The 288,358-nt window shown below is 46.6% G+C and overlaps 1 pseudogene; it reads right to left on the reverse strand.

The window, feature by feature from the left end:
- Positions 1 to 212: 212 nt before the first annotated feature.
- On the reverse strand, positions 213 to 117,547 carry LOC115465049 (annotated as a pseudogene).
- Between the last annotated feature and the right edge of the window lie 170,811 nt (positions 117,548 to 288,358).

A 288,358-nucleotide genomic window follows, 5' to 3' on the forward strand; every position in this document is an offset into this window, starting at 1 on the left:
GCTAGTACAAGCATGACTGGGTGAAAGAACAAGCAGGGCCAGAAGACTAGGACAAGCAGGACTGGAGGCAAGTACAAGCAGGACTGGAAGACTAGGACAAACAGGACTGGAAGCAATTCCAGGAATAACATGTATAGAATGTTTGTACGTTTGGGAAGCTCGCCAGGTGCCCTTGGCCTGGATTGGCCACTGTCGTGGACAGGATGCTGGGCTCGATGGACCCTTGGTCTTTTCCCAGTGTGGCATTACTTATGTACTTATGTACAAATGCTAGCAGGACTAGAACTGGATGAGTATAGAGCACATCCTTATAAATCCCTAGCCAGGAAGTGAGATCATCATCAGTGCCCTATCTAGGGCTATAAAAGGAAAGTGCAGCAACCAGGAAGTACAGATTCACAATACTCTTAGGCACAGCATGCTGCAGGACTCTAGCAGCTTCCTGAACCAGGTGAGGGGCGTGACAGGTACCACATAAAGATAGGACTATCTTTTATTCCTGTCCTATTTATACAGTGACCTTGGCCATTTATGTGTTGAATATTGGCACTGAAAATGACCAGTTAGACATGAAGAAGCAATTTAACCGTCAGAAGCTGTTTCTGGCTGGTTAAATTGCTTTGAATATTGACCCCCAAAATTAGGGGTGCAAAACACAACACAAATTGCCCCTCCCTGGATATAATGAAGGATTTTGCTCAGTATTGGTGGTCTTCAGGAACTACTGGCATCCACATAACTAGCTCCTATGTATGTGGTTGAGAATTTACACAATATAAGATGTCAATTGATTTATATTTTTTAAATAGAAATTCATTCCATTATTATCTAGGAACTAAAGGGTCATTATAATTTGCATTCTCTCTCCAAATTTATTATTTTCAATGAATGTTAAAGAAATTTATTTATTTGTTACATTTGTACCCCACATTTTCCCACCTATATGCAGGCTCAATGTGGCTTACATGATACCGGAGAGGTGTTAATAGACTCCGGAGTAAAGCAAATACAGATAATGGTTACGTTGGGGTAGGAAGGATAGGGACCACATGAAGGAACATGTGGTGGGGCCGTATAGAGGATAGCAAGAACAGATGAGATTGTTTGGTGATCAATACGAACTGTGGTGGTGTAGTGTTGCTGATTTTAGGCATGAAAGTTGGGTCGGGGGGGAGGGGGTAAGCCTTTTGGAACAGGTGGGTTTTTAGATTTTTTCTGAATTGGAGGTGGTCATAGGTGGTTTTCATGGTTTTTGGTAGTGTGTTCCATAGCTGTGTACTGATGTAGGAAAAACTGGATTAAGCCTGGGCTAGAAGAAAGCATTCAGGAAAAGAGTTAGGAGATGGCACAGTAATGTAAATCTAGGCTAACATATGGACAAACTGTGCTCCTATTCATTTAAGTAAAACTTTGGAGTTCTGATAGTTTAGTTCTCTAACTCTCATTGATCAATGGCTTGCGGGCCAGAACACAAACATGAGTTTTCCTGAGTTCAAATTGGCCATCTTTTGGCAAACCTTCTATGGCTTCCAGGATTCTGTAAAGAAAAAGAGAGAAAATAGTCAGCTACATTCACTGCTAGATTTTAAAATATTACTTGGCTAACACTTTTCCTGATGTTAACTAGTCTCTTATATTTGGAACAAAAGACATACTCCATAATATGCAAGAACTCATCTAAGGATCTTCAGTTTTTATATAACAATATTAAACTGCATAAGGACTTTTAACTTACTCCTATTTATCTGATAATTGCCTCATTTTAAAATTAATATTTTTACACATTACTAATGACTTCCCCTACCATGTTTAGATGTATAGATGTTCAGATGATATGACACTCTCAAAAGATCAGTCAGAAAGTGTCTAAAGAGATTCAATTGAAGACATTCAAACTATAGCTGTGAAAGAGGAAGTACTATTAACTGGTGATTTTAATATGCCAGATGTTGATTGCGGTGTCCTCATTACAGGGTCTTTTAGAAGCAGGGAGATCCTGGATTCTCTACAGGGAAAAATATTTCAGCAGTTGGTAACAGAACCCATGTGGGATAGGGCCATACTGGACTTGGGGCTTACTAATGAGGAGAGTGTTTCTGATGTTATAGTAGGTGATCATCTGGCATCCAATGATCACAAAATGGTGTGGTTTCAGGGCCAGTCTAGAGCAGAATTTAAGGATAGGGCCCCTGATCATCTCTCCTCCTTGCCCTCTCCCCTGATCTCCCCACCTGCCATTACTACCACACGTAAAGCAACTTTAAATGACTTCTTCACACACAAAACACAGACAGACCTTCACCAAATACAGAACAAGGGATCACAAATACAAATATAAATTGAACTGAGAACCCCAAGAATTAAACTCAGCAAGTACTACAACACTGGTGAAATAAAAACAGACATGCACTTCTTTTTTGTACTAAACACACTGGGGTACCGGTACCAGCGCCCCCCCCCTAAAAAAAATTAACCACCTCCCTTGCTGTGGCTGCTGGAGATCCCAAAGCCCTGCTAGCTGAAGACCACCCCCTCCGGTCTGGCAGCCAGAAACCTCCAAACTCTTCAGCTTGCAGCAGTGTCCCTGAGCGTCCACCAGCTACAAAGGTTGGAGAGTTCTGGTCATCAGATTGGAGGAAGAGGTCTTCAGCTGGTGGGGCTTTTGTATCCCCACCAGCTTAGGTATTTATATTTTGCATTTGGGCAAGGGGCATGGGGGAGGTGGGTAAAAAATTTGGTGTCCACTCACTTTGGGCTCAGGGCCACTGTCCTCTCCCTCCCATCAGCTGTCTGGCTAAGTTACTCAACACAATACAGCGATTTGTGATGCATATATCCCAAAGCTAACATATTCCAGTTAATAAATTCAAAATAAAACACTTTTTTCTACCTTTGTTGCCTGGACATTTTGTTTTTATATCATGTTGGCCCCATTTTGTCTCTTCTGCTTTCTTGTGTCTTTTGATAATTCCCTTTCCAGTGGTTACTGTCCATTTGTCTTTTCTCCTCTATCCTGTCTTGTTTCATTCCCTCAGTACACCTATCACTAATATACTGATCTTTCCTTTTAGCTCTTCCTTTTTTTCTTCTCTGCTTCTTGGTCCACTCAAATTTCACCCTCTTTCTCACCTTTCTTCTACTTTTTACTATTCAGCTACCTACCAACTTCCAACTCCCTATCTCATGCTTTAGCTCTCCTATTTCCCATCTCACTCCTTCCCCAGCCTCCTATTCACTTCTCTCTTTCATTTATTCCTCATTACCACATTTCTAGCTCTGTACTCACTATCCTCCTCTCCAGGGACGGAGCCAGACCTCGGCGGGAGGGGGGTCCAGAGCCCGAGGTAGGGGGACACAGTTTAGCCTGCCTCCCCAAGTCTTCTTCAGTGCCGGTCAACTCCAGCGCCTTTGCTGATGATCTGTTTCTGACTCCTAACGTCCTCCGTGCATGTCCTGTATGTAGCCCCGTGCAGGACGTGCATGCAGGACGTCAGGAATCAGAAACAGATCATCAGCGAAAGTGCCGGAGTCGACAGGCACTGAAGAAGACTTGGGGACCCCCACCAGTAAAGGTACCTGGCAGCGGCGGTGGCAACGATGGGGGAGGGTCAGTGGCAGCATGGGGGGGGGGGGGGTCGGCAGCGGGAGGGGGACCCAAAGTAGAGAGGATCAGGGCTTAATCTGTGGGGGCCCATGCCCCCATGGCCCCACCTAGCTAAGACCCTGCTCCTCTCTACTCCTTATTACCACATTTCTATCTCTGTACTTACTATCCTCCTCTCATTCATCTCCTTGCCTCCCCCCTACTTCCTCCACATGATTCCACAATTTCCAGTATAACCCTTCCTTCCATTCTTGTAGCCCAGCATCTCCTCTCCCTAACATGGCCTGATATCTCTCTGTCCTTTTTGATCCACCATCTTCCTGTCCTATCTCTGTTCCCTCCTGTCCCTCCCTCCACAGTCCATCATCTCACCTCCTCTCTCTCCTCCCCCTCATGGTCCAACATTACTCCCGCTCTCTTTCCTGCTATTCTTCTTTCCTCTCACCCCATGATCCAGCAGCTATCCCTCCCTCCCTCCCTCCTGCCCACCCCTAGGTCCAACATTTCAACTTCTCTCCCTCTCTCTTATCCCCTGGTCTAACATCTCTCTTTCTTCCTGACTGCCCTTCCATCCAGCATCTTCCCTTCTCTCGGATCTGCCTCCCTTAAGTCCAACATCTCTGTTACTCACTCACACTCTCTCGCCTCTGTTTTTCCTAGTCCCCTCCTCCCACCTCTGATCTGGAATTTCCCCCTCTCTCTCTCTTCCCTCCCCACTCCCACCCCTGGGTTAACTTACAACAGCTCCAAGGGCCCAGCGATCCAAGCACTTCCTCCCCTCATGGTCTATTTCTCTCACCATCCCGGTCTTCTTTAAAAATCATTTCCACTTCTCGGGGGAGCCCCGGGCTGCCACAAACCTTTCCCTTTGCCATGATATGCCCAGGCAGAAACAGGAAGTTCGATTCTCACTTCAGGCACAGGCAACTCCTTGTGACTCTGGGCAAGTCACTTAACCCTCCATTGCCCCATGTAAGCCACATTGAGCCTGCCATGAGTGGGAAAGCACGGGGTACAAATGTAACAAAAAAAAAGTTGCATCAGAACGGGGTGGATCTCGGCAGCTGCAGACAACTTGTAAGAATGGCTGCTGCGCTGGGGGGCTCCTCTGAGAAGAGAAAATGATTATTAAGGAACACTGGGAAAATGAGAGGAAGGGAGGAGGAAGGAGACAGACCATGGTAAGGAGGGGACCAGAAGGGTAAGAGATGCCTGGACCATGGGGCCTCCTGGAGCTGTAGTGACCAGGGCAGTTGCCCTGCTTGCCCCCTCTAACACCAGCCCTCTGTGGTTTAATATTGATAGGTGTGGAGATGGTTCATTCAACAGTGAAGATTCTAGACTTCAAATTAACTTTATTCAGACGGAGGATTACCTCAAGGAATTGCTGTCTGCATGGGAACATCTGGAAGAAGTTGGAAAGCAGTAGAAAAAACTGGAAGGAGCTATTGTAAGGGCAACAAACCTTTTTGTAAGGAAAGTGAATATAAGTAAGAGAAAAGGAAAATAATTTTTTCCGGTATATTAGTGAAAGAAAGAAGACTAAAAATGGAATTGTGAGACAGATGTTGTGAACTGTTATGTGGATAATGATAAAGAAAAAGCAAACATGCTAAACAAGTACTTCTGTTCTGTGTTCACGGAAGAAAATCCTGGAGAAGGAACATGATTGACTTGCAAAGGTACATATGAGAATGGAGTGGATACAGTACAGTTCACGGAAGAAAGTGTTTGTGAACAACTTGAAAATTAAAAGGTGGACAATGTCATGGGACCAGACGGGATCCATCCCAGGATATTGAGAGAGCTCAGAGAGGTTCTGGTGGGTCCTTTTAAAGATTTGTTTAATAAATCCTTGGAGACCGGGGAGGTTCCATGGAATTGGAGAAGAGCAGATGTGGTCCCTCTTCACAAAAGTGGTGACAGAGAAGAAGCTGGAAACTACAGGTCAGTAAGCCTCACTTCAGTTATTGGAAAAGTAATGGGAAAGATGCTGAAGGAAAGGATAGAGAATTTCCTGGAATTCAATAGACAACAAGATCCAAAACAACATAGTTTTACCAAAGGTTTAACGGATCTGATTGAATTCTTTGACTGGATGACCAGAGAATTGGATCAAGGACGTGTGCTAGATCTAACCTACTAGATTTCAACAAAACCTTTGACACGGTTCCTCATAGGAGGCTCTTGAATAAACTTGACAGGCAGAAATTAGGACCCAACATGGTGAACAGGATTAAGAACTGGTTAACAGACAGACGCCAGAGGTTGATGGTTAATGGAATTCACTCAGAGGAAGAAAAGGTGAGTAGTGGAGTGCCTCAAGGATCGCTGCTGGGGGCGATTCTGTTCAATATATTTGTGAGCGACATTGCCAAGGGTTAGAAGGCAAGATTTGCCTTTTTGTGTATGATACCAAGATTTGTAACAGAGTGGACACCCTGGAGGGAGTGGAAAACATGAAAAAGAATCTGCAAAAGTTAGAAGAATGGTATAATGTTTGGCAATTAAAATTCAATGTAAAGAAGTGCAGAGTGATGCACTTAAGGAGTAGAAATCCAAGGGAGACGTGTGTTAGGTGGTGAGAGGCTGATATGCACAGACAGGGACAGGGACCTTGGGGTGATATTATCTGAGGATCTGAAGATGACAAATCAGTTTGATAAGGCGATAACTATAGCCAGAAGGATGCTAGGCTATGTAGAGAGAGGAGTAACCAGCAGAAGAAAGGAGGTGTTGATGCCCCTGTACAAGTCGTTGGTGAGGCCCCACCTGGAATAGTGTGTTCAGTTTTGGAGGTTGTATCTTGAAAAAGATGTAAGAAGACTTGAAGCGGTCCAGAAGAAGGCAACAAAAATGATATGGGTCTTGCGCCAAAAGACATATGAGAAGAGACTGGAAGACCTGAATATATATATCCTTAGAGGAGAGGAGGGACAGGGAGCTATGATAAAGACGTTTAAATGCTTGAAAAGTATTAATATAGAAACAAACTTTTCCAGAGAAGAGAAAATGGTAAAACTAGAGGACATGAATTGAGGTGGTGGGATAGTAGACTTAGGACTAATGTCAGAAAATGGTGCTTAGATGGCAACTCTGGCTGTATCAGCTAAGGACAGTGCTGGGCTGGTTTGTACGGTCTGAGTCCCACATATAGCAATCCGACTTACCATTGACTGTAGAGAATTTGGACAGAAACTCCAGTTTTTGCCCTCTGTATCACCATCCCTCACCTGTCCAGTTTCTTCTCTCCTTCTCTTTTCCCTTTCTCCTGTACTCCCCCCCCCCCCCCCAGCCAGCACTTCCTCTCTCTCTCTCTCTCTCTCTCTCTCCTGACCCTCACCATGATACCGCATCTCTGTCTCTCTCTAGCTCCAGCATCTTTCCTACTCTCCCCCCAACCCATCCCATTTTTTTCTTATCCCTCTGGTCAACCCCTTCCATCCCCGCATCTCTCCCTTTCTTCCCATGGGTCCAGCTTCTCTTCCCCGTCTTCTCATATGAGCTCTCTCTTTCATTCCACTTCTCCCCTCTCTGTGGTCTGGTGACATCTTTCTCCCTACCCCCTATACGATGTGGCATGTCTTTTACCTTCCCTCTCTCCTCCCCTTCCACCTGCGATGCAGCTCCTCTCTCTCCCTCCACTCACCATGGAATCCACTATCTCTCTCCCCCCAAATTGATTTTTAAAGAAAATGGTGCCAATGCAATATAGGTGTCAATATGGGGTAGCAAGCACCAACCTAGTAGGAAAAGGGAGGTGATGATGCCCCTGTATAAGACTCTGGTGAGAGTTAATTTAGAATATTATGTACAATTATGGAGACCACACCTTCAAAAAGATATAAAAAGGATGGAGTAGGTCCAAAGGGGTGGCTACTAAAATGGTCAGTGGTCTTCATCATAAAACGTATGGGGACAGACTTAAAGATCTCAATAGGTATACTTTGGGGGAAAATAAAAGTGGAAGAGGGGAGATATGATAGAGATATTTAAATACTTATGCAGATAAATGCACAGGAGATGAGTCTCTTTCAACTGAAAGGAAGCTCTGGAATGAGGGTGCATAGGATGAAGGTGAAAGAGGATAACCTAAGTAAATACTTCTTCACTGAAAGGATGCTGAATTCATGGAATGGCCGGTTGTGGAAGTACTGGAGACGAAAACAGTATCTGAATTCAAGAGAGCTTAGAACAAATACATAGGATCTCTAAGGAAGTGATAGGGAGAACAGATGGCATGGATAGGCAGACTGGATAGGCCATATGGTTTTTATCTGCCTACATTTTTCTATGTAAATAAACTCAACTAATTTTTTTGGGGGTGGGGCAAAAAACGGGGGATCAATTGAGCCCATTCTGAAAAGGAAGGAATGTTTTATGCCTCTGGGGTATGCTCCTAAAGATGTTGAAGTTGGACATTGAGTCTGAGATTTAGGAAATTGTCCTTTATTAAAAAAGACCTTCACACTTTTCATTTGTACTGTATAGTACATTTTCCTTAATGGTTACCCCATGGTCAATCCAGATCACTTCCTTTAGTACCATATCTTCAGTTTTGAAATAACAATACAGAACTGCAGTACTAATAGGTAGCACTTTTAAAATAAAGAAGTAGTTTTTCTCTGACTTAAAAAGTTAGCTGTGGAATTTATTACTGAAAGATGTGGTGATAACAGCAACATAGCTGGTTTTAAAAAGGGGTTAGACAAGTTTCTGGAGGAAACATCCAACAACCCTTACTAGCCACAGAGCCTTAAGAAACCTACTGCTAATTTCTGGGATCCTTTAAGATATTTGTGATAAAATGTGGGGCTTGGTGTATGTATATCCCTTTAAAGGCTGGGGGGAGGGAAACATAGTGAGGATCTTGAGTCCTCAGAACACTGGGCTCCATTGCTCCGCCTAGAATGGGAATTGTTCCTATCTGAATGTAGAAAGGAGGTATCTGCAATTCCAGAGAGCCATGATAGCCACAAGCCTAGCAAAGGAAAGCATAAAGAGACACAGCAAAGCAGAAGTACACTTCCCCAAGCTCATAATGCAGTAGATAAGGGTCCTGGAAGGATTTGGATCAGGGGTCTCAGCCTGGTGCTCTCTGGAAAGACACTGACAACCTAGGATGGAAGAGGAATCCCACAGCTATAGACTCATACCAAAAAACTGACTGGATTGTATGGATATTGGCGAAGCAGTGGCAATATGGTTCAATGGCTTCTTAAGGACCAGATCCTACATTGTAAAGATGTCTAACCAGCTATCAACCTTATGGATCTCTCAGTGTGGGGTACTACAGGGTTCACCAATATCACCTACACTATTCAATGTAATGATGGCATCACTTGGAAAAAATCTGGAAATAATGGACTTCCACCCATTTATATATGTAAATGACATCACCATCTACATACCATCCCACAAAAATAATCGCAGAAATAATGGAAAGAATTAAAAAAGGCATGGATCTCATGGAAAACTGGGCAACAACTTTTAACTCAAACTAAACAAAGAAAAAAAAAATCTTGGTTCTATCCAGCCTGCACAACCCCACATTTTACCAAAATTTCAAAATAAACCAACAAACGTACAAAAAAAACACAACTAAAAATATTAGGAATTATCCTTGACAAACATCTATCACTGGATAATCAAATATCAGCAGCAACATCAAAATGTTTCAAAGCACTATAGAATCTGAGAAGGATGAGAGACTACTTTCTAAACCAGTGATGGGCAACCTTTTGAGCTTGGTGTGTCAAAATTCGCCAAAAAACCGAGCATAACTCGGGTGGTGTGTCACTTCGAGAAAAAAACCATAATTTCGCGATATTTATAGTTTAAATAACAAAAATGTATAATTGTAATATATAACTGTATTTAATAAACCAAAAACTAATTATTTAACTTACCTGCTTAGTGACTTCTTTGTTCATCTGTCAGTCGGTTTCTTTTGTTGGTCTTGATATTATTTAACTTGTGTGGGGTGCCGTGAACTAAGATAAGTGAGGGGGAGGGGGAATTCTTTAACTAACCTGCCTATTAGTGACTTTTGTGTTGCTGAATTTCATTGGCTAAATCTTCAATTGAAGGTTGGTATTTTGTACACTTCAAGCCCAAGCAAGCGCTACTAACTTCATATGTCAATCTGTTTCTTTTGTTGGTTTTGAAATGGTCAGCTACTGCTACTACCACTTCCTTTAATTAACCTTGTTTTTTTATTTTTTGGGTTCTCCATCAGGGGGGCAGTGACAGAAGATAGAATTATAGATAGCCTGTTAGCCCTGCAGGCAATTAGGGGTTAACTAGCCTAACTGACCACCTTATGTAAATTAAGATGGCTGCCGCTATTTCTAATGGCGGGAAACGGCACCCATAGCACATGCCCTCGCCTCTCCCAGCCTCCCCCTCACTTATCTCAGTAATGATGGTCAATTAGAAATCCACGACACCCCAGAACAGTAGATTGGATGATGGTTGCTGTGGTTATGTGGTTGCTGGTAATGGCGATCACAGGGCCCCCAGAGATGCGTCCCCCAAGGCATTCCGCTGCTGACTGCTTCGCCGGCTGGAAGTGAGGTCAAAGATCCCCTAACGGCCGTGCAGGAGCCGGGGCAGAGGGAGCAGCAGGGAGGGAACAAGCGGAGGACTTGGAGGGAGCCAATAGGAGTGCGCACAGCATCCCCCCCCCCCAGCAGGTAAACATGCACCGGGGGGGGTGATTTCACTGGAGGGGGGGTGATTTCGCCGGGGGGGTGATTTTGCCGGGGGGAGGGGAGGTCGCGCTGCAACCGGGGGGGGGGGGCACAACGACGATCCGCCCCAGGTGTCAGCAAGCCTGGGAACGCCGCTGCTTCTCTGTATGCGGCCACATGCAGCTGCATTTCATCGAAAATGGCTATGCATGTCAGTGCTGACACGCGTGTCATAGGTTCGCCATCAAGGTTCTAAACCAATCATTCCAGATAACAGTACAATTGACAATACTATCACAACTAGACTATTGCAACACAGCATACATGGGGTGCAAGGAAAGCATGCTAAAATCACTACAAACCATTAAAAATATGGCAGCAAGACTGATATTCAAGAAGTCAAAATATGAAAGAGCAACTCCACTGCTTAAAACACTACACTGGCTGCCAGTCAAGGCAAGAGTATTCTTCAAAATGAGTACCATCATTTCCAAAATACTATTTGGAAGGGCCCCTGAATATATGCTTGACATGATTAAACTATCACCAAGAAATACAAGCCTAGAAACCAGAGGATACCTACTTCTTCTCCTACCCAGCTACAGAAACATAACCTACAAAATCATCTACACAGCAGGTTTTAGCTACCTGGGTTCCAAATGGTGGAATTCAATACTAAAAACCATACGAAGCATCACTAACTATCTTCAATTCAGGAAAGAAATGAAAACCTACCTCTTCAAAAAATTCTACAGCTAACAACATAAGTGAACAACATCTCACCTCTACTTATCTACCTCATTGAAACTTGTCAGATAATCAAATAAAATATCGTACTACCTCCATCAGTGCCCTACCTCTACAAATCTACCTCAACAGATAGCTACATATAGTCTTACCTTTCAGGATTACCTTCAAACATTCTATAGATATATACGTAATGACCTTTGTTCTATCCATGTCATAACGATAAAATCTATTTGTAACTTAACCTAAAATGTAAATTGTAAGCCACCTTGAAACGAAACTTGTTTTTCGATAACAGTGGGATACAAGAACGCATAAATAAAATAAAGAGTTGAAACCCACACAGGAGGATATGGACATGAGTGTACCTGAGAAGTATTATGTTTGCACTGAAACAATATATTCGAAAGTAGTGTGGGTAGACCACAGCAAAAGTAACTGTAGCCAGGGAGATTGCTGTTTTTTTTAAGCCCTGGAAACTTTCCTAGGACTAAAAAAGGAAAGCACATGGTTTGCACTATAAAATTTGCCGTGCTAAGACTGCAAAGTAAATGGGTTTTTTTGGTTTCTTGTGAGAGAAAACACAGCCCAAGGTAATGGAGGGAGGAGCTGAGCTCCACTGAACAGTGATGGAGCTGTTTGATGCAGCAGGCTGTTTGGTACCATTTGAAATACTAATACTTTTAAAGGATGATCAGCACAACTCCTATCATATATCTCCGGTTTGATTTTTTTTCTCTTTCCTTTTTCTCTTTCTCCTATCCTGTCAAAACATTGTAGTTCTTTTACTCCCTCATAGATGAGGGTTTTATTTTTTTGTAAAATGCTTTAATTCTTGTCCTGAAAAGCTGTATATATATAAGCCTAGGCTTAAGCTGGAAACCTCCATGCATCTTGGATCAGTACTTTGGGATCCTATTAAAGACTATTTTGCTCAGTACCTGAATAGGACTCTGGAGGTAAAATGTGGAATGGACCATTAGAAGCCAGTTTCCTGTGATGTTATATTGATTTGAGAAGCTGCTTTCATGGTGGGGCAGAGCTATAGCTCCTAATAAAACTGTGTTATGGGAAAATACATGATTAGAGTTTGTGCTGGAACATAGAACTGCTGAGGCTACAACCAAACCCTGGTGTGGACTAGTCTCCAAAGAGGATTGGACTCTGAGTAAGAAGAGTAGAGAGTTGCACGGGGACAGAAATGCAACCTGTCCCTGCCTGTATCAAACCCATCCCCGCCGGAATCAAACCCATCCCCACTCATCCCCGCCAGAATCTAACCCATCCCCACCCGTCCCCGTGAGTAATCTCCTCTGTCCCCGTGGCCCCGCCCATCCCCGTGAGTGATCTCCTCCATCCCCACCCGTCCCCATAAAAACAGGAAGTATGTATTTCTGAATGTTATTTAGTCTTTATTGAGTTTTAATGAAATTATAAAATGCAAACATCCACCAAGTAAGAGGGCAGAAACCAGTCAGGAATATTGGGCAGTTATTTCTTTAGTCCATTCAGAAACAGAAGTTCATCAACAGTGTGTGGTCCTAGCTGTGATCGTCTATCCTCAAGAATACGCCCAGCTGATGAAAATGACTGTTCGGATGATGTGCTAGCAGCAGGGGCGTAGCCAGACACCCAAGCTTGGGTGGGCCAGGACCCAAGGTGGGTGGGCAGCACTCCACTTTGTCCTACAAGTGATTTGGTTTCTCCCTTTCTCGCCTGCATGCCATAAGGTCTTTCAAACATCCCCTCTCCCCCGTATTCCTTTTAAATAGCAGATTTTCACTGGCAGCAAAATGTTGTTGGGAGTTTTTGGCTGGTGGGGCTTGGGGTCCCTGCCAGCCACATTATAGGGGTGCTGCTACTTGGCGGGCCTGAACCTAAAGTGGGTGGGCCTGGGCCCACCCCAGCCCACCCTTGGCCACTGGTTAGCAGCAGGCACTCCAAGGACTCGCCTGACAACCCCAGAAAGATTTTTCCACTTAGTTGATTTTGACTTCCAGTAAGACAAGATGTCATCTGTAATTCCATCAGTGGTAGTTATGTATGCATCCACCTGAGAAAAAGCAGATGGTATCGTTTTGAATGTGATTGTGAAGGCATATTTTGCAAGTACAGTAGTACTGTCATTACAAATAGATATAACATATTGAAATAGCTAACAAAAGAAAATATATACATACCTCAGATATATTTGAAGATGAGGAAGAAGAATAGAGGTCTCCCAAGAAATATTCCTCTAGTTTCATCTTTTTATTGGGTTGCTGCAAGACAGATGAGTCATCTGGCATGTCTGCTGCTGGCAGTCTATCCACCATCTCTTTCAAGGATATAGTGGAACTGGAAAAGGTGCAGCGAAGGGCGACTAAAATGATAGCGGGGATGGGACGACTTTCCTATGAAGAAAGACTAAGGAGGCTAGGGCTTTTCAGCTTGGAGAAGAGACGGCTGAGGGGAGACATTATAGAAGTATATAAAATAATGAGTGGAGTAGAACAGGTGGATGTGAAGCGTCTGTTCACACATTCCAAAAATACTAGGACTAGGGGGCATGCGATGAAACTACAGTGTAGTAAATTTAAAATAAATCAGAGAAAATTTTTCTTCACCCAACGCGTAATTAAACTCTGGAATTCGTTGCTGGAGAACGTGGTGAAGGCGGTTAACTTAGCAGAATTTACAAAGAGGTTAGACGGTTTCCTAAAGGACAAGTCCATAAACCGCTTCTAAATGGACTTGGGAAAAATCCACAATTCCAGGAATAACATGAATACTGTGTGCAATTCTGGTGACCGCATCTTCAAAAAGATATAGAGGGGCATAATCGAACGAAAACATCTATCTCCATGGGCGTTTATCTCCGAGAACGGGTCCGTGAAGGGGCGGACCGAACCGTATTTTCGCAAAAAATAGACGTCCATGTTTTATTCGACAATTTGTGAGCTGGGCGTTTTTGTTTTTCAGCGATAATGGAAAATGAAAGCGCCCAGCTCAAAAACGAATAAATCCAAGGCATTTGTTCGTGGGAGGTGCCAGGATTCGTAGTGCACTGGTCCCCCTCACATGCCAGGACACCAACTGAGCACCCTAGGGGGCACTTTTACAAAAAAAAAAAACCAAGGTAAAACAGCTCCCAGGTGCATAGCACCCTTCCCTTGGGTGTTGAGCCCCCCAAATCCCCCTCAAAACCCACTGCCCACAAGTCTACACCATTACTATAGCCCTAAGGGGTGAAGGGGGGCACCTACATGTGGGTACAGTGGGTTTGGGGGCGGTTTGGAGGGCTCCCATTTACCAGCACAAGTGTAACAGGTGGGGGGGGGGATGGGCCTGGGTCCACCTGCCTGAAGTCCACTGCACCCCCTAATAACTGCTCCAGTGACCTGCATACTGCTGCCAGGGAGGTGGGTATGACATTTGAGGGTGAAAATAAAAAAGTTGTGAAACGGCATATTTTGTGGTGGGAGGGGGTTTGTGACCACTGGGGGAGTCAGGGGAGGTCATCCCCCATTCCCTCCAGTGGTAATCTGTTCATTTAGGGCACTTTTTGGGGCCTTATTCGTGGAAAAACAGGGTCCAGGAAAAGTGCCCTAAATTCTCGCTAAAAACGCATATTTTTTTTCCATTATCGGCGAAAGGCGCCCATCTCTGATCGTCCGATAACCACACCCCAGTTCCGCCTTCACCACGCCTTCGACACGCCCCCATCAACTTTGTCCGCATCCGCGACGGAGTGCAGTTGAAAAAGTCCAAATTTGGCTTTCGATTATACCGCTTTATTCGTTTTTGTGAGATAAACGTCTATCTCCCGATTTGGGTCACAATATAGGCGTTTTTCTATTTCGATTATAAGCAGGATAGTGGAATTAGAAAAGGTACCGAGAAGGTTGACGAAAATGATAAAGGGGATGGGACAACTTCCCTGTGAAGAAAGGCTGAAATGGCTTGGGCTCTTCAGCTTGAAGAAAAGACGACCAAAGGGAGATATGATAGAGGTATATAAAATACTGAGTGGAGTGGACAGGGGGCACACAATGCAGTTACAAAGTAATACATTTAAAAACAATCGGAGAAAATATTTCTTCACTCAACGTGTAATTAAACTCTGGAATTTGTTGCCAGAGAATGTGGTAAAAGCAGTTAGTTTAGCGGGGTTTAAAAAAGATTTGGACAGCTTCCTAAATGAAAAGTCCATAGATCATTATGAAAATGGACGGGAAATTCCACAGCTTATTTCTGGGATATGCAGCATAAAATGTACTGTTTTGGGATCTTGCCAGGTACTTGTGACCTGGATTGACCACTGTTGGAAACAGGACACTGGGATTCATAGGAGCCAACTTTTCAAAATTATTGGAGGTGCTAAGCCCAATTGAAATAACCCCTTCCTGGACACATACAAGGAATTTTCTCAATGTTGGCGGTGCTCAAGAGCCCACAGAGCCGGCTCCTATGCTGGACTTGATGGACCTTCAGTCTGTCCCAGTATGGCAACACTTATGTAAGGGTCTACGACTTATCAAAGAATCCAGATCAAGAATAATATACCAAAGCTTAGAAAGGACAATATATACATAAGAAGTTTCCACACTAAAATAGAGAGAATTGGAGGGGCATAATCGAACGGGGACGACCATTTCTAAAGGTGCCCATCTCTAAGGACGTCCCGGCAAAGGGGCGTGGAAACCCATATTATCGAAACAAGATGGGGCGGCCATCTTTCATTTCGATAATACAGTCGGGGACTCCCAAATCAGCAAATTTAGGTCAACCTTAGAGATGGTCATCCCCAGGACTTGGTCATTTCTGATTTTCAGCGATAATGGAAAGTGAGGACACCCATCTCAAAAACGACCACATCCAAGCCATTTGGTCATGGGAGGAGCCAGCATTTGTAGTGCACTGGTCCCCCTGACATGCCAGGACACCAACCGGGCACCCTAGGGGTCACTGCAGTGGACTAACTGATGCACTAACTGAACGGAAAAAGCCCTTCCCTTACCGATCCCTTAGTGATTCGGAAAGGAATGGGCATGCAAGAAGGAAATCACATTCAAATGAGCTGCTCACTGTTAGCTCATTTGCACACGATTTCCTTCCTAAGGAGGGGAAGCCAGTGCAGAACAGCCAAGCGTTATGCGTGGCTGCTCTGTGCATGCCAAAGACGGCTTCATATATGCAGACAAGCTGTGTGTATAATAGCCGTCTACAACCTTAGAAAAACACAAGTCCAGGTGAAAACGTTCAAGTGCTTGTCAGGGATGTCATTTTTTTTTTTTAAGAGTATGGGTGAAGAATGTCCTTTGCTATGCCTCTGTCCCTGTAAGGCAGTTGAGGACGTCCTTCCTATGCCTCTGTCCCTGGGGTGGCAGTTGAGGATGTCCTTCCTATGCCTCTGTCCAAAATGTGGATGTTTCTGTGAGAAGGATGTCCATGCCTTTGCCATGTCTCTGACACCCCCTTTATTTATTTGGATTGTGGATCACAAGTAGCAGCAGTGGGATTTGAACCAGCCATCTCTGGATTACAAGACCAGGGCTCTAACCACTAGGCCACTCCATGCCCTTGAAATTTGGCCATCCCTGTGGGGCGGGCAGTTCAGGACGTCCAAAATGTTTGAAAGAAGGACATCCACGCCTTCGTTATGCCTCTGCTGACACACATACCTCCCCCCCAGGGACCTGCATACTGCCCCCCCCCCCCACAGGGACAGCCAAATTTCAAGGGAGTGGAGTAGAGTGTAGGAGTGGAAGAGTGGCCTAGTGGTTAAAGCACTGGTCTTGCAATCCAGAGGTGGCCATTTCAAGTCCCACTGTTGCTACTTGTGATCCAAAATCCAAATAAATGAAGGGGGTGTCATAAGCATAACATAAACATCCTTCTCACAGAAACATCCACATTTTGGATGCTGGGACAGAAACATCCGCATTTTGGACATCCTCAACTGCCGTTGCAGGGATGGAGGCATAGCGAAGGACATCCTTCACCCATACTCTAAAAAAAAAAAGACAAAAGTTTTTAAAGTTATTTTTTTCGAGGTGGGAAGTGGTTAGTGACCACTGGGGGAGTCAGGGGAGGTCATCCCTGATTCCCTCCGGTGGTCATCTGGTCATTTAGGGCACATTTTTGTGGCTTGGTCGTAAAAAAAAAAAGGACCAAGTCAGCCAAGTGTTCATCAGGGATGCCCTTCTTTTTTCCATTATCACTTGAGGATGCCCATCTGTAAGGCATGCCTCTGACATGCCCCCGGGAACTTTGGTCATCCCCGCGATGGGAAGCAGTTGAGGGCACCCAAAATTGGCTTTCAATTATGCTGATTTGGGCGACCCTGAGAGAAGGACGCCCATCTCCCGATTTGTGTCAGAAGGTGGGCGCCCTTCTCTTTCGAAAATTCCCCTGTTGGTCACCCAAACAGCACAATGCCCTCAACAAAAGAAACAAGTGGGTATGCTTTAGCTGCAGTAAAACAGCTCTGATACAAACAGCCCTTCTCTTCTGGGCTGGTCACAGTGCCACAGCTGCTCAACTCCTGCTGCCTTCCAGTTCTCTCTACTTCAGTGCCACAGTTGCTTAGCTCCGTCCTGTTGCCTCCCTCTCTTCTCTGTGCCACAGCTGCTCTGCTCCTGATACCTCTGAGAGGAGTCCTCTCCTCCTGCTCAGCTTGTACCTGGTGCTGCTTTTCTCTCTTCTCCCTGCCACAGTTGCTCAGCAGCTCCTGCTGCCTCTGAGAGGAGTCCTCTTCCTCTCCTCCTGCAGTGTGCTGTTGCTGTCTTCCTCTCCTCCTACAGTATTGCTGCTGTGCTGACCATGTGCTCGCTCCAAGTCTTAGCTGCTTCCTCCTCTGACGATGATTGATGAGTCTAACTCTGACCTTACTGCCTTTATACACTGGTAGCGGACCTGGCTGGAGCCTGCTGTGCTCACTCAGCAGCATGACATCATTTCCTTTGAGTCCTGCCCTTTCATGCAATTAAGGAGAGAGAATTTGAATTTTTAAATACATGAAGTCCAACTGTAAAGTTGGGAAGGAGAAAAGAAAGGCAAATCTCACACGCACAGCACACACATTCATTCATTCATTCATTCATTCATTCATTCATTCAAGTAAAATCAGTTACAGTGATGGCTAAGACATCCCAGGAGTGGGCAGCTCAATCGGTAGGAAATTCTAGAGAGCAAAGATAAATATTCGGGCTTTACAGTTAGTGCCAGTATTAGTGTATGATACCGAGGTGGTAAGGTCTGGCTGACAGAGTGCCTGAACTCCAATACAATACAAACTTGAGCAAATCTCCTGCATTTGCTGAGACCTTAGTCCGGTCGGTCAGGAATGACTTCCTCAATCATAAAACTCCTGTGATGATACCTGTGATCAGGAAAAACTTTGGGTGGAAAATAGTGAACTCTGCCTCCTAGCTCCAAGGGATACTGCATCATCCAGTAATAAATGCAAAAAACGTACAAATTGGTTAAAACTGAAGAAAAAACAAATTTCCCCAAAACACCAGCAAACATTTTCTAAATGGATCATCTACAAAAAGTTCAACTTGTGCATGGAAGCAGACCGTCTAGAGCTTGCCAGCCACAGTATAGAAGATTTTACAAGATTTTGCACATTCTTTGCCTTGTACTGATTGCCTGGGTGTGATAAACAGTCTTGCCAAACTATTTCATCATTGGAGTTCAGGAAAACAAGGATGAAGAAGGTATCGAGCTGAAGAAGGTATCGAGACCTGAAGACCCTTTATCACACCCAGGCAACCAGTACAAGGGAAAGAATTTGACCCACAAAGGAACAGCGAGCTTTTTAGGGCCTGGCGAAAGACTGAGTAAGATGAGAGAGACAGAAAAGTTTCCATCAAGTTCCTGCTCTCTGAGTGTCAATGGAGGAGAGCTTGGTGTCTCCGCCCACTAAAAGAAAAAGTAGCCAATGAGCTTCTCCGCACGGCGCACACACACTTCCTCCCAAGGGGTGATCGGCGAACCAGCAGCATGATGGATCACAGAATGATGGAAGTGCGTCGTTGCGATGGGGGCACAGACAGATCAGCAGAAAAGCAGCGGGCTCAAACAAAGGTATGCCTGTCCCCATGGGAACCCTGCCGGAACATCTTCCATCCCCACGGGAATCCCGTATGTCTATTTCTGTCCCTGCGGTGCTCCCACTGACTCAGAGGGGATTCCCGTAGACTCTGCAAACCCCATTCCCATGCAGACCTCTAAAGAAGAGGAAGTTTTAGGAACCCCCAAGTGTCAGGTCCCCACAGGGCCCCTGAGAGGGGGGGACAGGGGGGACAAAAGTCCCGGGCCCGGGCCTCCAGGGGGGCCTGGCGGCGCTGCCACCTGGCCCGCCCTCCGTCACTCCCGGAACTAACCTTAAGCCTCCTTTCACTTCGCAGCAAGCAGCAGCAGGTCAGGCCACTCCTTCCTTCCATGTGACGCCCTCGCCTAATGTAACGTCCGCGAGGGCGGGGCACGGAAGGAAGGAGGAGAGGTCTGCCCTGCCACTGCTTGCTGCGAAGTGAAAGGAGGCTTAAGGTTAGTTCCGAGGGCCCGGCCCGATAGCGGGTGGAGGGGGGGCTGGCGACCTCGGGTGGGTGGGCGGCGGGGGGACCTGGCGATCTCGGGTGGGCGATGACCTCGGGTAGGGGGGCCCGGGGGTGGCCTTGTCCTGGGCCCAGCTCCGGCTCTCGGCGGCCCTGGGTCCCCACCACACACACATTACAATGACAACAAGGATGAGATCTAAAGAACATCCATGCTACAGTGATCTGGAAGACAGACTCCTGACACCCTTAATAGAGCAAGTTTCAGTATCCACTCAAGGTAAGAGTACCTAGGAGGGAATGCAGCTGAGTAACCTAATAATTGCCAGAAGAGAGAGTGGGAGATCCCAGAAGCAGTCAAATGTTTAGGGTTTGGTGTGGTGTTCAAAGAAAGCCACATTTGGTTTCTTTTGTAGGAGTCCACCAGGAGATGCAGATGTAATAGAGATGTTCCACTGGTGAATGGAGCAGCCACAAGAGAAATGAGGCATTGTGTGGAAAAGAGTGCAATAGTGGACAGTGACCCCAATAGCATTAGCAGAATGTTGAGAAATGTTTAAATATATTGCTTTTTCATATAACATAGTTGCAAAAGTAGAATATATAGGCCCTAACTATAGTTGTGTAATCCCTTTTCTAGCAGAAATCATCACATTTTAGCTTTTGAAATCACTAGACAAAGGAACTGTGTTTCTCTGTAAATTGATAAGAAGTAGGGACAGGAGGGAGAGAAAAAGGAGGTTGTAAAAAAAGTCCAAGGACAGACCAGGCATGAAACTAACATCTGCGAACTGTGAACTATAAACAAAGAGCAGAAGGGAGTGGGGAGGGAGAGGAGTGAAACATTCCAGGTGCCAGCTTGCCAAGCAGAATCCTTACAGGAAGTTTGGAAATAAGAACACTAGCAAAAGAGCTAACAGAGGCAGGCTTGGTCTATGGAATGTTTTCACAGAGAAATGTTATATAAGTACATAAGTAATGCCACACTGGGAAAAGACCAAGGGTCCATCGAGCCCAGCATCCTATCCATGACAGTGGCCAATCCAGGCAAGGATGCAAGGGAGGAGGGGTAAATGTGATCAGTGTCCAAATGTAACTAAGAAAGACTATAAAATCTGTAGAACATTATGGAAGAGTGTGCCCGCTTGCTGTCAGAGACACCCATTCTTGCAAGAGTGTAATTGTTATTTTTGACAAATTAATTAAGACTTGCTTCATCAATCTGATTTTGTGAGTCCTATTTTGGTATAAGTTCTCAGGTTATCTGGGGGCTATTTATAACAAGAGGCAGCAGGATTTGTTGAGAAGTTCAGACAGCCAAAAAGGACACTGACTTGACTTGTGGTAGGATTCACTGCAGGAGAGTCCTTTATCTCACCATATATTGAAAAATAGAGATGGTGTAGGATTTAGTATGCCCACAAAGAATTTCCAGTCTGTTCTCAGGATTATGGGTTCAAATCCAAACTGGTCAAACAGCAAATGAACACAGCTTTTAGTAATAAACTTTTGATGTGAACTCTTTGAGTCCGTTAGAAGATTTTTTGGATCATCATCCTTCTTGTCTCCTTTGCTGTGTTCATTTGCTGCTTCAAATCCAAACTGTCATGAATGTCAATCAATTTTTTGCATTTGTACCGGCAGCATGTTAAAAAGCTTGTCAAGATATCTAAATGTTCCATCAATCAATTAATATATTACTGAACACCAATAGATTGACCCCTGAAGAAGGCTGTTCTAGCCGAAACACGGACCATGTTGGGTCTGAATAAAGGGTTCTTTCTGAGCATCTTACCCTTGTGTGGCTGACTGATCATTTGATTTTAGGTCCTTTCCACCCCTTTACTGTTGTGTTCCGTTCCTGTGGAGAGTGTGAACCCCATTTGTCTTTGTATGAATGTAGGAACCTGCAGGATTTTGCACTGACACTGTGCATAGAAAAATCTCTCAGGCTCCATCAATGGTATTATACTTTGGGAAGTGTGATGACATCATTGGTAATTAAAGGAAGTGTACTCTGTTGATCTCAAAGACCATGTCCTAAATAAGAAGAAATGGGAGTGTCATGGAGGGGCATTCTTGAAAGAAACGTCCAAGTTGCGATTTGGATGTCTTTGCAAAACGTCGAAATCCGGGGGCGGGGAAAACCGTATTTTTGAAACAAGATGGACATCTATCTTTCATTTTGAAAATACCGTCAGAGATGTCCAAATCCAATGACGTCCTTAAATTTTGACGTCCCTAGATTTAGATGTCCCTAGACATGGACATTTTTGACTTTCGGCGATTTTCGAATCCAAAGACATCCATGCCAAAAACGTCCAAATGCAAGCCATTTGGATGTGGAAGGAGCCAGCATTTCTACTGCACTGGTACCCCTGACTGACAAGCCAGGACACCAACCGGGCACCCTAGAGAGCACTGCAGTGGACTTCATAAAATGCCCCCCAGGAACATAGCTCCCTTACCTTGTGTGCTGAGCCCCCCAACCCCCCCCCCCCCAAAACCACTACCCACAACTGTACACCACTACCATAGTCCTTACAGGTGAAGGTGGCACCTAGATGTGGGTACAGTGGGTTTTTGGTGGGTTTTGGAGGGCTCGCTGTTTCCTCCACAAATGTAACAGGTAGGGGGGTATGGGCCTGGGTCCGCCTGTCTGAAGTGCACTGCAGTACCCACTAAAACTGCTCCAGGGACCTGCATGCGCTGTCATGGACCTGAGTATGAAATCTGAGGCTGGCACAAGACATTTTTAAAGATGATTTTTGAGGGTGGGAGGGAGTTAGTGACCACTGGGGGAGTAATGGGAGGTCATCACCGATTCCCTCTGGCGGTCATCTGGTCATTTCGGGCACCTTTTTGTGCCTTATTCGTAAAAGAAACACGTCCGGGTGAAACGTCCAAGTGTTCGTCAGGGACGTCCTTGCTTGTTTCGATTATGGGTCAAAGACGTCCAAGTGTTAGGCATGCCGAAGTCTCGCCTTCACTACGCCTCCGACATGCCCCCTTGAAATTTGGTCGTCCTTGCGATGAACTGCAGTTGGAGACATCCAAAATCGGGTTTCAATTGTACCAATTTGGACGTCTCTGGGAGATGGACGTCCATCTTCCGATTTATGTTGAAAGATGGACGTCCTCTTTCGAAAATGAGCCTGATAGTACTCTATTGGCAGAAACTAAAATAGGAGGGAATTGAATCTGGAGGGAAGATTCAGAAAATATAAATTGTAGAGCCCAGGTTTAACTTCTATTGGTTTTAACCTCCCCTGCCCTGACCACAGTGTATGGGAGAGCACTCCAGCCATATGCCCTAAACTTGTGGACATAGACTTAAGGAAGAAAGCTGTGCTTGTAAACCTCAGAGATTAAAAAAAAATACCTTTGACCTGCTGTGACAGAGGGGTATTTATTTCACCCTCTTTACCAAAGGTTAAGGAGAAGGGGAGAACTGCTCATGTATGGAAATTAAATAAAAGACACAATCCTGAGATTTCATCTATATCCAAAGGCTGGAAGAAAGAAACACAGCATTATATTAGCAGCAACCTCCTAGAAAAAAGAAAAAAAAACAGAAAGAAAGACGTAATACAAAACAGTGTAAAAGTTGAACTCAATAAACTTTAATCATATATACACTGTAAATATGGGGGAGAAAAAGACCTCAGAGTCAGAGCTTAATGTATGCTGTCAGTTATACTTCCTTTAGTAGACCACCCATATCCGGCAATTCATCTAGGACTAGGCAGCCATCTGTCTTATGAGTCTTTAGATCAGTTGAACTGTAAGTGTGTTCTAAGATGGAATGTAAATTGTTGCTGAATGTAATTTTGTAAAAGGATTGGTGGGAACAGCAAGGACTTTTCACGGGTTCCCATACAGAAAATATAAAGCAATTAAGTACTAAGAAGAATAGGAGTGCATAGTCGTGAAAGCTCTTCATTAATACTGTCTCTGCTACTAATGTACCTTAGTACTTAGAACTTCAAGAATTTTCTTTAAAAGGTATATGGTTCAGAGCACATCCCACAGTGTGGCCTGTATTACTGGGAGCGAGGGTCATACAGTGTGTGAGTGGAACAGTGCCTTTCCCCCTCCTTGGGAGATCTCAGGCCTGGTCCAACCCCTGAAATTAATATTATTATTATATACCAGGTAGTGCTCATATTCCTGAGTACTGACAAAGCAGCTGCCTCCATGAATGCCGAGAAGACAGCATAGTGGAAATGCTAGAACAGGCCATGGGGTTAGTGGAAAACTTGAAGGTTGCTAATAAAAATTTGGAGGAACTTGACTAATAGAGTAAGTAAGCTTTCCCAGGATAAAGTAAGGTTGGAACTTGAGCTGGAGGGTGCCAAGCAGGCAAGAAGGGCCTTCAGCCAAGAATTAGCTCAGGAGCAGGAACTCTATGAGTGCCATAAGCAGGACTTAATCCATTGGAGGGAGTCAGTGGAAGTAGTGAGGAAGGGACATGATGTCCAAATACTTAAGAAGAGAAAGCTATAGGAATTCCAAGCATTGGGCTCCACAGTACTCGCACATTACAGTATGAAAACTGATATACATATATCCAAACTGGTATAAGGTATCACATAATTGGAATTATGCTATCCAAAGTGGTCAGTCATAATAACATTTTCTTGGGTTTTACTAGTAAACATCAGTAAATAATGATTTGGTTGGTTGCTATTTAATATATACTGTATTTTATTACGGATTTTTTTTTACCTTTCTTTAGTTTTTTCCAGAAAGTCCTTTGCTGCTTCAGGATTTTGTCGCAAGTAGTATTGATATATACATTGTGACTCAATGAGTCCCATTACTTCAGGCAGTGACAAAGGCAAAGGGTCTGGTACATTGGTATGTCTGCAAGAAAACAAGCAAGACCATAACTCTGATGTTGATAGGATCTATTTATCATCTGCAAAAATGGAGTCTCTTAAGCTCCTAAACTCCCCGAATCACAAATCTTGTCTACCCTAAAAATATCAAGTTTGCCAGATTTAACATCATTCTATGGGTTCTCTACATCACAAGATCCTTTATACTTAATTTGAGCGTTCTGAACCTGTGAGTATGAAAAGAATCTAAGTTACAGAAATGCCATTAGAAAACATTTTTAGGTTCCAATCTGTGCAAATAGAGCTTCTTGATCAGATTGGTTCTGAGTTCCTGTGGGTTATGGATCATTAGGCTTTGGAAACTGAAGAGGATGACTGTGCTCCCTCTCCTTGGCACAGTCTTGGCATCTTTTTATTATTATTGGATCAGCTTTCATTTGGTGGCAATAACTAAAAGTAAAACTGAATATATCCTACAATTACATAGTATATTGAAAACAAAGGGATCCATATACATCACTAGTTTTTCTTGTTAAGTGCAGTTGAGTCAGTGTTGACTCATGGCGATCCTCTGGATATTTGCTCCAAAACAAGTTTGGTGTTGAGTCAGACAGCTAATCATTGATAGAGTGGCATCTACAGCTGTTATTGTATTAATCCATCGAATGGAAGCTTGACCCTTAACAGTACCACGAGACTACTGCTAAGTGTTGTCAGCACAATTTTGAACCTGATGCTAGAAGGGGCAGGAGTGACTGGGGATTACTCCTCTGACCCCCAATAGACCCCTAGGATTTGCTAGGTAGACTTGATTTATTACTTGATATACCACTAAAGACTAAAAGTGTCACAGCAGTTTACATTTACAATACTATAAACAAATCATAAACAGTATCATAAAATCATTAAAAAAATCTTAATACATTAATGAAATACACAGTATATAAAATAAACAAAAAGAATTAGAGCTGCACGTTAATTGTGATTAATACTGCAATTAATGCATTAATAACTCATTGCGATTAAAAACATTAATTGTGATTGATGATTAACCGCCCTCCCACTCTCCCTCCCCCACCCATGCACCCAGTATGGCACCCCTTTCTCCCCTCTCGGACCACCGGTAGCTCTCCTCTCCTCTCCCCTCCCCTCCCAGTTTATACTTTGCTATTTGCGGTTTTTGCCCTACAGTAGCAGTGTATTGAAACACTGCCTTGGCCTGCACCGGGTCTTTCCTTATGAACCGTCCCTCCCCCTTCTGACACAACTTCCTGTTTTCAGAAGGTGGCACCAGGTCAGAAGGAAAGGCCCGATGCAGGCTGAGGCAGCATTTTAATATGCTGCCGCTGCAGGGCGAAGACGTAGTGCAAATAACAAAGTAAACCGGGAGGGGAGGGGAGAGCTCCTGGCAGTCCAGGAGAGATTGCAGGCAAGGGAGGGAGAACGCGGAAGGGAGGGAGAATGTGGGGGGAGGAATAATTGAGGAGGAATGTGGGAGGGCAGTGGGAATGGAGGCACAATTGAGAGAAAGAGAGTGAATGCTTGGAGGCACAGGGGGACACATGGAGAGAGAGAGAGAGAGAGAATGGGTGACGGCACAGAGGGGCACATGAGAGAGAGAGCGAGAGAGAGAGAGAGAAAGAATGGGTGAAGGCCCCCTCCAAAGCTGTTCAATGGCTGGTGGGGTAGCTGAAGCCCTGCCAGCCGAAAAAATCTGCTGCCTGAGTCACCCCATTTCTCCTCATACTGCCTCAGGAATGAGGAAGTCAACGCGATGCCTCCAGCCACCAGTTCTTGCACTCCCCAAACATTATCATTTTGTGCATGAAGTGAGCATGCTCGGGGAGTGCCGGCATCGGCACCTGGAGGTACCACACTGACTTCCACGCTTCTGAGGCAGCCCAAGCAGGAAGGGGAACGCTTTCGCAGTGGCTTTCTTCGACTGGCTTTGGCATCCCCATCAGAAAAGGGATGATATATAATGGGGATGGGGTGGGGAAGGAGAGGAAATGTGTGCCCCGCAGCCCCTATGCCCCCCATGAACAGCTGGCTATTGCCCAACTTTAATCTCGTGATTAATCATGATTAAGAATTTTAATCAAAATGCAGCCCTAACAAGAATCTTATCATCACAGATCACATCATTACAAAAACAAATAGCACTGTAACTCTCATTGAATAACCAAATTTTCAACATTTTACGGGGGGGGGGGGGGGGGGGGGAATAGAGAAATGATGGACCCAGGGGGAGGAAGAAGAAGAAGATAAATGACAGACCTGGGAGATAGAAGAAGAAAGAAAGAAATGATGGATCCGGGGGGGGGGGGGGGGAGAGAAAGAGAGAAATGATGGATGGGGAGAAGGAAGGCAGGGAAGTAAAAGAGAAGTGATGAACCTGAGGAGGGAGGGAATGATGGACCAGAGGGGTGGAGGGAGGCAGGCAAGAAAAAAAGAGAAATAGTAGACTGGGGGGAGAGGAAGAGAGAGGGAGGTAAGGAAGAAAAAGAGAGAAATGATAGACCCTGGAGAGGAGGGAAAAATGTAAACACATATTCATTCAGAAAAGATCTATCTTAATTACTCCATATTATTCCTTGTTATCTGCTTTGAACTAGTTATATTGAGAGTTGGAGGAATAAAAAAGTCATATTACATTACATGATGGACCCGAGGAAGGAGGGGAGTGAGGAAGAGATGATGGCCCACAGGGGCAGGAGGGAGGGAAGAGCGGAAAAGATGTTGGACTATAGGGGCAGGGGTTGGAATAAAGGAAGGAAGGAAATATACTTCTATGGACTGGACTAGAACTCACACTTTCTTGTTGCAGGTTAGTACCTTTAAGCAACTGGTTGGGAACTGAAAAGTATGCTCTATTGGTTCAATTCCAAATAATGTTTTAGTTTAATGACAGCTTTCAGACATTATTTTAGTTTGTTTTAGAAATCAATACGGACATGCATTTGAGTTGTTTGGCTGTCTAAAAAAGGGTACATAAAATCAACTGCACATGCGTAAAGATAAGAATCTATATGCCTACAATCTATTTGCACACATAAATAAGTTCTAAATGCACACAGATTTTTATTATTAAAACCAATATGTGAAACAAACTTAAACACTGAAAATTGGGGGAAATGATTTAAGATGCATTATCAGTGCTTCTATAACAAGGAGCCTAAAGTTAGGTACCATTTGCATGCTAAAAGTTGTACAATACTACCATCCACATGTGTAAGTGTACAAGTGTGTTAATGGCAGCAGTGCGCCAAGCACAGTTACATAATTTTGGCACACATATGGCATAGCGCATAAATGCAAGTGGGGCGTTCACAGAGGAAAGGCTTGGGTGCAGTATAGACCAACATTTGCACTCTAAAAGTTATAGAATACTGTCATCCACATACGCAAATGTACACTTACGCATTTAAATGGCAGCAGCATGCTAAACACTGTTCTGTAATTTTGGCATGCATATGGCTTAACACATAAGTGCTTGCTGGAAGAGGTATGCTAATGTGTCACCCTGATCACCCCCTCCCGACATCTGATTTAACACATGACCCCCCTGAACTTCCCCCTCCCCCACTGCAGCACCTCCGTACAGACTCCCTCCTCCCTACCCCATGAGTCCTTGTTCTCAGAGGAAACGTTCAGACAGATTCTTTCTGGTTCTTAAGGAGATAGAAAAGTTAGTTTGAACTGATTCAGCAGGTCATATGTTTCCTGGCAGGCCAGATGCTCAGATAACATACTGAGGACAGTTCAGAACATCATATCAAAGATTAGTGGTACTTGACTCTTAGATATCATTACAAATAAGATTCTGACCAGTACTTACTACTACTACTACTACTATTTAGCATTTCTATAGCGCTACAAGGCATACGCAGCGCTGCACAAACATAGAAGAAAGACAGTCCCTGCTCAAAGAGCTTACAATCTAATAGACAAAAAATAAATAAAGTAAGCAAATCAAATCAATTAATGTGAACGGGAAGGAAGAGAGGAGGGTAGGTGGAGGCGAGTGGTTACAAGTGGTTACGAGTCAAAAGCAATGTTAAAGAGGTGGGCTTTCAGTCTAGATTTAAAGGTGGCCAAGGATGGGGCAAGACGTAGGGGCTCAGGAAGTTGAGGGCTATTGTCTGAGAACATCTGAGTAAATAGTCTGTTCTAGAGAATATCCAAGTACAGAGGGCCAGATGCACTAAACCTGTCAACCTTACTATTCTTTGACATCTTTGTAACTCCAGACTCCACCCCTTCTGCCTCGCATCACCTTATGCCTGGAACAGACTTCCCGAGCCCATATGCCATGCGCCCTCCCTGCCCATTTTCAAGTCCTTACTCAAAGCCCATCTCTTCTCCCTTGCTTTTGGCGCCTAACCACCTTCCCCATTCATGATACCTATACTGACTACATAGTTTGTTACCTTTAGATTGTAAGCTCTCTTGAGCAGGGACTGTCCTTCCCCATGTTTAAACTTGTACAGCGCTGCGTAACCCTGGCAGCGCTATAGAAATGCTAAGTAGTAGTAGTAGTAATCTTTGTAACACCAATTGTATTTCTGTACCCTGAAAACGTGATGCCATTACAGGTATTTGTAAGCCACATTGAGCCTGCAAACAGGTGGGAAAATGTGGGATACAAGTGCAATAAATAAATAAATAAACAATCGTTAGAGGATGAGAGTGCCATCAACTGAGACAGAGAGTGGAGGAAGAGGAGAAGTGGGTTTTGGTGGGTTTCATCTGCCCGCAACCTCGGAGTCATCTTCGACTCCTCCCTCTCCTTCTCTGCGCATATCCAGCAGAGAGCCAAGACCTGTTGCTTCTTTCTCTTTAACATCAGCAAAATTCGCCCTTTCCTCTCTGAGCACACCACCCATACTCTCGTCCACGCTCTCATTACCTCTCGCCTTGACTACTGCAACCTACTCCTTACTGGCCTCCCACTTAGCCATCTATCCCCCCTTCAATCTGTTCAGAACTCTGCTGCACGTCTTATATTCCGCCTGAACCGATATACTCATATCACCCCTCTTCTCAGGTCACTTCACTGGCTTCCAATCAGATACTGCATACAGTTCAAGCTTCTCCTTCTTACCTACAAATGCACTCAGTCTGCAGCCCCTCATTACCTCTCTACCCTCATTTCCCCTTACGTTCCCGCCCGTAACCTCCGCTCACAGGACAAATCCCTCCTCTCAGTACCCTTCTCCACCACCGCCAACTCCAGGCTCCGCTCATTCTGCCTCGCCTCACCCTATGCTTGGAATAAACTTCCTGAGCCCTTACGCCAAGCCCCCTCCCTACCCATCTTCATATCCTTGCTCAAAGCCCACCTCTTCAATGTTGCTTTTGGCACCTAACTTTTATACCTTTCAGGAAATCTAGACTGCCCCTATTTGACTGACTGTACATTTGTCCTTTAGATTGTAAGCTCCTTTGAGCAGGGACTGTCCTTCTATGTTAAATTGTACAGCGCTGCGTAACCCTAGTAGCGCTTTAGAAATGTCAAGTAGTAGTAGTAGTAAACAATCGTTAGAGCCCTTCCCTTACCGATTCCCTTAGCGAATCGGTAAGGAACGAGCATGAATTAGAGACCTGATTAGCTCAGAGACTTCCTGGTCTCTCAGCTGAGTGAAGCACGGCCAAAAAAGATGTTTTTATTATTGCGGGGGGGGGGGGGGGGGGGGGATGACGGCCAAAATGGACGTATTTTTTTGGGATGGGTGTCCTCAACTGCACTGTCCTCTGGATCGAGCCACATTGGAGGGGGTGAGCAGCACGGCATCTTCGGGGGGGGGGGGGGGGATGACAGCCAAAATAGACGTCTTTTTTGAAGCAGAGCGCTATTTTTTTTGTTTGTTTGTTTTTGAGTGAAGGACTTGACTTTTTTTCCCCCCGATTTTTTGTTTTTGTTACTTTTGTAGCAGTTTTTCAAGCCCGCGCAGCCCCAACGAGAGGTACAGACCTCTCGTTAGATTTTCCAGCGTTAAGGCAATCAGAAAAGGTTAGTGCTTACCATTACAATAGGGTTTCTACACAATTTGCTCATCTGCATTCCATTTTCGTTAGCTGCTACCCGTCGTTGGAAAAAAGTCTTTAGTGCATGCCAGGGTTTACTACTTGCTCGTTAATGGCTCATTAAGTTTAGTGCATCTGGCCCAGAGAGTTGAACATCCAAGTCCATTTTGTTTCAGCCAGACTTCTACATTCTTTTTAAATGGTTGTCCTTTTGTTATCTGTTAGGCTGTCCCCACACCCCTTCACTACATTCACTCCTCACATACTTCACACAATCCACAGCCCTCTCCTTATGCACCACACACCTGACACCCCTCCTTATCGCACACTGCACATACCATTCCTCACACAATCAACATACCTCCCCTCATCCACCACAGAATGCCTACACACTCTTCACACACCATAAACCCCACACACTGCTCCTCACCCACAGCAACCCTAACACCCCCATCTAACCATGAGAGGGAAGTAAACATGGGATGAAATAATATGGGGAGGGGGAAACAATTCCATCATACTCCTCCATGAGAGTGAGGAGTGAGAGGGTGAACATGGGGAGGGAATAAGGAGAAAGGAGTCAACAGTGAGGGAGATGGGAAGAGTACAAGAAGAGGAGAAAGAAGTGAGCGTAAAAGGAAATGAGGGGAGGGGAAGGGGAGGGGAGGGGAGGGGAGAGGAAAGCACATGAGAGAAGAGTGGAAGGAGAGGCCTAGTGGTTACAGCACTGGTCTTGACATCCAGAGGTGGCCAGTTCAAATTCCACTGCTACACCTTGTTAAGGTTACCATCCGTCCGGATTTCCCCGGACATGTCCTCTTTTTGAGGGCGCCGTCGGGAGTCCGGGTGGATTTCATCTTTCCGATCATTTGTCCGGGTTTCTCAGGTCATCACATGACCGCTCCGAGTCCGACGTCCACCCTGTCACCTGACTCCTATGATGCAAGCGCGGCGGCGTGGGCCGATGCAGGCAGGCTACAGGCAGCGTACGTGCGTGTGCATCACCTGCCTGAATCAGCTGATATGATTTCGTCAATCCTGCATGCAGCATGCAGGCCCAGTTTACTGCTACTGCAGCCGCCTGCCTGGCGCCTGCCTGCCGCCTTTTTCGCCCTATATAAATCGAGTCGACGATGACTGAGGCTGCAGCGTCTGGGGTCTGTCTGTGTGTGCCCTCCTTGCTGCCCTGCTTAGCCGGCTGGCGCCATAACCTGAGAAGAAGGACAGGTAAGAATCAAGATTTAAGATTAAAATAATTTATGTGTGCGTCCGGGAGCGGAAGCCTAAGGTTAAAAGGCTACTTCTGCTTGAATTTGTAGGGGAAGGATTAAGGAAGGGGTCAAAGGGAGGATATTCTTGTTGGCGGGGGAGGGGGAGGGGAGGAACTGAAAACACATGGCTCTCCTGTTCGGGAATAGAGAAAGAGGATTTTAAAACACAAAACAGAGGAAATATGGTGTAATAAAATCAGCCCAGTCATCTACCAGTAAAAGATAAGTGTAGATGTTTTAAAGACATTTTATTGAACTGTTTAAACCATGATATTGTTCTTGGACCGGCCGGGTCAGCACACAAGACTTATTTGAATTGATTATTAAGGATAGGAAGGAAGGATAAGTGCTGTGATGTTTGGCAGCTGATGTCTTACCCCATATTTATGGTTTAAAAGGCACTACACAGCACTACTGAGTGCACTGCAATTTAAAAAAAAATATGTATTGTGAATGAATTGATTATATGCTGGAAATATCTGGTGTAATTGGAAGTATCAGTATAAAGATCTAACTAACACCAGGTTAGATTTGAATTGATCCCTAAGAATTAAACTGTTCTCCTGTGTGTATGCCAGCAGCCACCGTTCTGAGCGCATCTAAAATATGTTGGAAGGACATGGAACTGTGGCTGTGGCCAAACTTGGTGATTGTTTCTATCTCAGTGCCCAAGGATTTCCACATCACTAATGCCAGCTGGTTAATCTGCTTTTACTGCAATGGTTTGCTCCCTTATCACATTATCAGGAACACAGATCCTCTCTATATGTGTCTTGGTGCTGCTGCCATGATTCCAGCCATTACACAAATAAAGGAAATCCCGTCTCAGCTGAAATCACAGAGCAAATGATAATCAAATGCCTGCAAGCTTAAAAAAAATTAATAGGTGTTTAAATTAAAAAAAAAAAATATATATATATATATAATTTTTAGGGGGTGAGGAGGAAGGCTGAAGGGATGGTGTGTGTGTGTATATATATACCGTATTTTTCGGACTATAAGACGCACTTTTTCCCCCCAAAATTTGGGAGGAAAATAGGGGGTGCGTCTTATAGTCCGAAGGTAGAGATTTCCCTCCCTCCCTCCGAGTTCGGGATCGCCCGCCCTCCCTCCCTCCCTCCGAGTTCGGGATCGCCCTCCCCCCCCCCCCCCAGCCCTGTCACCACTTACATAAGTACATAAGTAATGCCATACTGGGAAAAGACCAAAGGTCCATCGAGCCCAGCATCTTGTCCACGACAGCGGCCAATCCAGGCCAAGGGCACCTGGCAAGCTTCCCAAACGTACAAACATTCTATACATGTTATTCCTGGGATTTTGGATTTTTCCAAGTCCGTTTAGTAGCGGTTTATGGACTTGTCCTTTAGGAAACCGTCCAACCCCTTTTTAAACTCTGCTAAGCTAACCGCCTTCACCACATTTTCCGGCAATGAATTCCAGAGTTTAATTACACGTTGGGTGAAGAAAAATTTTCTCCGATTTGTTTTAAATTTACTACACTGTAGTTTAATCGCATGCCCCCTAGTCCTAGTATTTTTGGAAAACGTGAACAGACGCTTCACATCCACCTGTTCCACTCCACTCATTATTTTATATACCTCTATCATGTCTCCCCTCAGCCGTCTCTTCTTCAAGCTGAATAGCCCTAGCCTCCTTAGTCTTTCTTCATAGGGAAGTCGTCCCATCCCCGCTATCATTTTAGTCGCCCTTCGCTGCACCTTTTCCAATTCTACTATATCTTTCTTGAGATGCGGCGACCAGAATTGAACACAATACTCAAGGTGCGGTTGCACCATGAAGCGATACAACGGCATTATAACATCCTCACACCTGTTTTCCATACCTTTCCTAATAATACCCAACATTCTATTCGCTTTCCTAGCTGCAGCAGCACACTGAGCAGAAGGTTTCAGTGTGTTATCGACGACGACACCCAGATCCCTTTCTTGGTCCCTAACTCCTAACGTGGAACCTTGCATAACGTAGCTATAATTCAGGTTCTTTTTTCCCACATGCATCACCTTGCACTTGCTCACATTAAACGTCATCTGCCATTTAGCCGCCCAGTCTCCCAGTCTCGTAAGGTCCTCTTGTAATTTTTCACAATCCTGTTGCGAGTTAACGACTTTGAATAACTTTGTGTCATCAGCAAATTTAATTACCTCGCTAGTTACTCCCATCTCTAAATCATTTATAAATATATTAAAAAGCAGCGGTCCTAGCACAGACCCCTGAGGAACCCCACTAACTACCCTTCTCCATTGTGAATACTGACCATTTAACCCCACTCTCTGTTTCCTATCCGTCAACCAGTTTTTAATCCACAATAGGACATTTCCTCCTATCCCATGACCCTCCAATTTCCTCTGTAGCCTTTCATGAGGTACCTTGTCAAACGCCTTTTCAAAATCCAGATACACAATATCAACCGACTCCCCTTTGTCCACATGTTTGTTTACTCCTTCAAAGAATTGAAGTAAATTGGTCAGGCAAGATTTCCCCACACAAAAGCCGTGCTGACTCGGTCTCAGTAATCCATGTCCTCGGATGTGCTCTGTAATTTTGTTTTTAATAATAGCCTCTACCATTTTCCCCGGCACCGACGTCAGACTCACCGGTCTATAATTTCCCTGATCTCCCCTGGAGCCTTTTTAAAAAATGGGCGTTACATTGGCCACCCTCCAATCTTCCGGTACCACGCTCGATTTTAAGGATAAGTTGCATATCACTAGCAGTAGCTCCGCAAGCTCATTTTTCAGTTCTATCAGTACTCTAGGATGAATACCATCCGGTCCAGGAGATTTGCTATTCTTCAGTTTGCCGAACTGCCCCATTACGTCCTCCAGGTTTACCGTGAAGTCAGTAAGTTTCTCCGACTCGTCCGCTTGATATACCATTTCCGACACCAGTATCCCACCCAAATCTTCCTCGGTGAAGACTGAAGCAAAGAATTCATTCAGTCTCTCCGCTACGTCTTTGTCTTCCTTGATCGCCCCGAGCGTGGTACCGGAAGATTGGAGGGTGGCCAATGTAACGCCCATTTTTTAAAAAGGCTCCAGGGGAGATCCGGGAAATTATAGACCGGTGAGTCTGACGTCGGTGCCGGGGAAAATGGTAGAGGCTATTATTAAAAACAAAATTACAGAGCACATCCAAGGACATGGATTACTGAGACCATGTGTTTTCAGTTCCTCCCCTCCCCCTCAGTCATCCAGCGGCCCAACCGATTCTTTTGCCGGCTTCCTGCTTTTAATATACCGAAAAAATTTTTTACTATCACCGTTTTTTTCCCTTTTATACATGGAATTTCAACCCACTTCTCCCTACTCACGCGATCTTCAATTCTCGGCGGCCATTTTGAATCTCGCCGAGACCGTCAGGCTGCATACAGGAGGATGGAGAGCAGCGCGCTGGGCAGGAAAGAGGGGGCTCTTTCCTGCCCCGACGTCACTAGACCACCAGGGAAGATCACGTGAGTAGGGAGAAGTGGTGACAGGGCCGGGGGGAGGGCGATCCCGAACTCGGAGGGAGGGATTCAGACAAGACGCACCGGAGCACCTAGGTTTTAGAGGAGGGAAAAAGCAAATTTTTTTTTTCCTATTTCCCTCCTCTAAAACCTAGGTGCGTCTTATGGTCCGGTGCGTCTTATAGTCCGAAAAATACGGTATATACACACACGCTGCATAATTTCTGTTACTATTCATAGTTGTATCAACCCATAATACAGACCTTCTTGCAAGATGGAGCATTTCCATAGACTCGAATGTGATCCTTCAGCATCAGTATGCATATCATTATTCACCACTATTTTAAACGGTTCACTCAGGATTATAATCTTATAACTTTAGGTTTCAAAATCTTTTTTTTTAAGGATTTGAGGGCAGCAGACAACTATTTTCAGAAAACTCAAACTAGAATGTTAAGGTAAAAGGGGGTGGGGGATGTACAGCCACTTTTTTAATGTTAGCCAGTTTGTGATGCAGTAAAGAGACGCAGCAATATTATCAGCTGTACACAGAGCAGATTTCCCGGGAACAACAAATTCCTGAATTTAATTAAATGTTGAGTGAGGAAATATTTTCTACAGTTTGTTTTAAATTTACTACTCAGTAGTTTTGTTGCATATGATCCCATAGGCCTTGTATTTTGGAAAATAGTAAACAAGCGATTCATGTCTACTCATTCCACTACACTCATTATTTCATAGACCTCTATCATACCTCCCCTCAGCTGTCTCTTTTCCAAGGTGACGAGCCCTAGCCTCTTTATCCTTTCTTCATAGGGAAGTCTGTTATTCTGTTTGCCATTTTTGTCACTCTTCTCTATACCTTTTCTACTTTCGTTATATTTTTTTGAGTTACGGTGACCAGAATTGCACTCAGTATTCAAGGTGCAGACGCACCATGGAGTGATACAAAGGCATCATAATATTCTCATTTTTGATTTTCATTCCTAATAGCTTAGCAGACAATGGGGGGGGGATAAACTAGGAGACGTTTTGGAACTGGGAATGAGGTTGAGCATGGCATGGGGGAGATATGCTGGATAAGAAGACAGGATGAAAGTGGAAGAAGTGAACAGGGAGACAGTAGGAATCCAGGTCATACAAGGAATAGATATGACGGTTTTCTTGGTTTGTGTTTACAGAGTTTTCACTGCACTGACCTAGTGAGCACAGTCATCTAACGTGAGCTACGGACTTGAAATGCCGAAACGAAACTGTTTATTTACTGATACGATGAAAGCAAAATACCCATGTTTCCGTCCAGGTCGACATGACAAGGAAGCGGAATGCATAACATGTGGCGTTGGGACTTATATTTCTGTTGCGCATAAAGGTGCACTTGATTTAGAGGCACATATCAGAACATCGAAACATGTTAAGAATGTTCGTGGAGAAAGCTCATCTATGAAACTTACAGATTTTTTCATAGCACCGTGTTCCAAAATTGATGATTCTGTTTCGTCTGTTGAAGGAACATTGGCGTTTCATGCAGTTAAACATCATCATAGCTATAAATCAATGGACTGCAGTTGCAGGTTAGTAAAAACAATATTACCTGACTCCAGCATTGCACGAAAAATATCATGTGCATGAACAAAAACCGAAGCAATTGTTAATAGTGTGCTGGCTCCACATTCCGTTGATGTGGTTGTAAAAGCACTAAGCTGTGTACGCTTTTGTGGGGTCGCGACAGATGGTAGTAATCATGGATCTCAGAAGTTGTTTCCAATTCTTATTTACTACTTTTTTTTTTTTTAACGATATTTTTATTGAAAATTTTGAATATAAAACAAATCATGATCATATCGCATCATACAACTTTCCAAAGCTTAACTGAACATTGTTTTTGTCGCTCAAACATGTACCCCCTACCCACTCTTATTTACTACTTTGATTGGAAAAATGGTGGTTTACAGTCGAAACTTATTGATGTGCATAGCACTCCAGATGAAACTGCAGAAAGAATTTCAACGTGCATTAAGAACACCTTGGACAGACATAGCTTATTTCAGAAGTGTATAGCCTTTGCAGGAGATAATTGTAATACTAATTTTGGAGGTGTCCAGTGTAGAGCTACTGGCAAGAATGTGTTTGCAAATTTAAAGAAGATGAAAGGAGAAAGCAGTGGCAATGGTACATTAGTTGGAATTGGTTGTCCAGCACATGTTTTGAATAACTGCATTCAGCATGGCACTGATACACTTGATGTTGATATTGAGTCAATAGTTTTAAAAATTTACAACTATTTCTCAATCTACACTGTTCGAACTGAACATTTAAAAGAGTACTGTGAATTTGTTGAAGTGAAATATCGCCAGCTACTTTATCACTGCAAGACTCGATGGTTGTCTTTGTTTCCTAGCATCCATCGCATGTTACTACTACTACTACTACTATTTAGCATTTCTATAGCACTACAAGGCGTACGCAGCGCTGCACAAACATAGAAGAAAGACAGTCCCTGCTCAAAGAGCTTACAATCTAATAGACAAAAAAATAAAATAAAATAAAATAAGCAAATCAAATCAATTAATGTGAACGGGAAGGAAGAGAGGAGGGTAGGTGGAGGCGAGTGGTTACAAGTCAAAAGCAATGTTAAAGAGGTGAGCTTTCAGTCTAGATTTAAAGGTGGCCAAGGATGGGGCAAGATGTAGGGGCTCAGGAAGTTTATTCCAGGTGTAGGGTGCAGCGAGACAGAAGGCGCGAAGTCTGGAGTTGGCAGTAGTGGAGAAGGGAACAGATAAGAAGGATTTATCCATGGAGCGGAGTGCACGGGAAGGGGTGTAGGGAAGGACGAGTGTGGAGAGATACTGGGGAGCAGCAGAGTGAGTACATTTATAGGTTAGTAGAAGAAGTTTGAACAGGATGCGAAAACGGATAGGGAGCCAGTGAAGCGACTTGAGGAGAGGGGTAGTATGAGTAAAGCGACCCTGGCGGAAGACGAGATGGGCAGCAGAGTTTTGAACCGACTGGAGGGGGGAGAGGTGACTAAGTGGGAGGCCAGCAAGAAGCAGATTGCAGTAGTCTAAACGAGAGGTGACAAGGGTGTGGATGAGGGTTTTGGTAGAGTGCTCGGAAAGAAAGGGGCAGATTTTACGGATGTTGTAAAGAAAGAAACGACAGGTCTTGGCAATCTGCTGGATATGAGCGGAGAAGGAGAGAGAAGAGTCAAAGATGACCCCAAGGTTTCGAGCTGAGGAGACAGGGAGAATGAGAGAGCCATCAACAGAAATAGAAAACGGGGGGAGCGGGGAAGTGGGTTTGGGGGGGAAAATGAGAAGCTCGGTTTTGGTCATATTTAATTTCAGGTGGTGTTGAGACATCCAGACAGCAATGTCAGACAAGCACGCTGAAACTTTGGTTTGGATGCAAGGTAGATTTGGGAGTCATCAGCATAGAGATGGTAGGAAAAGCCATGGGATGAGATTAATGAACCAAGGGAAGAAGTGTAGATAGAAAAGAGGAGGGGACCAAGAACAGAACCCTGAGGTACGCTGACAGGCAGAGGGACAGAAGTAGAAGAGGATCCACCAGAGTGAACACTAAAGGTGCGGAGGGAGAGGTAGGAAGAGAACCAGGAAAGGACAGTGCCCTGGAATCCAAGTGAGGACAGGGTATCGAGAAGTATGCTGTGATTGACAGTGTCAAAAGCAGCGGAAAGATCAAGAAGAATGAGGATGGAATATTGACCTCTGGATTTAGCCAGTAATAGGTCATTGGAGACTTTAGTAAGTGCAGTTTCGGTTGAGTGGAGACGGCGAAAACCAGATTGTAGTGGGTCAAGAATAGCATGTGAGGAGAGAAAATCAAGGCAGCGACGGTGAACAGCATGCTCAAGTAATTTGGAGAGAAAAGGAAGGAGGGAGATGGGTCGACAAGTAGGGTCGAGAGAAGGCTTCTTAAGGAAAGGTGTGACCACAGCATGTTTAAAGGCAGCAGGGACAGTCGCAGTGGAAAGTGAGAGGTTGAGAATGTGACAGATAAAAGGAATAAGAGTAGGAGAGATGGCATTAAGAAGGTGGGTGGGAATGGGATCAGAGGAACAGGTGGTACATTTTGAGGAAGAAAGGAGAAGTGTAGTTTCCTCAATAGTAACTTCAGGAAAGGAGGAAAGGGAATGAGGGGAAGGAGAGAGAGGGGAATGGACTAGTGGAGGGAGAGGTGGTGAGGTAGAGAAAGCAAGGTTTATCTTTTGAACCTTGTTGTGAAAGAATTCAGCAAGGGTCTGAGGAGATAATGAAGGGGGAGTTGGGGGAGGGGGCACCTTGAGGAGAGAGTTCAATGTGGTGAAGAGAAGTCGAGGATTAGAGCCAAGAGAGTTGGTCAGTTGGATATAATAATCCTGTTTGGCACGTAAAAGAGCAGATTGGAAGGAGGTCAGCATGAACTTAAAGTGTAGGAAATCAGCAAGGGCCCGAGATTTCCGCCAGAGGCATTCGGTGGAGCGGGTACAGGAACGTAGGTAGCGGATATTAGAAGTCAGCCAAGGTTGGGGTTTTGTACGCCTTACAGGGCGGGTCATCAAAGGTGCAAGAGTGTCTAAGGCAGAGGATAGAGTATTGTTGTAAGAAGAAACAGCCTCGTTGACAGACGTGGATGGTGCCACAGTAGAGAGGAGGTTTGAAGCATGGGAGGATAGAGATGAAGGGTCAATATCGTGAAGATTCCTAGATAAATTAGATAAGATAGGACGGGACTGGGAGGGAGGAGATTTAAGTGTGAAAGTTATAAGATGGTGATCAGAGGAGGGAAGATCAGAGGCAAGGAAACTAGAGGGTGAACAGTTGGAGGAGAAGATGAGATCAAGACACTGACCATTTTGATGAGTGGGGGAGGTGGAGCATAGTTGGAGATTAAAGGAGGACGTTAAAGCGAGTAACTTGGAAATATAAGAGTTGGAAGGGTCATTAGCAGGAATATTAAAGTCATCAAGGATGAGAGAGGGGGAGGAAGAATCATGGAAGAAGGCAAGCCAGGCGTCAAAGTCACTGAGAAAGGATGAAAGGGACTTATCAGGGGGACGATAAATGACCGCTATTCGAAGAGGCAGAGGAGAGAAAAGGCGGATAGAGTGGACTTCAAAGGAGGAAAAACAGTGAGATTGAGGTGGAAGAAGGGGTTGAAATCTGGTGGAGGGAGAGAGAAGTAGTCCAACACCGCCCCCACGGCCAGCAGGGTGAGGAGTATGTGAAAATAGATAACTGCCATGGCACAGGGCTGCGACTGAAGCAGAGTCATCAGGGCAGAGCCAAGTTTCTGTTATGGCGAGCAGATGGAGGTGACGTGAGATAAAGAGGTCCTGGATATAGGCGAGTTTGTTACAGATAGAGCGGGCATTCCATAGGGCGCAAGAGAAGGGCAGAGAAGAGGAGGGGAGTAGAGAAATAGAGATGAGGTTAGAGAGGTCACGGTGAGATCTGTAGAGTTGGGATAATAGTTGGTGAGGGGGGCCAGGATTGGGATTGATGTCACCGGCTGAGAGTAAGAGAAGGAGTAAAAGAGAGCGGAGGAGAGTAGGAGAGGTGTGGCCACTAAGGCGTCGAAGGCGAGAGGTATTTAGGTGGAATGGGGAAGGCAAAATGGATGGAAGAAAGAGGCGGAGATTAAAAGCCAAGAGGGAGGAAGAGGGTAGGAGAGAAGGTGGAGTGATGAAGTTGATGGATGGGCAGTGAGTTCCTGTAGTGGAGAGAGGTAGAGGGTGAGGAAAAAGATTAGGAAGGGACAGGGCTAGGAAGAGAATGTGAATAGGGGCCATAAATGACTGAGGTACTTTAGCAACTGGGAAGAAGATTAGATGTGAAGAGAAAAATGCCCCGGAGGCCCTGAGTGGATCGGAGTGGACCTGGGTGTCACCCCGGAGAAGGCTGTAAGGATATGCAGATGAGCTGCAAGTCCTCCACAGCAGATGTTTCCAGCCTTGAAGTCTTTCTTTTTGTCTCAAAAAAAGCCACCTGCTGTGATCCGAAATTTCTTTGAAAATGATCTCAGTGAGATTTACCTTTGGCATATGCATTCACTGATGAATGTGTTCCATTCACACATTGAAAAAATTGAACGTGAAAATAACTCACTACTGGAGGTTATGAACTGCCTTAAATCTGTCTAGTCTGTTCTCACATGTCGAGCACAACAGAGTTTCATGTCACTAAAGGTGAAGGAGATGTTAAATAAGTTGCGTCAAGATGGACTGAATGACCACTGTGATGCATTTTGTTCACAAGTAGCCTCGCTGTACACCACATGTTTGGAATATTTGGAAATGTGGACCATGCCACTGGAGGAGTTCACTGTATTTTCATGGATGGCTTTCACTACAATTCCAAGTTGGGGTGAAGTTCTTGCAACTGTGGCATATCTCAAAGAAAAGGGAATAGACATTGACGATAGCAAATGTTTTGATCAGTTCTGCAACTTGAAGAGATTTGTTGAGTCAAACCAAAATGAAGATTTTGAAAAGTTATTGTCACATGAGAAATGGGTGAAGTACTTCAACAGATGCAAGACTGAGGAATGTTTCTCAGAACTTCTTATCATTGCAGAGTTTTTCTTTGCGATTCCATCACATAATGCTAACACTGAACAAGTTTTTTCCTTAATGCAGAGCCAATGGACAAAGGAGAGAAACAAACTTCTGGTTGAGTCTGTAAAGGGAATTCTCCTTGTGCACCACAACTTTAAGCATATGACATGCAAAGACTTTCATATGTATATCAAGTGCCAACCAAAGTTGTTGCGGAATATCCGCTCTTCTGATAAGTATTCTAGAGCTCAGACTCAATCAAATTCAGATTCAGAAACCTTTGAAACATAGATTGTCTACTGCTGCTGCAGTGTCATGAGAGAGGTTTGCACTGCAGGTGGGTATCCTGGAAATCTGGCTGGGGAGCCTCCAGGACCACTGAGTACAAACTTTGCAAATCTCTTTCATGAATATTTATTGTGGGTATCCTGAAAACCTGACTGGCTGGAATGCGGGTGCCTCCAGGAGTATGGACCAGGTTTGGGAACCACTGCAATTCTCTGTTGTACGGTACACTCAATACAGCTGCTTGTCAACGTTTTGCAGTTTTGCTGCTTTTATAGTTGTAAGAGGTTTTACACTAGATAGTTGGTCTACCTCCATTTTCTTGTGGGTTTTATTTGTCCCTTTCCCGTGCAGGTCTCTGTTTTACACTTCCTGTGTTCCTGTGCAATTGATATACTGCTGCACTCTTTTGAAGTCAGTATTCCATGGTTGGTTAAATGGTGCCACAATTGTTATTTCTGTTTGGACTAATTAAATCCTGCGTTAAACATTACTGTTTGTTGTGCTTTTAGATGTCAATTAAAGTCGAACCCTTGTGTTTCAACGTTATTGGTCTACCTCCATTTTCTTGTGGGTTTTATTTGTCCATGCAAATGGGGGCAAACAGTTGTTCAAAAACTTGAAATCTGACATAAAATCGTGGCTCTCCCTGGTAGGGTTACCATGAGGCTCATTTTCAAAGGACATAGACTTACAAAGTTATGTATGTTACTATGGAACTTTATAAGTCTATGTGCTTTGACAATGAGAACCCATATGTCCAGTTTTACCTGGACAGGTCCTCTTGTTGAGAACACGGCCAGGCATCCGAGTGGGTTGGACAGGCTGGAGGGCAGACAGCTGGGCAGTCCTCAGGGTGTCCTATCCACCCTCCTCTCCTTTACCTTACTGTGGTGCCCTGGTGGTCTAGCGACCTCTTCAGGGCAGAAATGACTGTCTTGCTCCCTGTGTCACTTCAAAATTGCTGCTAACAGTTCAAGCGGCAGCTTCGTGAGACTTCCATTGAAGTCTTGCATAAGGGGCGGGGTGTGGGCGTGGCATGGGCGGGGAAGAGGTGTGCCAGGGGGCGGGGTATGTGTCCTCTTTTTTCTTAGGGCAAATATGGTAACCCTACACCTCATGATCTTGGGCAAGTCACTTAACCCTCCATTGCCTTAGATTGTGAGCCCTCCAGGGACAGGGAAATACCCAGTGTACCTGAATGTAACTCACCTTGAGATACTACTGAAAAGGTGTGAGCAAAATATAAATAAATAAGAAGAGATTAGAGAGAAAATCATAGTAAGGGAAAGGGAAATGGGACTTGATATACTGCCTTTCTGAGGTTTTTGCAATTACATTCAAAGTGGTTTACATATATTCAGGTACTTATTTTGTACCAGGGGCAATGGAGGGTTAAGTGACTTGCCCAGAGTCACTCTGCAGTGGAAATTGAACTCAGTTCCCCAGGATCAAAGTCCACTGCACTAACCAATAGGCTACTCCTCCACTCCTCATCATACAGGGAGGGGGACACATGGTTAACCACAGGGACGAGGACAGCTTGTCTTCATGTCAATCTCTACATCATAGAAAACAAACATTCACCTACAAATTCCTGTCCTAGATGCACAAACATCCTCCAACCCACAAGACCGCTTTTTCAGTTTCAGCATATTCACGTTAGTCTATATATAAACACACAAACACACACATACCAGCATACACATGCATGTAGAACAAAGAGAGAAAAATGCTTTATACTGCTTACTTACATCTGTTTCTCAGGGAAGGGTATGGCATTAAATATCTCCTGATATTTTGTTTTCAGAACCACAAATCCAGTAGGTTGTTCACTCCTAAGAACACTCCATGCCTGCAATGACAAAGAAGAATTAGGAGGAGAGCAGCCTCTGATCTAGCCACCTATCTCCATGGTTGAAGGACTCACTTTGAAACTGCCCTTCTCTGTCCTGCTAAAAGACTGCACAGAATTCCATAATGCTCATTCTTTCAGTTGAGTTAATAACAGACATTCTCAAGGGTATGTTTATGTAACCCCTTGCTATACTGGAGCCCTGGATGGGAGGAGTCCAGCATGGAAAATAATCATGAGTCCATCTCACACTTGAGTGCCCTGATATGTGAAATCTTTGTGTGGGGAGGAGCTGGTAATTGGTATATAAGGAAGGGCAATATTTTACGATTTGTCCTTGGTAGCCTGAGTTTAAGAATCCTATACCCCCACCAAGTGACCTGGTGAAAAGAGAGAGGAGTACCTGCTGAGCCAACCCTGATAGAAAAGCAGGATCAGGGCCATTGCCATTAATCTCCTCAGCCAACAGAGGAGCCGACCTGAGGGCTGAAACTGGGGATTCTCATCACAAACCGGGCTTAAGGGTAGGACGCTGTTTGCCCATGGCTGGTGAAAGGCTGGGATGGTAATGCTAGATCCAAATCTCCTTGATGTTTACAGGGGAGAAAACTGACTGTGGGGTGTTATCTGGCTATAGGTCAGGCTTAAGGGGTTTTGCTCTCACACATAACCCAAGAAGGAAAGATTATCTGCTCTTGTTACTTTGTAAGATCAAGCTTGTGGTACCATCATAACTTTATGCTGAGGATATTCATGACAAACGTTGCTGAGTTCTAATTTGTTAAATAAAGTTCAGTTAATTTTCTTGACTCTCCTGACTACTGTGTGGTTCCTGTGTTGGATCTGGAGGAAACCTGAAGGGAGTAGTGCATACTCAGTCTCCTGAACCTGAAGGTCAGCTCTTGGAGAAGACCAGAGAGCTTAACCCGCCTAAGTGAGAGGAGCGGGTTACATTTAGGTTAGGGTAAATGAGAGACACAGATTTTCACTTCAAAAGTACACACACTTTTTTCCCCACTGTGGCTGCCCACATGAACAGCAGGTGCAAGGTAAGCAGACGCAGTCATCACACATAGTTTGTGGCTCATGATTTTCCCAAAAGAAAACTATACACATGATTTCTCTTTGAATTCTGACTGCATTGTATGAAGACTAAAAGTTCACAAATATATTGGAAACACAGTCGATCCAAATACCTTCCAAACTACAAACTTGTAGCAATTAAAATGAGGTTCATGAGACCAGAATGGAAGGCAGCAAAAACAAGATTAATTACAAGTCATCAAAATTCAATACAACTGACATTCACTGCCTGATCAAACTACTAGAAGTCAAATAAGGCCAAAACATTATTGGTCCAGCACATAATTTATTACGCGGATACTAGCTACAGGTATGGCCCAACTCTAACCCCTCTTGCCAGATACAGCTAAGTCTCAGTGTTAAAAATCAAGACCTACACATGGCTTTACAAAACATTTGGACAGCATTTATTGTGACATCTAGTGAAAGCTGCTGAACTGCACTAATTGTACAGCCTTCTGAAATGTGCAGGCTGGATTTGTTTGCTTCACACAATTTACAAAGAAAGACATGTTTTCATGTGGAACAGAGGTCTGTATTCACCAGCAGCTGCAGCAGGAACCTATAAAATTACCCTCCGCAAATTAATTTTATAATAGGCTAACTCTGTGTAAAGTAGACTATTTTAACGCTATTATTTTCAGGGTCACGCATGAGCAGTTAGCTCCGTGAGCCAAGGTCGCCAACTGGCGAGAATGCAGTCCACCCGACAGCCAAGACGGACCGAAACTGGTCCGGAACCGGAATCGAACAAAGTCCAAGTTAGGTCTAACGACCCCACGGGACCCACTGTTGCACAGATCAGAGGAATGGAGGCCCCGCGAACAGCCTCTCCTGGGACGAACGACCCAGAGACTGACCTGGGCCTGCCCAAACCCGTGGTGAAGGAACTCCGAGTACTGACCTTGGCAATCACTGATACAAACCGGACCATGGCTGAGAACGGCACCGGTCAGTGAGAAATTATATAGCGAGGAGTCCTCCCCACCGACAAGCCCGCAGAGGAAAAGAGACAATCGAACCGCACCCACGAGGGCTAACACGGGACCCATCCCAAGCCGTATCCGAGCCCACGCCTGCCCGATCATTTGGCGAGAGATGGAAAATGATTGGGTCCAGTCGAACCAAGGCTACCCTTGCGTAGGGTGAGAAAACCAAGGCCTCATTCGCATAAGCTGGTAAGAGAACCACGCGGCGCGCCCAACCCCTGCCTTAAACGCCTGGGGACGCCGACTCGACCACTCGTCCACCTCCAACGTTCAGGCCCCACCAACTCGTAGCCACCCCGACGCACAGAGAGGAACCTGAAAATCTCCCCGTGAAGGCCTGCACAGGATATCCACGGCGTGCCTATTCCTGCCTCCATCGTCCATCGCCCAATGCAACCCAACTGGGTACAATCGAACCCTCACAGACGGGATCCGCATAGACGAGTCTTACAACGGAGGCCGAGAAATTAGGTGAGGAATCAATTCGGGGATCGCACCTCAGCAGAAAAGTTTGACAAAGTGCTCGAGCCCAGAGAAATCACTGAGTCATCGAAGAGCCAGGAAACAGGACCAGAGGAGCAGCATCGGGAGCAGCCAGATTGGATCAGGACCAGAGAGACAGGTCCATGCCAAAAGATAAAAAAGAATAGGGACTGTAAAGTCTGATCTCACACGGAGACTAAGGAAAACATCACAGAGACAAGTGCCGCACACTGGGCTCCAGAATGGGAATACTGGACGAGAAGAGGTACAACGCATAAAACTACAACTCGTGAGCGATGCCAAATTTGAATAATTTGATTGCTATATCCCAAACTTCTGTTCTGTAGCATGCTGAAAGACTTTCTTTAAATGCTTCCTCTAAATGCTTTGTAGCATGTTGAAAGACTTCCTTTAAATGCTTTATATTTGTTTATTATTTTATTTTTGTTACATTTGTACCCCGCGCTTTCCCACTCATGGCAGGCTCAATGCGGCTTACATGGGGCAATGGAGGGTTAAGTGACTTGCCCAGAGTCACAAGGAGCTGCCTGTGCCTGAAGTGGGAATTGAACTCAGTTCCTCAGGACCAAAGGCCACTCCTCCACTCTGTATGCTCTGTAGTAGGTTGAAAAACGCAGCAGAGAGGAAGGCTCTGACACAGCGCTGACGCGCTGTTTGAAGTTCCTGCTGGGCGGCGATCATAGAGTGAGCAAGCGCCGCGGCTAGGATGGGGGGTGGGTAAGGAAGACACGGAGGTGGCGGTGCCGGAACTGTGGGAGGGGAGAGAGAGGCGCCGGACATGCGAGGGTGGAGGGAAGGGAAGAGGCACTGTGCTGTACATGGGAGTGAGGTTGGAGGGAAGGGAGGGAATTGGTTTGGGTGTAGCGCTTCTGGGTGGGCCTGAACCAAGACTGGACGGGCCTAGGCCCACCTAGGCCCACCTGTAGCTACGCCCCTGCTTCACGCTTGCAAAAAGCTACCATCCATAATTGGTGGGACATTTTCTCTGGACATTCACCTTCAGCTACCAAAGCATTAAATTTGCTATTTCATCCTATCTTAATCATACTTTGCATAATCATTATTTTGACTATATGGAATTGTTATCTTACTCATTATATGCAAAAAATATCTCATAGTTATTCTATTATACCATTATCTTATAAGTAAAATTGAAAAGCAAAGAACCGAATGTGATAAAAGAATGTGATAAAAGAAATCAGAGACACGAACAAAATGGGCAATGTGATAATAATGGGTGACTTCAATTATCCAAATATAGAGTGGGTAAATGTAACATCGGGACACGCTACAGAGGTACAATTCCTTGATGAAATCAAGGACAGCTTTATGGAGCAGCTGGTGCAGGAGCCGACGAGAGAAGGAAAAATTCTAGACTTGGTCCTTAGTGGAGTGCATGATCTGGTGAGGAACGTTATGGTACTGGGGCCGCTTGATAACAGTGATCATAATATGATCAGTTTTGATATCGACCTTGAAGTAACTGTACACAGAAAGTCAAATACGTTAGCGTTTAACTTTAAAAAAGGAGACTATGATAAAATGAGAAGAACGGTAAAAAAAAAACTTAGGTGGGCAACTGAGAGAGTAAAAACTGTACAACAGGCGTGGACGCTGTTCAAAAATACCATCCTGGAGGCCCAGGCCATACATATTCCGCGAATTAGAAAAGAAAGACGGAAGTCCAAAAGACAGCCGGCCTGGTTGAAAAGTGAGGTGAAGGAAGCTATTAGGGCTAAAAGAAACGCCTTCAGAAAATGAAAGAAGGAACCATCTGAAAATAACAAGAAGCAACATAAGGAGTGTCAAAGCAAATGCAAGGCGCAGATAAAGAAGGCCAAGAGGGATTACGAAAAAAAAGATAGCATTAGAGGCAAAAAAACATAGTAAAAAATTTTTTCGGTATATTAAAAGCAGGAAGCCGGCAAAAGAATAGGTTGGGCAGCTGGATGACCGAGGGGTAAAAGGGGCGATCAAGGAAGACAAAGACGTAGCGGAGAGACTGAATGAATTCTTTGCTTCGGTCTTCACCGAGGAAGATTTGGGTGGGATACCGGTGTCGGAAATGGTATTTCAAGCGGACGAGTTGGAGAAACTTACTGACTTCACAGTAAACCTGGAGGACGTAATGGGGCAGTTCAGCAAACTGAAGAGTAGCAAATCTCCTGGACTGGATGGTATTCATCCTAGAGTACTGATAGAACTGAAAAATGAGCTTGCGGAGCTACTGCTAGTGATATGCAACTTATCCTTAAAATCGAGCGTGGTACCGGAAGATTGGAGGGTGGCCAATGTAATGCCGATTTTTAAAAAAGGTCTTCAGGGGAGATCCGGGAAATTATAGACCGGTGAGTCTGACGTCACTGCCGGGGAAAATGGTAGAGGCTATTATTAAAAACAAAATTACAGAGCACATCTGAGGACATGGATTACTGAGACAGAGTCAGCACGGCTTTTGTGTGGGGAAATCTTGCCTGATCAATTTACTTCAATTCTTTGAAGGAGTAAACAAACATGTGGACAAAGGGGAACCGGTTGATATTGTGTATCTGGATTTTCAAAAGGCGTTTGACAAGGTACCACACGAAAGGCTACAGAGGAAATTGGAGGGTCATGGGATAGGAGGAAATGTCCTATTGTGGATTAAAAACTGGTTGAAGGATAGGAAACAGAGAGTGGGGTTAAATGGTCAGTATTCACAATGGAGAAGGGTAGTTAGTGGGGTTCCTCATGGGTCTGTGCTAGGACCGCTGCTTTTTAATATATTTATAAATGATTTAGAGATGGGAGTAACTAGCGAGGTAATTAAATTTGCTGATGACACAAAGTTATTCAAAGTTGTTAAATCGCGACAGGATTGTGAAAAATTACAAGAGGATCTTACGAGACTGGGAGACTGGGCGGCTAAATGGCAGATGACGTTTAATGTGAGCAAGTGCAAGGTGATGCATGTGGGAAAAAAGAACCCGAATTATAGCTACGTCATGCAAGGTTCCACGTTAGGAGTTACGAACCAAGAAAGGGATGTGGGTGTCGTCGTCGATAATACGCTGAAACCTTCTGCTCAGTGTGCTGCTGCGACTAGGAAACAGTGGCGTAGCCAGACCTGACATTTTGGCTGGGCCCAAAGCTAATATGGGTGGGCACTATATATATATATATATATATATATATATATATATATATATATATATATATATATATATATATAGTGAAGTGCTTACCCCACCCAGAAATTCCACAACAATGAATTTTAATAGTGCCCAGGCCCCTGCTACTTTAATTTTTAAAAAATTAGACGTTAAAATGATGATGTAAAAAAAAAAGCATTTAAAATTTTATTACCTGCAGTGCTGGACTGGGTTGGCAGCTGCTTGGAACTCATCTCAAAGAACTTTTCCCACGTTTCCAGGGCCAGGCTCGCACTAGCTCAATGCTCAACCCTGTAAGTGACAGCGTGCACTGCGTGCAGCTATTGTTTAGCCTGCCCTGATGGCCACAAGCGAGCGGAGCGAGAGTGAGGCTGAGCTGAGGCTGAGCAAGCCGCCGCGCACAGCCACGTCATACCGCATAGGATGGAACAACGAGCATTGCGACGCGACCTGTATTTCAGTGCCGCTGCCACTGCATGCTGACCCGAATCTGCCTCTCTGCAAGCCCGAAGGTGCTACCAGGGTTACGCAGCGCTGTACAATTTAACAAAGAAGGACAGTCCCTGCTCAAAGGAGCTTACAATCTAAAGGACAAAAAAGTGCAGTCAATCAAATTGGGGGCAGTTTAGATTTCCTGGAAAGAGGTACAATGGTTAGGTGCCGAAAGCGGCATTGAAGAGGTGGGCTTTGAGCAAGGATTATTAGCACTGTATTAGCAGTGGACTTCATTTCTTCCCTATTAAATAGGCAAGAAATAATGGATGGGGGTGTGGGGGGAAGAGACCACTCACTACAAACGTTATCCTTTATAGTCTGTCTCATGACAATAACTCCTAGTGCACAACAGAAGAGAAAGTTTGGAACCGCAGATCCAGGTCTGTGTGTGCAATGGGTGCTGAGCAACCCAATATTGAGCAAGTGCCTTCATTGAGTCAGGTGATGGGTAATTTGCTGTTGTGTTTAGTACTCATAATGATTTTGAACAGTTGGCACCTATGTTTGGAAGCAGGGCCACTAAGGTACCAGTGGTCAGGCCCACGCCTCCTAGAAGCAGTTGGACTATAGTTCATCTTTCAGGTATGCCTCACTAAGCCCAGCCCTGGAGCGGTTCTCATACGAACCCGACTTACTCGCCCCGAAAGGGCGGTGGTGCCGCCTACCCCATCAGTCCTTCCACACACCGGAACAGCTAGGCCCCACACCAGGTATCCAATCTGTATGCTGGGGCACCACACGCTCACTCACTCCTCGCCCTTTTCCCGCTTCCCGCAGCCAGGCCTCATCAACCGTTGCTCCGCGCATCTTTTGTCTGAGTGAAAAGCACACGTTACGCTGCCAGCCTGCCGCGCTATGCGCAATCACCGGAGCGCATGAAGGCGTCAAAGTGAGAGGTGGGAGCCGCAGAGCTAGAGCCGGCCGGAGGCCCCGGTTATTCCCCGCCGAAATTCGGTATCTCCCAGGGAGTCGCCAGAACCTCCCGGTGCCCCTCGCAACCCCTCAGAGCCAAGGGGAATCGCGCAGAATTTCTTTGCGCAAGTCGGAACCGCTCGGGGTCTCTCTGAACAAGAAAAGCAGCCCTTGAGGTGTCCCTTCGAAGGAAAGAGCCGCTCGGTATCTCACTCAGCCGACCTCGGCCTCTGGCGGTATCCAGGAACCGCGCGATGACTCGTCACTCACACAGTGGAAAAACTTTCAAAGGCTGCTGCAGTGCACTTGAGTGGGCGGGCCTGAGCCAAGATTGGATGGGCCTGGGCCCACCCAGGCCCACCCGTAGCTATGCCCCTGCTAGGAAAGCGAATAGAATGTTGGGTATTATTAGGAAAGGTATGGAAAACAGGTGTGAGGATGTTATAATGCCGTTGTATCACTCCATGGTGCAACCGCACCTTGAGTATTGTGTTCAATTCTGGTTGCCGCATCTCAAGAAAGATATAGTAGAATTGGAAAAGGTGCAGCGAAGGGCGACTAAAATGATAGCGGGGATGGGACGACTTCCCTATGAAGAAAGATTAAGGAGGCTAGGGCTATTCAGCTTGGAGAAGAGACGGCTGAGGGGAGACATGATAGAGGTATATAAAATAATGAGTGGAGTGGAACAGGTGGATGTGAAGCGTCTGTTCACACTTTCCAAAAATACTAGGACTAGGGGGCATGCGATGAAACTACAGTGTAGTAAATTTAAAACAAATCGTAGAAAATGTTTCTTCACCCAACGTATAATTAAACTCTGGAATTCGTTGCCGGAGAAAGTGGTGAAGGCTGTTAGCTTAGCAGAGTTTAAAAAGGGGTTGGACAGTTTCCTAAAGGACAAGTCCATAAACCGCTACTAAATGGACTGGGGAAAAATCCACAATTCCAGGAATAACATGTATAGAATGTTTGTACGTTTGGGAAGCTTGCCAGGTGCCCTTGGCCTAGATTGGCCGCTGTTGTGGACAGGATGCTGGGCTCGATGGACCCTTGGTCTTTTCCCAGTGTGGCATTACTTATGCACTTATGTACTTATTAAGAATTGTTTTTCAGTCTTACTTTGATCGATAATAAATTTTAAACTCTTCTGTATTTTACTTGCCTGGCATATCTCAAAGAACAGGCTGGAAGGAATGAGATAAGGCACCTCCCAAGAACAATGTATGTCCCTGACGCTAGCTTGGAGAGAAGGGAGGTGCAGGAGATAAGGCACCTCCCAAGAACAATGTATGTCCCTGAAGCCAGCTTGTGCAGAAGGGGGGCGGGTACTCTTGAGGTTCAGTAAATGATTCACCTGGCCAGTGGTTTCTTTTCTTGAACCGAGAGAGTGTGACGGCATCCCCATGCACATTTCTGGATAAGTTTTAGCTTAAAAATGTGCTTGTCATGGTGGAACTCAGGGGCTTATTCTGTGGATGGACACATCGTGCAGAAAAGACTTGTTCCTGGTCTGGACGCTTCAGGCGTTCGCTGCAACGGGCCTCCCAGTTGATGAGATAAGGGCCTGAATGACGTAATTCCTGACCAGTGATGATGATGTATGTGTATATATATAAATATCTTTCTTATTTTACTTTCTATAGCCTTCCTTTAGTAATGTACTCGATTAGTGTGTGTACTTCTTAATCCTTGTGATGCAGTAACAATTGTGACTTATACACTCTCCAATTAAAGTGCAAATAAAGAGTTTCATTTGCCCAATACGAATCTAAAAGAATCTGTAGCAATTTATTCTGTGAGCAGTCTGTGGTGAAAAAGTGAGCAGGCTGCAAATACTGAAGCAATACACAAGGATAGATGAGTAACATGGTTCATATCACTTGATCTCACCTCAGGCTATTTCCAGATGAGGATGGGACTAAAATACATCCAAAAAACAGCAGTAACCATACTTTTTGAGTTGTTCAAATGGACATGCATAGCATTTGGACTTTGTAATGCTCCCACCAGTTTAAAGGTTAATGGAGTCAATGTTGACTTCACTGACATGCAGATACTAGTCCTTGGTAAACGGTACTTGCTTGTCTGTGTGGACGCTTTCTCTAGGTGGGTGGAAGCTTTCCCCTGCTCTAGGGAGACGGCCCAAATAATGGCACAGACTCTTTGCAATGAAATCATCCCCAGATTTGGCATTCCTGGTAAGATTACTACTGATAATGGTACACACTTTGTTAATGAACTGTTGCAATCTCTTCTTCCAGCTCTTGGTATAACACACAGGACTGTTTGTGTCTACAAACCCACCAGTAATGGTTTGGTTGAACGTTACAATGGATTGCTCAAAACCAAATTGCGTCAGCTCATGGCAAATGGTATTAAGAACCGGCTTGATGCCCTACCATTGGCACTTTTATCCCTTCGTGCCGCCCCATCTGCCTTCAATTATGTACTGGTCGCCATATGCGACTATTGCCCGGGAATCCAGACGCTCAATTGCCTGATCAGTACTCAGTCTATTGGGATGTTTTGCAAACCATAATCAGTTCTCTATCCTCGATTTCACAGGCTCTCTCGGATAGAAGAGGGGATTGTAGTGACAACAGATCCCCCCCCTTTTAAAGTGGGTGATCTGGTGCACCGGCGCTATTATACGCACAAGACCATCTATATTGGGCCCTTCAAGATCGAGGCTCTGTCAGCCACCGCTGCCAAGCTTGAGGACCACTCGTCCTGGGTCCATCTGAAAGATATATGGGCTTACCCGGATATCGAATCAGGCCTTCTTGATGTTGCCAGCTCAGCAGCCCCTGGAGAAAACAACCCCATCACAGACCTCACCTCCTCCTCCACTGAGCCCGAGACCACCAACACCGATCCCAAATCACCTTGACAACCAGCCCTCTCCTGATCTACCGTTGCTCGACCTCTCCGACCTTCCTGATACCTCTGAACAGAAGATTGCTGATACACCAGAATCCCCACCACCACTTTCACCCCAAGTTGCACCAGCTCCTCGAGAGTGGTTGTCCACACCACCACCTACAAGTGCTCCAGAATTTCCTCTTCCATACGTAGATCTCCGCATCCGTCTCATACGAATCCGCAATTTAGCTGGAGACTTGGATTTGGGTGATCCACAGTCTGCTGAATACTCCACACTGCAGAATCTGTACCGTGAAATCACCGATCTACTCGACATGTTGCATCTATTTTCCCTAACCAGACCAGCTAGATGCCACAACAGTCCAAGCAACAGATCAAGCCAGAAACAATCCCTTTGCAGAAAGTTTCAAGTCCATCACCACCTCCTCTTTTCATCCAAACTGTTGTACCGCCACCTCCTGTTTCCCTCCAAAGTGTTGTACTCCATAAAGAACCTAAGGCGTCTGACCTAACCGACCTTGAGAACATTAAGGAACCAGATCCAGGTAAAACTGAACTATTTCCTGTTGACCAGTGTAGCTCTGAGCAGTTGTCTGACACCATAACCCAGTGGTCAAATGACATCGAGGACACAGACGACAGAAGCATCGCATCTGAAGAGGTTACAGTGGTACACCAGTATACCCTCTTCTTTTGTTTCCCATCTGTTCGGTTGTTTGTTGTTGGACTTGTGTGTTTTATCATACTGTGCATAGGTATAGTGTTGTTCTTTATTGCACTGTTTGGTTTCACCACAATCAGAAATTAAAGTCTCATTGACCATTTTCGCACAGTCAGTGCCTCTCCAACTGGTAACTTTACCTTATCCGTTGGAAATGTCACTGTACCAGCAACCACTCCAGCAACCTACACAAAGTCTGAGGTAAACACCACACCAAACAACACACCTGAAAATACATCCCTCCACAAGTCAACAGGGTTTAGCACCACCTCGATCAGCAACACCACCCCGTTAGCAGAAATACCCACTGAGACTGAATTTCCAACTGGTAATTATACTGTGCCAGTTGAAAATTCTGAGACTAATCCTACCCTTACTGGTCCTCCTACAAATTCTCCCTATACTAGTAGTAGCTCAGACCTTATTGTCCCCTCTCCTGGAAATTAAATGATCCCAGGTTCCAATCTGATTTATGGGCTGTGGTAGTGGTTTCGATTTGGCATAAGTGCACAACTGTTGGCGTCAGCAACGATGGCTCACCTCACGTCCTCACCACCTCCAACCAGGCTCCAGCTTTTCCCGCTCAGTGACTCCCGCCCTCGCGTCCGGAAACAGGAAATACATCAGAAGGCGGGACATTGAGCGGGAAGCTGGAGCCTGGAATGAGCCGTCAAGCTGCAACTGTCTGTCGTTGCCGTCGGGGGTGGGGCAGTCGCTGCCTGGGCTGGCTCGCTGGCATCACTTAGTTAGTCGCCGGGGTCCGGGCACTCAGGAGCTGACGGCGGGCTCAGCGGGCCCAAGCCGGGGGTGGGCGCCATGCCGGTGGTGGTGGGAGTGGAGGAGCTGAGCCGTGGGAATGGGGGATCATCTCAGGTGACTAAGGCGAGCAGCGGCGAAGGTCGGAGCAGAGGCACGCCGCATGGGGCCCCCTTAGGCGCGGGGCCCTATGCGGCCGCCTTGGTCGCCTCTGCCTAAGACCGGCCCTGGCCATTTGTGTGCAAGGACGGCCCTCTACCCCACTCAAGAAGCCAGAAACATATGACCATGACAAGGACTTTTTAACCCTAACAAGTGCTGAGATCAAATCACATGTAGAAGAAGCCGTTGTCAAGAAGAAAGCACAAATTTGATCTCAGCAAGTACAAATGTCTAATATAAATATCCTTGCATAAGCAAAGCATAAATATTCTTTGCATAAGCAAAGAAGTAATCAGGCCATGAGAGATATTATTGAAATGCTAAAAGGGAAGCAAGAAATTGATGATCATATATCACCACAAGAGGTAAAGAAATTACGAAAGCAGATAGATTATTTGTTAATAAAAAGAAACATCCTTTACAGAAGAATAGAAGACCCCAGAGTTGGGAAGGAAGTGTTGCAGTTGGCTGTTCCAGAAAGCTGCTAATCTAAGTTACTTAAAATTGACTACAATAGAGCTGGGCGCTTTGGAGTAGCAAAGTAAAATCGATTTTGTTGCAGGTTTTCTCTGGGTTGATTGCTGTACTGATGACATTGTGGAAGGAGACCTGAGCTGTGGCAGACCAGAGCACGCAGGCTGCGAGATCACTGGGCAAGCGTCACCATTACATGAGGGGGGGGTGTACAAGTAGATGAGCATGGGTAGTATACTCAACAGCCCCACTACCCTGCCATGGCCACAGGCTCTGGAGGAGCCAGCTTGGTAATCTTGGGCCTCCTCTCCAGGGTGCAAACTGCATACTGATTGAATAGCAATCAGGCAAGCCTCATCGGGGGCAGCAATAGACCTTTGTAGGGAAGCAAAAGCACATGCCCAGGTAAAAATTGTTTTGTGTAATACTGGTGGGCTTCTGGGTGGGGGTGGTCTCTGAAGTACCCAGGAAAAAAATGTTTTATAATTAATGTTGGTGGATTTTTGAGTGGGGCTAGGCTCTGTAATGCTCAGGATGTTTAAAAAAAGGTTTTATATTTAATGCTGGTATATTTCTGGGTGGAGGTGTTGTGGGGGAGGGCGAGGGGGTAGGGAAGGGCAGGTCTGATGCCAGACAATGGGAAGGGGGTAGGGCAAGGCTGACACTAAGCTACAGGGAAGGGTGAGGGGGTAGGGTAGGGTAGGACTGATGCCAGGCTACAGGGATGGATAGGGGGTAGGGAAGGGTAGGACTGATGCTGCTCTACAAGGATGGATGAGGGGGGTAGGGAAGGGTAAGGCTGATGTCAGGCTACAGAGATGAATGTGGTGGTAGGGAAGGATAGAGCTGATGCCAGGCTACAGGGATGAATGGGGGTATGGAATGGTAGGGCTGATGCGGGGCTACAGGGATGAATGGGTGGGGTGGGGTAGGGAAGGGTACAGCTGGTGCCGGACTACACGGATGGATGGGGGGTAGGGAAGGGTAGTGCTGATGCCAGACTATGGGGAGGGGGTAGGGAAGGGCTGATGCTAAGCTATAGGGAGGGGTGGGGCTGATGCCAGGCTACAGGGATGAATGGGGGGTAGGGAAGGCTAGGGCTGATGCTGGTCTATAGGGATGAATGGGGGGATAGGGAAGAGTGCAGCTGGTGCTGGACTACAGGGATGGATAGGGGGTAGGAAAGGGTAGGGCTGGTTCTGGGCTACAGGGATGGAAGGTAGGGGGAGTAGGGAAGGGAAGAGTAGGGTTGGGCTGATTCCAGGCTGCAGAACAAATTTCTAATTTTTGGTTCTTTATTCTGTAATTGATGAGGGTTGTTCTGTGGTCTGCATGTGATTGAGGTCAGAGATTCTGCTGGCATGAGGGTTGTGTGGGGATCTACATCAGTTTGACTTGTCTGGCTTTTCGAAAGGGATATATAATGCTGTTGTGCATATTCACTGCTGCCTTTTTAAAGGTATTTGTATTTGTGTGTTCAGAACTGGTGTTAACATTTGCAACATCTGAGAAGCTTCTTTTTTGGGATCTTGCCAGGTATTTGTGACCTGGATTGGCCACTGTTGGAAACAGGATGCTGGGCTTGATGGACCTTTGGTCTGTCCCAGTATGGCAATACTTATGTACTTCTTCGCAGAATTTAGTGTTACTTCACAAGTATGTTAGTGAAGGGATTTTGTGTTACTACTGTTGAGGTTCTCCCAGAATTAGAATACATTTTTTCTACGGAAATTTATAAGAGGAAACATTCTAACTATGTTCTCTATGCTACAGATTCTACAATAGGTGGAAAAAAATCTTGATGTTGACAGTGTGATTTTGCTTATTTTGGGGGTTATTTACTAAAGCTTAGCTCACGTTATCTGCATCAGGGCCCATTTTATTCCTATGGGCCCTGCTGCAGATAACTCAAGCTAAGCTTTAGTAAACAATCCCCTTTATCAGTAAGAAATCTGGGGCTTTGCTTCATGTGGTTTTTCATGTGTTGAAGGGTAGACAGAGATTAACATGTGTGAAAAAAGTAAGTTTTTTTTTTTTTTTGTTACATTTGTACCCTGTGCTTTCCCACTCATGGCAGGCTCAATGTGGCTTACATGGGGCAATGAAGGGTTAAGTGACTTGCCCAGAGTCACAAGGAGCTGCCTGTGCCTGAAGTGGGAATTGAACTCAGTTCCTCAGGACCAAAGTCCACCACCCTAACCACTAGGCCACTCCTCCACTTATATAAGTAAAATTCGTATTGAAATGAAAGTAAATTCTGGTAAAGTATTTGTGCTCTTTTTTTGTTCTGCCACAGACTGCAGTGTTCAGTGTGTCACCTTTACAGGGGTGTGCTGGTAAATTTTTAACAACGGGCTCGCTCTCCGGGCATAGCCGGCCCTGAAATTTTGGGGGGGGGAGATACATGCTTCTCTCTCCCCTCCCTTGTGCAGGCACGCTAGGCATACCTTTGCCGAACCCCGCCAGCCAATAAATGGACTGCCACCATTCTCTGCTGCTTGTTTCTGGCTCTGAGCAGCATGATGGAACCGTCTTGCGCTTGCATGAAAAGTCCCAGCCTGGTGCTCAGAGTCAGAAACAAGGAGCAGGGAGCAGCAGCAGTCTATTTACTTGGCTGGTGGGGCCAGCATCACTGCCAGCAAAGTAAAAGAGAATTCAGGAGGGGGCCCAAGCCCACATTTTGGGAGTCAGTTGTCAAAGTAGCCATGGGGTGGCCTACTTTAACAACCGGCTCCCAAAATTCTTAAAAACGTAACAAACGGCTCTCGCGAGCCCATGAGAGCCCGCTCCAGCACACTACTGTGTATGAACATCCTATATAATAAAACGCACCTCCAACATTCTGAAGCTGACTGCATGGCTGAGGCATTCCTTCTCTCTGTATCCATCTCCTGAATTGACATCACATACTTCCAGGTTCGTCACAAGCAGAAGTGACCAACCACACGAGGTTTCTCGGCTTCAGAATGTTGGAGGTGCATTCTGTTAAATAGGATTGGTCAGTTCCTTGAAGCACAGCCAGAGCTCAGCATCCTGCACAGTAACGCTCAGACACCAGAGAGAGAGGGGGCCTGACACCAGAGAGAGGGAGGGAGGGGGGCCTGACCCCAGAGAGGGGGGGGGAGGTATCTCTGTCACACACACACTCTCTCTCACACTCTCACACTCTCTCTCTCTCACAGTCAATGTCTTTCTTTCTCTCTCTCACTCTCACACACACTGTATCTGTGTGAAACACACTCTCTCTCTCTCACACTGTCTCACATACGCACTTGGACACACTCTCATTCTCACACACACACTCTCTCTCTCACAGACACACTCGCACCCAGACTCACTCTCTCTCTCTCTCTCTCTCTCTCACACACACACACTCACATTCTCTCTCTCTCACACACACAGTCACTCTCACATACACTCTCTCAAACATACACACTTCGAGGAAAACCTTGCTAGCGCCCGTTTCATTTGTGTCAGAAATGGGCCTTTTTTTACTAGTTTGTTATAAAGCAAAGTTTGAAGGATATGTGTCATTGTTGTAATTATTTTGCAGGATGTGGTCATATTTGTTGAGATGTTTGCCATTATAGTAGACTGGTCAGGAGTTACTATGTTATTTTAAAATGTTGGTGCTTCCATTAAGTATGTGTGCAGTTTATGTTGATGCAGGACAGTTGTTGGGCAGATTATTTAGAAATCCATTATCAAGTGCACTCTAAGGCATTATTTAGCACTATCCCAAGAAACATTACTCATACCTATATACATACCCCCTGATATTCAGCCGGTGGTGTTAAATCCAGAAATTCAATGCCGTCTGTTTCTGGCGATCAGCATTGAATATCCGTTTTCATTTTCAACTGCAGCAACTTAAGCGGTTAAGCCAATATTCAACACTAACCTGTTAAAGATAGACCTGCTATTTATGTGGCCTATTTTAACCATTAAACATAGCCGGTTTGGCATTGAACATCCGTGCCTAGTTCATGCTCCAAACAAATAACTAAAGCTTTCCTTCTCATTCAAATCAGCCCTTCTTGCCCAGCCAATCATATTCCTCAGCTTTGCATACCGCAGCAAACAGTGTTCCCCAACCAAATTAATGGCACCAAAATAAATATTTAATTTGAGCCTGCAAATAGGTGGGGAAATGTGGGATACAAATGTAACAAAATAAATAAATAAATAAATGGCTCAGTCAAGTTATTAAGTCCTTCCTCCGAATAGAGTTGGGCTAATTTAACCACAGTGAGGTAACAAATTAATGGATCCTTACTAGATAATAATCTAACATTAGCATATAAGACAGAAAGTGAAGATTTACACTTCCTTCCTCCCTACTCCATAACTTTAATAGGTTAACAATCTGGGTTTCATCTCTATTGATAGTCAAAGGGGCTTATCTGGTTAACTGAACCTGCTAACCAGCTAAGTCCTGTGATCTCAGAATTGAGCAGTACAGTGCAAATAGTGCCACTGAATACTTCTTCTGACCACCATGGTTCTATTCAGATATGTTAGAACAGTCTGTGGGCAGAGCTGGCACTTAATCCAGATAGCAATGATTTTCAGTGCATCTACCCAGATATGTATCTGCAAAACTTAGAACAGAAAAAAAAATCTGTCCTAATTGTATTAGGTATCTGTGTAATGGCTGATTATCACTGCTATCCAGATATCCGCAGTGCTGACCACAAACTCTGGATGTTCAATAGTAACCACTATCCAGATATAACCATGGAATATCTAGATTTTTTTAAAACCACAGCAGCCACTGATTTAAAAAACAAACAAACTGGCCACTGCTCAGTATTGCCCAAAGTTGTCATGGAAATGTGGGTGTGGATCGCAGATTTGCGTGCAAAGTATTTAGCTAATCAAAACAATCAATATTTGGTGCTAGCAGGCACTTAAGCAGCAATAATTAGGAGTTACGTGGAATAGTGGCCTAGTGGTTAGGGTGGTGGACTTTGGTCCTGGGGAACTGAGTTCAATTCCCACTTCAGGCACAGGCAGCTCCTTATTACTCTGGGCAAGTCACTTAACCCTCCATTGCCCCAGGTACAAATAAGTACCTGTAAGCCACATTGAGCCTGCCCTGAGTGGGAAAGCATGGGGTACAAATGTAACAAAAAAAACCTCTTCCAGGCCAAATTCTATAACAGTGCACCTATATTTCATAGTGCACAATTCAAAAGGGAGCATAGTCATGGCAGGGGCATTCCCAGAATTTAGGCACACTGTTATAGGATAATGTCATTTGTATGCCCACATTTATGTCATGTTTTGGCAGAGGCAGACATAACTTATGCACTTAAAGTTAGGCATGAGATCCATGCTAAGCTAGTATTCTGTAAAGGGTACTCCATGCAGAGTGCTCTTTGCACAGTATTAATTTAACGCGGCTCTTCCCGGCACCTACTACTACTACTAATCATTTCTATAGCACTACTAGATGTATGCAGTGCTGTACACATTATATGCAGGTTCTTTGTCCCTAGAGGGCTCACAATATAAGTTTTTGTACCTGGGGCAATGGAGGGTTAAGTGACTAACTTTGGACTCCATTTACTGAATTCCGACCTTAGTGTCTACCTAAGCTTCCATGGATAAGCCTCCTCTGTTTTTAGATGCTGCAACTCCCTCAGGAATCAAGGGCAGCATGTGACCAGAAGGCCTTTGGATTCTGGTAGTGAGAACCCATGTTTGTACAGTTTGTTCTTGTGAGAGAACAGTCTGTTTAAAACCTGTAAAACTGCCTTCATTAACTCTTGAAGTGCATTTCTCTAGTTTGGTCAGCAGGTGGTGCATTTTTTATGTTAAAGCTGTTATAGAAAAGTGCATGCCCTCTTTAAGTTTCACTTAGGGGCCCTTTTACTAAGATATGTAGGTGCCTTACCTGCTTATAATCGAAATAGAAAAACGCCTATATTGTGACCCAAATCGGGAGATAGATGTTTATCTCACAAAAACGAATAAAGCGGTATAATCGAAAGCCAAATTTGGACGTTTTCAACTGCACTCCGTCGCGGATGCGGACAAAGTTGATGGGGGTGTGTCGAAGGCGTGGTGAAGGCGGAACTGGGGCGTGGTTATCAGCCGATCAGAGATGGGCGCCTTTCGCCGATAATGGAAAAAAAATATGCGTTTTTAGCGAGAATTTAGGGCACTTTTCCTGGACCCTGTTTTTCCACGAATAAGGCCCCAAAAAGTGCCCTAAATGACCAGATGACCACTGGAGGGAATCGGGGATGACCTCCCCTGACTCCCCCAGTGGTCACAAACCCCCTCCCACCACAAAATATGCCGTTTCATAACTTTTTATTTTCACCCTCAAATGTCATACCTACCTCCCTAGCAGCAGTATGCAGGTCACTGGAGCAGTTATTAGGGGATGCAGTGGACTTCAGGCAGGTGGACCCAGGCCCATCCCCCCCCCCCACCTGTTACACTTGTGCTGGTAAATGGGAGCCATCCAAACCGCCCCCCAAACCCACTGTACCCACATGTAGGTGCCCCCCTTCACCCCTTAGGGCTATAGTAATGGTGTAGACTTGTGGGCAGTGGGTTTTGAGGGGGATTTGGGGAGCTCAACACCAAGGGAAGGGTGCTATGCACCTGGGAGCTGTTTTACCTTTTTTTTTTTTTTGTAAAAGTGCCCCCTAGGGTGCCCGGTTGGTGTCCTGGCATGTGAGGGGGACCAGTGCACTACGAATCCTGGCCCCTCCCACGAATAAATGTCTTGGAGTTATTCGTTTTTGAGCTGGGCGCTTTCGGTTTCCATTATCGCTGAAAAACAAAAACTCCCAGCTGAAAAAAAGATAAACGTCCATGTTTTTTGAAAATACGGTTCGGTCCGCCCCTTCACAGACCCATTCTCGGAGATAAACGCCCATGGAGATAGACGTTTCCGTTCGATTATGCCCCTCTTAGTATGCCCAATGTGCATCAATTCAGAGTTACTGCCCAGCTACTGCATGGCCCGGCGGTAATTTTGTTGATTTTTTTTATACGTGTCCGCTAAGTGCGCCGGAAAATAATTTTTATTTTCTGGCCTGCAGCGGAAACCGGGCAGTAATTGTCATTCTACAAGTGTAGACGATTACCACATGGTTACCGCATGAGACCTTACTGCTAAGTCAGTGGCGGTAAGGTCTCAGACCCAAAATGGATGCGTGTCCCATTTTTATTTTGCCGCATGTCCATTTTCATCAAACATTTAGAAAAGGCCTTTTTTACAGGCACGCTGAAAAATGGATTTCTGCGCACCCAAAACACCTGCCTACACTAGTGCAGCCCATTTTTCAGCACACCTTAGTAAAAGGACCCCTAGTGAAGAAGTGAATCTATAGTACTGTGAACAGCATACTTTTAACACTTGTTGACTGGGATCTGATTGGCCTGGAGTTTGAAATTACCCAGCAGTTGTTGCTTCAGTGTTAGCCCAAGAGAAGAGAGAGAGAGATCTCTTTGCTGAAGCTACATGAACAATTATATGTCCTGACCTTCCCAGGTACTGTTTAGACAGTATATAGATGTTTAGTTAGTGTTATAATTTATCCATATTTCAGTTGCCTGTTATTGTGTGCTAATTGCACATTTTTTTGTTCATTGCTCCAGTGTGAGAATAAACACATTTGTTTGTTCATTCTGCCTGTCTGGACTGATAAAGAAACCTTGTGGTTTGTGTGTTAGGTCTGTGGTGCTTTCTGGGAACTGTGCGACCACTGGGAGTGTGGCTGCAGTAACCTAGAAATCACTGGTGCTAATTTGAGAGTGGAAGACTCGCCTAGAGGCAGTTGTGACCCAGTCGGTGAGAGGAGGGTGCTAGTGTACAGCACAAGCAGCAGGTGCACGCTGACCTGAGCTGTGCTGGCAATAGACCCTCTAAGTGGTCATGGAGTAACCCCAGGCAGGTGGGTAGGCATTTCGTGACAGTTAAGTTGGAAGTTTCAATGTTATATTTTCTATAGTGATTACCTCCCATCTCCCATGCCAGCCTATAGACCAAGAGGGGGTTTTCAGTAGTATGTTCATTAGTTTATTTAACATACAGAGAAATTAAATGTACTGGCAATGAAAAGACTGTCCCCCAAACTTCTTCCACTTCTCCCTATAGAACTACTTCAGTAAATATACCTGAAGCACACAGGCAGTACAGGTTTACCTACCAGACTACACCCTTCCTATCTCAGATAGTCTGAAAATCCTCGGCGTAACAATGGACCGTAACCTAACACTGGAGAGCCAAGTGGCATCCACAACAAAGAAAATGTTTCATTCAATGTGGAAACTCAAACGCTTAAAACAATTCTTCCCGAGGGAAACATTCCTCACCCTGATACAATCAATGGTACAATGGAATCTATGTAGGATGCAAAGAACTAACCTTAAAGAAACTTCAGACCGCACAAAACACGGCAGCTAGGCTTATATTTGGAAAAACGCGATTTGGAAGCGCAAAACCCCTCCGCGAAAAGCTACACTGGCTCCCAATCAAAGAACGCATTGCTTTCAAAATCTGCACCCTGGTTCACAAAATCATCTACGGTGAAGCCCCGAAATACATGACAGACCTGATCGACTTATCAACCAGAAACATATCTGAATCAACACAAACATTTCTAAATCTTCACTACCCAAGCTGCAAAGGTCTTAAATACAAATCAATCTACGTATCCAGTTTCTCCTACATAAGCACGCAATTATGGAATGCATTACCAAAAGCCTTGAAAACGATGTACAACTACACTAAACTTCCGGAAATCACTAAGGCTAACCTGTTCCAAAAGGCATACCCTACCGACCCAACTTAAATGCCTGAACTCTGCTACACAGCAAAACTCAAGTACATAATGGACATTACTCAACTCTTCCGTTGTACGACTCCCTAATGTGACAGTGCTACATGAACTCTATTCTATCACAACATTACCTTGTATTTGTTCACCGGAGACTTCAAAGCCTCTACGACACTATCCAGCTTATAATCGAACGAGAAAAACGCCCAAGTTCCGACCTAAATCGGGAGATGGGCGTTTATCTCACAAAAACGAATAAAGCGGTATAATCGAAAGCCGATTTTGGACGTTTTCAATTGCACTCCGTCGCGGATGCGGACAAAGTTGATGGGGGCGTGTCAGAGGTGTGGCGAAGGCGGAACTGGGGCGTGGTTATCTGCCGAACAGAGATGGGCGCATTTCACAGATAATGGGACAAAAGTATGCGTTTTTAGCTAGAATTTAGGGCACTTTTCCTGGACCCTGTTTTTTCACGAATAAGGCCCCAAAAAGTGCCCTAAATGACCAGATGACCACTGGAGGGAATCGGGGATGACCTCCCCTGACTCCCCCAGTGGTCATAAACCCCCTCCCACCTCAAAAAATGATGTTTCACAACTTTTTATTTTGACCCTCAAATGTCATACCCACCTCCCTGGCAGCAGTATGCAGGTCCCTGGAGCAGTTGTTAGGGGGTGCAGTGGACTTCAGGCAGGTGGACCCAGGCCCATCCCCCCCCTACCTGTTACAATTGTGCTGCTTAATGCTTAGTCGTCCAACCCCCCCCCGAACCCACTGTACCCACATGTAGGTGCCCCCCTTTACTCCTTAGGGCTATAGTAATGGTGTAGACTTGTGGGCAGTGGGTTTTGAGGGGGATTTGGGGGGCTCTACACACAAGGGAAGGGTGCTATGCACCTGGGAGCTCTTTTACCTTTTGTTCTGTTTTTGTAAAAGTGCCCCCTAGGGTGCCTGGTTGGTGTCCTGGCATGTTAGGGGGACCAGTGCACTACGACTCCTGGCCCCTCCCACGAACAAATGCCTTGGATTTATTCGTTTTTGAGCTGGGCGATTTCATTGTCCATTATCGCTGAAAAGCAAAAACGCCCAGCTCACAACTTGGCGAATAAAACATGGACGTCTAATTTTTTCGAAAATACGCTTGGGTCCGCCCCTTCACGGACCCGTTCTCGGAGATAAACGCCCATGGAGATAGGCGTTTCTGTTCGATTATGCCCCTCTATGTAAGCCACATGGAGCCTGCAAATAGGTGGGAAAATGTGGGATACAAATGTAACAAATAAATAAAATAAAGAAAGAAAGAATAAACAGTTGATCCCATTAAGGACAAAAATGCATAAATAAAAGTCAAAACAATTTTATTTGTTAAACTGAAACACAGTTGAACATGGCCAAGTTTTGATAATTCTTTATTGGGTAAAGCTTCTTGTCTTTATTGGGATCTTCTGTCTATCCTTACACCTGATGTGGATCCTTACCTCTTCTTTTACCTGGTGTTCATGAACTAAAACATTTCCAAATTCATTATCTTATTGTATCTATCAGATTATAAATATAAACAAGATATGCATTTAAAAAAAGTTAAAGATGTTTCACTTAGTTTTTACCTCAGAAAAAATCCTTGTCAGCCTTTCAGAGGGGTCATTTTCATAGTATAGTTCCATGTCTTCATTGAAACAATGCACAGCCAGACAGCCATTAGATTTTAAAACTCGACTAACTTCCTTTAGGAACTTGTCTAAATCAAACCAGTGGGCAGCCACAGAAGCTGTTATCAAGTCTGCCGAGGCATCCTAAAATGGGAGAGCTTCTACACAGGAAACACTACAGTAGAAGCAAGAAAAATGAAGGAGATAATAGGTTATACAGAAACACGGTATAAGTTTCTAATGTCCAGAAAATAAATATCTGTATATGATTTTTTAAAAAGTGCAGGATCTTCAACCATATTAAAATCCAGTTTCTTCTAGTTCTGGTGACCAAGTTCATTTGAGCTTTAGTTCTGTGCATTATCTCACCAGACATTCTCAAAAAGCTTAAAGCTTTTCAATAAGTGACATTTATCTATTTACTACTATGCTGAATCTTGTAGCCTTTTAGTAGAAACATAGAAAACTTTACTATTCAGTTCTATTTACTGTATAAGTTGCTGTTCCAGAATACACCCAACATGGTATTACAGACACATGGAGTTTTTGTGGCAAGTTTCACCATGGGAGGTATTAACTAACTGTTAGCACACAAACACAATAACACCTTTATTATGTGTTATCTGCTGTAGAGCCCCTTGCATTTGTTTTGAGAGTGGAGGTGAGGTGTCCTTTCATTTTTCAGAGAAAGAAATTTGGTGAGGCATGGAGTATTGCAGAGAGAGAGATCCTGCTAAAGTATCCTATGGAAACTTGAGAGGAGAAACCAGCTTAGTGTCTATTTTTCAAACATTTTGTTACTTTTGATTTTTGTTGTTGTTGTTCTTCTTCTTCTTCTGCCTGTCTGTGAAACTAAAAAATGAACTGCCTCGGCTGCTGATTCTAAAACTATTTGGTCAATATTCAAACATTACAGTAAGCTTTTTTTAAACCCTAGGCTCAGCATTTAAGTTGCCCACACACATTCAGTGTACAGCAGTGATGGTGCTGAATAGCAACTGAATATCACTGACGATTTGTAGAGTTAGCTAGAAATACCCAAGCTCTGCCTAGATAATGCCGGACTGGTTTGTAAGAAAATTCAAACCAAAAAGCAAGAAAAAATAAACTCTGTGGAACATCCAAAAAAGTGGAGATGGAGTAGATAGTGAAAAGGGTTTAACCGAGCAGGAGAGGCTCCTGCCTGGTTAAACTCCACCGAGCTAGTCATTTGCTGAAATTCAGCAGCACTTGGCCAACTAATGCCACTGAACATCACTGTTAACTTGCTATTCCCTAACTAGCTAGGTTAGAGATAGGCTGTATGCAGAGTTAGGGAGAAGCACCAACTTACGGTTAGCAGTGATATTGAGGCATATTTTCAAAGCACTTTGGGAGGCTAGGTTCCATAGGTTTCTATGGAACTTTGGGAGGCTAAGTGCTTTGAAAATGAGCCTGAATGTCTGCTAACCGGTTAAATAACCACATAAAGTTAAGCTTTGCTGCCCTAACTTTATGCGCTTAGTTAACCGGGCACCAGTCTGAATATCAGCCAGTGCCCAGTTAACTTATTTATTTATTTGTTACATTTATACCCGACATTTTCCCACCTATTTGCAGGCTCAATGTAACCGTAAAGGCATTTGCCATTACGGTTGATAACAAATACAAGATTGTGTTGTGGTCAGATGAGGTAGATGTGATTGGCGGACATACCTGGATAGTCTATATTGGGATCCACGCATGCCTCAGCACTGAGTATCCGGGGTTAACGTGGAGGGGAATAATCGAACAGCGCCAGCCATCTCTATGGGCGGCCATCTCCGGGGCTTCGGCTCACCCGTCTTTCTGCACTGTGGCTCAGGGTCCGAGTTGGAGGCCGAACTCTAGCTGAGCCTGGCCCGCATCAAAACGCGCTCATACGGCAGCACGGCCAGCGTGACGGTGCCTCTAACCGAGCACTACATGGAGCAGTGGGTTGGCGAAGGCGACACGTTGCAGGTCATCGCACTCAAGTACTGAGTAACGGTAAGGAGGGAGGTTTAATGCCTGCTCCCTGTCTTTCCCCAGCTTCCTTCACCCACTCCCGAGGCACTGCCCGCCCCTGTGGTCCTGCAGAGGGCCTAGACTGCAGTCTGCGGATGTTACTGCAAGAAAGGAGGGATGAAGAGCGGGAGGGGGGACCCTGAAACTCAGAGGGAGGGGGAGGGGGGACCCTGAAACTCAGAGGGAGGGGACGACCCTGGCACTCGAAGACAGGGAAGGGGGGGGTGACCCTGGAACTGGGAGGGAGGGAGGGGCCCATGGCACACACTCTCATTCTCACACACACACACTCTCTCTCTCACAGACACACTCGCACCCAGTCTCACTCTCTCTGTCAAACACACACACTTGCACATTCACTCTCTTTCTCTCTCACAGAGTCACTCTCACACACTCCGAGGAAAACCATGCTAGCGCCCGTTTCATTTGTGTCAGAAACGGGCTTTTTTTACTAGTATGTACATAGAACAGGATTTTAAGTGTGAAAAATCTGTTATAAAATTACATTCTTAGAGGTCAATTCTATAAGGAGGCACCTAGAAAAGGTAGATTTTCTAAAAAGCTGTTAGCTTTGAGGCTGAAGTTTGCTCTCCCCAGTAGAGAAACTAGTCACACCCACTAAGTTTGAAATTGTGGGGGGAAGGGAGGTAAAAAGCCTAAACTCAGGGACAGAGCTGTTGTCTGCAGCCAGGCAATCTCTAAAAGGTAGATTCTCTTCCCCAGTAGAGAAACTAGTCACACCCACTAAGTTTGAAATTGTGGGGGGAAGGGAGGCAAAAAGCCTAAACTCTGTGGGCCAGATTCAGTAAATGGTGTTCAAATTTATGCACCAGGGAAAATGAGTGTCCCATAATAACGCTTAGCGTGGATTCATGCAAGAGCTTACGCCAGCTGAAACCTGGTGTAAATCCTTCCACAAAAGTTTGGTGTGTAACCCTGGTATATATTCCATAACACTACGCCTAAATATTTGGAATGCCTCTGATCATGCCCTCTTTTGGGTTGCACATGAGACACTTTGGGTGCGCAGCATTATAGAATAGTGAATAGGCAGATGTGTATATAAATCCAAATTTGTGTCAATTAATTGCCAATTAACTCCAATTAACATCAGTAATTGGTTGTTAGCACCAAATGCGCATCTGGGCTCCGTGTCCAAATTTGGGCAACCTATATAGAATCTGGAGGTATATTACCACAATTAATGTGGCTATTCTATAAGAACACTAAACCCAGAATTCTATAAATGGCGCTTTAAATTGTGCATGCAAATTTGGGCATGCGCCCAATTTATGTGTGCAATTTAACTGAACAAGCCAATTAGCACCAATAATTAGGCCCTAACAATTATTGGTGCTAATTGGCATTAATTAAAATCTAAGTTTGTAAATTATTGCATCCAGATCCACACATAAAATTTAATCGTGGATCAAAAAAGGGTGTGCAGGGGAGGAAGTGACATCACTGTGTTGAATTGACGCCTGAATCGTTAGCTCTCACACTTTCCTCAATCTGCCATCGTCCAGCTTATTTTCTGCCTTCATCCTTGCTCGGGTTTGTCACCTGGAAGGAGTATTCAATCATGAGCAAGAATCCGCCATCTCAGTGCAAAGAGGGCAAGCGTCACTCAGTTCGGCAAACTGGTAAGGGGCAGTCGCGCCACGTGTTACCTACCCCCCTTTGCCATTCGGACTCAGATTCTGCTTCGTCTACTGTTAAGCCGAGCTTGCCCTTCCCAAAAAAGGGATTCCCGAAAGCTTTAGTGAAATGTTTGGAGGACATCCGGGTTGAGATTGTCCTCCAAGGATGAAATCTTAGAACCTTATAGTAGACATCCAGGAATTGGGAGGCCGTGTTGACGATTTGGAGGAGTGGGTGGAGGAGCAAGCTGAGCATGCTGCTACTACAGACTCCTAGCTTTCGCAGCTACTTGCTCAACATGAGGAATTACAGTACAAAGTAGATGAACTTGAAAATTGAGGACGTCGGAATAATCTCCGGTTCCACGGCGTCCCTGAGAATGTGGACACTGAGGATGTCCCTGCTATAGTGCGCTTACTCTGTGCAAAAATCTTAGTGGCAAACTCGGACAGTTTTGAGATTGACAGAGCGCATAGAGCCCTGGGGAAACCCATGGAGAATCAACCCAGGAATATCACTGCATGCTTTGCTTCCTTTGTTTTTAAGGAGCGCTTACTGATAGAGGCCCATCAGTTATCCTATGTGGAGTATAATGAGGCCAAGATTACAGTCTACCAGGATTTGTCCTTATTTACTTTATCTCAGCGGCGTGCTCTGAAATCTGTATTGGCTATTTTGGCTAAAGAGAAGATACCTTACCACTAGGCTTTCCCTTTTGCTCTTTGCTTCACTGTGAGCGGGAAATTACAACGGGTCCGTCATATCGCTGAGGCTTGGAAGATCTTGCAGGCAGCTGGATTGTCTCCTAATGCTGCTCCATCTGTTGAAATGGCCCCTTCCACCAAGGCGAAGCTTCAAAAATGGAAGAGAGTCTCGTACAAGGCTCAGAAAAGATCTATACCCATTTCATTTTTTAGGGGGGCTTCACTTGTCCATTGTAATTTACTGGGTTGTATCTCCCCTGTTCTTCTCTCTCTCTCGTTTCCTTGTTCTGCATGTTCTGCTGTTGGTTTAGAGGTGGGGGGGGGGGTATATATTCTGTTGAGCATGGATGATTGAGGAATGTAGTTTTATGGTGGGGGAAATTTCTTGTAGTATAGGTAGGTCCTGTGTGAGTGGCTGGGAGTTTTTGTGGTATTTTGGGGGTTCGTTGGGTGCTATGAGTTACTTTCTTCAACTTCCCATTCAGTACCATCTTTTGAAGTCTGTCTGGTGTTTGAGGGTGATATGGGGGGGGGTGTTGACTCGAAAGGGGAGGATGTGGTTACATTTGTGCTTGATGGGGTGTGGGGTTTTTTTGTTTGATTTTTTTGGAGGGGGCGGGTCTACCACTCTGCTTCAGTCCTGCGTGGTTTCCATTGGGAGAGCAGAATACTGCCTTTTTGCTTAACTATGGTCCCTAAAGTTTTTGACTTATAATGTTACAGGCCTCAATTCACCTCAGAAGTGCCAGAAATTGTTTAAGGAACTCCTGCACTTTTAACCACATGCGGTATTCTTACAGGAAACCCACTTTAAAAGGGAGCATGAAAAATTCCTGATCCATCCTCAATACTCACACATCTTCTGTGCCTCTGCTGCTGATGCTTTGAAGAAGAGAGAGGTTGCTATTTTGCTCCATTCCTCATTACAGATACAGGTAGTGAAGCTTAAACATTACCCTGAAGGTAGATTTTTAATCCTGATCTAATTAATAGATAACTGTGCTTTTACCTTGGCATCTGTTTATGCCCCTAATGAATCTCAAGAGCTGTTTTTTAGCAGGCTTGGCAGACATTTTTCCTCATTTCCCTCTGGTAAAATAGTAGTGGGAGGGGACTTCAATGCCACGTTTCAACCTATTCTGGATAGGTCTGTCTTGGCTACCGGCGCTGATGTTCGGATCTCCGGTGCATTGCTTAGACTCACTAGAGGTCTTGGGGTTTGAAACTTGTAGCAACTGAATCATCCGTCCACTCTTGACTACTCTTTTTATTCTCATGATACTTATTCTCGCATTGACTATTTCTTAGTTGATATAACTTTGGCACATGCAGGAGGCGTTTCTAGTATTTGAGTTATTACTATTTCTGACCACGCGCCTGTTTGGACTCAGTTGCCTTCTCTTCGTGAGAAGGACAAAGATACTCATTGAACATGAGTTTGCTAAGAGAGAAGGGGATCCTGTTGGGTTACAGATCTCTCCTGCAGGACTACTTAGATATTAATCTTAATTCAGGCCCTCTTTATGTGTTCAGCCCCCTCCCTACCCATCTTCAAATCCTTGCTCAAAGCCCACCTCTTCAATGTTGCTTTCGGCACCTAACCTTTATACCTTTCAGGAAATCTAGACTGCCCCAATTTGACTGCCCCTACTTGACTGACTGTACATTTGTCCTTTAGACTGTAAGCTCTTTGAGCAGGGACTGTCCTTCTATGTTAAATTGTACAGCGCTGCATAACCCTAGTAGCGCTTTAGAAATGTTAAGTAGTAGTAGTAGTAGTAGGTGTTATTTGGGATGCCCTTAAAGCGGTTTCTAGGGGCTTTTTCTTGAAACACGCTAGTATGCACGCCAGGGTTCAGAGAGCTGAGGTGGCTAAATGTCTCTCCCAGCTGGGTCAGTTGGCCGAAGTTCATAAATCCTCCCGTTCACTCTCCACATTACATGAAATTCAAGCGCTCCGCTTACAGTTAGATCAGATTTACTCAGATCAGTTACAGTTCTCTAACACTCAACCACAACAGACTCACTATGTGCATAGTAACAAGTCGAGTTGCTCTTTAGCTCTTAAACTACGTCACTCTTGGGTAGACCGCACAATACTTAGGGTGGGAGACGGCAGGGCAATGTTCTTTCTAAATCTTCTCAGATTCGTCACCGCTTTCAAACTTTTTATCAATCTTTATACACCTCTGACACTGCTATTCGTCCGGAGGCTATTGCAGATTTTCTGTCTGTCCATACACTCCCCACTTTGACAGCTTAGCAACAATTTGCGCTAGACCGGCCTGTCTTGGTAGACGAGGTCCATAAAGTTATTAAGGACTTACTTGCTGGTAAATCTCCAGGCCTAGATGGCTTACCTAACAATTTTTATAAAGTTTTTCAGGTTGAGTTGGCGCCCATTCTAACCGAGCTTCTTAATGAGGTATGTGCGGGGTCTGATCTCCCTCCATCCATGATGGAGGCCTGGATTGCAGTAATTCCAAAGTCTGGCAAGGATAAAACTGATTGTGCCTCTTATCGTCCTATTTCTGTTCTTTTTTTTTTTTATTTATTTATTTATTTATAAATTTTTACAAACAATTATTCAAGATATAACTTGACGGATAGCATTATATCATAGGAAAAAAAACAATAAGAAAAAAAAAACATTATGTTAAAGAAAATATTTTCTGATACAATACTCAAGTCCTAACAATAAGGAGATCCAAGATCTTAATATATGAGGAGATTAGGAAATACAAAATACAAAAAAAGGAAATCAAGTACTTGTGAAGAGAGTGCTAACTTTCTCTAAGGCTACTAGATGTTCTTTTGGACGCTATAAAGGCCGAGAGCTGAGAAGGATCTAAAAAGACATATTTAACAGAGTCAATCCTAACAACACATTTGCATGGGTATCTCAGAAAGAAAACACCTCCCAACTGTTGAATTGCTGGTCTCATAATAAGGAACTGTTTTCGCTTACGTTGAGTCTCTCTAGAGAGATCAGGAAACAAGGAAATTTTTAAACCCAAAAACAGGGTTTCCCTATGCTTAAAAAACATTGAGAACAACCACTGTTTATCATGTGGTAAAGCCACAGTTGCCACCAAAGTGGCCGCTGTGGCTATTTCAGTATCTGATGTCTCTAGAAATTGTGATAAATTTTCAAGTCTCTGTTCCTGTTGATTTTGCTGAATATCTTGTTTATTGGGTAGGTAGTAAACTTTAGTGAAAGGTGGAATATTGTCCTGAGGAATTCCCAAGTTTTCCCGCAAATATCTTTTCAACATATCGTATGGTTGAATCATTTGAACTCTTGGGAAATTTACAAATCGCAAGTTAAGGTTTCTCATATGATTTTCATATGTTTCAGCTTTCAATCTTAGGTTAGAAATATCTTTAACCATGATCATCTGAAGATTTTCTGTCTTTTTTGATTCTTGTTCTAATTTATCCATGCGAGTTACCAAAGCTTGCTGAGAATTGTCAATTTTACCACTTTTTGCTCTAGAGCTTTAAGTTTCTGAGCCCCTTTAGTTGTTTGGGAAATAAATACTTTCCCCAACTGGGACATTAACTCCCAGAGGGAATCTAAAGTTACCTCTATTGGTTTGTTGGTTAGCTCTGCTGGAAATATGTCCTCCTGTTCCTCCTCCTGCTCTCTTCCAGCGTCTTCTTCCCCCGTTACTTCAGTCGATCCTGTTCGCCTACTCCCATCAAGTTGAAATCGATTCCCCAGAGCAAACGGGGTCTCAGCGCTTTCTTGCGTCGGCCCCTGCTCTCCCTGGAGCGGCGAACTCGTGAACGGCGGTTGCGGGGGCGGAGCTCTATGATCGGGGCTCAGAGTTGTATCCAACCCGAGGGACGCCGTCGACTCCTCTAAATTAGCAGCGCCCATCAAGGGTCTACTCCCGACCTGTACCGCAGTCCCCTGCAGGCTCAAGAACCGATCCATCGGTCCCGAAATCGAGGGAGGTAAAGGGGTAGTTCGGGCAGTACTTCTCCCTCTCCGTTTAGGCATATTGGTAATAGGAATCTGAGCGTGCAGCCAGTCACAAGTGCTTAGCGGCCATCTTGGATCCTTTCTGTGGTCCCTATTTCTGTTCTTAATTCTGATGTTAAAATTCTGTCTAAAGTTCTTGCCAATCATCTTGCAAAAGTACTCCCTGAATTGATTCACCTGGATCAAGTGGGCTTTGCTACTCAATGACAGGCTATGGGCAATGTTCGATGTATGGTTAATTTGCGTCATGTAGCACGCAAAGATGAGCTTCAGGTTTCCCTTCTTGATCTGGATGCTGAGAAGGCATTTGACCAGGTCCATTGGCCTTTTATGCATCAGGTGTTAGAAACATTTGGTTTCAGTCTGGACTTTCGATGCTGGGTACAAGCTCTCTACGCTTCCCCACGTGCTTGCATTCGTATTAATGGGGTCAACTCTCCTATATTTTCTTTATTTAGAGGAAACCATCAGGGGTGTCCTTTATCCCCAATGTTGTTTGCTTTGGTTATGGAACCTTTCGCGGTCGCATTGCATTCTGACCCGAATGTTTCTGGGATTACAGTGGCTGGCCGGGAATATAAATTGGCTTTGTTTTCTGATGATGTTCTTCTTTCTCTGACCAAGCCTTTAATGTCCTTACCCAACTTCATGAAATTGTTAATTCAATATTCTTTGGTGTCAGGCTTTAAACTCAATACGAATAAGTCAGAAGCCATGGCTGTTGGGATTCCTCCTCAGTTACTACTACTACTACTACTATTTAGCATTTCTATAGCGCTACAAGGCATACGCAGCGCTGCACAAACATAGTTGTTGTGCTCTTTACAGCACTCCTTTCCTTTTCAGTGGAAGACTAGAGGGTATTAAATACTTGGCAGTTGTACTTACACCTCTGCTATCTGATTTAATTTTAGCCAATTATCTCCCCCTCTTGAGGGAGTTATACAGAGACTTGGAACGCTGGGATACCTTGGATTTGTCTTAGCTTGGTAGGATTGCCACATTGAAGATGAATGTCTTGCCTCACTTAATGTATCTTTTTCAGGTTCTCCCTCTTTGGGTTTCTAGGGGGGGTTTGTCTGGCTTGCAAGATCATCTGATCCGCTTTATTTGGTGTAATAAGAGGCCAGACATTTGCCCCGTTCTCTCCTTTACTGAGATCAGAAGAAAGGTGGCTTGGGTGTTCCTAATGTTTTTTGGACCTACAAGGCAGCTCAGGCTTGCTCTGCCCTTGAATGGTTTCAGGCTCAATCTCACAAGCTTTGGATAAATTTAGAACAAACCTCTGTATGTCCTTGTCCTCTTCGCCTCTTGATGTGGCTTCCACGTAGATCTCGTTCCTTACGGAGCGATGTCTATTTCTTGGTTATCACTACCTTTTACTATTGGGATGCCTTGTTTACTAAGCCTGATTCCCTTTTGTCTAAATTGACTCCAATAGCCTATAACCAACTATTTCCTCCGGGACTTGCACCAGGTCTGTTTATTCGATGGTTGTCCTTTGGTTTCATGACTTGAAGTCAACTTTTTGATGACGAGCTTTTGATTTTTTTTTTACACTCTTGCGGACAACTACCCTATCCTTCCTCACGAGATTTTTACCTATACTCAGCTGAAACATTTTCTTTCCTCGGCTGCAATTAAGGCTAAGGTGTTTCGTGAGGATTCCAAAGGTACAAGGGGTCTTATTTCCTACCTGTACAAATTTCAGAGAACGCAAATGCACCCTTGTTTGGAGCATTGCCAGCGTTGGCATCATGAGTTGGGGATTACCTTGGGTGATGATGACTGGACTCTTCTCGAAAATGCTTCCATGAGGGTCTCAATCTCTGTTCCCTTTAAAGAGAATGCTGTTAAGGTACTGTACAGATGGTATCTGACCCCTGCACATGTACAACATATATTTCCTAGTGTCTCCCCTTTGTGTTGGCGAGGGTGTGCTCAGAGGAGCACCATGGGTCACATTTGGTGGTCTTGTGTTAAGGTGCGGGCTTATTGGAAGGCAATTCAGTATAGGTTACAGCATTGGTTTGGGAAGCCCATTAAGTGGTCTCCTGAGTACTTTTTATTTTCTAAGAAATTCCCTGTTCTCTCTAAATCACAGGCACTGCTGGCTAGACATGCTGTGCCTGCTGCTTGTGTAACTTTGGCTGCCCAGTGGAAATCTCCAACAGTCCCTTCTTTGGTACAATGGCTAAATAAGCTTTGGCACATTTGCAAAATGGAAAAACTTTGGGCCGTTTGTTGTCACACCATGGCCAAGTGGGAAGTTATTTGGGAACCTTTTTTGAAGCATTGTTCTTGTTAAGATGGGGTGAGGATGGTTGGTGAGGGGGGGTATTTTTTGTTGTTGTTTGTTGGGTGCTTTTTCTGGTAAACTCTCCTATAAAGTTTGAAGTGACCTTCTGTTTTATGAGCCATATTGAGTACATGGTTTATGTGGCCTTAAACAAACATACCTTTTAACTAGTTCATTGTAGTTTGTTACATCTTTCCTTGTTTGTACTTTTTGCCTGTGTCAAGTTTCTCATTATTCAATAAATAGTTCTACAAATTAAAAAAAAAAAGAGTGTGCAGTCATGGGAGGGTCATGGGTGGATCGGGTGTTCCTGCAATTTATGTGCATTAGAATAAGGGGGTTCTGTGCCTAATTTAGGCAGGATTTACACCAAGGTTTTGCTGGTGTAAATGGTTGTACCTAATGTAGTTGCAGTTCCCAGCGCTAAGTGCTATTCTATAAACGGCACCTAACTTTGAGCACCGTTGTTACAGAATGAGGGGGTATCTGTATAGTGCCATTGAAAATTCATGGATACAACCCTATCAGGATAAGTGCTTTTGAATACTGAACAGCATATTTTTAACTACAGTATAATCCTCGGAAGTGGATAGTGACTTCCTTTGAGTTTTTCATTCCCTTACAACACAAACACTAGGAGGTTAGGTGATCATCTACCAATGAAGGCCCAAGTGGAGATCTCTCCCACATATAGCTGAAGGCCCTGGGAATTCCCTCTTACATGAGCCTGGATTCTGGGACCCAGGGACTGAATTCATAGAGCCCTTGCCTCATACTCTGCAACTTCCTTCACTCTTCCACTGCTGTATATATTAATGACACCAAATAGACAACAATAATGTTGCTGTCACTTAAAGTATAACTTTTTAGCAAGACATACCAAAAAGACATGTTTGGCTTCATGGAGGACTGTTTGGCCACATTGATCTGAGCTTCACTGTTGTCGACACCCACTACTTTCTGAAAATGAGGAGCTAGTAATTGAGTGCTCTTTCCTGTTCCACAGCCAACATCCACTGCTAAACCAAATGATGGTTCTTTCTGAGGAAGAAAAGAAAATAGGAAACAGACCACAAAGTCAATGTGACTATCAATAAACATATAACCTGGATCACGAAATGCCCTATTGAGTAATGCAGTGGCCTCAGTAGTATCTCAATGGCCGATGGCTTAATATACTATTTTGTGCAGAAGTCCCATTTGCCTTTACAGATGAGAAACATAATAACATTGGAGAAATTTTCTTGTTGACTTTCCCCAGTGGGACTGGTACCAGGGGACGATTTAGTAACATAGGAGCCAACTTTTCAAAATGATTTGGGATGCTCAACTTGGCGCAAATTACCAAGTCCATATAAAGGAAATTAAAGCATGGTGGGTTGTGAACACAACTGGTCAAGATGTTTTTAAATGAAGAGTACAGCAGGTGGTTTACACACAGGATTTGTGGGTAAAAGAAATGCTAAGGGTAGCACTGCAAGTCCCACCAGTCTCTCTTCCTCCCCAATCCCAACCTATCACCACAGTTTACCATCCTACTCCCAGCCCATCGACACCACTCATGCAATGCTTTCCATTCCACCCTGGCCAGTGGTGTGCTGAGTGGGCTCGCAAGAGCCTTTTGTTACGTTTTTAAGAATTTTGGGAGCCGGTTGTTAAAGTAGGGGCCCCCCCATGGCTACTTTAACAACTGACTCCCAAAATGTGGACTCGGGCCCCCTCCTGAATTCTCTTTTACTTTGCTGTTGTGAATGCTGAACCTCACCAGTCAAGTAAATAGACTGCTGCTGCTCCCTATTCCTTGTTTCCAGCTCTGAGCAGCATACACGAGAAGTCCCAGCTTGCTGCTCAAAGCCAGAAACAAGCAGCAGGGAGTGATGGCAGTCCATTTATTGGCTGATAGGGCTCAGTATCCCTGCCAGCAAAGGTATGTCTTGCGTGCCTTCATGAGGGAGGGAGAGAGAGAGAAGCATGCATTGCCCTCCCAGTCCACCCCTAGCTCCCCCCCCCCCCCCCCCAAAAAAAAAAAAAATTGCAGGGCTGGCTATGCCCAGAGACAAGAGCCCATTGTTAAAAATTGACCGTGGTGCATCTATACAACCCACATCTCCTTCTCCCAGCCAGTTCTCAATAGTCCCTCTTCCCTACCTAACATGTGTATACCATACACTTTCTTTTCTCTCAGACCATCCCCACTTCTTTCTCAGTCTCTCCCTGCCTTAATGTCTATTTCTTCCTCTCTTCTTCTTCTTCTGTTTTTCCCTCAGTTCTTTCTCCCAATGCAGTTTGACATTTGTTTTGTGGTAGGATGCTTAATACCTCACCCTCTTTTCTACTCCACTTCCCCATTATACTCTTCTCTGCATTCTACATCCTTCTGACCTGACCTGCCTTACCCCCTACTAATTCCTCCCCCATTAGGTTCCCTCTCACTATACCTTGGTCAGTGCCCCTCTCCTACAGGCTAGGTTTACCCATCCCTCATACCTCCTCAGCACAGTTCAAATTTTTTTTAGCCCCACTCTTCCTGGTGCGGTGAAAAGTATCTCCACCTCTCCAGAGACAGCATCAAGCAGTGCTCTACATGAGATCAAGAGAATTAAGCTCTGAAACACATTGCTGGAGGATGTGGTAACAGCAGTTAGCATATCTGCATTTAAAAAAGAAGTTTGGACAAGCTTCTGGAGGAAAAGTCCATAGTCTGCTATTGAGATAAGACAAGGGGAAACCACTGCTGTCCCTGGGATCGGTAGCATGGAATGTTGCTACTGTTTGGGATTCTGCCAGGTACCTATGACCTAGATTGGCCATTGTTGGAAGCAGGGCACTGGGCTAGATGGACCATCAGTCTGACCCAGTACAACTATTCTTATGTTCTTATGTAGAGTGTTCTCACCTCTCCAGAAATTGCATAAAGCAGTGCACTACATGAGATCAAGAGAGTGGTTGCATCTCCCCAGAAACTTTATCAAACAAGACTATCCATGAGATCAAAGGAGTGTTTCCACCTCCCTAGCAGTGTTGATGCACATGATTAAGAGAGTATTCTCTCATATCCCTCCCCCCCCCCCCCCCACACACACACACACACTATTAGGCCGCATTAGTAGCACAAGTATAGTAGATAAGGAAACATTCATCCTCTTCTACTTGTACTCCACCACGCTGAGTCAGTAGTGCTTGATGGGTGAGATCGACAGAGCATTCCCACCTTCCTGCAGGCTGCAACTGCTATGCTGCAGCATTAGATCGGAAAGCCTTCAAAACATGCCACTGACTGCATCAGTAGTGAATAGCAGTTCCACATCCAGAAAGGGCCTCTATGAGCTGCTCCAACACCTGCATGCACAAACCTTGGAAGCTCAGCAATCAGTTGCTCCATATTTGCATGTGTTGTTTCCTGCCCTCAGACTGAAAATCCCAAAGATCACATGCTGAACAGAAATCAGTGAAACAAAAGGCATGTATTCATATCAACCCACTGTGTGCCAACCCACTTACTAAAGCTCTAGTGGTCATAGAGTAAGGGGTTGGCTTGGGGAGCTGAGTTAGCACTGAATCTAGTCCCTTCTGCAAAAATGGAAATTAGCACCTTACTTGGCTGTAACAGCTTTGGCATAATGCCCCCTCCTTTATTATTGGTGACTCCAGCATATCCCTCTTACTCTCTCCTTTTACCAAACATCCCCTTCTTTCTCCTCCATTCTTTTCCCAGCACCATTATCCTCCTCCCCCCCCCCCCCCCCCCACTCCCCTCTCTCCCTGGCCCACATGATGTGGAAGGATATGAGGGTGACATTCCACTATAGCAGTACTCCCCTCATTCATGGTGTCCTGCACAGCCACACTGGTCACATAACCGAAAAGCTAACCTGTAGCAGAGCTGTGCTGGGAGTGAGAATGGAAAGCCAGGGCTTAGTAGTTGAGCCAAGAGAAAAAACAAACCAAGAATCCCTTACCCCCTTGCAAATTTCACTTATCTCTCCTGTAACCTATTCCTGCTGTTGCCAGGCTATTTCTTTGGGATGATACAGCATAAGCAGCCCACTTAGTCCGACACCACTGTCTCCCATAAGATGTAACAAGGGAATGACTGTTATTTTTGTGAAAAAAAGGGAAATGGTGTTACTCTTTGTTCCCCTTTCAATTTGAGACTCAATCATAGGTCTCTGCATTTCAAAGCTGCCAATGAGAAGTAATTTAAAGACATTTTTCAGACTATAGCATCAGATACTGGCATAATTCCCTCCTGCTCCCCCATGTCATTCCAGTAAAATAACGTATTAATTCTGGTGACTACAGGGCTGGAGAAGGGTAAAATATAGCTATTGCCTGCCCATAATCCTGCTCAGCTGAAACAGAAAGTTTTACGAACAACTTAGTCATCTGTCTCTACATATTCTTGGTTTTCTCCCTGTCCTCATGCTCCTCCTTTTAATCATTCTTATAAGGATTCTCTTCCTCCCATGTCATCATTTCTCTTTCCTCCATGTATATTTGTCTCTCTGTGGCTTCTCTCTACAGCTTCTCTCATCTCACTTTCTTCTAGTCATACTCCCTCCTCCATTTCTCACCCTTTTCTCAACTTAATGTCTGTTCTCTCTACCATGACCCCCCCCCCTTTCCCTCAGTCACTCTTTTACCAGTTCCACACAGCTATTCTCTTCCTCTTTCAGCTCTTCTTCTGTCTGCAACTTGTGTTCCCTCTGCTTGCTCTTCTTCTTCTCCCCTTGATCATGTCTCCTTCTGCTAGCAACCTTCTCCCATGTAGTCCATGCTCTCCCTGAGGTTCCTCTCACCCTCACAGCCTTTCTACTTCTCTCCTACAGCTCCACTATCAGTCCCTGATCTTATCACCCTCTCTTCCCTTTACAGCTTCTTTCCGCCTGTTCCAGCATTTCAGAGAAGCACTGTCTCTTCTAACTAGTGTCCTCCTTCCATTTACTTCACCCCTACCTTGCTCCCATTCTTCCTCTCCCAGTACCTCTCTGTCTATTTTAACTTAACAGCTATAGGTAAAATTCTAATACCAATAAAGTTATCTGAATCTGTCTGTTCCGTTTGTCAGTGTATGTCTGCTGAACTTGCTTTCCCCATTGGCAGCTGCTAGGCTACAGCAACTTCCTCCTCCCCTGCAGTCTATTGGACAGGCTGCAAGGGGAGGCAGGGAGTCAATCAACAGGCTGCAGAGGGAGATGGGAGTGGTAGTTAGGATACAGAAGCAATTGCTTCCTGTGTTTTCCTGTAGCTCTGCAGTAGTATGTTGCTTGCTGCCCCAGACTTACAGGGAAAAATGTTGGTAGTACCCAGACACCCACAGAGCTGGCGCCTATACTGACAGTTGGTAGAGGATGGTAGTCAATGGATTCTACTCAGAGGATAGAAATGTAAGTAGTGGAGTGTCTCAGGGATTGGTACTGGGACCAATTCTATTCAACATATTTGTGAGCGACATTGCTGAAGGGTTTGAAGGAAAAGTTTGCTTTTTTGTAGATGGCACCAAGATTTACAACAGAGTGGACTCCCCAGCGGAAGTGAACATGAGAAGAGATCTTCAAAAATTAGAAAAATGGTTGAATGGAAGTTAAAATTTAATGTGAAAAAGTGCAAAGTGATGCATTTGGGGTGTAGAAATCCAAAAGAGCAGTACGTGCTAGGGGGTGAGAGACTGACACACATGGATCAAGAGAGAGACCTTAGAAAGGCAATGTCTGACGGTCTCAAGGCTATTGCCCGAAGAATGGTGGGTTGCATAGAGAGAGGCATAACCAGCAGAAGAATGCCCCTATACAAGTGATTGGTAAGGCCCCACTTGGAATATTGTGTCCAGTTTTGAAAGCTATATCTGTTCAAGGATATAAAGACTTGAGGCAGTTCAGAGGAAGGTGACAAAAATGATACATGGTTTCTGCCATAAGACGCATGAGAAGAGACTGGAGGACTTGAATGTGTAGACGCTAGAGAAAAAGGGAGAGATGATATGATATAGACATTTAAGTACTTGAAAGGTATTAATATTCAAACAAACCTCATCCAGAGACATATGAGCAGTAGAACTAGAGGACATGAAGGGAGATTGCAGGCTTAGGAGTAATGCAAGGTACATAATGCAAGTTTCCACGTTAGGAGTCACCAACCAAGAAAAGGATCTCGGTGTCGTTCTTGATGATACATTGAAACCCTCTGCTCAGTGTGCTGTGGCGTCTAAGGAAGCAAATAGAACGTTAGGTATTATTAGAAAAGGAATGGAAAACAAAAGTGAGGACGTTATAATGCGCTTGTATCGGTCCATGGTGCGACCACACTTCGAATATTGTGTTCAATTCTGGTCACCACATCTCAAAAAAGATATAGTGGAATTAGAAAAGGTACAGAGAAGGGCGACAAACTGATAAATGGGATGGGATGACTTCCCTATGAGGAAAGGCTGAAGCGCTAGGGCTCTTCAGCTTGCAGAAATGACGTCTGAGGGGAGATATGATAGAGGTCTATAAAATAATGAGTGGAGTGGAACGGGTATACGTGAATGGTTTGTTTACTCTTTCCAAAAATACTAGGACTAGGGGGCATGCGATGAAGCTTCGAAGTAGTAAATTTAATACGAATTGGAGAAAATGTTTCTTCACTCAATGTGTAATTAAACTCTGGAATTCGTTGCCAGAGAATGTGGTAAAGATGGTTAGATTAGCGGGGTTTAAAAAAGGTCTGGACGGCTTTCTAAAGAAAAAATCCATAGACCATTATTAAATTGACTTGGGGAAAATCTACTGCTTATTTCTGGGATAAGCAGCATAAAATGTATTGAACTTTTTCAGGATCTCGCCAGGTATTTGTGACCTGGATTGGCCACTGTTGGAAATAGGATATTGGGCTTGATGGGCCTTTGGTCTGTCCCAGTGTGGCAATACTTATGTACTTATGAGTAACAATAGGAAGTACTGTTTCATAGAGAGGGCCTGGAACATCGTTACAGAAGAGGTGGTAGAGTCAAAAAATGGTAAGCAAATTCAAACATGCATGGGATAGACACAGGGGATGCTTAAATAGAGAGAGGATAGAAACACAACATTGCTGTGGAGGTGTTATCTTGGGAAAGATAGTGGGAGCCAGTGGTGTAGAAAGGGGGGGCGGGAGGGCGGTCTGCACCGGGTGCACGCCGCTGGGGGGTGTCGGCTCCGCGCTGGTGCACTGCCCTCTCTGCCCCGGAACAGGTTACTTCCTGTTCCGGGACAAAGAGAGTAGTGAACCAGCGCGGAGCCGACACACCCCAGCAACGTGCAGTCGGGGCGGATCGGCCCTCCCGCCCGTCCCTCGCCGCAGGTATGCGCTCCGGGGGGGGAGGTATGCGCTCCGGGGGGGGCGCTCCAGCGGGAGGAGGGTGCGCTGTGCTGCACCCGGGGGGGGGTGCACAGCGGCGACCCGCCCCGGGTGTCAGCTCCCCTCGCTAGGGCTCTGGTGGGAGCCGAGACTGATGCCAGACAGACTTCTATGGTCTGTGTCCTATGGTCTGATTCCCACAAATGGCAAAAGTCTAAAAGAAGATTATCAGTGTCCAACATGGAGGAACCTGAGGCCAATACCAGATAGACTTCTGTGGTCTGTGTTCCACAATGAAAGAAGATTCGGCAACTCCAGCATTGGGGGAACCATGGCTGATGCTGGACAGACTTCTACGGCCGCCTGAGTCTCACAAATGTCAAAATGCAGGTGAGACTTTGGCAACTCCAGTGTTGTAAAATAACTTTATTGTCATGTGCTGCAAGTGAGGGTGCTGTGCAGCTCATGGGGGAAGCGAAGACATCTTAACTGGTAAGTTAAATACTGTCAGCAATACTTCGGGATGATATGTGATTATAAGCAAGAATACATCATGTCTGGCTGCCTATATGGTTGGCATGTTGGAGACTTCACAACCAACATTTAAGCATGGGTTATTGGGACCCACACAAAGTAGCTGGCACGGCTCTAGCCATCTTGGTGGGCAGACTGGATGGACTGTGCGAGTCTTTTCTGCCATCATTTACTGTTTTACTACGTTACTGTGATGTTTTAGAGTAATAGTTCTCAACCCAGTCCTTGGGACACACCCAATCAATCAAGTTTCAGGATATCCAAAATGAATATGCATGAGATACATTTGCGTGCACTGCCTCCATGGTATGCAAATCTATCACATGTGTATTCATTGGAGATATCCTGAAAACCTAACTGAGTTGAGAAGCACTGTTTAGGAGCAAAAATCTGCCTTTTGCCTCTTTTCGGCCATCTAGAATCAATCAGAAAGCCAAAGCCTGTGGTCTAAAGCCTTGTGTGGGTTGGAGCATGTGAGGGAGTGAGTGGTATAGTAGCAGGTTTCCCTAGCCCTCACTGGTGTTGAAGTTGAACCACCATACTGCAGATGGCACTAACCTGCTGAGTTAGAGGGATGGGACTCAGGCAGGGAAGTTGTTAAATGCCCTGGGACAAACAGATCAGAGAGGCCTCGAGGGAAGGAGTCTCCAGGAGGGAAGCCCCAAGTCAAAAAGTCTCCAAGAACATAAGAATAGCCATATTAGGTCAGACCAATGGTCCATCTAGCCCAGTATACTGCTTCCAGCAGTGGCCAATTCAGGTCACAAATAACTGACAGAATCCCAAATAGTAGCAAGATTCATGCTACTGACCCCCAGGGACAAGCAGTGGTTTTCCCCATGTCTATCTCAACAACAGACTATGGATTTTCCCTTCAGGAACTTCTCCAAACCTTTTTAAAACCCAGATACACTAACAGCTAATACCACATCCTTTGGCGGTGAGTTTCAGAGCTTAACTATTCATTGAGTGAAAAAAAATTCCTCCTGTTCATTTTAAAAGTAGTATTATATAACTTCCTGGAGTGTCCTCTTGTCTTTGTACTTTTTGAAAGTCGTTTCTTTCTCTATAATATCAGCAAAATTCGCTCTTTCCTTTCTGAGCACACTACCAGAACCCTCATCCACACTCTTATCACCTCTCGCTTAGACTATTGCAACTTGCTTCTCACAGGTCTCCCACTTAGCCATCTCTCTCCTCTTCAATCTGTTCAAAATTCTGCTGCACGACTAATATTCCGCCAGTGTTGTTATGCTCATATTAGCCCTCTCCTCAAGTCACTTCACTGGATTCCGTATACAGTTCAAACTCCTCTTATTGACCTATAAGTGCATTCACTCTGCAGCTCCTCAGTACCTCTCCACTCTCATCTCTCCCTACATTCCTCCCCGGGAACTCCGTTCACTGGGGAAATCCCTCTTATCTGCACCCTTCTCCTCCACTGCTAACTCCAGACTCCGTTCCTTTTATCTTGCTGCACCATATGCCTGGAATAGACTTCCTGAACCGGTACGTCAAGCTCCATCTCTGGCCATCAAATCTAAACTAAAAGCCCACCTTTTTGATGCTGCTTTTAACTCCTAACCCTTATTCACTTGTTCAGAACCCTTATTTTCTCATCCTCACTTTAATATTCCCTTATCTCTTGTTTGTTCTTTCTGTCTGTCCTAATTAGATTGTAAGCTCTGTTGAGCAGGGACTGTCTCTTCATGTTCAAGTGTACAGCGCTGCGTACGTCTAGTAGCGCTATAGAAATGATAAGTAGTAGTAGTAGTTTTGGCAACAATTCTACAATGATGAAGGGACAATACCTACAGACTCAGCCCAATTTCTCCAAGATTGGAATAACAGATGCAGAACAATACTAGACAATATAGCACCACTTCAAACCAGAACCTCACATAGAAAAAACTCCATACCATGGTTTAACGAAGAATTGAAAGAACTAAAAACACAGGTCAGAAGATTAGAAATAGCATGAAGCAAGAAAAAAGACAAAAACTGGAAACAACTACAAAGAAAATACAAATACGCTATCAAACTAAAAGAACCTATTACAAAACCAAAATAGGACCGAATTACAAGGATACACACAAACTCTTCTCACTTGTAAACAACCTCCTAAAAACTACCAAGGTCACCTCCAACAACACAAATACCCCATCAGCAACCAACCTTGCAAACTACTTCAATGAAAAAATCATAAAGCTCCGACTCATGATACCCACCAACACATTGGATTACGCAAATATCCTTGAATGCCTAGACCCAAAACCCGGAGAAAGCCCAGCAGACCGATCATGAACCGACTTTGACACGTTCTCATCAAAGGAAATCTCACATTGGCTTGGAAAATACACCAAATCGCAATGCAAATTAGACATCTGCCCTAACAGTCTAATAAGATCCGCACCCAAACAATTCAAAACAGACCTCACGAACCACATAAATTACAGGCTTCAAAATTGACTCTTCCCCACGGATAAAGGAAACATACTACTCACCCCGCTACCGAAAGATGCAAAAAAAAGCACAATGGACGTAACCAACTATCGACCAGAGCATCAATAACACTCATGACCAAACTCATGGAAGGTATAGAGATGAAACAACTTACTGAATACCTAAATAAACACTCAATTCTGCACGAGTCTCAATCAGGATTTTGGTCAAATCACAGCACCGAAACTGTACTAGTGTCCACAATGAATTCATTCAAACAGGCAATTGCGATTGGTAACAACATCCTCCTCCTGCAATTCGACATGCCCAGTGCCTTTGACATGGTTAATCATGATATACTATTACATATACTAGAATACTTCGGAGTAGGAGGCAGAGTCCTCAAATGGTTCAAAGGCTTCCTGACCACAAGAACATACCAAGTAACAACGAACGCGGAAAGATCATCCCCATGGATACCTGAGTGTGGAGTTCCCCAGGGATCCCCTCTTTCACCAACATTATTCAACCTAATGATGACACCGCTAGCCAATCAAAACCCCTACATTTATGCAGATGACGTCACAATCTACATACCATTCAAACAGGATCCAAATGAAATCACCAACGAGATCAACCAAAGCCTCCAAATAATGCACACTTGGGCAGATGCATTCCAACTAAAACTTAACGCAGAAAAAACACAATCCAGCTTATTTTCGAAAGAGAAAAACGCCTATAGTGCGACCTAAATCGGGAGATAGACGTTTGTCTCGCAAAGGCGCCCAAATCGGTATAATCGAAAGCCGATTTTGGGCGTTTCCAACTGCACTCCGTCGCGGAAACAAATAAAGTTGACGGGGGCATGTTGAAGGCGGGACTGGGGCGTGGTTATAAGCCGAGGAGAGATGGGCGTCTTTAGCTGATAATCGGGAAAAAAAAGGCGTTTTGACCGCGATTTTGGGTCACTTTTTTTGGACCCTTTTTTTCATGAACAAGTCCCAAAAAAGTGCTCCAACTGCCCAGATGACCACTGGAGGGAATCGGGGATGACCTCCCCAGACTCCCCCAGTGGTCACTAACCCCCTCCCACCAAAAAAACCCCACTTTACAAACTTTTTTTCCAGCCTCTATGCCAGCCTCAAATGCCGTACCCACCTCCATGACAACAGAATGTGTTCAATCCTCTCACAGCCTTTCCCTGGGTCAGATGTGGCTCTCGGGTGCAGTACAGGGTCACATCAGCATTGCATTGTGGTGGGTGTAGGGTATTGGGCACCATGATTTCATTAGCTTGTGTTACAGTCTCACGATGTTGGTAGTTGGTAGGCTCTTCTCCCATGGTGCTTTTCCCCCTGCCTACTGGGTCAGAGTTTGCTCTGTTGTGTTTCCTGTTGTAGTCCATGCGGTAGTGGCCATTTTTGTAAGCCAGTTTAGTTCCCTTTCCTGTGGTGGCCACGTTACAGAACTTAGTTCTTACCTTGAATGTGGCTGAAAGAGGGCATTGTACAGCATTCTGCCAGCTCTGACCTACTGCTCATCTCAGTACCAGGGAGACTCGTTGCCAGTGGGGCACAACCTCTGATCTGCAGTTAACTGTGAGTAAAGGTGGTTATTCCAATAAAGGATGTTTTCGGAGAGATTAGTCTTCAGGTGTCAACTGGTGTGCCAATGTTATATAGCAGCAACCAGTCCTAGAGGCCTGCATGAATGCAGGTCCCTGGAGCACTTTTAGTGGGTACCGCAGTGCACTTCAGCCAGGTGGCCCCAGGCCCATCCCCCCCCTACCTGTAACACTTGTGCTGGTAAATGGGAGGCCTCCAAAACCCACTGTACCCACATGTAGGTGCCCCCTTCACCCCTAAGAGCTATGGTAGTGTTGTACATTTGTGGGTAGTGGGTTTTGGGGGAGGGGGGTTGGGAGCTCAGCACCCATGGTAAGGGATCTATGCATGTGGGAGCTTTTTCTGAAGTCCACCGCACTGACCTAGGGTGCCCAGTTGGTGTCCTGGCATATCAGGGGGGTGAGTGTACTACGAATCGTGGCCCCTCCCACGACCAAATGGCTCGGATTAGGACGTTTTTGAGCTGGGTGTTTTTAGTTTCCATTATCGCTAAAAAAAACAAACGCCCAGCTCAAAAACGTCCATTTTTTTGGATAAAAAAAATTCAGCCCGCCCCTTCAAGGACCCGTTCTCGGAGATAAACGCCCATGGAGATAGGCGTTTCCGTTCGATTATGCCCCTCAATGTCTTGTACACACCTCACAACATAACACAAAAAACTTCTCCACCATAATCACACCATACTGTTCCCTTCCTGTCTCACAAAACTTGAAAATTCTTGGAGTCACCTTGGATCGAAACCTCACTCTTGATACCCACGTGAAAAACACGACGAAAAAGATGTTCTATACCATGTGGAAACTCAAAAGAGTAAAACCTTTCTTCCCGAGACACATCTTCCTTACCCTGGTACAGTCAATGGTAATTAGTCATCTGGACTACTGCAGTGCACTCTATGCCAGGTGTAAAGAACTGACAATCAAAAAACTCCAAACTGCCCAGAATACGGCCGCCAGACTCATATTCGGAAAAACTAAATATGAAAGTGCAAAACCCTTAAGAGAGAAACTTCACTGGCTCGCACTTAAGGAACGCATTGAGTTCATGATCTGCACGATCGTACACAAAATCATTCACGCAGACGCCCCAACTTACATGCTAAACCTCGTAGACCTACCTCCCAGAAACGCCACAAGATCATCCCACAAGTTTCTCAACCTACACTACCCCAGCTGCAAAGGACTTAAATACAAGCAGATGCATGCCACTACCTTCTCTTACATGAGCACGCGGTTATGGAATGCATTACCTACTGACCTGAAAGCAATCAACGAAACAAATATCTTTCGAAAATCTCTGAAGACATTCTTCTTCAACAAGGCCTACAATGAGAACCTATAACCTCACTAAATCACCTCGCCAAGCCTCTCAATTATGAACGCCTACCTTATATAACTACCTTAACCATTCTCTCCTTCTTCTTCCTTCCCTTCCTAATCACTACACATTACTAATTGTATCTGATATCCTGTAATGACAATGTTTACAAAGCTATGTAAGCCACATTGAGCCTGCAAATAGGTGGGGGAATGCGGGATGCAAATGCAATACAATAAAATAAAATAAAATAAATAGTAGTAGTAGTAAAAAATTGATTTAAGATTACCCATTCTACACCACTTAGTATTTTGTAGACCTCTATCATATCCCTCCTCAGCTGTCTGTTTTCCAAGTTGAAGAGTCCTAACCACTGAAGCCTTTCCTCATATGAGAGAAATTCCATCCCCTTAATCATTATGGTCGCCTTTCTTTGAACCTTTTCTAATCCCACTATATTTTTTTAAGATACAGTGATCAGAATTACACACAGTGCTCAAGGTGTGGTCACACCATGGAATAACACAGAGGCATTAAATAATCATTGGCTTATTTTCTATCCCCTTCCTAATAATTCCTGGGGTTCGGTTTGCTTTTTTGGCTGCCACCACACACTTAGATCTTTTTCTTGGGTGCTGACTCCAAAGATGGATCTTAGCATCAAGTAACTATGATTTGGATTATTCTTCCCAATGTGCATCACTTTGCATTTGTCCACATCAAATTTCATCTGCCATTTGGATGCCAGTCTTCCAATTTCCTAAGGTCTTCCTGCAATTGTTTTCAATCTGCATGTGTTTAAACAACTCAGAATAGTTTTGTGTCATCTGCAAATTTAATCACCTTACTGGTCATTCCCATTTCCAGATTATTAATAAATATGTTAAATAGCAGTGGTCCCAGAAAGATCATTGGTGCACTCCACTATTCACCCTCCCCCACTGAGATAATTGGCCACTTAACCCTACCATCTGTTTTCTATCCATCAACCAGTTCTTAATCCACACCAGAACATTGCCTCCTATCAGATGGATTTTTAATTTTCTCAGGAGTCTCTCATGAGGGGAAGGCCATGAGGAAAGAAGTTTCCAAGGGGGAGGCCCCGAAGTAAAAGGTCTCTTAGAATGAGGTCCTGAGTGAATGAATACTACCACAATTGTTGACTGGGCTACAGTACCTATGGAAGAGTCCCAGAGAAGTGAGGAGTGAGGTTTACACCCTCTGTTAAGAAGTAGATACCCATGGATTACATGAGAAGAAATAGAAGACTGCCAAGGTAAAAGGTTGCCTTTATTTATTTGTGAAGACCCTGGTTGTGGGTTTCCCAAATGGAACCCCGCCTAGATTTATATGTGAGTAATTTGAATTGTGCTGAAGAAGCCTGGCAAGACAGAACTGTTAAGAGATGTGGAGATAGTTGTCAATGTGGTTGTTGCTCAGGTTTGAGTCTAAGTCTGTGACAAGAACAGACTGTGTTACTTTGATTGCTTGCTTAATAATAATCAATAGAAATAAAATAAAACATGGAAAAGAAAATAAGATGATACCTTTTTTATTGAACATAACTTAATACATTTCTTGATTAGCTTTCGAAGGTTGCCCTTCTTCGTCAGGTCGGAATAAGCAAATGGTAGATGACAGTATATATGAGTGAAACATCAAAGCATTTCAGTGACAGTAAAACAGGATGGGGGTGGATAGATGAGAGTCAGAGAGACGGGAGAGCAATACAATTTACAAAGCAATACAATTTTATGCTTTGTAATGGGCTAGAAAACCCAGATCTTTGTTAAGTCCTGTCTGGTGGGTGTCAAAATATTTAATCATTTTGACTTCAAAGGTCTTACATTCCTGTATTGTTTTAAAGTTCCCTTTCAGGATCCTTACCATGAAATCACTGGTACAGTGTTCTGGTTTTGTAAAGTGCTGTCCCACAGACGTGACATCTTTGTTTGTACTGGCATTTTTCATATGATGTCTGTGTAAATTAAATCTCTTCTTTAGCATCTGACTTGTTTCTCCAATGTAGCAGCCTTCATCGCACTTTTTACATTAAATGATATATACCACATTAGAAATGATAAGTAGTAGTAGTAGTATCTTCCAAAGCGCTACTAGACGTACGCAGCGCTGTACACTTGAACATGAAGAGACAGTCCCTGCTCGACAGAGCTTACAATCTAATTAGGACAGACAGAAAGAACAAACAAACAAGAGATAAGGGAATATTAAAGTGAGGATGATAAAATAAGTGTTCAGAACAAAGTGAATAAGGGTTCGGAGTAAAAAGCAGCATCAAAAAGGTGGGCTTTTAGCTTAGATTTGAAGACGGCCAGAGATGGAGCTTGACGTACCGGCTCAGGAAGTTTATTCCAGGCATGTGGAAGATGAGCATGTGAAAGATTCCTTAATGTTGAATATTTTTCCTTTGTGAGTGATCGTGGGATCCTGTGAGATATTTTGGCATAGTTTGCAGCTGGATATATTGCAAGGATGCGTGCCATTCTTTTCTTTTTGAGCCTGTGTTGGGAGCTTACTTCTAATTAGCTTGTGTTTTAAGTTGGGTGGCTGTCGGAAAGCCAGCACTGGTGGGGATGGGAATATCTCTTTCAGTAATTCATCCTCCTGGAGTAGAGGCTGCAGATCTCTTATGATTTTTCTTAATTTTTTCAGCTCTGGGTTGTATTACTACTACTACTACTACTACTACTACTACTACTTAACATTTCTAAAGCGCTACTAGGGTTACGCAGCGCTGTACAATTTAACATAGAAGGACAGTCCCTGCTCAAAGAGCTTACAATCTAGAAGACAAGTGAACGGTCAATCCGATAGGGGCAGTCAAATTGGGGCAGTCTGGATTTACTGAACGGTAAGAGTTAGGTGCCGAACGCAGCATTGAAGAGGTGGGCTTTAAGCAAAGACTTGAAGATGGGCAGGGAGGGGGCTTGGCGTAAGGGCTCTGGAAGGTTGTTCCAAGCATAGGGTGAGACGAGGCAGAATGAGCGGAGCCTGGAGTTGGCGGTGGTGGAGAAGGGTAATGAGAGGAGGGATTTGTCCTGTGAATGGAGGTTTCGGGCAGGAATGTAAGGGGAGATGAGGGTAGAGAGGTAGTGAGGGGCAGCAGAATGAGTGCATTTGTAGGTAAGGAGGAGAAGCTTGAACTGAATGCGGTATCTGATTGGAAGCCAGTGAAGTGACCTGAGGAGAGGGGTGATATGAGTATATCAGTTCTGGCAGAATATAAGACATGCAGCAGAGTTCTGAACAGATTGAAGGGGGGATAAGTGGCTAAGTGGGAGGCCGGTGAGGAGTTTGGGTGGTGTGTTCAGAGAGGAAAGGGCGAATTTTGCTGATGTTAAAGAGGAAGAAGCGACAGGTCTTAGCTATCTGCTGGATATGTGCAGAGAAGGAGAGGGAGGAGTCAAAGATGACTCCGAGGTTGCGGGCAGATGAGACGGGGAGGATGAGGGTGTTATCAACTGAGATAGAAAGCGGAGGAAGAGGAGAAGTGGGTTTTGGTGGAAAGACGATGAGCTCAGTCTTGGACATGTTCAGTTTCAGGTGGCGGTTGGACATCCATGCAGCAATGTCTGATAAGCAGGCTGATATCTTTGCCTGGGTCTCCGCGGTGATGTCTGGTGTGGAGAGATACAGCTGGGTGTCATCAGCATAAAGATGATACTGGAAACCATGAGATGAGATCAGGGAGCCCAGGGAAGAGGTGTAGATTGAGAAGAGAAGGGGTCCAAGGACAGATCCCTGGGGAACACCAACAGATAGCGGAATGGGGGTGGAGGAGGATCCATGAGAGTGAACTCTGAAGGTGCGGTGGGAGAGGTAGGAGGAGAACCAGGAGAGGACAGAGCCCTGGAACCCAAATGAGGACAGTGTGGCAAGAAGTAAATCATGATTGACAGTGTCAAAAGCGACGGATAGATCGAGGAGGATGAGGATGGAGTAGTGGCCTCTGGATTTGGCAAGGAACAGGTCATTACAGACCTTAGAGAGTGCTGTTTTTGTCGAGTGTAGAGGGCGAAAACCGGATTGAAGTGGATCGAGGATAGCATGAGAGGAGAGAAAATCAAGGCAGCGGCTGTGAACAGCGCGCTCAAGTATTTTGGAGAGGAAGGGTAGGAGGGAGATGGGGCGGTAGTTGGAGGGACAGGTAGGGTCAAGTGATGGTTTTTTGAGGAGAGGTGTGACTACAGCGTGCTTGAAGGTGTCAGGGACAGTTGCAGTGGAGAGAGAGAGGTTGAGGATATGACAGATGGCGGGGGTGACAGTATGAGAGATGATGTTAAGTAGGTTGGTGGGGATGGGATCAGAAGAGCAGGTGATGCATTTCGAGGAGGAAAGAAGGCGAGCGGTTTCCTCCTCGGTGATGTCGGGAAAGGAGGAGAAGGAGGCCTGGGTTGATTGGTTGAGGGAGAGGGTTGAAGGGTGCAGAGGAGGAGATGGCTTGGTAGTGAACTCAAGGTTGATCTTTTGCACCTTGTCACGGAAGTAATTGGCCAGTGATTGAGGAGAGAGCGAGGGGGGGTGGGAGCAGAGGGCACTTTAAGGAGGGAGTTAAGGGTGGCAAAGAGACGGCAGGGGTTGGAGCTGAGAGAATTGGTCAATTGGGTGTAATAATCCTGTTTGGCAAGGAATAGGGAGGAGTGGAAGGAGGATAGCATGAATTTGTAGTGAAGGAAATCTGAATGGGTGCGGGATTTCCTCCAGAGGCGTTCAGCAGATCGGGCGCAGGAGCTAAGGTAACGGATGCAAGGGGTCAGCCATGGCTGGGGAATAGTACGCTTAGTGGGACGGGAGGTGGATGGTGCGAGGGTGTCCAGAGCAGAGGAGAGAGTGGCATTGTAAGTGGAAACAGCCTTGTCGACAGACTCGGAGGACATGATGGAGGAGAGGAGATTAGAAATACTAGATGATAGGGTGGGAGGGTCAATAGCCTGGCGATTCCTGGAGGTAGTGGTTAAAGTTGGACGGGGCTGAGGGGGGGTGAAGAAGTGTGAAGGTGATCAGGTGATGATCGGAGAGAGGAAGAGCTGAAGCGTGGAAATTGGAGGGAGAGCTGGAAGAGGAGAGGACGAGGTCAAGACAATGGGCGTCTCAGTGAGTAGGGGTGGTGGAGCATAGCTGGAGGTTAAAGGATGATGTTAGAGTGAGGAACTGAGAAGCGTGAGGGTCGGATTGATCATCAACATGTATGTTAAAGTCTCCGAGAATGAGGGACGGAGATGAGGGTTCGAGAAAAACGGAAAGCCAGGCATCAAAGTCGGTGAGGAAGGAAGAGAGGGATTTATTAGGGGGGGCGGTAAATGACTACCACTCTGAGTGGCAATGGGTAGAATAGCCGGATGGAGTGTGCTTCAAAGGATGAGAAGCAGTGAGACTGCGTTAGGAGGAGGGGTTGGAAACTACAGGAGGGCGAGAGTAGAAGCCCGACGCCTCCACCGCGGCCAGCTGGGCGGGGAGTGTGGGAGAAGAGATAACCTCCATGACAGAGGGCCGCGACTGAGGCAGAGTCATCAAGGGAGAGCCAGGTTTCAGTTAGGGCGAGCAGTTGAAGGGAACGAGAGATGAAGAGATCGTGGGTGAAGGGCAGTTTGTTGCAGACCAAGTGGGCATTCCATAGGGCACATGAGAAGGGGAGGGAGGAGGGGGGAAGGAGGGGAATAGAGATGAGATTGGAGACATCACGGAATCGTTTGCATGGATAGGAGGAGGACAGGTAAGGGGGCCTGGATTAGGATTAATGTCTCCCGCGGATAGCAAGAGGAGGAGCAAGAGAGTGCAGAGGAGGGTGGGGGAGGTCGGGCGACGAAGACGGGATGCACTTAGGAGGAATGGTGATGGGTTAATGGCAGGAAGGAAGTGTTGAAGGTTAAGAGCTAGGAAGGAGGAGGGGGACAAGAGAGATGGTGAGGTGGTGAGGGATGGGGGTGAATAGGGTATTGCCGTAGCGAGCAGGACGGGAGGGGACATGGGTGGGCAATGATTTCCAGCGGTAGTCAGCGGTAGGGGGAGGGGAAAAAGATTAGGAAGGGACAGGGCAAGGAAGAGAATGTGGACAGGGCCATAAGTAGTGATTGAGGTGTATGTCACTATAAGGGGGATTCTGTCTGTGGCTTTTTTTTCTTTGTACTGTAGCAGATTTTCCCTGGATGTTTTGAGGGAGGAGGCAATATTCTTGGAGACTATTTTGGGGTTGTAGCCTTTCTGTTCGAAGGATGCAGTCAGGGTTTCGAGGTGTCTGTCTCTGTCCCCTAGGTCAGAGCAGATATGATGGTATCTTGTGGCTTGGCTGTAAATAATGGATTTTTTTGTATGTGAAGGGTAGAAGCTGGAGTTGTGGAGGTAGCTGCATTTGTCTGTGGGTTTCTTGTATATGGATGTTTGTATATAGCCATCGCTGATTGAGACTGTGGTGTCAAAAAAATTGACTTTTTCTGGGGAGTAGTCAATTTTGAATCTGATTGTAGGATGGTATGTATTGAAGGAATTGTAAAATTGTTTCAGAGTTTCTTTCCCCCCAGTCCAAATCATAAAAATGTCATTGATGTACCGGTAGTATTTTAGGGGTTTGGTCTGGTATGTATTCAGAAATGTCTCTTCCAGCTCAGCCATAAAGAGGCTGGCATATTGGGGTGCTGTCCTGGTGCCCATCGCAGTGCCCATTATTTGTAGATAGATATCATTGTTAAAGCGGAAATAGTTGTGAGTTAAAATAAATTTGATTAGTTTTGTAATGGTTTCTGGTGAGTATTGTTGGTCCAGTGTGGATGTTTTTAGGAATTTGTCACATGCAGCTATGCCATCTGCATGGGAATGTTGCTGTATAGTGACCAGAAGGGTGCTTGGTGTTAATTGCTTGATATTTTTCAATTTATTCAGAAAGTCTGTGGTGTCTTGTATGAAGCTGTTTGTTTTGTGCACCAGAGGTTTCAGAATTCCCTCTATGAGTTCAGATATTTCCTCCATGAGTGTGCCAATACCCAATATGATTGGTCTGCCAGGGTTTCCAGGTTTGTGGATTTGGGGTCGCATGTAGAATGTGCCCACAGCAGGCTGGTTTGGTATGAGTTTCTTCAGATGTGGCTGTATTTGTTTAGGAAATGTTCTGATCAGGTCTTTCAGCTGTTTTGTATAATTCTGAGTGGGATCCTCACTTAGTTTCCTGTAGTATGTATTGTTTAAGAGCTGTCTGTGCCCTTCTTCAATGTATTTTTTTGTGTCCATAATTACCACTGAGCCACCTTTGTCTGCGGGTTTGATGGTGATGTGTTGGTTAGTTTGCAGAGTTCTTATGGCCGCTGTTTCTGGTGGAGTAAGATTATACAGAATTCTCTTTTGTTTGTTGGAAAGCTGTGATTTTACTCTATGCCTGAAGCTTTCTATGTAATTGTCCAGTTTGTAGTTTTGTCCATCCTGTGGGGTGAAATAAGTGTTCTTTTGTTTAAAACTGTATTCCGGTCTGTTGGGGGTTCCTTTGTTGTGGAAATGTGCCTTCAGACGCATTTTTCTAAAGAATTCTTCCAGGTCTGAGTATAATTGGATTTCGTCCAGCTTGCTGGATGGGCAAAATGAAAGTCCTTTGGAGAGTACAGAGACTTCATGCTGTGATAATTGATGGTTCAAGAGGTTTATTATCCCCATCTGATCTGCATCTCCAAAGGTGTGATCAGTGTTTCTTGGTTTGTTTGGGCTCTGATTTTCACATGTCTCAGATGTATATCCAAGTGTCTCCAAGGTGTCTGGGGATGTTGGTGTTGCAGAGCTGTTTCTGTTCCAGGATAAGCTGTTTTTCTCTCTGTGATTCTGCAGGAAAAGAGCTTTATTTCTTTTTTGCGGATAGCAATGTATTGTTTTTCCCCTTGGATGTTATGCAGGTCCTCCTTAAGTTGGCTCATACAGTGTGGATGTAGTTCCTCCATGTTCCTCATGATTTCATCCCTTTGGGTTTGTATTATTTTCTTCTTCTTATAGATTTGATGTATAAGTTCATTTCTTAGTTTCTGACTAGTGTGTCTGCAGAGTTTCTGTGCATAGTCAGAATTGTAAGTAGTAGCCAAAGGATTTTTGATCCTCAGTCCTTTAGGAATGATGTCATTCTTCTTGCAGATTGTCAGAAAGTAAAGATGACAGTCCACTTTTGTTTCTTTTTCCATAAGTTTGTTAATTTGCTTTTTCATGCGGCTGTATGAGGTATTTTCCATCTTGAATAGAGAGGTGTGGTAGCCGTGTTAGTCCACTTTTAAAGGTAATAATAAAACTCTTCATTTGACTTACACTACATCCTACCTGCATCTGTGAGGGGTTCAATGCCTGTCCATTAGCCATGCTGTCACAGGGTATTTGAATCAATGAAGATAAAAGATATATCGTCTTTGACTCCTTTTCTGCCAAGCTGCCAAGGGAAACAGGGGGCTCCTAAGGTTGCTGGGTGTTATATGCTGGCCCAGTCCTAGGATAGAAGAAAATATTAGGGGTTCTAGACATTTTTTTCTCTTTCACCCAAAGAAAAGGTAGAAGGGTTTGCTGGAGTCCCATGACTAATAGGGATATGCATGAAAAATGTTTTTGTGGATCAGGTATCACTGTATTCATTTTTGGATCCCAAAAATCTTCACTTTGTTCATTTCATTTGGTTCCATAAAAGTCAATGAAGAAAGCAATGCTGGACTCTTAGCAGTAGGGTTTACCATCCACTTTTAATTAAACTCACTTAAAACATGCTAGCAGTCATTAGCAACAGAGGCAATAGCACTCTAGGATTTCAGGAGGTGTAGTTTGACTGTTTCATTTGTGGGGCAAAGGGTGGCTGTGCTACATTAGTATATTCATTTGAATATATACATCTCATACATATCTGTTGTGGTTATCTCAATAAATAGAACAGATGAGAACCCAGTTTATTGGACAGTGAAGATTTATTTTTTAATGAAATGAGCCAGCACCAAGGGAAGTTTGTCTCATGGTGCCTCCACTCACATTCTCATGAATTAGCAAGGAGAGCGAACACTGTTACAGTATATATGTTCTTTGTCAGTGTTACACCCTATAAACTTCTGAAGGGTATAACCTAGACGGACAACATATACACTTTGAGATCTGACAGCTTTTACTTTATTATTGGGTTACCAAACATGTTTGGAATAGGTATCATCTGTATTAGCTGAACCTAATGGTTAGAGTTGCAGGCTGCCAACCCTTGATTGCTGCTCCCATTGTGCTCCTTGATTTCTTAGACGTCACTAATCACTGTGGGGTCCTTTTACTATGGTGTGCCGAAAAATGGTCTGCGCTGGTGTAGACACGTGTATTGGACACACGCAGGTCCATTTTTCAGCACACCTGTAAAAAAGGCCTTTTTCTTTTTTGGCAAAAATGGACATGCGGCAAAATGAAAATTGGCACACATCCATTTTGGGCCTGAGACCTTACTGCCACCCATTGGCCTAGCGGTAAGTCTCACGCATTAACAAGGTGGTAATGGTCTACATGTGTACAATGGGTGTATATTGGAGAAACAAGACAGATGCTAAAGAAGAGATTTAATTTACATAGACATCATATGAAAAATGCCAGTGCCAACCAGGATGTCACCTCTGTGGGACAGCACTTTACAAAACCAAAACACTGTATCAATGATTTTATGGTTAGAATACTAAAAGGAAACTTCAAGACAAAACAGGAACGAAAGACCTTTGAAGTCAGAATGATTAAATATTTTGACACCCACCAGACAGGACTTAACAAAGATCTAGGTTTTCTAGCCCATTATAAACCATAAGATTCTACTGCTTTGTCACCATGCATATCTCCCTGTCTCTCACCTAACCAGTGGTGTGCTGGTAAATGTTTAACAACAGGCTCTCTCCCCGGTCCACCTCTGCCCCCCCCCCCCCATCCACCTCTGCGCCCCCCCCCCCAAATTGCAGAGCTGGCTATATGCGGGGAGAGAGCCTGGGGGGGGGGGGGGCAATGCATTACTCCAGGAAAAAATAATTAAATGATCCCAGGTTCCAATCTAATTCATGTTTAATGTGGGATAAAATGCCATAAGTACATATAAGTACATAAGTAATGCCATACTGGGAAAAGACCAAGGGTCCATCGAGCCCAGCATCCTGTCCACGACAGCGGCCAATCCAGGCCAAGGGCACCTGGCAAGCTTCCCAAACGTACAAACATTCTATACATGTTATTCCTGGAATAGTGGATTTTTCCCAAGTCCATTTAGTAGCGGTTTATGGACTTGTCCTTTAGGAAACCGTCCAACCCCTTTTTAAACTCTGCTAAGCTAACCGCCTTCACCACTTTCTCCGGCAACGAATTCCAGAGTTTAATTACACGTTGGGTGAAGAAAAATTTTCTCCGATTTGTTTTAAATTTACTACACTGTAGTTTCATCGCATGCCCCCTAGTCCTACTATTTTTGGAAACCGAGAACAGACGCTTCACATCCACCTGTTCCACTCCACTCATTATTTTATATACCTCTATCATGTCTCCCCTCAGCCGTCTCTTCTCCAAGCTGAATAGCCCTAGCCTCCTTAATCTTTCTTCATAGGGAAGTCGTCCCATCCCCGTTATCATTTTAGTCGCCCTTCTCTGCACCTTTTCCAATTCTACTATATCTTTCTTGAGATGCGGCAACCAGAATTGAACACAATACTCAAGGTGCGGTCGCACCATGGAGCGATACAACGGCATTATAACATCCTCACACCTGTTTTCCATACCTTTCCTAATAATACCCAACATTCTATTCGCTTTCCTAGCCGCAGCAGCACACTGAGCAGAAGGTTTCAGTGTATTATCGACGACGACACCCAGATCCCTTTCTTGGTCCGTAACTACTAACGTGGAACCTTGCATGACGTAGCTATAATTCGGGTTCTTTTTTCCCACATGCATCACCTTGCACTTGCTCACATTAAATGTCATCTGCCATTTAGCCGCCCAGTCTCCCAGTCTCATACGGTCCTCTTGTAATTTTTCACAATCCTGTCACGATTTAACAACTTTGAATAACTTTATGTCATCAGCAAATTTAATTACCTCGCTAGTTACTCCCATCTCTAAATCATTTATAAATATATTAAAAAGCAGCGGTCCTAGCACGGACCCCTGAGGAACCCCACTAACTACCCTTCTCCATTGTGAATACTGCCCATTTAACCCCACTTTCTGTTTCCTATCCTTCAACCAGTTTTTAATCCACAATAGGACATTTCCTCCTATCCCATGACCCTCCAATTTCCTCTGTAGCCTTTCATGAGGTACCTTGTCAAACGCCTTTTGGAAATCCAGATACACAATATCAACCGGTTCCCCTTTGTCCACATGTTTGTCTCAGTAATCCATGTCCTCGGATGTGCTCTGTAATTTTGTTTTTAATAATAGCCTCTACCATTTTCCCCAGCACTGACGTCAGACTCACCGGTCTATAATTTCCCGGATCTCCCCTGGAACCTTTTTTAAAAATGGGCGTTACATTGGCCACCCTCCAATCTTCCGGTACCACGCTTGATTTTAAGGATAAGTTGCATATCACTAGCAGTAGCTCCGCAAGCTCATTTTTCAGTTCTATCAATACTCTAGGGTGAATACCATCCGGTCCAGGAGATTTGCTACTCTTCAGTTTGCTGAACTGCCCCATTATGTCCTCCAGGTTTACCGTGAAGTCAGTAAGTTTCTCTGACTCGTCCGCTTGAAATACCATTTCCGACACCGGTATCCCACCCAATCTTCCTCGGTGAAGACCGAAGCAAAGAATTCATTCAGTCTCTCCGCTACGTCTTTGTTTTCCTTGATCGCCCCTTTTATCCCTCGGTCATCCATCGACCCAACCGATTCTTTTGCCGGCTTCCTGCTTTTAATATACCGGAAAAAAAAATTTTACTATGTTTTTTTGCCTCTAATGCTATCTTTTTTTCGTAATCCCTCTTGGCCTTCTTTATCTGCGCCTTGCATTTACGTTGACACTCCTTATGCTGCTTCTTGTTATTTTCAGACGGTTCCTTCTTCCATTTTCTGAAGGCGTTTCTTTTAGCCCTAATAGCTTCCTTCAGCCGGCTGTCTTTTGGAATTCCATCTTTCTTTTCTAATTCGCGGAATATGTATGGCCTGGGCCTCCAGTATGGTATTTTTGATCAGCTTCCACGCCTGTTGTACAGTTTTTACTCTCTCAGTTGCCCCCCCTAAGTTTTTTTTTTTACCGTTCTATTTTATCATAGTCTCCTTTTTTAAAGTTAAACGCTAACGTATTTGACTTTCTGTGTACAGTTACTTCAAGGTCGATATCAAAACTGATCATATTATGATCACTGTTATCAAGCGGCCCCAGTACCATAACGTCCCTCACCAGATCATGCGCTCCACTAAGGACCAAGTCTAGAATTTTTCCTTCTCTCGTCGGCTCCTGCACCAGCTGTCCTTGATTTCATAAATAAGTAAATAAATATAAACTTGTAATGTTGAGCACCTGATTCTCCAAGTGGACCTATTCCAAACACTATAATGAAAATAAAATGATTTTTTTTCTACCTTTGTTGTCTGGTGACTTTGTTTTTCTGATCATGCTGGCCCAGTAACCGATTCTGCTGCTATCTGTCCTCTTAACTCTGTTTCCAGGGCTTCCTTTCCATTTATTTCTTTACTTTCTGCCTTTCTTCATTTCTTGCCCTACATCCGTAAGTAAAAGCTGGGTCCTCCGCAGACTTGACTGTCCAATGGATCCAGCTTCTGCCTATTTTCTTCATCCATGTGCAGTTTTTCTCCTCTCTTCCTTTTCCCTCATCTCATCTGCTTCCTCTCTCTTCCCTCCCCTCCATCCATGTCCTGCATTTCTTCTCTGCCTTCCCTCCTCCATCAACCCATGTCCAGCAACCCTCCCCTCCCCTCCAGCCACCCATACCCAGGGATTGTCCTCTCTCCCCTGCCCCCCTCCAACCACCCATACCCAGCGATTGCCCTCTCTCCCCTGCCCCCCTTCCAGCCACCCATACCCAGCGATTCTCTTTGCTCTCCTGCCCCCTCCTACCACCCATACCCAGTGACTGTCCTCTCTCCCCTGCCCCCCTCCTCCAGCCACCCATGCCCAACGACTCCTTTCTCTCCCCTGCCCCCCTCCTCCAGCCACCCATGTCCAGTGACTCCCTTTTCTCCCCTGCCCCCTCCAGCCACCCATACCCAGTGACTGACCTCTCTCCCCTGCCCCCCTCCTCCAGCCACCCATGTCCAGCGACTCCCTTCTCTCCCCTGCCCCCCTCCAGCCACCCATACCCAGTGATTGCCCTCTCTCCCCTGCCCCCCCTCCAGCCACCCATGGCCAGCGACTCCCTTCTCTCCCTTGCCCCCCTCCTCCAGCCACCCATGTCCAGCGACTCCCTTCTCTCCCCTGCCCCCCCTCCAGCCACCCATACCCAGCGATTGCCCTCTCTCCCCTGCCTCCCTCCAGCCACCCATACCCAGTGATTGCCCTCTCTCCCCTGCCCCCCTCCAGCCACCCATGCCCAGTGACTCCCTTCTCCCCTGCCCCCTCCTTCTCCTCCAGCCACCCATGTCCAGCAACTCCCTTCTCTCCCCTGCCCCCCTTCCTCCTCCAGCCACCCATGTCCAGCGACTCCCTTCTCTCCCGTGCCACCCCCTCCAGCCACCGAGTTGTTCAGCAAATTCTTCGGGGCAGGCAGTCTTGCCTGCCCGCTGCTGGCGCTGACTTTGCCCCGCTGCTGGATCACTCTTCAAAATGGCTGCCGAGACTTACAAGGGCGGCCTCCAAGACTTCAGCAGAAGTCTCACAAGGCTGCCACTGGAAGTCTCGGTGGCCATTTTTAAAGAGCGATCCGGCAGACTTCCGGTGGAGCTGCCGGCCAAGATGGCCGCCGCAAGATGAGCTCTGCAAGGTCCCGATCGGGAACTCCAGAAAATCCGATGATTTAAACCCCATCCAGCACAGTTAGATGACAAGCACCAGTTGAAGAACAGAGAAGGTTTCGCCCCCGTAAACACAGAAACGGAGAAGGCAGAGCAGAGTGAATCGGCAGCAGTGTACCACCCCTCCCCCATACCACGAGGCGAACTGCCACTACCAAAGAAATCCGGAGCAAAGAGCACTATCAGGTCAGAAGCCAGGCACAGTTCAGTACAGTTCCAGCATGCTGAACGAGTGAGTGCCAGACCGAGCAAGTGAGTATAGGTAATGAAGGGTAAATTCATGACTGGAGGGGTGGAGCTGGAGCCCTAGCAAGCAAGAATGTAAGAGGGGGTTGGAGAGATGAACAGTAAGCACTGAAAGCAGCATGGACTTTATCATCGATTATCAGCAGAGATAAGAGTTGGAACAGCTGATCTAAATTGGCTCAGTAATAGCAAAAGAAGCCATCGAAAGCAGGGCAAACTGGTGTCAAATGAACAGCCCAGCAATTCAAAGGGACAGGGACACTTTTTTTTTCTTTTTCTCTGGACTGATCTGAGTTCAGCAAAGCAGGGCAAATTGGTGTCAAGTGAACAGCCCAGAAATTTAAAGAGACAGGGGCATTTTTTTTTCTCTCAGCTGATCTGGGTTCAGCCGAGGAAGAGCTGCAAGAGAAGTAAAACAACTTAAGCCCCCGCAGGCAGGCTACATTACAGGTGCAGACCTTGCCTTATACTTTCTGGGTAATAGTAAAAGAAGCCAGCGAAAGCAAGGCAAATTGGTGTCAAGTGAACAGCCCAGAAATTTAAAGAGATAGGGACACCTTTTTTTTTTCCCCCGACTGATCTGAGCTCAGCCGAGGAAGAGCTGCAAGAGACGTAAAACAACTTAAGCCCCCGCAGGCAGGCTACAATACAGGTGCAGAACTTGCCTTATATTTTATTACAGAAACAGCAGTACTTGGGACGATCTCAGGCACAGAAACCAGATATCTCAACAGCATTACTTTACTATACAGTGTATGGCGACCCGAGGGTCTAAAAAAGAGCTGGACAAATTCAAAGGAGGGGGCTCCAAGATGGCGGAGAAAAGCTCATCGCCATCGCCATCGGTGAGCTCAGTTTGGGCCTCAGAAATCGTGGCGGAGGTTAAAATGGCGGTGGAAGAAACTTTGAGTCACCAACTTCAACAAATAATAGACAAGCTGGACGGCATGGATCATCGATTTACAACCTTCACAAAAGACTTTCAAGAGGTTCAGCAGAGACTAGGAGAAGTGGAAACATCGACGCAGGAAGTCTCTACAGCTATAGTAGACCTTATAAAAAAAGTAGCAGAATTAGAGGATAAAGTGGACGACTTAGAAAACCGATCTCGACGGAATAATATCAGATTGGTAGGAATACCAGAATCCATAAGGGACTGTGATTTGAGAGAATTTCTGGAACCCTGGCTAGCTAAGATACTGCACACCGCAAACACAGCGGGCCCCCTCAAAATAGAGCGGGCACACCGTCTGGGGCCCAGGAAAGCGCCCAATGAACGGCCGAGGGTGGTCATAGCGCGGCTGCTCCATTATCAACATAAAATGGAGATCCTTACTGCTCTCAGGAAAGGAGCAGCACTTGAGATAGAGGGACGCAAGATATTATGCTTTCAAGATTATTCCACTAAAGTTTCTCTTCAGCGCAAGCAATATTCACAGGTCTGTAGGAGACTGCATAAACTGCAAATCAGTTTTGATCTGTTATATCCAGCGAAATTACGTGTCCAACACAATGGAGCTGTGAAGTTCTATGAGACTGTGGAGGCAGCTGAAGCGTTTGCAGACCAGATGGAGAGAGAAAGACCGAGTCCGTCTAAAAATAAATAGACTATGTTGGTGAGATGGGAATCATATGTAAATGCGAGAAAAATGTTGAGATGAAACTATCTTAGGCTGATATTGAGCTAATTCTCTCTGAAATGGTTAAAGATGTTCATGCTGTTATAGATGTTATGTTGCACAAAAGGGGGGCAAGGAGCTCCCAATCAGAGACACGGAGGTTGAGCACCTTAGGTGCTCAGGAGGTTTATGAGTAAGTGGAGGGGGGAACAAAGGAGGGTGGGAGGAGTAGGACCGGGAATAGGGGGGTTTACACTGAGTAATAGGAACTTCAGGGTTCAGCTGAAGGAACTGCACATAGGTAGCAGCCTAAGGGCTGCAATGAGGGAACTAAAACACAGAGTGTCAAGTGAAGTCAAGCAGGGGGGGTACAGGCTGGGACGCCCTCACTGCTCCGTAAGGGATGATACTAATTCTGCTTACCTTCTGCCGGATGATAACACGTGATGGCACTTAAGATAGTGACATGGAATGTGGGAGGTATTTCCTCACCGATCAAACGGCAAAAGATATTATAAGCACTTCACAAACAAAAGGTTTCTATAGCCTTATTGCAAGAAACACATTTGAACGCTAAGGAACATGAGAAACTTCGTAGGTGGTGGGTGGGATCATACTACGAATCTCAAGCGCAGGCTAAGAAAGCAGGAATTATAATTTTAATCAAGAAAGGGATCCATGTTCTTACTCATAAAATTATAACAGATACAGCAGGTAGATATGTGATAGTACACTTAACAGTAGACTGTCAACCAGTAGTACTGTGTAATCTGTATGCCCCTAATGCATACAATAAGATCTTTTACAAGCAACTTTTAAAACACCTAACGGGGTTTGATGGGCTTCCAATATTGGTTGGTGGGGATTTTAATGCAGTGGATGATCCTAGTCTGGATAGGTCCCATGGGGAAAAGAGAGGATCGGAATCGTGGGGGATCAGGATACTGAGTGAGGTTTTGGACATGGTGGATGTGTGGCGAACTATGAACCCATTGGAACGGGACTATACCCATCTGTCTCGTGCACATGCCACCATGTCCCGTATTGATTACATCTTTATATCCAGAGCCCTGTTCACAAGGATTCAAAAGACTGAAATAGGCCCCATAAAAATATCAGATCACGCAATGGTACTAGCAACTTTGGGGCCCCTAAGGTCTGATACGTGCCAGTTTCAATGGAAATTTCCAACCCGACTATACAAGGATACAACCTTTCTAGACTATATATCACAAAAATATAAGCAGTTCCAGGAAACCAATCAGGAGCATAAGGACACTCCAATATTATTCTGGGACACGGCTAAAGCCATATTACGGGGGGAGATAATAGCATATACAAGCCAACAAAAAAAGAACAAGGGAAAAGGAGATGCAGAGATTGGAAAAAGAAGTAACACGGTTGAGGAGAGCATATGGCCGCAGGCATAGTATACAGTTAAAAGCCCAACTTTTAGAATTGCAACAGACTTTAAATGAAAAGATTCAGCAACAAACCCAGAAAAATGATGCATATTACAGATATCAATTATATAAATATGCTAACAAAAATAGCAGGATGTTAGCAAGATTGTCAAAACCCAGACAAGGTCCATCTAAAATAGCTGCCCTGTATTCCGCTGATGGGACACTAGTGAATGAGGATGCCCAAATTAATAAAGTCATGCTCGAATTTTATAAACACCTATATTCGGAACCGAACCCGCCCCCGCTAGATAGTGAGATGTACTTCAGTGGCCAAGACGTAAGGCGAGTGGACCAGAGGAGCTTGGCTAAGTTAAATGCTCCCATTACAGAAGGAGAAGTGTCATGGGCAATACAGCAGAGTCCCTTGGGAAAGGCCCCAGGCCCAGATGGTTATCGGGGGGAGTTTTATAAAATGATGAGGGAAGAAGTGGTGCCACCTTTGACAGAAATGTTTAATGTTCTAGCACGGGAGCAACAAATGCCGGCATCACTACGCCTGGCGCAGATCATAGTACTACCAAAGCCAGGAAGAGATGTAATGAAACCAGAATCATATAGACCGATTTCGTTGCTCAATTATGAAGCTAAGCTATATGCCAAGGTTTTAGCGAATCGACTCTCTAGGATACTGCCAGATATAATAGAGGAATCTCAGGTAGGATTTGTACAGGGTAGAAATATTACGAAAAATGTACGAAGGATACTTACAACATTAGAGGCAGTGTCAAATCAAGACATCCCATCGGTGCTAGTCAGTTTTGATGCCGAGAAGGCTTTTGATAGAGTGGTCTGGGACTTTTTGTTTGGGACACTAGAAGCCTATGGGATAAGTGGGTTCTTTCAAGAGGCGATTCGGGCGCTTTACTATCAACCACAAGCACAGATATGGGCCAATGGTATACTATCTCCCCCTTCTCTATATTTCGTGGCACCAGGCAAGGATGCCCACTTTCGCCTTTATTATTCATTTTAACATTAGACCCCCTGATTAGAGATATTCAGCGGACACCAGATATACAGGGGGTAAAAATAGGCGATAATATTTTCAAAATTGCAGCTTTTGCCGATGACTTGCTAGTTCATGTGACCCAACCCAACACCTCACTGCCTGCTCTTTTGGAATGTATGGAAGAGTATGGAGATTTTTCTGGCTTCAAATTAAATTTAGAAAAGTCTGAAGCATTACAAAGACAGGAGTGGCAAGAGGGGAATTGGCTAGAAAGGGTGCCTTTAAAATGGGCAGGTGAGTCTTTTCGTTATTTAGGAGTGAGACTGTCCATGGATGTAGATAAATTATACCAACTAAATATAGAGAAGTTGTTACGGGATACAGGATCCTCCTTGGAGCAATGGAACCATCTGCCTTTGTCATTGATGGGCAGAATCAACTTATTTAAAATGATAATATTCCCAAGATGGCTTTACATTTTACAAGTTATGCCAATACACTTATTACGAAGAGATGTCCGGAAATTGAATAGCATATGTAGGAAATTCTTATGGGTGGGGAAAAAAATCAAAGATGCAATTAGAATATTTATATGATAACTGGGAGCAGGGAGGATTGGGTCTCCCAAATCTTCGACGGTACAATCAAGCATGTCTACTGAGGCACCTTCGGGATTGGATACTTAATACAGAACAATTTACTCCAGTCAGTTGGGAACAGGCACTATATCGCCCTTGGCATGTAAACTTTCTAATACAGGCCCAATCACAAAGTTTACCGCCAACATGCAAGAAAAGTATTCTGTTACTACCTTTAAGACAAGTCTGGCGCTTTCTTATGACAGTTTGGAATCAAAACCCAAATATCAGCGATCAGCTTCCGCTCCGGGGGAATGGAGATTTTCCACCTGGACTGGAGGCTAGGTTAATTAAGAGATGGGCAGACATGGGAATCAGCCTAATGGAACACATAGTAAATGAGGAAGGAGGTTTGTATACATTTCAAGACCTAAGGCAGAGACTTTCTCTAACTAACAAAGATCACTTTACATACAGACAATTACATCACTATTGGTACAGCTTAGATCAAGAGGCATTGGGCACAAAATTAGGACAAAAACTCAGAGAATTTTTAAAAGGGGATGCACATGGTCACCTATCCATATCTAGTTTGCACCGGGCCCTGCTGTCGCTCTGTCCGCCCCGAAACTATGGAGCACTCATAGAGGCTTGGAGCAAAGATATGAATTGAAGGGAGTAAATTTTGCAAAATTGATAAAAGATATCCCCAGGCAAGTTAGCGGGGCAGAGCTACAGGAGAGCCAGTATAGGATATTACATAGGGGATACATGGCACAAACACAGGCAGCAAGAGCGGGCTGTGCACTGGATGCTCAGTGTGTAAAGTGTAGACAAGGGAGAAATACACTTCTGCATGCATTTTGGAGTTGTATCAAAGTGAAAATATTCTGGAAAAGGATCCATAATTACCTTGAGACTCTCATAGGCCACAGACTAATTCCCTCATGGAGAGGGGTGTTATTAAACAAAATGGGGGCCTATGAGCTATCAGACAAGAACATGGATCTATTACTGGGTAAGGCATACGCAGTGGGGAAAAAATGTATACTGAGGCATTTGTTGCAAGAGGAACCACCCACCATCTGGTTGTGGAGGAATAAATTTCATGAGTTGATGTTATGGGAGGCTAGAGCGGCACGCGGCATCCCAAAGAAAAGAAAAGCCTTTATTTCAATTTGGAACAGATATTTACACAGTATCTCACATAAAGCGAGAAGCGCAGTGCTCAATAATCTGCCCCTATTATAAGAGGAGCACAGTGCCAAAAGAAGCAAGACCAATATTTTACACTCTGGTAGGAATAGCATGTGCAGAGGTAGAGGTAATTAACCATGATGTTTAGAGAACATTTTAAGAGAGTAGAGGGGGAGGGAGGTTGGGGGGGAGGGGGTTATAGGAGTGGGAAGGGTAATGTTCAATGCATAATAGAGGGACATGTGTATTATTAGATAGGAGAACAATCCTTTGAAGGAGCACATTAAGAGGACCCACCAGTAAATATTGTTGGGATAATACACTGAGTAAAACACGAGTTATAAATATTGGAGTTTCATATAAAAGTTTATTGTTAATAGTTATGCATTGTACAGTAATTATACATGTACACATTATAGATATAGGAGTAGACAAGAAGGAAGGGATAGGGGAGAAAAGTTTGGAAAACATTGATGGTGGACATTTCAGGTTTAGTAATATGTACTAGACTTTGCTGTTATACAATTTGTATTGACTGAGATGGAATTGTATTGACTGAGATGGAATTGTATACCATGTGACCTCATCAATAAAAAATTGTTGAAACATAAAGAGCGATCCGGCAGCGGGGGAGAGTCAGCGCCGGCAGCGAGCAGGCAGACTGCCTGCCCCGAAGAATTCGCTGGATGAGGTGACTCAGGTGAGGGACCAGATCCAGAGGGAGGGAGGAAGGAAGGAGAGCTGGCTCACACTCAGGAACAACCGGCTCGCAAGTTGGTACAAAATTTAACAACCAGCTCTTGCGAGCCGGTGCGAGCCGACTCCAGCACACCACTGCACCTAACCCACCCCACTGTCTTCCTGTGAGACTGTCATTGGAATGCTTTGATGTTTCACTTATATATATCAAAATTTGCTTATTTCTGATCTGATGAAGAAGGGCTACCTTTGATAGCTAATCAAAAAATGTATTAAGTTAGTCCAAAATTTAACAACCAGCTCTTGCGAGCCGGTGCGAGCCGACTCCAGCACACCACTGCACCTAACCCACCCCACCGTCTTCCTGTGAGACTGTCATTGGAATGCTTTGATGTTTCACTTATATATATCAAAATTTGCTTATTTCTGATCTGATGAAGAAGGGCTACCTTCGATAGCTAATCAAAAAATGTATTAAGTTAGTCCAATAAAAAAGGTGTCATCTTATTTTCTTTTCTATGTTTTCTTTTCTTTTATTTCTATTGATTACCTTTAAAAGTGGACTAACATGGCTACCACATCCCTCTTTTTACTGCACCTACCTACAGGTTTCCATTTGTTTCCCTTACCCTGGCCCTCCCATTCCCCTTCCCTCACCCTAGCCCTCCCATTCCCCTTCCTCATATTCCCTGTTGTGGAAGTGAATGAAGATCTGAGAAAGTGAAAGAGGAATCTGTGGAGAAGACGGAGTTAAAAATCGTATGCTTTAAGTTAGAAAAATAATATTCTTTGAAAAGAAGCTTGTTATAGCTGCAGTGCTGGTAATTGCAGATAAGCAAGGCTTGTTTCAAAGGCCATGATGTTCCTCCTGAAAAAAATGGAGAATCCCTGCCTGTTGTAATATCCCATTATATGGACAACTATATCCTGTCCCTTTTAGAAGTTATTTCTAAAGGTTATTCATCATTATAACTTGACAATATTTCAAAGGTACTATAGCTCTACACATGATAAGTAGCAATGGCTAGATGTTATGTTGCTTAGTTTAGATTTTTGAACATTTAAGATTGGATTCAGTAAATGGCGCCTAAAAATTCAGCGCCAGAAAAACCCCACTTAAGCATTATTCTATAAGCCATGCCTGAAGTTCATAAATGTAAGCACGACCATTTGCACCAATGAAAACGTGGTGCAAATGCCCGCACCTGCATTTATGCGTCGAGCACCGTTATTATTATTATTTATTGCATTTGTACCCCACATTAACCCACCTTTTTGCAGGCTCAATGTGGCTTACAGAGTGTTGTAATGATATAGTCGTTACATGATTTTAAATACAGTCGCTAATAAGCTGAAGGTAAAGAGGGTTTAGATGGAAGGTGTTGGGTAAGGTCGTGTGAGAGGTGTTTTTTTTTTTATGTACTTGGGTGGTTTAGGGAATGATTTGTTTCATTAAGGATGTTTTTTGTAGGCTTTGTTGAAGAGATGTGTCTTCAAAGCTTTGCGAAAGCTGGTTAAATTATTCATGGTTTCCAGGGCCATGGGTAATGCGTTCCAGAACTGTGTGCTTTTGTACGCAAAGGTAGTAGCATAGGCCTGTTTGTATTTCATTCCTTTACAGCTGGGGAAGTTCAGATTGAGGAATTTGCGGGCCGATCTTTTGGCGTTTCTGGGCGGTAAGTCCACTAGGTTTAACATATAAAGTGGGGCATCTGCGTGAATGATTTTGTGTACGGTCGTGCAGATCTTGAACTCAATTCGTTCCTTGAGCGGAAGCCAGTGCAGTTTCTCTCTTAGGGGCTTCGCACTTTCATATTTAGGTTTTCCAAAAATGAGTCTACCTGCGGTGTTCTGGGCTGTTTGGAGTTTTTTAATGGTCTGTTCTTTGCAGCCTGTGTACAAAGCGTTACAGTAGTCCAAGTGGCTTATCACTAATGACTGTACTAGGGTGCGGAAGATATTTCTTGGGAAAAAAGGTTTTATTCTTTTGAGTTTCCACATCGATTGGAACATTTTTTTCGTTGTATTCTTCACGTGGGTATCGAGTGTGAGGTTTCAGTCGATAGTAACTCCAAGAATTTTCAGATTTTCTGAGATAGGAAGTGTGCAGTAGGGTGTGGTTATAGTGAGGTAGTTGTTTGTGTTATATTGGGAAGTGAGAACTAGACATTGAGTTTTTTCTGCGTTAAGTTTTAACTGGAATGAGTCCGCCCAAGAGTGCATGATTTGGAAGCTCTGGTTAATCTCTTTGGTTATTTCGTTTAAGTCACTTTTGAACGGGATATAGATCATAACGTCAGCATATATGTGGGGGTTGAGGTTTTGATCGGCTAGGAGTTTGGCTAATGGTATCGTCATTTGGTTGAAAATAGTTGGTGAAAGGGGGGATCCTTGAGGAACTCCACATTCCGGTATCCAAGGTGGTGATCTGTAAGTATTCGTTGTTACTTGATAGGATCTGGTGGTGAGGAATCCTTTGAACCATTTGAGATCTGGGCCTCAGATTCCGAGGTATTCTAGTAGGTGTAGTAATATTCCATGATCCACCATGTCAAAAGCACTAGACATATCGAATTGTAGTATGAGTATGTTCTTGCCGGTTGCGATTGTTTTTTTGAATGAATTCATTGCAGACACTAGTACAGTTTCAGTGCTATGATTTGATTGAAATCCTGATTGAGACTCATGTAGAATTGAGTGTTTGGTTAGGTATTCCGTGAGTTGTTTCGTCACTATGCCTTCCATCAATTTTGTTGTGAGTGGGATAGAGGCGACTGGTCGGTAGTTGGTTAGGTCCATTGTACTTTTCTTAGCATCTTTTGGCAGCGGAGTGAGTAGGATATTTCCCTTTTCCATGGGGAAGAGACCATTTAGGATTCTATGGTTTATTTGGTTCGTGAGGTCTTTTTTGAATTGTTTGGGTGCGGCTCTTATTAGGCTGGTAGGGCAAATGTCAAGTATGCATTGAGATTTGGCATATTTTCTGAGCCATTGTGTGAGTTCATCTACTGAGATCAAGTCAAAATTGGTCCATGATCGATCGGCTGGGTATTCCCCAGGTTTTGGGTCTAAGCATTCAAAGATGCTTGTGTACTCAATAGTGTTACTTGGTATCATGCGTCGGAGCTTTTTGATTTTTTCATTAAGTAGAGGAGTGTGGTAGCCGTGTTAGTCCACTCTTAAGGTTATCAATAGAAATCAAACAAAATAAAACATGGAAAAGAAAATAAGATGATACCTTTTTTATTGGACATAACTTAATGCATTTCTTGATTAGCTTTCGAAGATTGCCCTTCTTCGTCAGATCGGAAATAAGCAAATGTGCTAGCTGACAGTGTATATAAGTGAAAACATTCAAGCATTACTATGACAGTCTGACAGGGTGGGAGGATGGGGGTGGGTAGGAGGTATGCATGGGGACATCAAAGCATATCATTGATATTCTAACAGGATGGGTGTGGATAGGTGAGGGGTGGGGTGATCAACAGAGACATACAGCTTTATGGTTTATAATGGGCTAGGAACCCCAGATCCTTGTTAAGTCCTTTTTCATTGAAATAGTTCGCTAGGTTGGTTGCCGATGGGGTGTCTGTACTGTTCGAGGTGACCCGTGTGGTGTTTAGGAGATTGTTTACAAGTGAAAAGAGTTTGTGCGTGTCCTTGTAATTTGGTCCTATTATAGTTTTGTTGTATGTTCTTTTGGTATGTCTGATGTTGTATTTGTATTTTCTTTGTAGCTGTTTCCACTCTTTGAGTGTGTGTTCGTCTTTTTCTGTAACTACATGCATAAATCAAAGCCACACCTCTGTTCCGCCCAGAAATGCCCATGACTGTTCCCTTTCAGCACCTTCTTTTTCAGGTCACACGTAAAGTTTAACCCTCCATTGCCCCAGGTACAAATAAGTACCTGTATATGTAAGCCACATTGAGCCTGCCATGAGTGGGAAAGCCCAGGGTACAAATTTAACTAAAATAAAAAAAAAAATTAGTGCCAATAATTGCCTTTTAAATTAGCAATTATTGGCACATAACACCCAATTAAATTTAATTAGTGCCAATAATTGCTAATTTAAAAGGCAATTATTGGCACTAATTTTTTTTTTATTTTAGTTACATTTGTACCCTGGGCTTTCCCACTCATGGCAGGCTCAATGTGGCTTACATATACAGGTACTTATTTGTACCTGGGGCAATGGAGGGTTAAGTGACTTACCCAGAGTCACAAGGAGCTGTGCCTGAAGTGGGAACTGAACTCAATTCCCCAAGACCAGAGTCCACCACCCTAACCACTAGGCCACTCCTCCCCTCTTTCCCCCTTCCATTCAACATCTCCCCTCTTTCCTCCCTTCCATCCAAAGTCTCCCCTCTCTCTGCCTTTTCTATGCAGCATTACATTACATATTTATATACCTCAAATACCTTGCAAGTGTGGTTCACTAAGGGTTACATAAAAAGATATGGAGCAATAATCAAGAATTATAGCATCATTAAGTTACATCATATAAACAATTAAAAGATGAAAAAATCTGCAACGCAAACCAGTAACATACCCCCCTGTTTACTAAGCCACAATAGTGGCTGCCACGCAGTAATGCCAACACAGCCCATTAAGTGAATGGGCTGTGTCGGCACTAACGCACAGCAGCCACTAGCACGGTTTAGTAAACAGGAGGGTCAGTTATTCAACACGTTTTTGAAATAAATACATTTTCAAAGATCTTCTTTACAATCTATAATTAGTTAGTGAAGTGATATAGGTAAATCTTCTGATTTTGTGCAGCTTGATAGGCAATGGCAGAATTGAACAACCTTCCATGTTTCCTCCCCCTGGGATTCAGAAAGCTAAATGGAGATCTATCTCACAATGAATAAAGTTGCTTAACTGGAAAAAATTGAAATAAGGAGTATATATAATATGGTGCATCTCCACTTAGGATTTTAAACAATATGCAATAGAACTTAAATAAAATCCTTGATTCTATTGGAAGCCAATGTAATTTGAGTAAAAAAGGAGTAATTCTATCACCTCTTAAATTAGATGCACCACTGTGTTTTGGATTGTTTTCAATTTCTTTAGTAATAAGTTAGGAAAATCTAAATAAATTATATTGCAAGAATCCATTTGGGCTAACAATAATGCTTGCACCAAAAACGGAAATAATATTATTTTAAAAATTTATGAATGATTATTAACTTTCGCATCAAATAAAAAATGTTCTTTATTAAAAGATTTAATGTGAGGTTCTAATTATAACTTGTAATCACATAGAACACCCAAGATTATAATTAACGGAGACAGATATATATCCATAGTCAAAATCTGTTCATAACCGTAGTGCCATGTCATCCCATTAATTAGAATTTTGTCTTTTCTTTATTTAAATTTAATTGGAATTGGGTCATCCTCCACACAGTTTGAAAAATCATCTTTGATCATTCAAGAGAGATTGGAATAGGAATCAATATTGTAATATCATCCATGTAAATGAATGATTGAAAGTTAGCTTGTGCTAGAGCATAAGCTAATGGATGGAGGAAAATATTAAAGTACCTGTAAAAGAAATTGTAAACCACAAGGAGGGGCATTTCCAAAAGCGACGTCCAAGTTGCGATTTGGACGTTGTGAGGAATATGAGGGTGAGAGGGAGAATGAAGGCACATGGAGGAACAAGGAGGCTCGAGAGGGAGGGAGACTGGGTAGAGAAAGGAAGGAGTCTTTTCCCCTGGGGGATTGGAGAAAGGGAAAAGACTACAGTTCCCAGCAGCCCCTGAGTAGGTCCCATGGTAGAAACAGGGACTTCAATCAGGGAGGGACGGAATTCAGAGACAGGAGCGCAGATGCCAGGACGCTGCAGTGGAGAGGGAGAAGATGTGGGGTAGGTGAAAAAAAAAAGCTATGTTCTTAAAAAATATGTCCAGGAAGATTATTTGTGGTGTGTGATTGGGAGGGGTTGGGGGCATGTGCGCGTGGAAGGGCCCATCCAATTTACCTCTGGGCCCATCCAAAATACCAAGTCTGGCTACACCTCTCATATGTTCTGTCGGATGTTCAGTAGGATGAAGCCACCTTTTTACTGCTGTTTGTTAAAAGGGATCTTGTGCTCATAAAAAAATAAAATGCATCACCCCATCCTTTCATAATGCAAAAAGTATTTGTAAGTTCAAATACTCAGAACTCATACTATTGAAATCTATTTTAAACAAGTCAATCATTTGATCAGCTAAAGACCAGGACTCTTCAGCATTAAATATAACTGATTAAAAAGGAATTTCAGTCATCAAAACTGAAGTATTTTGTCCTTTCTAGATGTTGTCTGTACCTGTTGTGAAGCATTATCTATTTTTCCTTCTTACCTTTTCCTTCAGGTAGGAGAAGATCATCTTCTGAATACTTTCAGGTGGAGGGAACATGTATTTGTGGTACAATGCTGAATGGTCTTTCTCATCAAAATATCGGACAGCCATGGTGATGTGCACTTCCTCTCAAAAGGATGGATATATAGTGCTATCCTTCAAGCAGAGTCTTTTATACTATGTCTGTACTTCACTTGGTAAATATTTACATCAACCAAAATAAAAAAGAACCATAACATATTTTAAAAAACCAGTGTGCTCAGGAACAAATACCTGATACCTTGTGACTCACATCACCAACTTGCAATCAATCATTTCACAAGTAAGCCCTACCAAATATTTACATGAGAAATGTTAGGGAATCTGTATAGCAGGGAGCAAGGACAGACTATGCAATAATTAACCAGAGGTGGGGAGTGGAGGTAGAAAGGGAAAGGGACTTGATATACCACTTCTCTGTGGTTTTTGGAACTACATTCAAAGCAGTGGAGGAGTGGCCTAGTGGTTAGAGTGGTGGACTTTGGTCCTGGGGAACCGGGGTTCAATTCCCACTGCAGGCACAGGCAGCTCCTTGTGACTCTGGGCAAGTCACTTAATCCTCCATTGCCCCAGGTACAAATAAGTACCTAAGTTGCATTGAGCCTGCTATGAGTGGGAAAGCATGGGGTACAAATAAAAAAAAAAATGATATACAGGTACTTATTTATACCTGGGGCATTGGAGGGATAAGGGGTAAGCTGTGGTAAAAAGTGGCCTGCGGTAGTGTAGGCGTGTGTATTGGGCATGTGCCGAGCCAGTTTTTACTGCATCTGCAAAAAAGGGCTATTTTTAATGGGACGGGAAAAGGGCCTGCGGTAAATATGAAACCAGCGTACGCCCAAAACCAGCCTGAGACCTTAGCACCACCCATTGATTTAGCAGTAAAGGCTCACATGTCACGATGGTGACTGTTTCCTTGTCTGTGCTCACCTCGCCCTCTGGTGGCCTGAACCGGTGGCTGCTATGGACTGTCACACGTTCCAGACTTCAGCCCAGTCCGGTCCGGATCTTCCAGGCTGCCAGACTTGCTTTTCTTGTTTGTGCCTGAACAGCACCCATAGCTGCCTTGTGATTCCTGCAGAACTTCAGCCGCTGATGGGCTTTATTAATGACCTGGAAACTTCTGTGTTTGCCTTTGCATCGTCTAAGATCTCTGGTATGTTGGTGTGCTCTGTTGCACTTTTGCCTAGTTTAGTTCCTTGTCTGAAATCCTTGCCTGGTTATAGCTTAGTCTGTGTTGCTTGTATTCTAGTCTTGTTTCTTGTCTGTGTTTCTTTCTTAGTGGCTGCTTGGCAACTTTCTGTTCTTGCTGTTTCCTGTCTTTGTACCCTTTTCAGTGGCTGCCTGGCAGCTTTCAGTTCTTGTCCTTTAGCCTGTCCACTCCCTGCCTAGTATTGTATTGTCTGTCTGTGAGTCCTAGCCCAGTATTCTATCTTGCTTCCCGTGTATATTCCTTTCCCCACTGACCCTCAGTCCCTGTTCAGCCTGGTTGGTGTCTAGTTCCTATCCTGTCCTGTAAGTCCTGCCAGCCGCCTGCACCCAGGGGCTCAACTCCTGGGGAACGGCAGTCAAGTGCAGGTGAAGTCTAGCTGTTCGTGTCAGAGTTCTGCCTTGTCTCTGGTGTGGGGTGGTTTTGCCTGCCACTGCCGCTCCTCGGCAGTGGTCCAAGGGCTCACAAATCCAGTTTCTGCCTTGAAAACCTAACATCACGCGTTACACATGTGGTGACCAGCACACGCCAAGTGCCGATGACCACCGGAACCGGCGCATGTAGGAGGAAATAAATAAATAATTAATCTACACGTTATTGGTGTGTGCCAAATCTGAAATTACCAGTGGAAGGGCACGCTGGCCTGGCTGTAGTCTCATTTGGGTACATGCAGAGCCTATCGCACCTTAGTAAAAGGACCCCTAACTGACTTACCTAGAGTTACAAGGAGCTGCAGTGGAAATCAAACCCAGTTCCCCAGGATCAAAGTCCGCTGCACTAACCACTAGGCTACTCCTCAATGTAAATGATAAAAGAATACCAGTAATACCATCATAACTGTTTACTATGAGTTGCTTAGCTGGAGAGACAAAATCCCAGAACACACAGATAGGGATTACTAAAAGATATAGTATCCCTAGTATGAGTCATTGAGGAGTGACTGGGAGGTCCCTGGGTGGGAATAAGCTCAGTCCATGGGGAGTGGTTTTGAAGCAAAATGCAGAACATTAGTGCTCTGGTACTGAAGAGTGATGGGGGCAGGAGTTTGGAAGGAGATAAAGCTAAGGTTTTGCCCTTTATAAAGGTTTGGGGGGGGGGGGGCTTTGTTTTTTATTTTTATTTTTTGGTTGCCTAAATAGTTCTGGTTACCTGAAAGTCCCAGCCAATAGACCTGGAGGAGAGAGGGAAGCCCTGCTTAAAGGAGTGCAAGCACTGGCTGTAAAGAAGAGAGCTACTCCACAAAGTGGCAACCAGAGGATTAAAAGTGTTACAGGCGGGCAGAGGGATTGGAGCCAGGTAGAGCTCAGTCCCAAGTCCAGGGGGGATCTAGAGAGGGATCACCACTGGAAAAGGTCAGACATTGAGAGATATAAACCCATTAACAGAGATTTGATTGGGAGAGGAGAAAACAGCCTTTGGGTTTTGACACTGCCTTGCAGGATAGGCATGGACTGGAGAAACTGGTTTACAGAATTGGGATTTGGTAAAGAAGAATTGGAGTTGAAATCTGCCTGTTGCACAAGTTATGATAAAAGTTGAGTTTGTTATTAAGTCTTTGGAGTGTTGTCTGGTTCCTGAACTGAAGAGCTGAGTGGAGCCCAAACCTGGTGTGCTGGAGCCGGCTCGCACCCGGTTGTTAAATTTTGCGAGCCAGTTGTTGAATGGAGCCAGCACACAAATATCTGGGGGGTTTCCCCTCCTTCTCTAGAGCTAATAGCATCATCATCTCTCCCTCCTCCCCGCCTGCGTGTCCAGCATACATCTCTCAACTTCCCACCTCATATCCTTCCTCAAGTCCATCCCCCTCACCATCATCTGTCAAACACAAGGAAGTTGGATTTGGTCAAACATCACTGCTCTTCCAGCAGCGCTAGCAGTAACATGCTGCTTGGCCAACCTGGAGTCTTTTCTCTGACAGATCCCGCACATGCGGAAGCAGGAAGTTGCATCAGCAGGGACAGGACACGGCAGAGAAAAGGCTCCGGGTCAGCCAAGCAGTGTGTTACCACTAGAGCTGCTGGAAGAGTAGTGTGGTTTGAACAAGGAGGTTAAATTGAGAAACTTCCTTGGGTTTAAAAGATGGCCAGTGGGGGGGGGGGGGGTGGAGATGATGATGCAATTGACAACAGGAGATTACATGAATTTAAAAAGTTGAAGCCGATCCATTTCCCCTTCCCCGCACAGCTGTCTTTGCCTTACACTCAAAAAGAAAGCAAGCAAACATATGAGCTGCTGCATCCACATTGTCATTCTTTATTGTTGGTAGCATTTTCATTTAATCTCACTTATATTTTCAAATATGCCAGCTTGTGCAGCAAAAGAATGTACACAGAGGAAGTATGATAATGGGATAACTTTTCATAGGTAGAGTAGTAATTTGTTATAAATCGTAATCCTTTCAGCCCAGCATCCTGTTTCCAACAGTGGCCAATCCAGGTCACAAATACTTGGCAGGATCCCAAAAAAGTACAAAACATTTTATACTGCTTATTACAGAAATAGTGGATTTTCCCCAAGTCCAATTTAATAATGGTCTATGGCAGGGGCGTATCTGCGTGGGGCCTCAGGGGCCTGGGCCCCCGCAGATTTCGCCCTGGACCCCCCTACCGCTGCCAACCCTCCCCCTCCGTTGCTCGCCTACCTTCGCTGGCGGGGGACCCCAACCCCCGCCAGCCGAGGTCCGCGTCCTCCTGCCGCTGCCGGCTGCCTTTGGTCCTTTAATTCTTCCATTGAAGCTGGCGCCGACGAAAGTTTCTTTTGAGTCTGACGTCGCTGCACGTTGTACGTGCAGGACGTCAGACTCAGAAATTGTTTCTGAGTCTGACGTCCTGCACGTACAACGTGCAACGTGCAGCGACGTCAGATTCAAAAGAAACTTTTTCGTCGGCGCCAGCTTCAATGGAAGAATGAAAGGACCAAAGGCAGCCGGCAGCGGCAGGAGGACGCGGACCTCGGCTGGCGGGGGTTGGGGTCCCCCGCCAGCGAAGGTAGGCGAGCAACGGAGGGGGAGGGTTAGCAATGGCAGCGGCTGGGGGGAGGGGGATCGGCAATGGCGGCGGCGGCGGGGGGGGGGGGCTATAATGTGCCCCCCCTCTCTGGCCCTGGCCCCCCTACCGCCGCAGTTCAGATACGCCCCTGGTCTATGGACGTTTCATTAAGGAAGCCATCCAAACCTTTTTTTAAACTCTGCTAATCTAACCGCCTTTACCACATTCTATGGCAACGAATTCCAGAGTTTAATTACATGTTGAGTGAAAAAATTTCTCCGATTCATTTTAAATTTACTACTTTGTAGCTTCATCGCATGCCACTTGGTCCTAATATTTTTGGAAAACGTAAACAGAAGCTTCACGTCTACCCGTTCAACTCCATTCATTATTTTATAGACCTCTATCATATCTCCCCTCAGCCGCCTCTTCTCCAAGCTGAAGAGCCCTAGTCACTTTAGGGAAGTTGTCCCATCCCCTTTATCATTTTCGTCGCCTTTCTCTACACCTTTTCTAATTCCACTTTTTTTTTTAGATGCGGCGACCAGAATTGAACACAATATTGGAGGTGCGGTCACACCATGGAACGATACAAAGGCATTATAATGTCCTCAGTTTTGTTTTCAATTCCATTCCTAATAATACCTAACATTCTATTTGCTTTCTTAGCCGCCGCCGCCGCACACTGAGCAGAAGGTTTCAACGTATCATCATCTTGGTCAGTGACTCCTAACGTGGAACCTTACATGACGCAGCTATAATTCGGATTCCTTTTTCCCACGTGCATCACTTTGCACTTGCTCACATTAAATGTCATCTGCCCAGTCTCCCAGTCTCGTAAGGTCCTCTTGTAATTTTTCACAATCCTACCGCGATTTAACAACTTTGAATAACTTTGTGTCGTCAGCAGATTTATTTACCTCACTAGTTACTCCCATCTAGGTCATTTATAAATATGTTAGAAAGCAGCAGTCCCAGCACAGACCCCTGGGGAACCCCACTAACTAACCTTCTCTATTGAGAATACAGACCATTTGACCCTACTCTCTGTTTTCTATCTTTTAACCAGTCTTTAACCCACAATGGGACAGTACCTTCTATCCTATGACTCTCCAATTTCCTCTGGCATCTTTCATGAGGTACTTTGTCAAACGCTTTTTGAAAATCCAAATACACAATATCAACAGGATCACCTTTGTCCACATGTTTGTCCACCCCTTCAAAGAAATTTAATAGATTGGTGAGGCAAGATTTCCTTTCACTAACTCCATGGTGGCTTTTTCTCATTAATCCATGCTTTTGAATATGCTCTGCAATTTTGTTCTTTATAATAGTCTCTATAATTTTGCACAGCACTGACATCAGACTCACCGGTCTATAATTTCACGGATCTCCTCAGGAACCTTTTTTAAAAATCAGTGTTACATTGGCCACCCTCCAATCTTCCATGTGCGATTTTAAAGATAAATTACATATTACTAACAATAGTTCCGCAAGTTCATTTTTCAATTCTATCAGTACTCTCGGATGAATACCATCTGGTCCAGGAGATTTGCTACTCTTCAATTTATCAAACTGCTCCATTACATCCTTCAGGTTTATAGAGATTTCATTCAGTTTCTCTGACTCATTTCTGGCACCAGTATCTCTCCCAGATCTTCTCCAGTGAAGACTGAAGCAAAGAGTTCATTTAATCTCTCCGCTATGACTTTGTCTTCCCTGATTGCCCTTTTTACTTCTCAATCATCTAGCGGTCCAACCGATTCTTTTGCCGGCTTCCAACCAATTCTTTTGCCGGCTTCCTGCTTTTAATATACCTAAAAAAAAATTTTTACTATATGTTTTTGCCTCCAACGCAGTCTTTTTCCGAAGTCTCTCTTTACCTTTCTTATCAGCGCTTTGCATTTGACGTGACATTCCTTATGCCGTTTCTTATTATTTTCATTCGCTTCCTTCTTCCATTTTCTGAAGGATTTTCTTTTAGCTCTAATAGCTTCCTTCACCTCACTTTTTAACCATGCCAGCTGTCGTTTGGTCTTCCGTCCTCCTTTTTTAATATGCGAAATATATTTGGCCTGGGCTTCCAGGATAGTGTTTTTGAACAGCATCCACGCCTGATGTAAATTTGTTTTTCACCGTTCTCATTTTATCAGTCTCCTTTTTTAAAGTTAAACGCTAACGTATTGGATTTCCTGTGTATACTTACTCCAAAGCTAATATCAAATCCGATCATATTATGATCACTGTTATCAAGCGGCCCCTGCACCATTACCTCCTGCCCTTATCATGCGTTCCACTAAGGACTAGGTCTAGAAGTTTTTCTTCTCTTGTCGGCTCCTGTACCAGCTGCTCCATAAAGCAGTCCTTGATTTCATCAAGGAATTTTACCTCCTTAGCATGCCCTGATATTACATTTACCCAGTCAATATTGGGGTAATTGAAATCACCCATTATTATTGTGTTGCCCAGTTTGTTTGCGTACCTAATTTCCTTTAACATTTCTACATCCGTCTGTTCATCCTGGCCAGGCGGACGGTAGTACATTCCTATCACTATCCTTTTCCCCTTTACACATGGAATTTCAATCCATAGGGATTCCAAGAAGTGTTTTGTTTCCTGCAGAATTTTCAATCTATTTGATTCAAGGCCCTCCTTAACATACAATGCTACCCCAACACCAATTCGATCCACCCTATCACTACGATATAATTTGTACCCAGGTATGTGTCATGATTGTGACTGTTTTCCCTGGCTGTGCTCTCCTCGCTCTCTGGTGGCCAGAACCAGTGGCTGACATAGACTGTCTTGCTGTCTCCCTACTCATTCCAGACTTTCTTTCCGGTCCGGTCCAGATATTCCAGCCCTCCAGACTTGGGTTGAAGTTTGGCAGCTAGCCTCACCCGTAGCTGCCTTGAGAGTGCTGCAGCTGAGCCTTTGCAGCTGATGGGCTTTATTAAACACCTGGAAACTTTCTGCTTTGCCTTTGCAACGCCAAAGGTAGCGGTCTGTGTTTGTGCTGTTAGGAGCACTTCTGCTTTGTTTGCGTTTCCATGCTTTTCCCTATTGGCTCCCCTGCTTTTCCTTTTGGTGCTTAGGAGCACATTGGTCTTGTTGGTGTACTATGTGGTGCACTTCTGTTTTGTTGGTGCCATTAGGAGCACTTCTGCCTTGTTTTGGTTCATGTCTGTATGACTTGTCTTGTTCCCTCTAGTGTTTGTCTGCCTTGTCTGTCTTGAGTTGGTTCTCTAGTGCCCTCTGCCTTTACCTCAAGTCCCTATTTGTGCAAGCTTGTGTTGTATCCTGTTGTCTGAGGTAGTACCCTCAGTTCTGAGTCCTGATTCCTGGTCCGGGTTAGTCAAGCTTGCTTTGGAGTCCCATTCCCTGTGGGTGTTCCTGTATCCGGTAAGTCCTGCCGGCTGCCCGCACCTAGGGGCTCAACCCCTAGGGAGCGGCGGCCAAGTGCAGGTGCAGTCTTGTTCCAGTTCTGTGTTCCAGTCCGAGTGTTCTAGTCCAGTGTGTTCCTGCTTTGCTTCTCTGTATCTGTAGTCCCTGTCTTGTTGGTGTGTTTGCCCAGTACTGGTTGGGGGGTTTTGCCTTCCACTGCCATCCTACGGCTGTGGTCCAAGGGCTCACGAATGCAGTTTTGCCTTGAGAACCTGACAGTATGACAGTGTCCCGCTGGTTATTCTCCTTCCACCAGGTTTCAGAGATGCCTATTATATCTAATTTTTCATTTAGTGCAATATATTCTCCCATCTTATTTCTTAGGCTTCTGGCATTTGCATATAGACATTTCAAACTATGTTTGTTGTTCCTATTTACATCATGCTCAGTACACCCAGGGCCTCCCTCCAGGTGCCTAGTGTTTCCAGCAACCGCCTGTATATCCTCACAGCCTTCTCTGGGGTGACCCCCAGGTCCACCCAGGGCCTCTGCTCCAGGTGCCACGCATGAAACATTTTCTCTCTACAGGTCTTATTTTCTTTCTGCTATTCCCAATGACTCCAATACAATTTCTCTTCTTGATACTGTTCCTTCCCAATCTCTTTCTCCATCTGAAACCTCCATGTACCTCAGAACCACATTGCCTCCCTTCTGCTTTCATCATTTCACCATCCATGTTGTCTTCTCCCTTCTCAGCTTTCAAGCCTCAACATTTTCTTCTTTTCATTCAACCATCTCCATTTTGTGTGAGTGCATCTCATCTTCAGCACTGTCGTCATGCCTCTCCTACTCTTCTCTGTATTCTTTAGCTCCTTCTCTTACTCTCTGCTAGGGATATCAATCCCAATTCTGGTCCTCCTAATCAGCTCTCACCCTACTCGTGCATGCACACCACAGTGTCTCAAATCTAATTTCTGTTCCTCTCCTCTCCTCTCCCCTTCTTTTCTTTTTTTTAAATGTTTTATTTATCGTTTTTATACATAGTAAACAAGTATAAACTTGTAAAGAAAAATCCACTATTACAATTAAATCTAAAGATATTATTCATAACACAAATTAAATATTATAGCTTCATTTAAAGTCCACAACAGGAGTCTAAGATTCCTAAATAGGAGAAAACAGGTAATAAACTTTATAAATCAAATTTTGAGATACAGACGAGTTTCTATTCAACTTTACTTAACTAGGAGCTCTCTTAGATGTTAAAAAAGATGACAATTGGTCAGGATCAAAATAAACATATTTCACGGCTTGATAGGAGATTAAACATTTGCAAGGATATTTTAGGTAAAAAGTTGCGCCAAGTTGAAGTGTCTCCTGTCTCATCTGTAAAAACTTTTGTTGTCGCCTTTGCATTTCCCTAGCTAGATCTGGAAAAACACGATCTCCCCTTCCTTTCTGCCTTTCTCATGTGCCCTGTGGAATGCCTGCTCTGTCTTCATCAAATTTTCTACATCCATGACCTCTTTATCTCTTGTACCTTCCATCTGCTTGCACTAACTGAGACTTAGCTTTAACCTGAAGACTCTGCTTCAGCTGTTGCCTTGTGTCAGGGAGGTTACATTTTCTCCCATACACTTCGTCCGGTTGGCTGCAGAGGTGGTGTTGGGCTACTACTCTCACCCTCTTGTGGATTTCAACCTCTTCTTCCACCTCAGTCTCACTGCTTGTTATCCTACGAATCCACTCCATCTGTCTATTCACACCTCTACCTCTCCGAGTAGCAGTCAGTTATCCGACCCCCTGATAAGTCCCTTTCTTCCTTCCTCACTGACTTTGATTTCTGACTTTCCTTCTTTCTCAAGCCCTCATCTCCTTCCCTCATTCTTGGGGATTTTAGCATTCATGCTAATAATCCCTCTAACTCTTATGCTTCTTGGTTTCTGGCATTAACATCTGTAGGTGTAGATAAATAACCCTTATCAGAAAACAATTCCCCACAGGTTATTTATTCCAAGGTTCCTAGCTCAGCCCAGGGGAATATTATACGGAACCTTGCTTCTGGCACCTTGCCAGGTCTGTCCCATTAGAGAAGTGAAACCAAAGCCACAGTGATATATATTACTTTTATTAGAGGTAAAAAAAAATATATAGATAAGACTTTTGTGCTGGCTTTCTTCCAGGAATTTCCTACTCTAAAAACTGTGCTTTTGGTTATCTCTTTTGTCTGCTCTTGTCTTTGCACTTAAATCTTTCCAAAAAAGAGAAAACAAGGGTTTTAAACTGCTCTGCAAATATTGTGATTTTGACTGTGTGAGACCTGATTGTTTTCAAACTGCTTTATTGATATCTGCACGCCTCATGCCCCGCCCCACCACGCCCCCTTCGGGTCCTCGTTCCGCCCTATTCCCTGCCCCCCCGTCACATAGTCTCCTCCCCCCCCCCGTCACATATCCCCCCCTCACTTACTATCTAGCCCTGGTGGTCTAGTAGCGTCTTCTCTTCGGGGCAGGAAAGAGCCCCCTCTTTCCTACCTGGAGCGCTGCCTGCCCTTGCCTGCTGCATCCTCCTCGGTCTGGCTGGGGATTCAAAATGGCCACCGAGAGTTGAAGCGGCCTCGCGAGAGTTCAACTCTCGGCGGCCATTTTGAATCCCCAGCCAGACCGAGAAGGATGATAGACAGGGGAGGCAGCGCTCCGGGCAGGAAAGAGGGGGCTCTTTCCTGCCCCGAAGACGTCACTAGATCACCAGGGAACATGGTAAGGAAGGGGAGGGGACAGGAGACCAGACCCACAGCGCCGATCGCCCGCCCACATGCCCACCGCACGCACGCGCCTGCCTGCACCTGCGCTGTTTGTCCAGAAATCCGGACAAACGTGGGTGCGGGCAAAATCCGCCAGACGCCCCGGACATGCCCTCAAAAAGAGGACATGTCCGGGGAAATCCGGACGAATAGTAACCCTAGCTTCAAGGGCCTCACTTGTCTCCTGCCTCAAGGAAACTCACTCAGATAAGACTTTTGTGCTGGCTTTCTTCCAGGAATTTCCTACTCTAAAACTGTGCTTTTGGACATTTCTGGTGCATTTTGTAACCTTGTCTTCCCCTTATCCTAACCAGCTGTGTAGATAAGTGGCTTAATACAATTCTAGAGATAGGTTTTACAACAAACACATTCCACACGTTTTAAATTTTAACCCCCCCCCCCCCCCCCCACCCTGCCACTTCCTAAATAACTTTCCTACATACACTACTTATCACAAATTAACTCCACCCAAATACAAATCTCTCTGCCTGTGTGGCTTAAGAGTAAAGTAAATCTTGCATACTCTTAACCCCATCATAGCATACCTATTCATACCAAATACATCAGCATGACTCTTATTCTCTGTAATAATTGTGGTGCTTTAGTTTCAAGGCCAACCATCTGGACACTAAAAGCTTGTCCTATATGTCATCAGCTCGCTAGTTTAAAACAGGAGCTTAGTAAACTAAAGGAGGAATTAGATACACTTAAAGCAGCTTCAAAGACTCCACAAAATCATACTGCTCAGAATCAAACCAAATTCACACCACTGCCTCAAAGGATAAAACCACCTAAAAATAGATGGTTCACAGTAGGCTCAGGCAGAGTTCGTTATGTGACACACAAGCATCCGCCCTCACAAGTGTTGCCCCTACAGAATTCTTTTGCACCATTACAGCACTGTGATATTCCTGAAAATAGAACGGATGCAGAAGAAAAAGGAATGAAGGTGGAACAAAAAGATAGGAAGGTACCCAAAGGGTTAAGACACCCCCAAATCACTAAAACACATACCAGGAAATGTAGATGGAATGCAATGACCACAAATGCTTACAGTCTAAGCAATAAAGTTCATGACCTTCAAGCCCTGATGGTGGAGGCAGACTTAGACATTGTTGCAATCACGGAGATGTGGCTAAATGGTTCCCATGAATGGGATGCAAACATATCAGGCTATAATCTATTTAGGAAGGATAGAGAGGGTCGTAAAGGTGGAGGAGTAGCTCTGTATGTGAGAAATGATATCACGGCGACTGAAATGACAGGGACCTGGGGAAAAGAAGAAGCGATATGGATCACCTTAAAAAGAGATGATAGAACCTCAGTCCATGTGGGTGTTGTCTACAGACCCCCAACACAACTGGAGGAACTAGATAGGGATCTGATCGCGGATATTCAAAAGTTAGGAAAGAAGAGGGAGGTGCTGTTGCTGGGAGATTTCAATCTGCCGGATGTAGATTGGAAGGTTCCGTCGGCGGAATCGGAGAGAAGTAGACAGATCGTGGATGCTTTCCAAAGTGTTTTGCTCAGACAAATGGTGACGGAACCCACGAGGGAGGGAGCGACGCTGGATCTGGTGCTCACAAATGGGGATAGTGTGTCAAATGTCCGAGTGGGTGCCCACCTGGGCGGCAGTGACCATCAAACAGTTTGGTTTGATATGACTGCTGTAGTGGAGGGCAGCCACTCAAAACTCAAAGTCCTGGATTTCAAGCGTGCTGACTTTACTAAAATGGGGGAATACCTGAGGAAGGAGCTGATGGGCTGGGAGGAAGTACAAGAAGTGGAAGGACAGTGGTCCAGGCTGAAAGAAGCTATAAATAGGGCTACAAACCTTTATGTAAGGAAAGTAAATAAAAGCAAGAGAAAAAGGAAACCGATATGGTTCTCCAAGCAAGTGGCTGAGAAAATAAAGGCTAAAGAGTTGGCATTCCAGAAATACACAAAACCTCAAGAACAGGAACAGGGGAAGGAATACCGGAGGAAACTGAAAGAAGCCAAGAGAGAGATACGTCTGGCGAAAGCGCAAGCGGAAGAACTAATGGCTAGAAATGTAAGGAGGGGTGACAAAAATTTCTTCAGGTATATTAGTGAAAGGAGAATGACTAAAAAGGGAATTGTGAGACTGAAAGATACTGCGAACCGCTATGTAGATAATGAAGAAGAAAAAGCAAATTTGCTAAATAGATACTTTTGTTCTGTTTTCATAGAAGAAAATCCTGGAGAAGGACCGCGGTGGACTGGAAAAGGTACAAATGAAAGTGGAGTGGATACAGCATCATTTACAGAAGAGAGTGTGTATGAACAACTTGTAAAGCTAAAGGTGGACAAGGCCATGGGACCGGACGGGATCCACCCCAGGATATTAAGGGAGCTCAGAGAGGTCCTGGCGGGTCCTCTTAAAGATTTGTTTAATAAATCCTTGGAGACGGGAGATGTTCCAAGGGACTGGAGAGTGGCGGAGGTGGTCCCTCTTCACAAAAGTGGTGATAGGGAAGTAGCTGGAAACTACAGGCCGGTAAGCCTCACTTCGGTTATTGGAAAAGTAATGGAAGTGATGCTGAAGGAAAGGATAGTGAATTTCCTGGAAGCCAATAAGTTGCAAGATCCGAGACAACATGGTTTTACCAAAGGGAAATCGTGCCAAACGAATCTCATTGAGTTTTTTGATTGGGTGACAGGAGAATTGAATCAGGGACGAGCTATGGACGTAATCTACTTAGATTTCAGCAAAGCTTTTGACACAGTTCCCCACAGGAGGCTTTTAAATAAACTGGATGGGCTGAAGATAGGACCTAAAGTGGTGAACTGGATTAGGAACTGGTTGACGGACAGACGCCAGAGGGTGGTGGTGAATGGAGTTAGCTCAGAGGAGGGAAAGGTGAGTAGTGGAGTGCCTCAGGGATCGGTGCTGGGGCCGATTCTGTTCAATATATTTGTGAGTGACCTTGCCGAAGGGTTAGAAGGTAAAGTTTGCCTATTTGCGGATGATACTAAGATCTGTAACAAAGTGGACACCCCGGAGGGAGTGGAAGACATGAAAAAGGATTTGAAGAAGCTAGAACAATGGTCTAAGGTCTGGCAATTAAAATTCAATGCGAAGAAATGCAAAGTGATGCACTTAGGGAATAGAAATCCACGGGAGACGTATGTGTTAGGTGGCGAGAGTCTGATAGGTTCAGACGGGGAGAGGGACCTTGGGGTGATAGTATCTGAGGATTTGAAGGCGACGAAACAGTGTGACAAGGCGGTGGATGTATCTAGAAGGTTGTTGGGCTGTATAGAGAGAGGTGTGACCAGCAGAAGAAAGGGGGTGTTGATGCCTCTGTATAAGTCGTTGGTGAGGCCCCATCTAGAGTATTGTGTTCAGTTTTGGAGGCCGTATCTTGCTAAGGATGTAAAAAGAATCGAAGCGGTGCAAAGAAAAGCTACGAGAATGGTATGGGATTTGCGTAACAAGACGTATGAGGAGAGACTTGCTGACCTGAACATGTATACCCTGGAGGAAAGGAGAAACAGGGGTGATATGATACAGACGTTCAAATATTTGAAAGGCATTAATCCGCAAACGAACATTTTCCGGAGATACGAAGGCGGTAGAACGAGAGGACATGAAATGAGATTGAAGGGGGGCAGACTCAAGAAAAATGTCAGGAAGTATTTCTTCACGGAGAGAGTGGTGGATGCTTGGAATGCCCTCCCGCGGGAGGTGGTGGAGAGGAAAACGGTAACGGAATTCAAACATGCATGGGATAAACATAAAGGAATCCTGTTCAGAAGGAAAGGATCCTCAGGAGCTTAACCGAGATTGGATAGCAGAGCCGGTAGTGGGAGGCGGGGCTGGAGGTTGGGAGGCAGGGATAGCGCGGGGCAGACTTATACGGTCTGTGCCAGAGCCAGTGGTGGGAGGTGGGACTGGAGGTTGGGAGGCAGGGATAGTGCTGGGCAGACTTATACGGTCTGTGCCAGAGCCGGTGGTGGGAGGCGGGGATAGTGCTGGGCAGACTTATACGGTCTGTGCCCTGAAGAGCACAGGTACAAATCAAAGTAGGATTGCGTGGCCAGTATTCTCAGTGGAGGAGGGTAGTTAGTGGGGTCCCGCAGGGGTCTGTGCTGGGTCCGTTGCTTTTTAATGTATTTATAAATGACCTAGAGATGGGAATAACTAGTGAGGTAATTAAATTCGCCGATGACACAAAATTATTCAGGGTCGTCAAGTCACAGGAGGAATGTGAACGATTACAGGAGGACCTTGCGAGACTGGGAGAATGGGCGTGCAAGTGGCAGATGAAGTTCAATGTCGACAAGTGCAAAGTGATGCATGTGGGTAAGAGGAACCCGAATTATAGCTACGTCTTGCAAGGTTCCGCGTTAGGAGTTACGGATCAAGAAAGGGATCTGGGTGTCGTCGTCGATGATACGCTGAAACCTTCTGCTCAGTGTGCTGCTGCGGCTAGGAAAGCGAATAGAATGTTGGGTGTTATTAGGAAGGGTATGGAGTCCAGGTGTGCGGATGTTATAATGCCGTTGTATCGCTCCATGGTGCGACCGCACCTGGAGTATTGTGTTCAGTACTGGTCTCCGTATCTCAAAAAAGATATAGTAGAATTAGAAAAGGTACAGCGAAGGGCGACGAAAATGATAGTGGGGATGGGACGACTTTCCTACGAAGAGAGGCTGAGAAGGCTAGGGCTTTTCAGCTTGGAGAAGAGACGGCTGAGGGGAGATATGATAGAAGTGTATAAAATAATGAGTGGAATGGATCGGGTGGATGTGAAGCGACTGTTCACGCTATCCAAAAATACTAGGACTAGAGGGCATGAGTTGAAGCTACAGTGTGGTAAATTTAAAACGAATCGGAGAAAAGTTTTCTTCACCCAACGTGTAATTAGACTCTGGAATTCGTTGCCGGAGAACGTGGTACGGGCGGTTAGCTTGACGGAGTTTAAAAAGGGGTTAGATAGATTCCTAAAGGACAAGTCCATAGACCGCTATTAAATGGACTTGGAAAAATTCCGCATTTTTAGGTATAACTTGTCTGGAATGTTTTTACGTTTGGGGAGCGTGCCAGGTGCCCTTGACCTGGATTGGCCACTGTCGGTGACAGGATGCTGGGCTAGATGGACCTTTGGTCTTTCCCAGTATGGCACTACTTATGTACTTATGTACTAAGGGTATACACAAAAGTAGCACACATGAGTTGTCTTGTTGGGCAGACTGGATGGACTGTGCAGGTCTTTTTCTGCTGTCATCTACTATGTTACTATGTTACTATATAGAAATCTGCACAAGCTTAGCAATACAAAAATAGAACTCCTGCTGATAAGATAACTACAAAATATTGTCACTAGACTATACACAATTATTCTTATTAGAACACTAGGTAAATTACACAACCTGATCTGTAAAAGAATTGATACTACCTCTTATGAAAAATACAAGTTAGCAGCATATTCCCTGACAATGAGCTGACATGAACCAATCTTTTTTAGATAAATACCAATCACTAACCCCAGACTAGGAAGTAAATCATAGTGATCTCACCGCTGTCCTTAGGCAGACTTCCGATGAGACCGGAGCAGATTTCTTCTTAGACTCAAGCTGATTTTCCCAGCGAGTCCGTCGTAGATGTAAGTGTAGCAGGTTTTCTTCTCTCCGTGTTGTTTCTCAGAGCCAATATATCTGCCACACGGTATTTGCACCAGCTATGCAGGTCACAAGGTTGGTACCAAACACAGTCTCTGGCTCACCCCGAGCCTGGCTGGGTTTCTCAGGTCTTCTTCCAAGTTACCCCTCTTCCGATGGTCCCTGACGACGACTACTCTGAATAATCTTCTTCTCTTCTCCCTTTCTTAGACCCCGGTCAGGTGATAGCACGGACCAATCATGATCTCGTCCTGCTCAGTACATGGGCAAAAGATTTCTTTGTTTTTGACCTTGGAAATGGTAACTTCTGGTGCCATGGGTCTGACTCCCTTCTCAGCTTCTCAGGGTGATAGAAGGGGGTGATTGGAACACAGAATGTTCTTGTCTTTAGTAAGCCTGCCAGTGATTATCCACAAGCTGAAAAGCTGGATCTTGCTGACACAGAAAAGTTTCTGTCAGAGGTCATAGACTCCATCTTGCTATATTATGATGAATGAGGCGTGTATGAACCAAGACCAGCTCAGGTGAGATCACAGGCAAATACCCCTACACATCCTCTTTCATTCTTCATCTGTGCCCCACTTCCCCCTACTCACCAGAATGGCCACTGTCTTGATCTTGTCTTTTTCTAACTGCTCACTCTCCAGTCTCTGCACCTCAGTTCTTCCCCTCTCTGATCATCTGATAACTTTCACACTTAAACACCCTCCCTCCCAGTCCCGTCCAGTCTCCACCAATACATTTAGGAATTTTCAGGCTACTGACTCTTGCACTCTCTCTACCAGTGTTTCATCCCTCTTCTCAACCACTATCCTGCTTATTTTTGAAGGAGAAGGGTGCTCATCTTCCTAAAGGCGGCCAAATCGACATAATCAAAAGCTGATTTTGGCCGTCCTCAACTGCTTTCCGTTGCAAGGATGGCCAAAGTTCAAGGGGGCGTGTTGGTAGTGTACCAAAGGCGGGACGGGGGTGTGGTTAAGAGATGGCCATCTTCGGCCAATAATGGAAAAAAGAAGGGTGCCCTGACGAGCATTTGGCCGATTTTACTTGGTCCCTTTTTGTTCACGACCATTCCTTGAAAAGGTGCCCAAACTGATCAGATGACCACCGGAGGGAATCGGGGATCACCTCCCCTTACTCCCCCAGTGGTCACCAACCCCCTCCCACCCAAAAAAAATAAATAATTAAAAACCATTTTTTTGCCAGCCTCTATGCCAGCCTAAAATGTCATACCCAGCTCCATCACAACAATATGCAGGTCCCTGAAGCAGTTTTTAATGGGTACTGCAGTGCACTTCAGGCAGGCGGACCCAGGCCCATCCCCCCCTACCTGTTACACTTGTGGTGGTAAATGGGAGCCCTCCAAAACCCACCCAAAACCCACTGTACCCACATCTAGATGCCCCCCATTACCCTTTAAGGGCTATGGTAATGTTGTACAGTTGTGGGTAGTGGGTTTTGGGGGGGCTCAGCATACAAGGTAAGGGAGCTATGGACCTGGGAGCAATTTGTGGTCCACTGCAGTGCCCCCTAGAGTGCCCAGTTGGTGTCCTGGCATGTGAGGGGGACCAGTGCACTACAAATGCTGGCTCCTCCCACGACCAAATGGCTTGGATTTGGCCGGTTTTGAGATGGCTGTCCTTAGTTTCCATTATTGGCGAAAACCAATGGCAGCCATCTCTAAGGTCGACCCAAATGTTGAGATTTGGGCATCCCTGACCGTATTATCGAAACAAAAGATGGCCGCCCATCTTGTTTCGATAATACGGTTGGGTACGCCGCTTTACGGGGCCGTCCTTAGAGATGGGTGCCCTTATAGATGGGCGCCCCTGTTCGATTATGCCCCTCCACGTTATCCAAGTCTATCAATGGGGCTGTCTCTTCCTATAATACTATTCTCTCCTGTGATCTGGATACTCTTGCTCCTCCCACTCCACGTTCTGTAAGGTGTACCAAACCCTAGCTTTAGCTGACCTATAGAATTCGCTACCTATGTTCCTGTGCCCAATCTGCTGGGTGCCTTTGGCTTAAATCCCATGCCCATGCTGACTTCATACACTTCAAATTCTTGCTGACCTCCTTCCAGTCTGCTTTTTTACTTGTCAAACAGGACTACTACATCCACTTGACAAACTGTCTTGGCTGAAAACCTTGACGTCTCTTTGCCACACTGAACTCTGTCCTCAAAGTGCCTTCACCTCCAACCTCCCCCCTTCACTTTCTCCCCAGACTATGGCTGAATACTTTTATGATAAGGTTCACAAGATTAATCTTGAGTTCTCAACCAAGTCACCTCCACCTCTCTTTCCCCCAGTCTATTCTGTGAACCCTCATTCAATTCCAGCCTCCTTTTTCTTCCTTTTCTGAAATCACTGAAGAGGTAACTGCAGATTTTCTTTCCTCCTCCAAACTTCCTCTGCTCCTATTCCCACTCATCTGCCACAGGCTGCCGAGAGACTGGGCCGGGCCAGGCACAGGGCAAGGCCACCCCAGAGCCCCGCCTCCACTACCGCTGACCCCCCCCCCCCCCCCGCAGTCCCCAGTCTCCACCCGCCCACCCCCTTCAACAGCCCCCCTCCATCCTCCACTGGGCCCCTTGCATTCAAATCACAGCACCTCACCTCTGTGTGAAAGCGCAGTGTCAGATCGCCTCCCTTGGGGCCTTCCCTCCCTGTGTCCCGCCCTCGCAGAAACAGGAAGTTACATCAGATGAGGGCAGGACACAGGGAGGGAAGACCCGAAGGGAGGCAATCTGCTGCTGCACTTTTACACGGAGGTGAGGCGCTGTGATTTGAATGCAGGGGGCCCGGTGGTGGATGGAGGGGGGCTGTCGACAGAGCAGAGGGCGGGTGGGTGAGACCAGGGATTGCGACGCTGGGCCCCCCTTGGAGGCCCAGGGAATTTTGTCCCCCTTCCCCCCCCCCCCTCTCGGCGGCCCTGCTGCTCAGTACTATCTCTTCTACTGTCATCCCTTCTATCTGTAATATAGTAGGTCTTTCACTTTCCACTGCAACTGTTCCTGATGCCTTCAAACATGTTGTAGTTACACCACTCCTCAAAAAAACCTTCATTGGACCCTACCTGCCCTTCCAATTATCGCCACATCTCCCTCCTTACTTTTCTATCCAAACTGCTTGAAAGTGCTGTTCACTGCCATTCTTTCATCCCAAGCTATTGTTGATCTAATTCAATCTGGCTTTCGCCGTCTACATTCAACTGAAACGGCCCTTACTAAAGTTTCCAATGACCTGTTCCTGGCCAGATCCAAAGATCTCTATTCTATCCTCATCCTTCTCGATCTATGTGCTGCTTTTGATGCTGCTGATCACCTTGATAGGCTGCCCTCACTTGAATTTCTCGGTTCTGTTCTTTCTTGATTTTCTTCTTATCTCTCCGATCGCTCTTTTAGTGTATGCTCTTGTGGTTCCTCCTCCACTTCTATCCCATTATCAGTTGATGTACCTCAGGGCTTTGTCTTTGGACCTCTTCTTTTCTCCATCTATACTTCTTCCCTAGGTGCTCTGATCTCCTCCCATGGTTTTCAGTGTCACCTTTATGCTGATGACTCCCAGATCTACCTCTCCACACCAGAGATCTCAGCAGGAATCCAAACCCAAGTCTCAGCCTGCCTGTCTGACATTGCTGCCTGCATGTCTCACCGCCATCCAAAACTAAACATGGCCAAGACTGAATTTCCTATCTTTCCTCCTAGTCCCACTGCTCCTCTTCCCCCATTCTCTATCTGTGGATAACACTCTCATCCTCCCTGTCTCACCGGCTTGTAATTTTGGGATCATCATTGACTCCTCTCTCTATCTCTGCCATATCCAACAAACTGCTAAAACTTGTCATTTCTTTCACTATAATATGACCAACATTTGTCCATTCCTTTCTGAGCACACTATCAAAACCCTTATCCACACTCTTTATCACCTCTCACTTAGACTATTGCAACTTGGTTCTCACAGGTCTCCCGCTAAGCCATCTCTTTCCCTTTCAATCTGTTCAAAATTCTGCTGCACGACTTATATTCTGCCAGTGTCATTATGCTCATGTTAACCCTCTCCTCAACTCACTTCATTGACTCCCTATTCGTTTCCACATACAATTCAAACTCCTCTAATTAACTTACAAGTGCATTTACTCTGCAGCTCCTCAGTACCTCTCCACACTTATCTCTCCCTAAACTATTCCCAGGGAGCTCTGTTCAATGGGTAAATCTCTCTTTTCTGTTCCCTTCTCCTCCATTGCTAACTCTAGACTCCGTTCCTTTTATCTTGCTGCACCTTACACCTGGAATAGACGTTCTGAATCAGTATATAAAGCTCCAGCTCTGTCCGTCTTCAAATCTAGAATAAAAGTCCACCTTTTTGAGGCTTGTTCAGTACCCATGTATGTTTTATCATTCCCACCTTAAGTAATTCTCTTATCCCTTATTTGTCTTGTTTGTCTATCTTGATTAGAGATTGTAAGCTCTGTTGAGCAGGGATTGTTTATTACATGTTCAGTGTACAACTCTGCATACGTCTAGTAGCACTATAGAAATGATAAGTAGTAGTAGTAGGCTGACTCTGCCTGAAAGAGAAAAAAAGAGTAAAGTGGTAAACAGAATCTAGTTTAAACAGGTTGCCACCTCTGTTTAAAGGTGAAAGTGTTGGAGTCTGCCTGATCCATGGTAAAGAGGACTTTTCCTTTATGAGGAGATTGTAATGAAGGGAGAGAAATATTTACTTACAAAATGTTAATGTGCTAAAGTGAAGCAAACTGAAAAGGGGTTGATGTGGATAAAGTGATTGCATAACAAGGGTTATGCAATCACCATCTCACCTGTTTTTTTCTGCAGCCATTTTATAAGCACAAGTGTGTTTTCTGTGGAGAGAACTGGGAGCTGTGTTGCTGGTCTCTGTCTGGGAGAAAGATAAGACTTGTGCTGGCTATATTTTTGGCTTTTCCTACGCTAGAACTGTGGGTTTTTTTGCACATCTCTACCTTCTATCCTTGTCTGTCCGTGTCCCTGCAAATATATTTTTCCTAAAAAGATTAAGAAAAAAAAAAAAAACTTGTTTAATCTGCTCTGCAAATATTGGGATCTGACTGAAGGTTGTTGGGCTGTATAGAGAGAGGTGTGACCAGCAGAAGAAAGGGGGTGTTGATGCCTCTGTATAAGTCGTTGGTGAGGCCCCATCTAGAGTATTGTGTTCAGTTTTGGAGGCCGTATCTTGCTAAGGATGTAAAAAGAATCGAAGCGGTGCAAAGAAAAGCTACGAGAATGGTATGGGATTTGCGTAACAAGACGTATGAGGAGAGACTTGCTGACCTGAACATGTATACCCTGGAGGAAAGGAGAAACAGGGGTGATATGATACAGACGTTCAAATATTTGAAAGGCATTAATCCGCAAACGAACATTTTCCGGAGATACGAAGGCGGTAGAACGAGAGGACATGAAATGAGATTGAAGGGGGGCAGACTCAAGAAAAATGTCAGGAAGTATTTCTTCACGGAGAGAGTGGTGGATGCTTGGAATGCCCTCCCGCGGGAGGTGGTGGAGAGGAAAACGGTAACGGAATTCAAACATGCATGGGATAAACATAAAGGAATCCTGTTCAGAAGGAAAGGATCCTCAGGAGCTTAACCGAGATTGGATAGCAGAGCCGGTAGTGGGAGGCGGGGCTGGAGGTTGGGAGGCAGGGATAGCGCGGGGCAGACTTATACGGTCTGTGCCAGAGCCAGTGGTGGGAGGTGGGACTGGAGGTTGGGAGGCAGGGATAGTGCTGGGCAGACTTATACGGTCTGTGCCAGAGCCGGTGGTGGGAGGCGGGGATAGTGCTGGGCAGACTTATACGGTCTGTGCCCTGAAGAGCACAGGTACAAATCAAAGAAGGGTATACACAAAAGTAGCACACATGAGTTGTCTTGTTGGGCAGACTGGATGGACCGTGCAGGTCTTTTTCTGCCGTCATCTACTATGTTACTATATAGAAATCTGCACAAGCTTAGCAATACAAAAATAGAACTCCTGCTGATAAGATAACTACAAAATATTGTCACTAGACTATACACAATTATTCTTATTAGAACACTAGGTAAATTACACAACCTGATCTGTAAAAGAATTGATACTACCTCTTATGAAAAATACAAGTTAGCAGCATATTCCCTGACAATGAGCTGACATGAACCAATCTTTTTTAGATAAATACCAATCACTAACCCCAGACTAGGAAGTAAATCATAGTGATCTCACCGCTGTCCTTAGGCAGACTTCCGATGAGACCGGAGCAGATTTCTTCTTAGACTCAAGCTGATTTTCCCAGCGAGTCCGTCGTAGATGTAAGTGTAGCAGGTTTTCTTCTCTCCGTGTTGTTTCTCAGAGCCAATATATCTGCCACACGGTATTTGCACCAGCTATGCAGGTCACAAGGTTGGTACCAAACACAGTCTCTGGCTCACCCCGAGCCTGGCTGGGTTTCTCAGGTCTTCTTCCAAGTTACCCCTCTTCCGATGGTCCCTGACGACGACTACTCTGAATAATCTTCTTCTCTTCTCCCTTTCTTAGACCCCGGTCAGGTGATAGCACGGACCAATCATGATCTCGTCCTGCTCAGTACATGGGCAAAAGATTTCTTTGTTTTTGACCTTGGAAATGGTAACTTCTGGTGCCATGGGTCTGACTCCCTTCTCAGCTTCTCAGGGTGATAGAAGGGGGTGATTGGAACACAGAATGTTCTTGTCTTTAGTAAGCCTGCCAGTGATTATCCACAAGCTGAAAAGCTGGATCTTGCTGACACAGAAAAGTTTCTGTCAGAGGTCATAGACTCCATCTTGCTATATTATGATGAATGAGGCGTGTATGAACCAAGACCAGCTCAGGTGAGATCACAGGCAAATACCCCTACACATCCTCTTTCATTCTTCATCTGTGCCCCACTTCCCCCTACTCACCAGAATGGCCACTGTCTTGATCTTGTCTTTTTCTAACTGCTCACTCTCCAGTCTCTGCACCTCAGTTCTTCCCCTCTCTGATCATCTGATAACTTTCACACTTAAACACCCTCCCTCCCAGTCCCGTCCAGTCTCCACCAATACATTTAGGAATTTTCAGGCTACTGACTCTTGCACTCTCTCTACCAGTGTTTCATCCCTCTTCTCAACCACTATCCTGCTTATTTTTGAAGGAGAAGGGTGCTCATCTTCCTAAAGGCGGCCAAATCGACATAATCAAAAGCTGATTTTGGCCGTCCTCAACTGCTTTCCGTTGCAAGGATGGCCAAAGTTCAAGGGGGCGTGTTGGTAGTGTACCAAAGGCGGGACGGGGGTGTGGTTAAGAGATGGCCATCTTCGGCCAATAATGGAAAAAAGAAGGGTGCCCTGACGAGCATTTGGCCGATTTTACTTGGTCCCTTTTTGTTCACGACCATTCCTTGAAAAGGTGCCCAAACTGATCAGATGACCACCGGAGGGAATCGGGGATCACCTCCCCTTACTCCCCCAGTGGTCACCAACCCCCTCCCACCCAAAAAAAATAAATAATTAAAAACCATTTTTTTGCCAGCCTCTATGCCAGCCTAAAATGTCATACCCAGCTCCATCACAACAATATGCAGGTCCCTGAAGCAGTTTTTAATGGGTACTGCAGTGCACTTCAGGCAGGCGGACCCAGGCCCATCCCCCCCTACCTGTTACACTTGTGGTGGTAAATGGGAGCCCTCCAAAACCCACCCAAAACCCACTGTACCCACATCTAGATGCCCCCCATTACCCTTTAAGGGCTATGGTAATGTTGTACAGTTGTGGGTAGTGGGTTTTGGGGGGGCTCAGCATACAAGGTAAGGGAGCTATGGACCTGGGAGCAATTTGTGGTCCACTGCAGTGCCCCCTAGAGTGCCCAGTTGGTGTCCTGGCATGTGAGGGGGACCAGTGCACTACAAATGCTGGCTCCTCCCACGACCAAATGGCTTGGATTTGGCCGGTTTTGAGATGGCTGTCCTTAGTTTCCATTATTGGCGAAAACCAATGGCAGCCATCTCTAAGGTCGACCCAAATGTTGAGATTTGGGCATCCCCGACCGTATTATCGAAACAAAAGATGGCCGCCCATCTTGTTTCGATAATACGGTTGGGTACGCCGCTTTACGGGGCCGTCCTTAGAGATGGGTGCCCTTATAGATGGGCGCCCCTGTTCGATTATGCCCCTCCACGTTATCCAAGTCTATCAATGGGGCTGTCTCTTCCTATAATACTATTCTCTCCTGTGATCTGGATACTCTTGCTCCTCCCACTCCACGTTCTGTAAGGTGTACCAAACCCTAGCTTTAGCTGACCTATAGAATTCGCTACCTATGTTCCTGTGCCCAATCTGCTGGGTGCCTTTGGCTTAAATCCCATGCCCATGCTGACTTCATACACTTTAAATTCTTGCTGACCTCCTTCCAGTCTGCTTTTTTACTTGTCAAACAGGACTACTACATCCACTTGACAAACTGTCTTGGCTGAAAACCTTGACGTCTCTTTGCCACACTGAACTCTGTCCTCAAAGTGCCTTCACCTCCAACCTCCCCCCTTCACTTTCTCCCCAGACTATGGCTGAATACTTTTATGATAAGGTTCACAAGATTAATCTTGAGTTCTCAACCAAGTCACCTCCACCTCTCTTTCCCCCAGTCTATTCTGTGAACCCTCATTCAATTCCAGCCTCCTTTTTCTTCCTTTTCTGAAATCACTGAAGAGGTAACTGCAGATTTTCTTTCCTCCTCCAAACTTCCTCTGCTCCTATTCCCACTCATCTGCCACAGGCTGCCGAGAGACTGGGCCGGGCCAGGCACAGGGCAAGGCCACCCCAGAGCCCCGCCTCCACTACCGCTGACCCCCCCCCCCCCCCCGCAGTCCCCAGTCTCCACCCGCCCACCCCCTTCAACAGCCCCCCTCCATCCTCCACTGGGCCCCTTGCATTCAAATCACAGCACCTCACCTCTGTGTGAAAGCGCAGTGTCAGATCGCCTCCCTTGGGGCCTTCCCTCCCTGTGTCCCGCCCTCGCAGAAACAGGAAGTTACATCAGATGAGGGCAGGACACAGGGAGGGAAGACCCGAAGGGAGGCAATCTGCTGCTGCACTTTTACACGGAGGTGAGGCGCTGTGATTTGAATGCAGGGGGCCCGGTGGTGGATGGAGGGGGGCTGTCGACAGAGCAGAGGGCGGGTGGGTGAGACCAGGGATTGCGACGCTGGGCCCCCCTTGGAGGCCCAGGGAATTTTGTCCCCCTTCCCCCCCCCCCCCCTCTCGGCGGCCCTGCTGCTCAGTACTATCTCTTCTACTGTCATCCCTTCTATCTGTAATATAGTAGGTCTTTCACTTTCCACTGCAACTGTTCCTGATGCCTTCAAACATGTTGTAGTTACACCACTCCTCAAAAAAACCTTCATTGGACCCTACCTGCCCTTCCAATTATCGCCACATCTCCCTCCTTACTTTTCTATCCAAACTGCTTGAAAGTGCTGTTCACTGCCATTCTTTCATCCCAAGCTATTGTTGATCTAATTCAATCTGGCTTTCGCCGTCTACATTCAACTGAAACGGCCCTTACTAAAGTTTCCAATGACCTGTTCCTGGCCAGATCCAAAGATCTCTATTCTATCCTCATCCTTCTCGATCTATGTGCTGCTTTTGATGCTGCTGATCACCTTGATAGGCTGCCCTCACTTGAATTTCTCGGTTCTGTTCTTTCTTGATTTTCTTCTTATCTCTCCGATCGCTCTTTTAGTGTATGCTCTTGTGGTTCCTCCTCCACTTCTATCCCATTATCAGTTGATGTACCTCAGGGCTTTGTCTTTGAACCTCTTCTTTTCTCCATCTATACTTCTTCCCTAGGTGCTCTGATCTCCTCCCATGGTTTTCAGTGTCACCTTTATGCTGATGACTCCCAGATCTACCTCTCCACACCAGAGATCTCAGCAGGAATCCAAACCCAAGTCTCAGCCTGCCTGTCTGACATTGCTGCCTGCATGTCTCACCGCCATCCAAAACTAAACATGGCCAAGACTGAATTTCTTATCTTTCCTCCTAGTCCCACTGCTCCTCTTCCCCCATTCTCTATCTGTGGATAACACTCTCATCCTCCCTGTCTCACCGGCTTGTAATTTTGGGGTCATCATTGACTCCTCTCTCTATCTCTGCCATATCCAACAAACTGCTAAAACTTGTCATTTCTTTCACTATAATATGACCAACATTTGTCCATTCCTTTCTGAGCACACTATCAAAACCCTTATCCACACTCTTTATCACCTCTCACTTAGACTATTGCAACTTGGTTCTCACAGGTCTCCCGCTAAGCCATCTCTTTCCCTTTCAATCTGTTCAAAATTCTGCTGCACGACTTATATTCTGCCAGTGTCACTATGCTCATGTTAACCCTCTCCTCAACTCACTTCATTGACTCCCTATTCGTTTCCACATACAATTCAAACTCCTCTAATTAACTTACAAGTGCATTTACTCTGCAGCTCCTCAGTACCTCTCCACACTTATCTCTCCCTAAACTATTCCCAGGGAGCTCTGTTCAATGGGTAAATCTCTCTTTTCTGTTCCCTTCTCCTCCATTGCTAACTCTAGACTCCGTTCCTTTTATCTTGCTGCACCTTACACCTGGAATAGACGTTCTGAATCAGTATATAAAGCTCCAGCTCTGTCCGTCTTCAAATCTAGAATAAAAGTCCACCTTTTTGAGGCTTGTTCAGTACCCATGTATGTTTTATCATTCCCACCTTAAGTAATTCTCTTATCCCTTATTTGTCTTGTTTGTCTATCTTGATTAGAGATTGTAAGCTCTGTTGAGCAGGGATTGTTTATTACATGTTCAGTGTACAACTCTGCATACGTCTAGTAGCACTATAGAAATGATAAGTAGTAGTAGTAGGCTGACTCTGCCTGAAAGAGAAAAAAAGAGTAAAGTGGTAAACAGAATCCAGTTTAAACAGGTTGCCACCTCTGTTTAAAGGTGAAAGTGTTGGAGTCTGCCTGATCCATGGTAAAGAGGACTTTTCCTTTATGAGGAGATTGTAATGAAGGGAGAGAAATATTTACTTACAAAATGTTAATGTGCTAAAGTGAAGCAAACTGAAAAGGGGTTGATGTGGATAAAGTGATTGCATAACAAGGGTTATGCAATCACCATCTCACCTGTTTTTTCTGCAGCCATTTTAAAAGCACAAGTGTGTTTTCTGTGGAGAGAACTGGGAGCTGTGTTGCTGGTCTCTGTCTGGGAGAAAGATAAGACTTGTGCTGGCTATATTTTTGGCTTTTCCTACGCTAGAACTGTGGTTTTTTTTGCACATCTCTACCTTCTATCCTTGTCTGTCCGTGTCCCTGCAAATATATTTTTCCTAAAAAGATTAAGAAAAAAAAAAAAACTTGTTTAATCTGCTCTGCAAATATTGGGATCTGACTGTGTAATCTGACTGTTTGTGTTTCAAACTGGTTTATTGATATCTGTGAATCTGAAAACTAGATTTCTGATTTCAAACTGCCAGCAAGTATTAGAAATCTTTCTTTTGCCAAGTGTGCTGAGCTCCTTCCCTCTCCCTCCCCATCTCACCTGGTTTTTTCTGCAGCCATTTTAAAAGCACAAGTGTGTTTTCTGTGGAGAGAACTGGGAGCTGTGTTGCTGGTCTCTGGCTGGGAGAAACTCAGGCGACCCTCAGGGGGAGGAATGCTGGCTTCGGCCTAACCCCTGGTAAGCCTTTCCTCAGCGAAGTGCCCAGCTCTACCACCGGCTGCCTTTCAGGTGCTGTGGAGGACTTGTAGCTCATCTGCACATCCTTACAGCCTTCTCCGGGGTGACACCCAGGTCCACTCCGATCCACTCAGGGCCTCCGCTCTAGGTGCCCAGCGCTCCCACCAGGTGCTGTGGAGGACTTGCAGCCCTTCTGCATTTCCTCACAGCTGTATCCGGGGTGACTCCAGGTCCACCCCGATCTTCAAAGGGCCCTCGCTCCAAGTGCACAGAGTTTCAGGTGCTTTTTGGCTAGGATCAGGCGACCCTCAAGGGGAGGAATGCTGGCTTCGGCCTAACCCCTGGTAAGCCTTTCCTCAACTGAGAGGTGCCCAGCTCTACCACCGGCTGCCCTTCAAGTGCTGTGGTGGACTTGCAGCTCATCTGCATATCCTTACAGCCTTCTCCGGGGTGACACCCAGGTCCACTCCGATCCACTCAGGGCCTCCACTCGGAGTGGATCGGAGTGGATCTGGGGCATTCTACACGTTGATGGTAAGCACTAATCACACTAAGGTGAACTCTTAAGGAGTTGGTCTTGAGACCAGACTCTGATAAATGCAGAAGGTACTCAAGCAAGGTCTGTGTAGGACAAGAGAAGGGATCTAAGGCCCTGCTGTCACACCAGACGGTAAACCTCTTCTCTCCTACCCTCTTCCTCCCTCTTGGCTTTTAATCTCCGTCTCTTTCTTCCCTCCATTTTGCCTTCCCCATTCCACCTAAATACCTCTCGCCTTCGACGCCTTCGTGGCCACACCTCTCCTACTCTCCTCCACTCTCTTTTACTCCTTCTCTTACTCTCAGCCGGTGACATCAATCCCAATCCTGGCCCTCCTCACCAACTATTATCCCAACTCTACAGATCTCACCGCGACCTCTCTAACCTCATCTCTAAGTGAATTGATGTTCTAGTGCTCACTGTAGTGTTTACGATGCTTTCCTTTTCCTTGTGTGACTCGTAGAAATTACTGCTTATGGTATGCTAGAATTGCTCTATAGGTCCTGAGTGTTTTGTATTCTCGGTATGCCTAGTACTGGATTTTGGAGGGAGGTGTTAAACAATGACCAGCCCCAGCCTACAGAGCCTTTAACGTGTACCTCAGATCACTGCCTGCAGTTTGTAAAGTGGTGATCACGTCTGAGGGACTAGAGGAGAGGCACTGGAAATCAGTATGACCATTTTACCCCTTTCTGTCTCCTTACAGTTCCTCTTCTGGAGGAGTTTCAGGCTGGATATTCTCACAGTGCCTCAGAGTGTTACATTGCTTCCAGCAGTCACAAGTGTTACGCGCTACAGGCGGAGCAGCTCCAACTTTTCCTCCTCTTCCAGCCTACAGTGCCTACCTTCAGTCTGCGCAGCATAGCTACCAGAACGCTGCAGACCTTCACCAAGGATGCCCCTTTCTGAGCTAGCAGAGCCACAAGGACGTTTATCTTCTGGTACTGGTAAAGCAGAAATATTGTGAAGTGAGTGCAGAGACAATCTGGAAGGAGATGAAAGAGCAGGGAAGTGTGTCTTGCTTTGCAGACCACATAGGGCCCTTTGTCTGCCTCTTCTCTCTGTCTGCCCTCTTTACACATTCACCAGTTGGGTTTCCTCGCTATGGCGGCACTCTCTAGCAGTCAGTTGTGGTCACCACACAATGCCTTTTCCAAAAAGAATCAGCAGAATTCAAACAACTGTAAGTCCTCAGCACAACATCCCAAAGATCTGAGACTGGAAGGAGGGGATGGGGAGATATTGGGCTTCGGAGGGAGGGGAAGGAATGATGCTGGACCAGGGAGCTAGACGGGTAGGGGAAGTGCTGGCCCAGAGGGCTTGGAAGGGTAAGAGACAGTGGAGATGCCACCTGAGGGGAAGGGGTGCATGTGTATGGTTTTAGGCTTAACTAGGGCATCAGATACACTTGGGCTGGCTCTATGTGTGATAATGATTTGGATGAGAAGGAAGGGGAGGGGTCCCAAAAACTTTTGGATGCTGGAAAGGGGTTGTGCTGCCACCAAAAAGTTGGGAACTCGTGTCCTTGGGTCCTTTCCCTGGTGCAGTTGATAAGTTCTTGCTGAAGTCCTTCTACGTGGTTGGCATTTGAAAATCCATCAAGCAACTGCGTGGCTCTGACACCCTGGGCAGATGTATCAGTATAAAGGCTAGAGAGGAGCTAGCCACACTCTGAAAGCCCAGCAAGATACAGGGCTGTCACACCTGGCAGAACACCAGCAACAGGCCGCCACTAATTACAACTGGATTGTGTAGGAGGTGAGGGGATGTCTTCCAGTTGGAAGAGATCTGTTTTAATCCTCCTAATGTCCTACCCAGTGCCTGTAGCTTCTTCATCATCAAAACACAAATCAAAGGGCAGCTGATCCATGGCTATGGTGGTGCAGTAAGGTAAGACCCCCCCCCCCCCCCATTTCCTCCTAATGCTGTATAATCCTTTCTTGAATGAGATTCTTGTTTAAATTTTAATCTTTATTATCAAAAAAAGCGTAAACACAGAAGTTCTCAACATCATACTGCAGCAGAGCATGTTTATCCACTCCTACCCTAGCGGAGATAATATTTAACCATCTCTCTGACCTTATGTGCACTTTTCTTTAAATTACTCACCTTGCTTTCTAACTCCTCTTATTTCTTACCCATCTTTGCCTATACCCTATATTGTCAGTTAAAATGCTCTATTTTTTTTAGTTACATTTGTACCCCGCACTTTCCCACTCATGGCAGGCTCAATGCGGCTTACATGGGGCAATGGAGGGTTAAGTGACTTGCCTAGAGTCACAAGGAACTGCCTGTGCCTGAAGTGGGAATCAAACTCAGTTCCCCAGGACCAAAGTCCACCACCCTAACCACTAGGCCATTCCTCTGTTATTGTGCATTGTGTTGACATTGTAAGTAGAATACTATGCTATACATTGTATTATTTGACTATTTTTACTGCTGTACTTGTCTATTGCTCATTTTTGTTCTATTCTTACTGTACAACGCCTTGAGTGAATTCCTTCAAAAAGGTGGTAAATAAATCCTAATAAATAAAATGTTTAAAAAAACATAACATTAAATACACACTGCAACAAAGCCCAATTGACCCATTTCCACCCACCCCCTTTTACAAAGGGCTATATGTCTGTTTTTACTACTACTACTAACTAGCATTTCTAAAGCGCTACTAGGGTTACGCAGCGCTGTACAATTTAAACATAGAAGGACAGTCCCTGCTCAAGGAGCTTACAATCTAAAAGAATGCAGGGTTGATTCAAAGCCTTTCAGCCTATAGATATTATTTATTTGGACAATCAAATCAGGGAAGTAGAGGTATAAGGTGTTGGAAATTCCACTAACTCATTGTCAAGTTAGTGCTGGTCTAGTGGGACATGCATCTGCTTTTGGAACAAAAGGCTGCAAGTTCAAATCCTTTCAGTGAATAAATCTTTATTGGGAAAATCAACATAAATGAGAGGCATAAGGTGTTGGAAATTCAATCAACACATTATGATGTTAGTGGTGGCCTAGTGGAAAGTGCACCTGCTTTTGGAACAAAGGGTTGTGTGTTCAAATCCTCTCAGTGAATAAATGTCTCTCTGAGGACAAGCAGGCTGATATTCGCACATGTGGGTGGCGTCACGTCGGCCCTGGAGGATTTTCAAGCAAAATCACCAAAAGTCTCTTCTAGAGCGTTCCGTCGCACGAGACGAACACACTGCGCATGCGCACATACGATTTCCTGCCCACCGGGCGGACACACTCCTCAGTTGTTGTCTTTCTGCACTTCACATTTTCTTTGGGTCCCTGGAGTGAAAGTTTCTTCGAATTTGCTCCTCGGGTGGGGAGCGCATGTAGATGGGCTTCACACTCAAGGAGCTTGGTCCCTTCAGGAAACGTGTCGTCAGATCAACCTCCTGGAGTTGTGAGCGATCTGGAAAGCTCTAAAGGCTTTCAGAGATCGGTTATCCAACCAAATTATTCTGATTCAAACAGGCAATCAGGTTGCGATGTACTACACAAACAAGCAAGGGGGCACCGGATCTCGCCCTTTGTGTCAGGAAGCCGTACAGATGTGGCTTTGGGCTCGCCAACACGGCATGTTTCTCCAAGCCATTTATCTAGCCGGCGTAAACAACAGTCTGGCCGACAGGTTGAGCAGGATAATGCAACCTCACGAGTGGTCACGGTGGATCTTTTTGCCACTCAATTCAATCACAAGGTCCCTCAGTTATGTTCCAGACTACAGGCCCACGGCAGGATAGCGTCGGATGCCTTTCTCCTTCATTGGGGAACAGGCCTTCTGTATGCGTATCCTCCCATACCTCTGGTGGGGAAGACTTTGCTGAAACTCAAGCAAGACCGCAGAACCATGATTCTGATTGCGCCTTTCTGGCCGCGTCAGATCTGGTTCCCTCTTCTTCTGGAGTTGTCCTCTGAAGAACCATGGAGATTGGACTGTTTTGCGCTTCTGCATACCAACCTTCGCCTCCTTGGGTCTTTCTGAGGGTGTCTCCCGAGTCTTGCTTGCTTCCAGGAAAGATTCCACTAAAAGATGTTACTCTTTTAAATGGAAGAGGTTTACCGTCTGGTGTGACAGCAGGGCCTTAGATCCCTTCTCTTGTCCTACACAGACCTTGCTTGAGTACCTTCTGCATTTATCAGAGTCTGGTCTCAAGACCAACTCCTTAAGAGTTCACCTTAGTGCGATTAGTGCTTACCATCAACGTGTAGAAGGTCAGCCTATCTCTGGACAGCCTTTAGTTGTTCGCTTCATGAGAGGTTTGCTTTTGTCAAAGCCCCCTGTCAAACCTCCTCCTGTGTCATGGGATCTCATGTCGTTCTCACCCAGCTGATGAAACCCCCTTTCGAGCCACTGAATTCCTGCCATCTGAAGTACTTGACCTGGAAGGTCATTTTCTTGGTGGCTGTTACTTCAGCTCGTAGGGTCAGTGAGCTTCAGGCTCTAGTGGTTCATGCTCCTTACCTTAAATTTCATCAAAACAGAGTAGTCCTCCGCTTAACAAAGGTGGTGTTGGAGTTCCATCTGAACCAGTCAATTGTCTTGCCCACATTTTTTCCCCGTCCTCATACAAGTCCTGGCAAAAGCAAGCTGCACACTTTGGACTGCAAAAGAGCGTTGGCCTTTTACGTGGAGCGGACAAGCCCCCACAGACAGTCCGCCCAGTTTATTTCTTTTAATCCCAATAAGAGGGGAGTTGCTGTCGGGAAACGCACCATATCTAATTGGCTAGCAGATTGCATTTCCTTCACTTATGCCCAAGCTGGGCTGACTTTAGAGGGCCATGTCACGGCTCATAATGTTAGAGCCATGGCTGCATCAGTGGCTCATCTGAGGTCAGCCACTATTGAAGAGATCTGCAAGGCTGCGATGTGGTCATTAGTCCACACATTCACATCTCATTACTGCCTTCAGCAGGACAGTCGACGTGACAGTCGGTTTGGGCAGTCGGTGCTGCAGAATCTGTTTGGGGTTTAGAATCCAACTCCAACCCTCCTAGGCCCATTTTTATTCTGTTCCAGGCTGCACTCTCAGTTAGATGTTTCTTGTTTCAGGTCAATTTTTGTTATGTCCTCGCCGTTGCGAGGTCCAACTGACCAATGTTTGTTGTTTTGAGTGAGCCTGGGGGCTAGAGATATACCCCACATGTGAGAATATCAGCCTGCTTGTCCTTGGAGAAAGCGAAGTTTCTTACCTGAAGCAGGTATTCTCCAAGGACAGCAGGCTGGATATTCTCACAAACCCTCCCACCTCCCCTTTGGAGTTGTTTTTCTTTCAACTTTTGGATTCAACTGAGGAGTGTGTCCGCGCGGCGGGTGGGAAATCGTACACGTGCATGCGCAGTGTGTTCGCCTCACGCGACAGAACGCTCTAGAAGAGACTTTTGGTGCTTTTGCTTGAAAATCATCCGGGGCCGACGTGACGTCACCCACATGTGAGAATATCCAGCCTGCTGTCCTCGGAGAATACCTGCTTCAGGTAAGAAACTTAGCTTTATTTATTTTGAAAAAAAAATCAAAGAAATGAGAGGTATAAGGTGTTGGAAATTCAACCAACCCATTGTCAAGGCAGTGGTGGTCTAGTGGGACATAGAGCTGCTTTTAGAGCAAAGGGTTGTGAGTTCAAATCCTTTCACTAAATAAATATTTGTTTATTAGGAAAAATCAAAATAAATGAGTGATATAAGGTATTGGAAACTCAACTAACCCACTGCCAAGTTAGTGGTGGTCTAGTGGGACATACACCTGTTTTTGGAACAAAGAGTTGAGAGTTCAAATCCTTTCAGTGAATAAATGTGGTTAAAGGACTGTGATATCTTATATTAGAGGTCACCATTCAAATCCCCTGCCTAACTAGATATTTGAATTTTAAACACAAATCAAAGGAATGAAAATGATATGGGGAAGAAACCGGAGAACACCCAGCAGCTAACTGAGTGGTGGTTCAATAGCTAAAGGGTTGTGATCTCTTTATTAGAGGTCAAGGGTTCAAATCCCCTGCCTGACCAGATATTTGAATTTTAAAGCCAAATCAAGGAATCAAAGGGATATGAGGAAGAAACAAAGAACACTCAGTAGCTAAAGGGCTGTGATCCAATACAGAAAGTAAAGGGTTCTAGCCTAGCTCAGCTAGAGCTAGGTGGCACGAGAGTGGAGAAGGCCTAGCCAGAGCCAGTTGGGCCCACCAGAGCATCCATCCAGCTTTGTAACCTACAAAATAAAACCAAAAATATTATAATGCCTCTGTATCACTCCATGGTGTGACCTCACCTTGCGTATTGCATTCCATTCTGGTCGCTGTATCTCTCTCAAAAAAGATATAGTGGAATTAGAAAAGGTTCAAAGAAGAGGGACCAAAATGATAAAGGGGATGGAACTCCTCTTGTATGAGGAAAGGCTAAAGAGGTTAGGGCTCTTCAGCTTGGAAAAGAGACTGATGAGAGGGGGGGTATGATTCAGGTCTATAAAATCCTGAGTGGTGTAGAATGAGTAGAAGTGAATCGTACAAAGACTAGGGGACACTTAAAAGTATTTCCATGTAACTTTATTAAAACAAATAAGAGGAAAGCGAAGATACTTACCTGTAGCAGGTATTTTCCGAGGACAGCAGGCTGATTGTTCTCACATGTGGGTCGATGTCCGCGTCGGCCCAGGAATCGGCATTTTGAAACAAAATATAAAAAAAGTTTTGCCAGAGTCTAATGGTGCACGTGCAGCGCGCATGCGCGGACTGATTTCCCACCTGTCACATGAACGCATTCCCTCAGTTGAATCAAAAAGCATAAAAAGAAGCAATAACAACTCCAATGGGGAGGTGGGCGGGTTTGTCAGATCAGCCTACTGTCCTCGGAGAATACCTGCTACAGGTATCTTCGCTTTCTCTGAGGACAAACAGGCTCATGTGGGGTACCCCTAGCAACCAGGCTCACTCAAAACAACGAACATTGGTCAATTGGGCCTTGCAATGGGGAGGACATAACTTAGATTGACCTAAAACCATAAACAACTAACAGAGTGCAGCCTGGAACAGAACAAAAATGGGTCTAGGGTGGTGGAGCTGGATTCTAAACCACGAACAGATTCTGCAGCACTGACTGCCCAAACTGACTGTCACGTCGGGTATCCTGCTGAAGGCAGTAGTGAGATGTGAATGTGTGGACTGAAGACCACGTTGTAGCCTTGCAAATCTCTTCAATGGAGGCTGACTGAGCCACCGACGCGGCCATGGCTCTAACATTATGAGCCGTGACATGGCCCTCCAGAGTCAGCCCAGCTTGGGCGTAAGTGAAGAAAATGCAATCTGCTAGCCAATTGGAGATTGTGCGTTATCCGATGGCGACTCCCCTCCTGTTGGGATCGAAAGAAAAACAACTGGGCGGACTGTCTAAAGGGCTTTGTCCACTCCACGTAAAAGGCCAATGGTCTCTTGCAGTCCAAGGATTGCAAACTGTTTTCGCCAGGGCGGGTATGAGGATGGTGAAAGAATGTTGGCAAGACAATTGACTGGTTCAGATGGAACTCCGACACCACCTTTGACAGGAATTTAGGGTGCGCGTGCGGAGGACTACTCTGTTGTGATGATATTTGATATAAGGTGCATTCTCGTTCTGGGTGATGAGGGTTGGAAAATATTCCAATCTCCACAGTTCCTCGGAGGACAACTTGAGAAGAAGAGGGAACCAAATCTGACACAGCCAGAAGGGTGCAATCAGGATCATTCCGCAGTCTTGCTTGAGTTTCAGCAAAGTCCTCCCCACCAGAGGTATGGAAGGATATGCATACAGAAGAAGAGCATCTGACCCTAGTCTGTTGTGGGCCTGATGCCTGGAACAGGAACAAGGACCCTCAGTTCTACCTTGTGATTGATCTGAGTAGCAAAAAGATCCACCGAGGGGGTGCCCCATGCTCGGAAGATCTTGCAGACTACGCCCATGTTCAGTGACCACTTGTGAGGTTGCATTATCCTGCTCAAACTGTCGGCCAGACTGTTGTTTACGCCTGCCAGATAAATGGCTTGGAAAAACATGCCGTGATGGCGTGCCCAAAGCCACATCTGGACGGCTTCAAGACACAGAGGGCGAGATCCGGTTGACCCCCTGCTTTTGGTGTAATACATGGCAACCTGATTGTCTGAATCAAAATTATTTGGTTGGACAGCCGAACTGTGAAAGCCTTTAGAGCGTTCCAGATCACTCTTAATTCCAGGAGGTTGATCTGCAGACCTCTTTCCTGAAAGGACCAGGCTCCCATCTACATGAGCTTCCCACTCCAGGAGAGATGCATCTGTCATCAGCACTTTTCGTGGCTGAGGAACTTGGAATGATCACCCCCATCGTCAAATTGGATCGAATTGTCCACCACTGAAGAGAGATCCAAAAGGCAGTGGACAGTTGGATTACATCCTCTAGATCCCCTGCAGCTTGGAACCACTGGGAAGCTAGGGTCCATTGAGCTGATCTCATATGTAGACGTGCCATGGGCGTTACATGAACTGTGGAGGCCATGTGCCCCAGAAGTCTCAACATCTGCCGAGCTGTGACCTGCTGAGACGTTTGAACCATGGACACCGGGGACAGAAGGTTGTCCGCCCTTGCCTTGGGGAGATAAGCTCGAGCTGTCTGAGTGTTCAGCAGAGCTCCAATGAATTCCAATTTTTGGACTGGGGTGAGATGGGACTTGGGATAATTTATGATTAACCCCAGTAGCTCCAGCACCTGAATAGTCATTTGCATGGACTCCAGAGCACCTTCCTTCGAGGTGCTCTATGCAGACTAGGAGTGCATGTGTTTCCTTATTTCAATGATTGGCTGGTGAAGAGACGCTGTGACTACAGCTAGGCATTTATAAATATTCTGGGTGCCAAAAGCTTTTCTCCTTGGGCTTCTCAAGGCGCTTGGGTCCGTTTCTTCATACGAAGACACAGACTGCAAGCAGCTGGGCTATGGTCGGGCCCAAGGCACTGGATACACCAGGCGTGGGTATCGGTACCTGAGATGGTCCGGTTGCACCGAGTACAATGTTTGAAGCGGCTGGGTGTCTTCGATGACATGGAAGGGAAAATGGCTTTGGCGAAATCAAAAGACGCAATTGTGCCTGATAAAAGAAAAAGGGCACAAAAATAAGGGAATAACCCGATTGTGTGGCCCAAAATCCGGCCACGACGAAAAAACAAAGGAAACTTGAAAGGAGACAAAAGTAAAAGTACACTATGGGAACTTTTTTTTTTTAAATGACATAATATAAAGAAAAAATTAGGAGAAAAAAGCAAAAAGTCAAAGACTCTTTCCTGGGCCTGAGAGAAGCGCAGAAAAAAAACTACCGGACCTCAACGCGTAAAAAAGAAAACTGAGGGAACGCGTTCACACGACGGGTGAGAAATCAGTCCGCACGGTGTGCGCTGCAAGCCTGCCAGAAGACTGGCAAAACATTTTTTAATATTTTGTTTGCAAAATGCCAATTCCTGGGCCGACGCGGACGATGACCCACATGTGGGAACAAGCAGCCTGCTAGTCCTCAGAGAAATATTTTTTCACTCAAAGAATAGTTAAGCTCTGGAACTCACTGCTGGAGGATGTGATGACAGCAAGCAGATAGCATATCTTTTTTTTTTTCCAAATATTTTTATTAAAAATTTTTTAAGATACAACAAGCATTTTAAAAACAGAAGAAAGTAGATGGTGCAATGAAGTTGTTAATTAATGCAGATTTACTGTACTAGTATGCTGTATTTGTTAGAGAGTGTAAGTGTGATTGAGGGAGAAGGAGAGGTTGGCAGGGTGAGTAATACCAGAACACTGGATGAATGATAATCATTGTCTTAAAGTAGATTTCCATGGAAGATAAATATGGGGGGGTACCTTTCTGAAATAAAATGTGTATTAGGAATGAAGTGCCGCACATAGGTCACAGGTAACTGACTTGTTGTTATAGAGCAAACGCTCAACCGTTTCAAATGAATAGTAGGGGGAGGGAATAGAGTTATAATGTTAAAAAATTTTCTTGGAAACAGTTCACAGCATGAGATCTTCAGGGGCATATATTTGTCTTAAAGTGGAGGAATTGATATTATATGTATCTGCAACTGTTTTCAATAAAAATCATTTGAAATTAAAAACAAGAAAGAAAAACATATACTTTAATACAACATAATGAAATAAGCAAAACTGAGTTCTAAAAACAATACTATACAATTAGGCAATAGAAGAGAGAAAAAGGGCTAAAGTTTTCCATTTCATAAGACCAGTTTTAGGACCAGGCAAGGAATATGTAATAGACTATTCATACTTTTTGTATAATAGGATGCAGTTCCACCAGAGGTAAACATTCACTTGAGAGTTCTCTTTCCAGTTCGATATAATTAATTTTAATGCGACAGATACTAAGAAATCAAACAATAGTTTATCATCTTCTGAAAGAAAAAATGGACACTGTCCCAGTGTTTGTTTGTTTGGTTTTTTTTGCAAGACCAACATAGATCACTATTAGAGGACCCAGTTTACTCTTTCTAGGCGTCCAAAGGGCCCTGTGGTACATAAAGAAAAGAGACTGTATTAGCTCAGCTGACAAAGATGCCCTTGGGCCAGTCAACCATATACGAGAAAATTGAGTATCTGACAATGAATCTTTGAAATCTAATTCCCATACATGTGTAGAACAACAAGAAACAGTAATGTTAGATTTCATTGCTTTATAAAATGAGGCCCTATGCTGCAACCTGCAATGACTTTCAATAAAGCCAGTAAGAGCCATATCATGCATTGCATGGTTTAGATTCCATTTTTTGGATTTAGTTACACTACACAACTGATACCACTGTAACAATTGAGAATTAGGAATATTAAACTCAGCTTGTAACTGAGCAAAAGTTTTAAGATTACCATCAGATATTAATTGACTCAAAAACCAGATATTGCAATTTTGCCAAATAGGCCAATTTATGGTCTATTAATCATTAAATACTTATTATTCCACAAAAACAAATTAGAGGGAAAATGTAAAGATTTGGGGAAAGACTTTGACAAAGCTGAAAAAGCTGCAATAGTTGTAATTATAACAACTCTAGTACTAGGGAGCAAACACCTACAACTTTCAGAGTCCGATTCTGCCAATACATTCAAAGGAAAATGATGAGATAAAGACCTTTCCAGAAGCAACCATGAAAGAGTACAAAAAGAATACTCTTCTAGAAACCAATACACTTTGGATAAAATAAAAGAACCTTGGGGTCATCTTTGACTCCTCCTCACATATTCAACAGACTGCTAAAACCTGTCGTTTCTTCCTCTATAACATCACTAAAAATTTCCTTTCTGAGTACGCAACCAGAACCCTCATCCACACTCTTATTATTTGTTGCATTTGTATCCCACATTTTACCACCTATTTGCAGGCTCAGTTTGGCTTACATAATTTTATTACATTGTCATTCCAGGTTATCAGATACAGTTATTAGTATGGTGTAGAAATTTAGTAAGAGAAGAAAGAAGGAAGTAATTAGGGGATAAGTATAGAAGGTGGACTTTCAAACTGGGTGGGTTGGTGAAGTGGATTAGTGAGTCTATAGGTTCTCTTTGTAGGCCTTGTTGAAGAAATATGTCTTCAGAGATTTGCGGAAGTTAGTTATTTTGTCGATTGTTTTCAGGTCTGTAGGTAATGCATTCCATAACTGCGTGCTCAAGTAAGAGAAGGTAGTGGCATGCATCAGCTTGTATTTTAGTCCTTTACAGCTGGGGAAGTGCAGATTGAGAAATTTGCGGGATGATCTTGTGGCGTTTCTGGGAGGTAGGTCCACGAGGTTTAGCATGTAGATTGGGGCGTCTGCGTGAATGATTTTGTGTACAATCATGCAGATCTTGAACGCAATGCGTTCCTTAAGTGGGAGCCAATGAAGTTTCTCTCTTAGGGGTTTTGCACTTTCATATTTAGTTTTTCCGAATATGAGTCTTGCGGCAGTATTCTGGGCTGTTTGGAGTTTTTTGATAGTCTGTTCTTTGCAGCCAGCCAGCCATTGATTGTACCAAGGTATGGAAGATGTATCTCGGGAAGAAAGGTTTTACTTGTTTGAGTTTCCACATGGAGTGGAACATCTTTTTTGTCGTGTTCTTCACGTGGGCATAGAGAGTGAGGTTTCGATCAATGGTAACTCCAAGAATTTTCAAGTTTTGTGAGATAGGAAGAGAGCAGTATTGTGTGATTATGGTGAAGAAGTTTTTTGTGTTATGTTGTGAGGTGAGTACAAGACATTGTGTTTTTTCTGCGTTAAGTTTTAGTTGGAATGCATCCGCCCAGGTGTGCACGATTTGGAGGCTTTGGTTAATCTCGTCGGTGATTTCATTTAGATCATGTTTGAACGGGATGTAGATTGTGACATCGTCTGCATATATGTAGGGGTTGAGGTTTTGGTTGGCTAGAAGTTTGGCTAAAGGTATCATCATTAGGTTAAATAAGGTTGGTGAGAGGGGGGAACCTTGGGGGACTCCACATTCAGGTATCCATGGGGTGATCTGCCCATGTTTGTTGTTACTTGGTATGTTCTTGTGGTCAGGAATCCTTTGAACCATTTGAGAACTGTGCCTCCTACTCCGAAGTATTCTAGTATATGTAATAGTATTCCATGATTGACCATGTCGAAGGCGCTGGACATGTCGAATTGTAGGAGGAGTATGTTGTTACCAGTTGCAATTGCTTGTTTGAATGAGTTCATTGCGGACACTAGGACCGTTTCAGTGCTGTGATTTGATCGAAATCCTGATTGAGACTCGTGCAGAATTGAATGTTTATTTAGGTATTCCGTAAGTTGTTTCGTCACTATGCCTTCCATGAGTTTGGTTATGAGTGGAATAGATGCTACTGGGTGATAGTTGGTTAGGTCCATTGTGCTTTTCTTAGCATCTTTTGGCAGCGGAGTAAGTAGGATGTTTCCTTTATCAGTGGGAAAGGTAAAATTATGTATCATACTTGATAATTTTCTTTCCATTAATCATAGCTGATCAATCCATAGACTGGTGGGTTGTGTCCATCTACCAGCAGGTGGAGATAGAGAGCAATCCTTTTGCCTCCCTATATGTGGTCATGTGCTGCCGGAAACTCCTCAGTATGTCGATATCCAAGCTCCATCCGCAGGACTCAGCACTTAGAGAATTACACCCACAAAGGGACACTCTGCCCAGCTCACCACCGCCAAAACGGGGGAGGGGAATTAACCCAGCTCATCCCCACACAAGTGGGGGAGGGGAATCCGTCCAGCTCATCCCCGCAGAGCGGGGGAGGGACACCACCCCGCCGATGCGGGGGGATCTGGCTTATCCTGCAACCGCAACCGCGGGAGGAGCTGACTGACCCTAACACCGCCGAAGCGGGAGGGAGCGCCGGCAGAATTTATGTCTCAATCCAGCCCCGTAAAACGGAGGGGAGAGGAATGCAGCAGCTCACTGTAACACAAACTCGTCTCAACTCCTGAAGAATCCAATTGAAAAAACTTGAACACGAAGTCCTCCTGAACAGGAACTGAAGACTAAACTTGAACCTGAAATGCAACCAGAATATAAACAGTACAGATATCTGGGAGGGGCTATGGATTGATCAGCTATGATTAATGGAAAGAAAATTATCAGGTATGATACATAATTTTACCTTCCATATCATCATGCTGATCAATCCATAGACTGGTGCGATGTACCGAAGCAGTACTCACCCAGGGCGGGACATTGAAATCCCTGACCGCAACACTGAAGCTCCAAACCGGGCCTCCACCCGAGCAGCCACAGTCAAGCGGTAATGCCTGGAGAAGGTATGGGCCGATGCCCAAGTTGCCGCCTTGCATATCTCTTCCAAGGAGACGGACCCGGCCTCTGCCATCGAGGCCGCCTGAGCTCTAGTGGAGTGAGCCTTCAGCTGAATAGGCAGCACCTTCCCCGCGGCCACATAAGCCGCTGCAATGGCTTCCTTGACCCATCTTGCCACTGTAGGCTTAGCAGCCTGCAGACCCTTACGAGGACCTGCAAACAGGACAAACAGATGATCCGATTTCCGGAAATCATTGGTCACTTCCAAGTATCTGATGATGACTCGTCTCACATCCAGAAATTTGAGAGCAGAGTATTCCTCTGGGTAGCCCTCCCTACGAAAGGAAGGGAGACAGAGCTGCTGATTCACATGGAAGCGAGAAACAATCTTGGGCAGGAAGGAAGGCACTGTGCGAATAGTCACTCCTGCCTCAGTGAACTGCAGAAAAGGCTCTCGACATGAGAGTGCCTGGAGCTCGGAAACTCTTCTGGCTGAAGTGATAGCCACCAAAAAGACTGCTTTCAACGTCAGGTCTTTCAGAGATGCCCTCGACAAGGGTTCAAAAGGCGGCTTCTGCAAGGCTCTGAGCACCAGGTTGAGATTCCACGCAGGCACCACTGAGTGCAGAGGAGGCCGCAGGTGATTAACTCCCTTGAGAAAGCGTACCACATCTGGCTGCGAAGCCAGGGAAGCACCCTTCAGGCGGCCCCTGAAGCAAGCCAGAGCCGCTACCTGGACTTTAAGGGAACTGAGCGACAGGCCTTTCTCCAGACCTTCTTGCAGGAACGCCAGCACTGAAGAAATTGGAGCAGTGAAGGGAGAAAGTGAGCCTGCTTCACACCACGCTGCAAAGGTACGCCAAACCCTGGCGTAAGCAGTAGAAGTAGAGCGCTTCCTCGCTCTCAGCATAGTGGCGATGACCTTGTCTGAGAAGCCCTTCTTCCTCAGATGCTGCCGCTCAATAGCCAGGCCGTAAGACCAAAGGGGGAGGGATCCTCCATCACCACGGGACCCTGATGCAACAGGCCCTGCTCCACTGGCAGCCGCAGAGGGTCGTCCACTGAGAGCCTGATCAAGTCCGCATACCAGGGATGTCTGGGCCAGTCCGGACCCACCAGGATTATCCAGCCCGGATGCTTTGCCACCCAGTCTAGTACCCTGCCCAACATGGGCCAGGGCGGGAACACATAGAGAAGCTCCTGTGTCGGCCACTGTTGGAGAAGAGCATCTACTCCCAGAGATCGAGGGTCCCGTCCTCTGCTGAAAAAGCGCGGCACTTGGCAATTGGCCGATGACGCCATCAGATCTAGGCTTGGCTGGCCCCAGCGCTTCGTGATGTCCAAGAACGCCTGAGCCGATAACTGCCACTCTCCGGGATCCAAGGTATGGCGACTGAGAAAGTCCGCCTTGACATTCATGACTCCGGCAATGTGGGCCGCCGACAGCTGTTCCAGGTTCGCTTCCGCCCACTGGCATAGATTCATGGCTTCCTTGGCTAGAGGGGCGCTCTTGGTACCTCACTGGCGGTTGACATAGGCCACAGCCGTGGCATTGTCCGACAGGACCCATACTGGCTTCAACGCCAGTACCGGGAGGAACTCCAAAAGTGCCAACCGAATGGCTCTGAGTTCCAGGAGGTTGATAGACCACTTTGCCTCTGCAGGAGACCAGAGCCCCTGCGCTGTCCTTCCCAAGCAGTGGGCTCCCCAGCCCGTCAAAGAGGCGTCCGTTGTCACGACAATCCACTCCGGGGTCACAAGAGGCATCCCTGCAGACAACTTGTCTGTCTTCAGCCACCAGCTCAGCGCCTTGCGCACTGCTGGGTCCAAGGGAAGGCGCACAGCATAATCCTCCGACACCGGAGTCCAGCGCTGCAGCAGAGAGTGTTGTAGTGGTCTCATATGAGCCCTGGCCCAGGGCACTACTTCCATCGTGGCCGTCATAGAGCCCAACAGCTGCACATAGTCCCAAGCCCGAAGCGGAGAGGCTACTAGGAACTGGTCCACCTGAGCCTGAAGTTTGACAATTCGATTGTCCGGCAGGAACACTCTGCCCACTTGGGTGTCGAATCGAACTCCCAGATACTCCAGGGACTGAGTCGGGCGCAGCTGGCTTTTCTCCCAGTTGATGATCCACCCCAGGGAGCTCAAAAGAGCAATCACCCGGTCCACAGCTTTGCCGCACTCTGCATAAGAGGGGGCTAGGATCAACCAGTCGTCCAGATAAGGATGGACTTGTACTCCTTCCTTTCGCAGGAAGGCCGCGATGACCACCATTACTTTGGAGAAGGTCCGCGGAGCAGTAGCCAACCCGAAAGGGAGGGCTCTGAACTGGAAGTGTCGGCCCAGGACTGCAAAACGCAGAAAGCGTTGATGAGGAGGCCAGATGGGAATATGCAAGTACGCTTCCTTGATGTCCAAGGATGCCAGGAACTCCCCTGCCTTCACTGCCGCTATAACAGAGCGGAGAGTCTCCATGCGAAAGTGCCGAACTTTCAAGGCCCGATTGACCCCTTTGAGGTCGAGGATAGGCCGTACAGAACCTCCTTTCTTTGGTACCACAAAGTAAATGGAGTAACGTCCCTTGCCAAGCTGATTTTCTGGCACCGGAGCGACCGCACCCAGGCGGATGAGATTGTCCAAGGTCTGCTGCACTGCCACAGCTTTGACCGGAGACTTGCAGGGAGAGAGTACAAACCCGTCTCTTAAGGGTCGGCAGAACTCTAGCTTGTAGCCGTCTCTGATGACTTCCAGCACCCAAGCGTCTGAAGTTACCCTGGTCCACTCGCCCAGAAACGAGGACAGGCATCCTCCAATCTGCACTGGGCCATGGACCAGGACCCCGTCATTGGGTACGAGACCCTGGGGGAGGACCGGAGGGCGCACTTCCGGGACGGCGGTCTCTGCGAAAGGAATGCTGCTTGGGGGAGAAGTTCCTCTTGAAGGAAGAGGGGGCAGAGGAGCCCGACTTGCCCGGGCGGTACCGACGGGCTTCCTGAAACCGTCCTCTGGAGTTACCGGGGCGAGCACTGGCCCGAGCCCTGACCTCTGGTAACCTCTTGCCCCTAGACGTGCCGAGATCGGTCACAATTTTGTCCAGCTCGACCCCAAAAAGCAGCTTGCCTTTAAAAGGCAACTTAGCCAGGCAGGACTTAGAGGCGTGGTCAGCAGACCAATGTTTCAGCCAAAGCCACCGCCACGCAGAGACTGTCTGAGCCATACCTTTAGCCGAGGCTCTCAAGACATCATACAGTAATTCTGCCAAATAAGCCAAGCCCGATTCCAGGGCCTGCCAATCAGCCCTCAAGGAAGGATCCGAGGGGGAAGCCCGCTGCACAATCGTCAGGCACGCCCTGGCCACATAGGAGCCGCAAACTGAGGCCTGCAAACTTAAGGCAGCCGCCTCGAAGGACGACCTTAAGGCCGCCTCCAATCTTCTGTCTTGGGCATCCTTTAGGGCCGTGCCACCTTCCACAGGCAACGCCATTTTCTTAGTCACCGCAGTGATTAAAGAATCCACGCTAGACCAAAGAAAGGCATCCCGTTCACTTTCAGGCAAAGGATAGAGGCGGGACATAGCCCTAGCCACTTTGAGGCTCGCTTCCGGGACATCCCATTGAGCCGAAATTAAGGTGTGCATGGCATCATGCACGTGGAAGGTTCTAGGTGGGCACTTCGTCCCCAGCATAATGGCGGAGCCAACAGGGGCTGAGGGAGAGACGTCCTCTGGAGAGGAAATCTTCAAAATGCTCATGGCCTGCAGTAACAGGTTGGGCAAATCCTCTGAGCGAAAGATCCGCGCTGCAGAGGGGTCATCCGCTCCATCCGAGCGGGAATCAGTCTCCTCCAAGGAATCCGCAAAGGACCGTTGGGAGAACTCGGATACGCTGTCCTCATCTACATCAGAGGAGACAAAGTCCTCTAAGGCCTGGGAATCCACCCGAGGGTGTTTACTTCCGGGGGCCTCAACCCCTTTATCGGACAAGGGAGAAGGGGCAGCGTTCTGCATAAGGAAGGCCTGATGCAGCAGCAAAATAAACTAGGGGAGAAACCCCCCAGACTGTGCACTTCAGCCGCCTGGGCCACAGCCCTAGACGCACCCTCAACCGGCGCTCGCAAGAGCGGGGGAGAAACATGCTGCGCATCCAAGATGGCGTCCGGCGCGACACTCCGCGAAGGAGCCGCGCGGGAAGAACGGCGCTTAACTTTAGCCGCTTTTTTGCCGTCGCCCAAATCAAGGGCGGCCATGGCATTAACGTCTCCCAGCTCAAGGGCGGCCCAAGCAGAAGCCGTCCGAGCAGCGTGGCCGGCCAAGATGGCGGAGGCGAGCAGCGGGGGATGGGCGTTTATGGCGGGAAAAACCGACGCACCGGAGGAAGACCCGGGACACTGACCGGCCTCCGAACTGACACGCAACAAGGGCGAGTCAGACTTTAAGACCCCCGCATCCCCGCTAGAAGCGCACACGCGGTCCGGGGAGCGATTCTTCACGCCCTCGCCCTCCGACGCCATAGGCCATGTGGAGATCGATCGGGGAACCCCCTGCCCGCTATAAAAAGGTAAAAATTACCTGCTTCTCGCTCCGAGCTGTAACGACCTGGTGTCCCAGTGAGTAGCTGCAATAAACGTTTAAATAAACGTCGAAATAAACGCCCTTAAGGACGTTAAAATTTTTTTTTTTTTTTTTTAATGGAGCCAGCGGGAGGGTGGAGAAAAGGAGGGACCTGGCGCCACCAGGTTTGCACTTGCTCAAGAAGAGCCCTCAACCCCAGGTACTCAACAAAACCTAAAAATTAGGCTTGGAGACCTAGCCAGAGCTGCTGCTGTATGTGACCACCACCTGCTGAGATAGAGAACATACTGGGGAGTTTCCGGCAGCACATGACCACATATAGGGAGGCAAAAGGATTGCTCTCTATCTCCACCTGCTGGTAGATGGACACAACCCACCAGTCTATGGATTGATCAACATGATGATATGGAAGAGCCCATTTTGAAGCCTGTGGTTTACTTGATTCGTGAGGTCTGTTTTGAATTGTTTGGGTGCAGTTCTTATTAGATTAGTAGGGCAAATGTCTAATTTGCATTGCGATTTGGCATATTTTCCGAGCCAGTGTGAGATTTCATTTGATGAGAGCATGTCAAAGTTGGTCCATGATCGATCTGCTGGGCATTCCCTGGGTTTTGCGTCTAGACATTCAAGGATGTTTGTGTAATCCGTTCTATTGGTGGGTATCGTGAGTCGGAGCTTTATGATTTTTTCTTTGAAGTAATTCGCAAGGTTGGTTGCTGATGGGGCGTCTGTGTTGTTGGTGGTGACCGTTGTGGTATTTAGGAGATTATTTATGAGTGAGAATAGTTTGTGTGTATCCTTGTAGTTTGGTCCTATTTTGGTTTTATAATACATCCTTTTAGGTTGTCTGAAAGTGTATTTGTATTTTCTTTGTAGTTGTTTCTAGTCTTTGAGTGTGTGTTCATCTTTTTTTCTTGCTCCATGCTCTTTCTAATCTTCTAACCTGTGTTTTTAGTTCTTTCAATTCTTCGTTGAACCGTGCTATTGAGTTTTTTCTGTGTGATGTTCTGGTTTGAAGTGGTGCTATATTTTCTAGTATTGTTCTGCATCTATTATCCCATTCTTGGAGAAATTGGGGTGAGTCTATAGGTGTTGTCCATTCATTGGTGTAGAATTGTTGCCAGAATATTAGTGGGTCTATTTTGCCTCTCGTAGTATAGGTTGTTTGTTCTTGTTTTTGTTGTGTCTTTTTTTATTCTCCAGTGGAGGGAAAGGTTTGCAGCGTAATGATTGGACCTTGACTTAGCTGTTAGTGTGAGGTTTGGTTCTGATGAGAACCCGCTTAGACTACTGCAACGTGCTTCTCACAGGTCTCCCACTTAGCCATCTCTCTCCTCTTCAATCTGTTCAAAATTCGGCTGCACACCTAATATTCCACCAATGTCGTTATGCTCATATTACCCCTCTCCTCAAGTCACTTCATTGGCTCCCTATCCGTTTCCGCATACAGTTCAAACTCCTCTTACTGACTTATAAATGTATTCACTCTGCAGCTCCTCAGTACCTCTCCACACTCATCTCTCCCTACACCCCTCCCCGAGAACTCCGCTTGCTGGGTAAATCTCTCTTATCTACACCCTTCTCCTCCACCGTTAACTCCAGACTCCGTTCCTTTTCTCTTGCCGCACCATATGCCTGGAATAGACTTCCTGAGCCGGTACGTCAAGCCTCATCTCTGGCCATATTCAAATCTAAGCTAAAAACCCACCTTTTTGATGCTGCTTTTAAATCCTAATCCCCACTCACCCATTCAGAACCCTCACCTTATCATCCTCACTTCAACTGTCTCTTATCCCTTATATGTCCTGTCTGTCCTAACCCTTATCCCTTACCTGTCCTGTCTGTCTGACCTAATTAGATTGTAAGCTCTGTTGAGCAGGGACTGTATCTCCATGTTCAAGTGTAAAGCGCTGCGTACGTCCAGTAGCACTATAGAAATGATAAGTAGTAGTAGTATGATAGACAGAAGTTAGCACATCTGGGTTTAAAAAATATTTGAATAAGTTACTAGAAGAAAAGCCCATAGTCTGTTATTGAGATGGAGATGGGGAAGCCACTACTTGCCCTGGGAATGGAAGCATTGACTGTTGCTACTAACTGGATTTCTGCAAGGTACTTATGACCTGAATTGGCTACTGCTGGAAGCAGGATACTGTATGGCTATTGTTATGTTCATATGAGGAGAGAAGTAGGAGATTTCCCCACCCCCCCTTACAAAAATAATGATCTCTCACCTTGCAGTACTCCGAACTCCTGGTTCAGACGTGTCAAGGAAGAGATCAGCCTCATCCACTGCTTCACTTTACCTCCTTTCTGATCTTTGTCCACGAGAGGGCAGCACTGAATAGGTCTGATGTTAACACCGTGCTTCCTACTACTACTACTACTACTATTTAACATTTCTAAAGCGCTACCAGGGTTGCGCAGGGCTGTACAATTAACAAGGAAGGACAGTCCCTGCTCAAAGGAGCTTACAATCTAAAGGACAAAAAGTGCAGTCAATCAAGATTTCCTGTATAGAGGTACAATGGTTAGGTGCCGAAAGTGACATTGAAGAGGTGGGCTTTGAGCAAGGATTTGAAGATGAGTAGGGAGGGGGCTTGGCGTATGGGCTCAGGGAGTTTATTCCAAGCATAGGGTGAGGCGAGGCAGAAAGGACGGAGTCTGGAGTTGGCGGTGGTGGAGAAGGGTACTGAGAGGAGGGATTTGTCCTGTGAGCGGAGGTTACGGGTAGGAGCGTAAGGGGAGATGAGGGTAGAGAAGTAGTGAGGGGCTGCAGATTGAGTGCATTTGTAGGTTAGTAGGAGAAGCTTGAACTGTATGCGGTACCTGATCGGAAGCCAGTGAAGTGACTTGAGGAGAGGGGTGATATGAGCATATCGGTCTAGGCGGAAGATAAGACGCGCAGCAGAGTTCTGAACGGATTGAAGAGGGGTTAAGTGGGAGGCCAGTGAAGAGTAGGTTGCAGTAGTCAAGGCGAGAGGTAATGAGAGAGTGGATGAGAGTTCGGGTGGTGTGCTCAGAGAGGAAAGGGTGAATTTTGCTGATGTTATAGAGAAAGAAGCGACAGGTCTTGGCTGTCTGCTGGATATGGGGAGAGAAGGAGAGGGAGGAGTCGAAGATGACTCCGAGGTTGCGGGCAGATGAGACGGGGAGGATGAGGGTGTTATCGACTGAAATAGAGAGTGGAGGGAGAGGAGAAGTGGGTTTGGGTGGAAAGACAATGAGCTCGGTCTTGGCCATGTTCAGTTTAAGGTGGTGGTTGGACATCCAGGCAGCAATGTCGGATAAGCAGGCCGATACTTTGGCCTGGGTTTCTGCAGTGATATCTGGTGTGGAGAGATAAAGCTGGGTGTCGTCAGCATAAAGATGATATTGGAAACCATGAGATGAGATCAGCGAGCCCAGGGAAGAGGTGTAGATTGAAAAAAGAAGGGGTCCAAGGACAGATCCCTGAGGAACTCCAGAGAGCGGGATGGGGGTGGAGGAAGATCCATGAGAATGTACTCTGAAGGTACGGTGGGAGAGATAAGAGGAGAACCAGGAGAGGACAGAGCCCTGGAACCCCAATGAGGATAGTGTAGCAAGAAGTAAATTATGATTGACAGTGTCAAAAGCGGCAGATAGGTCGAGGAGGATGAGGATGGAGTAGTGACCTTTGGATTTGGCAAGGAACAGGTCATTACAGACTTTAGTGCTTCCTAGAACAATTGTGCCCTCTTGTGGTCAAAGATAATCATAGCAGAATGAAAAAGTAAATGAAATGAACTAACTAGAGGAAAACTCGTATATGTTGTTGTTACATTTGTACCCCCGTGCTTTCCCACTCATGGCAGGCTCAATGCGGCTTACATATTATATACAGGTACTTATTTGTACCTGGGGCAATGGAGGGTTGAGTGACTTGCCCAGAGTCACAAGGAGCTGCCTGTGTCTGAAGTGGGAATCAAACTCAGTTCCCCAGGACCAGAGTCCACCACCCTAACCACTAGGCCACTCCTAGGAGATTTGAACCTTTAATATTGGCTATAACCAAATCCAACACCTGGCCCACAGAGGTTTCTTTTATCGATCATTCAACAATAACCTTGCACAAATTCTGGCACAAGGTAGAAGTGGCAGCAGAGAGCTCAGAGATCCAGACAGTTTTTGGGTGACACAATAGTGGGGAAGAGGCATGGAGAGGGGGTTAAACGGAATAGCCCAACAGGTCCATTTGTAGCCATTGGGTTCAAAGTTATTTATTCTATGTTATTGCATTTTATTTAAGAAAGCTTGACATGCCATCAAACTACGCAAAGTGCCCCTAGGTGGTTAGAGAATAAAATATATCCTAAAACGTATCATATAGATTCACTTTTCCAATCCTGAAAACCTTTTGGCTGCAGGTGGGAACCCCAAATGGTCTCAAGAAAACCGGCCACAAAAAGGTTGACATGCACTGCCATAGGGTAAAAAGAAAAACAAAACAAAAAAAGCCTCCACACTCAGGGATGAAGAGAAACTAGCTGCTTGTTATCCCACCAATGACCACAGGAGGGCAGCACTTCTATAAGAATCAGTGCTACGTATGTACTCAGTGCTGCTCTCCGGTGACCATTAATGAACATGAGCAAATCAAACGAAAATCACCCTTAACTCACATCCTCAACACCCCCTGCCAGTGACCAAACATAAAACGCTGGACATTAGAATTGCATGGCCGCAAATTAGGGAGGACAAATCACTTTCCTTATCGTTTGACTAAAACTACCTCCCTTTTACCTCTTCCCATTTGGAGCTATATTCCAAATATATTGGGTGAAACCTAATAACTGCAAAGATGGGGGGTTTACTACTTTTTACTATAAAAAATGGACAAAATTTGACAACCTTCACCCCCTGATTTCTGGGGTAGGACTGGAATTCAACCCAGCTCACACTTACTGGGACTTCAACCTTTCACTATGCCTAATCAGCACCCAACCCTTGCGCCAGCCAGGCTGTCACAGTATATAGCGCATCACAGCCTCAACAGTATGACACTATATAACATATCCCACCCGCAAGGGCATCACTATAGAGTATCCCACCCTCAACAGCAGAACCCTATATAGCGAATCCCACCCTCAAAAGCATCAAGCTATATAGCGTGCCCCAGCCTCAACAGCAGAACACTATATAGCGTACCCCACCCGCAACAGCATCATGCTATATAGCGTACCCCAACCGCTAAAGCATCACGCTATATAGCGTATCCCCGCCTCAACAGCAGAGCATTATATAGCGTATCCTACCCACAAGAGCATCACGCTATATAGCGTGTCCCACCCACAAGAGCATCACGTTATATAGCGTGTCCCACCCACAAGAGCATCATGCTATATAGCGTGTCCCACCCACAAGAGCATCACGCTATATAGCGTACCCCAGCCTCAACAGCAGAACACTATACAGTGGGGAAAATAAGTATTTGATCCCTTGCTGATTTTGTAAGTTTGCCCACTGACAAAGACATGAGCAGCCCATAATTGAAGGGTAGGTTATTGGTAACAGTGAGAGATAGCACATCACAAATTAAATCCGGAAAATCACATTGTGGAAAGTATATGAATTTATTTGCATTCTGCAGAGGGAAATAAGTATTTAATCCCTCTGGCAAACAAGACCTAATACTTGGTGGCAAAACCCTTGTTGGCAAGCACAGCGGTCAGACGTCTTCTGTAGTTGATGATGAGGTTTGCACACATGTCAGGAGGAATTTTGGTCCACTCCTCTTTGCAGATCATCTCTAAATCATTAAGAGTTCTGGGCTGTCGCTTGGCAACTCGCAGCTTCAGCTCCCTCCATAAGTTTTCAATGGGATTAAGGTCTGGTGACTGGCTAGGCCACTCCATGACCCTAATGTGCTTCTTCCTGAGCCACTCCTTTGTTGCCTTGGCTGTATGTTTTGGGTCATTGTCGTGCTGGAAGACCCAGCCACGACCCATTTTTAAGGCCCTGGCGGAGGGAAGGAGGTTGTCACTCAGAATTGTACGGTACATGGCCCCATCCATTCTCCCATTGATGCGGTGAAGTAGTCCTGTGCCCTTAGCAGAGAAACACCCCCAAAACATAACATTTCCACCTCCATGCTTGACAGTGGGGACGGTGTTCTTTGGGTCATAGGCAGCATTTCTCTTCCTCCAAACACGGCGAGTTGAGTTCATGCCAAAGAGCTCAATTTTTGTCTCATCTGACCACAGCACCTTCTCCCAATCACTCTCGGCATCATCCAGGTGTTCACTGGCAAACTTCAGACGGGCCGTCACATGTGCCTTCCGGAGCAGGGGGACCTTGCGGGCACTGCAGGATTGCAATCCGTTATGTCGTAATGTGTTACCAATGGTTTTCGTGGTGACAGTGGTCCCAGCTGCCTTGAGATCATTGACAAGTTCCCCCCTTGTAGTTGTAGGCTGATTTCTAACCTTCCTCATGATCAAGGATACCCCACGAGGTGAGATTTTGCGTGGAGCCCCAGATCTTTGTCGATTGACAGTCATTTTGTACTTCTTCCATTTTCTTACTATGGCACCAACAGTTGTCTCCTTCTCGCCCAGCGTCTTACTGATGGTTTTGTAGCCCATTCCAGCCTTGTGCAGGTGTATGATCTTGTCCCTGACATCCTTAGACAGCTCCTTGCTCTTGGCCATTTTGTAGAGGTTAGAGTCTGACTGATTCACTGAGTCTGTGGACAGGTGTCTTTCATACAGGTGACCATTGCCGACAGCTGTCTGTCATGCAGGTAACGAGTTGATTTGGAGCATCTACCTGGTCTGTAGGGGCCAGATCTCTTACTGGTTGGTGGGGGATCAAATACTTATTTCCCTCTGCAGAATGCAAATAAATTCATATACTTTCCACAATGTGATTTTCCGGATTTAATTTGTGATGTGCTATCTCTCACTGTTACCAATAACCTACCCTTCAATTATGGGCTGCTCATGTCTTTGTCAGTGGGCAAACTTACAAAATCAGCAAGGGATCAAATACTTATTTCCCCCACTGTATAGCGTATTCCACCCGCAAGAGCATCACACTATATAGCATACCCCACCCGCAACAGCAGAATGCTATATGGCGTACCCCACCCGCAACAGCAGAATGCTATATAGCGTATCCGAGCCTCAACAGCAGATCACTATATAGCGTATCCCACCCGCAAGAGCATCACACTATTTAGCGTATACCACCCGCAACAGAACACTACATAGTGTACCCCACCCGCAAGAGGATCACACTATATGCCCCTGTATAAGTCGTTGGTGAGGCCCCACCTGGAGTATTGTGTTCAGTTCTGGAGGCCGTATCTTGCTAAGGATGTAAAAAGAATTGAAGCAGTGCAAAGAAAAGCTACGAGAATGGTATGGGATTTGTGTTACAAGACATATGAGGAGAGACTTGCGGACCTGAACATGTATACCCTAGAGGAAAGGAGAAACAGGGGTGATATGATACAGACGTTCAAATATCTGAAAGGTATGAATCCGCAAACAAACCTTTTCCGGAGATGGGAAGGCGGTAGAACTAGAGGGCATGATATGAGATTGAAGGGGGGCAGACTCAAGAAAAATGTCAGGAAGTATTTTTTCACGGAGTGGTGGATGCTTGGAATACTCTCCCACGGGAGGTGGAGGAGAGGAAAATGGTAACAGAATTCAAACATGCGTGGGATAAACATAAAGGGATCCTCAGAAGCTTAGCCGAGATTGGGTGGCAGAGCCGGGGGGGGGGGGGGGGGGGGATGGTTGGGAGGCGGGGATAGTGCTGGGCAGACTTATACGGTCTGTGCCAGAGCCGGTGGTTGGGAGGCAGGGATAGTGCTGGGCAGACTTATACGGTCTGTGCCCTGAAAATGACAGATACAAATCAAAGTAAGGTATACACAAAAAGTAGCACATATGAGTTTATCTTGTTGGGCAGACTGGAGAATTCCTTTATTAAATGAAAGCGGAAAATCAAATTTCAATACATTACATTGTGCAGTTATAAAGCCAGCCCCTCTATACTTTTATACAAAAATGCAAATTTTACACAAAAAACCGTCCCCCCCAACCCCCCCCCAAACATTCAACTCAACTTCAAGCGTACATGCTTCCACCAAACCCCAAAGGTCTTTACCCCCACCTCCACCCGTTCCCATCGGGCCACTTCCTGGACAGCTCGGACAACGTCCCAGGAGACCTGCTCAGCAGACCTGCACTCCTGGCCCAGGGACACCCCGCAGCGAGCCATCCATAGGCAGTATCTGATGATAACTGAGATTAGAAAGGCGGTACCTGGCTCTAGCTGCCCCGTCTCCCCCTGCCTCCCATACACCCAGTCCGCATAGGTGTAGGACGTGAAGCTGGGGATGGCCAGCAAGGCAGCCACTCTCCGGCAAACCGCTACGGAGAATGGACCACTTCAGGAAGTGGTCCATGGTCTCCAGCCGGCCAGCACACTCCCCCCTCGGGCAGTCTCGGTCCTGCTGGTTCCTACACCGAAGGTTTGCCCTAACATACAACCTGCCATGTAGGGACAGCCACGCAATATCCCTGTACTTGTGTGGGATGCGTTTGGACGAAATAAAACGCAGGCCCTGCCTCAGTACAGGCTCCGGAGCATCCCTAAGAGCCAGGGGAGAGGAGAAGCGTTGGGAGCGAACCCGCTCCACCCAGATCTCCCTCTGCCCTGCCCTAACTTCCTCCCATGTAATGTCCCACAGCCGAACCAGCTTTACCAAGGATTTGTAGTAGCCTACCCCCTCCGGGAACCCTTTCCGCAACCGTCCCACCCTACCTCCCCCCAACCAAGGACCCCGAAATCCCTCCCACCACTGGACAACATTGTGTACCCATCCTGGGGCATCCAGACCCCCCGCCCGCCCCAGGTTAAACTGGATGAAGAGGGAGGAGAATAGCAAGACTGGGTTTACCATTCCCACCCCCCCTTCCTCCCGCGAACGGTAAGTAATATTACGTCTAACTGGGTTCATCCTGTTCCCCCACAGGAGTTGAAAGAACACGCTGTAAATTGCCGTGAAACAGCGTTCCGGCAGGAGACAGATGTAGCTCAGGAACAGGAACATGGGGACCACCTGGCTCTTCAGCAACCGGACCCGGTCCTCCATGGGCATCCGCCACCCCTTCCAGCGGTCCACCTTCTCCCTCGCCTCCGCTATCCGTTGTTCCCAATTCTCCCGCCCGTAATCCCCTCCCCCAAAATACACTCCCAAAACCCTCATTTTCTCTATCCCATCCGGGAACCCACCACCTAAATTAAACCGCCGCCCCTCCGGCCCCACCCACAAGCTGGTGCTCTTGCCCAGGTTTACCCGAGACCCCGAAGCCTGGGAGTATGCTGCAAGGGTCTCCTGCAGCCTCCTCCCCTCTCTGCGATCGGCCACCCAGACGGTGACATCGTCTGCATAGGCGATGACTCGCAACACATTCCCTTTGCCTACCTCCACTCCTCTGAGCCCGTCCTCCCCCCCCCCCCCCTTCCAGCCTCCTCACCAGGGGATCAATGGCGAAAGCGTACAGCAGGGGGCTCAATGGGCACCCCTGCCGCACCCCCGCCGAGATCCCCACCTCCGCCCCCCTCCATCCATTCACCAGGGGAAAGAATCGCGCCCCCGCATACAATAACTGAAGTTGCGCGATCCATTCCCCCGGGAATCCATAGTGGTCTAGGACCTTCCATAAAAAGAGCCACTGCACTCGGTCGAAAGCCTTGTCCTGGTCCAAGGCCACGACCAGCCTGCCCTCTCCCACCCGACTACGTTCCAGGCCCTCCCTCACCCAGGCCACTGCCTCCAGCACCCCCCTTCCCGGGACCCCACACCCCTGCGGGGCTGCCAGCACTTCCCTGGAGATCTTCCTCATGCGGGCAAGGAGCATGTGAGCGAAGATCTTCCGGTCGGTGTTCAGAAGTGCAATCGGCCGCCAATTTGCCACATCCTGAGGGTCCTTGCCTTTGCTAAGGAGGACCAAAGCTGATGCCCCCATCGACTCAGGCAAGGATCCCCCTGTTCGTGCCGCCTCCCAGATTGTCAACAAGACTGGCGCCAACTGATCCCTAAACCGCTGGTAGAACTCTGCCGGGAGTCCGTCTGGCCCCGGCGCCGTCCTGCGCCGCAAGGCCCCAATGGCCTCCTGTACCTCCCGCAGCATCCACGGCCGCAGCAAGGCCAGAAGATGAGGCCCCCCCTTACCCACCCCTGGGGTTTCCTCAATGTACCTCGCTATGGCCTCCTCCCCCAACCGTTGGTCCAAAAAGACCCGCCCAAAGTGGGTCCCCACCACCTGCAAGATACCTTCCCTAGACTGCTGGAGCGTCCCCCCCTCATCCCTTAACCCCTCTACCACCCTCCTCTCCCTTCTTTCCTTACAGCAGTCATACGGGTTCGGGCTGAGCAGCTTCCCGAAGTCCCGCTCATAGACGAGGGAAGAGTACCGATTGTATTGTACCCGTTCCACCTCCTGCTGCAAGGCCTCAATGTCCTCCCTCCTCCCTCCCCTGGAAATCAAATTGTCCCTTCGCTTCCTCAGAGCAGTTCCTAGCCGGGTGACCTCCCTCCCCTGCCTCCTCGCCTGATGGAGAAAGAACCCCCTGGTGCGGTGTTTCAAAACTTCCCACCAGTCCCCTAGGGAAGGGAAGACACCCTGAATGGATACCTGGTCTGCCAGAAACTCCAGATACTCCTGGTACAACACCCCCTCCCTCAACCATTTCTGATTTAAACGCCACAATCCTTTCCCCAATCCGTGAATCCCCCCTCCCCCCAGCTCGACCAGCACCATCTTGTGGTCTGAGAAATCAACCTCTACTACCCTTGGTGCCTTCCCACACGCCCCTCCCCGAACTAAAAACCAGTCGATTCTACTTCTACAAGTGCCCCGGGCAAAAGTGAAACCCTGCGTCCCACCACCAAACTCTATGTGCGCGTCCACCAATCCCACTCCCTTCATGATCCCTGCTAGCCGTACCCCATCGTAACCTACTTGCGCCGCCCTCCCCCCCCCTATCCTCCTTCCTCAGGACTGTGTTAAAATCCCCCTCCCCCACACTAGCTGCCGTGAGGTGTAAAGGTACGGCCGAATTTTCCCAAACAGTGCTGCCCTTCCCCGTTTGCTTTGCGGCCCGTAGATGTTAATCACCCGCAAAGCCACCCCCCGCAATCTCACATCTAACACCAGACACCTCCCAATTCCCAGCTCCACCACCCTCTGGATCTCTACTTTAAAGGTTTTGAAGAGGATGCCTATCCCCCATACCGTTCCCCTGCCAGACCCCAAATAGAGGGCCCCCATCTCCAGGCCTGCTTTGCCCGCCGAACCTCCTCCAGCGTTCGCAGCCTGGTCTCCTGCAGAAGAAAACAGTCCGCTGCCACGGCAGAGAGGCCATCGAACGCCAAGCATCTCGCCCTCTGGGAGGCGACACTAGCCACATTAAGTGTGGCGAATGTTAACAGCAGTCCCGCCATCATTGTGCCGTTCCATACCCCCTGCCCTCCTGGCTACCTTCTCTCTGCTCCGTACTACCTCCAGGGATCCCTTCCCCCTCCCCTTCCTCGTCCGCCCAGTCCCGGACCCCTAGCTCAAAAAGCCCCCCCCCCCTTTCCTTACTTTCTTCCTCCCCTTCTTCCTCTTTTCTTCGCCCACCTCCCTCCCTCCTTGGGAGTCGTCCACTGACCCTCCCCCCCCCTGCCCCCTCTCCCGCCCCTTCTGCCCCTTCTTCGACCCCCTTCATCAATCCTGCCTCCAGCCCATCCTCCCTCTCCTCTCTTGCCTTCATCCCTGCCTCCTGTTCTACCCTCCTTTTCTCCCCCACCCTCCCTTCAGCCCCCCCAATCTGCCCCCCACCTCCCCGACCTCCTCCACTACCATTTCCTCCTCTTCGTCCCTCAAAACCTTCTCCCTCTTCTTCTTCTTCCTTTTACCCGCTGTTCCCTTTCCAGCATCTGCCATGCTTTCCAACCCATCCTGCCGGCTCACCCCATCCTCTCCTTCCTCTCCTGCCAGTTCGTCACCCCCTCCCTCATCTTCAAATCCCCTAAATCTGTTCTCTACTTCTATCCCCATTCCTGCCTCCCCTCCCCCTTCCTCCCGTACCCCCGTCACCTTCCGTTGTTTTTTTGATACCCGCGTCCAACCCTCATCTGCCCCGTCCTGCCGCTTCCGCCCTTCCCCCAACCCTCCCCCACCTCCCACTCCCTGTCCCTCCGCAGCTCCTTTCCCCCCCACCCCGGGAACCTGATCTCACCCTACATTCACTCCCCCCCTCTCCCTCTGAACTGGACCGCCCCCTCCCATGTCCTCCTCTCCCCCGCTATGGGAGGCCCAAGGGCAAGCTCTGAATGCATGCCCCAGACCCCCACACAAATTACACCGGATAGATGCACAAGACTCCGTAGGATGCTCCTTAGACCCGCACTTCCCACACTGCCGTACTGGGCATGACATACTAAAATGTCGGAATGACCCGCACTTGTGACATTGCCGCGGCTGCCCCTTGTAAAAGCAGAGGATCCGATCCCTGCCAATGAACGCCGCGGAGGGAATGTGCTGGGTCACGTGCCCTGCCTGCTTCAGCCTAACCTACGCACACCATCCTCCCGCCCACACCCTACTGGGGTCAGGGAGCTTGGACAAGGGGGTACGCAATTCTGCGTACCGCTGTAGCCAGAAAGCCAGGTCCGCCCCTGAGATGGATTCATTTCGGACCAGCAGGGTTACCTGCACCAGGTCAGGTCTGCTGATCGGTACGGCCCTAAAGTTTCTCCAATCCCCTTTCCCCCTTACCCCCTCGTATTTCCCCCAGAAGACCTCTATGCCTCGCTGGGTCAGAAAACTAACATCATATTCTGGGATATTCACCGGGTGGATACAGGCATAGAGGTCCTCTGGGAGAAATCCTAAACCCAGGACCAACTTCAGGGCCTCATCCCTACTTGGCATCCCCCCTCCCCCACCCACCTTAACTGAATCACATTCCTCCTTTTGGGAACCTGGCCCCCCCACCCTCCCCCCATCCTTCCCCCATGCTTCCTGCCCCCCCCATTCCCCCTGCGCCCGCCCCTCCCACCTACTACCGCCGCAAAGGATGGAGCACCCCCCCAACGTCCCCCTCCTCCATCTCCTGCACTGAGACCCCCCTGCTCCTGCTGCGCCGTACCCCCCTCTCTCTCTTGCCCCCCCTCTCAGCCTCCCTCCCTTCTCTCCCTTCTATCAGCAGACTTTGCACATCCCCTGCCTTCACAGTGTCCTTCTGTACCATTTCCCCTGCAGCAAAAAACCTGCCATTGTCCCCTTCAACACGTTCGCTAGAGACAGTGAGAGCAGGTTCCCCTAAATACTTGTTTCCCTCCCAATGCCCCTGACCCCCTCCCCCGCCCACTGAGCCAACCCTCCCCTCCCGGCCCGAACACTCCCCCCTGGCTCGCACCCCTGCAGCCTGGCCAACTTCAAAGTCAAAGGTACCAGTCAAGTTTCCTTCTGGCGCACACTGCAAGGCAAACACCTCCCGCTCCTCCCCCCCTCCTTCCCCCCCGGAACCTGCTCTCTGTGCTGGGTCCCTCCTTGCAAAGTGCTGCTCCAGCTTTCCCTGTGCGGGCCCGCTGTTTTCGTGGGAACTGGTCTCCCCTCTGGCGGCCTGCTTCGTTGGGACTTCCTGCTCTGCCGTTTTGCCAAGTAAGAGTGGCTTCCCGCACTCCAGCACCACTCGCTCTCCCAAACGTGGGGAATCCTCCTGCGCTGTAGCATTCTCCTCTGCGGCCATCCCTGCTCCTCCAGCCTGATTGGCTGGCGCCTCCTGCTCCAATGTGCTGGGCGGGCATGGCATCCCGCCACCCGGCAGCGCAGTTCCTTGCCATTCTGAACCTTTTTGTGGGGAACACTGTGTGGCCTCCTGTGCTTTCTCTATCAAAAACCACTCCTTGTCTTCACCTGCCTTTCTTCCTGCATTCTCCTTTAAGAGGCAGCTCCCTGCTGGAACATCTCCACTTTCAGTCCTTAGCCCTGCTGCAGGCTGATTGGCTGGAACATCCTGCTCCTCAGAGCTTTGTGGGTGAGGCCTCCCAGGCTGTGCTGGGGCAGGCATTTTTTCCTTGCCATCTGCTCCTACTACAGGCAATGGGAACAGGACAACCTCCTCTTCTCCAGGTAAGTTCTCTGTTTCAACTTCCACCACCACTTCTGTGGAAAAAGGTCTCTCTCCTGAAATTCCAGCCTCTGTTTCAACAATGTGAAAAGTCTTAGTGTTAAAGTTTTTTTGCTGTTCTGCTCTCCCACACTCAGGTGCTCTCAATGAGGCTTCCACAGCCCCACCTTCAGTCCTGCTTACTCCAGAAGCTGCCTGCAGAGGCCCCGACTGACTAGCCAGGTATTGCATGAATTTTAATGTATTTTGGGTGCTAGTTCCTGGCAGCTCCCCTGATGCTTCAATGTTCTGGGGTCCAAAGCCTGGGCTGATTCCTTCCTGCTCTGTTTGTTGCTTCCACTGTACCGAGGCTGACGGGGCCTGTCCCCCCGAGGCCATCCTGTCTCTGTTGATATAGCGTTCTCTCAGAGGATTTCCAGGGCCTTTCCTCAGGGCCCTCAGCAGCTGTTCTTTTTTCTGGAGAAGCCTAAGCAGCCTGGTTTCCTCTTTCATATAGGTCTTGCGATGCTCTGCTGGGGCCAGCCTGCTCAGGGCTTTTGCCATTTTGACTCGCTTCCCCAGGTCCACCACCTCCTTCTCCGTATTTTTAATTCTCTTCACCATTTTAATTATGCCACTGGCCGGGTCCTCTGGATCCTGGCAGTAGTCCACAAGCTCTTCCTCCTCTAGATCGTCACTGTCCTCACTGCCTTCCTCCTCCACCTCCGGCAGGGCCTCTTGACAGATCTCCATTACCACTCTTTCCTTCTCAGACCAGCTCTTCTCTAGGGCCTCCGCCAGCTCTCCCCCCTCACCTGCTGGACGTCGTGCGGCCGCGAGGGGGGTACCAGTCCGGCTTCCTCCCTTGGAGTCTGGCCCTCTTCTATCCACAGGGCTCCTTTCCCTCCTCCCTGCGGCACTGCAAGGGAGGGGAACGCTTTTCCTGACCCTCTGGTCCCTGAGCCCAAGAGGCCCCATGGCCTGGGCCTGTCCTGGGGAACGCTCTCCAGAGGCCCTCCACATCCTTGGGGAGGGAGCTAGGTCTCACTCTCCTCCCACTGGAAGTCTGCAGAGCTCTCTGAAACACCTCCTTCCACCTCAGCAGACTGGATGGACCGTGCAGGTCTTTTTTCTGCCGTCATCAACTATGTTACTATGTATATAGCCTGCCCCACCCGCAAGAGCATCACGCTATATAGCGTACCCCACCCGCAAGAGCATCACGCTATATAGTGTATCCCAGCCTCAACAGCAGAACGCTATATAGCATATCCCACCCGCAAGAGCATCACGCTATCTAGCATACCCCACCCACTAGAGCATCACGCTATATAGCGTATCCCAGCTTCAACAGCAGAATACTATATAGCGTATCCCGCCTGCAAGAGCATCACGCTATATAGCGTACCCCACCCGCAAGAGCATCACACTATATAGCATATTCCACCCGCAAGAGCATCACACTATATAGAGTATCCCAGCCTCAACATGAGGTCTTTACCTCTAATATTTAAAAGCCAGTCTGTGTTTACCCAAAGTAGGAGGGAGCTGTTTCTGGTAATTGAAATCATCCATCATTATACTGTTGCCCAATATACCAGCTTTCCTAATTTCTACAAACAACTTTTCATCTGTCCGCTCAGTCTATCCTGGCGGACGGTAATACAGCCCTACTACTACATTCCTTCTGTCCTGACACGGAATCTCTATCCACAAAGATCCCACACTGCTATCTGTTTCATGTAGAATATTTTGACTCGACTCCCTCTTTTACAGATAGTGCAGCCCCCCCTATTTAGCACTATAAAAAAAACCCTCCCACCTTAAAAAGAATCCTAAGCAGACACAACAAAATGAACATCTCCAAACTAATTCTAATACCTACACAATGTCCTTAATTCACCAAACACTAACCACCCCCTCACAAACACCAATAACATATCCACAGTACTCAACCTCCTCAGATTATCCAGACACAACACACCTCACCAGAATCACAATAATCAAAACAATGAAAAAATCACCCCACGGAGACAAACATATCACAAAGGAAAGAAAGGACATAATAAACCTACACAACAAGAGAACAGACAACTTAAGAAAATCATCACGTCTATCAACATGAAAGACCCCTACCAAACAATTCAGGTGGGATACGTAAACGCCAGATCAGTAGTAAATAAAAACAACAACAATAACTGACTGGATTATGGCAGACAATCTTGACCTAGTACTCATCAGCGAAACCTGGATCCATGATCACAAGGACCCCATAATCCTAGAACTTTGCCCCCCAGGCTACAAAATTACACACTGGACAAGGCAAGGAAAAAGAGGAGGTGGAATAGCTCTAATCTATAGATCCCTATTCACCGTAACAACTGCTGAGTCAATAACACCAAAACTCGAATTTGCTTCAGTTAGAATCCAACATGCTACACTACTCGACCATCTAAACGTGGTTTTGTTTTATAGACCACCAGGAAATTGGCAAGAATGCCGGTCAAACTTTATGGATTTCATATCGAATACATGTATATCCAACTCCAACTTAATCATAATAGGTGACATAAACCTTCACCTGGAAGATCCTAATGCAACCAATACACGTGATTGCAAAGACTTCCTACAACTATGGGACCTTAACTTACCTCATATGCAAGCTACACATATCAAAGGACACACAATTGATCTCATCACTTACAAGCTATCCTCAGACTCAAACTTTATACTAACAGATATCACCATAAATTAAACGTAGCCTTACAATGGCGGAAAAAAGACACGCAACCCAAACAAGAACGCACAACTTACACCATTAGAGGACAGATTGATCCTGGTACATTCTGGGAACAGATCTACAAAAATGAATGGTTAAGCACAGACAGACTCCAAACACTATCTCCAAAATTGGGACGACAGATGTAGGAACATACTAGACAAAATTGCACCACTACAAACAAGAACCACAAGAAGACACAGTTCAATACCTTGGTTCAACGAAGAACTGAAAAAACTAAAAATACAAGTCAGGAGACTCGAACGCGCATGGCAAAAAATAAAAAATGAACACACACTCAAAGCTTGGAAACAAATGCAAAGAAAATACAAATATACAAGACAAACCAAAAGAGCATACTACAAAACCAAAATAGGACCGGACTACAAAGACGCACATAAACTCTACCAACTCGTGAATAAACTATTAAACACCACACCGGTTACCACAACCAGCACAGACTCCCCATCGGCAGACCAACTTGCCAAATACTTCAATGAAAAAATTATAAAACTTCGATCCACACTACCATTCAACACCAATGATCACAAAAAATTTATGGATTGCCTAGACGCTACCCCCGGTGAATACCTAGCAGACCAAACTTAGAATGACTTCGAACTGCTAACCGAAGATACCATCACTCAAGCACTCAACAAATTCTCCAAAACCCACTCCAAACTGGATACTTGTCCCAGTAACCTAATAAGGTTCGCCCCCAAATGCTTCATAATAGACCTCACGTCACACCTGAACTACATGCTACAACACAGACTTTTCCCCAAAGACAAAGGAAATATACTACTTACACCCATACCCAAAGACCTAAAGAAAAAACTAAATGACACAACCAACTACCGACCAGTAGCATCCATCCCCCCCCCCCCCCCCCCCCGGTAGTAAAACTAATGGAAAGTATGGTAACCAAGCAACTCACCAATTACCTAAACAAATTCACAATACTATATGAATCACAGTCAGGATTTCATTCCAACCATAGCACTGAAACAGTGCTAACCACTCTCATAACCAAATTTAAACAACTAATTGCTACTGGAAACAATGTGCTACTCCTGCAATTCAATATGTCCAGCGCGTTCGACATGGTCAGCCACCAAATACTCTCGAACATCCTAGACTACTTCAGGATCGGAGGAAACATACTAAGATGGTTTAAAGGCTTCTTAACAGCAAGAACCTATCAAGTGATTTCAAACTCAAAAACGTCAACACCATGGAAACCTGAATGCGGAGTACCACAAGGATCACCGCTATCACCAACCCTTTTTAATTTAATGATGACAACTTTAGCCAAATCGCTATCCAACCAAGGACTCAACCCATACATCTATGCAGACGATGTCACGATATACATTCCGTTCAAACAAGACTTAACCGAAATCACAAATGAAATCACGCACAGCTTCCAAATAATGAACTCATGGGCGGACGCATTCCAACTAAAGCTAAACGCAGAAAAAACACCCCAGACTATACACTTTCGATCTCAGACAGCCTGAAAATACTGGGTCACAATTGACCGAAATCTCACACTCGAAGACCATGCGAAAAATACAGCAAAGAAAATGTTCTACTCAATGTGGAAACTAAAAAGAATCAAACCTTTCTTCCCAAGGGAAGTATTCCACAGCCTAGTGCAATCAATGGTGCTAAGTCATCTTGACTACTGCAATGCCATTTATGCCGGATGCAAAGAACAAATCACTAAGAAGCTTCAAATCGTGCAAAACACAGCAGCCAGACTTATATTTGGGAAAGCGAAATATAAAAGCGCCAAACCCCTAAGAGAAAAACTACACTGGCTCCCACTAAAAGAGCAAATTGTGTTCAAAGTCTGCACCCTGGTCCACAAAATCATCTACGGGGAAGCCCCGTCTTACATGTCAGATCTTATAGACTTACCTACTAGGAACGCAAAAAGATCATCACGCACATTCCTCAACCTCCACTATCCTAACTGTAAAGGGCTAAAATATAAATCCACATACACGACCAGTTTCTCATACATCTGCACGCACCTATGGAATGCACTACCGAAGACCATAAAAACAACGCAAGACCTAACCACTTTCCGAAGGCTACTGAAAACAGATCTGTTCAAGAAGGCATACCATAAACATCCATCTTAGACACTAACTAATAACATTACAAATGATGTATACAAAACCGAACTCCTATCACATGACTGATTAACTTCTTAGCTATGAATAATCAAGTACCACAACTGTAAACCTTATATTGAATAGGATCTCAATATAATCGATGAGAATGTATGTACAATCCAATTTGTACTCAGGAATCTTCATGCAATACCATAATGTATTCTTCTCTACCATATATGTATGCACACGGTATATATATACCAAGATCTGTCCCATATATGTTATATTCCATGTACGTTCCAATTAAGTTACCATGTATGTATGCACCTTATCGCAATTTTACCATTTGTAATTCTGTTACCTGGAAATGGCAACCGCCATTACGGCAAATGTAAGCCACATTGAGCCTGCAAATTGGTGGGAAAATGTGGGATACAAATGCTACAAATAATAATAATAATAACAGCAGAACACTATATAGCATACCCCACCCACAAGAGCATCACACTATATAGCGTACCCCACCTGCAAGGGCATCACACTATATAGCGTACCCCACCCGCAAGGGCATCACACTATATAGAATCCTGTTTCCAACAATGGCCAACCAAGGTTACAAGGACCTGGCAAGATCCCCAAAAAGTACAATACATTTTATGCTGCTAATCCTAGAAATAAGCTGTGGATTTTCCCCAAGTCCACTTTAATAACGGTCTATATACTTTTCCTTTAGCAAGCCATCCAAACCTTTTTTTAAACCCCGCTAACTGCTTTTACTACATTCTCTGGCAACAAATTCCTGAGTTTAATTACACATTGAGTGAAGAAATATTTTCTCCAATTGATTTTAAATGTACTACTTTGTAGCTTCATTTTGTGCCCCCTAGTCCTAGTATTTTTGGAAAGAGCAAACAAATCGATTCACATCTACCCATTCCACTCCACTCATTATTTTATAGACCTCTATCATATCTCCCTTCAGCCATCTCTTCTCCAAGCTGAGAAGCCTCAGCCACGTTAGCCTTTTCTCATAGGGACCACTGTCCTGATAACCATGGAAAAAGTAGCCGATTTACGAAAGGGATGCACAATGTAGTGGAGACATTTTAGCACTGATAACACTGGGAAGTAACTGATTTACATTTACTCACGGAGCATCCATTGTACCGATAACACTGGGATGTGACTAGTTATTCACGGAGCAAAGGATAACCCAGTGCACTGATAACATTGAAAAGGGCCCAATTTGCCCAAGAAACAACCAGTAACACCAGAAAGGGGCCGATTTACCAAAGAAATATCCTTTGAACAGGAAACACTAGAAAGGGACCAATATGGCAAAGAAACATTCACTGCAACAACGGAAGGATGTGGGGAATCTGTAGTTTTACCTATGAGCCCTGTACAGGTAGAGGCTGGGCTCTGTCTCCCTCTCACTCCATATAGCCTTTGCTCCCCTCCTATCCTGCAGAGACAGAAAATGAAAATTAACAGCTTAAGTTTCATTCTGTCTCTTCTTCTGATCATTAATCCTCTCACTGCAGGATCACTGGAAAACTGCACACAAAGCCCTGGTGCTCTGGGAGCTCCTTAATTAGCCAGAATTTGGATGGAGCCCCACCTGGTGCAGATTTCACAGAGAAGCTGCCAGAACTATAGATCCCACAATGCACCAGTTCCAAAAGCAAATGGGGCAGAGCTTCCACCTTACCCAGTTCCAGGAGAGAGATTGTAGCCAGTCCTGGATTTCTGACAACCTGATGCACCGAGGTTAATGGGTAGAATCAGGGACTACAAATCCCAAACTGCCGGGTATGCAAGCACAAATCCAGGACTGGCCAGAAAATCTGCCTCTGGAAACGGGTAACTTGCCAGTTCAGTTGGGAGGTGTTAAACAACTCAAATCACCCTTCCCTGGAACCACTCAAGGTGTCTGTTTAATATTGAGGGTGCTCAAGCACTGGTACCTGAGCTTTGAGTTGTTGGGGGGGGGGGGGGAATGGTACAACTATTTGCACATCTGCAGCTGCATTTGCAAACTATTTTCCAGAAACCTGCTCACTGGCTACCTGTTGCCAATGGAATGCCCACTCTATCTGTAACAAACTCCCCTATATCCAGAACCTCTTTATCTCACGTCACCTCCATCTGCTCGCCATAACAGAAACCTGGCTCTGCCCTGATGACTCTGCTTCAGTCGCAGCTCTCTGCCATGGTGGTTATCTTTTTTCGCATACTCCTCACCCTGCTGGTCGCGGGGGCGGTGTTGGACTACTTCTCTCTCCCTCCTCCAGATTTCAACCCCTTCTTCCACCTCAATCTCACTGTTTTCCCTCCTTTGAAGTCCACTCTATCCGCCTTTTCTCTCCTCTGCCTCTTCGAATAGTGGTCATTTATCGTCCCCCTGATAAGTCCCTTTCATCCTTTCTCAGTGACTTTGATGCCTGGCTTGCCTTCTTCCATGATCCTTCCTCCCCCTCTCTCATCCTTGGTGACTTTAATATTCCTGCTAATGATCCTTCCAACTCTTATATTTCCAAGTTACTCGCTTTAACATCCTCCTTTAATCTCCAACTATGCTCCTCTTCCCCCATTCATCAAAATGGTCACTGTCTTGATCTCATCTTCTCCTCCAACTGTTCACCCTCTAGTTTCCTTGCCTCTGATCTTCTTACAACAATACTCTATCCTCTGCCTTACACACTCTTGCACCTTTGATGACCCGCCCTATAAGGCGTACAAAACCCCAACCTTGGCTGACTTCTAATATCCGCTACCTACGTTCCTGTACCCGCTCCGCCGAACGCCTCTGGCGGAAATCTTGGGCCCTTGCTGATTTCTTACACTTTAAGTTCATGCTGACCACCTTCCAATCTGTTCTTTTACGTGCCAAACAGGATTATTATATCCAACTGACCAACTCTCTTGGCTCAAATCCTCGACTTCTCTTCACCACATTGAACTCTCTCCTCAAGGTGTCCCCCTCCCCCAACTCCCCTTCATTATCTCCTCAAACCCTTGCTGAATTCTTTCACGAAAAGGTTAAAAAGATAAACCTTGAATTCTCTACCTTGCCACCTCTCCCTCCACTAGTCCGTTCCCCTCTCTCTCCTTCCCCTCATTCCTTTTCCTCCTTTCCTGAAGTTACTATAGAGGAAACTACACTTCTCCTTTCTTCCTCAAAATGTACCACCTGTTCCTCTGATCCCATTCCCACCCACCTTCTTAATGCCATCTCACCTGCTCTTATTCCTTTTATCTGTCTCATTCTCAACCTCTCACTTTCCACTGCAACTGTCCCTACTGCCTTTAAACATGCTGTGGTCACACTTCTACTTAAGAAGCCTTCACTCGACCCTACTTGTCCCTCTAATTACCGACCCATCTCCCTCCTCCCTTTTCTCTCCAAATTACTTGAGCGTGCTGTTCACCACATGCTATTCTTGACCCACTACAATCTGGTTTTCGCCCTCTCCACTCAACCAAAACTGCGCTTACTAAAGTCTCCAATGACCTATTACTGGCTAAATCCAGAGGTCAATATTCCATCCTCATTCGTCTTGATCTTTCCACTGCTTTTGACACTGTCGATCACAGCATACTTCTCGATACCCTGTCCTCACTTGGATTCCAGGGCTCTGTCCTTTCCTGGTTCTCTTCCTACCTCTCCCTCCGCACCTTTAGTGTTCACTCTGGTGGATCCTCTTCTACTTCTATCCCTCTGCCTGTCAGCGTACCTCAGGGTTCTGTTCTTGGTCCCCTCCTCTTTTCTATCTACACTTCTTCCCTTGGTTCATTAATCTCATCCCATGGCTTTTCCTACCATCTCTATGCTGATGACTCCCAAATCTACCTTTCTACCCCTGATATCTCACCTTGCATCCAAACCAAAGTTTCAGTGTGCTTGTCTGACATTGCTGTCTGGATGTCTCAACGCCATCTGAAATTAAACATGACCAAAACTGAGCTTCTTATTTTTCCCCCCAAACCCACCTCCCCACTCCCCCCCGTTTTCAGTTTCTGTTGATGGCTCTCTCATTCTCCCTGTCTCCTCAGCTCGAAACCTTGGGGTCATCTTTGACTATTCTCTCTCCTTCTCTGCTCATATCCAGCAGATCACCAAGACCTGTCGTTTCTTTCTTTACAACATCCATAAAATCCGCCCCTTTCTTTCCGAGCACTCTACCAAAACCCTCATCCACACCCTTGTCACCTCTCGTTTAGACTACTGCAATCTGCTTCTTGCTGGCCTCCCACTTAGTCACCTCTCCCCTCTCCAATCGGTTCAAAATTCTGCTGCCCGTCTCGTCTTCTGCCATACTCATACTACCCCTCTCCTCAAGTCGCTTCACTGGCTCCCTATCCGTTTTCGCATCCTGTTCAAACTTCTTCTACTAACCTATAAATGTACTCACTCTGCTGCTCCCCAGTATCTCTCCACACTCGTCCTTCCCTACACCCCTTCCCGTGCACTCCGCTCCATGGATAAATCCTTCTTATCTGTTCCCTTCTCCACTACTGCCAACTCCAGACTTCGCGCCTTCTGTCTCGCTGCACCCTACGCCTGGAATAAACTTCCTGAGCCCCTACATCTTGCCCCATCCTTGGCCACCTTTAAATCTAGACTGAAAGCCCACCTCTTTAACATTGCTTTTGACTCATAACCACTTGTAACCACTCACCTCCACCTACCCTCCTCTCCTCCTTCCTGTACACATTAATTGATTTGATTACTTTATTTTTTGTCTATTAGATTGTAAGCTCTTTGAGCAGGGACTGTCTTTCTTCTATGTTTGTGCAGCGCTGCGTATGCCTTGTAGCGCTATAGAAATGCTAAATAGTAGTAGTAGTAGTAGTAGTAGTAATAAGACTTGTGCTGGCTATATTTGTGGTTTTTCCAATCCTACCCTAGAACTGTGGTTTTTTTGCACATCTCTACCTTCTATCCTTGTCTTCCCCTTGTCCCAATCAGCTGTGTAGAAAAGAGGCTTAATACAGGCCTAAGATAGGTTTTACAGCAAATACATTCCACAAGTTTAGGTTTAAACCCACCCCCCCTACCCCTCATCCCCCAAGACTGACACTTCCTAAATCCCTATTCTAATTACACTACTTATCACAACTTTCCACCCAAATTACAACTGTCTCAAATTGCTGAGGAGTAAAGTTAATCTTGCACACTGTTAAGCCCCATCATAAAATACCTATTCATACCCATTCCAACAAATCAGGATGACTTTTATTCTCTGTAATAATTGTGGAGCTTTAGTTTCAAGGCCAATCATCTGGAAACTTAAGGCTTGTCCTATCTGTCATCAGCTCGCTAGTTTAAAACAAGAGCTCAGTAAATTAAGGCAGGAATTAGATGCACTTAAAGCAACTTCTAAGACTGCACAAAATCAAACCAAATTCACACCACCTAAGAATAGATGATTATCAAGGAATAAAACCACCTAAGAAAAGATGGTTCACAGTAGGCTCAGGCAGACTTCATCATGTGACACAGAGGCATACACCCTCACAAGTGTTACTCCTATAGAATTCTTTTGCTCCATTAAAGCACTGTGAGGTTCCCAAAAATAGAACTGAGCCAGAAGAAACAGCAAAAGAAATTAAGGTGGAACAAAAAGCTCAGTAGCTTCATGACCTGGCTTAATAGCTGCAGCGATAACATCAAATTCACAGAACAACATTCTGTTGAATCAATTCATTACTTAGATGTAGAAGTCAGATTGATTCGCAATCGCTTCATTACAAAGGTGTACAAGAAAAGCACTGACAAAAACACATTTCTTCATAATTCAAGCTGTCATCCGGCACATCTAAAGAGCAGTTTACCTTTTTCTCAAATGCTTAGATTAAGGCGTATCTGCACGGACTTCTCCACTTTCAAACAACAAGCCAAGACTCTAATGGAAGATCTAGCTGAAAGAGGCTATTCTAAATCTACACTCTACAAAGCTTATCAAAGAGCCAAATTCAACAGTAGAGATTTACTCCTTACAACTACCACCAAAGATAAAGAAGACACGGATACTTGCACAATGGTCATGCAGTACAATGAGGACAGCCCTTTTTTAGCTCAATTAATCAAAAACAGATGGGACATTGTACGTTCAATCCCTGTGTTTAAGAGTAGCAATTTGAGGATTGCTTATGCCAGGAACAACAATATTAAGGAAATGATTAGCCCAGCAGATCTTAGATCTATCAATAAAAATACATTACGACTGCAGGGGCATTTTAAATGTGGTCTTTGCCCTATCTGCTCTATTACTCAACAAATTAAGCAGATATATATTGCGAAAATCAACAGACATCACGTTCTTCGTTGTTTCACCAACTGTTTATCAGATCATGTTGTCTATGTGATCAGTTGTCTCTGCAACAAATCGTATGTCGGGATGACTACTAGAATGTTAAAAACAAGGATTCTTGAACATCGTTCCAATATACGTAGGCAAGCATTTAAAGAACCTTTGGTACAACATTGCATTGACAAGAAACATAGATTTGAGGATCTTCAATGTTTTGCAATTGATAAAATTAATGTATCAAAAAGAGGAGGAGATCGCAAATTAAAATTACTAAGAAAAGAAGCACAATGGATTTTTGATTTGAATTCATTAGAACCAAACGGTCTGAACAGTTCAATTGATTGGCATGTTTTCTATTAGTTTATCAGCCAATCTGGGTCGTCTAGCAATTAATCAATTTCAAACAACCTATCTAAATTTGTATAAATATCAGATGATAGACCGATGACGTCGAGACGCCATTTTGTAAGAGTTGGCGCTCCGTCAAGCTGTAAGCTACACCAAGTGTTCATGCCTTTGTGCGTTTATATACAACTTTAAATTGATTGTCTAAGCTTATATTTTTTATCTTTCTTTCACAGAATCATAGAATTACGCTTTCAAACCCTGTCCCTGAGGAAGCTCCGTTGTAAGAGTGAAACGGCAGTGGCCCCCGTTGGACATTAAGATAAGAGAGCGTTTATTACAACTTGTTATTCAAGTCAAAATGCTGTAAGCTTAGCAGTGCTATTATGCAGAATTACTTTTTATATGCCTGATAAACACTATACAACACAAAAGTTTAGAAACGCAGGCATTTGTGTTTAAGTGGAGTTTTTTACCCGATGATAGAATCTGGGCGAGGATTACTTTTAATCATTAGTAAACCCCGCTCCAAACCTGTGACTGCCAGTCTCAGGTTTCTGAGGGCTTTTTCTCCACTTCATGAGCACACTTTTTCAATTAGTCTTGTCTTAGAGTCATATCATTCACTTGTATTTGATTACGAATTTCAGACTCTAAATTACACTGCATTATTAGTTTCCCATTAGGAATTAGATAAAGACCTGATCGCAGATATATTCAAAAGTTGGGAAACAAGAGAGAGGTGCTGTTAATGGGAGATTTCAATCTGCCGGATGTAGATTGGAAGATTCCGTCTGCGGAATCGGAAAGAAGCAGAGAGATCGTGGATGCTTTCCAAAGTGTTTTGCTCAGACAAATGGTGAGGGAATCCACGAGGGAGGTAGCGACGCTGGATCTGGTGCTCACAAATGGGGATAGCGTGTCAAATGTCAGAGTGGGTGCCCACCTGGGCAGCAGTGACCATCAAATGGTTTGGTTTGATATAACAGCTAAAGTGGAGAGCGGCCATTCAAAACTCAAAGTCCTGGATTTCAAGAGTGCTGACTTTAGTAAAATGGGGGAATACCTGAGGAAGGAGATGGTGGGCTGGGAGGAAGTACGAGAAGTGGAAGGACAGTGGTCCAGGCTGAAAGAAGCTATAAATAGGGCCACAAACCGTTATGTAAGGAAAGTAAATAAAAGCAAGAGAAAAAGGAAACCGATATGGTTCTCCAAGCAAGTGGCTGAGAAAATACAGGCTAAAGAGTTAGCGTTCCAGAAATACAGAAAAACTCAAGAACAGGAACACGGGGAGGAATACCGGATAAAACTAAAAGAAGCCAAGAGAGAGATACGTCTGGCGAAAGCGCAAGCGGAAGAACAAATGGCTAGAAATGTAAGAAGGGGTGACAAAAATTTCTTCAGGTATATTTGTGAAAGGAGAATAACTAAAAAGGGAATTGTGAGACTGAAAGATACTGCGAACCGCTATGTAGATAATGAAGAAGAAAAAGCAAATTTGCTAAATAGATACTTTTGTTCTGTTTTCATAGAAGAAAATCCTGGAGAAGGACCGCGGTGGACTGGAAAAGGTACAAATGAGAATGAAGTGGATAGAGCACCATTCACGGAAGAGAGTGTGTATGAACAACTTGAAAAGCTAAAAGTGGACAAAGCCATGGGACTGGACGGGATCCACCCCAGGATATTGAGGGAGCTCAGGGAGGTTCCGGCGGGTCCTCTTAAAGATTTGTTTAATAAAACCTTGCAGACGGGAGAGGTTCCGAGGGACTGGAGAACGGTGGATGTGGTCCCTCTTCACAAAAGTGGTGATAGGGAAGTAGCTGGAAACAGTAAGCCTCACTTCAGTTATTGGAACGGTAATGGAAGCGATGCTGAAGGAAAAGATAGTGAATTTCCTGGAAACCAATAAGTTGCAAGATCCGAGACAACATGGTTTTACCAAAGGGAAATCATGCCAAACGAATCTCATTGAATTATTTGATTGTGTGACAGGAGAATTGAATCAGGGACGAGCTATAGACGTAATCTACTTAGATTTCAGCAAAAAGTTTTTGACACGGTTCCCCATAGGAGGCTCTTCAATAAACTGGATGGGCTGAAGATAGGACCCGAAATGGTGAACTGGATTAGGAACTGGTTGACGGACAGACGCCAGAAGGTGGTGGTTAATGGAATTCGCTCGGAGGAGGGAAAGGTGAGTAGTGGAGTGCCTCAAGGATCGGTGCTAGGGCCGATTCTGTTCAATATATTTGGTGAGTGACATTGCCGAAGGGTTAGAAGGTAAAGTTTGCCTATTTGCGGATGATACTAAGATTTGTAACAGAGTGGACACCCGGGAGGGAGTGGAAAACATGAAAAAGGATTTGAAGAAGCTAGAACAATGGTCTAAGGTCTGGCAATTAAAATTCAATGCGAAAAAATGCAAAGTGATGCACTTAGGGAAGAGAAATCCACAGGAGACGTATGTGTTAAGCGGTGAGAGTCTGATAGGTACGGATGGGGTGATAGTATCTGAGGATCTGAAGGCGACAAAACAGTGTGACAAGGCGGTGGCTGTAGCGAGAAGGTTGCTAGGCTGTATAGAGAGAGGTGTGACCAGCAGAAGAAAGGAGGTATTGATGCCCCTGTACAAGTCATTGGTGAGGCCCCACCTGGAGTATTGTGTTCAGTTTTGGAAGCCGTATCTTGCGAAGGATGTAAAAAGAATTGAAGCGGTGCATAGGAAAGCTACGAGAATGGTATGGGATTTTCGTTACAAGACGTATGAGGGGAGACTTGCGGACCTGAACATATATACTCTGGAGGAAAGGAGAAACAGGGGTGATATGATACAGACGTTCAAATATTTGAAAGGTATTAATCCGCAAACAAATCTTTTCCGGAGATGCGAAGGTGGTAGAATGAGAGGACATGAAATGAGATTGAAGGGGGACAGGAAAAATGTAATGCCATACTGGGAAAAGACCAAGGGTCCATCGAGCCCAGCATCCTGTCCACGACAGCAGCCAATCCAGGCCAAGGGCACCTGGCAAGCTTCCCAAACGTACAAACATTCTATACATGTTATTCCTGGAATTTTGGAGTTTTCCAAGTCCATTTAGTAGCGGTTTATGGACTTGTCCTTTAGGAAACCGTCCAACCCCTTTTTAAACTCTGCTAAGCTAACCGCCTTCACCACTTTCTCCGGCAACGAATTCCAGAGTTTAATTACACGTTGGGTGAAGAAAAATTTTCTCCGATTTGTTTTAAATTTACTACACTGTAGTTTCATCGCATGCCCCCTAGTCCTAGTATTTTTGGAAAGCGTGAACAGACGCTTCACATCCACCTGTTCCACTCCACTCATTATTTTATATACCTCTATCATGTCTCCCCTCAGCCGTCTCTTCTCCAAGCTGTATAGCCCTAGCCTCCTTAGTCTTTCTTCATAGGGAAGTCGTCCCATCCCCGCTATCATTTTAGTTGCCCTTCGCTGCACCTTTTCCAATTCTACTATATCCTTCTTGAGATGCGGAGACCAGAATTGAACACAATACTCAAGGTGCGGTCGCACCATGGAGCGATACAACGGCATTATAACATCCTCACACCTGTTTTCCATACCTTTCCTGATAATACCCAACATTCTATTTGCTTTCTTAGCCGCAGCAGCACACTGAGCAGAAGGTTTCAGTGTGTTATCGACGACGACACCCAGATCCCTTTCTTGGTCCGTAACTCCTAACGTGGAACCTTGCATGACGTAGCTATAATTCGGGTTCTTTTTTCCCACATGCATCACCTTGCACTTGCTCACATTAAACATCATCTGCCATTTAGCCGCCCAGTCTCCCAGTCTCGTAAGGTCCTCTTGTAATTTTTCACAATCCTGTCGCGATTTAACAACTTTGAATAACTTTGTGTCATCAGCAAATTTAATTACCTCGCTAGTTACTCCCATCTCTAAATCATTTATAAATATATTAAAAAGCAGCGGTCCTAGCACGGACCCCTGAGGAACCCCACTAACTACCCTTCTCCATTGTGAATACTGCCCATTTAACCCCACTCTCTGTTTCCTATCCTTCAACCAGTTTTTAATCCACAATAGGACATTTCCTCCTATCCCATGACCCTCCAATTTCCTCTGTAGCCTTTCATGAGGTACCTTGTCAAACGCCTTTTGAAAATCCAGATACACAATATCAACCGACTCCCCTTTGTCCACATGTTTGTTCACTCCTTCAAAGAATTGAAGTAAATTGGTCAGGCAAGATTTCCCCACACAAAAGCCATGCTGACTTAGTCTCAGTAATCCATGTCCTCGGATGTGCTCTGTAATTTTGTTTTTGATAATAGCCTCTACCATTTTCCCCGGCACCGACGTCAGACTCACCGGTCTATAATTTCCCGGATCTCCCCTGGAGCCTTTTTTAAAAATGGGCGTTACATTGGCCACCCTCCAATCTTCCGGTACCACGCTCGATTTTAAGGATAAGTTGCATATCACTAGCAGTAGCTCCGCAAGCTCGTTTTTCAGTTCTATCAGTACTCTAGGATGAATACCATCCGGTCCAGGAGATTTGCTACTCTTCAGTTTGCCGAACTGCCCCATTACGGTTTACTGTGAAGTCAGTAAGTTTCTCCGACTCGTCCGCTTGAAATACCATTTCCGACACCGGTATCCCACCCAAATCTTCCTCGGTGAAGACCGAAGCAAAGAATTCATTCAATCTCTTCACTACGTCTTTATCTTCCTTGATCGCCCCTTTTACCCCTCGGTCATCCAGCGGCCCAACCGATTCTTTTGCCGGCTTCCTGCTTGTAATATACCAAAAAAATGTTTTGCTATGCTTTTTTGCCTCTAATGCTATCTTTTTTTTCGTAATCCCTCTTGGCCTTCTTTATCTGCGCCTTGCATTTGCTTTGACACTCCTTATGCTGCTTCTTGTTATTTTCAGACGATTCCTTCTTCCATTTTCTGAAGGCATTTCTTTTAGCCCTAATAGCTTCCTTCACCTCACTTTTCAACCAGGCCGGCTGTCTTTTGGAGTTCCGTCTTTCTTTTCTAATTTGTGGAATATGTTTGGCCTGGGCCTCCAGGATGGTATTTTTGAACAGCGTCCATGCCTGTTGTACAGTTTTTACCCTCTCAGTTGTCCCCCTAAGTTTCTTTTCCACCATTCTCATTTTATCATAGTCTCCTTTTTTAAAGTTAAATGCTAATGTATTTGATTTCCTGTGTATAGTTACTTCAAGGTTGATATCAAAACTGATCATATTATGATCATTGTTATCAAGCGGCCCCAGTACCATAACGTCCCTCACCAGATCACGCGCTCCACTAAGGACCAAGTCTAGAATTTTTCCTTCTCTCGTCGGCTCCTGCACCAGCTGCTCCATAAAGCTGTCCTTGATTTCATCAAGGAATTGTACCTCTCTAGCGTGTCCTGATGATACATTTACCTAGTCTATATTTGGATAATTGAAGTCACCCATTATTATCACATTGCCAATTTTGTTTGCTTCTCTGATTTCTTTTATCATTTCTGCGTCTACCTGCTCATCCTGGCGAGGCGGACAGTAGTACACTCCTATCACCGTCCTTTTCCCTTTTCTACATGGAATTTCAACCTACAATGATTCAAAGGCGAGATTTGTGTCCTGCTGAATTTGTAATCTATCTGAGTCAAGGCTCTTGTTAATATACAATGCTACCCCTCCACCAATCCAGTCCACCCTATCACTACGATATACTTTGTACCCCGGTATGACAGTGTCCCACTGGTTATCCTCCTTCCACCAGGTCTCAGTAATGCCTATTATATCCAATTTTTCATTTAGTGCAATATATTCCAACTCCCCCATCTTATTTCTTAGACTCCTAGCATTTACATATAGACATTTCAGAGTATGTTTGTTGTTCCTATTTGCATGATGCTTAGTACTGGACACTACTGATTTGCCATCTTTTGTCTGATCTTTAGTTGTATTTAAGAGCACCTGGCCTACCACGGTCTGTTGTGCAACCTCACTATCCAGAAACCCTATCTTCCCTGTTAGTGAGGTATCTTTGCAAGATGCCTTATCCCGAACCATGCGCTTTTGAGCAACTGTCGGCCTTCCCCCCATTTCTAGTTTAAAAGCTGCTCTATCTCTTTTTTCAATGCCGACGCCAGCAGCCTGGTCCCACCCTGGTTAAGGTGGAGCCCATCCTTTCGGAATAGGCTCCCCCTTCCCCAGAATGTTGCCCAGTTCCTGACAAATCTAAAACCCTCCTCCCTGCACCATCGTCTCATCCACGCATTGAGACTCCGGAGCTCTGCCTCTCTCTTTCGCCCTGCACATGGAACAGGTAGCATTTCAGAAAATGCTACCCTAGAGGATCTGGATTTGAGCTTTCTACCTAAGAGCCTAAATTTGGCTTCCAGAACCTCTCTCCCACATTTTCCTATGTCATTGGTACCCACATGTACCAAGACAGCGGACTCCTCCCCGGCACTATCTAGAATCCTATCTAGGTGATGCATGAGGTCCGCCACCTTCGCACCAGGCAGGCAAGTCACCAGGTGATCCTCACGTCCACCAGCCACCCAGCTATCTATATGCCTAATGATCGAATCACGAACTACAACAGCTGTCCTAACCTTTCCCTCCCGGTCAGCACTTTGAGACATATCCTCTGTGTGAGAGGATAGTACATCCTCTGGTGGGCAGGTCCTGGCTACAGGAGTACTTCCTACTTCACCAGGGTGATGCTCTCCTTCTAGGAGACCTCCCTCCTCCAGGGTAGCACAAGGGCTACCAGACTGGAGGTGGGACTTCTCTACAACATCCCTGTAGGTCTCCTCTATGTACCTCTCTGTCTCCCTCAGCTCCACCAAGTCTGCTACTCTAGCCTCAAGAGAATGGACACATTCTCTAAGAGCTAGGAGCTCTTTGCATCAGGCACACACATATGACATCTCACCAACTAGGAGATAATCATACATGCGACACTCAATGCAAAAGACTGGATAGCACCCCTCTCGCTGCTGGATTACTGACTCCATCTTAGTGTTTTTGGGTTTTTCAATAATTTAAAACTTGCTACAGTATTAAGGATATTAGCCTAACATAAAAGTGTCTTTTAGTTTATATAGTATATTAGCAGGCTCATTTTCAAAGCACTTAGCCTCCCAAAGTTCCATAGAAACCTATGGAACTTAGCCTCCCAAAGTGCTTTGAAAATATGCCTCTGTGTGATTTATTTAGTGTTTCCTTCTTAGATGGTAATGAAATGTATATAAAACTCTGTAAGAGCACTCCTTGCTTGTTACCCTAATTAAAATAACTGACTATAAATGAAGAGTTGTCCTAGGGGTGGGTGGGAATACTAAATTAGATCCTGCAGTGGCTGTTAGATTCTATCTGTTAATGCTGTGGTACAAAGCTTTTAAAACTAAGTGGAAAAGACTATGGAGATTAGTTGTTAAAATTTGCTTTTTATATTTTTATTTTTGCCTAACACTAACCTACAATTCCTCCTTTAAATCCCAATCTTTAAGTTCCCAAAGCACAAAGCAAAGTAGCGTTCACTTACCATAAATGTCCTCTTCTCTCAGAACTTCTCAGAAAGAAAGTTCAGTGGAATCTTTCCTCTTTATATAGTTTTGAATCTAAGGGGCCTCTTTTAAACAGGCTCTTTGAAGCTGATTCAGGAACCTATGCAAATATTCTACTTCCCTACAACTTAATTATCACTTAATTGAGGTCGATGAATGAGCTAACTCTCCAGCAGCCAAGGAACAGAAAATAATTGCCTTTTAGAACAAAGGAGTTCTGGGCTGTTTAGTTTCTACCTCTAGAAAAGGTTTCAGTTTAAAACTATGGGGAAAATGCCTATTTCTAGAGAAAAGTTCAGTTTAAAACTATGGGGAAAGGGTTTGTACACTATGGCAACTAGTTAATGATGCTTGCTTCTCTCTCTCTCTCTCTCTCTTTATTCCCCCCTTAATACTAAACTAGATCCTGCTTGCTTTTCCCTCTCTCTCTCTTTTATTCACCTTTAATGCTAAATTAGATCCTGCAGTGGCTGTTAGATTCTATCTGTTAATGCTGTGGTACAAAGCTTTTAAAACTAAGTGGAAAAGACTATGGAGATTAGTTGTTAAAATTTGTTTTTTATATTTTTATTTTTGCCTAACACTAACCTACAATTCCTCCTTTAAACCCCAATCTTTAAGTTCCCAAAGCACAAAGCAAAGTAGCGTTCACTTACCAGAGAAATGTCCTCTTCTCTCAGAACTTCTCAGAAAGAAGCCGAAGCAAAGATGGTGTCCCAGGCCAGCTCTTAAATAGGTCTCCAATCAGAGGATCCTGGTCTCAGCTAAGAGGCGCGAGATTTCATAGGGCATGCCCAAAAGACATTCAAGATGGCTGCCTCCTAGATGAGCTACCGAAGATGGCTGCTCCACAAACGATCCTCCCAAGATGGCTGCCCCTCAGAAGCTCTACCCAAAATGGTTGCTGCCCAGATGATCCTTCCATTATGGCCGCCGCCCGAGGACAAGGTAGGGATGCAACAGGAGGATGGGATCTGGATGGAAGGGAGAGAGCTTCTGGACCTGGGAGGAAGAGGAGGAGGGGATCTGGATGGAAGGGAGAGAGCTGCTGGATGTAGGAGGAGGAGGGGGGCTGGAGAGAATGGAGAGAGCTGCTGGCATGGGAGGAAGAGGTGGAGGAGAGCTGGAGGGAAGGGAGAGAACTGCTGGAACAGCACAAGGAGGAAGGGGAGGGAAACAGATACTAGACCAAGGAGATGAAGGAAAAGGGGATCAAATACTAAATCTACAGCGTGAGGGAGGAAGGGAGGCGGGTGGTGGGCAGGAAGGCAGGGAATCAAGCAACCCAACCAGATGCTGGAAAGGGGAGGGAGTGAGAGGGAGGGAGGGAAGCTAGATGGAGTAGGGTCAGAGAGGGTAGAGATATATTGGCATTCGGGACGAAGAGAGGAGAGAAGCTGGACAGAGAAATATAGGGACACAGAGAAAGGGAAATACTAAACATGAAGATTGGAGAGAGAGTAGAAATATCAAATATCAGTACTTTTTCAGTTGCTTTAGGCTGCGTAGCTTAGCCCACCACTATTCCAGTGGTAGGTTTGAAGCCAGGCCACATATTAACATTCCCCTCTTCACCCTATCCCATAGGGTGACACCAGGGTTAATACACCATGGTACCATCCATTCCAGAAGGTATCCTATAAGGCCATCAAATTTTCTGAGTCTTACGGTTAACTGGTACACTAATTGGAGATGAATGCTCAGGAATCCAAGTCCCCATTTCCTATGTACTCTGAAACTGTGGAATTAATCAACATGAGACCTTGGTGAGTGAGTTAAGAGATGACAGAAGGATGTAGAAACCAAAGCCTGGGACCAACATGACTTGAAAAATAAAATGCGCAGACAACAAAAGGTAGAAAAAAGATTTTTTTTTTCTGTTTTATGACTAGAATATGTCAGATTTGAAATGTACATCCTTCTAGATATGGCTGGGGCCCAAGGCAGAAATTTAGGAGGGGACACAAAAGCTTATTAACAGGCTGCACCTTCTTCAGCTTCCAGTTGGCCTGGGGTTCTCTCTGGCTAGGGGGCCAAACACAGTTGGCCTAGGTGTACCTCTCCTAACACTGTCTCAAGTTGCATGTGCTATCATATTTTGCACAGTATAGGAGAAAATGCATCTCTTTGTATTTCTCTGTGCTGTGCTACATTCAAGGTCTGGCCTCTTGAGATTTTGATTTAATTTGTTTATGGTTTGTGGTCACTTATTCTGTATTTGGTATTTGTGTTCTGTGTGTGTGACCAAAGTATTCTGTTAGCATCAATTTTCTATGTAGTATTCTATACTACTTTGGCTTGTTCCGTTTTCTTGATAGATGTATTGATATTTTAGGGCCCCTCTGTAATATTTAGGGCATCCAGTCCATCTGATCCAGCCAGCTCCAGCTCGCTCTAGTCCAGCCACCCAGCTGTCCTCTGCTCCAGCTTGTTCCAGTCCTTCTGCCCCAGCTTGTTCCAGTCCACCTGATCCAGCTTGTTCCAGTCCTGCTGCTCAGCTCTCCTCTGCTCCAGCTTGTTCCAGTCCTAACCCAGCTTGTTCCAGTCCTGCTGCTCAGCACTCCTCTGTTCCAGCTTGTTCCAGTCCAACTGCTCCAGCTTGTCCCAGTCCAACTGCTCCAGCTTGTTCCAGTCCAACTGCTCCAGCTTGCTTCAGACCGCCTGATCCAGCTTGCTCCAATCCGTCTGTCCCAGCTTGTCCCAGCATGTTCCAGTCCATCTGCTCCAGCTTGTTCCAGCCCGCCTTGTTCCAGTGCAACTGCTCCAGCTTGTCCATCATGTCCTCCGAGACAGCCTTGTCTCCACTTACAATGCCACTCTCTCCTCTGCTCTGGACACTCTTGCACCATCTATCTCCCGTCCCACAAGGCGTACTAATCCCCAGCCCTGGTTGACCCCTTGTACCCGATACCTTCACTCCTGCGCCTGATCGGCTGAATGCCTCTAGAGGAAATCTCGCACCCATACTGATTTCATTCATTACAAATTCATGCTATCCTCCTTCCAGTCCTCCCTATTCCTTGCCAAACAGGACTACTATACCCAATTGACTAATTCCCTCAGCTCTAACCCTCGTCGTCTCTTCGCCACCCTTAAGTCCCTCCTCAAAGTGCCCTCCGCTCCCACCTCCCCTCACTCTCTCCTCAGTCACTGGCTGACTACTTCAGCGACAAGGTGCAGAAGATCAACCTCGAATTCACCACCAAACCTTCTCCTCCTTTTCACCCTATAACCCACTCCCTCAACCAACCAACCCAGGCCTCCTTCTCCTCTTTTCCCGACATCACCGAAGAGGAAACCACCCATCTTCTTTCCTCCTCAAAATGCACCACCTGTTCCTCTGACCCCATCCCCACCAACTTACTTAACACCATCTCTCCTACTGTCACCCCCCCATCTGTCATATCCTCAACCTCTCTCTCTCCACTGCAACTGTCCCTGACACCTTCAATCATGCTGTTGTCACTCCACTCCTACTTGTCCCTCCAACTACCGCCCCATTTCCCTCCTACCCTTCCTCTCCAAGATACTTGAATGCGCCGTTCACAGCTGTTGCCTTGACTTTCTCTCCTCTCATGCCATCCTCGATCCGCTTCAATCCGGCTTTCGCCCCCTACACTCGACAGAAACGGCACTATCTAAAGTCTGCAATGACCTGTTCCTTGCCAAATCCAAAGGTCACTACTCTATCCTCATCCTCCTCGACCTATCCGCCGCTTTTGACACTGTCAATCACAATTTACTTCTTGCCACACTGTCCTCATTTGGGTTCCAGGGCTCTGTCCTCTCCTGGTTCTCCTCTTATCTCTCCCACCATACCTTCAGAGTACATTCTCATGGTTCTTCCTCCATCCCCATCCCGCTCTCTGTTGGAGTTCCCCAGGGATCTGTTCTTAGACCCCTTCTCTTTTCAATCTACACTTCTTCCCTGGGCTCGCTGATCTCATCTCATGGTTTCCAATATCAACTTTATGCTGACGACACCCAGCTTTATCTCTCCACAACAGACATCACTGCGGAAACCCAGGCCAAAGTATCAGCCTGCTTATCCGCCATTGCTGCCTGGATGTCCAACCGCCACCTGAAACTGAACATGGCCAAGACCGAGCTTATTGTCTTCCCACCCAAACCCACTTCTCCTCTCCCTCCACTTTCTATCTCAGTTAATAACACCCTCATCTGCCCGCAACCTCGGAGTCATCTTCGACTCCTCCCTCTCCTTCTCTGTGCATATCCAGCAGGTAGCCAAGACCTGTCACTTCTTCCTCTATAACATTAGCAAGATTCACCCTTTCCTCTCTGAGCACACCACCCGAACTCTCATCCACTCTCTCATTACCTCTCGCCTTGACTACTGCAACCTATTCCTCACTGGCCTCCCACTTAGCCATCTATCCCCCCTTCAGTCCGTTCAGAACTCTGCTGCATGTCTTATCTTCCACCTGGACCGATATACTCATATCACCCCTCTCCTCAAGTCACTTCACTGGCTTCTGATCAGGTACCGCATACAGTTCAAGCTTCTCCTACTAACCTACAAATGCACTCGATCTACAGCCCCTCCTTACCTCTCTACCCTCAACTCCCCTTACATTCCTACCCGTAACCTCCGCTCTCAAGACAAATCCTTCCTTTCAGTACCCTTCTCCACCACCGCCAACTCCAGGCTCCGCCCTTTCTGCCTCGCCTCACCCCATGCTTGGAATAAACTCCCTGAGCCCATATGCCAGGCCCCGTCCTTGCCCATCTTCAAATCCTTACTCAAAGCCCACCTCTTCAATGTCGCCTTCAGCACCTAACCACTATACCTCTCTTCAGGAAATCTAGACTGCCCCAAGTTGACATTTCGTCCTTTAGATTGTAAGCTCCTTTGAGCAGGGATTGTCCTTCTTTGTTAAACTACAGCGCTGCGTAACCCTAGTAGCGCTCTAGAAATGTTAAGTAGTAGTAGTAGTATATTTGGGGAAGCATATGTGTGTTGGAGGAACCGTGGCTCAGTGGAGGATGAAGAGTGCACCCTCTTATATTTTTTCTAGCTCTGAATGTGGCCTGCAGCCACTGAGGCCAGCACTGCTACTCCCATTGAAGTTATTAGGTGTGCAATAGGAGTAGGGGTGTGGGCAGGGCATGGGTGTATCAGGTGGCACGTGTTTCTCCACTGCCCATCCATCCAACCTGTTGGCCCACCCAAAAATTGCCTTCTGTCTACGCCACTGCCTGCAGCAAACCCTTTGGAGCCAGTCATTAAAAACAAATGCTTAATTTATGCTTGCTTGAGGCTGGAAAGGAGGAGCAGAGGGGGCTGTAAAAAAAAAAAGCTTCCAGAGTGGAGAGAGGGAGTCCAGAGACCAGCAGCAGCAGGACTTGTGCACTGCTCGTCTTAGTCTCAGAGAGGAGAGGAGGTGGTCAGGACAAGGGCTGATTAAAAAATAATAATAATAAAACCACAACTTGTCCTTGCTAGGGAGGGTGGGAGGAGGGACTCCTCTGTCCTGCTCGTCTTGGGAGGGAGGAGGGGCTGTTCAAAAACCATGCAGCCATCATCCCTGTTCACCCAAAACAAAGCAAGCAAATCTGAGCTGCTCCGCCATGCTGTCGTTCTTTATTGTTGGGTGCCATTTTTTTATGTGCTAATTATGAGGATTGATTATGCTGATAATTAGTATGCTGATTATGAGGGTTATGATTTATGCTGCTGATGAATATGATTATGTTGCCGATGGTTATAATGCCGATTACAATTACAATAATTCATATTTACATTATTAATATTCATATTAATATGCAATTTTTGGGCTACTGTTGGCCACAAATTGGGTTGGAAAAATTTTCACCATCGCGGTGGTGTGTGCTGCAAAGTGGGCTGCAAGCCTAATAAGTGGGTTGTGCCGTAGTTGCTGCTCCCCTTACTAGTCTGTGAGTGGACTAGAGGCTGTGTTCTGCTGCCTGCGTTGCTTTGCCCCCTCCAGTCTCTCTCTGCTCTATCAGTTGAGTGAATGAAATGGAGACACTGAAGAGAATCAGGGCTGAAGGGTGCGTGCTAGCCTAGTGAGGGGCTCAGGGAGTGCCTGCAATAAATGCTGTTGGTTTGTTGGTAGCATTTTTATTTGATCTTGCTGTGTACATCCATATGCTGCACGCATGCCATTGCCGGCTTGTACAGTATATGGATGTACACAGAGAAAGGAAGTATTGGTTTTTCATCAAAGTAGTGCTTGGTTTGAAATTGTAAATCATTATGCCATTTTGAGGGGTGGTTATAGGGACTCTCTTGATGCTGATTATTATGCAGATTATGATGATTACAATATCAATATTATCAATCTTAATATTTATATATACCTTATTAATATTCATATTGACTTCATTAATATTCATCTTGACCTCATCAATATTCATATTTACCTTATTGATATTTATATTAATATTGGGCTATATTTGGACTACTTTTGGGCTGGAAAACTTTTCGCCGTTTGACAACACTGCTAAGTGGAAGGAAGCACACCCAAGGGGAGAGGTTTTGAAACAACATGCAGAAAGATAGTGCTCTGGTACTAAAGAGTGCCAGGGAAGGGGGGAGTTTGGAAGGATGAAGCTAAGGTTTTGCCCTTTAGAGGGTTTTTTTGGAGGGCTTTGAGGCTTTTTTTTGGTTGCCTTAGTTACCTGAAAGTTCTGGCCAAAAGACCTGGAGGAGAGAGGGGAGCCCTGCTGAAAGGTGTGCTACCACTGACTGTAAATGAGAGAGCTACTCCACAAAGTGGCAACCAGAGGATTAAAAGTGCTACAGGTGGGCAGAGAAGGAGCAGAAGGATTAGAGCCAGGTAGAGCTCAGTCCCAGATCCAGGTTGGATCTAAAGAAGGATCACCGCTGAAGAGGGTTAGACATTGAGGGGTCTGAACCCAGTAACAAAGATTTGATAAAGGAGAGGAGAAAACAGCCTTTGGGTTTTGACACTGCCTTGCAGGATAGGCATGGACTGGAGAAACTGGTTGTGTAAGAGTTTACAGAATTGATGTGGTAAAGAAAACCTGAAGTTGAAATCTGCCTGTTTTGGAAGTTATAATAAAAGTTCAGTTTGTTATTAAGTCTTTGGAATGCTGTCTGGTTTCTGGACTGAAGAGCTGAGTGGAGCCCAGAACTGGAAAAAGTCTCCCAAACCCCCCGTATCATTATTTTGGATCATTACTCCCCCTCCCCCATTCAACTGTTAAGTGGACTGGAAGGAGGTCTATGGTTAGAGTGACCTAAGAGTGAGCGGAGACTGTGAAGTTTGTTTTGTATGGCTTGGGGTTGGAGCTGGCACATGGGTGAGATCCTGCTTACACTGGGGAGGGAGGAAGAGGAACAGAGCAGAAGATGGATGGGACTCTGAGGAGGGAGGAAAGGGAACAGAGTAGAAGATGGATTGGACTTGGAAGAACTGTGACTTGCTGCTTGAGTAGGAGAGTGATTGGGGCAGAGTAGGGTATCATGGATGGAAGAGACAGAGAGGGATTTTGGAGGGATAGTGAGGTAGAAATTAAAGTAATTTGGAGGGGATTTCTATGAATTGAGGACAGGAGTATGAGAGAGAGTGTGAAATGGGATAAAAGAAAGGGGATGTAGTGTGGTAAGAGTTTGAGACATAGAGGTCAAAGCAGACTGCGGAGTACCACAAGGATCATCATTATCCCCAATCCTCTTCAACCTAGCCAGGACCCTATCCAACCAAGGCCTTAACCCTTTCATCTATGCTGACGATGTTATAATATACATTCCTTACAAAGCAAATCTGTCTGAAATCACCAACGAAATCAAGATCAGCTTCAACAAGATGGACACGGGCAAATGCATTTCAACTGAAACTCAACAAAGAAAAAACACACTGTCTCGTTGTCTCATCTCAACACTCCAGAACACACCCTCCCTATCTCAGACAGCCTGAAAATCCTCGGCGTCACAATAGACCGCTATTTAACACTAGAGAACCAAGTGGCATCCACAACAAAGAAAATGTTTCACACAATGTGGAAACTCAAACGCGTGAAACAATACCTCCCGAGAGAAACATTTCGCAATCTGATACAATCAATGGTACTAAGCCATTTAGACTACTGCAATGGAATCTATGTGGGATGTAAAGAACAAACCTTAAAGAGACTCCAGACCGCTCAGAATACGGCAGCCAGACTTATCTTCGGAAAAACCCGATACGATAGCGCAAAATCCCTCTGCGAAAAACTACATTGGCTCCCAATTAAAGAACACATTGCTTTCAAGATCTACACAATGATTCATAAGATTATCTACGGTGAATCCCCAGGATACATGACAGACTTGATCGACCTACCTACGAGAAACACATCCGAATCATCACGAATGTACCTAAGCCTGCACTATCCAAGCTGCAAAGGACTCAAATACAAATCAACCTACACATCCAACTTTTCCTACATAAGCACCCAATTGTGGAACGCATTACCAAAAGCCATGAAAACCTTGTACGACCACCTACACTTCCGGAGAACACTAAAAACTTATCTTTTTAAAAAGGCATACCCTACCAACCCAACAAATGCCTGATCTGTGCAACACAATAAAACTAGAATTCAAAATGCAGGAAACACAACTCTCCCACTGTTCAACAACCTTATGTGGCTGTCCCACATGAACTTTATTTCATCTCAACATCACTCTGTATTTGTAAACACAGGAGACTGCAAACGCACCTCCGGTACGATGTAAGCAACATTGAGCCTGCAAATAGGTGGGAAAATGCAACAAATAAATAAATAAATGTAGTGAAAACTGTGGAAGGGTATGAGAGGAAGGAACTGGGTCTCTCAATGGGTTGAGTGAGTGTGGAAATGGGGTTTAAAAAGATGGTGGTCTCTTTATTTCTCTCTCTAGTTCTTCACCTATCACTGTCAGCACTCTCTCTTTAGGGATGACCTCTAACCTAGTCCAATACAGTGTCTTAACACCTTTCTGGGTTTCCCCTGGACATACATCAAAAGCAAGTACTTTCTGACTGTAATTCAAAGTATCTCCATAACCTGCCAGTCCTCCCACACCAGCTCTTAAACTTGAGACACACCACTTCCCTGATCCTGGTTAGTGTATCTGGGTTTAAAAAAGGTTTTGACAAGTTCCTGGAGGAAAAGTCCATAGTCTGCTATTGAGACAGGTATGGGGAAGCTACTGCTTGCCCTGAGATTGGTAGCATGGAATGTTGCCACAATTTGGGTTCCTGTCAGGTACTTGAGACCTGGCTTGGCCACTGTTGGAAATTGGATACTGGGCTAGATGGACCATTGGTCTGACCCAGTATGGTTACTCTTATGTTCTTATGTTTTCGGCTCAGGTACTGTGCATTCACCTTAGAATGTAAACCTCTTCCCTCGGGTTCTACGGCTCAGCTTAGAGTAGAGTCCTCTTGCCTCGGGGCCTCCCTCTTGGAAGTCTCTACACTTGGGGCCTTTCTCTCTCTCTTTAATTGGTCTGACCCAGTATGCTTACTCTTATGTTCTCTCTCGCCTGAAGACTACTGTATCAGGGCCTCTCTCGTGCGCACGCTCTCTCTCTCTCTCTCTCCCCTGAAGACCGCGCTGTATCGGTGGCCTATACTTCCTGTTCTGCCAGAAAGCTTTTGACTCCAGCCTGGTCTGAGCCTGCCCCTCTAATTCATTCTCAGCAGACTAGCACCACCTGTTATGACTAAGCTGTACCAGTGAGGGAGTATTTCTAAGGAAACTCTCTCTCAGACACTGCTTAAAGAGGCTGGCTTTCTTGGGGGGGGGGGGGGGAGGAGGGGTGTCTTCATTTCAGTTTTTGTCTGATTGTTTTTTGTGATCCCCTATTCTGAATCAGTTGTGTTCTGAATGTGCGACTAAGGTGAAGGAATGTGCTGACATGTAGTGTCTGCGTAGGAGTCCAACAGTTCATCTTGTTCCAGTTTTCCAGTAGCAGTATATTGGTGCTTTAGGACACAGTGTAATATTTATAGCACTGCTTTTTCATAGGTGGGTTAGGGCTGTTGTGGTGTAATATGTTTCCTATATAGGTTTTGAGTGTCTTTTTGCAGAGGCTTGTGTTATTTTGCAAAGGGTCTGGCCCTATTTGAAAGCAGGCTCTGCGATAAGGGCCCCCAAAGGTGGTCTGTGTCACCCAAAATAAAAATGCTAAGGACTAGTGGTCTCCATTTCCTAAGGAGTCACCATATAAACAAAAATCCATCTGCTTTTCCTGAGGTGATAATCACAATTTGAATATTTTTTTGTATGGGGAATATGGAGTATTTTGATACAGAACTGGAGCTTCAAGAGATTCTGACCAATCCACATAGAAGAATTTGTTGAATCATTCTATCAGTTATAATGGCGGTTTTACCAGGTAACTGAATCTGGCTGGAGTGGGGAGGATTTTCTTATGCATAGAAGGCCATGGTATCATATATTACTAATTTAAAAGTGAAGGGAAGGATGGATATGATGTGCAAAAATGTCACTTTGGCTTGCCCTTCCGCCCATACTTAGCCTCACTCTCCTCTCTTGTTTTCTAAAATATTTCTGTCTAGTGACACCACTGTATTCTGGCCCAAGGCAAAGAAGTAGATAGTAGATTTTTTTTTTTTTTAAATCATTTATTTATAATATTTCATTTTACAAGAATCACTTGCAAAACAGTAAAACAGAGATGATTGTACATTAAAACAATATTAGAAGATAAATGGATTTTATACAATCTTTCTCTTTCTTAGACCACAAAATAAATAGGGAGAGTGAAACAAGACAAGGAGATCAGTTTAAGCAACAGCAAACAAAGAAAACGTGGTATTAACCCGATTATCCCCAGTTATTATTTATCTAAATCATTATTCCAAATTGATCATCTGGTTGGTTTCTTCAAGACCATAACGGTGCATAGTCCATCAATTTCATTGGAAACATACTTATTGTCCAATATTAGTGAAAGTAATACACCTGATTTCATTTTTTTCCCTTTTAAAACCAGAAATTGTTTAACAATACAAACCCTTGAATCTCCAATCCAATTCCCGCTGATTAAAGTAATCCCAGTTTCACAGGCTTCACTCCTTTTGAATTAATATATTAAGAGGAATCATTTCAGAGGAAAAAAAAACATTAGGAGTCATACCCGGAACTCTGGGAAAACAACAATCTCGATATTAATCATCTACAACAATATTCATTTTGTTCAAATTTTTTCTGGTCTTTTATCATTTTCAAATCTTAACCGTTTCCTACTTCAGTAGAACTTCATTTGCTGTATATTCTCAAAGGATTCGATTAGATTATCCATGTGGCTCATTAACAAGACTATATCTGAAGCAAAGTCATTCTCTACTACCGTCAGGTCCTGGAGCACCCTCCAGATGACATTCAATGCAAACTCCACGGGAGCCAAAAACTCCAAGCTGATAACTCTTAAGGGTTTAGGAGTAGCACCGCCGACACGGGTTCAGCTGTAAACGACTTCCGTTTCAGCATACACTCCTGACTCACTCCTCCACTCCATTGGGCATGGTGGTTAAATGATTTTTGAGCGATGAAGTTGTTTCCAGGTCCAAGAGCATCGACGCTCCTTCGTCGACGCTAATCAAAGGACTCATCAACCCAGTCATCTATGGGCAGCTCGTCATACAGCAGTCCCACACTTGCTGCACAAGGGACAAAACGCTGGTCATCGGCGGCTGACCCCCCATTGTCCCCTTCCTCTGTTAAGGCAACTGCAATGCAGAGAGGAAATTTCAAGTGAACAAAAACTGAACTTCAGAGGACAGCTGGGCCGTTGAGTGTATGAGCTTCAGGTCACCATCTTTCCCCTCTCCCTAATTTGGGACACTCTTTGTCTGGTTTCTCCTCAGAGGCCTGTCTGATATGGGTAACCCTTCAGCATAGCCCTCTGAGTCATTTAAACACGGAAGCCCCTCCACCACTTACAAGGTGGTGTCCCTTCGGAGGGGTAGATAGTAGATTTTAAGGTGAACCCAATATGAGAAATGTATTTCCAGGTCTGAGGAGACATAGTAGGGTTAGGTCATCCATTATATCAGAGCATAAAGGCTAATAGCTCCCCCCTGGCCCTCCCCAAACCCCCATCCTCCTGAGACAACATCCAATCTTCTAGTCATCCACCTCAAGCCCCCCCCCCCCCCCCCCCACAATACGTTCAAAATAGCCTCGGTATCTGAAGGCACCCCTCACTCCTGATCCCAGACTAATAGCCTTGGTGTATAGTGGCATATCACCCCCACTCCCAATTCCCAAACCAATAGTCCCAGTGTCTAGCAGCACTCCATCCCCATCCCCGCCCCCCAACCTCACTGTTACCAGCCCTCTCTCTAAGACTTGTCAATGTCCTATCAGTTACCCAATAGTTGTAGTTGTGGCTTGAGTACCTCAGACTAGTCACAGTAATTGGATGGAGCTATATAAAAATACTACTACTACTACTACTTAACATTTCTAAAGCGCTACTAGGGTTACGCAGCGCTGTACAGTTTAACATAGAAGGACAGTCCCTGCTCAAGGAGCTTACAATCTAAAGGACACATGTACAGTCAGTCAAATAGGGGCAATCAAATTGGGGCAGTCTAGATTTCCTGAATAGGTTCGGTGCCGAAGGCGACATTGAAGAGGTGGGCTTTGAGCAAGGATTTGAAGATGGGCAGGGAGGGGGCTTGGCTTAAGGGCTCAGGAAGTTTATTCCAAGCATAGGGTTAGGCGAGGCAGAAAGGGCGGAGCCTGGAGTTGGCGGTGGTGGAGAAGGGTACTGAGAGGAGGGATTTGTCCTGTGAGCGGAGGTTACGGGTGGGAACGTAAGGGGAGATGAGGGTAGAGAGGTAATGAGGGGCTGCAGACTGAGTGCATTTGTAGGTTAGAAGGAGAAGCTTGAACTGTATGCGGTACCTGATCGGAAGCCAGTGAAGTGTCTTGAGGAGAGGGGTTATATGAGCATATCGGTCTTGGCGGAATATAAGACGTCCCCAGGGATCTGTCCTTGGACCCCTTCTTTTTTCAATCTACACCTCTTCCCTGGGCTTGCTGATTTCATCTCATGGTTTCCAATATAAAAATACTACCTCATCTGACCTGCCTAGGCAAATTAGGGGAAATAGCAAACTAAATTCAGGATTAACCATTGAGAACCAGTTTGATGTTAACAAAATAGATGGTTTTATTTAGGTTCAAATGTATAGGTGGCGTGAATGAATTCAGATGTAATCTGTAATACCTAGATTAAAGTGCAAGATGTTGATGATTGCACAGATCCCAGTAAGTTATACGTTATAGCCTCCCTCAGCTGAGACTTGAACCCAGTCCTACTCTTTTACCTGCGTTGTAGTCAGACTGAGCAAAAATCTCAGGAGGGCGGTACTACAAAAGAAATTACTTCACCCGTAAAGATGTTACCGGATGAACTACTACTACTACTACTTAACATTTCTAAAGCGCTACTAGGGTTACGCAGCGCTGTACAGTTTAACATGAAAGGACGGTCCCTGCTCGAAGAGCTTACAATCTAAAAAGACAAATGTACAGTTAATCATATACAGTATATCTCTACAACTGCTTGACCAAATCCTCCTGTCTTCCTTGACTTCTTTGTAACACCAATTGTACCTTCATCCTGGTATGGCAATGCCATAACAGTTTTTTGTAAGCCACATTGAGCCTGCAAACAGGTGGGAAAATGTGGCATACAAATGCAATAGATAAATAAATAGTTCACAAACTGCAGTCTGAAACCTGGCCCATCTCGATGCCAAGGAACGATGTCCTCGATGATGATGTCAAGAGGACGACTCCCATGCCAGTGGTGACGAAGCTCCCTCCATCGACGTCAATGTGGAGTCAACCTGGGTGGCAGCCGAGGCCAATGCCGCATGCGGTACTGGCGTCAGAGAATTCACCACAGGCACCGGTGCAGGAGACAATGTCAGAATCTGTGGAGGCCTGGGAGGCGGTATCGGGCTGTCCGAAGATCGACACACCGACACCTCTTGTATGGAGGGTGAGCGGTCCTCCCGGTGTTGACGCTTACCGGGTGCCGAATCCCTCGATGCCCCAGAGCTCCCGGTACCGTGTCTCGAAGGAGACCGGTGCCAATGCTTCTTCCCCTTCACTCAAAGCACATCACCGGTACTCCTCGGTACCAACGAGGAGGACGTGGAATCCACACACATCCTCGGGGTCGGGTCCGACAATGGTCGGTCCCGGTGGGCCTGCAGAGCAGGGCCTTCGAGACAGGCGGAGACCCACTCGACAGCTCACTGCTACCAGCTACAGGGGAAGTTCGGACAGCCATTACCTGCACTCCCGATGTTGATGCCATCCCCGGTGTCGATATCGACGACGACGACCTTGGTACCGACATTGACGTCGACGCCAAGGAGTCCGTCGGAGCTCCGAAAAGGCAGTCCCGGAGCTCTTCTCGATGCCTGTGTCCGCTTTTTCAAGCTTAGACACAACTTGCAAGCGTCTGGGCAATGGTCGGGCCCAAGGCACTGGATGCACCAGGAGTGCGGATCAGTGCCTGAGATCGACCGCTGGCACCGAGCACACTTCTTGAAGCCGCTGGCAGGCTTCAAGGATATGAGCGGAAAAATCATGGCAGTGAAATCAAATGGCTCGATTGTGCCAACTTAAGGGCACAAAGTAAAAAGGGGAACCGCGGACGGGCGGCCTAAGCCGGCCGCAACGGAAAACAAAAGTAAGGAAAACACTAAGAAAAAGAGGATCTTCTTTTTTTTTTTTTTTTAAACTGGAATAGAAAAAAGGGAATAGAGGCGACAGAAACCAAGAAAAAAGCGATAAAAGACAGCTAAAAGCGCCAAAGGTTCTCCTGAGGACCTGAGCGAGAGGGACCGCAAGCAGCCACTCTCCACTGCGGAAAAGAAAAAACTGAGGTGGGGACGGATGCGCGCGAGCGGGAAGATGGCCGCACATGCGCAGTGCGTCCACCCAGCATCCTACGGACTGTCGCAAAGCTTCTGCATTTTACTGGAAAATCTTCCGTTCCTGGGGCCGCCGTGGACGCCGACCCACATGTGAGAACAAGCAGCCTGTTTGTCCTCCAAGAAATAACAGTTCCATCCATAATTCAACTAAGCTTACACCAGCATTACGTTTTCTTGGGTAGAGAAACACTGCTTCCTCGGAAGTTGTTAGTGCTTGATGAGTTTATGATTGGAAACAAGTGCATGAAGAAAAATTATGAACAGCACGAGCACTAGCCCGGAAAGTCTCTGAACAGAACATCTAAAGATGAAGTTCCAATATGATCAGAAGGCTGGTGCTGATTTCCTTAGTATCAGGGATTGGGTGTTAGTTCAGAGAAAAGACCTTCATGGGAAAGGGGATTGTAGGAATCCCGCAAACCTGCAGGATTCCTGCAGGGATGGAAGAAGTTGCCATGAGATTCCATTGGTGACTCCAGAATGAGACTTGAAATGCACTGAGAGAGGCAACTGGAACACCAGAATGAGTCTTGGAACAACTCATAGTAAAGCGAAGATACATACCTATAGCAGGTCAGTTAAATCAAAAGCATAAAAAGAAACAAATCAATTCCAAAGGGGAGGTGGGCAGGTTTGTGGGAACAATAAGCCTGCTGCCCTCGGAGAATACCTGCTACAGGTATGTATCTTCACTTTCTCCGAGGACATGCAGGCTGCTTGTTCTCACATGTGGGGTATCCCCAGGGCTTTTTTTGTGCAGGTACGCGCCGGTACGGCGTACCGGCATCTTTTTTCAGTGGCGTAGCTAGGTGGGGCAAAACAGCTGTTTAGAAAAAATGGTGCCAATAAATATTTTTTTCTGCTCCTTCTCTCCCAATCTTTTCCAGTCTCTAAGTTCTGCCCGTCTCTCCCGTCCGCGTGGTCACTTTTTACTTCCCTGAAGCCTTCTCCCTCCTGCGCAGCACCACACCGGCGATTCACAGTCAGCTTTCTGCCAGCATCGGGGCCTCTCCTCAGGCGCGTCCCACCTCTGCAGAAAACAGGAAGTTGTAATTGAGTAGGCGGGATGCGCCTGAGGAGAGGCCACATGGACAGGAGAGACGGGCAGAAGAGAAGGTGAAAGATGCAACGCTCGGGGGAAGGCTGGAGAAGGGAGAAAGCTGCCTGGTGGGGGAGGGGGGCTGGAGAAGGGAGAAAGCTGCCCAGGGAGGTTTAATTGTCCGGAGTGGAAGTGAACCTATCTAGTCTACTTTTAAGAAGGGAGCCAATTTGGGTAATCTGGCTCCACCTCCCCCCCCCCCCCCCCCGGTCGTTCCGTTCAGTTCAAAGCAAGCAAACTTATGATCTGCTGCATACACGTCATTCTTTATTGTTGGCAAGGGCAGGGGAGACATGCTGGACATGGATGGGAGGGGAGGGCAGGGGAGAGAGGAGAATCGCTGGACATGGAGGGGAGGGCAGGGGAGAGAGGAGACATACTGGACATGAATGGGAAGGGAGGCCAGGTAACAGAGATTCACTGGATATGGATGGAAGGGGAGGGCAGGGGAGAGGAGAATCATTGGACATGGATGAGAGGGGAGGGAAGGGGAGATAGGAGAATCGCTGGACATGGATGGCAGGGGAGGACAGGGGACAGAGGAGAATCGCTGGACATGGGAGGGGAGGGCAGGGGAGAGAGGAGAATTGCTAGACATGGATGGGAGGGGAGGGCAGGGGAGAGAGAAGGCATACTGGACATGAATGGGAGGGGAGGTCAGGGAAGAGAGATTCGCTGGACATGGATGGAAGGGGAGGGCAGGGGACAGAGGAGACATGCTGGACATGGATGGAGGGGAGGGAAGACAGGAAGGAGATGCACATGGATGGGAGGGGAGGGCAGGGAAGAGAAATGCTGGAGGATGGAGAGGAGAGTAGGAGACATGGATGGATGGAGGGGTTTGGGGGGAGAGAAGAGAAATGCTGGACTTGGATGGAGGAGAGGGGAGAGAGAATTATTGCTTTATATGAATACAGGGAGGAGAAGTGCTGGACATGGATGGAGGGGAGGAAAGAAAAAAGAAGATGCACATGGATGGAGATGAGGGAAAGGGAAGAGAGGAGAAAAACTGCACATGGATGGAGAAAATAGGCAAAAGCTGGATCCACGTTATACCTCCTCCAGTCAATTCCACGGAGGAGGACACAGCTTTTACTTATGGATGTAGGGCAAGAAATAAAGAAGAAAGGAGGAAAGAAAAGAAATAAATGGAAAGGAAGCCCTGGAAATGGAGTTAAGAGAACAGATAGAGAGCAGCAGAATCAGAGACTGGGACCAATATGGATAGAAAAACAAAGTCACCAGACAACAAAGGTAGAAAAAATCACTTTATTTTCATTTTAGTGTTTGGAATATGTCCAATTTGAGAATTTACATCTGCTGTCTTATTTTGCACTGGGTATACTGGAGCTGTAACAGCTTACAGAAATGATTTATAATGAAAAAAATCATGTTATTTTTTTCTCCTATACTAATATAATATTTTCAAGGATGTCTGTTTATATGCGCTATGGCTGGAGTAAGGGGTGTGGCTAATGTGGGTGTGGCTATCATAGGGGTGGAGCCATATGTGGTGACCCCACCCATAATGAGTACCGGCACCTTTTTTTCTACAAAAAAAGCACTGGATATCCCTAGCATCCAGGCTCACTGAAAACAATAAACATTGGTCAATTGGGCCTCACAACGGTGAGGACATAACATAGATTGACCTGAAACCATAAACAACTAACTGAGAGTGCAGCCTGGAGCAGAACAAAAATGGGTCTAGGGGGGTGGAGTTGGCTTCTAAACCCCAAACAGATTCTGCAGCACTGACTGTCCAAACCGACTGTCGCGTCGGATATCCTGCTGAAGGCAGTAGTGAGATGTGAATGTGTGGACTGATGACCACGTTGCAACCTTGCAAATCTCCTCAATGGAGGCTGACTTTAAGTGAGCCACTGATGCCGCCATGGCTCTAACATTCTGAGCCATGACATGGCCCTCCAGAGTCAGCCCAGCTTGGGCGTAAGTGAAGGAAATGCAATCTGCTAGCCAATTGGAGATTGCGCGTTTTACGATGGCGACTCCCCTCCTGTTGGGATCAAAAGAAACAAACAACTGGGTGGACTGTATAAAGGGCATTTTCTGCTCCATGTAAAAGGCCAATGCTCTCTTGCAGTCCAAGGTGTGCAAACTGCTTTTGCCAGGGCGGGTATGAGGACGGGGAAAGAATGTTGGCGAGACAATTGACTGGTTCAGATGGAACTCCAACACCACCTTTGGCAGGAACTTAGGGTGCGTGCGGAGGACTACTCTGTTGTGATGGAACTTGATATAAGGTGCATGCACTACCAAGGCCTGAAGCTCACTGACTCTACGAGCTGAAGTAACAGCCACCAAGAAAACAACCTTCCAGGTCAAGCACTTCAGATGGCAGGAATTCAGTGGCTCAAAAGGAGCTTTCATCAACTGGGTAAGAACAACGTTGAGATCCCATGACACCGGTAGAGGTTTGACCGGGGGCTTTGACAAAAGCAAACCTCTCATAAAGTGAACAACTAAAGGCTGTCCAGAGATAGGCTTACCCTCTACACGGCGATGATAATCTTACTGTGATGAACCCTTACTGAGTTGGTTTTGAGGCCAGACTCTGATAAGTGTAGAAGGTATTCAAGCAGGGTCCATGTAGGACAAGAAAGAGGATCTAGGGCCTTGCTGTCACACCAGATGGCAAATCTCTTCCATTTGAAAGAATAACACTTCTTCATGGAATCTTTTCTGGAAGCAAGCAAGACTCGGGAGACACCCTCTGAAAGACCCAAGGAGGCGAATTCTAAGCTCTCAACATCCAGGCTGTGAGAGCCAGAGACTGGAGGTTAGGATGTAGAAGTGACCCCTCGTTCTGAGTGATGAGGGTTGGAAAACAGTCAAATCTCCACGGTTCTTTGGAGGACAACTCCAGAAGAAGAGTGAACCAAATCTGACACGGCCAGAAGGGTGCAATCAGGATCATGGTTCCACAGTCTTGCTTGAGTCTTCCCTACTAGAGGTATGGGAGGATACGCATACAGAAGGCCTGTCTCCCAATGTAGGAGAAAGGCATCTGATGCTAGTCTGTTGTGGGCCTGAAGTCTGGAACAGAACTGAGGGACCTTGTGATTGATCTGTGGCAAAAAGATCCACCGAGGAGGTGCCCCACGCTTGGAAGATCTTGCGGACTACGCCCATGCTCAAACTGTCGGCCAGACTGTTGTTTACGCCTGCCTTGATGGCGAGCCCAAAGCCACATCTGGACGGCTTCCTGACACAGAGTGCGAGATCTGGTGCCCCCCTGCTTGTTGGTATAAAACATGGCAACCTGATTGTCTGTCTGAATTAAGATTACTTGGTTGGACAGCTGATCTCTGAAAGCCTTTAGAGCATTCCAGATCGCTCAATTCCAGGAGGTTGATCTGCAAACCTCTTTCCTGAAAGGACCAGGCTCCCTGAGTGTGGAGCCCATCTATATGAGCTCCCCACCCCAGGAGAGATGCATCTGTCATCAGCACTTTTCGTGGCTGAGAAACTTGGAATGGTCGTCCCATGGTCAAATTTGATCGAATCGTCCACCACTGAAGAGAATTCCGAAAGCCGGTGGACAGTTGGATTACATCCTCTAGATCCCCCGTAGCTTGAAACCACTGGGAAGCTAGGGTCTATCTAGTTGATCACATATGTAGACGTGCCATGGGCGTGACATGAACTGTGGAGGTCATGTGCCCCAGAAGTTTCAACATCTGCTGAGTCGTGGCCTGCTGAGACGCTCGAACCAAGGACACCAGGGACAGAAGGTTGGCCCTTGCCTCGGGAAGATAAGCTCGAACTGTCTGAGTGTTCAACAGGGCTCCAATGAATTCCAATTTTTGGACTGGGGTGAGATGGGACTTTGGATAATTTATGATGAACCCCAGTAGCCCTAGCACCCGAATAGTCATTCACATGGACTCCAGAGCAACTTCCTTCGAAGTGCTCTTCACCAGCCAATTGTCGAGATAAGGAAACACATGCACTCCCAGTCTGCGTGGCAACGCTGCGACTACAGCTAGGCATTTGATAAACACTCTGGGCGCAGATGCAGGCCAAAAGGCAGTATACAGTACTGAAAGTGCTGTGGTCCCAGCCAAAATCAAATATATTTCCTGTGAGCTGGAAGTATCGAGATGTGTGTGTAAGCATCCTTTAAGTTCAGAGAGCATAGCCAATCATTTTCCTGAATCATGGGAAGAAGGGTGCCTAGGGAAACCATCCTGAACTTTTCTCGGATAAGAAATTTGTTCAGAACCCTTAGGTCTAGGATGGGATGCATCCCCCCTGTTTTCTTTTGCACAGGGAAGTACCTGGAATATAATCCCAGCCCTTCTTCCCCTGGTGGAACGGGTTTGACTGCTTGGGCCTGTAGAAGGGCAGAGAGTTCCTCTGCAAGTACCTGCTTGTGCTGGGAGCTGTAGGACTGAGCTCCTGGTGGGTAATTTGGAGGCTTGGAGTCCAGATTGAGGGTGTATCCTAACTGGACAATTTGAAGAACCCACTGGTCGGAGGTTATAAGAGACCACCTTTGGTGAAAAAACATTAACCTCCCCCTAACCAGCAAGTCGTCCGGTACGGATACGTTTACTGAGGCTATGCTGAACTGGAGCCAGTCAAAAGCCCGTCCCTTGTTTTTGCTGGGGAGCCGCAGTGGCCTTAGGCGCACGCTGTTGACGAGAACAAGCGCGCTGGGACTGAGCCTGGGCAGGCTGCCGAGAAGCAGGAGTGTACCTACGCCTAGCATAGGAATAGGGAGCACTCCTCTTCCCTCCAAAAAACCTCCTAGATGAGGAGGTAGTAGCAGAAGACGCCCGGCGGGAGAGAGAATCCATAGCATTATTGTGCTTCTTGAGCTGGTCAACTAGATCCTCTACTTTCTCACCAAAAGGGTTATCCCCCCGGCAAGGAACATCCACCATCCACTGCTGGACCGAATGATCCAGGTCAGAGACACGCAGCCATGAGAGTCTGTGCATCACTATACCTTGGGCAGCGATCCTGGATGCTTTATCAAGTGTTGAATGTACCCTGGCTAGGAATTTTCGACACGCCTTCTGCTCCTGACCACCTGGCGAAAAGACTCGGCCTGCTCCAGAGGGAGTGCATCAACTAAGCTAGACAGTTGCCTCACCGAGTTCCAGAAGTGGATGCTCGTGAAGAGCTGGTATGTCTGGATTTTGGCAGCGAGCATAGCGGCCTGATACGCCTTCCTCCCAAAAAGAGTCCAAGGTTCTAGATTCTCTGCCTGGAGGTGCCGAGGCATAGTTCCTAGTGCTCTTGGCTCTTTTGAGAGCGGAGTCCACCACCATAGAATTGTGAGGTAGCTGACAGCTCATCAATCCAGGTTCCCCATGGATCCAATATTGGGATTCAGTCTTTTTCGGGATCACGGGATTAGACAAAGGGAACGACCAGTTTCGCATAAAGACTTCCTTCAGTACATTATGCAAAGGAGCCATTGCAGCCTCTCTAGGCGGAGAAGGATAATCCAGGACCTCAAGCATCTCAGCCCTGGGCTCATCCTCAACCTCTGTAGGGAAGGGAATAGCCACAGCCATTTCCCGGACAAAGGAGGTAAAGGATAGACTCTCCGGTGGAGAAAGTCTCCTTTCTAGTGGAGGGGAAGGTTCAGAGGGAATCCCATAGGGATCCTCCTCTTCCTCCTACGAATGCTCATCTTCAGTATCGGACAAGACATCCCTCAGAGCAGTCCAAAACTGAGCCTGCCTCGATGCCAAGGAACGATGTCCTCGATGGCGGTGCCAAGAAGTCGACGCCCGCCTGGTCTCCGGCAAAGCTTCCTCCACGACGTCGAAGGGGAGTCAACCTGGGTGGCAGCCGACACCGATGTCACAGGCGGCACCGCGGTCAGGGACCTCACCACAGGCGAAGGGCTAGATGCTGCTGCAGCAGATGGCACAGCTATCCTTCCAGAAACTCTGGAAGCAGGGCCCTAATGCGCTCATCAAGAGCCGCCGTGCGGGGTCAGTAAAGGAGCCAGTGGCAGAATTTGTCGAGACTCTGGAAGAGGTACCGGGCTGCCAGAAGACCGACGCATCGGCACCTACTTAATAGAGCGGGAACGATCCTCTTGGCGCCGACGCTTCTCGGGTGCAGATTCCCTCGACGCCCTGGAGCTCCCGGCACCGTGTGTCGAAGGAGAACGATGACGGTGCTTTTTCGCCTTCGCTCAACTCCCATCATCGAGACTCCTCAGTACCGATGAGGAGGACATGGAATCCTCACGCCTCTTCGTGGCTGGGGCCAACGAAAGTCGGTCCCAGGGGGCCTGCATAACAGGAGGCTTCGAGGCAGGTGGAGACCCACTCGATGCCTCACTGCTCCCAGTGCGAATAGGTCTTTCAGCAGCCATTACCTTTGCTCCCAAAGTCAATGCTTCCCTCGAAGTCGATGTCGACGCTGCCGACCTCGGTACCAATGTCGATGTCAAAGTCGAAGGACCAGACCGAGCCCCAAAAAGCTTTTCTCATTGGGCTTCTCGAGACCCTTGGGTCCTTTTCTTCATACAAAGACACGGACTACAAGTGGCTGGGCTATGGTCGGGCCCAAGGCACTGGATACACCAGGCGTGGGTATCGGTACCTGAGATCATCCGGTTGCACTGAGTACAGCGTTTGAAGCCGCTGGGTGTCTTCGATGACATGGAAGGAATAACGTCTTTGGCTAAATCAAGACGCGATTGTGCCTGTTAGAAGAAAAAAGGGCACAAAAAGAAGGGAACAACCCGACCACGTGGCCTAAGCCGGCCGCATCGAAAACAAAGGAAACTTTAAAAGGGGCAAAAATAAAGAAACTACGGGAAGTGTTTTTTTTTTAAACTGTAGAATTGTGAAAAAAGAAAAGAAAAGAAGGCAAAAAGCCATGAAACGAACCAAGACTCTTTCCTGGGCCTGTGAGGAGCGCAGAAAAAACTCTATCACACCTCAACGCGGAGAAAAGAAAACTGAGGAACGCGTTCGCGCGATGGGCGGGAAATCAGTCCGCGCATGCGAAGTGAACGCTACACTGTAAACGGGACCGCTGCGCCAGGAGGGGGAGGAAGGAAGTCTCCTCCCCAGGATTAATCCAAGCCCCACAAATTGCCACCAGTAGATACTTTCAAATATTCTTTTCTTTTTATTTTTGTTTCCAAGTTACAAACAAAAGCTTCAGTCCAGCCCTGGGTTAGGGCTGCCCCAGGCAGGGTAGTGCTGCCCCTCGCCCAGCAATCCAAAGTCTCTGACCTTTCTTGAGGGCTGCAATAGTCCCCTTTGGAAATACTTCCTTTTCACAGTACATATCACAAGCAGTGCTGGCCCAAAGTACGTATCACAAGCAGTGCTGGCCTTCCAGAAAAATTGTTCCCTCCTGTCTAACCATGGTTTCCAGCTCCCATAGTTCTTACCCAACAAACAGGAGCAGCTGGGGAACCAGGCTTATAACTCTTCCAGTCCTCTGCCCTTCCCCCCACAGTAAACAGTTCAAATCAAAACCTTTTAAACACACAGCTTTCCCTCTTTAGGTGCTACCTTCCTCAGGGCTCTCCAGCTCCCATTCCATTCTCCTTCTGCTTCTTGCTCAGCAGCCTTAACCCCCTCCTCCACCTGCTTCTCACCCCACCCTTCCCTCTACAGGTGGGAGGCATCATGTATTGATTACGGAGCCAGGGTGTTACGTCTATGGCCGTGACCACCCTCAGACTTACCCTGTTTCTGGGAGTCAGTGGCTGTGCTGGCTTCTGCTTGTCTCTGTGTCTGTCTCTGTCTTAGTTTCTCTCTGGCTCTGTGTGCTGATTGCCCTACTGAACCTCACCTGTGTGGGCTATGCCTTTTCCAAGATGGCTGCCGCCGACTCCTCTATGCCAGCATCCAAGATGGCTCCCGCTGGGCTGACTGCTCTGTGTGTCAAGCCTCTGTTTGGATGCAAGGTGATTGCTGCAGCTGTGCCTCTGGTGTGGAAGGGCTTTATTAATCACTTAGAGACTACAGCCCTGGCCTTTGCATTTCATCTAGGGCCCTGGTGTATAGAGTGCTCTGTACACTGTTTCAGTGTTTGCTCTGTGTGAGTTTCTATGTTTGACTAGATAGCTTAGGCACCGTGTGGCTTGTTAGCCTGTGTATAGCTTTGCTAGTGCTCTGTGTTTGTTTAGACTAGCCAGCTTAGGCACCGTGTGGCTTGTTAGCCTGTGTATAGCTTTGCTAGTGCTCTGTGTTTGTTTAGACTAGCCAGCTTAGGCACCGTGTGGCTTGTTAGTCTGTGTATAGCTTTGCTAGTGCTCTGTGTTTGTTTAGACTAGCCAGCTTAGGCACCGTGTGGCTTGTTAGCCTGTGTATAGCTTTGCTAGTGCTCTGTGTTTGTTTAGACTAGCCAGCTTAGGCACCGTGTGGCTTGTTAGTCTGTGTATAGCTTTGCTAGTGCTCTGTGTTTGTTTAGACTAGCCAGCTTAGGCACCGTGTGGCTTGTTAGTCTGTGTATAGCTTTGCTAGTGCTCTGTGTTTGTTTAGACTAGCCAGCTTAGGCACCGTGTGGCTTGTTAGCCTGTGTATAGCTTTGCTAGTGCTCTGTGTTTGTTTCCAGTGCATGACTTGTTAGCTTGGGCACAGCTTTGTTGTTAGCTGGTGTATAGCTTTCAAGCCTCCTGAGTGTGCTCTGTGTATGTTTCTTGTGTATGACTGGTTTGCCTGGGTATAGCGTTTCTATTAGCCTAGGTACAGTTTACTAGTCATTGTGTTTAAACCTGCCGACGGCCAGAACCCGGACAGTCCCTGCCTGTCAGCCTTGCCTGCGCCTAGGTGCCAGGGGGCACTCCTGGATCTTCATTCCTGCTGTTCCTGCTTGCAAGTTCCAGTTCCGGGTTTTCCTGTAAGTCCTACCGGCTGCCAGAACCTGAGGGCTCAACCCTTGGGGAAAGGTGGTCAAGCGTAGGTGAAGCCTAGGTCCAGTGTGTTCCAGTCCAGGGGGTTTCACTCCTGTATGTTCCAGTCCTGTGGGGCCCTCCAGTGTGTTCCAGTCCAGCGGGCTCCACTCCAGTGCGCACCCGTCCGGTGCGTTCCAGTTCCGTGTATTCCGGTGTAGAACTCCAGTCCGGGGTTCCGGTCCAGTTTTGTCTCATCTCTACCTTGGAGGTGATCTTGCCTGCCACTGCCGCTCCACGGTAGTGGCCCATGGGCTCACGAACCCAGTGCTCCCGGGGAAGAAGCCTGACAGTATGCCAAGGTCCTCGAGCACGCGACACAGGGAACTGGGCTTCTTCCTTCTCCCCCCCTCTTGTGGTCAGAGTTGGTATATACCCATCTTGTCTATCCCTGGGGCTCCCTTTGCTGGGACAAGCAATGCATTCTGGGAGACGTAGTTCAGGATTTTGTTGTTTCATTTTGTACCTCTGGGCTGTAGCCTTGTCACACACCCTCTCCCTCAAGAAATTGCGAGTCCCTTTGGGACCCTCCCAGGGATTCGCAATTCGAGACCAAACCCCTGGAAACCCCAGGATCCTCCATCCTTTCTTTTTACGCCTTCCTAGGCCACGGCGTCTAATTTCTTCGCCCGTTTTCATGACCCATGGGTACACCCCCTTTTCCACTTTGAGTTTCTGGTGTACTTTCCTAAGGCCTGATGTCCTTAGCACATCAGGGGAACTTCTAGTCGCTCTCTTCCCCTTTCTACCACCCGGGGCAGCACTTTCCTGCCTACTAGGCCCCAATGGGTATCTGTGGGGTGTGTGTAGGGTCTTCAGTCTCCTTTTCCCTAAGACTCTTAAGGGCCTCCTATCCCTCTCCTTTGGTCCCGGAAAACCCCTTTTGGAACCGGTTTCCCCCCAACCTCTGGGTGACCTAGCATCCCCCTGGCCCCCTTCCTGAGCCGGTGTCCCCCCTCCAGGAACTCTTCTCTTTTTTTTTTTAATTTATAGAAGTCTTTATTGAACTTATATTGATACAAGACAGTTTGTAGACATCTTATAACACCTCAACAAGAAAACAGAAGTCTTAGTACATAAGTACATAAGTACATAAGTACATAAGTACATAAGTAGTGCCATACTGGGAAAGACCAAAGGTCCATCTAGCCCAGCATCCTGTCACCGACAGTGGCCAATCCAGGTCAAGGGCACCTGGCACGCTCCCCAAACGTAAAAACATTCCAGACAAGTTATACCTAAAAATGCGGAATTTTTCCAAGTCCATTTAATAGCGGTCTATGGACTTGTCCTTTAGGAATCTATCTAACCCCTTTTTAAACTCCGTCAAGCTAACCGCCCGTACCACGTTCTCCGGCAATGAATTCCAGAGTCTAATTACACGTTGGGTGAAGAAAAATTTTCTCCGATTCGTTTTAAATTTACCACACTGTAGCTTCAACTCATGCCCTCTAGTCCTAGTATTTTTGGATAGCGTGAACAGTCGCTTCACATCCACCCGATCCATTCCACTCATTATTTTATACACTTCTATCATATCTCCCCTCAGCCGTCTCTTCTCCAAGCTGAAAAGCCCTAGCCTTCTCAGCCTCTCTTCATAGGAAAGTCGTCCCATCCCCACTATCATTTTCGTCGCCCTTCGCTGTACCTTTTCCAATTCTACTATATCTTTTTTGAGATACGGAGACCAGTACTGAACACAATACTCCAGGTGCGGTCGCACCATGGAGCGATACAACGGCATTATAACATCCGCACACCTGGACTCCATACCCTTCCTAATAACACCCAACATTCTATTCGCTTTCCTAGCCGCAGCAGCACACTGAGCAGAAGGTTTCAGCGTATCATCGACGACGACACCCAGATCCCTTTCTTGATCCGTAACTCCTAACGCGGAACCTTGCAAGACGTAGCTATAATTCGGGTTCCTCTTACCCACATGCATCACTTTGCACTTGTCAACATTGAACTTCATCTGCCACTTGCACGCCCATTCTCCCAGTCTCGCAAGGTCCTCCTGTAATCGTTCACATTCCTCCTGCGACTTGACGACCCTGAATAATTTTGTGTCATCGGCGAATTTAATTACCTCACTAGTTATTCCCATCTCTAGGTCATTTATAAATACATTAAAAAGCAACGGACCCAGCACAGACCCCTGCGGGACCCCACTAACTACCCTCCTCCACTGAGAATACTGGCCACGCAATCCTACTCTCTGCTTCCTATCTTTCAACCAGTTCTTAATCCATAATAATACCCTACCTCCGATTCCATGACTCTGCAATTTCTTCAGGAGTCTTTCGTGCGGCACTTTGTCAAACGCCTTCTGAAAATCCAGATATACAATATCAACCGGCTCCCCATTGTCCACATGTTTGCTTACCCCCTCAAAAAAATGCATTAGATTGGTGAGGCAAGACTTCCCTTCACTAAATCCGTGCTGACTTTGTCTCATCAGTCCATGTTTTTGTATATGCTCTGCAATTTTATTCTTAATAATAGCCTCCACCATCTGCCCGGCACCGACGTCAGACTCACCGGTCTATAATTTCCCGGATCTCCTCTGGAACCTTTCTTAAAAATCGGAGTAACATTGGCTACCCTCCAGTCTTCCGGTATTACACTCGATTTTAGGGACAGATTGCATATTTCTAACAGTAGCTCCGCAAGTTCATTTTTTAGTTCTATTAATACTCTGGGATGAATACCATCAGGTCCCGGTGATTTACTACTCTTCAGCTTGCTGAACTGACCCATTACATCCTCCAAGTTGTATCAATCTACCAGAAATCCCCAGGTAACTTCGATTTTTTTGTTTTTTCCCCCCTGAGTTGAATACATTAGTAAAATCCCCCCCTCCCCAAAGAAAAACCTCCTCCGTCCCTTCGACCTCCCACCCGAAGCCTCCCCCCCCCCCCCCCCCCCCCACCCATACCCAACTCTATAACTCCCTCCTGTCATTCAGACTAGTAACATTCTCCCCTACTCCACCTTCAAGAAAGGCTTCCATATCTTCTCCCACCTAGGCAGTGTCTTACATTTTACTGCTGTTAATCTCTCCATTTCACACATATAGCGTAACTTAGTATACCAGCGTACCAGCGATGGCACTAGAGGTGACTTCCAACTCTGCGCCAGGTTCACTCTCGCTGTCTGCAAGGCCCCCTTCACCAACAGCCACTCATGCCCTTCCAGGCCTGCTGGTCGCTGCCCCAACAGGAAGACTAAGGGATGCCACCATACAGGTTTACCCAGCCACTTCTGAAGCCGCGCCTGGACAGCCTTCCAGTAGGCTTTGGCCTATGGACATATCCACCATAAGTGTCCCATAGTACCAACAGCCCCACATTTCCTCCAACAACCTTCAGTCACCTGCGCAAACATATGGTGCAGACGCGCTGGAGTAAGGTACCACCTGAAAAACATTTTAACTGCATTCTCTTTCATAGACACAGACCTCGTGGAGCGCATAATCCCCTTCTCCAGCTGCAGCCATTTTTCGTCAGGTAAGGAGAAGTCCAGCTCCTGTTCCCACCGTCTCCTATGTAATAATGAGGGCTTTTGGAGCGACACCAGGGATGAGTATAAAAAGGTGATCATACCCCGCGTACTCTGAAACCGCACACAGACTTCCTCCATCGGGTGTGCCTCCCTCCTAAGACAAGCAACATATTTAGGTCCTTTTAAAAAATGCGCAAGCTGCAAATAAGCATAATAGTCACTTTGCCGTAGCTTAAAGTCTTCCTTCAAATTATCGAAGGGGATCAAATCCTCCCCCACATGCAACTGTCCCATCATATCCAAGCCAGACTCTGCCCAGCGTACAAAGGTAGGGCTCTCCACACCCGGCCCAAAGAGAGGGTTGTTCACCACAGGTGCCAGTCCCGAAACAGGAGGCTGATGCTCAGCAAACATGTGGTCCCAATAGTAAAAGGTAGCCTGTACTGTCGGGGGGAACCGAACAACCTGTCCTCTGTATTTGTTGAGTAGCCACATCAGATGTCCCAACCTACGAGTCCCCACCATAGCTTGCTCGAGGTGTACCCATAGTTTATGATCTTCCCCACTAAACCACTCAATTGCCGATCTGGCCTGGGCGGCACAGTAGTACCAGTAAAGGTTTGGCACTGACAGACCTCCAAGTTGCTTATTCCTATATAGAACAGCCCGTGGCAAGCGGGGTCTCTTCTCGTTCCATACAAAGCGTAACAGACGGTCTTGCAGACCGGACAGGAAGGACCGTGACAATCTTAGGGGAAGAACCTGAAAAAAATACAATAGCCTAGGCAGGATATTCATTTTAATAGCCGCGATCCGGCCAAACCAAGACAACCCCGTGTGAGTCCATCTGTCGAGATCATTATATATCGCTTTCTGAAGTGCCGGGTAATTAACCGCAAACAGCTCAGACGGTTCCGCTGGTATCTGTACCCCCAAATATTGTATGGACTTAGTTTTCCATTTAAAGACATACGAAGTTTTCAACACCTCACACGTCCTCAGTGGCACCCCCACAGCCATACCCACTGACTTGTTAGCGTTAAGCTTGTAGCCCGAAACACGCGAGTATCCCTCTATCTCCTGCATCAGATTAGGGAGTGAAATTAATGGATTGGTCAATGACAGTAACACGTCATCTGCGAATAACGCCACCTTGTATTCTTGCCCCCTCACCTGAACCCCAGAGATGTCTACATTTTCTCGAATAGCAGCCGCCAGCGGTTCCATCGTCAAAGCAAACAGCAATGGAGACAACGGGCAGCCCTGCCGAGTGCCCCTCCCCAACAGGAACGCACCCGAATTCCCACCATTCACCCTAACACACGCCTGCGGGTGAGTATAAAGTGATTGGATCCAAGATCTAAATAAGGGCCCTATTCCAAATCTTTGCAGAACCTTATCCAAAAACCCCCAATGGACTCGGTTGAAGGCCTTCTCCGCGTCCAAACCCAGCAACACCAACGGACAGGCCCGCGACCGAGCCACATGTATCAAATCTAAGGTTCGACGTATATTATCCATTGCCTGCCTCTCTGGCACAAACCCCACTTGGTCCGGGTGGACCAAGATAGGCAACATCTCACCCAATCGGTTCGCAAGCACCTTGGCCAAGATTTTTACATCAGTATTTAAGATTGATATTGGGCGATAAGAGGCACATTCCGTACTATCCTTGTCAGGCTTCGGTATGACTGCTACCCAGGCTTCCATCATTGTCCTAGGGAGCGCCTTCCCGTCTCTCACCGAATTGATAACCAATGTGAGGCACGGTGCCAGTTCTCGGGCAAAGGTCTTGAAAAACTCATTAGTGAAGCCATCCAAGCCAGGCGCCTTACCTGTCGGCACGGCCTTAATAACATGCAACACCTCATCTAATGTCACCGGTGCGTCCAAAGCTCTTTTTTGCGGTTCCGATAATACAGCCAAACCTCGAGCTTCCAGGTATCTGTCCACCTCCCCCACCTGCACGGCAGCATCCTCCCTGTAAAGGGACTCATAAAACTGAGCAAAGCGCTCCCTGATCTTGGCAGATTTATATAGCATAGCCCCACTTGCATCCTTCACATGCACAATATGTCTAGCCGCTCTGATCTTTCTCAATTTCACAGCCAACAACCTCCCAGGCTTATTGGATCTTTCATAGCAAATCTGTTTCAATCGTGCATGGACAAACTGCAAACTCTCCTCATGCAGAGCAGCCAACTCCAATCGCACATCTTGCAGCTTGCGGTAATCAGACACCCGACCCGAAGCTCTATACCTTATCTCTAGCTCACCAATTTTCTCCAAGCATTTTATCAATCGTTCTTTATGAACTCTGTTTCTTCGACTAGCGCACTTAATAAAGTGTCCTCTCGACACCGCTTTGAAAGCATCCCATACTATACTCAAGTCTGGACCCGATCCCATGTTAATCTCAAAGTATTCCCTTAGGACTGGAAGGAACTCCTCAACAATCTGAGGGTCCTGTAACAAGCAATTGTTGAATGTCCATCTCCTGTCCCGCCGCTCCCCCTCTAACGAGGGAACAACCGACCAGGCCGGAGCGTGGTCTGAGATTGTAATCTGGCCTATGTCAGAATCCCCCTCTCCCTCTGACAGGGTCTTGTCAAGAAAGATGTAATCTAGTCTGGAATAGGAATGGTGTGCTGATGAATAAAAGGTATAGTCTCTGCCTCCAGGGTGACACAGTCTCCACCAGTCACACAGCCCCATGTCTTCTACTAAGTGTCTTAGAGCCCGGGAGATGTTTTGATCAGCTGGAGCAGGAGGAGCAGACCTGTCTAGCCCCGGTTGCATCGTGGCATTAAAATCTCCAGCCACGATCACCTTACCTTGTGCAAACCGCTGCAACTCCTTATGTAGGTACCCAAAAAATATTTCCTGGTGATCATTAGGTGCGTACACATTAGACAAGGTGTATTCCTCCCGCTCCAACTGCACGTGCATAAACAGAAAGCGACCCTCAGTGTCTCTCCTGACATGGAGTACCTGAACATGAACATCTTTGTTAAACAATATAGCTACCCCTCGCTTCTTATTCCCCTTGACATCTGAGGCACAATACACACTTGGATATAGGTTAGAAACCAGCAGCCCCTCATGTTTTCTCAACAAGTGCGTTTCCTGTAAGAAGACCACCTTCGGGCTCAGTAAGCGTAATTCACGCTGGAGGGCGTGACGCTTATATGGAGAGTTAAGCCCTTTTACATTATAGGTAAGTACCTTAAAATCAGACATTATGTCACTTTTATGTAGCCACCATGTGTAGCAAAGGGAGAATGACACTCAGACTCACAACCCCCCTTTATCCCAACCCCCCCCCCCAAAGTAGGGAACCCCCCCCACCCACCCGCTCCACCCTCCTATAACCCCTGTTATGCCATCCCAAAGCTTGCCCCATACCCCTTTCCAACCATTCCATCCCCCCTGATGACCACTAGGAAGGAACATGAACCCTTACCTAGGAATAACTGAGGAAGCACTCACTCTCCCGTCCTGGCTCCCAAGACCTACCCCTCCCACCCCCCTCCCATGCTATCCAAACCTCGGCTAAACATTCACTACTCCCACCCAACAAGAAGCTAAATCAAACACACTCCTAACCCCCTTCTTCCACTCTCCCTTCCAACCCAGCTTAACACAAACATCAAAACCCTTAACTTTACTTTAGAAATCATTCTAAGCAACAGCCGGATAGTTCCACTTTACTTCAGTGGAAGCCATCTGGACAGTAAAAGCAGGTAAAATCCTCAGGCATATTCACTCAGTCCTGTTAAGTATCAGTCCGTGCCTTCTTCGCCTTGTCCTGAACTCTCTGCCACTTCTGGAGCTTAGCACGTGTGACGGGGGCCAACTCCATTGCTGGACCTTCTGTGGTCACCAGACCCTCGCGACGCAGGGTCTTCCAGACTTCTTCAATGGAGCGGGTCCTGTGCAAGGTACCCCCAGCAGTAAAACAAAGGGCAAATGAAAATGCCCAGCGGTAGGGGATTTTTTTCTTTATCAATACCTCCAAAGCAGGTTTCATATCTCGCCTCAAAAACAGTGTGTGAGCAGATAGATCTTGAAAGACCCGGATTTGTGCATTATTGTAATCAATATATGGCAGTTGTCTCGCCTTCTGTAGTACCAGCTCCTTAGTAGTAAACGTGGTAAAGCAAACCACTATATCTCGCGGTCTATTGTCTTGCCGTTTGCCCAGCGCTCTGTGTGCACGTTCAATTGAGATGTCCACGTTGTCCACCAGTTTACCACATAGCAACTTAACAATGGCGCCAACATCCTCGCGATCCTCAACCTCCGGGACGCCCCGAAATCGCAAATTGTTTCGGCGCCCGCGGTCTTCAAGGTCATCCACCTTAAGTTGCAATTCCGCATTGAAGGCTAGCGCTTTGGAAAGGCGCGTCTCAGTCTCAATCAGTTTTTCCGCGGATTCATCTACTCTCACCTCAAGGTCTTCCACGCGGCCGCCGAGCTCTCGAAGATTAACACTCAGCCCATCCATCTTTTCCAAGATTTCCTCCTTGGAGGCCTTAATCTCGGCACGGATCTCCGTGAGGAACTTCGCTAGTTCTTTAGAAAGCCCTCTCTTAGAAGCCACTTTGCCCGTTCCGAGCACTGAAGATAAAGAGTCTGAGTCCGATTGCGAGGGAGGTACAGAAGAGAGCACATGGCGCCGCAGCGCTCGGCCTGTCTGCTTATCAGGGAGACGATCACTCTCCTTTCGTGCCGCAGCCATTATCGCCAGCCGGCAAAAAAAAAACCCCGTCAGTTGTTTGTTCTCTGTTCAGGCTCTCTGGCTGGATATAAACGAGCACGATGTTGTGGCAGAAGATCGCTATTTTTAGCTAAATGAAGGAAGGTTGTGTCGGAGCTATGGACCTAAGCAGCCATTCAGGTTCGTGACGTCACTTCCTCCCCAGGAACTCTTCTCTTACCCCACTCTTCAGCGCAGTAAGTGGGACCTAGGATCCCCCTTCTCTTCTGGGGTCCGGGTTTTCCCCTCCCTTGGGCAGCCTTTTCCCTTTTCTGCTTGCCCTTCTGGGGTGTCTCACATCTTTTAACCCTTACACCACCTCTCCCTGTGGTTTTAATAGGGCCTGTCTGATTCTCCCTATCCTGATCCTTACTCAGGGATAGGAGTTTACTTACTTTGACCCCTCCTGGGTCCTTCTTTCCCTCGAGCTTTTGCTGGAGGTCTAAAATGCAGGATTTTGCTTCCTGAACCTCCCTTAATCTCCTCTGCCCATCCTGGAAGAGGACATCCACTGCGAGGGTCAACACTCGGCACCTCTCTTCCAGGGCCACCCTGCAGCTTTCTGCCCTTTCTGTGGTTTCCTTGGCCTGCAGCCTCTCAACAGCCCCCTCAGCTGCCCCCTGTGCTTGAACCCGTTGCACCTCCTTTATCTGAATTTCCAACTCAAGGTTCCTCTGAGTAAGGTACCCTACCCTTTCCTGGGCTGCCTGCCTCTCCACCAATAACCCCTCTATCCTTTGGGTGTATCCCTTGTGCAGGGCTTCTATCTGGATTACCTTCTCCCTATTAAGCTCATTCAGGCCCCTGGCCTCAGCTTGGGTCTGCTGCAATGCCACAGTTAACTAAGCCACCACTTCCGTATGTCCCTGCTGCACTTCCCTCAGCTGGCTTTCCTGTTGGCCCTTCAATTCTCCCAGCCCAGCCTTTACCTGGGTTAAGATCCCCCTCAGCTCTCCTATAGCTGTTTGCTGTAGTTTACCCATCTCCTTAACACTCTCCTGCCTCTTAGCCAACTCCATTTCCTTCTGCTTCACCTCCTGCTTGGCTTCTTCTAATTCTGCCTTTACAGAGGTGATGAGCTTATTTTCCCTTTGCTTCTGGAGTAGAATCAAGGCTTGCTGTTCCCTTATACTTTCCCTTAGGGCCTCCTGCTCTTTTTGCCATTCTAGGCGAGCATTCTGGAACTCAGCTTTAACTAGGTTTACTCTCTGCTCCTGGTCCAGTTGCAACTTGTCTGTGAGGTCCCTTATCTCTTGCTCATGTGTGGACTGCAGCTTAGCTACTCGGGTCTCATTTAAGGCTTGGGTCTCTTTCAGGGTGGCTGTAAGATGGACTACCTCTGCTTCCCTTTCCTCCCTTAGCTTACATTCTGTGAGCAGCTCAGCCCTAACCGTGGCTAGCAGTGCCTCACAGCCTTCCTTCTGCTTAAGGGACTCTGCCCGTTTGGCCTCTAAGGCCTGCACTGAAGCAGCCATTTCTTTCTTACATGCTGACTCGAATAGGACCCATTTCTGTTCAGTCTCGCTCAGACTAGTCTCCAATACCTTATGGGACTCCTCCTGCTGCTGTATATTGCCCACTAAAGTTACCATCAGTCCCTTATTAAGTTCCAGAACCTCCCTCAGACGTTGCTCAGGGTACCTATGGAGTTTCCCCGGTTTACATAGGGCTTGTAGCTCCCATTCTACCTGCCAGATACTCTCTTTAAGGGATTTTAACAGCGGGTTCTCCTTCTCTTTATGGGCTTCCTCCGGGAGCTTTCTACCAAACTCCGGGTTATCGTTGGGAGATTCCTTTAATCCCCTTTCCAGGGTGATTGACTTACTACCTTCTATTCCCTGGGTTTCCCAGTATTTCTCCCTTGGGGCAACTCTCCCGGGTGCCCCACCACATGGAAATACTGCCAGTTCCTCACCGGAGCATGGGCAGCCTATTTTATCTTCAGCTGTCTCACCCCCCTGCTCACAGTGTACATTGCCTTCCCCTACACAATCAGGATTACTTTTTATCCTGTCACCTGGGAAGTTCTCACCCGGGCCTACCCCCCTAGAGGGTTTACCCTTACCAGGACCACCACTATCCCGCAACTGGGGTTTTCCTCTCTCGTCCAGGCACCCCTCCTCTCTCTTGGCACTTTCCAGGTTTGTGGCCTCCCCTCTCCCTGGGACATTGAGTGCTTTCCCTGCAGCGGGTTCCTCTTGATCCTCTTCCCTGCAGCCACCTCTTTCCCCTTGGGTACCCGGCCTAACCATGAAGCCTGCCTCTGAGGAATGGGTCACCTCCAGACTCCCATGGCCTTTGGGCTTCCTCTTGCCTGCCATGTCACTTAACTCCCCCCAACTGACTGTAGGATTACCTATATCCTCCCAGTCTCCCAGTTCATCCTCTGAACTGCATACTGCCAGACACCACTCTCCAACGTGGCCCATTTCCCCACATTGGTAACATACTGGCTCAGTCGCTTTTCCTCTCCTTGGGGTCTTGTCTTCCCCAGACACCCCTTCAGGCTTAAACATTGTCCCAACAGTCTCTAAACAAAGTCCCTCTCCAAGTCCCAGAACCTGGATCATGGTGTCCAACTTCGCCATGTCCCTTCCTTCTGCGGGTGACTTGGGCTCCGGCTCCTCGGGCCTCTGGACTTTCCTTTCCGGTCTGACCCATCTCGGCCTTCCCATGGCTCTGACGTCCTCCTCGACCATCTGTTGGGATGTAGCCTGTAATACAAGAGAAGAATCCAAGTGCGGACTGTCTATTTCCCTGGTCCTACACTTGCTCTATTTCTTAGCTTCTTGGATCCTCCCTCGCCTCCCCCCTAGGTACCCTTTACCTGGGTAGGCGAGTAATGCGCCTTATCAGTGTTGGCCCCCTCGACGGGCTTCAGGAACCTCCATGGCTTGCATCTGGGTCTGTAGGGCTTTTAGGAGGGGCCCTTATTGTTCCTTGGATGCTTTCACCAATTAATGTAAGACGTGCTGCGAGCTCTCTTGCTGCTTCTCCTTGGCAGTGAGGAAGATCCTGTGAAGCAAACAGACACACGACCCAAGTGCGCTATCTTTTAAGCGGATCCCCTTTTACTCTGCCTGGGTTCTCCACCCTTTGGTTTCTCTTCCCTTACCCTGCTCTTTGTCCAGCCTTGGCCCCCCTAGGTACAGCTTACCTGAGGTGCCTGCTGGTCGGCGCAGTAGTAAAGGCCCACCAGGGTTCTCTGTCCCTCTTATCCGTGTGGATCACAGTTTAGGTCCCACCTGGGGTGCCATTGTAAACGGGACCGCTGCGCCAGGAGGGGGAGGAAGGAAGTCTCCTCCCCAGGATTAATCCAAGCCCCACAAATTGCCACCAGCAGATACTTTCAAATATTCTTTTCTTTTTATTTTTGTTTCCAAGTTACAAACAAAAGCTTCAGTCCAGCCCTGGGTTAGGGCTGCCCCAGGCAGGGTAGTGCTGCCCCTCGCCCAGCAATCCAAAGTCTCTGACCTTTCTAGAGGGCTGCAATAGTCCCCTTTGGAAATACTTCCTTTTCACAGTACATATCACAAGCAGTGCTGGCCCAAAGTACGTATCACAAGCAGTGCTGGCCTTCCAGAAAAATTGTTCCCTCCTGTCTAACCAGGGTTTCCAGCTCCCATAGTGAAACAGGTGGGAATCAGGAGACGAAAGGCAAACTTTGGTTCCAAACAAGGCAACTTTATTGCTAGCAAGTAAACAGCACCGAGTAGTCTCGGGACACTGTGTGTCATAAATCATCTGACACTTACATTTATACTTCCCTACTGGGCCTGCGCATTTGGCCCCTTACACATCACAACTGGCATGCGCAGTAAACATTTGTAGTTCTTACAGTACAAAATTGTAGTCCCAGTACATACTCACGTCATAACATTGAAATGATACTGGCAAGAAAAACGAAACTTAGCAGCTTATTCTTCACACACACACACAATGCTCCTTTCTAGCACAGGAGATAAGGTTCGGCTCAGGAATGCAGGGGGGTGTCAGCACCCTCCAAGGTCGCGTTGCTACATGCAAGCTGGTCTTGTATAGGCCTTGCAAACTACTGTTACAAGCTATATGTCTAATAGTCCTGCATTCTGTCCCTACATTAGTAAACAGCAACCTTCTTTCGTTAGTAAACAGTAAAACTGGATAAGGCACAAATGTCCAGTGCAGTAATAAGGTGTGGCTAAACAGCCAAAAGCAGAGGTAGAGTGCATAAGTATACGTCCATCAGTAGGCACAAAAACATGAGGTTGTCCTGTTGTTCAGCAGTATTCGGGTAGTATTCGGCGTTCCACTCCTTCATTCCCCCCTTTTGATACTTGAACATCCATTCTGGTGGAGAGTATCACCTCCAGGACCCCTGAAAAGGAAAGAGAGGACAAAGATAGTCAGCGAGGGAGGCAACAAGCGAGCCCTAAGCCCTTGCGCAGCCGTTGGTTGCTTCGCCGGGGTTGAGACGGAGGGTCCCTAGAGGAATCCCCCCCCCCTTTGTAGCCGGTCTTTTGCTGGCACAAGGGTAATGGCCCATTAAATGACTCAGGGGGTTCAAGGTGCACATCAGCCACAAGGTGCTTCATCATAAGCTTCATCAGACTGGGGAATGGGGGAGTACATCTGGAGAGCCATGAGCTGGGCAGCAGCCCGGCGGTCAGCGATGCTCTCCATGGTGGAGCGGAGACACCTGAAAACAAAGGGAAGAGATAAAGGAATTAGTAAACAGGACAACAAAAACAGGCCACCCATAACAAGGAGGCCTTGCAGGCTCCCGGAGGTGGGCAACCAGCTGGTTAGGGAGGAAGTCCAGTCCCACGCGCTGTTCCAGGTCTGGACGGGGACGTGGGCTAGTTTGACCATTCGGTCAGTTATCTCTTTGATGACATGGCTCTGGTCATCAATCTGTAAGCAGCAATTACTGAGGTTAAACTTGCCACACACCCCGCCCTCCTGGGCTAGGAGGTAGTCAAGAGCCAAGCGATTTTGGTAAACTGCGGTAATGAGCTTAGTGTTTTGTCGGGCTAGGAGATTGAGGGCGAAGGCCGAATCGTTAGTAAGGATTTCGAGCACGGCCTGTAGGCGAATAATGCGATTCAGCATATAGATAGGGGTTCGGTACCCGTATGTACCATCTTCAGCCCATGTGGCCGGTCCATAGTAATGAATGATGCGTTCTGGCGGCCACTCGTTGTCTTTCCAGTCTCCAATTTGGACTTTGGGCTTGGTGTTTAGAAAGGACCGTTTACGTCTGGCAGGGTTATCTGGCCCCTTTTCCACGTATAGGGGGATACCCAAAGTTTCGCCAACTCGCAGGGGCAGGAGGAAAAAGCTAGGTCGAACAGTGCCCAAGAGACAGGTACCGTACCAGCGGGCCGGGAGCTGTTCGTAGGCCCTGCGCCCGCAGATATAGTAGTAGCCCTCCGGGGCTACCCACTTGAGGGAGGCGTTTCCTCCGTATGTCCATGTCGTGTTCAAGGTGGGTTCTGTCCAAATAGGCTCCGGGGCGGGCAGGTCATCCGTTTGCCACCAGGTCGTCCGGCTTCCATTATACTGAAGGACCCCCGTGCAAGCAGAATCTCCCACTGGTACAGAGTACCGCTTCGATGGCGCTCGACTAGCGCAGAGGGTACCTATGATATTTGTTCTTAGGGCCCATTCATACGGCTTCGGCCGTTGGGGAAAGGTAATGTTAGTGGTGTTGAGTGCATCCCATGTTTGCTGTCGGATCTCTCTCGCTTCCCAGGGCCATTGTTCACCCATGTCGGTGCCTCCACAGACGAAACAGTTGGCAATTCCCAGGGAGAGGGCAATGTTTTCGGCCAAGTTGAGGAACATATTCCGGGCTTCTGGGGAAATGGGGAATTTAGTCTCGGTCTGTTCAGCACGAGCGATTTCATCGAATACCTCTTGGTAGCCGACGACAGTAGTCTGGTAGTGCGTAGGAGGCTTTGTTTCGAGGCTCTGATATATGGTAATATATGTCAACGGATCCATTCCTCCTCCGTCAATGCCAAGGCCCCACGTCCCTCTCCATGGCATATCGTGTCCTCGAATGGGCCAGTCTAGGGACACATAGTTACCAGAACCTCGACGAAACTCGCCTAGGCCGGTGCAGCCGGCATATCCTCCACCCGTATAAGCACATACTCGGTCCCAGCCCGAGGCTCGAGTGTCACCGGCACATGGGAGCCAAACCCACGGAGAGCAGCATCGCACGTCTGGACTGAAGGGGCAGACATACTTGTGGTCGTTCACATATGCCTTACGCCAACTCTGGCTGCCACATTTGCGAGACCAAGGGTGTTTGTCCATGGCGACACAAACGTCGAAGGTTAGGGTTGCTACCGTTTGAATGCCACCGACAAGGATGCGAGTGGAATTTATGTAATACAGAATGCCATCTCCCTCGACTCCCGGAGGCCCGGCCACATACGCAGGGAGTCCTACACTGAGGGTGACATTGTAGTATCTTGGCTTGGTAGGGCTATGGCAGATAGTGAGATTGCCTTGGAGGCATCTGTGGAACTGTTGGAGGCCATTCGGGGTTATGAGGGCACAAGTCGGGAGAAGCCGGCAATCGCCTTCCGGGGGCTGCGTCTGGTGAATGAGGGTGGTAACCAGGTGATATCCTCCCTCTATACGATGGCGCACCAGGCGCAAACATTCAGTGCAGTTCAGGCTCAGGGTGGCAGGATAGCTCGGGACTGCACACAGGAGAAGGAAGATGCTCAGCATTATAGATGTGGTGGGAGGTATCCGAGCTTTTGCAGCAAGAAGATAATGAGGCCCACGATGAAGGCTGCGATAAACAGGGAGCCAAAAACGCAGTGGGTCCAGAAGCTGAGTTCCTGTTGCTGGGCAGGCATGAATCTGGTGGTTCACGTCTTTCTGAAGGTCAGCCGTAATGGAGCGTCTGGATGGTGATGAGCAGTCCAACGCTTCGGGGTGCTGTTAGTGGGAGCGGCAGGTTTCAGTCGGGTCCAATGTATCCACACCGAGCTTCCTGCAATTTTAACAGCGGTTGGGGTCGTTAGGAGAACAAGGGAGGGCCCCTTCCATTTGGGCTTTAGACAGTCAGATTCATCCCACTCTTTTACCCAGACCTCATCTCCTACCCTGAACCGATGTGTGGGATTGGTGAGAACCAAGGGGGCTACTCTTTCAGTGTATTGCTGGATGTCTTGCACTACCTCGTGTAATGCTTTCATCTGTCTCACTAAGGAACTCTCGCCCTGTATCTGCAAGGAGTCGGGAAAAGAGGGTAGTGGTGGTGGCCTAGCATACATCATCTCGTAAGGAGTAAGGCCGGTAGCCTTGGGGGTACACCTAAGATGTAGCAAGGCCAGTGGAAGCAGATCGGGCCATTTGGCTTTGGCTTCTTGGCATAGCTTGGCTAGCTGGTTCTTCAGGGAACGGTTAGCTCTCTCCACTATTCCACTGCTTTGGGGTCTCCAGGCACAATGTAACTTCCAATCGAGGCCCAGTCTCGTACTGAGCTGTTGAGTTACTTCACTGGCAAAGGCAGGACCGTTGTCGGAGTTTATCTGCTTGGGGAGACCGTATCTGGGTAAGATTTGATGAAGCAGTAGGGAGGTGACTTCTTTAGCCATTTCCGTTCTAGTGGGCTGGGCTTCAATCCATCCGGTGTAGGTACACACGGCGACGAGGATAGCTTTGTAGCCCCGGGCCGGGGGCATGTGGGTAAAGTCAATCTGGCAGACTTGGAAAGGGCTAGTGCCTCGGAGAACATGTCCTGGCATAGGACCGGGCCCCGTTCGAGGGTTGTTCCGGGCACAAGTTGCGCATCGGCTGGAAGCACTTTTGGTCCACAGGGACAGTTTGTTGATGTAGTATGTTTTCTCGAGTAGGCGCCCCAGAGCGTCCCTGCCCAGGTGGGTGCGATCGTGAGCCTCCTTGGCCACCGTCCAGGCCAAGGCTTCGGGTATCCATATGCGCCCATCCTGTAGTACCCACCAGCCATTTCGTGACTCCAGGCCTTCTTGTCGGGCCCATTCCGTTTCTTGGGAGGTGTAGATGGGGATTTCTGTAGGGAGATGGACGACGAGTACAGGATCAGAAGAGTGAGTAGAGCAAGGGAGCAGACTTGCCCTTTTTGCGGCATCATCCGCTCGTTGGTTACCGCGGGCAATAGGGTCCGTCCGGCCGGTGTGGGCCCTACAATGCATTACAGCTACTTTCTTTGGCTTCCACACCGACTCGAGTAATTGGCAAATCTCAGTGGCATTTGCGAGTCCTTTTCCCTCAGCTGTCAGAAATCCCCTCTCCTTGTACAAGGCTCCATGCACCTGGAGGGTGAGGAAGGCGTATTTGGAGTCAGTGTAAATGTTAACAACTTTTCCTTCAGCCCACAGGAGGGCTTTGGTGAGGGCGATCAGCTCCGCTTTCTGGGCTGACGTTCCGGGCGGCAGAGCCATAGCCTCGATCACATGGTCCTCAGACACGACAGCATAGCCAGCTCTTCGAATTCCCTCTATTACTTGGCTACTTCCATCGGTGAACAGGGTGATGCCCCCTTGCCAGGGTTGGTCCTTGAGGTCAGGTCTGCTAGAATGCACTGTGGCCATTACCTCCTCACAGTCGTGTAATGGCGGTTCAGGGGCCGGGAGGAGGGTGGCAGGATTGAGGTTGGTCGTGTCCAGGATCCGCACCTCCGGATTTTCGCACAGGAGGGCTTGGTATTTAACCAATCGGGAGTTGGTCATCCATCTAGGTCCATGGCTCTCGAGTAGGCCGCGGATGGTGTGGGGTGTGGTCACAAAAAGTGTTTGGCCAAACGTGAGTTTATTGGCCTCGTGTATCAGCAGACAGGCCGCCGCAATGCTTCGGAGACAGCCCGGCCATCCTCGTGCCACGTTGTCCATGCCCTTGGAGAGGTATGCTACAGGGCGTTGCCAGGTGCCGACCAGTTGGGTGAGGACTCCAAGTGCCAATCCCTTCTTTTCGTCGATGAACAAGTGGAACGGCTTAGTCACGTCTGGCAGTCCGAGCGCTGGTGGGGCCACAAGGGCCTCCTTGAGGTCCTGAAGGGCTTTCAGTTCGCTTTTCTCCCACCGGAGATCTTGGCCCTCGAGTTCAGGCCCCTTCAGTTTGGCATACAAACTGTGGGTCAGGATAGCAAAATTGATGATCCAAATGCGGCAATATCCAGCGGCTCCGAGGAGTGCCCGCAATTCCTTCTTATTTGCAGGAGTGGGTTGGTCGCGGATGGCTTGGGTTCGGGGGGTACCGAGCCTCCGGGTTCCTTCTCGGAGGCGAAACCCCAGATACTCGACTTCGATCTCACATATCTGGGCCTTTTTGCGGCTGGCCCGGTACCCCTGGGCTTCCAGGGTTTTCAAGAGGTAAAGGGTAGCTTCTGCACAGTCCGTGTACGTTTCACGGGCCACCAACAGGTCATCCACGTACTGGACGACCGGCCCGTACTCGTCTTGGTACGTTTTCAGGTCCTGGGCAAGCTGGTCACCAAAGAGGGTGGGGGAGTTCTTGAACCCCTGAGGAAGCCGGGTCCATGTATATTGCTGCTTGGTTCCCGTCTGTAAGTCTTCCCACGTGAAGGCAAACAACTTCTGGCTGTCGGCAGCAAGGGGGATGGAGAAGAAGGCGTCCTTCAGATCAATGACACTATACCACTTGGTCTGGGCTGGCACTTGGGCTAAGATGGAGTAGGGGTTTGGTACGAGGGCGACTATGTCGGCTACCTGGTTGTTGACTTTCCTCAAGTCCTGGACGGGTCTGTATTCGGATGTTCCTGGCTTCTTAACGGGCAACAATGGGGTATTCCATGCGGATCTGATTGGTTTAAGAACCCCCTGTTGAAGAAGTTTCTGTAGATGAGTGTGCATACTATGCCGGGCTGCATAGGGGACGTGGTATTGTCCTTGGTTGACAACTTGAGCATTCGGTTTGAGCTCAATCCAGATGGGGATAGCGTTAACGGCCAGTCCTCCGGGGTTCACTTCTGCCCATACATCAGGCACTTCATCCATTATGGCTCGCCTCTGCTGGGCAAAAGGGGTATTCTGGTCGTAACGGCAGTCGCCAGGTCCTACAGTTGAGGGAGCGTGTAGTCTCCATTCTTCTCTTACTGGACAGATAAGTGTTATTGGCCGATCTTCAAAGCGAGCTTCCACTTCACCCGTGGTCTTGAACTTCAAGGTGGCCTGGAGCTTACAGAGCAGGTCTCGACCGATCAAGGGGACTGGGCATCCAGGGATGTGTATGAACTGATGAGACACCATCGTCCCTCCGATCTGGACTTGGCGCTCCTTGAGGAGGGGGGCCGCAAGGGATTTCCCGGAGGCTCCCACAATTGGTATAGTTTCTTTCGTGGCTGGGGCTATGGCGGTGGTGATAACAGATCGCTGGGCCCCCGTGTCTAGTAAGGCCTTCATAGACTCTGTCCCCACCCGAATTTCCACCAGAGGGTCAGTGGGGACTCTGCCCTCCCGGTTTCTTCATGCTGTGCTGTCTCGGGTAGCGTCCACCGCCATCTGCCATTCCCTCCGGTCATCCCGTCCTCTATCTCTTCGGCCCCTTCCCCGGCCTCGTCTGGGGGCCCCTGCACGGTCGCCCGTCTCCTCCTCTCTCTGCCGGTCCCATGGTTCCTCTTCTCTCGGGCTGTCCCGTATCTCCTCTGGACAATCAGCCCACCAGTGTCCTTCTTGTCGACAATTTGCACACTGGTTACGTCCTATGGGGGACCGCGTTCCTCTTGTTCTTCTGCCCCTCCCCTTTGGTCTAGACCTCATCCGTTCTTCCAGCACCGTGGCCAACACATCTGCCTTCTCCCGCATCCGCCTGGTCGATTCCTTTCGGGCCTCCGTCTTCTCTTCCTGGTCGCGATATCCGAATACGCGATCCGCTATAGCTTTCAGTTGGCTGAGGCTCATCCCTTCGAACCCCTCCGTTCTCTGTAGCTTTCTTCGTATATCCGGTGCTGACTGGCTAACAAAACTCATAACTACGGTTGGGAGGTTCCTGGGGTCTTCGGGGTTTATCGGGCTGTGCCTTCTAAATGCCTCCATAAGCCGTTCCAGAAAATCCCCCGGACTCTCGTCCTTTTGTTGGACTACACTGTGAATTTTCCCCATATTGGTAACCTTCTGTTTCCCCTTCTTTAAGGCGGCCAGGTACGCCTGCTGGTATCGGCGGATAAGGGTTTGGCCTTCAGCAGTTCGGTAGTCCCACGCAGGAGCAGCGAGGGGCGCCTCCGTCTCTATTAGATTCTGTAAGTTGGCATGGGTGGGGTTCGCATCCCGGACAGCTTGCTCCATATTTTGTTGTAAAAGGCGGCGTTCTTCAGTGGTCAGGATGTGGGCGCTCAACTGCCTAAGGTCTCCCCAAGTCGGATTATAACTGTATATAATGCCTTCCACCAGCTCCACCAACTGCTCGGGTTTCTGGTCGTAGGACGGCCCATGCAATTTCCAGTTATACAGGTCGGCACTTGAGAAGGGAACGTGGCTATAAACTGTTGATTCAATGGGCTGGCCCCCCCCTTCCGCCGGGTTAGGGGTATAGGTGGTAGATTGTCGAACTGGGAATAGGTTAGTGGCTCCCTCTTTCCTGCTCGAAGGGAGAGCATTGCGCGGACTCGATTGGGGGAACCGAGTAATGTTCTTCACAACCCGTTTACTCTTCCGTATGGTTGCGGGGCCCGGTGACTCAGGTGAGTCTGGATGGGACGTCTCTCCGGCCTCCGACTCTGACCCGGAAGCATCAGCGTTATCCGGGCCCTCTTCCAGGCTCGCGATGTCGGGGTATATCGGGGCATACGGCGGTGGCGCGATGTCGTCTTCGTATGCTTCCGCCGTAGCAAGTATCGGAGCCTTCGGAGGCTTCTTCTTGGGCAAACCCTGAACTTTCCCTCCTCTGGTTTCCTTTGGGGGTTTCATTCTAGAAAGTGTGTTGGTCGTACTGGGCGTAGCTCCTACCTTACCAGTGGTAGCAGGGGGCGTGGTCTCAGTGGCTTCAGCGCTAGGGGCAGTAGGCCGTATGGGGGCGGTCCCTGCGGCCTTCTGAACGGCAGCGGTTGCCGAGCTTTGGAGAGCGAAGGCATGGGTCGGCAGGGCCTTAAGTTTAGTTTTCCGGCCCTTTCTCTGCTTTACCACCATGAGGGCGGCCTTCTCTACTTTCCGTTGGGCCCAAGCCGGCGGGTCCCGGACTACATCCAACCACGCTTCTATATATGGGATGTCCTCGGGACAGCCTGGGTTTCCCTCAACTATAACAATATTCATGACCGCCGCCACTTTTTCATACTCGAATGACCCTCCCGGGGGCCATCCGGCAATTCCTAGCCCTGGCCACATAAATTGACATCTCTGTATCATCCCGGCCCTGCTACATTTATCTTGGTCGAACACTTCGCTAAAGTGTTCCGTCATTAAGTCTAACGGTGAAGACCCACCCCCGCCCATCCTAACCTGAGTGCCAAAGGACAGGTGACGGACAAAGGGGGAAGGGACGGTGGAGGAGTAAGGGGTCTCGTTCCACCAGACACAAAAGGGTCAACACTCGGCCTGACCAGGACGCGGTCGCCCGGCCTGGAACTGCAAGCCCATTCACACACTTTCATACGCCACAAGAAACCCTCCCGTTCGCCGCTCGGTTTCGTCGCCGGAGCCTAGTGAGTTTCGGGACCTAGTCGTATACCAATAGTCCGTATTAGTCACTGGCTAAAAGAGGGTGATCACGCCTCTTCTTCGGTCCTTACTGGGCCGGTCACTACGTAGAGTATACTCGCCTGTCCGCCGGGGTCGCAGGCTGCGCCGTCGTACGCTTCTTTCTGAAATAGAAAAGGTGCCTTGTCGGAACCACACAGCCCCCTCTACAGTCAGGCGGAGTTGATCGACCCTCCTCCGGGAGATGGACGCTGAAATCAGCAGTGGCCACTCACCACCTTCTCGGGTGGGGATCGATAACCTGATCCGACCGCAGTGGGGGAGGGGAAGAATATAATCCGATTCCCCTTTCTACTTCTGTCCCATCTGGGTCGCCAATGAAACAGGTGGGAATCAGGAGACGAAAGGCAAACTTTGGTTCCAAACAAGGCAACTTTATTGCTAGCAAGTAAACAGCACCGAGTAGTCTCGGGACACTGTGTGTCATAAATCATCTGACACTTACATTTATACTTCCCTACTGGGCCTGCGCATTTGGCCCCTTACACATCACAACTGGCATGCGCAGTAAACATTTGTAGTTCTTACAGTACAAAATTGTAGTCCCAGTACATACTCACGTCATAACATTGAAATGATACTGGCAAGAAAAACGAAACTTAGCAGCTTATTCTTCACACACACACACAATGCTCCTTTCTAGCACAGGAGATAAGGTTCGGCTCAGGAATGCAGGGGGGTGTCAGCACCCTCCAAGGTCGCGTTGCTACATGCAAGCTGGTCTTGTATAGGCCTTGCAAACTACTGTTACAAGCTATATGTCTAATAGTCCTGCATTCTGTCCCTACATTAGTAAACAGCAACCTTCTTTCGTTAGTAAACAGTAAAACTGGATAAGGCACAAATGTCCAGTGCAGTAATAAGGTGTGGCTAAACAGCCAAAAGCAGAGGTAGAGTGCATAAGTATACGTCCATCAGTAGGCACAAAAACATGAGGTTGTCCTGTTGTTCAGCAGTATTCGGGTAGTATTCGGCGTTCCACTCCTTCAATAGTTCTTACCCAACAAACAGGAGCAGCTGGGGAACCAGGCCTATAACTCTTCCAGTCCTCTGCCCTTCCCCCCACAGCAAACAGTTCAAATCAAAACCTTTTAAACACACAGCTTTCCCCCTTTAGGTGCTACCTTCCTCAGGGCTCTCCAGCTCCCATTCCATCCTCCTTCTGCTTCTTGCTCAGCAGGCTTAACCCCCTCCTCCACCTGCTTCTCACCCCACCCTTCCCTCTACAGGTGGGAGGCATCATGTGTTGATTACGGAGCCAGGGAACTGGGCTTCTTCCTTCTCCCCCCCCCCCCTCTTGTGGTCAGAGTTGGTATATACCCATCTTGTCTATCCCTGGGGCTCCCTTTGCTGGGACGAGCAATGCATTCTGGGAGACGTAGTTCAGGATTTTGTTGTTTCATTTTGTACCTCTGTGCTGTAGCCTTGTCACAACACGCGCTGGCAAAATGTTTTTTATATTTTGCTTGCAAAATGCCGATTCCTGGGACGACACGGACATCGACCCACATGTGAGAACAAGCAGCCTGCTTGTCCTCGGAGAACGTAGAATATAGCAGATAAAGGCCAGTACTGTCCATCCAGTATGCCCAACAAGATAAACTCATAGTATAAGGTATGATGTGTGTGCTGCCCCCATATTCATGGGAGTAAGTAACTAACAAACCAGGGTAAGGCAGGAGCCAAGCTCTACACTAACCACTAAAAATATATTCAGGATATGGATTGAGAGCACTGAAAATATTTTTGTGAAAAGGAGAGATTTTTTTTGAATGCTATATTGAAGATTCTTTTGAAAGTCACTTCTTTTGAACATCATTATTTCCTGTTTTCTACTTATATTAGTTAACAGTAACATAGTAAATGACGACAGAAAAAGACCTGCATGGTCCATCCAGTCTGCCCAACAAGACAAACTCATAGTATAAGGTATGATGTGTGTGCTGCCCCCATATTCATGGGAGTAAGTAACTAACAAACCAGGGTAAGGCAGGAGCCAAGCTCTACACTAACCACTAAAAATATATTCAGGATATGGATTGAGAGCACTGAAAATATTTTTGTGAAAAGGAGAGATTTTTTTTGAATGCTATATTGAAGATTCTTTTGAAAGTCACTTCTTTTGAACATCATTATTTCCTGTTTTCTACTTATATTAGTTAACATAGTAACATAGTAAATGACGACAGAAAAAGACCTGCATGGTCCATCCAGTCTGCCCAACAAGACAAACTCATAGTATAAGGTATGATGTGTGTGCTGCCCCCATATTCATGGGAGTAAGTAACTAACAAACCAGGGTAAGGCAGGAGCCAAGCTCTACACTAACCACTAAAAATATATTCAGGATATGGATTGAGAGCACTGAAAATATTTTTGTGAAAAGGAGAGATTTTTTTTGAATGCTATATTGAAGATTCTTTTGAAAGTCACTTCTTTTGAACATCATTATTTCCTGTTTTCTACTTATATTAGTTAACATAGTAACATAGTAAATGACGACAGAAAAAGACCTGCATGGTCCATCCAGTCTGCCCAACAAGACAAACTCATATGTGCTACTTTTTGTGTATACCCTACTTTGGTTTGTACATGTCCTCTTCAGGGCACAGACCGTATAAGTCTGTCCAGCACTATCCCCACCTCCCAACCACCAGCCCCGCCTCCCACCACTGGCTCTGGCACAGACCGTATAAGTCTGCCCAGCACTATCCTCGCCTCCCACCACCGGCTGGCTCTGCCACCCAATCTCGGCTAAGCTCCTTAGGATCCATTCCTTCTGAATAGGATTCCTTTATGTTTATCCCACGCGTGTTTGAATTCTGTTACTGTTTTCATTTCCACCAGTGAGAGACAACCCTAACAGGTGCTACCTGACCATCAGAAAACCATCCTGCCCAGCAACAAAGAGAGGAGCTGCAGTCTGTTCTCATCACATCTTTACCCAGTAACAGGAGATTAAAGCAGCTACATCGGTGTTGGACCTGCAGCATCACACCTCGACAGAGCAGGCAGAGACAGTCAGCAACATCCAGATCAGAAGCGCCCTGCTCATGCTCAGGAAACACCACTGACCACCCGCCCTAAGCATGCCCTCCTACACTGCTCCAGCTGCTATCTTTCTTCAAAGTCTCAACCATTACGTAACCCCTCCTCAAATCATTATGTTGGCTCCCCATCTCCTTCTGCTCAACTACAAACACATTCACTTGCAGCTCCTCAGTACTTATATCCTTCTTCTCCCTCCCTTCCTCCTGACCGCTCTCTTATCCTCAGTCTCTTGCACTGCTGCCCACACACACACATACATACACTCCACTCTCTCAGCCTTACAACACTGTTTTTGCCTTCATGGGTGGATTACTCACCCGCTGATGAAAATTCACCTTTGTGTGGTTGCTTTTACATCTTTCCCACTTCCTTATAAGTGCTTCACGCAGCACCCTCAGTGACCCTCACATTTCACAAAAATTATACATAAAAAGAATTACTACTATTTATCATTTCTATACTGCTACTAAGAGATAGATTCTAAGCTCCACGGAGCAGGAACTATTTAAGAGAGACAAAAGACAAATAAGAGATTTAGGGAGTTTCATTTATTACAGGAACTGGCTAAAAACAACATGGCTATAATCAAGATAATTAGATGTGAAGACATAAAAGCAGCCTGAAAAAACTTGGTGCATCCTGCTCCCTTTCTAGCCCTATCCATCTCAGAAAGTTTATTCCACATGTTAGCGTATCATGGAAGAAACAATGGAGTCTACAAGTGCCCACATGTTCTGTACCTTCTACTATATATGTTCAGCAATGTATACATGCTATTTTTCTCCCCTAATCAAAACAAAATGATTAAGCAGTGCATAATTTGCATAAGTGGTTTATAACGCAAATACACCCACAGGAACAAAATGTGGTGTAGTACTTTCAGCCACATGTGAGAAGAGCTACCAGGTAAAAGGGGCTACATTTAAAATCACAAAGGGGGACTCACCTCACCTCCCCCCCCCCCCCCCCACCTAGTCAAGGTGCCCTAGTCAAAAATTAAAACAAATATTAAGTACCGGTTGCCAAAAATGTCCCACATTGAATATCCAGGTTCAACGGTGGCGGCAGACAGCAAAAGCGCTGCTGGTTGAATATTTGGGGGGGGGGGGGGGCATATTTCTAAATCCAGGTCCAGACCTGCCAAGTTTCTCACTTGGGTCATCTCCTTCACTCCTGCTGGGGTGTGACGATCTCCCACTAGGCAGCTTCTTCCTCCAGTGGCAGCAGGTGATAAATTAAGAAAACGTGATCTCTTTGAGCAGGGACTGTCTTTTTTTTGTCTATGGTGTACTGCGCTGCGTATGCCTTGTAGCGCTATAGAAATGATAAGTAGTAGTAGTCATCTCCTGCTGCCATGGGACCACAAGGAGGCTGCTTGTTGCTGCCGACCAAGGTACAACAGGGGAGAAGTCAAAGGGTAAAGTGGGTGGGAATTGGGGTGGGGGGGGGTGACTGGGTGGTTAGAGCCATGGTTGGGTGGAGCTAGGGGCGTGGCAGCCCCTCAGGTGCTAAATCTACCCAGGAAAGAGCCTTTGGCAAGTTCTCTTAATGGGGTCACAAACAGGGGGCAATTTCTTTCTGGTGGGAAGATGTTATCTGACCGGGGGGGAGGGGGTGAAACAGCCCCCCCCCCCTCCATGACCCCCAGCTGACCTGCCACACCTCCCACCTCTACTCACCTCTAGTTCTTCTGTTATCTTTATATTTTGTATTGTTAATTATTATATAGCAAGGTCTGGATAATTGATGTCATCACTGACGCTTCACGTTTTTACATGAAACTGACCGCTTCCGGTTTTACGAGCATAAATAGCGGGAACTCTGTTGAGCTCAGATTAAGAACGAGTTATCAGAAAATCTAGCGCAGTATGTGTTTATTCACAGGAATAGGCAGCAAACAACTGTGTCCCTGACGAAGATAGTCTGGAAACCCTGCAGATTCGGACACAGATGGTATACTGCCAATATTAGAGTATGAATGAGGCACAGCAACAACAGTGGAGAGGATACTTGTCAGCGCTGGATTCCATAGCAGCTGCTGGGTGCAGTACACACACCCAGCAGCGCAGAGAGAGGATATATTATCCAATTGGGTTGGGGTCTTTCTCTCCATTGGGCTCTTGAGATAGTTTCTTTTCATGCCCTCCAATCACTTTCACATGGACAATACAGCAAAAGGTTGCACCACTGATTTTGGTCCCCTATGTTGCCCATCCGGTGGCTGACCAGGGTTGCACCTGCTTTTGCCATGTGACATGCACCTTTGCCACTTGGGTGGCCCCACATAAGGAGGGCTTAACTTGCCATTTATCTAATCTGGGATACACACCTCCACCAGGCATTTGGCCTCCAGAGAGGGGGGAGAGAGAGAAAGAGACTGATCCCATTCATATATTATATATTATCCAATTGGGTTGGGGTCTTTCTCTCCATTGGGCACTTGAGATAATTTCTTTTCATGCCTTCCAATCACTTTCACAGGGACAATACAGCAAAAGGTTGCACCACTGATTTTGGTCCCCTGCTTTGCCCATCTGTTGGCTGACCAGGGTTGCACCTGCTTAGCTTCCTGCTTTTGCCATGTGACATACACCTTTGCCACTTGGGTGGCCCCACATAAGGAGGGCTTAACTTGCTATTTATCTAATCTGGGATACACACCTCCACCAGGCATTTGGCCTCCAGAGAGGGGGGAGAGAGAGAAAGAGACTGATCCCATTCATATATTATATATTATCCAATTGGGTTGGGGTCTTTCTCTCCATTGGGCTCTTGAGGTAGTTTCTTTTCATGCCCTCCAATCACTTTCACATGGACAATACAGCAAAAGGTTGCACCACTGATTTTGGTCCCCTATGTTGCCCATCCAGTGGCTGACCAGGGTTGCACCTGCTTAGCTTCCTGCTTTTGCCACCTGACATACACCTTTGCCACTTGAGTGGCCCCACATAGGGAGGGCTTAACTTGCCATTTATCTAATCTGGGATACACACCTCCACCAGGCATTTGGCCTCCAGAGAGGGGGGAGAGAGAGAAAGAGACTGATCCCATTCATATATTATATATTATCCAATTGGGTTGGGGTCTTTCTCTCCATTGGGCTCTTGAGATGGTTTCTTTTCATACCCTCCAATCACTCATGCCCTCCAATCACTTTCACATGGACAATACAGCAAAAGGTTGCACCACTGATTTTGGTCCCCTATGTTGCCCATCCAGTGGCTGACCAGGGTTGCACCTGCTTAGCTTCCTGCTTTTGCCACTGTGACATACACCTTTGCCACTTGAGTGGCCCCACATAGGAGGGCTTAACTTGCCATTTATCTAATCTGGGATACACACCTCCACCAGGCATTTGGCCTCCAGAGAGGGGGGAGAGAGAGAAAGACTGATCCCATTCCTATATTATATATTATCCAATTGGGTTTGGGCATAGGCGTAGACTGGGGGGGCGAGGGGGGGCAATGCCCCCCCAAACGACGAGGACGTCGACTGGCGCTAGAATGAAAAAAAAAAAAAAACAAGCAGGCACGCGCTCGTCTCCGTCCGCTTCGCTGCTTCCCTGCCCTCTCTGTCTGCGTCCCGCCCGAAAGGAAATGACATCAGAGGAAGGCGGGACGCAGACAGAGAGGGCAGGGAAGCAGCGAAGCGGACGAAGACGAGCGTGTCTATCTATCCGCTCTCTTCCTACCCTCCGGCGCAGGCAGCACCAATCTTCTCTAAGCCTTTCTTGTTCCTGGCAGCGGTAGCGACGTACACGCTGCCTTCAGCTCTGTCCCGAAGCCTTCTCTTCAAGTTCCTGTTCCCGCATAGGTGGGAACAGGAACTTGAAGAGAAGGCTTCCGGGGCAGACCGAAGGCAGCGTGTATACGTCGCTACCGCTGCCAGGAGCACAGAAAGGTTGAAGAAGACTGCTGCCTGCACCGGAGGGAGGGAGGAAGAGAGGGGGTAAACTGGAGTCACGATCCTGGACCTCGCGGGGGGGGGGGCAGTAGAGGGAAGATGAATGGGACTGGGAGGGTGGAGAGCAGAGGGAAGGAGTAAGAGATGGATGGGACTGGGAGGGGTGGGTGGGGAGCAGAGGGAAGGACCAGGAATTGGATGGGACTGGGAGGGTGGGAAGCAGTGGGAAGGAGCAGGAGATGGATGGGACTGGGAGGGGTGGGAAGCAGAGGGAAGGAGTAAGAGATGGATGGGACTGGGAGGGGTGGGTGGGGAGCAGAGGGAAGGACCAGGAATTGGATTGGACTGGGAAATGAGGTGAGCAGAGGGAAGGAGCAGGAGATGGATGGGACTGGGAGGGGTGGGTGGGGAGCAGAGGGAAGGAGTAAGAGATGGATGGGACTGGGAGGGGTGGGGGGGGAGCAGAGGGAAGGACCAGGAATTGGATTGGACTGGGAAAGGAGGTGAGCAGAGGGAAGGAGCAGGAGATGGATGGGACTGGGAGGGGTGGGGAGCAGCGGGAAGGAGCAAGAGATGGTTGGGACTGGGAGGGGTGGGGAGCAGACGGAAGGAGCAAGAGATGGATGGGACTGCGAGGGGTGGGGAGCAGAGGGATGGACCAGGAGATGGATGGGATTTGGAGAGGTCAGGCACAACAGAGGGAAGGAGCAAGAGATGGTTAGGACTGGGAGGGGTGGGGAGCAGAGGAAGCCTACTGGAAAGAAGACACTGCATAAAACAGAAGACACTGGGATGAAAGCGAATAGAAAAACTACATGATCAGACAACAAAGGTAAATAAAAGTTTATTTTATTCATAATTTATTAATTGAAATGTGTCAGCTTTTTGAAATGTGCATCTGTGATATTTTGCCTGTAAATTTCATTTCCTTCCTCCATATTAGCATATTCATTTGCATATGTATATATGCAAATGATATGCTAATATGCTCTGCCCATTTTTTTGCCCCCCCCCAAATGAAACAGTCAAACTACGCCTATGGGTTTGGGTCTTTCTCTCCATTGGGCTCTTGAGATGGTTTCTTTTCATGCCCTCCAATCACTTTCACATGGACAATACAGCAAAAGGTTACACCACTGATTTTGGTTCCCTATGTTGCCCATCCAGTGGCTGAACAGGGTTGCACCTGCTTAGCTTCCTGCTTTTGCCATGTGACATACACCTTTGCCACTTGAGTGGCCCCACATAGGGAGGGCTTAACTTGCCATTTATCTAATCTGGGATACACACCTCCACCAGGCATTTGGCCTCCAGGGAGGGGGTAGAGAGAGAAAGAGACTGATCCCATTCATATATTATATATTATCCAATTGGGTTGGGGTCTTTCTCTCCATTGGGCTCTTGAGATGGTTTCTTTTCATGCCCTCCAATCACTTTCACATGGACAATACAGCAAAAGGTTACACCACTGATTTTGGTTCCCTATGTTGCCCATCCAGTGGCTAACCAGGGTTGCACCTGCTTAGCTTCCTGCTTTTGCCATGTGACATACACCTTTGCCACTTGGGTGGCCCCACATAAGGAGGGCTTAACTTGCCATTTATCTAATCTGGGATACACACCTCCACCAGGCATTTGGCCTCCAGAGAGGGGGAGAGAGAGAAAGAGACTGATCCCATTCATATATTATATATTATCCAATTGGGTTGGGGTCTTTCTCTCCATTGGGCTCTTGAGATGGTTTCTTTTCATGCCCTCCAATCACTTTCACATGGACAATACAGCAAAAGGTTACACCACTGATTTTGGTTCCCTATGTTGCCCATCCAGTGGCTGGCCAGGGTTGCACCTGCTTAGCTTCCTGCTTTTGCCACCTGACATACACCTTTGCACCTTGGGTGGCCCCACATAGGGAGGGCTTAACTTGCTATTTATCTAATCTGGGATACACACCTCCACCAGGCATTTGGCCTCCAGAGAGGTGGGAGAGAGAGAAAGAGACTGATCCCATTCATATATTATATATTATCCAATTGGGTTGGGGTCTTTCTCTCCATTGGGCTCTTGAGATGGTTTCTTTTCATGCCCTCCAATCACTTTCACATGGACAATACAGCAAAAGGTTACACCACTGATTGTGGTCCCCTATGTTGCCCATCCAGTGGCTGACCAGGGTTGCACCTGCTTAGCATCCTGCTTTTCCCACCTGACATACACCTTTGCACCTTGGGTGGCCCCACATAGGGAGGGCTTAACTTGCCATTTATCTAATCTGGGATACACACCTCCACCAGGCATTTGGCCTCCAGAGATGGGGGAGAGAGAGAAAGAGACTGATCCCATTCATATATTATATATTATCCAATTGGGTTGGGGTCTTTCTCTCCATTGGGCTCTTGAGATGGTTTTTTTTCATGCCCTCCAATCACTTTCACATGGACAATACAGCAAAAGGTTGCACCACTGATTTTGGTCCCCTATGTTGCCCATCCAGTGGCTGACCAGGGTTGCACCTGCTTAGCTTCCTGCTTTTGCCATGTGACATACACCTTTGCCACATGGGTGGCCCCACATAAGGAGGGCTTAACTTGCCATTTATCTAATCTGGGATACACACCTCCACCAGCCATTTGGCATCCAGAGAGGGGGAGAGAGAGAAAGAGACTGATCCCATTCATATATTATATATTATCCAATTGGGTTGGGGTCTTTCTCTCCATTGGGCTCTTGAGATGGTTTCTTTTCATGCCCTCCAATCACTTTCACATGGACAATACAGCAAAAGGTTACACCACTGATATTGGTTCCCTATGTTGCCCATCCAGTGGCTGAACAGGGTTGCACCTGCTTAGCTTCCTGCTTTTGCCAACTGACATACACCTTTGCCACTTGAGTGGCCCCACATAGGGAGGGCTTAACTTGCCATTTATCTAATCTGGGATACACACCTCCACCAGGCATTTGGCCTCCAGAGAGGGGGGAGAGAGAGAAAGAGACTGATCCCATTCATATATTATATATTATCCAATTGGGTTGGGGTCTTTCTCTCCATTGGGCTCTTGAGATGGTTTCTTTTCATACCCTCCAATCACTCATGCTCTCCAATCACTTTCACATGGACAATACAGCAAAAGGTTGCACCACTGATTTTGGTTCCCTATGTTTCCCATCCAGTGGCTGACCAGGGTTGCACCTGCTTAGCTTCCTGCTTTTGCCATGTGACATACACCTTTGCCACTTGGGTGGCCCCACATAAGGAGGGCTTAACTTGCCATTTATCTAATCTGGGATACAAACCTCCACCAGGCATTTGGCCTCCAGAGAGGGGGGAGAGAGAGAAAGAGACTGATCCCATTCATATATTATATATTATCCAATTGGGTTGGGGTCTTTCTCTCCATTGGGCTCTTGAGATAGTTTCTTTTCATGCCCTCCAATCACTTTCACAAGGACAATACAGCAAAAGGTTGCATCACTGATTTTGGTTCCCTAGGTTGCCCATCTGGTGGCTGACCAGGGTTGCACCTGCTTAGCTTCCTGCTTTTGCCACCTGACATACACCTTTGCCACTTGAGTGGCCCCACATAGGGAGCGCTTAACTTGCCATTTATCTAATCTGGGATACACACCTCCACCAGGCATTTGGCCTCCAGAGATGGGGGAGAGAGAGAAAGAGACTGATCCCATTCATATATTATATATTATCCAATTGGGTTGGGGTCTTTCTCTCCATTGGGCTCTTGAGATAGTTTCTTTTCATGCTCTCCAATCACTTTCACATGGACAATACAGCAAAAGGTTGCACCACTGATTTTGGTCCCCTATGTTGCCCATCCAGTGGCTGACCAGGGTTGCACCTGCTTAGCTTCCTACTTTTGCCATGTGACATGCACCTTTGCCACTTGGGTGGCACTGCATAAGGAGGGCTTAACTTGCCATTTATCTAATCTGGGATACACACCTCCACCAGGCATTTGGCCTGCAGAGAGGGGGGAGAGAGAGAAAGAGACTGATCCCATTCATATATTATATATTATCCAATTGGGTTGGGGTCTTTCTCTCCATTGGGCTCTTGAGATGGTTTCTTTTCATGCCCTCCAATCACTTTCACATGGACAATACAGCAAAAGGTTACACCACTGATTTTGGTTCCCTATGTTGCCCATCCAGTGGCTGACCAGGGTTGCACCTGCTTAGCTTCCTGCTTTTGCCATGTGACATACACCTTTGCCACTTGGGTGGCCCCACATAAGGAGGGCTTAACTTGCCATTTATCTAATCTGGGATACACACCTCCACCAGGCATTTGGCCTGCAGAGAGGGGGGAGAGAGAGAGAGAGACTGATCCCATTCATGTATTATATATTATCCAATTGGGTTGGGGTCTTTCTCTCCATTGGGCTCTTGAGATGGTTTCTTTTCATGCCCTCCAATCACTTTCACATGGACAGCAAAAGGTTGCACCACTGATTTTGGTTCTGTATGTTGCCCATCTAGTGGCTGACTAGGGTTGCACCTGCTTAGCTTCCTGGTTTTGCCGTGTGACATACACCTTTGCCACGTGGGTGGCCCCACATAAGGAGGGCTTAACTTGCCATTTATCTAATCTGGGATACACACCTCCACCAGGCATTTGGCATCCAGAGAGGGGGAGAGAGAGAAAGAGACTGATCCCATTCATATATTATATATTATCCAATTGGGTTGGGGTCTTTCTCTCCATTGGGCTCTTGAGATGGTTTCTTTTCATGCCCTCCAATCACTTTCACATGGACAATACGGCAAAAGGTTACACCACTGATTTTGGTTCCCTATGTTGCCCATCCAGTGGCTGACCAGGGTTGCACCTGCTTAGCTTCCTGCTTTTGCCACCTGACATACACCTTTGCACCTTGGGTGGCCCCACATAGGGAGGGCTTAACTTGCCATTTATCTAATCTGGGATACACACCTCCACCAGGCATTTGGCCTCCAGAGAGGTGGGAGAGAGAGAAAGAGACTGATCCCATTCATATATTATATATTATCCAATTGGGTTGGGGTCTTTCTCTCCATTGGGCTCTTGAGATGGTTTCTTTTCATGCCCTCCAATCACTTTCACATGGACAATACAGCAAAAGGTTGCACCACAGATTTTGGTCCCTTATGTTTCCCATCCAGTGGCTGACCAGGGTTGCACCTGCTTAGCTTCCTGCTTTTGCCATGTGACATACACCTTTGCCACTTGAGTGGCCCCACATAGTGTGGGCTTAACTTGCCATTTATCTAATCTGGGATACACACCTCCACCAGGCATTTGGCCTCCAGAGAGGGGGTAGAGAGAGAAAGAGACTGATCCCATTCATATATTATATATTATCCAATTGGGTTGGGGTCTTTCTCTCCATTGGGCTCTTGAGATGGTTTCTTTTCATGCCCTCCAATCACTTTCACATGGACAATACAGCAAAAGGTTACACCACTGATTTTGGTTCCCTATGTTGCCCATCCAGTGGCTGACCAGGGTTGCACCTGCTTAGCTTCCTGCTTTTGCCATGTGACATACACCTTTGCCACTTGGGTGGCCCCACATAAGGAGGGCTTAACTTGCCATTTATCTAATCTGGGATACACACCTCCACCAGGCATTTGGCCTGCAGAGAGGGGGGAGAGAGAGAGAGAGACTGATCCCATTCATATATTATATATTATCCAATTGGGTTGGGGTCTTTCTCTCCATTGGGCTCTTGAGATGGTTTCTTTTCATGCCCTCCAATCACTTTCACATGGACAATACAGCAAAAGGTTGCACCACTGATTTTGGTTCTGTATGTTGCCCATCTAGTGGCTGACCAGGGTTGCACCTGCTTAGCTTCCTGGTTTTGCCATGTGACATACACCTTTGCCACTTGGGTGGCCCCACATAGGGAGGGCTTAACTTGCCATTTATCTAATCTGGGATACACACCTCCACCAGGCATTTGGCCTCCAGAGAGGGGGGAGAGAGAGAAAGAGACTGATCCCATTCATATATTATATATTATACAATTGGGTTGGGGTCTTTCTCTGCATTGGGCTCTTGAGATGGTTTCTTTTCATGCCCTCCAATCACTTTCACATGGACAATACAGCAAAAGGTTACACCACTGATTTTGGTTCCCTATGTTGCCCATCCAGTGGCTGACCAGGGTTGCACCTGCTTAGCTTCCTGCTTTTGCCACCTGACATACACCTTTGCACCTTGGGTGGCCCCACATAGGGAGGGCTTAACTTGCCATTTATCTAATCTGGGATACACACCTCCACCAGGCATTTGGCCTCCAGAGAGGGGGGAGAGAGAGAAAGAGACTGATCCCATTCATATATTATATATTATCCAATTGGGTTGGGGTCTTTCTCTCCATTGGGCTCTTGAGATGGTTTCTTTTCATGCCCTCCAATCACTTTCACATGGACAATACAGCAAAAGGTTACACCACTGATTTTGGTTCCCTATGTTGCCCATCCAGTGGCTGACCAGGGTTGCACCTGCTTAGCTTCCTGCTTTTGCCATGTGACATACACCTTTGCCACTTGGGTGGCCTCACATAAGTAGGGCTTAACTTGCCATTTATCTAATCTGGGATACACACCTCCACCAGGCATTTGGCCTGCAGAGAGGGGGGAGAGAGAGAGAGAGACTGATCCCATTCATATATTATATATTATCCAATTGGGTTGGGGTCTTTCTCTCCATTGGGCTCTTGAGATGGTTTCTTTTCATGCCCTCCAATCACTTTCACATGGACAGCAAAAGGTTACACCACTGATTTTGGTTCTGTATGTTGCCCATCCAGTGGCTGACTAGGGTTGCACCTGCTTAGCTTCCTGGTTTTGCCATGTGACATACACCTTTGCCACTTGGGTGGCCCCACATAGGGAGGGCTTAACTTGCCATTTATCTAATCTGGGATACACACCTCCACCAGGCATTTGGCCTCCAGAGAGGGGGGAGAGAGAGAAAGAGACTGATCCCATTCATATATTATATATTATACAATTGGGTTGGGGTCTTTCTCTCCATTGGGCTCTTGAGATGGTTTCTTTTCATACCCTCCAATCACTCATGCCCTCAAATCACTTGCACATGGACAATACAGCAAAAGGTTGCACCACTGATTTTGGTTCCATACCTTGCTCATCCTGTGGCTGACCAGGGTTGCACCTGCTTAGCTTCCTGCTTTTGCCATGTGACATACACCTTTGCCACTTGGGTGGCCTCACATAAGTAGGGCTTAACTTGCCATTTATCTAATCTGGGATACACACCTCCACCAGGCATTTGGCCTCCAGAGATGGGGGAGAGAGAGAAAGAGACTGATCCCATTCATATATTATATTTTATCCAATTGGGTTGGGGTCTTTCTCTCCATTGGGCTCTTGAGATGGTTTCTTTTCATACCCTCCAATCACTCATGCCCTCAAATCACTTGCACATGGACAATACAGCAAAAGGTTGCACCACAGATTTTGGTCCCCTATGTTGCCCATCCAGTGGCTGACCAGGGTTGCACCTGCTTAGCTTCCTGCTTTTGCCATGTGACATACACCTTTGCCACTTGGGTGGCCCCACATAAGGAGGGTTTAACTTGCCATATATCTAATCTGGGATACACACCTCCACCAGGCATTTGGCCTCCAGAGAGGGGGGAGAGAGAGAAAGACTGATCCCATTCATATATTATATATTATCCAATTGGGTTGGGGTCTTTCTCTCCATTGGGCTCTTGAGATAGTTTCTTTTCATGCTCTCCAATCACTTTCACATGGACAATACAGCAAAAGGTTGCACCACAGATTTTGGTCCCCTTTGTTTCCCATCCAGTGGCTGACCAGGGTTGCACCTGCTTAGTTTCCTGCTTTTGCCATGTGACATACACCTTTGCCACTTGAGTGGCCCCACATAGGGTGGGCTTAACTTGCCATTTATCTAATCTGGGATACACACCTCCACCAGGCATTTGGCCTCCAGGGAGGGGGTAGAGAGAGAAAGAGACTGATCCCATTCATATATTATATATTATCCAATTGGGTTGGGGTCTTTCTCTCCATTGGGCTCTTGAGATGGTTTCTTTTCATGCCCTCCAATCACTTTCACATGGACAATACAGCAAAAGGTTGCACCACTGATTTTGGTTCCCTATGTTGCCCATCCAGTGGCTGACCAGGGTTGCACCTGCTTAGCTTCCTGCTTTTGCCATCTGACATACACCTTTGCCACTTGAGTGGCCCCACATAGGAGTGCTTAACTTGCCATTTATCTAATCTGGGATACACACCTCCACCAGGCATTTGGCCTCCAGAGAGGGGGGAGAGAGAGAAAGAGACTGATCCCATTCATATATTATATATTATCCAATTGGGTTGGGGTCTTTCTCTCCATTGGGCTCTTGAGATAGTTTCTTTTCATGCCCTCCAATCACTTTCACAAGGACAATACAGCAAAAGGTTGCATCACTGATTTTGGTCCCCTATGTTGCCCATCCGGTGGCTGACCAGGGTTGCACCTGCTTGGCTTCCTGCTTTTGCCACCTGACATACACCTTTGCCACTTGAGTGGCCCCACATAGGGAGGGCTTAACTTGCCATTTATCTAATCTGGGATACACACCTCCAGCAGGCATTTGGCCTCCAGAAGGCATTTGGCCTCCAGAGAGGGGGGAGAGAGAGAAAGAGACTGATCCCATTCATATATTATCCAATTGGGTTGGGGTCTTTCTCTCCATTGGGCTCTTGAGATGGTTTCTTTTCATACCCTCCAATCACTCATGCCCTCAAATCACTTGCACATGGACAATACAGCAAAAGGTTGCACCACTGATTTTGGTTCCATACCTTGCTCATCCTGTGGCTGACCAGGGTTGCACCTGCTTAGCTTCCTGCTTTTGCCATGTGACATACACCTTTGCCACTTGGGTGGCCTCACATAAGTAGGGCTTAACTTGCCATTTATCTAATCTGGGATACACACCTCCACCAGGCATTTGGCCTCCAGAGATGGGGGAGAGAGAGAAAGAGACTGATCCCATTCATATATTATATATTATCCAATTGGGTTGCGGTCTTTCTCTCCATTGGGCTCTTGAGATAGTTTCTTTTCATGCCCTCCAATCACTTTCACAAGGACAATACAGCAAAAGGTTGCATCACTGATTTTGGTCCCCTATGTTGCCCATCTGGTGGCTGACCAGGGTTGCACCTGCTTAGCTTCCTGCTTTTGCCATGTGACATACACCTTTGCCACTTGAGTGGCCCCACATAGGGAGGGCTTAACTTGCCATTTATCTAATCTGGGATACACACCTCCACCAGGCATTTGGCCTCCAGAGAGGGGGGAGAGAGAGAAAGAGACTGATCCCATTCATATATTATATATTATCCAATTGGGTTGGGGTCTTTCTCTCCATTGGGCTCTTGAGATGGTTTCTTTTCATGCCCTCCAATCACTTTCACATGGACAATACAGCAAAAGGTTGCACCACTGATTTTGGTCCCCTATGTTGCCCATCCAGTGGCTGACCAGGGTTGCACCTGCTTAGCTTCCTGCTTTTGCCATGTGACATACACCTTTGCCACTTGAGTGGCCCCACATAGGGTGGGCTTAACTTGCCATTTATCTAATCTGGGATACACACCTCCACCAGGCATTTGGCCTCCAGGGAGGGGGTAGAGAGAGAAAGAGACTGATCCCATTCATATATTATATATTATCCAATTGGGTTGGGGTCTTTCTCTCCATTGGGCTCTTGAGATGGTTTCTTTTCATGCCCTCCAATCACTTTCACATGGACAATACAGCAAAAGGTTACACCACTGATTTTGGTTCCCTATGTTGCCCATCCAGTGGCTGACCAGGGTTGCACCTGCTTAGCTTCCTGCTTTTGCCACCTGACATACACCTTTGCCACTTGGGTGGCCCCACATAGGGAGGGCTTAACTTGCCATTTATCTAATCTGGGATACACACCTCCACCAGGCATTTGGCCTCCAGAGAGGTGGGAGAGAGAGAAAGAGACTGATCCCATTCATATATTATATATTATCCAATTGGGTTGGGGTCTTTCTCTCCATTGGGCTCTTGAGATGGTCTCTTTTCATGCCCTCCAATCACTTTCACATGGACAATACAGCAAAAGGTTACACCACTGATTTTGGTTCCCTATGTTGCCCATCCAGTGGCTGACCAGGGTTGCACCTGCTTAGCTTCCTGCTTTTGCCATGTGACATACACCTTTGCCACTTGGGTGGCCCCACATAAGGAGGGCTTAACTTGCCATTTATCTAATCTGGGATACACACCTCCACCAGGCATTTGGCCTGCAGAGAGGGGGGAGAGAGAGAGAGAGACTGATCCCATTCATATATTATATATTATCCAATTGGGTTGGGGTCTTTCTCTCCATTGGGCTCTTGAGATGGTTTCTTTTCATGCCCTCCAATCACTTTCACATGGACAATACAGCAAAAGGTTGCACCACTGATTTTGGTCCCTATGTTGCCCATCTAGTGGCTGACCAGGGTTGCACCTGCTTAGCTTCCTGCTTTTGCCATGTGACATACACCTTTGCCACTTGGGTGGCCCCACATAGGGAGGGCTTAACTTGCCATTTATCTAATCTGGGATACACACCTCCACCAGGCATTTGGCCTCCAGAGAGGGGGGAGAGAGAGAAAGAGACTGATCCCATTCATATATTATATATTATACAATTGGGTTGGGGTCTTTCTCTCCATTGGGCTCTTGAGATGGTTTCTTTTCATGCCCTCCAATCACTTTCACATGGACAATACAGCAAAAGGTTGCACCACTGATTTTGGTCCCCTATGTTGCCCATCCAGTGGCTGACCAGGGTTGCACCTGCTTAGCTTCCTGCTTTTGCCATGTGACATACACCTTTGCCACTTGGGTGGCCCCACATAAGGAGGGCTTAACTTGCCATTTATCTAATCTGGGATACACACCTCCACCAGGCATTTGGCCTCCAGAGAGGGGGGAGAGAGAGAAAGAGACTGATCCCATTCATATATTATATATTATCCAATTGGGTTGGGGTCTTTCTCTCCATTGGGCTCTTGAGATAGTTTCTTTTCATGCCCTCCAATCACTTTCACATGGACAATACAGCAAAAGGTTGCACCACTGATTTTGGTCCCCTATGTTGCCCATCCAGTGGCTGACCAGGGTTGCACCTGCTTAGCTTCCTGCTTTTGCCATCTGAAATACACCTTTGCCACTTGAGTGGCCCCACATAGGGAGCGCTTAACTTGCCATTTATCTAATCTGGGATACACACCTCCACCAGGCATTTGGCCTCCAGAGATGGGGGAGAGAGAGAAAGAGACTGATCCCATTCATATATTATATATTATCCAATTGGGTTGGGGTCTTTCTCTCCATTGGGCTCTTGAGATAATTTCTTTTAATGCGTTCCAATCACTTTCACAGGGACAATACAGCAAAAGGTTGCACCACTGATTTTGGTTCCATACCTTGCTCATCCTGTGGCTGACCAGGGTTGCACCTGCTTAGCTTCCTGCTTTTGCCATGTGACATACACCTTTGCCACTTGGGTGGCCTCACATAAGTAGGGCTTAACTTGCCATTTATCTAATCTGGGATACACACCTCCACCAGGCATTTGGCCTCCAGAGATGGGGGAGAGAGAGAAAGAGACTGATCCCATTCATATATTATATATTATCCAATTGGGTTGGGGTCTTTCTCTCCATTGGGCTCTTGAGATAATTTCTTTTCATGCCCTCCAATCACTTTCACATGGACAATACAGCAAAAGGTTGCACCACTGATTTTGGTCCCCTATGTTTCCCATCCAGTGGCTGACCAGGGTTGCACCTGCTTAGCTTCCTGCTTTTGCCATGTGACATACACCTTTGTCTGCGTCCCGCCCGAAAGGAAATGACATCAGAGGAAGGCGGGACGCAGACAGAGAGGGCAGGGAAGCAGCGAAGCGGACGAAGACGAGCGTGTCTATCTATCCGCTCTCTTCCTACCCTCCGGCGCAGGCAGCACCAATCTTCTCTAAGCCTTTCTTGTTCCTGGCAGCGGTAGCGACGTACACGCTGCCTTCAGCTCTGTCCCGAAGCCTTCTCTTCAAGTTCCTGTTCCCGCATAGGTGGGAACAGGAACTTGAAGAGAAGGCTTCCGGGGCAGACCGAAGGCAGCGTGTATACGTCGCTACCGCTGCCAGGAGCACAGAAAGGTTGAAGAAGACTGCTGCCTGCACCGGAGGGAGGGAGGAAGAGAGGGGGTAAACGGAGTCACGATCCTGGACCTCGCGGGGGGGGGGGGCAGCAGAGGGAAGATGAATGGGACTGGGAGGGTGGAGAGCAGAGGGAAGGAGTAAGAGATGGATGGGACTGGGAGGGGTGGGTGGGGAGCAGAGGGAAGGACCAGGAATTGGATGGGACTGGGAGGGTGGGAAGCAGTGGGAAGGAGCAGGAGATGGATGGGACTGGGAGGGGTGGGAAGCAGAGGGAAGGAGTAAGAGATGGATGGGACTGGGAGGGGTGGGTGGGGAGCAGAGGGAAGGACCAGGAATTGGATTGGACTGGGAAATGAGGTGAGCAGAGGGAAGGAGCAGGAGATGGATGGGACTGGGAGGGGTGGGTGGGGAGCAGAGGGAAGGAGTAAGAGATGGATGGGACTGGGAGGGGTGGGGGGGAGCAGAGGGAAGGACCAGGAATTGGATTGGACTGGGAAAGGAGGTGAGCAGAGGGAAGGAGCAGGAGATGGATGGGACTGGGAGGGGTGGGGAGCAGCGGGAAGGAGCAAGAGATGGTTGGGACTGGGAGGGGTGGGGAGCAGACGGAAGGAGCAAGAGATGGATGGGACTGCGAGGGGTGGGGAGCAGAGGGATGGACCAGGAGATGGATGGGATTTGGAGAGGTCAGGCACAACAGAGGGAAGGAGCAAGAGATGGTTAGGACTGGGAGGGGTGGGGAGCAGAGGAAAGCCTACTGGAAAGAAGACACTGCATAAAACAGAAGACACTGGGATCAAAGCGAATAGAAAAACTACATGATCAGACAACAAAGGTAAATAAAAGTTTATTTTATTCATAATTTATTAATTGAAATGTGTCAGCTTTTTGAAATGTGCATCTGTGATATTTTGCCTGTAAATTTCATTTCCTTCCTCCATATTAGCATATTCATTTGCATATGTATATATGCAAATGATATGCTAATATGCTCTGCCCATTTTTTGCCCCCCCCAAATGAAACAGTCAAACTACGCCTATGGGTTTGGGTCTTTCTCTCCATTGGGCTCTTGAGATGGTTTCTTTTCATGCCCTCCAATCACTTTCACATGGACAATACAGCAAAAGGTTACACCACTGATTTTGGTTCTCTATGTTGCCCATCCAGTGGCTAACCAGGGTTGCACCTGCTTAGCTTCCTGCTTTTGCCATGTGACATACACCTTTGCCACTTGGGTGGCCCCACATAAGGAGGGCTTAACTTGCCATTTATCTAATCTGGGATACACACCTCCACCAGGCATTTGGCCTCCAGAGAGGGGGGAGAGAGAGAAAGAGACTGATCCCATTCATATATTATATATTATCCAATTGGGTTGGGGTCTTTCTCTCCATTGGGCTCTTGAGATAGTTTGTTTTCATGCCCTACAATCACTTTCACATGGACAATACAGCAAAAGGTTGCACCACTGATTTTGGTCCCCTATGTTGCCCATCCAGTGGGTGACCAGGGTTGCACCTGCTTAGCTTCCTACTTTTGCCATGTGACATGCACCTTTGCCACTTGGGTGGCACTGCATAAGGTGGGCTTAACTTGCCATTTATCTAATCTGGGATACACACCTCCACCAGGCATTTGGCCTCCAGAGAGGGGGGAGAGAGAGAAAGAGACTGATCCCATTCATATATTATATATTATCCAATTGGGTTGGGGTCTTTCTCTCCATTGGGCTCTTGAGATAGTTTGTTTTCATGCCCTACAATCACTTTCACATGGACAATACAGCAAAAGGTTGCACCACTGATTCTGGTCCCCTTTGTTGCCCATCCAGTGGCTGACCAGGGTTGCACCTGCTTAGCTTCCTGCTTTTGCCATGTGACATACACCTTTGCCACTTGGGTGGCCCCACATAAGGAGGGCTTAACTTGCCATATATCTAATCTGGGATACACACCTCCACCAGGCATTTGGCCTCCAGAGAGGGGGGAGAGAGAGAAAGAGACTGATCCCATTCATATATTATCCAATTGGGTTGGGGTCTTTCTCTCCATTGGGCTCTTGAGATGGTTTCTTTTCATGCCCTCCAATCACTTTCACAAGGACAATACAGCAAAAGGTTGCATCACTGATTTTGGTCCCCTATGTTGCCCATCCAGTGGCTGACCAGGGTTGCACCTGCTTAGCTTCCTGCTTTTGCCACCTGACATACACTTTTGCCACTTGAGTGGCCCCACATAGGGAGGGCTTAACTTGCCATTTATCTAATCTGGGATACACACCTCCAGCAGGCATTTGGCCTCCAGAAGGCATTTGGCCTCCAGAGTGGGGGGGAGAGAGAGAAAGAGACTGATCCCATTCATATATTATATATTATCCAATTGGGTTGGGGTCTTTCTCTCCATTGGGCTCTTGAGATAATTTCTTTTAATGCGTTCCAATCACTTTCACAGGGACAATACAGCAAAAGGTTGCACCACTGATTTTGGTTCCATACCTTGCTCATCCTGTGGCTGACCAGGGTTGCACCTGCTTAGCTTCCTGCTTTTGCCACCTGACATACACCTTTGCCACTTGAGTGGCCTCACATAAGTAGGGCTTAACTTGCCATTTATCTAATCTGGGATACACACCTCCACCAGGCATTTGGCCTGCAGAGAGGGGGGAGAGAGAGAGAGAGACTGATCCCATTCATATATTATATATTATACAATTGGGTTGGGGTCTTTCTCTCCATTGGGCTCTTGAGATGGTTTCTTTTCATACCCTCCAATCACTCATGCCCTCAAATCACTTGCACATGGACAATACAGCAAAAGGTTGCACCACTGATTTTGGTCCCCTATGTTGCCCATCCAGTGGCTGACCAGGGTTGTACCTGCTTAGCTTCCTGCTTTTGCCATGTGACATACACCTTTGCCACTTGGGTGGCCCCACATAAGGAGGGTTTAACTTGCCATATATCTAATCTGGGATACACACCTCCACCAGGCATTTGGCCTCCAGAGAGGGGGGAGAGAGAGAAAGAGACTGATCCCATTCATATATTATATATTATCCAATTGGGTTGGGGTCTTTCTCTCCATTGGGCTCTTGAGATAGTTTCTTTTCATGCCCTCCAATCACTTTCACAAGGACAATACAGCAAAAGGTTGCATCACTGATTTTGGTCCCCTAGGTTGCCCATCTGGTGGCTGACCAGGGTTGCACCTGCTTAGCTTCCTGCTTTTGCCACCTGACATACACCTTTGCCACTTGAGTGGCCTCACATAAGTAGGGCTTAACTTGCCATTTATCTAATCTGGGATACACACCTCCACCAGGCATTTGGCCTGCAGAGAGGGGGGAGAGAGAGAGAGAGACTGATCCAATTCATATATTATATATTATACAATTGGGTTGGGGTCTTTCTCTCCATTGGGCTCTTGAGATGGTTTCTTTTCATACCCTCCAATCACTCATGCCCTCAAATCACTTGCACATGGACAATACAGCAAAAGGTTGCACCACTGATTTTGGTCCCCTATGTTGCCCATCCAGTGGCTGACCAGGGTTGTACCTGCTTAGCTTCCTGCTTTTGCCATGTGACATACACCTTTGCCACTTGGGTGGCCCCACATAAGGAGGGTTTAACTTGCCATATATCTAATCTGGGATACACACCTCCACCAGGCATTTGGCCTCCAGAGAGGGGGGAGAGAGAGAAAGAGACTGATCCCATTCCTATATTATATATTATCCAATTGGGTTGGGGTCTTTCTCTCCATTGGGCTCTTGAGATGGTTTCTTTTCATGCCCTCCAATCACTTTCACATGGACAATACAGCAAAAGGTTACACCACTGATTTTGGTTCTCTATGTTGCCCATCCAGTGGCTGACCAGGGTTGCACCTGCTTAGCTTCCTGCTTTTGCCATGTGACATACACCTTTGCCACTTGGGTGGCCCTACATAAGGAGGGCTTAACTTGCCATTTATCTAATCTGGGATACACACCTCCACCAGGCATTTGGCCTCCAGAGAGGGGGAGAGAGAGAAAGACTGATCCCATTCCTATATTATATATTATCCAATTGGGTTGGGGTCTTTCTCTCCATTGGGCTCTTGAGATGGTTTCTTTTCATGCCCTCCAATCACTTTCACATGGACAATACAGCAAAAGGTTACACCACTGATTTTGGTCCCCTATGTTGCCCATCCAGTGGCTGACCAGGGTTGCACCTGCTTAGCTTCCTGCTTTTGCCATGTGACATACACCTTTGCCACTTGAGTGGCCCCGCATAAGGAGGGCTTAACTTGCCATTTATCTAATCTGGGATACACACCTCCACCAGGCATTTGGCCTCCAGAGAGGGGGGAGAGAGAGAAAGAGACTGATCCCATTCATATATTATATATTATCCAATTGGGTTGGGGTCTTTCTCTCCATTGGGCTCTTGAGATGGTTTCTTTTCATGCCCTCCAATCACTTTCACATGGACAATACAGCAAAAGGTTGCACCACTGATTTTGGTCCCCTATGTTGCCCATCCAGTGGCTGACCAGGGTTGCACCTGCTTAGCTTCCTGCTTTTGCCATGTGACATACACCTTTGCCACTTGAGTGGCCCTACATAGGAGGGCTTAACTTGCCATTTATCTAATCTGGGATACACACCTCCACCAGGCATTTGGCCTCCAGAGAGGGGGAGAGAGAGAAAGAGACTGATCCCATTCATATATTATATATTATCCAATTGGGTTGGGGTCTTTCTCTCCATTGGGCTCTTGAGATGGTTTCTTTTCATGCCCTCCAATCACTTTCACATGGACAATACAGCAAAAGGTTATACCACTGATTTTGGTTCCCTATGTTGCCTATCCAGTGGCTGACCAGGGTTGCACCTGCTTAGCTTCCTGCTTTTGCCATGTGACATACACCTTTGCCACTTGGGTGGCCCCACATAAGGAGGGCTTAACTTGCCATTTATCTAATCTGGGATACACACCTCCACCAGGCATTTGGCCTCCAGAGAGGGGGGAGAGAGAGAAAGAGACTGATCCCATTCATATATTATATATTATCCAATTGGGTTGGGGTCTTTCTCTCCATTGGGCTCTTGAGATAGTTTCTTTTCATGCCCTCCAATCACTTTCACATGGACAATACAGCAAAAGGTTGCACCACTGATTTTGGTCCCCTATGTTGCCCATCCAGTGGCTGACCAGGGTTGCACCTGCTTAGCTTCCTGGCTTTTGCCTCATGACATACACCTTTGCCACTTGGGTGGCCCTGCATAAGGAGGGCTTAACTTGCCATTTATCTAATTTGGGATACACACCTCCACCAGGCATTTGGCCTTCAGAGAGGGGGGAGAGAGAGAAAGAGACTGATCCCATTCATATATTATATATTATCCAATTGGGTTGGGGTCTTTCTCTCCATTGGGCTCTTGAGATGGTTTCTTTTCATGCCCTCCAATCACTTTCACATGGACAATACAGCAAAAGGTTGCATCACTGATTTTGGTCCCCTATGTTGCCCATCCAATGGCTGACCAGGGTTGCACCTGCTTAGCTTCCTGCTTTTGCCATGTGATATGCACCTTTGCCACTTGGGTGGCACTGCATAAGGAGGGCTTAACTTGCCATTTATCTAATCTAGGATACACACCTCCACCAGGCATTTGGCCTCCAGAGAGGGGGGAGAGAGAGAAAGAGACTGATCCCATTCATATATTATACAGTGGTGGAAATAAGTATTTGATCCCTTGCTGATTTTGTAAGTTTGCCCACTGACAAAGACATGAGCAGCCCATAATTGAAGGGTAGGTTATTGGTAACAGTGAGAGATAGCACATCACAAATTAAATCCGGAAAATCACATTGTGGAAAGTATATGAATTTATTTGCATTCTGCAGAGGGAAATAAGTATTTAATCCCTCTGGCAAACAAGACCTAATACTTGGTGGCAAAACCCTTGTTGGCAAGCACAGCGGTCAGACGTCTTCTGTAGTTGATGATGAGGTTTGCACACATGTCAGGAGGAATTTTGGTCCACTCCTCTTTGCAGATCATCTCTAAATCATTAAGAGTTCTGGGCTGTCACTTGGCAACTCGCAGCTTCAGCTCCCTCCATAAGTTTTCAATGGGATTAAGGTCTGGTGACTGGCTAGGCCACTCCATGACCCTAATGTGCTTCTTCCTGAGCCACTCCTTTGTTGCCTTGGCTGTATGTTTTGGGTCATTGTCGTGCTGGAAGACCCAGCCACGACCCATTTTTAAGGCCCTGGCGGAGGGAAGGAGGTTGTCACTCAGAATTGTACGGTACATGGCCCCATCCATTCTCCCATTGATGCGGTGAAGTAGTCCTGTGCCCTTAGCAGAGAAACACCCCCAAAACATAACATTTCCACCTCCATGCTTGACAGTGGGGACGGTGTTCTTTGGGTCATAGGCAGCATTTCTCTTCCTCCAAACACGGCGAGTTGAGTTCATGCCAAAGAGCTCAATTTTTGTCTCATCTGACCACAGCACCTTCTCCCAATCACTCTCGGCATCATCCAGGTGTTCACTGGCAAACTTCAGACGGGCCGTCACATGTGCCTTCCAGAGCAGGGGGACCTTGCGGGCACTGCAGGATTGCAATCCGTTATGTCGTAATGTGTTACCAATGGTTTTCGTGGTGACAGTGGTCCCAGCTGCCTTGAGATCATTGACAAGTTCCCCCCTTGTAGTTGTAGGCTGATTTCTAACCTTCCTCATGATCAAGGATACCCCACGAGGTGAGATTTTGCGTGGAGCCCCAGATCTTTGTCGATTGACAGTCATTTTGTACTTCTTCCATTTTCTTACTATGGCACCAACAGTTGTCTCCTTCTCGCCCAGCGTCTTACTGATGGTTTTGTAGCCCATTCCAGCCTTGTGCAGGTGTATGATCTTGTCCCTGACATCCTTAGACAGCTCCTTGCTCTTGGCCATTTTGTAGAGGTTAGAGTCTGACTGATTCACTGAGTCTGTGGACAGGTGTCTTTCATACAGGTGACCATTGCCGACAGCTGTCTGTCATGCAGGTAACGAGTTGATTTGGAGCATCTACCTGGTCTGTAGGGGCCAGATCTCTTACTGGTTGGTGGGGGATCAAATACTTATTTCCCTCTGCAGAATGCAAATAAATTCATATACTTTCCACAATGTGATTTTCCGGATTTAATTTGTGATGTGCTATCTCTCACTGTTACCAATAACCTACCCTTCAATTATGGGCTGCTCATGTCTTTGTCAGTGGGCAAACTTACAAAATCAGCAAGGGATCAAATACTTATTTCCACCACTGTATGCACAGTTTGGTGATGGGAAAAGAGGAGGGAGTGGGGAAGGCCCCCAAAGATGTGAAACAGTGGTAACCTACACACACATAGCTGGAAACCCTCTCCCCCCCACCCTTCACCATCCACCTGCCTACTTCCGGTGTCATGGTGTCTAATGAATAGTGATTTGTATTACATGTGGTGTTCTCACTCCTTCCCCTACTTAGGAGCACCACACTGTCCCCCACTTGTGGAAAACAGAGTGTAGTGCAGCACAACAGATACCACAGCTTCCTAATGGTAAACCTACCTGAGCTCTCAGGCTGTGCTGATGTGTCCTAGGACCTAATGCCGTGGATCCCTACCTGGGCCATTAGCCCATGAACGATGCGCTCTAGGGGGGTCAAGGTAGCAGTGTCATCTGCTGGGGGGTTGGCACCAGCCTTCTGCCTCACATTGCGCTTCAGCTGGCACTACTTGCACTTGCAGTCTTCTACATCCCTGCCACAGTGGAAGACTGCGTTGCCCGGTCCCTCACTGCCTCCCATTCTCTCCCCTGTGTTGAAGCAGCCAGCCTATGGCCCCTGGGAGCAAAGAGATGTGTGTTCCTTTTTTGTATTTCTTGCACCAGCAGTTCGATTTCAGGTTCACTGAAATTACCCTTGTGGGTGGATGCCTGTTTTGGTGCCATTCTGACAATGGGATCCAAAAATTCAAAAATACTGAGGACACTTAAATACTGTCCCAGGGACGTCCATGTAAGAGCGGGATGGACGTCCCCAAGATGGATGTCTTAATTTTGATTATGGACAAAATCCCTAAACGTCCCCAGCTGCTCTGCCAATTTGGACATCCTAAACATTCTCCTTCAAGACTTTCTAATTCTATTTACTATGTAAGCCGCATTGAACCTGCTATGTACTACTATTACTACTACTACTACTTAACATTTCTAGAGCGCTACTAGGGTTACACAGCGCTGTACAAATTAACAAAGAAGGACGGTCCCTGCTTGAAGGAGCTTACAATCTAAAGGACATGGAAAAGAAAATAAGATGATACCTTTTTTATTGGACATAACTTAATACATTTCTTGATCAGCTTTCGAAGGTTGCCCTTCTTCGTCAGATCGGAAATAAGCAAATGTGCTAGCTGACAGTGTATATAAGTGAAAACATTCAAGCGTTACTATGACAGTCTGACAGGGTGGGAGGATGGGGGTGGGTAGGAGGTATGCATGGGGACATCAAAGCATATCATTGATATTCTAACAGGATGGGTGTGGATAGGTGAGGGGTGGGGTGATCAACAGAGAAATACAGCTTTATGGTTTATAATGGGCTAGGAACCCCAGATCCTTGTTAAGTCCTTTCTGTTGGGTGTTAAAATATTCAATCATTCTGACTTCAAAGGTCTTACGTTCTTGTATGGTTTTAAAGTTACCTTTCAGGATTCTCACTGTGAAGTCACTGGTACAGTGTCCTGGTCCTGTAAAATGCTGACCAACACTGGCACCAGTATTGTTCATGTGATGTCTATGTTAATTGAATCTTGTCTTAAGCATCTGGCCTGTTTCTCCAATATAGCATCCTTCGTTACATTTTTTACACTGAATGATATATACCACATCCACCACATATACCACATCACAAGCTACCACATATACCACATCCACAAGATACCCAAGATCCACAAACCGGGAAACCCTGGCAGACCAATCATATCAGGTATTGGCACACTCACGGAAGAAATATCTGGATTCATAGAGGGAATTCTGAAACCTCTCGTACACAAAACTAACAGCTTCATACAAGACACCACAGACTTTCTGAATAAATTGAAAAATATCAAGCAACTACCACCTAACACCCTTCTGGTCACGATGGATGTAGAATCACTATACAGCAACATTCCACATGCGGATGGCATAGCTGCATGTGGAAGACTCCTAAAAAAAATCCACACTGGACCATCAATACTTACCAGAAACTATTACAAAATTAATCAAATTCATTTTAACTCACAACTACTTCCGCTTTAACAATGCTATCTATCTACAAATAATGGGCACTGCGATGGGCACTAGGACAGCACCCCAATATGCCAACCTTTTTATGGCTGAGCTGGAAGAGACATTTCTGAATACACACCAGACCAAACCTCTAAAATACTACTGGTACATCGATGACATTTTTAGGATTTAGACGGAGGGTGAAGAAACTCTGAAACAATTTTATTCTGCCTTAAATACATACCATCCTACAATCAGATTCGAAATTGACTACTCCCCAGAAAAAGTCAATTTTTTTGACACCACGGTCTCAATCAGTGATGGCTGTATACAAACATCTATATACAAGAAACCCACAGACAGATGCAGCTACCTCCACAACTCCAGCTTCCATCCTTCACATACAAAAAGATCCATCATTTACAGCCAAGCCACAAGATACCACCGTATCTGCTCTGACCCAGGGGACAGAGACAGACACCTTAAAAGCCTGACTGCATCCTTCAAACAGAAAGGCTACAACCCCAAAATAATCTCCAAGAATATTGCCTCCTCCCTCAAAACACCCAGGGAAAATCTGCTACAGTACAAGGAGAAAAAAATCCACAGACAGAATCCCCCTTGTAGTGACATACAATCCAGAGCTGGAAAAACTGAGGAAAATCATAAGAGATCTACAACCTATACTCCAGGAGGATGAATTACTGAAAGAGATATTCCCATCCCCACCAGTACTGGCCTTCTGACAGCCACCCAACTTAAAACACAAGCTAATCAGAAGTAAATTTCCATCACAGACTGAAAAGGAACAGAAGGGCACACTTCCCTGTAATTTATCCAGTTGCAAACTATGCCAAAATATTTCACAGGACCCCACAGTCATCCACAAAGGAAAGATATTCAACATAAAGGAATCTTTCATTTGCTCATCTTCCAATGTGGTATATATCATTCAGTGTAAAAAATGTAATGAAGGATGCTATATTGGAGAAACAGGCCAGATGCTTAAGACAAGATTCAATGTACATAGACATCACATGAACAACACTGGTGCCAGTGTTGGTCAGCATTTTACAGGACCAGGACACTGTACCAGTGACTTCACAGTGAGAATCCTGAAAGGTAACTTTAAAACCATACAAGAACGTAAGACCTTTGAAGTCAGAATGATTGAATATTTTAACACCCAACAGAAAGGACTTAACAAGGATCTGGGGTTCCTAGCCCATTATAAACCATAAAGCTGTATTTCTCTGTTGATCACCCCACCCCTCACCTATCCACACCCATCCTGTTAGAATATCAATGATATGCTTTGATGTCCCCATGCATACCTCCTACCCACCCCCATCCTCCCACCCTGTCAGACTGTCATAGTAATGCTTGAATGTTTTCACTTATATACACTGTCAGCTAGAACATTTGCTTATTTCCGATCTGACGAAGGGCAACCTTCGAAAGCTAATCAAGAAATGTATTATGTCCAATAAAAAAGGTATCATCTTATTTTCTTTTCCATGTTTTATTTTGTTTGATTTCTATTGATAACCTTAAGAGTGGACTAACAGGGCTACCACACTCCTCTAATCTAAAGGACGAAATGTCAAGGTGGTGCAGTCTAGATTTCTTGAGTAGAGGTGTGGTGGTTAGGTGCCGAAGGCGACATTGAAGAGGTGGGCTTTGAGCAATGATTTGAAGATGGGCAGGGAGGGGGCCTGGCGTATGGGCTCAGTGAGTTTGTTCTACGCATGGGGTGAGGCGAGGCAGAAAGGGTGGAGCCTGGAGTTGGAGGTGTTGGAGAAGGGTACAGAAAGGAGGGATTTGTCTTGAGAGCGGAGGTTACGGATAGGAATGTAAGGGGAGATGAGGGTAGAGAGGTAAGGAGGGGCTGCAGATAGAGTGCATTTGTAGGTTAGTAGGAGAAGCTTGAACTGTATGCGGTACCTGATCGGAAGCCAGTGAAGTGACTTGAGGAGAGGGGTGATATGAGTAACCTGCTAAGTGTGGGAAAGCGCGGGGTACAAATGTAATTTATAATAATAATTTCACTTATGGGTGGGAACTATGGACGTCTCCAGCTGCTCTGTGTTTTGGATGCCCTAATTTCGATTATGGGTGAAAATGTTAAATGTCCCCAGACGCTATTCCGGTTTGGAAGTTTGCATTCCCTTTATTGGCGCCTCTTTAAAATGTCTTTCTCTGTGCTTGCACTTTAGAGGTTTTTCTTTAGATTATGGGGTGGTATTTCTAAGCGTTTTAGCTTCAGTTATAGTAAACCTTGTTTTTGACACTGTATGCTTTTGTACACCTGTTCTTTTTTTTTTGGGGGGGGGGGCACCTTTTGGCCAATTCTTGAAAGATAACTGGTGTGTGGGCTGTGTACCTTTCCTTTCAAAAAATTTCTGACTGGTTGTTAGCTGGCAGCTTTGCATATACTCTTCATTCTCTACCCTCCGGGAGCTGCTTGCTGTGTCTGATGCGCTCCCTCACTGCCCCCCATTCTCTCTCCTTTGTTGAAGCAGCCAGTCTCTGCTTGGAGCAAACAAATTCTTGCACCACAAGTTCAAGGTAAGCTCATACCTCTCAGCCACCTCTTCCCTTTCTGCTACGTAGGTGCTAAACAAACACTTCTTGCATCTTGCAGGACAGGTTACAGCACTGCAGCTGGTCAAGAGGATTGCAAGAGACAGCAGTGGACTCTAATACACTGGACTCTTGAGAGCCATGACTGTTTCTACCCAATTCATTGTACAGATGTCTTGTTCTCTATTGGACACACTCAATTGTGGCTGCCTGTGGGGTGTGGGTAGAGGAGGGGAAGAGGCCCTGAGAATGGATGTGTACATCCCTCATGGTTAAGGGCTCCCTATTCTGTGTATGTTCTCTAGAGTCAAATCTTATCTCTATTTTCACCAGGTTCACGGGTATCCACATCTGGTAGTTTTTCTCCCGCTTTGCACCTCATGTGTATCCCCAGTAGGTTTCATCCTTCTTTATGTGGTGAACCCCAGTCCCCTTTTATGAAGTGCCCACCCATTCTCAAGGTTGCTGGGGGTGGGGAGGGGGGAAGCATATATGCACTGAATGTCTTTTACACGTTATTGAAAGCGAATGCTACATACCTGTAGAAGGTATTCTCTGAGGACAGCAGGCTGATTGTTCTCACTGATGGGTGACATCCACGGCAGCCCCTCCAATCGGAAACTTCACTAGCAAAGGCCTTTGCTAGTCCTCGCGCGCCGATGCACACCGCGCATGCGCGGCCGTCTTCCCGCCCGAACCGGCTCGTGTTCGTCAGTCCCATATGTAGCAAGACAAAGACAAGGGAAGACACAACTCCAAGGGGAGGTGGGCGGGTTTGTGAGAACAATCAGCCTGCTGTCCTCAGAGAATACCTTCTACAGGTATGTAGCATTCGCTTTCTCCGAGGACAAGCAGGCTGCTTGTTCTCACTGATGGGGTATCCCTAGCCCCCAGGCTCACTCAAAACAACAACCATGGTCAATTGGGCCTCGCAACGGCGAGGACATAACTGAGATTGACCTAACAATTTATCCAACTAACTGAGAGTGCAGCCTGGAACAGAATAAACATGGGCCTAGGGGGGTGGAGTTGGATTCTAAACCCCGAACAGATTCTGAAGCACTGACTGCCCGAACCGATTGTCGCGTCGGGTATCCTGCTGCAGGCAGTAATGAGATGTGAATGTGTGGACAGATGACCACGTCGCAGCTTTGCAAATCTCTTCAATAGTGGCTGACCTCAAGTGGGCTACCGACACTGCCATGGCTCTAACATTATGAGCCGTGACATGACCCTCAAGAGCCAGCCCAGCCTGGGCGTAAGTGAAGGAAATGCAATCTGCTAGCCAATTGGATATGGTGCGTTTCCCCACAGCCACTCCCCTCCTGTTGGGATCAAAAGAAACAAACAATTGGGCGGACTGTCTGTTGGGCTGTGTCCGCTCCAGATAGAAGGCCAATGCTCTTTTGCAGTCCAATGTGTGCAGCTGACGTTCAGCAGGGCAGGAATGAGGACGGGGAAAGAATGTTGGCAAGACAATTGACTGGTTCAGATGGAACTCCGACACAACCTTTGGCAAGAACTTAGGGTGAGTGCGGAGGACTACTCTGTTATGATGAAATTTGGTGTAAGGGGCCTGGGCTACCAGGGCCCGAAGCTCACTGACTCTACGAGCTGAAGTAACTGCCACCAAGAAAATGACCTTCCAGGTCAAGTACTTCAGATGGCAGGAGTTCAGTGGCTCAAAAGGAGGTTTCATCAGCTGGGTGAGAACGACATTGAGATCCCATGACACTGTAGGAGGTTTGACGGGGGGCTTTGACAAAAGCAAACCTCTCATGAAGCGAACAACTAAAGGCTGTCCTGAGATCGGCTTACCTTCCACACGGTAATGGTATGCACTGATTGCGCTAAGGTGAACCCTTACAGAGTTGGTCTTGAGACCAGACTCAGACAAGTGCAGAAGGTATTCAAGCAGGGTCTGTGTAGGACAAGAGCGAGGATCTAGGGCCTTGTTGTCACACCAGACGACAAACCTCCTCCATAGAAAGAAGTAACTCCTCTTAGTGGAATCTTTCCTGGAAGCAAGCAAGATGTGGGAGACACCCTCTGACAGACCCAAAGAGGCAAAGTCTACGCTCTCAACATCCAGGCCGTGAGAGCCAGAGACTGGAGGTTGGGATGCAGAAGCGCCCCTTCGTCCTGTGTGATGAGGGCCGGAAAACACTCCAATCTCCACGGTTCTTCAGAGGACAACTCCAGAAGAAGAGGGAACCAGATCTGACACGGCCAAAAAGGAGCAATCAGAATCATGGTGCCTCGGTCTTGCTTGAGTTTCAACAAAGTCTTCCCCACCAGAGGTATGGGAGGATAAACATACAGCAGACCTTCCCCCCAGTCCAGGAGGAAGGCATCCGATGCCAGCCTGCCATGGGCCTGAAGCCTGGAACAGAACTGAGGGACTTTGTGGTTGGCTCGAGATGCAAAGAGATCTACCAAGGGGGTGCCCCACACCTGGAAGATCTGGCGCACTACTCGGGAATTGAGCAACCACTCGTGAGGTTGCATAATCCTGCTCAACCTGTCGGCCAGACTGTTATTTACGCCTGCCAGATATGTGGCTTGGAGCAACATGCCGCGACGGCGAGCCCACAGCCACATGCTGACGGCTTCCTGACACAGGGGGCGAGATCCGGTGCCCCCCTGCTTGTTGATATAATACATGGCAACCTGGTTGTCTGTCTGAATTTGGATAATTTGGTGGGACAGCCGATCTCTGAAAGCCTTCAGAGCGTTCCAGACCGCTCGTAACTCCAGGAGATTGATCTGCAGATCGCGTTCCTGGAGGGACCAGCTTCCATGGGTGAGAAGCCCATCGACATGAGCCCCCCACCCCAGGCGAGACGCATCCGTAGTCAGCACTTTTTGTGGCTGAGGAATTTGGAAAGGGCGTCCCAGAGTCAAATTGGACCAAATCGTCCACCAATACAGGGATTTGAGAAAACTCGTGGACAGGTGGATCACGTCTTCTAGATCCCCAGCAGCCTGAAACCACTGGGAAGCTAGGGTCCATTGAGCAGATCGCATGTGAAGGTGGGCCATGGGAGTCACATGAACTGTGGAGGCCATGTGGCCCAACAATCTCAACATCTGCCGAGCTGTGATCTGCTGGGACGCTCGCACACGCGAGACGAGGGACAACAAGTTGTTGGCTCTCGTCTCTGGGAGATAGGCACGAGCCGTCCGAGAATCCAGCAGAGTTCCTATGAATTCGAGTCTCTGTACTGGGAGAAGATGGGACTTTGGGTAATTTATCACAAACCCCAGTAGCTCCAGGAGGCGAATAGTCATCTGCATGGACTGTAGAGCTCCTGCCTCGGATGTGTTCTTCACCAGCCAATCATCGAGATAGGGGAACACGTGTACTCCCAGCCTGCGAAGCGCCGCTGCTACTACAGCCAAGCACTTCGTGAACACTCTGGGCACAGAGGCGAGCCCAAAGGGTAGCACACAGTACTGGAAGTGACGTGTGCCCAGCTGAAATCGCAGATACTGTCTGTGAGCTGGCAGTATCGGGATGTGCGTGTAGGCGTCCTTCAAGTCCAGAGAGCATAGCCAATCGTTTTCCTGAATCATGGGGAGAAGGGTGCCCAGGGAAAGCATCCTGAACTTTTCCTTGACCAGATATTTGTTCAGGGCCCTTAGGTCTAGGATGGGACGCATCCCCCCTGTTTTCTTTTCCACAAGGAAGTACCTGGAATAGAATCCCAGCCCTTCTTGCCCGGATGGAAAGGGCTCGACCGCATTGGCGCTGAGAAGCCAAAAGACGCGCGAGAGTCAACTTAAGGGGCGCGAACGGCGTAAACACAACCATCCCGAGAGCAGACAAAAGAAGACTGACGAACTCGAGCCGGTTCGGGCGGGAAGACGGCCGCGCATGCGCGGTGCGCAACGGCGTGCGAGGACTAGCAAAGGCCTTTGCTAGTGAAGTTTCCGATTGGAGGGGCTGCCGTGGACGTCACCCATCAGTGAGAACAAGCAGCCTGCTTGTCCTCGGAGAACACAGTCATACAATCCTCCACAATTATGGAACAACATTTCTAAATTCTATCCTGCAAACCATTTTCTAGGTGGCCACAGGTGCATGCCTACCACAGCCTTGAGCCCTTAAGGCATGGTGAGGGAGAGGGGTTCTGGTTACAGTTCCTATTCTAAATTACCTGAAGGCTACAGCGTGGTGCCTATATAATTCCCCTAGCCTGTGCCCATCTGTACCTGATGTACATTGCAATTGTGATGAAGTACTACTACTACTACTACTTATCACTTCTATAGCGCTACAAGGCATACGCAGCACTGTACATCATACATGAAAAGACAGTCCCTGCTCAAAGAGCTCACAATCTAAATAAACATCCATCTAATGCTTTTACTGTTGTTTTGCCTTTTCTCCTCAGCACTATATACCATTGCTGATACATTCAATGTGAAAAGATGACCCGGCGGTTTGTAGCTCCTTCCTGGCCCTCACCAATGTTGTTTGGTTGTGGGTAAGGTTGTCTGTTCAAAAGAGAGCAAACAATGGTCTAGGCACTGTCTATGGTTATCTGCAAGTTTGTACTTTACAGATCGCTAGTGCTAGACAACATACCTATTATTTACACAACTTTGTGCTGTGGGGCTCTATGGTAAGGGGGGGGGGAGAGGCTGGATGGGCATTTCTGTTCCTCAACAGAAATGCCCACCCAGCCTCCCCCCCCTTGCCATACAGCCATGCAGTTTGGAAGGAACAGGTGGCCTTCTTGTGAGACTAAAAGATACAACAAAACGCTATGTAGAAAATGATGAAGAAAAAGCCAATTTGCTAAATAGATACTTTTGCTCTGTTTTCACAGAAGAAAATCCTGGAGAAGGACCGCTAGGGACTGGCAAAAGTACACCTGAGAATGGAGTGGATAGAGCACCGTTCACAGAAGAGAGTGTTTATCAACAACTTGGAAAGCTAAAAGTGGACAAAGCCATGGGACCGGACGGGATCCACCCCAGGATATTGAGGGAGCTCAGCGAGGTTCTGGCGGGTCCTCTTAAAGATTTGTTTAATAAATCCTTGGAGACGGGAGAGGTTCCGAGGGACTGGAGAACGGCGGAGGTGGTCCCTCTTCACAAAAGTGGTGATAGGGAAAAGGCTGGAAACTACAGGCCGGTAAGCCTCACTTCGGTTATTGGTAAAGTAATGGAAGCGATGCTGAAGGAAAGGATAGTGAATTTCCTGGAAGCAAATAAGTTGCAAGATCCGAGACAACATGGTTTCACCAAAGGGAAATCGTGCCAAACGAATCTCATTGAATTCTTTGACTGGGTGACGGGAGAATTAAATCAAGGACGTGCTATGGACGTAATCTATTTAGATTTCAGCAAAGCTTTCGACACGGTTCCCCACAGGAGGCTCTTAAATAAACTAGATGGGCTGAAGATAGGACCCGAAGTGGTGAACTGGATTAGGAACTGGTTGACGGGCAGACGCCAGAGGGTGGTGGTGAATGGAGTTTGCTCGGAGGAGGGAAAGGTGAGTAGTGGAGTGCCTCAGGGATCGGTGCTGGGGCCGATTCTGTTCAATATATTTGTGAGTGACATTGCCGAAGGGTTACGAGGTAAAGTTTGCCTTTTTGCGGATGACACCAAGATTTGCAACAGAGTGGACACCCCGGAGGGAGTGGAAAACATGAAAAAAGATCTGAAGAAGCTAGAAGAATGGTCTAACGTTTGGCAATTAAAATTCAATGCGAAGAAATGCAAAGTGATGCACTTAGGGAGTAGAAATCCAAGGGAGACGTATGTGTTAGGCGGGGAGAGTCTGATTGGCACGGACGGGGAGAGGGATCTTGGGGTGATAGTATCCGAGGACCTGAAGGCGATGAAACAGTGTGACAAGGCGGTGGCCGTAGCTAGAAGATTGCTAGGCTGTATAGGGAGAGGTGTGACCAGCAGAAGAAGGGAAGTTTTAATGCCCCTGTATAAGACGTTGGTGAGGCCCCACCTGGAGTACTGTGTTCAGTTTTGGAGGCCGTACCTTGCGAAGGATGTCAAAAAAATGGAAGCGGTGCAAAGAAAAGCTACGAGGATGGTATGGGATTTGCATTCCAAAACGTATGAAGAGAGACTTGCTGACCTGAACATGTATACCCTGGAGGAAAGGAGGAACAGGAGTGATATGATACAGACATTCAAATATTTGAAAGGTATTAATCCGTAAACGAATCTTTTCCGGAGATGGGAAGGCGGTAGAACGAGAGGACATGAAATGAGATTGAAGGGGGGCAGACTCAGGAAAGATGTTAGGAAGTATTTTTTCACGGAGAGGGTGGTGGATGCTTGGAATGCCCTCCCGCGGGAGGTGGTGGCGATGAAAACGGTAACGGAATTCAAACATGCGTGGGATGTGCATAAAGGAATCCTGTGCAGAAGGAATGGATCCTCAGAAGCTTAGCTACAATTGGGTGGCAGAGCAGGTGGGGGGAAGAGGGGTTGGTGGTTGGGAGGCGAGGATAGGGGAGGGCAGACTTATACGGTCTGTGCCAGAGCCGGTGATGGAAGGCGGGACAGGTGGTTGGGAAGCAGGAAAAACTGCTGGGCAGACTTATACGGTCTGTGCCCTGAGAAAGACAGGTACAAATCAAGGTAAGGTATACACATGAGTTTATCTTGGGCAGACTAGATGGACCGTGCAGGTCTTTTTCTGCCGTCATCTACTATGTTACTATATACATATATGGCCACAAATGACACATATGTACCAAAGTTTCTCTGTCACAGTTGACCTGTCATGCAACCCAGATTGCTGCCTCCTCTCACATCAACCCCAGCATTTGATAATATGTAGTGCACAAAGTAGAGACACATACCCTGTTATCTGAAAAATATCAAGCATGTGTATTGAACAAAAAAAACAGAACTATATACAAATATATATATATTTTTTTTAATTTTTCTCAATGAGGGCTTTGTCCTCCTCCCTCCATGGCCCTTTACAGCAGGTTTACGAGCAGCACCAGGAGCTGCCTCTGTGCCCCAAAGTGCTGCTCATTTGCCTGCCGCATCGCCGCCACCTCCTGCAGCAAATGGTTTTGGGTATGAACCAGTTGCTGCAGGAGGTGAAGTACAGCAGTATTGTACTGCTCTGATGGTGATGGTGATGGTGTGGATAGGGCTGGTGGTATTGGGGACTGTATCTCCCCCTCCTCTTCATCCCCCTCAAGGGGAGGCATATCCTGCCAGGGGTCTGCCACATGGAGAACCTCCCATTCCCCTGACTCCACCACCACACACTGTGGCCCTTCCGCCGCCGCCGCCTCCTCCTCCACCGGTGCTGCCACCACTGCCTCCTCCTCCTGCTGCTGCCGCCGCCCTGTATATGTAAAAGGATTGTCCTTGAGATCAGCACATTCAACATGGCTTGCATAGTGAAGGAGCTGGCTGGCTGGCATGAGGCAGGGATGGGGAAAGGCGGGGCGTGGTTACGAGATTGCCAGCTTGGCCCGATAATGGAAATAAGATGGCCGGCTCTGACGAGCATTTCGCTGGCTGCACTTGGTCCATTTATTTTTAGGACCAAGTCTCAAAAAATGCCCCAATTGACCAGATGACCACCGGAGGGAATCGGGGATCACCTCCCCTTACTCCCCCAGTGGTCACCAACCCCCTCCCACCCAAAAAAAAAATTAAAAAATGTTTCTATGCCAGCGTGAAATGTCATACCCAGCTCCCTGACAGCAGTATGCAGGTCCCTGGAGCAGTATTTAGTGGGTGCAGTGCACTTCAGGCAGGTGGACCCAGGCCCATCCCCCCTACCTGTTACACTTGTGGTGGTAAATGTTGAGCCCCCCCAAAACTACTACTACTACTTATCACTGTACCCACATGTAGGTGTCCCCCTTCATCCCTAAGGGCTATGTTAGTGGTGTAGAGTTGTGGGGAGTGGGCATGGGCGTAGACTGGGGGGGGGGCGAGGGGGGACAATGCCCCCCCAAACGACAACGTGACGACTGGCGCCAGTAGTAAAAAAAAAAAAACAAGCAGGCATGCGCTCGTTTCCGTCCGCTTCGCTTCCCTGCCCTCTCTGTCTGTGTCCCGTTCGAAAGGAAATGACATCAGAGGAAGGCGGGACGCAGACAGAGAGGGCAGGGAAGCGAAGTGGAAGGAGATGAGCGTGTCTGCCTACCCCCTCTCTTCCTCCCTCCCTCCGGCGCAGGCAGCAGTCTTCTTCAGCTGTCCAGGTTGAAAGAGTTTGGGTTGGGAGTAGATCTTCGGCTGGCGGTGTAATAGATCCCTGCCATCTCAGGTATTTCTATTTTTAGGTTGGCGGTGCTGGGGGGCAAGGATGAGCATTGGGGGAGGCACAGGGGTCCAGACGGTGCAGCTCAATCCTTCAGCGCCTTTGCTGTAGCCGAAGAGCCGATTGAGGCTGAGAGCGAGCGAGAAGGAACCTCTGCTCTGGCTGTGCTCCGAGCTGCTTTCAGACATCCCGAGGAGGACGAATCATTGCTGCCAAATGCTAGGCAGCCACATGCTCAAATTGCTCATCCAAGTTCAGCCCTCCCCCAGGGCCGTGCCAACACGGTAAGCGAGGTAAGCACGGCAGGAGGGCGCCCCGCCGCGCCATGCTTACCTCACCCTCCCGCGTCCCAACTGCCCGCCCTCTTTTTCCCCCAACAAGATGCCTTTGAAATTTACCTCTGTCCGACAGCGAAGGCGCGCCGCAGCGTCAGTGAAGGAGGCAGCGCTCCTGTCGTTTCTACTAGTCTTCCCTTCGCTCAGTGTTCCGCCTTCTTCTGACGTCAAGGAAATGACGTCAGAAGAAGGCGGGACATTGAGTGAAGGGAAGACTAGTAGTGACGTCGGGAGTGCCGCCTCCTTCACTGACGCTGCGGCGCGCCTTCGCTGCCGGACGGAGGTAAATTTAAAAGGGATCTTGGGGGGGAGAAGAGGGCGGGCAGTTGGGACATGGGAGTGGGAGGGCAGCGATCATTATCACGGGGGGGGGGGCACGCGCCAACTGTTCGTCTGCAGGGGGGGCACCAACTGATCTACAGGGGGGCGCCACAGACCCTTGGCACAGCCCTGCCCTCCCCGGCTTTACTAGCAGAGAGGGAAGAATTTCTAGCTCCAAGCAAATGCTCCAGGAAGAGGGGCGGGGGCTTGTCTGTGTAAAGAAATAGGGCTTACTAGGTAAAAGTCTTTCTTTTCAAAACAAAAACCTTAGTCTACTATTATTTGGTAGGCATAATAGGTCAGCTGTTAGGGCAGAGTGGAAGGGTAGCCTCGTCGTCTCCTTGTGATGTGATTGTTTGCATGTCCGATACAAAATTAGGGACTGCGCTCCCGCGGGGAAATACCTACCTACAGTACCTCATGGACTAAATGTCATTTAGGATGAAATGATTACCTCAAAAAAATGATTTTACGTCAGCGGTGAGTTTTTTTTTTTAGTCGTCTATGAAAAAAAACCAAACCAAGATGCAATATTGGAAATAAATTCCACCAGCTTTGACGTTCATTTTTGTGTGAAAAATATCACACACCAGCTAACATATCACGTGAAAGATGGGATTGTTGTTTCATCACTTCCTAAAGAGGATTATTCTCTGCAGGAGTGGATTAGTGGTGTGATGGGAAAACAAAATGTCACGTTGTAAATAATTTCACCCTTTAAATGGTGATGAATAATACATAAAGTGCTTCTATTAAAGATGCTGTTTTTCAATATATAAAAATACTCATTGCATATAATTTATTTTAAAGAAGCACAGAATTTATTAATTGAAATATGTCAGCTTTTTCAAATGTGCATCTGTGATATTTTGCCTGTAAATTTCAATTCCTTCCTCCATATTAGCATATTCATTTGCATATGTATATGCAAATGAATATGCTAATATGCTCCGCCCCATCCTTTGCCCCCCCCCCCCCAAATGAAACCATCAAAGTACGCCTATGGGAGTGGGTTTGGGGGGGGGATTTGGGGGGCTCAGCACCCAAGGTAAGGGAGGTATGCACCTGGGAGCAATTTTTGAAGTCCACTGCAGTGCCCCTAGGGTGCCCGGTTGGTGTCCTGGCATGTCAAGGGGGCCAGTGCACTACAAATGCTGGCTCCTCCCATGACCAAATGCCTTGCATTTGGCCGGGTTTGAGATCGCCGGCATTAGTTGCCATTATCGCCGGAAACCGATGCCAGCCATCTCTAAAGCCGGCCCAAATGCTGACATTTGGCGGGCTACAACCGTATTATCGAAACAAAAGATAGCCGGCTATCTTTTTCAATAATACGGTTCAGCCGCCGGTTTACGGCACCGGCTATATAGATGGCCGGACATCTATTTGGCCGGCGCTGTTCGATTATGACCCTCTAAGGGTTTCAAGGTCCCGAAGTATGCCAAATCGTCTGCAAGATACAAGTTTGTACACCAGAAATCAGGGGATGGCCCTTCTTGCCTTCACAACACAAATTCCTTTGGCAGCCAAATTGGAGAGACACACAACACTGATGGGGGGGGGGGGGGGGCATTACATTGGTACAGGTGATGTCATTGAGGTGGACATGAGGACAGAGTACTGTTTCTGTGCAGTATTGTAGGGATGTGGGAATGGTTTTCCTTTCTAGTACATTGATTCTATTAATGAATGTGCATGTGCACATATCACTGATTACCCTTGAATGCAGACTACAGTTAGTGCTTACATTGCTGATGGAGCTCTTATATGTGGTACTACAGGAGGGGCACTTGATAGCCCAGACCCAGTGCTGGGGGGGGGGGGAGGGCCATTCCTAAACAGTTACCTTTCCAACCTGTCCCTTATAAGAGTCCACGCTCTAATGTAGACGGTCCTCAGGGGCAGATGGTGGTGGTGCATGGCAGAACCGTCTATAGATAGAAACATGACAGCAGATAAAGGCCATATGACCCATCCAGTCTGCCCATCCTCTGTAACCCCTAATTCTTCCTGTTCCTAAGCGATTCCACATGCTTATCCCATGCCTTTTTAAATTCTGGAACAGTCCTTGACTCCACCACCTCCACCGGGAGGCCATTCCACGCCTCCACCACCCTTTCTGTGAAATAATACTTCTTTAGGTTACTCCTAAGCCTATTTCATCTTAACTTTGTCATATGCCCCCTCATTCCAGAGCTCTCCTTTATTTGAAAAAGGCTCTCTTCCTGTACATAAATGCCCTTGAGACATTTAAATGTTTCTATCATGTCTCCTCTCTCCTTCCTCTCTTCCAGCGTATACATGTTGAGGTTCATAAGCCTGTCCCTATAATTTTTGCATTCAAGACCGCTTACTAATTTCGTAGCCGCCCTCTGGACCGATTCCATCCTGTTTATATCTTTCCATAGGTGCGGCCTCCAGAACTGCACGCAGTATTCCAAATGAGGCCTCACCAGAGACTTATACAATGGCACTATCACCTTCTTTTTCCTGCTGGTCATGCCTCTTTTTATGCACCCAAGCATCCTTCTGGCTTTGGTCGTTGCTTTTTCTACCTGTTTGAAAGCTTTAATGTCGTCAGACACAATCACCCCCAAGTCCCGTTCTTCCTTCGCACACTGAACTGTACAGTTCCCTCGGATTTTTGCGACCCAAGTGTATGACCCTGCATTTTTTGGGATTAAACCTTAGTTGCCAAATATCGGTCATTCCTCTAGCTTCGCTAGGTCCTTCCTCATGTCATTTACACCCTCCTGGCTGTCCATCCTGTTGCAGAGTTTAGTATCATCCGCAAAGAGACAAACCTTATCAGACAGCCCTTCCGCAATATCGCTCACAAAGACGTTAAAAAGAGCCGGCCCTAGGACTGATCCCTGCAGTACTCCACTGACGACCTCCTTTTCTTCAGAGCAAGCTCCATTTATCACCACCCTCTGTCTCCTACCATTCAACCAATTTTTTACCCAATCAGTTACTCTAGGTCCCACACCGAGGGCACTCAATTTATTTATCAGTCGCCTATGCGGAACCATGTCAAAGGCTTTGCTGAAATCCAAGTATACCACATCAAGTGCCCCTCCCACCCAGCCGGTCATATTTGTCTGACACGACCTGCCACTAGTGAAGCCATGCTGCCTCGGGTCTTGCATTCCATGTAGTTCAAGAAATGTCACAATCCTCCTTTTTAGAAGCGTTTCCATTAGCTTACTCACCACCGAGGTCAGACTGACATGTCTGTAATTCCCAACCTCTTCCTTACTTCCACTCTTGTGCAAAGGAACCAGATCCGCCGTTCTCCAGTCCACCGGGACCACTCCAGTTTCTAAGGAAACATTGAAGAGGTCCATCAGCGGAGCCGACAGAACTTCTCTGAGTTCCTTAAGAACCCTTGGGTGTATCCCATCAGGCCCCATTGCTCTGTCTACTTTTAGTTTGGCAAGCTCCTCACGAACACAGTCCTCTGTAAACAGGTTTTGGTCTACCATACATCCATTCCCTTTAGCCTTTGTTTTCTGTAGCCCTACCCCCGGTCCTTCATTTGTGAGCACAGAGCTAAAAAAATCATTAAGCAGTTCAGCTTTATCCTTATCATCTTCTACATATGTCTATGCCTCAGGCACAGCTGAACAAGAACCAGGCTTTCAGCAAAGCTAAAATTGGGTTCACGTCTGAGAGCCATATTTCTTAATAACCGTTGTAAAACGTGCATCGCCTTATATGGACGTCCATGCATGATGGACATCGTTACATGCACAGCTCCATATATTTACACCCATCCCATGTTTGGACGGGTCAGCACGTGGACATCCTGGCCCACATATGGTCAGTCGGCACGTGGACGTCCATCACGTGTATGGACTGTCTTCACACGTGCGGAGCCTTATATGGATGATTACGTGTTCACACATGTGGAGCCTTATATGGATCATTATCAAGTGTGCGAACCTCTTCATATCTACTATAATAAAAAGCACCTCCAACATTCTGAAGCTGACTCTGTGGCAGTGAAGGGTTTGTGCTGCCTGCTGTATCCATCTCCTGTCCTGGTTCGTCACAAGCAGCAGTGACCAATAACTGGAAGGGAACGCTGCAGAGCTGCCAGGCAAAGGAACGCAACGTCACACGCATGAGGGTGTCGTCGTCCCTCCCTTCCTCTGAATTTTAAAAGTCATCTTCACTTACCAAGTCGGGTTTATGGCGGCCGGCAGCAGCGGTAAAAGGCGTGCAGGCTCGGCCCTTTGCTCTCTCTCTCTCAGCTCTGGTCCCGCCCTTGTGGAAACAGGAAATGAGGGTGGGACCAGAGCTGAGAGAGAGAGAAGGGTCGAGCCTGCAAGCCTTTTACTACTGCTGACGGCCGCCGTAACCCCGACTTGGTAAGTGAAGATGACTTCTAAAATTCGGAGGGAGGGGTGCTGGAACTGGAAGGGAGGGACGACGACCCTGGAACTGGGAGGGAGGGAGGAGGGGGGCCCTGAAGCTCGGAGGGGGGCCCTGAAACTCAGAGGGAGGAACCTGAAACTCAGAGGTGGGGAACCTGGAACTGGAAGGGAGGGAGGGAGGGAGGGGATGACCCTGGAACTTGGAGGGAGGGGGGATGACCCTGGAACTCGGAAGGAGGGATGACCCTGGAACTTGGAGGGAGGGGGGATGCAGTGGCGTACCAAGGGGGGGGCGGTCCGCCCCGGGTGCCAGTGGGTGGGGGGTGCTCCGCTCCCGCCGCCTCCCGTGGCCGTTCCCGCGGCGCCGCACATTTAAAAAAACGGCGAAGCAGCGTCGCAGGCAGCGCCTCGTGCCCTGCTTGTAAAAAAAAAATCAAATCTCCTTCCCCTCCTCGTCTTGACGTCGACTCGGGCCTTCCAATCAATTTGATTGGAAGGCCTGAGTCGACGTCAAAACGAGGAGAAGGAAGGAGATTTGATTTTTTTTTACAAGCAGGGCACGAGGCGCTGCCTGCGACGCTGCTTCGCCGGTTTTAACGGGACAGGTGGGGAAGGAGAGGGGCGAAAGGGACTCGGTTGGGGGTG

This window comes from Microcaecilia unicolor, chromosome 3 (genome assembly GCF_901765095.1).
Source record: "Microcaecilia unicolor chromosome 3, aMicUni1.1, whole genome shotgun sequence".
Lineage (NCBI taxonomy): Eukaryota > Metazoa > Chordata > Amphibia > Gymnophiona > Siphonopidae > Microcaecilia > Microcaecilia unicolor.